The 288,358-nt window shown below is 44.6% G+C and overlaps 9 protein-coding genes and 1 pseudogene across 26 annotated transcripts; 7 read left to right on the plus strand and 3 right to left on the minus strand.

Moving 5' to 3' along the window:
- The first annotated feature begins 3,149 nt into the window (after positions 1-3,149).
- On the plus strand, positions 3,150-7,255 carry LOC118595485 (zinc finger and SCAN domain-containing protein 5B-like). The gene is given in 4 exon segments (XM_036206089.1): positions 3,150-3,509; positions 4,222-4,397; positions 6,609-7,043; positions 7,045-7,255. Coding segments are annotated over 4 exon segments (1,182 nt in total).
- A 45,361-nt stretch (positions 7,256-52,616) lies between these two features.
- Positions 52,617-81,518, plus strand: Znf667 (zinc finger protein 667). Of its 6 annotated transcripts, XM_036182244.1 has the most exons (6): positions 52,617-52,749; positions 55,113-55,192; positions 57,026-57,112; positions 59,522-59,648; positions 63,182-63,274; positions 78,402-81,518. In XM_036182244.1, exons 3-6 carry the CDS (start codon positions 57,050-57,052, stop codon positions 79,976-79,978), a joined length of 1,860 nt encoding a protein of 619 aa, XP_036038137.1. In that variant the 5' UTR covers positions 52,617-52,749; positions 55,113-55,192; positions 57,026-57,049; the 3' UTR covers positions 79,979-81,518. The 6 variants fall into 6 exon arrangements, with proteins under 6 accessions (XP_036038137.1, XP_036038114.1, XP_036038130.1 ...); XM_036182221.1 differs by lacking the exon at positions 55,113-55,192; XM_036182237.1 differs by lacking the exon at positions 55,113-55,192 and having other exon boundaries at positions 57,030-57,112.
- A 7,777-nt stretch (positions 81,519-89,295) lies between these two features.
- Positions 89,296-108,548, minus strand: LOC118580502 (zinc finger protein 583). Of its 7 annotated transcripts, none has more exons than XM_036182295.1 (5): positions 108,282-108,548; positions 105,745-105,823; positions 97,729-97,855; positions 95,954-96,049; positions 89,296-91,360 (listed from the first exon to the last, which is right to left on the minus strand). In XM_036182295.1, the coding sequence occupies exons 2-5, from the start codon at positions 105,751-105,753 to the stop codon at positions 89,886-89,888; spliced, it is 1,707 nt and encodes a 568-aa protein (XP_036038188.1). In that variant the 5' UTR covers positions 105,754-105,823; positions 108,282-108,548; the 3' UTR covers positions 89,296-89,885. The 7 variants fall into 7 exon arrangements, with proteins under 7 accessions (XP_036038188.1, XP_036038165.1, XP_036038171.1 ...); XM_036182272.1 differs by having other exon boundaries at positions 89,306-91,360; positions 95,954-96,052; XM_036182278.1 differs by lacking the exon at positions 108,282-108,548 and adding an exon at positions 107,918-107,961 and having other exon boundaries at positions 89,306-91,360; positions 95,954-96,052.
- Positions 108,549-110,903: 2,355 nt separating this feature from the next.
- Positions 110,904-143,095, plus strand: LOC118580621 (zinc finger protein 582-like). Its single transcript, XM_036182472.1, is given in 6 exon segments — positions 110,904-111,043; positions 113,342-113,468; positions 113,743-113,838; positions 116,860-117,980; positions 141,975-143,052; positions 143,055-143,095. Coding segments are annotated over 6 exon segments (2,496 nt in total). The 5' UTR covers positions 110,904-111,010.
- Positions 143,096-150,850: 7,755 nt separating this feature from the next.
- LOC118580458 (zinc finger protein 28-like) lies at positions 150,851-166,854 on the plus strand. Of its 2 annotated transcripts, XM_036182198.1 has the most exons (7): positions 150,851-151,156; positions 151,713-151,804; positions 158,462-158,588; positions 158,762-158,857; positions 159,681-159,832; positions 162,047-162,161; positions 163,743-166,854. In XM_036182198.1, the coding sequence occupies exons 1-7, from the start codon at positions 150,949-150,951 to the stop codon at positions 165,440-165,442; spliced, it is 2,490 nt and encodes an 829-aa protein (XP_036038091.1). In that variant the 5' UTR covers positions 150,851-150,948; the 3' UTR covers positions 165,443-166,854. The 2 variants fall into 2 exon arrangements, with proteins under 2 accessions (XP_036038091.1, XP_036038099.1); XM_036182206.1 differs by lacking the exons at positions 150,851-151,156; positions 151,713-151,804 and having other exon boundaries at positions 158,493-158,551.
- A 2,326-nt stretch (positions 166,855-169,180) lies between these two features.
- On the plus strand, positions 169,181-196,335 carry Smim17 (small integral membrane protein 17). Of its 6 annotated transcripts, none has more exons than XM_036182417.1 (6): positions 169,181-169,250; positions 173,821-173,944; positions 174,341-174,414; positions 193,369-193,606; positions 194,300-194,376; positions 195,973-196,335. In XM_036182417.1, the coding sequence occupies exons 4-6, from the start codon at positions 193,465-193,467 to the stop codon at positions 196,081-196,083; spliced, it is 330 nt and encodes a 109-aa protein (XP_036038310.1). In that variant the 5' UTR covers positions 169,181-169,250; positions 173,821-173,944; positions 174,341-174,414; positions 193,369-193,464; the 3' UTR covers positions 196,084-196,335. The 6 variants fall into 6 exon arrangements, with proteins under 6 accessions (XP_036038310.1, XP_036038333.1, XP_036038318.1 ...); XM_036182440.1 differs by having other exon boundaries at positions 193,376-193,606; XM_036182425.1 differs by lacking the exon at positions 169,181-169,250 and adding an exon at positions 169,277-169,358.
- A 22,731-nt stretch (positions 196,336-219,066) lies between these two features.
- LOC118580538 (olfactory receptor 2A1/2A42-like) lies at positions 219,067-220,032 on the plus strand. The gene has a single exon (XM_036182332.1). It carries the CDS (start codon positions 219,067-219,069, stop codon positions 220,030-220,032), a length of 966 nt encoding a protein of 321 aa, XP_036038225.1.
- A 16,381-nt stretch (positions 220,033-236,413) lies between these two features.
- On the plus strand, positions 236,414-237,385 carry LOC118595759 (olfactory receptor 10A7-like). Its single transcript, XM_036206538.1, has one exon. The coding sequence runs from the start codon at positions 236,414-236,416 to the stop codon at positions 237,383-237,385; it is 972 nt and encodes a 323-aa protein (XP_036062431.1).
- Positions 237,386-250,538: 13,153 nt separating this feature from the next.
- On the minus strand, positions 250,539-251,510 carry LOC118595792 (olfactory receptor 10A7-like). Its single transcript, XM_036206594.1, has one exon. It carries the CDS (start codon positions 251,508-251,510, stop codon positions 250,539-250,541), a length of 972 nt encoding a protein of 323 aa, XP_036062487.1.
- Positions 251,511-275,782: 24,272 nt separating this feature from the next.
- Positions 275,783-276,724, minus strand: LOC118580560 (annotated as a pseudogene).
- Between the last annotated feature and the right edge of the window lie 11,634 nt (positions 276,725-288,358).

Below are 288,358 nucleotides of genomic sequence, written 5' to 3' on the forward strand. Positions count from 1 at the left end.
TTTTTTTTTTTGGTTTTTTGAGACACGGTTTCTCTGTGCAGTTTTTGCCTTTCCTGGATCTCTCTGTAGACCAGGCTGGCCTCGAACTCACAGAGATCAGCCTGGCTCTGCCTCCTGAGTGCTGGGATTAAAGGCGTTTGCCAACACTGCCCAGCTACAGTTTTGTTTTTGTTTTTGTTTTTTTTTTAGATTTATTTTATTTGTTATGTAAACAGTGTTCTGTCTCTATGTTTGCCTTCTGAAGGACAGGATAGAGCATCAGACCTTATTTTACATGATTGTGGGCCACCATGTGGTTGCTGGGAATTGAACTCAGAACCTCTGCGAGAGCAGACAATGCTCTTAATCTCTGAGCCATCTCTCCAGCCCACAATTTAAAGTTTTTAATTTTTTTCTTTTTCTTTTTTGGCCAAGCGTAGTGGTGTACAACCTTAATCCCAGCACTCTGGAGTCAGTTGTATGCAGTCTCCAAATTCAAGGCCAACCTGGTCTCTACAGAGAGCATGCTGGCCTCATCTTTCACAGGTTCCAGCCACCACACATATCTTTTTTGTTCTTTGCTTTGCTTTGCTTTGATTTGAGACAGGGTTTCTTTGTATAGTTATGATCTGTAGAACAGGCTGGCCTCGAACTCAGATTAAAGGTGTGCACCACCAACCCATCTACAACTATTTTTTCTCAACCATTTGGACTAAATTTTCAAATGACTATTAAGTTTATTTATTTAATAACTTTGTATGGGTATTTTGTTTAGCCTCACTATATCCTGGCTCATCTGTAAATCAGAATGTAGACCATGCTGGTTCCCAGAGCTCTGCCTGCCTCTGCCTCCCTGTGATTAAGGAGCTGAGTCACCACATCCAGGAGAAATTTTGTATGTTTGTAATGTGTAAGCCGGGAACTGAACTCTTATCTAAAGATCAGCCTTGGTTCCATACTTGCTAGTTCATTCCTCTGTCTAGATGCTCTATGGGGTCAGTGGACTACAAGCCACATTTGGTGTATGGTGAGCTATGTGCTTCATTCAAATGTTAAGTAACAAGTAAAAAATTAAGGCTTGCTTTTCTGCCATCGAACCCACAGATACTCTTATTTTAATAATGCTTTTTGTTATTTGAAAATATAGATTAGTACTCTCAAATACCAAGTGCCTTGTCTTTTCTCCAAAATGAACCAACTCTACTACTTGCTTTTTGATTGTTTTTTGAGACATTTTCTCACTGCATAGCTCTTGCTGGTCATGGACTGACAGATCTACCTGCCTCCACCTCCCAAATGCTGGCACTGAAGGTGTGGTCGCTCACACCTTTAATCCCAGCAGTGGGGAATCTCTGAGTCGGGGCCTCCCATGTCAACAGAACAAGTTCCAGGACAGCCAGGTCTACACTGAGACCTTGTCTGTAAAAAAACAAAAACAAAAAACAAAACAAAAACAAACAAACAAACAAACAAAAATCAACAAAAAAAAAAGACAAAAAATACTGTAACTTCTGTGTGCAGGTGGTGGAAATGACCCCACCTGTGCACATTTGGAGACCAGATAAGGAACCATTGAGTCATTAAAGCCAGCATGTGTGGGAACACGAGATGGAAGACCAGGATGAGTAAATTTCGATATATTTGTTTCTGTGTTCTGTAGTTAGAGTTTTCCTGCCCGGCCCACAGTCAGGACAAATCTCTCTTACCCGCCAGTCCCACAGTCGCTCAGACCCAACCAAGAAAGCACACAGAAACTTATATTGCTTATAAACTGTATGGCCATGGCAGGCTGCTTGTTATCTACTTTTTCTATCTTAAATTAACCCATTTCTATTAGTTTATACTTTGCCACATGGCTTGTGGCTTACCAGTGTCTTTACATGTTGCTTCTCATGGCGGCGGCTGGCGGTGTCTCCCCAGCCTTCTACTTCCCAGAATTCTCTTCTCTCTTGTCCCGCCTATACTTCCTGCCTGGCCACTGGCCAATCAGAACTTTATTTACACAGAGCGATATCCACAGCAGTGTTCTGAAACTGAATTTTGCTCTGTAGCCCAGGCTAGCTTCAAACAACCCTTCCTGTTTAGTGTCTCCAGTGCTGGGATTATGGGTTAATCCACCATAACCATATGTTTTATCTTTGTTTTTGTTTTTTGAGACAGGGTTTCACTGTGAATACCAGGCTGGCCTCAAACTCTGAGATCCTCCTGTCTCTGCCTCTGAAGTATAGGGATTAAAGGTGTGGGCCATGATCTTTGATTCTGAGAGTGAGTCCCTTGTAGCCCTCAAGTGTTTAGACTAGGTACTTCATACATAACCGAGGGTGATTCAAAATTGTGGCAGCATCAGGCTCTACCTCTCCCTTGGTTGGGATTACAGATGGTCCATAATACACAGCTGGAATAGAGTAATTTCTTTTAAAGATTTGTTATGTATACAGCATGTATGACTGCAGGCCAGAAGAGGGCACCAGATCTCATTATAGATGGTTGTGAGCCACCATGTGGTTACTGGGAATTGAACTCAGGACCTCTTGAAGAGCAGTCAGTGCTTTTAACCTCCAAGCTATCTCTCCAGCCCAAAGTATGTTTTTTTTGTTTGTTTGTTTATGTTTTTTTTTTTTCTGAGACAGGTTTCTCTATGTAGCTTTGTGCCTTTCCTGGATCTCACTCTGTAGACCAGACTGGCCTCAAACTCACAAAGATCCGCCTGCCTCTGTCTCCAGAGTGCTGGGATAAATGCGTGGCCACCACCGCCCGGCTTTATTATTTAAAATTATCTTGCTGATGGGGTCAGTGCCAGGTCTCATACATGGAAACCAGATGACAGCTTGTCAGAGCTGCTACTCCTTCCACTGTGTAGGTCAAGGGGATTTAGCTGGGGTCATTGGGCTTGGCTGGAGACACCTGTACACCTGAGCCATCTTACAGATCCATAGAATGGATTGATTTCTGCTTTACTAAACAGTCCCAGTGTGTTGAGCGGAGTGTATGTTATAAGGAATGGAGACATTTAGGAGGCAGCAGAGTTAAACTGATCTGGTTCCTTCTTGCCTCCCAGGCTTCTGGACCAACACAGAGCCCATCTCTGTGCTAAAGAAGTACATCTGTTGAGACAGGAGTCTCTCATAGAATTCCAACTTGTCAGAGACCAGAGAACATTCCCAGCAGACATGGCTACCAACCTGCCATCAGACAGCCTTCCATCAGAGCAGACACCATCACTATCATCCCAGGAAAGGAATTCAGAAAAACCAGACTACAACCCTGAGGTTTGGCACTTGAAGTTCAGAGCTTTTATGCCCTCTGAGCAGTTGGACCCCATCCAGGATCTGAAGAGGATCTCTGAGCTATGCTATCAATGGCTGAGACCAGATCTGAATAGCAAGGAGGAGATGCTGGATCAACTGGTGTTGGAGCAGTTCATGATCTCCATGCCTCCAGAACTGCAGGCCTTAGTGAAGGAGAGCAGAGTGAGGAGCTGCAAAGAGTTAGAGAAGCTGCTGAGGGATGGTGGGAAACCACAACATTGGGTAAGCAGTGCCTCAGCTGTGGGCTGAGGGAAAGGACAGCCTTGGGGCTGCGGTGACCTGGAGGCAGAACCCACTGAGGGTGCAGCCCTAGTCAGTGGCTCCAAAGAGGAGAGATTAGCTATGTGATAAATGGCAATGTCTGGGGACCTTTATGGGCTGGTTTTGTCTTTGTGAATGTGGGACACTAACTTGGCTTAGAAGCCAAGGAATTGTGCAGATCAGAAACACTGTAAGCTAACAGGCTCATCTTGAATCAGAGTGCAGAAGCCTTGTTATTTTGGTTTTTATTTTTGTTTCCTTTTGTCTGTTTTTTTCCCCTTGAATCTGTGTCTGGTGCTCTTGCAGTCCAGAAAAGTGCATCTGATCCCCTCAGAGCTGGAGTTACAGACAGTTCTGAGCCACTGAGCCACCACCTTGTGGATGCTGGGGGTTGAACCTAAGCCCTCTGGAAAAGCAGTCAGTGGTCTTAATCTCTGAACCGTCCTCCAACCCCCACACCTCACCCCTTATTTTTTGGACAGAGTCTCAAGTAGCCCAGATTGGTCCTCAGTTTCCTGTGTACTTGAGTATGACTTTGGGAAACAATGCATGTCCTGGAAGACAAATTTGCAAATAAGTCAAGCTGTTCTGCTGAATCAGCCTAGGAACAGTGCTGTGGGAGGTACATCCAGGCCCTTAGACAGGGGCTCATCCTGTTCCCTTTCCCCCACAGTCCATAATCCGCTCCCAAGGACAATTATACCTCCTTCAGGATCCCGTTGTTGGGAAGGCAGAGGCCAAGGAGCATCAAAAGGATGCTGTGGAATTGTCCCAGGATCCTCTCAACAGAGGCAAGGCCACCCCAGTGCTGAAGAACCCATCAGAGACTGAAGAGCTATCACCAGGCAGGTGAGTCTTGACAGTATCTCTTGGGGGATTTGGAAGAAGAACTAGAAGACCAGAGTTTTTGGGAGATCTGGTGAGGGTTGGGGTTGGGCACACAGTGTAGATGTACACACCCTGGCCTTGACGTTGTTGGGCAGAAATCCGGTCCATCTACCTGTCTGCAGTAAAGCTTAGCATTGAGTATGGAGAAAGCCTCTGAGACACTTGGGATAGCTATGAACCTAGGAGTATAGCAGAATATTGTTAGGCATCATTACATTGACATTTTTTTCTTCAGTCATGTTGGCTGCAAACTTCCTGGGACTGACTAGACCTCTGCATAGCCTGGTCTTCTTGTGGGACTCTGTGCACTGGGAGCAGGGGCTGTCTCTGACTTTTACTGGCTTTTGGGGACCTATTCCTCCTACTGGGTTGCCTTGCCCAGCCTGAATACATGGGGAGGTGCTTAGTCAGGTGAGATCCCGTGCTTTGTATCAGTGGGAGGTCTGCCCTGTTCCTAATAAAGGGAAGGAAGATTTAGGGGGTGGTAGGAGAGGAAGGAAGGGAAACTCTCTTGTGGATATAAAATGAATAGATAAATAAGTGAATACATACTTTTTTAAAGGAAAGAATTCAGCTCTGAGGAGGCTGAATCTGGCAGTGTCTCTGAGTTCAAGGCCAGCTAAGGTTTCACAGTGAGACTCTCTCTTCCACAGTAAATGTGTGAGGCCAGGATCAATGTGCTCAAGAGTACTTCCTACTTTCTCTTCTATCAAGTTCAGTGTAACTGGATTTATGTTGAGGTCTTTGATCCACTTGGACTTGAGTGCTATTCATGGTGACAGATATGGATCTATTTGTAATCTTTTACATATTGACATCCAGTATGCCAGCACCATTTGTTGAAGATTTCTTTTTTCCATTGTATATTTTTGGCTTGTCAAAAATCAGGTGTTTATATGTGGGTGGATTAATGTCAGGGTCTTCAATTCGATTCCATTGGTCTGTATGTCAGTTTTCATACCAGTACCAAGCTCTTCTTATTTTTTTTATTTTATTTATTTATTTTTTAAGATTTATTTATTTATTATATATACAGTGTTCTGCCTGCATGCCAGAAGAGGGCACCAGATCCCATTACAGATGGTTATGACCCACCATGTGGTTGCTGGGAATTGAACTCAGGACCTCTGGAAGAGCAGCCAATGCTCTTAACCACTGAGCCATCTCTCCAGCCCTGTTTTTAGTACTATAGCTCTATAGTAGAGCTTGAGGTCAGGGATGGTGATGCCTCCAGAAGTTGCTACCCCCAATTTTTTTTTTTTTTTTTTGAGACAGGGTTTATTCTGGGTATTTTGCGCCTTTCCTGGATCTCGTTCGGTAGACCAGGCTGGCCTCGAACTCACAAAGATCTGCCTGCCTCTGCCTCCCGAGTGCTGGGATTACAGGCGTGTGCCACCACTGCCCAGCTTAGCCCCAAATCTTAATAGCACCAAGGTTGAGAGGCATTTTGCATGTAGAGTCAAGGTCATGGAAGTGTGAACATTCCTACACTGAGTGCCCCAGATGCAGTAGAGACAGATGTCTATGCTCTACCTCTCCATTGAACAAACACATACCCATAATTCTTCATTTCTCTGTCAAGAAAAAGGAAGTTTTCCTGGATATAGTTCCTGAGAGCAAAGAACAGGACAACCCAAGACCCAAGCAGAGCCTGGGGAGTGACTCTGTATAGGACAGGGAGGAGGCCTCTGTGTTGACACCTCAGGATCCTCAGCTGACACAGGATCCTGGTGAATTAGAAGTGGGAACTGACTGGGGACTTACTATTCCTTGCCCAGCACTCTCTCCCTGTGGGAGCAAGCTGACCACCCACTCCCATCCCCTCTGTCACTAGCTATTCTACAGGCTGAGCTCTCAGGCCTGAGATGTTGATGGGATGTCCCCAGCCAGCAACAGAGTTTAGCTCTAATGAGCCTGGTATGATTGGGATCTTTAATAAGTGTTGTGTGTCCTAGTGGGGAAAGGCACTGGCCACAGAGCTAACTTCCTGTGACCCTCTCAGGACCCTCATCGTGACAGGAGAGAACCAACCCAAAAGTTCTCCTCTGACCTCCACATTCTTAGGATGCCACCTCCCTCCATAATCAAGTAAATAAATGCAATCCATTTTTGAGAGGGACTCTCAAATTTTAAGTGTTGTAATGTGGACATCCTTCCATCAGATTCTGTCAGAAGAAAAGATGTGAAGATTCCCCAGGAAGATTCAAATACAGATGCTGCCACACCGTTCACCCATGTTCTGGAAAGAAGAGATTCAGCTGCACACACAGATCTTCAGAGTCTCTCTAGTTCCAATGGAGACAAGGTTCCCACTGGTCAAGGAGGGGCCTCCTGTGTGGACAAGACACAAGATGGGCAGCTAGGCCTTGCTTCCCTACAACCTGTAGAGCCTGTTGACCATCTTGCCGGCCAGGCTCAGTTTGTGTGCAGTGAATGCAAGAAGAGCTTCCCTTACAGGTCTCAGTTCATCATCCACCAGAGGTCTCACACAGGAGAGAGACCCTTTGAGTGCAGAGTGTGCAAAAAGGGGTTTGTGCAATCCTCAGACCTTCGGGTCCATCAGCGCATCCACAGGGGTGAAAAGCCTTATGTGTGCACCATCTGCAGCAAGAGGTCACCTTAGGACCCACACAAAGGAGAAGCCATATGAGTGTGAGCACTGTGGGAAATGCTTCAGCCACAGGGGCAACCTGAGTGTCCATCGACAAACCCACAGCGACTCAAGACCTTATAGTTGTAAGGACTGTGACAAGGCCTTCAGACAGCAGGGGCTTCTGAAAAAACACATGAAAATCCATTCAAGAAGGGCATCCTTGTGAGTCTGTATCCAGAGTGAAGTCTTTTCCTAGAGAGACTGTTGCTAGGTTACCCTTGTTACATCGCAACACCTTGGGAGCACTTAAAGGGATGTCTCATCCCTTGAAGGTCTGAGGATTGTTCTGTTTCACTATGCCCCACTGGTGTGTGTGTGTGTGTGTGTGTGTGTGTGTGTGTGTGTGTGTGTGTGTGTGTGCGCGCGCGCGCGCGCGTGTGTGTTTTTGAAACAGGATCTCACTATATGTCACTCGCTGTACTGGAAACTCACTATGTACATCAGACTAGCTTGAAACTCAGGAGACAGCTGGTTTATGTATCCCAGTTTGGCCATGAACTTGTGATGGGACTCATACTTCTGCCCAGAGTGTTGATGTCCCTTCCTTGGCAGGCTTTTGTTACACTTTTGTTTTTACTTGGTGCTGTTATTCTCAAGTTGTCATATTTAGTCACAAAATGGGAGTGATGTTTGTCTCCTTATAACACTGTAAAATGTGATTTTCCAATAAATTACTTGGTATCTGGCCAAGGACAACACTTTTATAGTTGTGTGTATGTCACCATTACCACTATTATTATGATTATTTATTTTCATTTTGGTTTTTTGAAACAGGGTTTCTCTCTGTAGTTTTGGTGCCTGTCCTGGACCTTGCTCTGAAGACCAGGCTGGCATCAAACTCACAGAGTTCTGCCTGGCTCTGCTTCCCGAGTGCTGGGATTAACTTCATGTACCACCACTGACAGACCTTCCTTTTCTTTTTCTTTTTGAGATACGGTATTGATATGTAGCATTGACTGACTTGGAACGATATAGCTCAGGATGGTCATGGGCTAGTCTCCTGCCTCTGTCTTCCGAGTTCTGGGATTACAGGCTTGAACATAATACCCACAATGTAGAGCTCAAAAAACTTTTTCAGGCAGAATCTCACTTTGTTTTCCAGGCTAACCTTGAAATCACCACCTCCTGCCTCAACATCTGGAGTTCTGGGATTACAGATTTGAGCCATGACATACAACATAAATTTAAAGTTTTGTCTTTTTATGTGTTAAGTGATCATGTGTCATTGTTATGGAAAATGTCCAGCAGGTGGAAGCAAAGGCCCTTCTCTGACCTGTGGGGCAGGCTGGTTCAGCTTTGACTAGATAATGCTACAACCGTCCAATGATTCAAACAAAGGAATGCTTTTCTTAATGTTTTCAGATTTATTTCTTGTTTTATGTGCCTTGTGCACTGTGGGTGTGCCTGTGGTGGTCAGAATAAGGCATCAGATCTCCTGCAGCTGCTGTCGTAGGTCGTTGTGAGCCATCCTGTGGTTGCTGGGAATGAAACCTTGATTCCCCACAAGAGCTGTGAGTGCTCTTAAGGCCTGAGCCCAGTCTCCAGCCTGAGGGAATGCATTCTAGCTGATAAAACGAGCGCTCTGCCATTGAGTCAGGCCTCCAGCCCCTCACTGGATTCTGGACAAGAATACTCCTGCTGAGTCACATTTTTTTTTTTTTTAATTTTGGGACAGGGTCCTGGAACTCATTATAGTCCAGGCTGGTCTTGAATTTAGGATCTTCATACCTCAGTCTCCTTAGTAGCTAGGATTACAGACCTGTGACATCAGGCATAGCTTGTTTTTCCAATATTATATTTTTTTGAGACATGTTCTCATGTAGCCCAGGCTGGCATGAAATTCTCCTCACAGCTGAGGATTGATTTGAAATCCTAACCATTCTGCCCTTTCCTCCCAAGTCCTACCATGCCTGGCTTATGCATTTAAAAGTTTTTATTTTAAATATTGTGTATATGTGTGTGGTGGTTGAGGGCTGGGGGACAGTGGGATGTGTGTATGAGACTATAGTGACCCAGAGAGGCCAGAAAAGGATGTTGGATCTCCTGGAGCTGAAATTGCAAGCAAGCCACCATTGTGGGTGATGGGGGAATCCAGCTCAGGTATTCTGCAAGTGGAGTATATGCTCTTAAATACTGAGTCATCTCTCCAGCCCCAATTTTTTCTTTAATTTTTATTTATGGTTATGGGGGTTTTACCTGTAGTGCCCTTGGAGGCCAGAAGAGGGTGTTGGATGCCCTGCAACTGGAGTTATAGACGGTTGTGAGTTGTCAGGTGGGTGCAGAGAATTGAACCCAGGTCCTCTGTAAGGAGAGCCAGTGCTCTTCAGCACCTGTGCCCTCTCTGCAGCCCTCATCTTTAACAGATATACACAAATTCTCTTTATTGGGTACCATGTACTACTTCAATGCATGCACGCATTGCCCAGTGTTCAAAGTGTCCTCCTCCAGCATCTGTCATTACAGTGGACACTTTCAAAGCCCTTTCTCCCATTGTGAGATAGCAACATCAGAGCTTCAGTCCCCATCCAAGCATGACTTAGTGCCCACTAAAGAATAAGAGCTTTGGGTTGGGGATTGAGCTCAGTGGTAGAGTGCAAGGCCCTGGGTTCAATCCTCAGCTCAAAAATAAATAAATAAATAAAATAACAGCTTCATATACTAATCTGAGGTATTTATTTGTAACGTATTGATAACTGAATTTTTTCAAAAGCTAGCTAGCCAACCGGATGTATGGTACACCCAGAAATGTCTATAGCACACCATGTCGAGACGAGAGAAAGTCATACAGAGTCATCTACAGGGAGATCTGTGCTTTCTCATCTGTCTTAGTTTATGTCATTGGAAACAGGAAAACTAATTTACTAGAATTTTTGTATATCCATTTATTTGTGCGTGTCTATACCTTGTGCATATACACCCACATGGAGGGCAGTGGACAACCCACTGGCATTGGTCTCTCTTACCATCCTTCAGGTCCTGGGGATGGAACTCAGGTTTCATCATGCGTGGGACCAAGTGCCTTTCCCCACTGGGCCATCTGGCAGAGCCACCACTGGCATTTCAATTACAAAGTTTCTCGATGAATAGTTAGTGAGCAGGAAAAAAAACAATCACACCCCCAACATGTAAAACAGTGTCTCCAAGAATGCCAATTAAGTGTGCTCAAGAGCCCACTGAAAGCACTGCTCATAGGGGAGTGGGGATCAGACGTGTCCTTCCCCGCAGATGTAGCCACAGAGAATGAAGAAACTTTAGCAGTGGCTCCTGTCATCAGGCAAACAGCAGAAGAAAGAACACAACGTCAAAACATCTTTGGTGCACGCTGGCCAGCTGGCTAATTAGTCCCCAGCACAACACGGCAACACTCACTAGCTATTTCAGAGTTGAACTCTTGAATTGGTTCAAATTGCTTTATTCCCAAATCCTGCCAAACTCAAGGCTATTTTTTTTTTCTCTTTGGTGCTTGTGTTTTTGTGTGCCAGCACAAGATGGGTGGAGTAAATTGGCCACAAAGATCCCATGGCATAAGAGTTGTCCAGAGTCCCTGTGGGAGCTCCTAACACCACTTTTAATGAGCCCCGGGGGAGAGAAGCTCAGTTCCTGCCAGCTGCAGTTTTAAATTAGCACCAGAAAGTTAACTCGGAACTGGAAAACATCATTTGTCAATTGCTGGCCCCCGAGGGTGGCCTGCCTTTACTCAGTGCTTGTTAATTTAAAAAGTGATTTTTGCCTGTGGCTGATCTAAAGAGAATACACACGTGTTCATCAAACTTGATAACACAGAGAAAGGACAATGGAGAATCTTTATATTGTCCCCAATCCCACCATTTTATTTACAGGGGTTATTTTTTATTGTTTTTTTCTTTGTTAGTTTTTACCATGCACAAGTGCATTCACCACCCTGTCCATGTGAAAGTCAGAAAAGACATTTTTCCAGGAGTCAGCTCTCTCTATATTCACCGTGTGGGTTCAGAGACTAGAGCTTCGGTTGCCTGTCTTGGCAGAAAACGCCTTTCCCTGATGAGCCATCGCACTGGCCTACAGTTGTGTCTTGTTTTTAAACCAGGTCTCCTATAGCTCAGGTTGGCCTCTCACTGGCTATGTCGCCAAGTCAGGCTTTGAACTCCTGATTCTACTACCTCCACCTTCCCAGTGCTAGGTTTACAGGCAGGCTCCACTCTTCCTGACTCTAGTGACATAATTTTAATACTGATGGTGGCTTTTAAAGATTTTTCTGTGTATGTATAAATATCTACATTTGTGTGCATAAAAAATATAGACACACGTAACAACTGTCCCTTAGGATTCATGGGAGAGTAAGTAGTTCAAACATCTGCTTCTAAAAACCACAATCTATGGATGCTCAAATTCCTTATTAAAAAAGTGTCCCAATTTGCATATAATCTATGCATAATCTCATATTAAATCACCTCAAGGCCAGGCAGTGGTGGTGCACGCTTTAATCCCATCGCTGGGGGAGGAGGGAGAGGCAGGGGGATCTCTGTGAGTTCAAGGCAAGCCTGGTCTACATAGAGAGTTCTAGGACAGCAAGGGCTACACAGAGAAACTTTGTCTCAAAAAACCAAAACCAGGGGTTGAGGATTTAGCTCAGTGGTAGAGCACTTGCCTAGCAAGCGCAAGGCCCTGGGTTCGGTCCTCAGCTCTGGAAAAAGAAAGAAAGAAAAAAGAAAAACCAAAATTAAAAAAAAAAAAACCACCTCAAATCACTTATAACAGCCGATGCAACGAAATTCTATGCAACTATTACACTATTGTTGAAGAAGTGATGTGACAAGAAGTCTGACGTTCAATACAGATGTAGGTGTGTGTGTGTGTGTGTGTGTGTGTGTGTGTGTGTGTGGTGATCTGCTCCATCACTCTCTCCACATTATTCTTTTGAGGCAGGAGCTCTCCTTGGACATGGTACTAGCTGGCAGCCAGCAAGCTCCGGCCACTGTTCTTTCTCCATGCATCCCCAACAACGCTGGGGGGTACAGGTGGCTGTGACCATGCCCAGCTTCTTTGGAAGGCTCTGGAGACTAGAGTAAAGGTTCTCACATTTGTATGTGCTCTTACCCGATGAGCCACCTCCCACCCAGCCTTGGTGCATTTTTTTTTCCTTCAAACATTTAACCATTTGAAGTTGGCTGAATCTGAGGATGTGGAATTGCACACATGATATGAACATAATATGTATATATGCATTATATAATATACATATATATACATATATTTGAAATTCATTTTGTAGGTTAGCATACAGAGTAATGGGTTGTTTTGTTTGTTTATTGCTTTTTCAAGACAGAGTCTCTCTGTGTAGCCCAGGCTGTCCTTGAACTCACAGAGATCCAACTGCCTCTGCCTCTCTGAGCGCTGTGATTAAAGGTGTGCGCCACCACCGGGTGGCCAGAGTGATGAGTTTTATCATGGCCTCTTCGCACATATGATACTTAGTTCTCATTTGTCCCCTCCCTTCTGCCTCAGGCAGGGAGTCTAGGAGACAGTTTAGCCTAGGACACTATTTAGTTTGCGTTGTGCACACAGACGCCCCCTTGTGGCAGTTCAGCTCCTTCACTTGCACTTCCTAGGCGCAAACACACACACACACACACACACACACACACCCGCAACACACACACACCACTAAACAATGCGTCTCGCAGCCTCTGAGTTCCTCACGCCGCACGCGTGTATCAGGCTACTGTGCTCCCATCTCTGAATATAACTTTCCCTGGCCCTAGTAGGAAACAACCAGGAAGTGGGGGTCACTCTGAATGGACACGGTGCCTGCATCACAGGACAACGGTGTCCTGCGATGCCGGTGTCCCGAGCAAGACAAGGATAGTGGGTGTAGAGAAAGAGTCTGACGTCGCTGGAGCGGTGGAAGGCACGAGTTTTTGTTGGAGTCTCAGATGGCCACAAAGAAAATCAAGACAGTGGTGGGAAAGCCCCTAAAGCAGTGCTTCTCAACCCGTGGGCCGTGACCCTGGGGGGGGGTGTCATAATCTGATATTTACATTATGATTCATGACAGAAAAATGACAGTTACGAAGTCGCAACGCAAATGATTTCATGGTTGCGGGTGGGGTGGGGTCACCACAACATGAGGAACTGTGTTAAAGGGTCGCGGCGTTAGGAAGACTGAGAACCGCCGCTTAAAGGCAGATTGGAGATGGAAGGGTGGCCTGAGGTGGAGGGAGAGCTTGTCAGTCAAGGTGCCAGAGACAAGGGATACCCCAGTTTAAGGCCCAGGGTAGACACCTCAGTCAGCAATAGAGGTCCTCTGCTCTGCCTTCCTCTGCTCCTCTCCCCTCCCCCCCTGTGTTCTCCCCCACTTTCTTCTTTCTCTCCCCTCCCCTCCCCTCCTGTGCCCCTTTTTTCTTCTTCTCTTCTTCTCCCCTTCTCCCTCTCCCTCTCCTCTTTTGAGACAGTTTCATGAACGAACGCCCTGCTGGCTTGCAGAGGGTTCTATCAGCCCAGTGTTCAGAGTGCAGAGAGAGCAAGACGTCTCAGATCGGGGAAGGACCAAAGGAAGAGGTGGGAAGGGTCCCCGCGTTTGAACGGGGGCGGGGTTAGCAGGAGTAAGAGACTGGAGGGGATTTGGGCTGGTAGACTCCCAGGAGCAGACACTGCCTGGGGCTGGGAGAACAAAGGGGTGGCAGAGACCAACCCGGGGGAGGACACAGAACGAGGGCTCACCAGGATGGGGCCCACAGTGTCCTGCCAGGGCGACAAGGATCACTGGTAGCAGAGCCAAGGCGCTGGTTCCCAAGGCGCTCAAGGGCTTCCCCACCTCTGACACTGTCCCTTGCCCGACGTCACTGCCTGATGGGAGACAGAGCCCCAGGGAGGCTCTGGGAGTCCTTGGCAGCTGCCCAGATGCCCTCCTCCTCTGACCCTCAGCGCTTGCGTGGCTTGGGTTTCTCATCAACTCCGCACACACTAGAGTCACCTGGGAAGAGCTACCTCATTTGAGAAAACGCCTCCATCAGTAGGCAAGTCTATGGGGAGCGGCTTCTTGACTAGTGATTGATGTCAGAGGGAGCAGCCCACTGCGGGCGGTGCTACCCCCAGGCAGATGGTCCTGGGTTGTAGTGGTAAGCAGGCTGAGCAAGCCATGGGGGAGTAAACCAGTAGGCAATTTTCTTCACGGTCTCTGCTTCAGTTCCCTGCCGTAAGTTGCTGCCCCGACTTCCTTTAGACGTTTGATCTCCGACTGGAACCTGAACTCCAGATAAACCCTTTCCTCTTCAAGATGTTTTTAGTCTGTTTTTATCACAGACTGAAACAGAAAGCAAACTCAGCCAGTCCCATCCCACCGCAGGAGCAGGGCGAGCACTTGAAGTCAGTCAGCCCTACCTTTTCCACGAGTAACATTCGGACGCTTGGGTCGCACACGCCTTCAGTCAACTACCAAGTTCCTTTTGTGGAGCAGGCATTGTGTTGGCATTAGGGATAGTGTGAGAAGAGTCCTTGCCTTTGAAGACCTCCCAGGCTGGTGGGGATGACAAACACCCCTGCTGAGGTCTCTTTCCTCTTCTCTTTCCCTCCCTCCCTCCCTCCCTCCCTCCCTCCCTCCCTCCCTCCCTCCCTCCCCCACTACACAGGCCAGATCTGCCTGGGACTTGGGAACCTGTGATCCTCCTGCCTCAGCGTCCCCAGTAATGAACTGGCACACTCAGCTCTGCTGTGGTTTTCAGAGATGCTCACATCATCTCCCAGTCCATCTGAACTACACGTGTCCATTCTCCACCAAGAGAATTCCCTCATTATTACTTTGCAGCCAGATAGGGTGATGTTTGTATGTCATCTCAGAAACTGGGAGGCTGAGGGTCTTAAACTCACGGTTTGTCTGGGCCACAAAGCAAGAACCTCTCTTAAAAGCATACAAAAAGAGGAGCCTGGGCCATCCACGTGCCCTTGTCTGAATGTGCACACATCCACAACACCGCTCAAAGCAAGCAAGCAAACAAACAAACAAACAAAAAATGTAAAACAGAAATAAGAGACCAGGTCTAGCTTGGATGATAGAATGCTTAGTGCTCGCCTGGGTTCGGTCCCCAGAACCACATAAACTGGGTGTGGTGGTGACGTCTGTCATCCAAACACTGGAGAATCAGGGGCAGAAGCTTAAGGTCATTTTCAGTGACACAGTGAATTCCAGGCTAGGTTGGGCTGTGTGAGGCCTTGCCTCAAAACAAACAAACAAAAAAATTGTTCTTGGTGTGGTAGCACATGACTAGAATTCCAAAACTTGCGGCACTGAGGCAGGAGGATCACCATGGGTTTGAGTCTAGCCCGGAATACAAAATGAGATCCTGTCTCAAAACAAAAACAACCAACCCAGTAGGGGCTGGAGAGATGGCTCAGTGGTTAAGAGCGCTGGCTGCTCTTCCAGAGGACCTGGGTTCGATTCCCAGCATCCACATGGTGGTTCACAACCATCCTAACTCTGGTGCCATAGAGCTGACAACCTCTTCTGGCCTCTGAGGGTTCTGAATGCATGTGATATACAAACATATGTAGGTAAAACACCCACACTGAGCTAGCTGGGCAAACTTTATTTATTAACATACAAATAAAATATCATGACAACTGTTAAAAAATTAAAATTAAAATGCAAAAGTCACTGTCAGCTACAAATGTCACCAAACAAGATGTTACATTTGGGCCACAGGAAAACAAGCAAGTGGGTACAACATGTCATCATCATAGAGTGTTGCTTTGAGATAAATATCAGGTGCTAGTGGAGAGGGGCAGTTGCTGGGCCAGCAGCTGGTGGCGTGGGCAACGGTCTCACCAGCTGACTGCCTCCAGGTACCTGGAGGGCATGTGTAGGCAGTGAATTTTGCCTTCAGAGGCCAGGAGAGCAGTGAGTGACCAGAGTCCTCTTGAGCCTTGAAGGAGAAGACCAGGTACCCTGTCCAGGCCCCACTATGTGCAGATTGGAGCCATTTCTGAAGAGGTCCCTGGTGGTCCTCCTTTTCCTGGGCCTGACAGAGGCCTGCATTCCTCGTGAAGGTAAGGCTTCCACCCACCCCTCACCTCTTCTCCATGGCGTCTTAGGATGGGGAGGCCACTGAGGCTGGGTTCAATAGCATTTCTGAGTTCTACCACAGGCTTCCTTGCTTTGGACTTAGGCAGTTCCTTCTCTTTTCCCTTGTGGAGATGGCTGCGAGAGTCCTGGGTTGTTGGTCTTGCCCTTCAAGATACTGGTGGCTTCATGAGATTCTAGTTGGTGGCCTTACCCCTCGTGTCTACACCAGTCCCAGGTTTGGGGATTTGCCATTGGAGACAGGATGTCTTCATGAATCCTAGGTTGGTGGTCCTGCTCTGAAGATCCCTTGCAGGTGGCTTACCCCTGGAGATGAGCATACTGTCTGGTTCTCATAAGGCTTCTTGTCCTCCTCTGCTACTCGTTAGTCACAGGCTCTCCTGGACAGCTTTGTGTCATTGCAGAGATGACATTTGTGTAGTGGTGGAGTCACCAGCCCTGTAGCCAGGGTGAAAGGCAGACGCCAGTCCTTTACACAGAGACCCTGGACTGCTCTGTGTCACTGCAGAGATAGATAATTTGTGTAGTGCTGGGAGTCACCAGCCCTCTGGCCAGAGTGTCAGAGATGCCAGAGGCTACACTGGAAAGACTGAAGCCCTGTCATGAAAGGGCACGAAATGCTTTCAGTTCTAGTTTGTAGTCAGCGCTGGGAATAGAGTTGGGGAGAGGCGGGCATAACTCTATCTCGATGTGATCCTCGCGATGAGCAGATAACCACATCCCAGTAGGGAGCTGGAGGTAAGACCGTTCCGGAAGAGTGACGTTTGAGACAAGGCTCGGCAAGAAGCTGGAGCTAGCCAGCGAAAGTGGTTACACATTATTTCCGGAGACGGGAGCGCGTGTGCGGAAAGATGGTGGGCTTGGAGACACCGAGTGCTTTCGAGGCTCTGAGAATAGTCAGTGTGGCAGAAAGATAGTGGTAGAACGACAGCATGGTGGGTGAGGGAAGGTTCGAGTAACAAGAGAATGTTGGGACCAGAAAATACAGGTTACTGGGGTCATATGAGGTGTATGGTTACTTCTTCCTCCTTCTCTTTCCCCTTCTTTCTTTCCTTCCTCTTCTCCTATTTCAAAAGTTGAATCTATCTGTCTGCCATCTATCGTCTATCTACCTACCTATCATCTATCTATCTATCATCTATCATCTATCTATCTATCATCTATCTATCTATCTATCTATCTATCTATCTATCTATTTATCTATCATCTATCTATCATCTATCTATCTATCTATCTATCATCTATTTATCTATCTATCTATCATCTATCATCTATCTATCTATCATCTATCATCTATCTATCTATCTATCTATCTATCACCTATCATCTATCTATCTATCTATCTATCTATCACCTATCATCTATCTATCTATCTATCTATCTATCTATCTACCTACCTACCTACCTACCTATTATCTATCATCTATCTATCTATCTACCTACCTATCTACCATCTATCTATCTGTCTGTCTGTCTATGTGTGTGAAGGTCAGAAGACAGCTTATAGGAGTTGGTTCTCTCCTTCCACCATGTGAATCCCAGGATCGAACCCAGATCGTCGGGTTTTGGTGGGGACAGTACCTTTACCTGCTGAGTCATCTCGCTTGCCCCTCTTCTGAGTCATCGGTCTTTTCCTGTCTTTTATGAACTTCATTTAAGTGATTCTGGCCGACTGGTCTCAGAATGTCTCCTAGACTGACTTTCCCTGAGGTTTTCCCATTATTAGACTGAGGTGATGCATTTGGGGCAAGAAGATACTGCAGTCACAGTGTGCCCTCATTGGGGAGTTACAGCCAAGTGATTGATAATGGTTTGTCTCTTGCCTATGATGTCCTCTGATCTCTTGGCTAAGCATTAGGAAAACCAGGTTTCTCCACTACCTGTTATTATTTCCCTTCTTGGAATTGATAAGTATGTGGGGGAGATACTTAGACTGCACATATATACTCTTTTTCTTTTCATCTTGGCCAATTAATTTTAGCAGCCACCTGTAGATCTTACCTTAAGAAGGGACTTCTGGCAGTGGTGGCACACCCCTTTAATCCCAGCACTCGGGAGGCAGAAGCAGGTGGATACCTGGGTTCGAGGCCTTCCTGGTCTACAAATCGAGTTCCAGGACAGCCAGAACTTCACAGTGAAACCCTGTCTCAAAAAACAAAAACAAAACAAAAAAGGTGGGGTGGGGGAATTGCTATAGTTTCTACCAAATAGAATATAAAGATTTTCTATTCTCTTTATCCATTTTTTTTTAATTTTTTCTTTTTGGTTTTTTAAGACAGGGTTTCTCTGTGGTGGATGGATGATGGATGGTGAGTGGGTGAGTGGATGGCTAGAGGAGTGGGTGGGGAATCGATAGGTGGATAATAGGTGTGTGGGTGGATAAATACATGGGTGATAGGCAGACTTTTGGAGATGGCTGGGTAGGTAGATATGTGGGTGAGTAGATGAGTGAACCTGAGGAACTTTGACAGAAACTGTGTGTATTAGCTAGCCTCCAAAACCATGACAGTTGTGGTGGTCTTGATTATTGTACTGATTTGAGTCTCATGTCTAATTCTCTCCCTACACCTGCTTCCTGGTCCTGTTGGAATCCACATGAATGATGCTTTTGCCTCCAGTTGCAACGGAAGAAAAAAGTAAGAACTGTAGATACCCCATGTTTGTGGGGTGGCTCCTCTCAGATTCTGTTGGGTCCAGAAAACCCTCTGGGAATTCTGGGGAAGGGCTGAGTGTGGCTTCAATCTGCTGTACAATCTTGGCTTGAGGGTCACAAAATAACTATTAAAAGTAAGCAGCTGCCAGGCATGCCAGTACCTATAAAACCAGCACTCAGGAGGTGGAGGCCGAAGAACTGGAAGTTCAAAGTCATCCTCAGCTACACAGTGAGTGCAGGGCTAGCCTGTTCTACATGACACCTTGTTTCAAAAAACTAGGCTGGCTTAATAGAAAACTTCTGGTTCTCACATCTGTAGCTACATCCAGTCTGTTATGATGTGTGAATTGGATTGAAGTAAATTAAAATGCCATCTCAAACAGGGAAGGAGTTGGCGTGTTGGGCAAACTCTGATTTAGCCAGAGTTCTCCAGAGAACAAGAAAGAACAGACCAGAGAGAACAAAAGGAACACAACAAAATGGAAGTAGACTAGAATAAAAGCAGAAACGAAATAGGATGAAAATCTAACAGAAGTGGGTTAGTGTCAGGTAGTAGTTTAATCCCAGCACTCAGGAGGCAGAGGCAGGTGGATCTCTGTGAGTTCAAAGCCGACCTGGTCCACATAGTGAGGTCCGACCTTTGCATAGGTTCCAGGCATCAAACTCAAGGAAAAGAAAGAAATAGAATAGAACAGGCTAATATAGGATAAACTAGGAAATAGAATATAAAAGTAAAATAGAATCAGAAACCGACTAGAACAGACTAGGATAACCCATGATAAGAAATAGAATATATAGAATGGAATGGAATACACAGGTGTGAAGGGATTTATTTGGGATATTAGCTCCTTTGATGATGGAGACTGAGAAGGTGCACAACAAAACATCCCAAGCTACAGAACCAGGGAGCTTGGTAGTGTGGCTCAGTCCGAACTTGAAGCCTCAGAAATAGACACCAACGATACAATTCTCAGTCTAAGGCAAAGGTCCATGGGCTCAGGGAGCCACTGACGTAAGCCCTGCAGTTCCAAAGGGGCAGGCCTGGAGTTCTGACATTCAAGTATAGGAGATGAAGTTGCAAGAGAAGTTGCCAGCCTACTGAACAGCACACACATCCACTGAGAACTATCACCCCCAAAACACACCTGCAGATGCTCTGGGGCCACACAATCATCTAACGCCAAGTCACTGAGGCTTCTGAAGAGGAGGCAGGGCTTGGTGCTATTGACACACCGAGAACCACGGATGCAGTGATGAGATAAAATCATGCTTTCCCAGCCGCCGGAGCGTCCCTAATTCACTCAACCATCACACCTTTGAAAAGTCCCCAGGGATGGCTCAATGGTTCTTGCCAGGCCTTTGAGAATTATATCTCCATGATACAAGGAACAGGGAAAGGCCTCTGAGACTTTGAATACCCAGAGAGCGTGAGCCCTTGTCTGTAATCCTGTGGTCTGGGAAAATTCCTAGTACTCAACCAGACTGAATAAACAGAGATCGCTTTTCTATGCAAATGTAAGATAATGCTATTGTTTGGGGCTGAAAATAGAGAGAAGGAACCAATGGGAATTGAGTACTTAGCATGCCTTGAGCATGCCAAACACGCCATGGCACGGCGTTGCCAAATCCAGGTGGCAGAAGGGTCTGAAGCCCTGCACCATGCCGCCCATTCTCTGAATCTCTTGGGAGGAGGTCCATATGTTCAGTTCTGGACCCAGTGAGGTGGCTCAGTGGGCCACGGCACTTGACACCAAGCCTGACAGCTTGAGTTCGACCCCCCATGACCCACTGTGGAAGAAGACCAAGTCCTACAAGTTGTCTTCTGCAGTTTAGTTTATTTTATTCATTGTTATTACTGTGGGGGGCACATCTTTTTGGCCTCCGAGGGCAAGAGGTCCACATGCAGGTAAAACACCCACAAGCACAAAATAAAAATGATATAAAACTCTTATTAAAATATGGAGGTTAGGGGCTGGAGAGATGTCCCAGTGGTTAGGAGTACTGACTATTTTTCCAGAGGACCCGGGCTTGGTTCCCAGCACCCACAGGGAGGCTCATGCCATCCGTAACTCCAGTTCCAGGGGATCTGAGGTCCTCTTCTTGCATCTGAGGGCACTACATGAAAGTGGTGCACAGACAGACAGACATGCAGGTAAAATGCCCATATACATAAAATAAAAGCAAATAAGAATCTCAAGAAATGTAAGAAAATGAAGGGTTAGGGGCGACACAGTGGAATTGGTTCTCTTCTTCTCCTTTACACAGGTTCCGGGCATCAAACTCTAGTCTCCAGGCTTGCAGTGTTTACCCACTGAGCCATCCTGCCAGCCCATTTTCTTTTAAAAAACAAAGTCTCACTATGTAGTCTCAAAATTGTGGTAATCCTCCTGCCTCAAACTCCCAAATGCTGAGATTATAGACATGAACCAGTATGGTTGGCTCAAATAAATAAATCATAAAAATATTTTTTAAAGTATTTGTTATTAAAACTAACTATTGATGATCAAATAGAGTTATAAAAAGTGCAAAAAAATTGTTTGTGGTTATTTGAATAACTGGATGCAGAGTATGCTCATACTGAGGGCCAACTGCATGAATGTAGTGCTCTATCTATATAGATATGTATCTATTTGTCTCTAGGCATACATATATATGTGTGTGTGTAGATGTATGTATATATGCAAATATGTACATATGTAAAGCTAATTAAAAAAAACACAAGACTAAAGGAAGTGTCTCAGTCAGTGTTCTATTGCTGTGAAGAGACACCATGACCACAGCAACTCATAAAGAAAAACGTTTCATTGGGGCTGGCTTACAATTCAGAGGTTTAGTCATTATCATCACAGCATGAAGCATGGCAGAACACAGGCAGACATGGTGCTGGGGAAGGAGCTGAGAGTTCCTCATGTGGATCAGCAGACAGCATTTGAAACCTCAAATCCCACCCCCAGAGGCACACTTCCCTCAATAAGGCCACACCCACTCCAACAAAGCCACACCTCCTAATAGTGCTGTTCTGTGATGACTCTATAAGCCTATAGGGACCATTCTTATTCAGATCCCACAGGAGGGTTCTGGACGCTTTTGGCAGTCAGTGTTACCACCATTTTGACCTTTCTCAAATTATATGCAACCAACTGCAAAGAAGCCCCTGGCTGTATAGCAGTGGGCATGTAACAGTGGGCATGAAGGAACAAAGAAGTACATGGGGAGACTGAGGTGGTTTTTGTGTGTATTAACCCTACCCTCTCCTTTTACCTCCGTTTCCCATGCTGACTCACTGGTTCCTGGTTCTGACTCCTCTTCCAGTGAAATGTAAGTCACAATCCCTCCAAATATAAACAAGGGTTGCGGTGGGGATTCAGCTCTGGGAGACGGGCAAACACCCAACCATCACATTTTGCAGGAGCAGACTCAGAGAGTGCTCAACTTGAACATGGCCATTCAGCCTAGATCTGAAGGTTGTGGGGTGGGGATTGGATCCACTTTAAGGTCATCCATTCTCTTAGATCTTGTAGGAATGGTGTGTGCAAGACAGGAAGAAAGAGTCAAGGGTTTCCATGACTACAGCTTGATATTGATGTCAGTAGGACCAATGAACTGACCCGGTTAGGAGCCTACTCTATCTGTACACCCAGGCTGGACTGTGTATTCACTGGTGAGTCTCAGGGCAGACAGGCTCTCTTCTTTACGGAGAAGTAACCATCTCAGTCTCCAGCTGAGAACAGAAGGTGACGGTTGTTATGGAGACCAAAGTCGGCTAATCTCCTGGAAGTCAAGAAGAACAGGGAGGCTTTAGATTCCTCACATAACTGGTACCCTGGAGTTCTCACTTCTGCAATAAACAGGTCTTCAAAGAGAAGCAGGAGCCATAGGTCCCATCGAAGCTCCCCATTCCGGTTCCTTACCCTGTGTGTGTGTGTGGGGGGGGTCTTTGGATCGCACTGAGGGATGATGTACAAAGGATGACTTAACTGATCCATATTCCTTCTCAACTCTGATTGGACAAATGTTCTCATTGGTCCTGGCTCACCTCCTCCTTCCCGATGCTCTCATGACTACAGTGCTGAAAGGTAAGGTCTCAATTTATCTCCTTCTCCATCCATCTGTTCTAGGTGCCTTTGTCCCACAGAAATAATATCCGCCGACTTTCAACAAGCATTTCCTCTCCCGTGTCTGCATGCCAGCTTCTAATCTAGGGACTAAAGAGAATCTGAGTACCTAGAATACCTCCTTTGATAGAATTCAAGCACTACTCTTTTCCCTCCAAAAATTCAATATTTTTCCCTTGGTCCATATGTACCTGGTTTGCATCTTGGTGAGAGCAAGATCAGAGCAAACTCAGCCAAGAAAAGAGAGTAAGGAAAGAATTATCATCCGCAGTAGTGATTTCCACAGCAGAGTCCTCCTCCAATGAAGGAGTCCACACGTGGTCCAATAGAAAGCACATAACGAAGGTGTAGTCCCCAATATGCTTAGTCGAAGATCCCATCTAAAGAAGGGACCATGGAAGACACGTTGTGGGGCATGTTAAGCTCAAGGTCTGTTAGGAAAGTTAAAGATGGCAGCCAGGGACACATCTGAGCACGTCCAGTTTGAATCACAAACATGGTGGAGAGAAACGCTTCTGGGCATGCTCAGCTTGTGTTTTCAGCCAATTGACAGGAACTTCTCTGAGCATGCTCTGTTTGCATCATAAAGATAGTAGACCAGAATCTTTCTGGTATGTTTATCTTTAATCATGAAATTTTCTTTGTTTTGTTTTATTTATGTAGCCCTGGCTGGCCTGGAGCTTACTATACAGATCAAGCTGGCCTTAAACTCTCAGAGATCCACCTGTCTCTGCCTCCCAAGTGCTGATATTAAAGGCCTGTACCACCATATCTGACTAATCACAAAATTTTCACTGAACAACAACCAAAAGAGAGAGAAAGAGAGGGAACAGTTTGAAGGCCCTAAAAAGGCCTTCCTTGTTAATACAAGCTTCAGAATGGGACAGAAATAAAAGCCATTTGGCCAGAAAGCAAACTTTAGATAAACCCTAGATTTAATTTGGTCAGACACATTCAGACAGAAAAAGTCACATGGGCTGGGAAGACAGCTCAGTGGTTAATGCATTTGCCGAAAGCATTAGGACATGAGTTCGGATCCCCAGAGCCTATAACAAAGCCAATGGCATGGTATCCCAGCTGATACTCCCGCCCCAGAAGGCAGACATTAGGGATCCCCAGATAAAGCTGAGGTGAGCCTGGGACCTCCTTCTAGAGTCATCAAAGAGCAGCTGTGCCTCTCCGCCATGCAGGCCATGGACTGCCCTTCTCAGCTCACTAAGTTCTCTCCGAGTCTGCTGCAAAGGGACTCTTGGGGATCTCAAAGGGACTCGGGGATCTCAAGGAACCCAAGTCTTCATCTCTGACCATGCCTCATGACCCACTGACCCATTGTAGATTACACTTTCCAACATGTTCCCAGCCCCCAGCGTCTGATTTTGTTTGTCACTTTCTAATTATGGCTTTGTCTCTATGTCCTACGTGCCATCTATGATCTTGGCCACCATGTCACCTCTTCCGGTCCTGCTGCCGTCAGGAATCGTGGGTAAGTATTTGAGTCACATTGACAATGTCATGGGCTGGGAAGTTCAATGTAAGACTTTGAGCAAGAATTTGTGGGCTGGAAGACAATGATGGTGCATACCTTTAATCCCAGCACTCAGGACGGAGGTAGAGGCAGGATCTCTGTGAGTTTGAGGCCAGCCCTGTCTACAGAGTGAATTCCAGGACTATGGACTACATAGACCCTATCTCAAAAAATTAAAATTGTGGACTGCACTGAAGGTTGTCTTTTGACCTCCAACATGCGCGCGCACACACACACACACACACACACACACATGAACATGAACACATGCATATTTTTAAAGGGGGTTGACAAGATGGCTCAGGGATAGAAGTGCTTGCTGCGTGATGACCTGACCTCATCCTAGAGACACACATGGTAAGGGAAGAGAACCAACTCCAGCAAGTTATCCTCTGCCCTCCATGCACGCAGTGTGGTATGGGCAAGTACTCACTTTTAAAATAAAGATCAGGGCAGGGGCAAGAGAGATGGCTTAGGACGTGGTTAGGAGCACCAACTGCTCTTCCAGAGGATCTGAGTTTAGTTCCCAACAGTCATATCCAACAGCCCACAACTGCTTATAACTCCAGCTCCAAGGGATCTGCCGCCCTCTTCTGGTCTCTGTGGTATTGCACTCACATGCACATACCCACACACACATAATTAACACTTTTAAAAATTAAATGGGGGGGGGAATGACAAGATATATGGCTCCTCAAACAGCATTGGAGGTTGACCTTTGGCCTCGATATGCACATACATGCATCTGCATACACCTGAGCACACACATACACATAGAAAATTGGTAAGATTTTTAGTGTGTGTCATGCTCAGATGGTGGAAACCCAAAGATGGAACTAATTCAAAATGTGTTGGGGTCATGGTCATGTACTGCATGACAACCGTATGCTGGGTCAGTGATGAATTGCGGACACTCCAGCAGACTCTAATACCACATATCAGTGCCATAACCAAAACCTCAGTTTGAGGAAGTCCGTTCCATGATGCTTGCACAATGATGAAATTACCTTCTGACTGGGTGTGCAGACCGCACTGGAAGCAAATGATGCCTTATATGACTGAGCTGGGACAAGGAATTGAGACTATTTATGGAAATTCTAAATCAGTGGTTCTCAACCTTTATAATGCTGAGACCCTTTAATACAATTCCTCACGTTATGGTGATCCCCAACCATAACATGATTTTCATTGTTACTTTATAACTGTGATTTTGCTACTGTTATGAATGGCAATGTAGATACCTGATATACAGATGGTCTTAGGCGACCCCTGTCAAAGCATCATTTGACCCCCAGATTGAGAACCATTGCTCTAAATCATGTTGATGCTAGCTGGTGAGTGGGTTTTCCTTTTCTTCATTAGTTAAAGAATGAGAAGATGGGGTTGGGGATTTAGCTCAGTGGTAGAGCACTTGCCTAGCAAGCGCAAGGCCCTGGGTTCGGTCCTCAGCTCTGGCAAAAGAAAAAAAAATGAGATGATTCTCTGTGAGTTCGAGGGCAGTCTGGTCTACAGAACAAGCTCCAGAACAGCCAGGGAAAGAGCTTGGCACACAGTGACAGTACATGGCCGATGCTGAAGATTCATCAGGTAGAGGAGGGACTCTGAGGAGCGCAGCAGCTCTAAGGAGGTTTGGGGTTTTATTTAGGTTTAGGGTCTCCCACAATTCTCCATCCTGTTTTCTACTGATCCGAAGTTGTCTATATGTGTCCCTTCCACAGCTCGGACCGAGTCTCTGTCTACGCCCACAAATGCAGAAGTGCCCAAATGGTTGACTGGCTGGGGTCAGAGTGGGTTTCCCAACTTCCTTTGCTCTTGGGGTGTATCAGGTCCAGAGAGATTCACCTCGTGTGCATCCCAGAGAAATAGAAACTGCCTGGGGTGTAAAGCCACAGAGAAATGGAAACTTCTTGCCTATTGTTGGGGGCAAAAAGCCACTAAAAAAAACTAGCTGAACTTATTATGCTCTACGTCCTGCCATCCGAAATGGCCTTGGCCTCAATACCTAAGGCACCACAGCTGCACTTCCCCCAGAGAGTTGGCTGAATCCGTTGGACTGGGAAAATCCATTCATTGTGGATTTTCTATCTGTTGCAATTGCTGTGTGTTAACAACATTGTTTTTTTGTCTCCTTCCTCAGGGCTGATGGGCAGACTGTCTCCGGATGGTAAGTGTGGATCTAAGTCATTAGCCCACAGTCTTTGCTCTTTCTCGTCAATGGGTGATGCATACCTAGTGAGGTTACAGAATGCCTCATGTATCACCCAGTTCCATGCTTTGTTTATTTGGCTTTAAATTTAAACTTTTTTTTTGTTTGTTTGTTTTCAAGACAGGGTTTCTCTGTGTAGCTTTGGAGCCTGTCCTGGATCTCGCTCTCTAGACCAGGCTGCCCTCTAACGCACAGAGATCCGCCTGCCTCTGCCTCCGGAGTGCTGGGATCAAAGGCGTGCACCACCACCGCCCGGCTTACATTTAAATTTATGAAATATTGATATTGAGGGGACACTTGTGCCAAGGTATGCACGTGGAGGTCAGAGGTCAGATGAGAGCTGGTGGGAGTCGGCCCCATCGTTCCACCATGAGGGTCCTGGGACTAGAACTCAGACCTTCACACTTGCTAGCGAACACCTTTACAGGCTGACCTATCTTGCTGTCCCAAAAGTTTTGATGTGTGTTTGGGATGGGTGTGCGGGGAGTGAGTATACACACCTGTGCACACACGCATGCAAAGGCCAAGGGAGGCCACTGGGTGTCCTGGTCTGTTTCTTCCAGTCTTAGTACTTCTGTGAGACAGTCTCTCACCAGACCTGGAGCTCAGCATTTTTAGGTTGGCTCCTGCTAGCAAGTGCCTGGGAGCCTTCTGTACTGTATCTCCCTGGTATTGGGATTACAGGTGCAGGTGGCCTTAGCCAGTTTTTTATATGGGGGCTGAGGATTAGAACTCAGGTCCTCACGCTTGCACAACAAGAGCTCTTACCCACCACCTCTCCAGCCCCCTGCCTCTATTTTTGGCCAAATATCCATCTTATGGGGCATCAATAGCCGTAATGGTAGATATTATAATATATATACATATATGTGTATATATGTATAAACCAGTGGTTCTCAACCTTGCTGATGCTGTGACCCTTTAATACAGTTCTTCATGTTGTGGTGACACCCAACCATAAAATGATTCCATTGCTACTTCATAACTGTCATTTTGCTGCTGTTATGGATTTTAATATAAATATCTCATATGAAGGATATCTGATATGTGACCCTCCCCCCCAAATGGGTCACAACCCACAGGTTGAGAACCACTGGTATAAACCATTATGATATAGCAGAATAGTATTCCTTTAACATCTACACAATCAGATTGGAGTTAGAGCAGGTAAGGTCAGAGTTGTCGGGGACAAAGACGCCACTGATCAAAACCCAGCAACAGACCAGCAAAATGGCTCACTGGGCAGTCACTTGCTGCCAGTCCTCAGGAACTGGTCTACACACACACACACACACACACACACACACACACACACACACACACACACCCCTATTAATTAAAATGAAATGAAAAGATACAACTAACTGTGCTATTCCACAACTGTATCTCCAGCACTTAAGAGGCAGAAGCAAGAGGATCTTAAGTTCGAGGACAGTCTGGGTTACACAGGGAGTCCCAGACTGTATCTGTTACGTTTCTCATGGCAGTGACAGAGTACCCCGAGCTTGGGAAAATAAGGGTTTATCCAGCTTACAGTTTGAGGGGGTAGCATGGTGGGGAAACTGAGGCAGTTGGGTACGTTGCATCCACAGTCAGGAATCGTAGCATGCAGACTGCAGGTGCTCAGGTCGAATACTCCTTTTCATTCAGCCCATGGGACGATACTGCCCAAAGTTAGAGTGGGTCCTTCCAGCAAGTTAATTTTGTCTAGAGAATCCCTTACAGACATTCCAGGAAAACTCTCTCCAAAGTGATCCTAGGCCCCGTGAAGCAGACAATGCAAAACTATCCCAAGTCAAGCTGGGCCTTGAAATCCTGCCAAGAAAGACCAAGAAAAAGATATTGATAGCCGAGTGGTGGTGGTGCACGCCTTTAATCCCAGCCCTCGGGAGGCAGAGGCAGGCGGATCTCTGTGAGTTCGAGGCCAGCCTGGGCTACAGAGAGAGTTCTAGGAAAGGCGCAAAGCTACACAGGGAAATCCTGTCTCGAAAAACAAACAAACAAAAAAAGATATTGAGCACCATATGAGCTAATGAGTTTTCAGATCATCTGTAGGTTTTTTTTCCTTTCTCAGAGGAGATACCATGCCATGCTATTATGGTGTGTGTGTGTGTGTGTGTGTGTGTGTGTGCGTGCATGTGTTGCCCAGGACATCTCCAGTTTCAACAATGACATCTCTCATTCTGGAATCTTTTGTATGAAGGTTGTTTGTTCTGTTTCGATTCCCCTTCTCCCCCCCCCCACTTTTTTTTGAGAGAAGGTCTCCTGTTCAGAACCCCCAGTCTACATGTCTCTGCTCCTGGGTGATGACATCACAGGTGTGCATCACCTGACTATGATTCCATTGTGTATATGTGCAGTGTAGGCAGGTGTGCATGTTAGTGTGTACATGGGTGTGTATATCCACACACGCTCCTGTGGAAGCCAGAGGCTAATGTCGGCTGTCTACTTCGGCCACTCTCCACTTGAGTTTTTCTTGAGACACGTTCTCTTCACTGAACCTGGAGTTCACTGTTTCTTTTCATTTTTTTATATTTATTTTTTCATGTTTTCACTTTTTAAATTTATTTTTCTATTATCAGCTTGATACAGTATAAATTCTTATCCTAATGGTGAAATGTTTCATTGAGGCTTGCCCAGTAATTGAGTAAAACCAAAACTTATTATAAGCCACAGTCATCCTAGGGTCCCTCCTCCTATGTAGACTCCCTGGTCCTGTGGGTTGCAGTCTGATTGTTCTTGGCTGTATATCTAAAATCCACTATGAGTGAGTACATACCATGTTTGTCCTTCTGGGTTTTGGTTACCTCACTCAGGATGATTTTTTTTCTAGTTCCATCCATTTGCCTGCAAATTTCATGCTGTCATTATTTTTCTCTGCTGAGCAGTACTCCATTGTGTATATGTACCACATTTTCCTAATCCATTCTTCAGTTGATGGGCATCTAGGTTGTTTCCAGGTTCTGGCTGTTAGGAATAGTGCTGATATGATATGAACATAGTTGAGCATCTATCTTTGTGGTATGATTGAGCATTCCTTGGATATATTCCCAAGAGTGGTATATTTATTTTTAATTTCACATGTATGGGTATTTTGTCTGCATGTATGTCTGTGGACCAAGAACATGCAGTGCCCAAGAGGGGCATCAGATCCCCCGGAGCAGGAGTTAGAGGCAGTTGTGAGCCACCCTGTGGGTGCTAGGAATTGGAACTTCTGTCTGGCAAAGCAGCCAGTGTTCTGAACTGCTGAGCCGCCTTTTCCAAGCTTCCCTGGCTTTGTTTTTGTGTTGAGGACATGGAAGAAGAGGGTCACACAGCTAGAAGATGAAGAACTAAGATTTGAACACAAGTCCTGCTTGTTCAGCAACACCTCCCTTGCTCTCAGATGGATGTTAAGATTGCTCACCTGTCTTTCATCATCCAGATGTAATTTTGTCTCTCGGCCCCATCTGCACCTAGTTCTTTCCAGGCAGAGCCAAGCCCACGTCTGGGATAATTTTTTCCTTTCCCTTCCAAGGTTTATTTTTTTTTTTTCACTCAGCTAACCCCTGCTCATCTTTCAGGTTTCAGACAAAACATCATATCCTCCTCCAAGACGCCTCCCCTGGTAACCACTCCAGGTCAGCACCCTTTATGAGCTCCCGCCATGTCCTGCAGGTTGACCAGAACACTACTCGCATCTCTGTCCCACTTCACAAGGCTTTTGGTCCCCTTCCTTTGCGAGTTCCTGGAAAAGCACGGACATTGTTCACTGGGGTAGATATTGTCCCATCCAGATCTTGCTTAGGTCCAGGATGCAGTAGGTGCTCCGTAAATGTTTATTAGGAGAAAGACTGGTTGCAGACTTGAGTCCTGTCTTACCCTGTAAATTGAGGGAGTTGAGTTACCTGCCTTCTGATAGGGTCTCTGGTCTCTGCCTGGCCGGGGATGCTGATTTGGTGGCAGAACTATTAATCTCCTCTCTCTCTCTCTCTCTCTCTCTCTCTCTCTCTCTCTCCCTCTCCTTCCCCCATACCCACCTGCACCCCCACCCATCCCTCTCTCCCCGTCTCTCTGCACCCCCATTGAACATGGTTACATTCATTCTTCTTTACAGACAGGACAGAAGAAGAAAGTAAGTACTTCCAAAGTTATGATCCCCAACTACCTGCCCCCTCCCTGACCCACCCCCAACCCCATATCGCCAGGGATTGAACTCAGAATCTCATGTATGCTGGATGGTGCTTTATTGCTGAACCACACCCCCAGGCTCCCACTGGGGGATTCTAGACAAGTGCTGTACTGGTGATGAGCTATACCCCAGAAGCACTGTTTATTTTCAAACAAGTTTTCACTAAGATGCCCAAGATAGCCATGACTTCAATTCTGTCTCAAAATAAAAAATAAAAACAGAGAATAGCTCAGTGGTAGAGCCCCTGCCTAGAATCCCCCAGTGAGGGGCTATGGGTGTGGCTCAGTGGTAGAGTGCTCTGCCTAGAATCCCCCAGTGAGGGGCTAGGGGTGTGACTCAGTGGTAGAGCCCCTGTATAGAATCCCCCAGTGAGGGGCTGGGGTGTGGCTCAGTGGTAGAGCCCCTGCATAGAGTCCCCCAGTGAGGGGCTGGGGTGTGGCTCAGTGGTAGAGCCCCTGCCTGGAGTCCCCCAGTGAGGGGCTGGGGTGTGGCTCAGTGGTAGAGCCCCTGCATAGAGTCCCCCAGTGAGGGGCTGGGGGTGTGTCTCAATGGTAGAGCCCCTGCATAGAGTCCCCCAGTGAGGGGCTGGGGTGTGGCTCAGTGGTAGAGCCCCTGCATAGAGTCCCCCAGTGAGGGGCTGGGGTGTGGCTCAGTGGTAGAGTGCTCTGCTAGCATGCACAAGGCCCTATATTGAGTCCCCAGTACCACAACAAAAAGGTTGCTAGAACAAGTAATTCACAAGTTAGACAGAGAAAAACCAGAAGTACTTTGGGAACTCTGTCCAGACAGAACAGTGGGGCTGAAGGACAGGGGACAGGGGGATGATAATGCAGATAGGATGATGGATAGGTCACAGCAATTCCATTGATTTAGTTGGTCCAGCCCATTGCCAAGTCCATGACTATACAAAGTAAGTATACTGGATGTTTCTGATTGGCTGAGCCAAATTCTTCTTTTCTCTAGTCTTGGGCAGCTTTAGTTTCCCTGAACTGAAATGCCTGAGGCTAGAAGTGTTTCAGGTTTCAAACATTTTCAGAATTGTGACCACTGACATGGACTCTCCCCATTCAGCATCTCTCCCCCTAGACCCCCAAATCCTATCCGTAGGGCACCTAAATCCAAAGCTGGATGTGGTGGCTCACACTTGTAATTCCAGCACAGCTGAAATGGGAGGATTGCCTGGATTCCAACCTGCATAATGAGTTGGTAGGTAGATCAAAGGATAGCCTTGGTCTATGGAATGAGAAGACCCTATCTCAAAAATTAAAAACAAATGGAGGAGGGAAAGAGGACTCAGTGGTTAACAGAACTTTCTGCTCTCCTAGAATACTCAAGTTCGGGTTCCAGCACCCACCTAAGACAGCTTCCAATTGCCTGTGATTGGAATGCCTGGCCTCTGAGGGCACGCATATGGCATCTGCTAACACATACATACATACATACATACATACATACATACATACATACATAAAAGTAAAATAAGCCTTGAAAATAATAAAAAACATATCAAAGGGAAACTATTTGAGCATCACATTGGCACTCTAAAAGCTTGGCACTGGAGCATTTTGGATTAGGGATGTTCAGCCTGTGCAGGCGTTGATGGGAAATAGCTCAGGTTAGACTTGATAATGCCCACAGATGAGGGAAGACTGAGGCCAGAGGAGAATGGGGGTTTTGTCTGCTCGGGGATCCTGCAGACCTGGTCTGCTCCCTGAGTTTGTTCAAGAGAACACAGGAATACTCCCAGAATACCCCCGGCACTTTTTAAAATATTTTACTAGGAAAAAAATGGGAGGTACCAGGGACAGAGGTACTAATATTCATTCTATTCTCTTTCCCTTTCTTTCCCACACTGACCACTTGATTCTGCTTCCAATCTGTCCTCCAGTAAAAAGTAAGTTCTTTTTCCTTTTACAGCTAATGTCCTTTGGTGTTTGATGGAATGGTCTCACATAGCCCAGGCTAGCTTCAAACTCCATATATAACCAAGGATGACCTTAAACTCTTGATCTTGTCTCAGCTTCCTGCCTAGAATCCCCCAGTGAGGGGCTGGAGTGTGGCTCAGTGGTAGAGCCCCTGCCTAGAATCCCCCAGTAGGGGCTGGGGTGTGGCTCAGTAGTAGAGCACCTGCCTAGAGTCACTCAGTGAGGGGCTGGGGGTGTGGCTCAGTGGTAGAGCCCCTGCCTAGAATCCCCCAGTGAGGGGCTGGGGGTGTGGCTCAGTGGTAGAGCCCCTGCCTAGAATACCCCAGTGAGGGGCTGGGGGCGTGGCTCCATGTATATACATACACGGTGCTGGCGTTATCGGTATATACCACAATGCCTAGCACAAGAAATAATTTATATAGTTTTTCCCCTCTGGTGGGTAACTTGGGTGTTTCCAGATACTTAGAAGGAGGGGGAACAAGAAAGTGGGGAGCTGGGCATGGTGGTACATGCCTATGGTCCCCGCCCGCTGGAGACTGAGGCAGGAGGATTAGCAGCTCAAGGCTAGCCTCAGTTACACATTGAGTTTGAGGTTACCTTTTTTGGGGGGGCGGTATTCAAGACAGGGTTTCTCTGTAGACCAGACCGGTCTTGAACTCAGAGATCCTCCTGCCTTTGCTGGGATTAAAGGCGTGTGCACCACCGCCCACCCTGCAAGAAAGCCCTTTTCAGAGCTACCTGTGGAGGAGACTCAGGGTGGCCTTCAGGCTCCACTCACTTCCTCGGGCTGCATGGAGGAGTCCCAGAATTTGAGCAGATCCTCCAATCTCCCCATTGTCCCTAGAGCATGGGACAGCAAGAGTCATGTGTGTTTATAGGTAGAAAACAAAACAAAAAACCCAGGAACCAAGCTTTTCCTCCCTCCCTCGGGGACAGAGAAAAGAAAAGAGAGGCTTTCCGATCCCCTCCAGGTGTCTAGAGGATGAATCAATCCCCAGGGGAAACCGGGGCCAGGGGGTTCCAGTGATAGGGATGAGTGTGTCTTAAAACATCAGGTCACAGACGATCCATCAGATCACAGACGATCCAGCATCTCTGTACACAGCCTCAGCGGCGCATTTGGACTGGATGACAATTCCACGTCCCGTGTGGGGAGGGGGATGGGAAAGGCCAGGCATCATTAACACCCTTTTCCTCTCGGATCTTCACCGCCGCTGGTACTCAACAACTCCACCTGGACTTTCCTGTCCTCGATGCTTCTGTTTCAACAGTATTGAAAAGTAAGTTTACAATGTTCTTCTTTTCATCTGCTTCCCCTTCTAATTCTTGCCAAGGTCCGCCATCAGCGCAGGGACTGTCGGGAGTGGGGGTAGAGTGGGAAAAGCAGGTGTAGGGACAGCCAGGTGACTCAGAGGGTAACAGCCTGAGTTTGCTTCCTAGTATCCACATGGTGGAAGGAGAGAATTGACATGTCCTCTGACCTCTGCATGCATACTGCAGTGTACACACACACACACACACACACACACACACACACACACACGTAAACAAATACAACGTAACTGGAAAGATTATAAGAGAGGCTTAAAGAGATGGCTCAGTGATTAAGAGCACTTGCTGCTCTTCCAGAGGATCTGAGTTCAGATCCCACCCATGTCTGGTGGCTCGTATCTGCTTGGAACTCCAGCTCCAGGGGATCTGATGCCTTCTTCTGGCCTCAGTGGACACCTGCACTCACACACTAATAATAATAATAACAATAATAATAATAATAAAATAATAATAAAATTGAATTCTGGGGAAGTGACTCGGTGGTTAAGAGTACTTGCTGTTCTTTCAGAAAACACAAATTTGATTCCCAGCACTCACGTTGGGTGACTCGCATTCACCTGTCACTCCAGATCCCCGGGCTCTAGTGCCCTTATCTGGCCTCTGTAGGCACTTGCAGGCAGACAGACAGACAGACAGACAGACACACACACACACACACACACACACGTAAATAAAAATAAAAATAATTGTTTTAATTGGGGGCTGGGGAGGCGGCTCGGTGTTGAGAGCACTGAGTGCTTTTCCAGAGGCCTGGGGTTCAATTCCTGGCATCTCACAACTGTCCGTAACTCCAGTTCTAGGGACCCAAAACCTTCCTCTGACCTCTAACGGGCAGCAGGTATACATGTGGTGCACAGATACATGCAGGCAAACACCCCCACACACATGAAATGGAATAAATGCAAAGATAATAGTGAATTTTAAATGCCCTAATACCCCTTCTGTCCTCCATCACTGTCAGATCCTCTTTGGCCTCCAGATCCCTCAGGCCGATCCTTCTCAGTACCACTCTGATCGAAGGCACACTATCCTGGGCTCTGAGCACATTTGCTCCCCGCCTCCCACCACCTAATGTTGTGATTTATTTCTCCCTCTTGTGGTCTCCTCCCTCATGGACCCTGGACTCATCACTAACGACCTCCTGCCTCTCGGGCGGACCACAGAGATCCTCGGTGAGCACCTCCTCCTGTGTGGGCCCAGGCCCTGTGCACCAAGCCTATTTTTATTGCTTTGTGTGCCAAAGTGTGTGGGGGGGTGGGAACCTGAAGTGTGGTGCCAGTGGGTGCAGGCCTCCCAGGAAATTCAGGATCTGTGATGCAATGGCCAGAACCCATGCCAGAGTGGTGGTGTACACCTATAATCCTGGTGCTAGGACGACACAGACAGGTGGATCTCTGGGGCTCATGGGCCAGCCAGGCATAGCCTATTTGATGAGCTCAAGGCCAATGAGACTCTGTTTCTAAAAATAAGATGAATAAGTCCCTGGAAAATTACACCTGGGTTGACCTCTGGCCTCCATGCATGCAGGCATGCATGCCTGTGCACATGGTACACAGCACACACACACACACACACACACACACACACACACACACACACACACGCAGATGGGGGGAGGGGACAGGATGCTTCAGCAGGAAAAACTCACTTGCTGCTAACTTGATGGCCTAAGTTTGATTCCCAGGTCTCACACGGAGGATGGAGAGAACCGACTCCTGCAAGGTGTCCTCCAACATCTACATGCTTCTTAGAATATGCTTGTGCTCACAGTCACATGCATAAACATATATACACCAGTAAAAATAACAACGATGACAATAATAATAATAATAATGAGAGAGAGAGACAATGGGTGTGCTGGGCATAGTGGTAAACCCCTTTAATCCCAGAGGCAATGGAAGGAAGCTCTCTGTGAGTTTGAGGCCAGCCTGGGCTACACTGCAAGTTCCAGTTCAGCAAGGACTACATAGTGTGACCCTGTCCCCAAAGAGAAAGTGTTAAAGAATAAATTATAGACTTAACACACCTTCCCAGTGAGAAATTACTATACCACTTAGAGATTAATATGGAAAAACTCCTTAATGAGTCTGAGTGGTGCAGGCTAATTGCGTAGAAGGGAACCAGTTCCGAACAGAAAATCCTGTCAGTTTACAAAGCGTCGCAGCACCAAGTTACATTTTGAGCAATTAAAATGTGTTTCAGGGTTGGGGATTTAGCTCAGTGGTAGAGTGCTTGTCTAGCAAGCGCAAGGCCCTGGGTTCGGTCCTCAGGTCTGGAAAAAGAAAAAAAAAAAAGAAGAAGAAGAAAAAGAAGAAGAAGAAGAAAAAAAACACGTTTCACAGAGACAGAAAAGCCAAGCTTTGGTTGTTTGGACAGATGGGGGGAATTACAGTATAAAATATTGTCATAGCCATCTTGAGATGAACGGGCTGCTTCACCAGGCAGCTGTCAACCAGGGTCATCTGTCTGCCTGGCAGAATCACAGTCTTCTGGGTAGGCGAACCGAGAGCTCCTTTAGTAAATGCTGCTTTGTATTTCCTAGGCAAGTTTAGTAGACGCTTTGTATCATCAATTTACTATTCCCGGTTTCTCCTGTATCAAAAGAAAGGAAGGAAGGAGGGAGAGAAGGAGGGAAGGAGAGAAGGAAGGAGGGAGGGAAGGAAACAAGCAGGCAGGCAGGCAAGCATGTGGGTCAGAATTCTGCAGGGCTTGTTGGCAGACAGGGGTGGGTGAGCCTGTGGCCCCGTTGACCTGAGTTCTGTCTGGCTACCTTTGTGATTCTATTTCTCTGTTGTTTTAGGTCTGCTGAGCCTCCAAGTGCTGAATGGTGAGTTGGTGACTTCATCATTTGAGTTTCTGAATATACAGAGCTGTTAGGTTTGGGGCTTGGAAGAGCCTCTGGATATTCCCCCAACCATGCATTCCTCAGCCCCACCAACATTAGCAGGATAACCACATGACATCATGTTTTCACCAACAGATACCACTTCACGTTCCACTCTCTGTACTGAGCTATGTTCTAGGTGTTGAGACAGAACAGGGAACACCATATGTGAAATCCCTTCCCAGCTGCAGCTGGCAAGCTGAGCGAGGCGGTGCAGGCCTGTGGTGCCAGCACTCAGGAGGTGGGCACAGGAGGGTCAGAAGTTTGTCCTCTGCTACTTATCGAGTTCAAGGTCAGCCCGTACTACATAGGACCCTGTTCCAAACAAACAGACACACACACACACAAACAAAAGAGCCGGGGAAATGGCTCAGTGGGAAAAGGCACTTGCTGCTGAGACCAATGATCTTAGTTCAATCCTTCAGATGCACCTAGTGGCAGAAGAGAACCGGCTCTCATTAGCTGTGCTCTGACTGCCACATGTGTGCCTGGCAACCACAGCACCCGCGCACAAACAAACACACACACACACACACACACACACACACACACACACACACACACACCGTCATCACCACCACCACAAATACCCTCACATACACACCCCCACACACATACATACCACCAATACCACAGGCACCACACCTACTCCCACTGTGGGGGCCAGCCCCCACTTTGTCCTCCAGTGTACTCTTAAGCAGGGAGAAATAAGGAATACTTAGAAATACAGAGGAGAGAGACAGATAGAAACACAGGATAGCCTTGGGAGGGCCTGGGTCAAAACCCACCAGCCCCTTCTTTCTCTTCTAAAGGACTATTCATAGAAATGCCAGGGGTGGAGCAGAAGACCACCCCCCAGCACAGCCAAGGGCAGACCATCCCAGACACCTGGTGACCACACACATGGTCAAGCCATCCCCCAATGCAGCCCTGCTGTGTAAAGCAAGCTCAGATCTCACTAGGAAACCTCTGTGGAATCCCACAGCCCACATACACACAGACCCCCCCCCCACACACCCCACCACCACCATCATCACCACCACCACACACCCCATACATACCCCTACATACACACAGCCCCCCCACACATATACAACCACACACACCACACATACCCCTACATACACACAGATGCCCCCCACATACACTACAACCACACATACCCCTACATACAGACACCCCCACATACATGCACTACAACCACACACACCACAATACCCCACATACACACAGACCCCACACCACACACACACACACACACACACACACCCCACACACACACCCCACCACCATCATCACCACCACCACACACCCCATACATACCCCTACATACACACAGCCCCCCCACATATACAACCACACACACCACACATACCCCTACATACAGACACCCCCACACACACACCACCACCACCACCATCATCATCACCACCACCACCACACATACATACCCCTACATACACACAGCCCCCCACACACATATACTACAACCACACACACCACAATACCCCCATATACACACAGACCACCCCCCACATACACTACAACCACACATACCCCTACATACACACAGACACCCCCACAGACATACACTACAACCACACACAGCACAATACTCCACATACACACAGACCCCACACCATACACACACACACCACCACTACCTCATACCACACCACCATACACATACCCCCACATACACACAAACCCACACACACATACACTACCACCACACACACTACACATACCCCCATATACACACAGACCACCTCTCTCACATACACTACAACACACACCACACATACCCCTACATACACACAAACACACACACACACACACACACACACACACACACACACACGCACACACATGCACATTCACCAAATAAGTAAATGTAATTTTAAACACAAAACCAAGCGCACAAATGCAGCTAGTATTCTGGTGAGAGGGGAACAAGGGGCTCAAGGAGCTGATCAGAGCCTGGACACTGCTGGTCTTGAGGAGAGGAGTGCAGGGGACGTGAGAGCCCAGGCTGTTAGACTGTGCCAGAGGGAAGTGACACCTGAGCCAAGTCTTGAAAGGACGGGGGGGGGGGGGGGGACGGGACACGACATACATGTGCATATGGTGTGCATTTGTATACATGCATGTGTATCTGGGAAAAGGGTGCTTTGTGCACGTGGATAGCATGTGTGCAGCCTGGTAGTAGAGAGCCTGAGTCCAGGGACACCAGGGAGGCCGAGGAGGTCCCCTTTTACCCAACAGGCCCAGAAGCACCATTTGTAGCTGGATCCCCATGCAGGCCCTAATTTTCCTTTTTTTCTTCCCTTCCCCCTGCCCCCTTCTTCCTCTCCTCCCTCTCCTCCTCTACTGTCTCTGTCTTTTTCCTTCTTAGAAGAAACAAATGACTGCAAAGAAGAAGGTGGGTGGGGCTGTGTGCCTGCTCCCTCCTGCGAGCGGTTAGCACCTTCCCTCTGAGTGAGGGGTAACTGTTACCCAGGAAAGTTCAAAGTTCAGATGCTTTGGTTCCCGAGTCATCGGGAAGCATCCGTAGCCCTCAGCCACCCTCTCCCTTCGCCTCTGCTCCTCTGGGTCGAGGTGCCTGACACACGGAGGTAAGAGGAGGCATTCTGCTTCTGCCGACCTCCAAGCCCCTCTCTTCTCCCTTGGAAACGGCCAGGTGAGTTGAATGACAGGTGTGCGGGGATGGGACTAAGAAGGACTTGTAGACAGCAGAAGCAAGCCTCCTCCGAGCGACGGAGATGGTGGAAAGAGTTCAAGGAGCTTGGGTGGAACTGTGGCGTAGAACTCAGTGGAGTGCTAGCCTGGTAGGCACAAAGGCCCGGGTCTGATCGTTAGGACCACACACGATGGGTGTGGTGGCTCAGTGACCTCAGGGCTCAGGAAGAAGAGGCTGGAAGGTGAGCAGTTCAAGGCCAGCACCGGCAGCTTATGAAGGTCCAAGGCCACTTTGGATTTTGGGAGACCCCCCTTTCAAAACACAGAACAGAGAAGTAACATCAGAAAAGAGAGGTGGGACCACTGGATGCCCTGATAGGACGTCAGCATTGGAGGCAGAGGCAGGAGGATTGCAGGTTACAAGCTGGATCAGACTGAGTAGCCAATTCAAGGGCAGCTTAGGATAGTGAGCATCTATCCTAAAGCAAAGCAAAAATGAACAACAACAAAACAAACAAGCAAGCAAACAAAAATACCACTGGGCACAGACAGTAGATCTCACCTTCCTAACGCTGCGACCCTTTAATACAGCTACTCATGTTGGGGTGACCCCCAACCATCAAATATTTTCATTGATACTTCATAACTATAATTTTGCTACTGTTATGAATACCAATGTACATATCTGTATTTCCCAATGGTCTTAGGTGACCCCCTGTGAAAGGGTTGTTCGACCCACAAAGGGATTGTGACTGACTTAGGAGGTAGAGAAAGGAAAAGTTCAAGGCTAGCCTAGGCTACATGGCCAGTTGGAGGCCAGCCACAAGACCCTGTCTCAAAAAAAAAAAAAAAAAAGCTAGAGCTATCAGTAATGTCACCAGGAAAATATAGTAATTTATAACAAGTATTGAGCTCCTAGAACTAAGAATATGCAGTTACACTTAAGAGTTGAGTTTCCGGATTGGCGAGATGGCTGAGAGAGTACAGGGGCTTGCCTCCACACCACACAACGATAATAAAGTACATTGTCTTAGTTACTTCCCTATTGCTGTGATGAGACGCCATGACCAAGGCAACTGGTGAAAGAAAGCATTTAATCGTTTGGTTTTCTTAGAGTTTCAGAGGGTGAGTCCATGACCATCATGGTGGGGAGGACAGAGGCAGGCCGACACGGCATTGGAGCAGTAACTGAGAATTTGTATACGATCCACAGGCATAAGGCAGAGACAGAGACAGAGACATGGAGAGCAAGCACTAACTGGGAACAGTGACACACCTCCTCCAAGACCACGCCTTCTCACCCTTCCCAAACAGTTCCAGGAACTGTAGAACCAAGCATACAGCACACGAGCCTATGGGGGCTATTCTCACTCACACCACCACATACATCCTAAAAAATAAAGGATGTTAAAAGGGGGAGTCGGGGCAGGCAAGCTGCCTTAACAGGTGCTTACTGCCAAACCTGATGACCCGAGTTTCATCTCCAAGACCCATACGCTAGAAAGAGGGGACTTTTGTAAGATGTCCTCTAGCCTCCACACTGGCCCATGTGGAGTCTAGCCAGCCTAGCCAAACCAGTGAGCTCCAGGTTCAGTGAGAGTCCCTGTCTCAAACAATCAAACAAACAAACAAACAATAGATGGATAAATAAAAAGAAAAAGGTAGAAAAAATATAAGGTGGAGCAGGCTTGATGAAGACCCTGACATCAGCCTGTGGCCTTCACATCGTGTGTGTGTGTGTGTGTGTGTGTGTGTGTGTGTGTGTGTGTGTGTGTAGATATAAACACATATAAAGCACACACACACACACACACACACACACACACACACACACAGAACATGCACACAGAGAAAAGCGGGACAGTAAGATGGGCTTGGCGGCACATACCTGGGATGCAGGTGCTTGCGAGGTGGAGGATCAAGAGGTCATCCTTAGCTACATATCGAGCTTGAAGCCAGCCTGAGTCCATGGGTCCTGTTTCAAAAACCGAACCAAATTAAACAAATAGTCAAAACAACACAAAGAGGGATGTTGGTGGGGTTCCCACAGAGCGAAGAGTGGTTTTTGCTGAGTGTGGTTTTTTTTTCCCCAGTGTACAGGTTAGACTCAGCAATGCCTAGATATGAGGAGAGAGAGAGAGAGAGAGAGAGAGAGAGAGAGAGAGAGAGAGAGAGAGAGAGAGAGAGAGAATGGCCACAACATTGAACGTTAAAAAAAAAAATTAAAAAGAAATTCAACTCAGGAGATACTTAGAGACAAGTTTGGGGCAGGATTGATTTCTGGGTCTTGTCAATCATTCTCACCATTTTTACTTTAGTGAAGTCTTCCCCAGCCACCACCACAGCCAAGGTTCTTGTGAGGCATGGCAGATGGAGCTTTTTGAGATGTGCCTACATGGTGATGACCTTCTTCTTCGTGTCCTACAATAAAGGAGACTGGGTAAGGAGGCCGTGCCTCTCTATCTGTGGAGGGAGGAAGAGGAAGAGAGGGGCAGGTTAGAAAGGGAGGGAAGGAAAGGCACCGTGGGAGAAGGGAGTCTCCACAGCGTAGCAAACTTTCTTGTCGGACTGTCTTCTGTGGGACCGCCAGCTCCCCATTAACGACAGGGAGACTTAGTATCAATTAGGAAAGCTTGGCCTTAGCGTAGGCTTTTTTCCCAACTAGCTCTTATAACTTAAATTAACCTCTCTCTGTTCATCTACATTCTGCCACGTGGCTCGGTTACCTGTTCTGTACTGTATGTCCAACTTCTTCAGCGTCTCTGGAGAAATCTATGAGCCAAGATTCCTCCTCTTCTTCCTCTAGAATTAAAATGCCTTCCCACAGAGAAGTCACTCTGCACACTTAGAGATTGATGAAGGAAAATTTGGATAATTGCAATTTTTGGCAATTGCACAGTTGCAAATGGACCGGCTCTAGCTAACCCAAAGAGTTGCCAGCCACGAAGACAGGATTTTACTAACTTAGACACACCTTAAGCATCTGCAGTTTACATTGTACCGGCTCCAGTTTACACTCTGAACAGTCTAAAGCCAGGAGACTGCAAGTCTGGCCACTTGGGTGGATGGGAGATTTACACAGCTAAGATTCTATTGCCAGAATTATTTAAGTATGTTGGTATCGATTTCTTCGAATAGCTGTTATCCAGGGTCATCTTGCCCACCTGGCAGAATTATGTTTTCATGGCTAAGAGCACAAGGGATTTAACGGCATGCTAGAACTTAATGATGGTTGGTTGTGACCCTGCACTGTCCCCTTGAGCTGCCTCTGAGAGGCATATTCTTTGATGTGGGACTGGTTGTAAGTCTGGGCTGCCTCCTTTTGTGATGGGAGTGGAGCCTAATTGGAGGTCAATCCTGGAGAATAAACATTAGCAGAAACTTTCTCTCGAGGACCCTAAACTTTAATTATGGTACAGGATTTTCATTCTGTCCCAGCCTGGGGAGCACACTACCTAATCTCCTAGGCACACTGGAGGCAATACTCCATCAGCTAAATCCTACTTTGTGTAACTTGGTATGTCCGGAGCAGGACTATGAGCAAATCCGTTCTAGCATCAGTTTCACCACTTCAGTTTGCTGAATTTAGTCTACATTTAGTCTCAGATTGAACTCTGACTGCCCGGAGTGGCCACAAGCTGCTTTTCTCACTGAACCACCTCCCTAGCCTGGACAAGACCCGTGCCACTAAGAGCTCTGTTTCCTGTGAAATGCCAACTGTGTTCTCTCTCTCTCTCTCATTTGGGAGATTCTGTTATTTTTCATTATTATTCTCTCATATATTATCACATCCCGACCACAGATTCCCCTCCCTCACCCCTCCCAGCACCCCCTCTCTTTCTCAGATCCACTCCTCCTCCATTTCCCTTCAGAAGAGAGCAGGCCTCCCAGGAATACCAATCGAACATGGCATATCATGTTGCAATAAGACATACCCTCATATCAAGGCTGGACAAGACAACCCAGTACTAGGAAAAGTGTCCCGCTCACTCCTGCTGTTAGGAGTCCCACAAGGACACCATGCTATACGACCATAGTGTATATGCGGAGGACCTAGTGCAGACCCGCGCAGGGTCCATGGTAGCTGCCTCGGTCTCTGTGAGCCTCTTAGTTAATTCTGTGGGCCATGTGTATTAGTTATTTTGGCGCTCTTGCCCCGCGAGGAACATGTCCCGAACACGACAAATCCACAGAAGAGCTGTTTATTAATATAGGATAGGAAGAGACAGATGTGACAGGCCACATGATCAAGAGAAAAGGAAGAGAGGAGGAGAGGAGAAGAGAGAAGAGACCTGTGCAAAATGGCGCCGGCTTTTTAAAGAGAGGGCTGCGCATGTGTACAGGACGCATGTGGCTACTCCATGCATGTGCATAGATTACATGGCTGCACGCTTTATGCAGAAATAACTAGGCGGTCTGCCAGGCAAGCCCAACTGTGTGGGCATGTTGTGACTTCCTATCAATGTTCTCCTGGTGTCCTCGACCCCTCTGGCCCCTACAATCCTTCCTCCTCCTTTTCTGTAGGGTTCCCTGAGCTCCACCCTTGGCTGTGGGTCTCTGCATCTGTTCCCATCAGTTGCTGGGTGAGGCTTCTCAGATGACAGCTGGGCTAGGCACCGATCTATGAGTGTAGCAGAATATCATTAGGACTCATTTCATTGACTTTTTTTTTTTCCTTGCCAGTTGTATTTGGTTCTACCCTTGGTCTCTGGGCTGTTCAGCCTCCAGGTCCCGGCCCTGCAGGCAGTGTGGGGCATAGGCTCCTTCTCCTGGTGTGGGCCTTAAGTTAGACCAGTCATTATTTGGCCACACCCACAAGTTCTATGTTACCATTGCTCCAGCACATCTTGAAGGCAGGACAGATTGTGGGTTGATGGATGGTTTTGTGACTGGGTTGTTGTCCCAGATTCAGTAGATTTTTTTTTTTTTTTTTTTTTTTTTTTTTTTTTTTGAGCTGAGGATCGAACCCAGGGCCTTGCACTTGCTAGGCAAGTGCTCTACCACTGAGCTAAATCCCCAACCCAGATTCAGTAGATTTTTAAGGACCAAGTGTTTTGCTGTTTTCTGGAGATGCTGATGGATAAGACACCTACACACATTTCTGCCTGCTGAGTCCTCGAGCTGACTCAGGTTTGTCTTTTGAAACAGGGTCTCTAATGTAGGCCAGGATGACCTTGTGCTCTTGATCCTCCTAAATGCGATGTTTTGGGCATGAACTGCCATATCTAGTTTAGGGGGTGCTTGGGATCAACCCAGGGCTTCATGTATGCTAGGCAAGCACTCTACCAGCTACCCCCCCCCACCTCCCTACCCCCGCCCATCGGAGTTGTGAAATGAAGCCTCTGGGCACTGAGTGTGGGGTGAATTTGGAGCAGGACACAGGGGAATCAGAGAGACAGAGATGGTCTCCCTGGGTCAGGACAGGGGCCGTGGTGGTAGTGAACACAAGGAAAATCCCGCTAGGTCTGCTGGAGCAGCGGTTCTCACACTTCCTAATGCTGCGGCCCTTTAATGCAGTTCCTCATGTTGTGGTGACCTAATCAACCATAAAATCATTTCCGTTGCTACTTCATAGCTGTCATTTTGCTACCATTATGAATTGTAATGTAAGTATCTGTTTTCCGATCGTCTCAGGAGACCCCGTGAAAGGGTCTGGGGTCACAATCCACAGGCTGAGAACCACTGGGCTATACACTCTTACCAGGAATGCTGCTCATGGATTGGGTTTGAGGGCCGAGGGAAACGGGGAGACCCAGGAGTTGATGGGGAGCCCCGGTTCTCACAGAGGTGACTTGGTCTTCCAGAGGATTTTGAACTGTATCTGGAGACGTTTTATTATTTTATTTTCCTGCCACCCCTGAAGGATAGGATTTAGTGAGAAGCCAGGGACAGCTCTCAACCTTCCTGTGCCACCCGCACTGAAAATGACCCAGGTCAAAAGGTCACCACTGTCTGCATTAGAAACACGGGGTGTGGTGGTGACAGGAGGTATGGGGAGTGTACAGGCTGGAAGATGGGGCAGACTCGGGAACGCAGACTGGCCAATCAGCAATACCACAGGAGGGAGGGCGGGACGAGGTGGGAGGGAAGGACGCTGGTTGGTTTATTCTTGGTTAGTTTCGAATTTTGTCTTTCTCTGTGTTGTGTTCACTCATCATTGTTATCTCCCCCAGTGTTACTGCCACTACTGTAACCCGGATATGGATGTGAGGTATGGCACAGCCCCGGAAGGAGATTTCATCTCTTGCCAATGGGCCCAGGGAGGTTAACTTTAAACTTTTAAAATTACATTTTGTTATTGAAAGAGATGGGTATCAATGCTCAGGAGCCCTGAGGTCACGTTCTCGGGACAAAGGAAATTTATTTCCCTAGAGGAATGAAGGGCAGAGATAAGAGACGAACACAGGAGGGAGAAAGAGACGGGGAACTGAGCAGAGGTGTTTGTCCCAAAGGGCGATGAAGGACCGTCTCAGAATAGGGAGGAGACAGATGTGGCCCACAGGAAAGTGGAAGTTTATAGAGACAAAAGGTGAAACCTGTATGTCTTAGGGTTTCTATTGCTGTGAAGAGACACCATGACCATGGTAGTTCTTATAAAGGAAAAAACATTTAATTGGGGTGGCTTACATTTTCAGAGGCTTAGTTCATCATTATCATGGTGCAGCATGGTGGTGTGCGGGCAGACATGGTGTGGAGAGGGGGCTGAGAGTCCTACATCTTGACTTGCAGGCAACAGGAAGTGGTCTGAGACACTGGACATGGCTTGAGCATATATGAGACTTCAAAGTCTGCCTCCTCAGTGACACACTTCTTCCAACAAGGCCACACCTCCTAATACTGCCACTCCCTTTGGAGGCCATTTTCTTTCAAAGTACCACACTGTGTCAGGATGAAGTGTTTGATTTTATTTAGGCATGTTAATTAGGTGAGCCAAAGGGGACTTTTAATTGATGGACTTAATACTTTGATAGCTGGACCTTGGTTGTGAGCCTCAGGAGGAGGAAGTGGCCAAATAAGGAACTAGACCTTGGTGGCTAGCTTTAGGAATGTAATCTAACAGTTTTTAGCAAGGCAGAGGGAATGGGGGAGAAGGGCAAGGCCTGCCAGAGCCACATGCTTCAATGAGCTAGTATCCCTTCAGCTACTATTATTTGTGTGTGCACATGTGTACCTGCGCCGTGGCACACATGTGGAGATGGTTAGGGGACAGAGTGATGGAGCCAGTTCTCTCCTTCCATCACGTGGGTCCTTGGTCTTGGTAGCAAAGTGGCTTTACCTGCTGAGCCATCTCTCAGCGTTCAGGAGGTTGGTTTTAAATACCTAGTGTCCCAGGCTGGGTTTGTAAGCTCCAGTCAGGGTCACATAATTGCACAGGAAGTCCCAAGTTCATGCTTCTTTACCTGGGACAAATGGCGTGTGCCTGTTCGCCTCCCCTGCACAATAAATAAAATTACATGTAATTCTAAGTGGGGTTCTTGTTTTGTTGTTGAAGAAGAGAGCTAAGGAGACAGTTCAGAGGTGAAGCACATACCCTACTCCTGCCGAGGATCCAAATTAAATTCCCAGCAGACACATTGTGGACCCAGACTACCTGTAACGCCAGCCACAAGGGATCAGATGTCCTTTGCTGGCCTGCAAGGGCCTCTTGCAAGCACCATCTACATTCACATGGACATACCCACCCACCCACAGACACACACCTATGGGTTTGGCTCCCGGCGCCCCCACGGTGACTCACAACCACTAGTTGCAGGAAATCTGACACCCTCTTCTGGCCTCATGAGCACTGAACACATGGGTGCACTTACACATGGACAAAGAGACACATAAAATAAATCTTTAAAAATATATTTAAAAACTATGGGCTGTGGTGGCGCACGCCTTTAATCCCAGCACCTGGGAGGCAGAGGCTGGCAGGTCTCTGAGTTCGAGGGCGGCCTGGTCTACAGAGCTAGTTTCAGGACAGCCAGAGTTACACAGAGAAACGCTGTCTTGAAAAAACAAAACAAAACCAAGAACAAAAAACTCAAACCAAAACAACAACAACAACAACAAAAAACCCCTCCCTCCAAAGTCTCTACTTTGGGGCCAATCCTCATGAGGCCTGAAGGGAGTGACTTCAGCTGATGGAATAGTTTAGGGGAGGAGGAATAGAGTGGGTGGGGCCAGAGCCCCGAGGGGCGTGGCCCGGGATGGAGGTGAGAGGTGCAGACTCAAGGGTCGCACATAGAGTCGGATGGGGCGGTTGCAGGGATAGGCGGTCGGGAGTCAGGGAATATATGAAGATGTAAATCCGTGTCCAACTGTGCTTCTCCCCTCACCTCTTCCTCAGAGACGACCCCTGCTGTTCCTTCTAGTGAACCTGCTCCACCTCGCCCAAGCTTCACAAGCCCTCCAGCTCCAGCACCTCGGCATTTCACCTCCCAGGAAGCTCTTCGCACTCCGGCCTGACCACTCAGAGGGCGATGGGCGTATGCAGAGGGAGCCTCTCAGAGGACCGTGCCGTGAGACGGAGGGCCCGGAGAGCGGCCGAAAGAGCCAGCCTCTGCAGGGATTCGTCCACACCTTCTCTTCTGGATCATTTCCAGTCTCTCTTTACTGTTCTCTAACGAAATGTACGCTTGTGTAAGGGCTAAGGGTTTCTTTCTTCTGTTCCCCAAACACAGCAAATGAACACAGGGTGGAGGCATGCTAAGAATCATCTATGATTTTTAAATAAAAAATCCATTACCTCCTGAGTCTGTGAGTGTGTGTGTGTGTGTGTGTGTGTGTGTGTCAGCTTAGCAGCAAGCGTCTTTACCCACCAAACCATCTTGCTGGCCCTCAAATACAAATCCAAGAGCAGAAAGGCCTATTTTCATATTCTTTTGCTTTTGGATGTTGGCCAAAGCCTAAGTGTGCTTTTAAACTCCCGACACTGGGCTTGAGGACCCTGATTTCTCCAGTATCATAAGATAGCCCGGCTGGCACTCCCTATGATTTCCGGTAACACCTATTTCCTGTCTCCTCTTTCTTCTAATTTTATGTGCATTAGTGTTTTGCCTGCATGCATGTTTGTCTGAAGATGTTGGCTTCCCTGGAACTGGAGGCACAGACAGCTGTGAGCTGCCATGTGGGTGCTGGGAATTGAACCTGGATTCTCTGCAAGAGCAGCCAGTGCTCTTAACCACTAAGCCATCTCTCCAGCCCCTTTTTTGCTTTTGTTTTTTGTTTGAGACAGGGTTTCTCTGTGTAGCCTTGGCTGTCCTTGAAACTCACTCAGTAGTGAGTAGTGGCCTCAAACTCAAAGATTCACCTGCCTCTACCTCCCAAGTGCTGGGATTAAAGGTGTGCACCACTGCCAGTATTTCCTGTATTTTAATTCTTTAATTGGCAGAGAAAATGAACTCATCCCTGCACCCCTAGACAGTATCAAGGTCGATGCAGGAGAACCAGGAATCAAGGGCCATTCTTGATTACATAGCGAGTTCCAGTCCAGCCTGCAATGCATGGGAATTTGTCTCAAAACAAAAACAAGAGGATGGACAGATGGCTGCGCGGTTAAGAGCACTGCTTTTGCAAAAGATCTGGGTTCAGTTCCCAGCATCGGCATGAAAGCTCACAACTATCAGTAACTCTAGTTACCCAAGATTTGTCGCCCTCTTCTGGCCTCTGCTGGTACACACGTGGTGTACTTCACATTTAATATAAAATCACATATAATGTAAAAATAAAATCTTGAACCGGGCGGTGGTGGCGCACGCCTTTAATCGCAACACTCGGGAGGCAGAGGCAGGAGAATCTCTGTGAGTTCAAGACCACTCTGGTCTACAGAGAGTTCAACAGGGCTACACAAAGAAACCCTGAGTCGAAAAACCAAACCAAACAAACAAACAAAAGAGAAAGAAAGAAAGAAAGAAAGAAAGAAAGAAAGAAAGAAAGAAAGAAAGAAAGGAAAAGAAAAGGAAGGTTCAAGGCTGTAGGCTGTACACCTGTTCTATTCACTACAGTATCCTTGGCAAGCACACTAATTGGACTCTTAACAAGTGTGCATCACTTGTCAAGTTACAAGTAGGAACAGGGGTGCTCCGTAGAGCCTTCAGCAACCCCGTTTGCGTCAAGAGTATGATTCCTGTCAAATTTGGAGGAGAAAAAAGTGAGTGCACCGATGGATGCACTCTGCTCACTTACCATAAAGCAGTCATCCTGGCACAGCGTGAGGGTCTGCGCGCACAGTACTGTTGCACAATTAACACCCCCACTCCCACTACCCAGTGCCCGTATGAAGTCCTAGAGAATCCTAGAGGAGTCAGCAGCCTCCCTGGCTGCACTTGGGAACCTGTGCTGGGGAAACAGCAGCTAAGGTCCAGGGGCTGTCGTGCTCACAACTGCCGCGAGGCGGCCCTGGCTCATGACTTCCGGCTCCAGCCCGCCACAGATTGCAGAATTCCCACAAACCTTCGTGCCTACCCTTTTTTTTTCCTCCTCCCTCTTTCCTAACAAATCACACCTCAAGAATATCTATCTGGAAAGCGTTTTCAGTCTCCCAAATCTTTCCCTGATGCAAGCACGCCTAACAAACTCCTTTTTACTGACAATCGCACCTCCCGCCTCTAGGCTTCTTTGATACTACAATACCCAGAAGTCGCTGGGCCACTCCAAGCCCGCAAGAAGGGTTGCCTTGGAGACAGAGAAATGCCAGACCGAGGGTGGGGGTGAGGGAGAAAGCCTGTGGGTATTGCGAAAGCAGGATTCTGATTGGTGGAGAGGTCTGTTTGTTTGTTTGTTTGTTTTTTTAATATACATTTTTTTATTTCTTTCCTCTGTCCTTCACCCCCCCCCCCCATACAAGTTAGTTCTAAGTTTCTTTTTTTTTTCTTTTGGTTTTCGAGACAGGGTTTCTCTGTGTAGCTTTGCACCTTTCCTGGAACTCACTCTGTAGTCCAGGCTGGCCTAGAACTCACAGAGATCCGCCTGCCTCTGCCTTCCAAGTGCTGGGATTAAAGGCATGCACCACCACCACCCGGAAGTTTCCTTTTTTCTTCCTTCCTTCCTTCCTTCCTTCCTTCTCTCTCTCTCTTTCTTTTTAAAGATTTATTTATTTATTATGTATACAGCATGTATGACTGCAGGCCAGAAGAGGGCACCAGATCTCATTACAGATGGTTGTGAGCCACCATGTGGTTGCTGGGAATTGAACTCAGGACCTCTGGAAGAGCAGCCAGTGCTCTTAACCTCTGAGCCATCTCTCCAGCCCTCTAAGTTACTTTATGGCATTTTTTTCCATACAATTTTTTTTCATGGTGTTACTCTTTTCCCAGCCCCCTGCCTTCTCCTTGAACCCCTTCCCCAACCTTGTATCCTTCTATCCTCGGTAGGAAAAAAGCAAATTTCAGAGTGCCACAGGCACATCGAGACGAGTCCTCTCCTCACTTCTTGTCAGTGAAACCCTTGGGTCCTTAAGTCTGGGTCAGCTAGGCAGGGTTGCAGGGAGAGGCGAGCTGGACATGCATGCTAGGCCTGTTCCTGAGGTCCCAAGAGGTCTCCTGGGTATTAGGTGTCAAACACGGGACAAGGGGCTGCGTTAGTGGACCTGGCCTCCAGGTCTCCCAGCATCCCTCAGTCCCTACCTGTTCTGACCTGCCTCATTGGTCGGTGACATCATAGCTCCTCCTGGATAGAGGATGTGAGTATCTGAGCCTCACCTCTTCTTTGGGGCTTCCCACCCTGTACCCCTATTCTTGGGTTCGTGCCCTTTCACTCTGCGTTTCCACTTTGGAGAAGTGATGTGTGAACTTAAGCTCTGTGCTCCCCCTCCCCCGTTTCCAGTTCACGGGCCTCAGGTAAGGTACAAGTGCTTGGGACCTCAGTTTTCCCATCTGTGAAATGAAACCACAGTGTTTGCCTCAGGAGCGTTGTCGAGAGAACTATAGGATCTTAAGGATGGTGTTCCTCACACAGTGACCATTCAGATGTCACGGCTGATGCTCATCAGTCTTCAGTGAGGATCTAAATAAGTCACTTCCTTTCCTCAGGGCACTCGGTGTATTCACACACAAGTTGGACGGATTGGATCGTGCGGTGGACACGCTTTCTCCTGCGCGCACATTCATGGCTGTGCTCTTGCTAAGGGATGCTACAGGGTCCGGTGTCGAGCCTGTCCTTATCCTGGCGATGTGGCTCGAGTCCTTGTCCTTCATCGAGCCAAGAGTTTCCTCGAGGATTACCACCACCACTCCATCTCTCCTTGGTGAGACGGGAGGTGGCTCCGGAAGTGCCTTGGATGGTGTTATGATTCGATAAGGTAGAACCAGAAATCTTTAGGGTTGCTCAAGGGGTTTAGGGGCAGGCCTTTCGCCTTTAAGGGGGATTTCCCCCCCTAAAAATCTCAGGTTTACAGCTTGGGAGGGAGGATGTAGTGGTTAATTGTGCAGGAATTCCGTGCTCAGCTAAGAAGCATCAAGCAGACTCCACGGTGGGACGCTCCTCTTCTCACTCGTCCATCATTTTCTCTCCTCCCCTCCCCAACCCCCGCACCGCTCATCCTCCAGCTTTTTTTTCTGTCCTGAGGCAGAAGGAAATCTGTCCCCACCTCTCGGGCTCACGAGGTCTCCAGACGGGCGACAAGGAAGGCTGACATGCCCTTCCCAAGGTTCTGGGCGTGGTCCTCCACAGTCCCTTTCCGGATGTCGGGAGGCAGGCGGTGCAAGCTCGCGGCTGCGCGCGGCGTGAGGGTCGTGGGAGCGCAGGGAACCCGAGGTGTGGAACCCTGGGAGGAGAAGCACCCCGGGACGGACTCACGCTGCACGGACGTTTCCACGGTGCGGAGCGGAACTGAACCCCTCCGAGAGGCGCCTAGGCTCCGGAGCGCGCACTCGCGTCCCTGCGCGCACGCTATGCAAATTTGCAGGGCGTGGCCTCGCTCGGTCTCCCCTGCTCTGATTGCATGAGCTGCGTCAGGGGCGTGGCTCCAGGGAAGCCCCTCCCCAGGGGCGGGGCCGCACGCGTCTACGTGTGACTCACAGGGCCGCGGGAGGAGCCGCCCAGAGGGGGACCCCTGCGGGTCCCGGGAGGAGGTGGGTGCGCCGGGCTCCGCGGCTGGCAGTTCTGTGGCAGCTGTGAGGCTGAGGACGTAGGTGAGGAGACTGGCGACCGCGAGCGAGGCTGCTGTGGACATGATTGCTGGCGTGTGTGTGTGTGTGTGCGTGCGTGTGCGTGCGCCACTGGTTTGCGTGGGTCGAGCACTCTGGAACTCCTCTCGTGATCCGAGGTGATTCGGTGCACCGGGTAGGCTTGGCAGGACTTGTGGGGTGGACTTGGTGTGAGGATACTAAAGGTGATTCCACGTGTGTGTGTGTGTGTGTGTGTGTGTGTGTGTGTGTGTAAGTGGGGGAGATACGGAGACTGACTAGGCCTGTGAGCCTCCAAAAACAGGTGTGAGCGAGCAAGAGAGAGAGAGACAGAAAGACAGAGAGAACACGGAGACAGACAGAGAGGGGGACAGACAATCAGAGACAGAGAGACTGACTAGGCCTGTGGGCCTCAAGAAATAGGTGCGTGTGCCAGCTGCGTGATCTGTGGCGTGTGAAAAGGATGTGAGAGCACACAGTTCTGAGCATCTCAGTTGCACCTGTGAATGAGTGTGACAGACTGATGGGACTGTTTATCACAGTCTGGGGGTACTCAGCCTATGGGGCCCAGGAACAGGGGCGTGTACCAAGTGAGTGATTTCCACCACAGGTGGGAGGGGGCTGTGTGTGAGCGTAGGTGTGGGAGACAATCCCTGTTGTCGCTAGCTGTGTGTGTGAGAGTGTATCTGTGTGTTTGTGAATGTGTGTGTGTGTGTGTGTGTGTGTGTGAGAGAGAGAGAGAGAGAGAGAGAGAGAGAGAGATGAAGCTGTTTATCATAGTCTAGAGATACTGTGCACCACCAGATGTCAGTGGCTTTGTTGAGTGTGTGCTAGTGTGTGATTGATTGTGCCTTATCTCATTTGTTACTGTGGCAACGATCTCTTCTAGAGCAGGGGCTGTGATGGCTGCTCTGGGAAACTGACCCTGTTAAGGATGAGACTTTTCCTTCTGTAATAGTGCCCATCAGAGTATAGATGGTAAGGCTGAATGGAATAACAAATGAAACACCCCGTGTGATGCCTGGGACACACTGAGTGCAGGGTAGGGTCTGGCCTTTGTTATAGTTAGTGCTGAGAGTGGGGGGTTTGTGTTGTGTTGCTGACCTGTGTACAGGTAGGATTGTAGTGATGAATCCCAAAGGAATTTGTGTCTGCATTTGGAATTTGGCTAGCTTCCACCTCTAGCAGAGGTTCTGGTCTCTCTGATTTGTGCAGGGTTGCATCCCCCACCCCTCCTACCCCTAGGCAAGTGCTTGCCTTCCTGGTGTCTGCTCAAGTATGCTTCTGAGGGGAAGGTGCAGCCTACTCTGACCTGTGGAACCTGTTGTGTGTCTTCCTAATCAGGGTATCTTGAGGGAGATAAACGGAGGTGGTGGGGGTGGGCACGGAGGGCCTGGGGCCAGCCACCTTTATACACTAGCACTTGGGAGACAGAGGCAGGTGGATCTATGTGAGTTCTAGTCTGGCTTGGTCTACAACTCAAGTTCCAGGCCAGGGCTACACAATGAAACTCTGTTGAGAGAGAGAGAGAGAGAGAGACAGACACGTGGTGGATGTCACAGAGCCCTTTTGGAGTGACTTGCTGACTAGCCTGGGCCATCCTCAATAGACTCTTCCTTTCATCCCAGCCCATGTTTTTCAGCATTGGTCACTGACAGGAGAAGCAATCCATTTACTGGGTCTGTAACCTGAATGAACAGAAGATAATGTTGCTGCTATAACAAATTTCCCCAGATGTAATGGTTTCAAAGCTTTATTCACACTCAGTATTTACTAATCTTTTAAATAGTTAACCCAACCAGTAGGGCTGGAGAGATGGCTCAGCAGTTAAGAGCATTGGCTGTTCTGCCAGAGGACCTGGGTTCAATTCCCAGCACACTTATTATTATTATTATTATTATTATTATTATTATTATTATTATTATTATTATTTGTATGTGGAGCTGAGGATCGAACCCAGGGCCTTGCGCTTGCTAGGCAAGTGCTCTACCACTGAGCTAAATCCCCAACCCCGCACACACATCATCATCATTATTATTATTATTATTAGTAGTAGTAGTAGTAGTAGTAGTAGTAGTATGTGGAGCTGAGGACGGAACCCAGGGCCTTGTGCTTGCTAGGCAAGCGCTCTACCACTGAGCTAAATCCCCATCCCCGCACACACATTATTATTCCTTCTTACTACTGCATAATAAATCCAGCCTTCTGAGAAGATGGCTTCCCATAAACAGTATAGATCATCTTAAAACTCGTGTTTAACATCAAAACTTACCGTGAGCTAAGCCTAGCCTTAGCTCCACTCATCTTTCATCTGTAGAGGGAGACGTCGGTCATACTTCCATTTTCACCTCTTCCTGTATCTTCCACAGACACATCACAGAAAGCTATGTACAGATGTGCTGTTAAAGCATCAGGGTGTGGAGATGGCATTCTCTGAGGGCATTCAGAGGTAAACTGTCTTCAGATCTAAACTCACTTCTAAGTGATTCCACTTTTCTTTTCTTTTCTTTTTTTTTTTTTTTAACGTGTAGGGAAATGTCACTCTTTTGGTCAAGAGTGACCAGTCACTTGTCATACTATTTTCTCTTTCACTGGAGTCCGTGCTTTCCCGATAGTTTGTCCCCATTTCTGCTCTCTTGGAAGGGACATGTTTTTAAAAGAGGATGTGGAATGAGTGCTAGCCCAGCGACCTTCTCTGCAATGTCATTTCAGGATAGGAAAATGGAATTCCACGTCAGCCAGCACACACACAGTATATTCAGGATGGGCTAGTGAGTGGTTAGTCAACAGGGACGGACGGACGGAGTCTCCGCTCTTGTTTTTGTTTGTTTGTTTGGTTTTTGAGACAGAGTCTCATGAATCCCAGGCTGGCCTCTAACTTGGTATGTAGCCCAGGAGACCTTGGATTCCTAGTGCTTTTGCCCCTACCTCTAAGTCCTGGGAATGTGGCACCACACCCAGTTTATGCAGTGCTGGAAATAATTTCCTGCATGCTAGGCAAGCACTCACCCTACTGAGTTGTATTCCCACCCCAGTCAAGATCCCTGCTCTTGATCCTAAATCAAGCATGCACTTGTGTGTGTGTTTGTGGTCGTTACTAAATAAAAGTATAAACAGCATATACTCTGGCTGTGGGTAGAGCTTAATGCTAGAGCACTTGCTTAGGATGCCTAAGACTCTAGTTTCAATATGCAGAACTGCAAAATAAGTAATTATATAGATAAGGAGATCATAAGTACTCTGAATAAAAAAGAACAGTGCAATAATGTATATTCTATAATATATGGAGTACTGTCTGAAAACATAAGAGGCATATACGTTTAAAACATTCCAGTGGCCACATTTTATTATTATTATTATTATTATTATTATTATTATTATTATTATTATTATTTTGGTTTGTTTTTTGGAGCTGAGAACCAAACCCAGGGCCTTGTGTTTGCTAGGCAAGCGCTCTACCACTGAGCTAAATCCTCAACCCCCCAGTAGCCACATTTTTAAAAAGCCATTAAAAAAAGGCAGAACTGGCCTAGAGAGATGGCTCAGAGGTTAAGAGCACTGACTGCTCTTCCAGAGGTCCTGAGTTCAATTCCCAGCAACCACGTGGTGGCTCACAACCATCTGTAATAAGGTCTGGTGCCCTCTTCTGGTCATACATGCTGTATACATAATAAGTAAATCTTTAAAAAAAAAAAAAAAAGAAAAGAAAAAGGCTGGACAGTAGTGGTACATGCCTTTAACCCCAGAACGCAGGAGCGGAGGCAGAGGCAGGCAGATCTCTTAGTTGAAGGCCACCATGGTCTACAAAATGAGTTCCAGGACAGCCGGGGCTACCCAGAGGAAGCCTGCGCAGCTTCTCTGGGTGTGGTAGCTCTGGGAGTAGGGCAGTGAACTAAACAGTCCAAATCCCTGCTCTTGACCCTAAGTTACTCTGTGCCGTGTGGACTTGTTTTCCTTGCTGAACAAATGGGACATAGGAACAGGTACTTTCCTGGTTGAACGCTCACTGCAGTGCCTGGCACCAGCAGCCACCAGTCAGATGGAGGGCGGATGTCTGTACATTCTTCATCTATGTCCTGATCAGGAGCGTGCTAAATGATTTCCTCCTTGTCCCTTCTCAACTCTTAAAAGCAGGATGGAGAACACACACACACACACACACACACACACACACACACACACGGTCACACTTATTCCAGGTGCCTTGGCCTTCGGAGAGGTGAATGGGGACTGGAGACTGCTCCAAAGGCCCTCAAGCTTCATGATCTCTCTCTTCTGCCAGCTAGCACTCTGCCTCATCCTCTGAATGCGGGCCATCAAATGGTCGGGGGGAAGGATGCCTGTGGCACGAGGGAAATCAAAATCCAAGGTAAGTGGTGACCCCTCCCCAAGTACTCCATTCTGTCTCATAAGATGTGGCCCATTTGTCTTCTTTCTGGAGGCCTCCTGCCTAGGAGATGGATGTGACACCTGGTGGTCCTCCATTTCTATGGAGAGGGGACCTGAGAAAGTACCAGTACCCGGAAAGCTGCTTCAGGTTCCATTTCCATGCCTCTCAGTGTCCACATGACCATTGACGGTCCAGTCAGCATCTGTAGGGGCTCTGCAGGACTCAGAGATGCCTTCCCCAGAAAGAATATGAGAGCTCTGTAGTTTCTCTGGCGGGGGTGAGTACCCAGGTGGGAACCGCTCAGCTGCAGGGATTAGGTGTGTACATGTCAGATCAGTTTATCACTTTGTGTTTTCCATTTAAAAACAATACTCATGTGGAGAAAGTTTGCCTGGTTAAAGTTCAAGAATGAGGAGTATGATTCAGAAATGGAAAAGCAAGGTGCACAAGCCTTATGCCTCACCTGCTTCACCACTGGAGATGATCAGATTAGTAGTATCCATCAACTCAAGGGCAGTTTCTCATAATTTCCAGCCCGCCAGTGGTGGTGCACACCTTTAATCCCGCCACTCGGGAGACAGAGGCAGGTGGATCTCTGAGTTCAAGGCCAGCCTGGTCTACAGAGCGAGTTCCAGGACAGCTAGGGCTACACAAAGAAACCCTGTCTTTAAAAACCAAACCAAAAAAACAAACAAACACACGTCTCCTCTGCAAAAATAAACCAAAAACCACACATCCTTAGTCTGTGGATGTTGCTCAATTGGTAGATTGCTTGCCTAAGATGCATAAACTCTGAAATTGATCCCTGCACCCCTACAAATGGAGTGTGGTGGAACATGCATGTAGCCTCAGTACTTAGGAGATAGAGACAGGAAGATGGAGAGTTCAAGGTCATCTTTGGCCACATGGTGAATCCAGGATAGCCTTGGATACCTGAGGCCCTGCTTCAAGCTAACAAAACACATTTCCCTCAGTCACATGTGTTTGCTCTCTCTTGCTGCCCCAATAACGTTACATCAGCATACATTCCCTGTCATCTCTGACTTGGTCAGGATTCAGCTACAACATGGTTTAGCTGGAGTCTTCTGCTAGGGTCTCCCAGGACCAAAATCCAATTGTCGGCTAACTGTATTTTCATTAGGGGCTTAGGTTCTCTTCCAGGTGTGTTTGTTACATTTTCCACATCCTCCCCGACTCCCCTCCATGTTCATGGGAGCAGGAGTCAAGCAACCCAGAGCAAGACCTAGGTACCCTACGTAAGTTTTCCTGGAGCCAAGGAAGACGGCAGCATAGTGCTTGCCATTCCATCAGGAGGACCCAAGTTAGGATCCACATTTAAAAAGCAAGGTGCTGGCCAGTGAGATGGCTCAGCAGGTAAAGGCACCAGCCACCAAACCTGACTACCTGAGGTTGATTCCCAGGACCCACATTGTGGAAGGAGAGAGCCAACTTGTCCTCCAAGCTGTCCTCTGACATCCACCTGTGTACCATGGCACACACACCCCTACCTCCCCGAGTGCACACATAAATAATATAAAAAAAAAAAGTTAGAAAAAAAATAAAGGCCAGATTCAGCAGCATGCACCTATAATCCCACAGCTGAGGAGGTAGAGAGAGGGGGCTCACTGTCTGACCAGTGTTGGAATTGGTGAGCTCCAGGTTCAGTGAGAGGCCATGTGGAGAGCAGTTGAGGAAGATACTCATTGTTGACCTCTGTTCTCCATGTACATTAGGTTATCTGCACCCTCACACATGCACACACCCAAATGAACATGTCCATACAATTCCCCTGACACACTCGCACAACATCTTCCTATGTTGTGATGAACCAGTGATAACCTGATTGAAGAACCTTTTTTTTTTTTTTTAATTTTGAAGGAGCTAGACTGTCCTATTGAATCCCAGCTCCTTGATTTAGTAATTGTGTGAACTGCAATAATTTATCTTACCTCTCTAGGTCTTAGTCTCCTCCTTTGCAGCATTACTGTTGATTCCCTTGGCAATGCCTTACTACTAGGAAGGGTGAATACTGAGTGAACCAGTATAGTTAGATAATTAGAAAAAAAATTCCTTGACTATAAAAATCAGACCAAATTACTCTGGTTTTTTTTTAAGCTAAGGATCGAACCCAGGGCCTTGTGCTTGCCAGTCAAGCGCTCTACCACTGAGCTAAATCCCCAACCCTATTCTGTTTTTTAATGCAGCATAATCTTTAATAACAGGTTTATTGTGTGATATTGCATGCTATTAAATTTATTTAATGTCTCTGCTTCTTTGGTCTCACAACTCCTGTTATGACATATCTCACCTATTTGCCATTTTCTCTACCAGGCAGAAGGGATTTTTGAAGTTCATGGTTGACTAGACTAGTACCTCTTTTCATTTCAGGCACCAGTGACTTTCGGGGACTTAGCCATCTACTTCTCACAGGAGGAATGGGAATGGCTGAGTCCCATGCAGAAGGATTTGTACGAAGATGTCATGTTGGAGAACTATCAGAATCTGGTCTCGCTTGGTAAGGTCTCATGCTCCCTTCTTTCACCCCGTCAGCAATCCACAGCCAGCCCCAGAAGGCCTGTGTCAGTCAGGGTCTGTTTGGGAAAAAGGAAGTCACTTAAGTGTGTGCATTTTTTTTTTTTTAAATGGCTGTGTGTCCTTACTTCTAAATTATACAGTCAGGGGGCTGGAGAGATGGCTCAGAGGTTAAGAGCATTGGCTGCTCTTCCAGAGGTTCAATTCCCACCACCACCTATAGTGAGATCTGGCGCCCTCTTCTGACATGCAGGCAAAGCACTATACATAATAAATAAATCTTTTAAAATAAATAAATCACACAGTTGGTTGGTTTTAATCACAGCATTAGACATCAGTTACTGTGATCAGTTTTAGGACATTTTCACTATTCTCCAAAGACACCCTGTAGTCAAGAGTAATTCACTTCCCATGCCCATGTATCCCTTGAGAGTGGGTAATCCCTAGCCCTCGTTCTGTCTCTTTGGAGTTGCTGGTCTGAGCCTTGTGTGCAAATGGAATCATAAACACATGGCTGCTTCTCTCTTAGCATAATGTCTTGAGGTTCACCCCCGCTGCAGCACATATCGGTACTTTGTTCTAATTCGTTATTGAATATTCACATTGTCTGGCTAGACTACTTCATCTTATTGATGTTTTATTAACCTGTGGGCATTTGGGTTGTTCTACTCCTAATGAATGGCCGCAGTAAGCTGTCATGAACAGGTTTTTGTTTGTTTGTTTGTTTTTTTGTTTGCCAAGACAGAGTTTCTCCATGTAACAGTCCTGGCCGTCCTGGAACTCACTCTATAGACCAGGCTGGCCTCGAACTCACAGAGATCCACCCACCTCTGCCTCCTGAGTGCTGGGATTAAAAGTGTGTGCTACCACTGCCCCGCTTCATGGACAGTCTTTTGGGGCATATGTTTTTATTTTCTTGCCGCATGAATGTATGTGCACCATGTACATGCCTGATGCCCATGGAGGCTAAACGAAGGCATCAGATCACCTAGAACTGGAGTCACAGGCAGTTCTGAATCACCATGTGGGTTCTGAGAACCAGACTCAGGTCCTCTGCAAGAACAACCATTGTTCTTAACCTCTGAGCCATCCCTTCAACCCCTCTGTACATAATTTTTTTATTCTTTTAAAAGAATTTACTGTAAGGAGTTGATGAATGTTTAAGGTGAGCATGGACACCGATTTAACACAGATGGTAACATGGATGCAGCTACCATCGTTAAGGCTGTGGGGGGAAAGGAAGAGTCTGGGGGATTTTTAAGGACTAAGAGGATGAGGCCCATAAAGCTAGGATTCATATTTCTGAAAGGCAAGGGGGCATGTGCTGTATGGTTTGCTTCTATGAAACTAGTTCTATTAATAGGGGATGAAAAGAAAGCTAGAAATTAAAATGGAACCCTGTCTTAGTTAGGGTTTCTATTGCTGTGAAGAGACACCATGGCTACAGCAATCCCCATAAAGGAAAACATTTAATTGGGGCTGGCTCATGATTTCAGAGGTTTAGTCCATTATCATCAGGGTGGGATATGGCAGTGTGCAGGCAGACATGGTGTTGGAAAGGTTGCTGAGAGTTCTATCTCTGGATCTGCAGGCAGCAGGAAGAAAGAGCGAGCCACTAGTCTGGCTTGAGCTTCTGAAACTTCAAAGCCTAACCCTCCTCCCACATAACACACTTCCTCCAACAAATCCACGCCTCCTAGGAGTGCCACTCCCTGTGGGCCCATAGGGGCCATTTTTATTCAAACTACCACAAATTGATTGCCAAAGCTAGCAAAGGCGACATTTAGATTGCAGAGCTTGAGGCCATGTAAGGTCCAATTCCTTCACTTTTTAAATCCTTAATGGGTCCAAGCTGCTGCTGTTAGGTTAGTGTGTGTGTGTGTGTGTGTGTGTGTGTGTGTGTGTGTGTAACATTTAGTTATTTTAATGTATAGAAATTATTGTATATAACTATACAGTACTTTCTTTTTTTAAATTTATTTTTATTTATTAAGTATACAGTATTCTGTCTGCATGTGTCTTTGCAGGCCAGAAGAGGGCACCAGATCTCATTACAGGTGGTTGTGAGCCACCATGTGGTTGCTGGGAATTGAACTCAGGACCTCTGGAAGAGCAGCCAGTGCTCTTAACCACTGAGCCACCTCTCCAGCCCAGTACTTTCTTTTTATTTAATTCATGTACACTTTTGGCCTCAGAACCTTGAATGGGGAGGCACAACATAGCAATGAGTCACAGAATGATGGCGATTTAGAGCTGAAAGATGATAGTTTCAGACCTTGTCCCAAGAGCATTTGACCCTATCTTCAGAAAAGTAATTTATAGAGCTAGTGTCTTAGTCAGGGTTTCTATTGGGGTGAGGAGACACCATGACCACAGCAACTCTTAGAAAGAAATAAAAACATTTCATTGGGGCTGCCTGACAGTTCAGAGGTTTAGTCCATTACCATCATGGCAGGAAGCATGGCGGCATGAAGGCAGACATGGTGCTGGAGAGGGAGCTGAGAGGTCTGCGTCTGGATCAGCAGGCAGCAGGAAGAGAGAGTGCCACTGGGCCTGACTTGAGCATCTGAGCCCTCAAAGCCCCACCCCCAGTGACACGCTTCTTCCTCCAAGTCTACACCTCCTAAGTGCCACTCCCTGTGGGCCTGTGGGGGCCGTTGTCATTGAAACCACCACAAGTAGATTACACTGCTCTATGTAACTTAGCTTTCATCTTCTCTATCTAAAAATTTTAAGCCAACTCTCAGTTTAACCATGCAGCACAGAATAAATAGTCACATCAGAGGGCTGGAGGTTATCCCAACACCAAACAGTTCTTCTTTGAATATTGGGCAGATGTTGCAATTCTAACACTACTTACCTGGTCAGTATCAGGTCACAAGACTATCCCTACCTCAGCTGCCATTCACAAGTCCAGACCTCTGGAGCTTCCAACTAACTGTAGATTGGGGGTTCCCACACACACACACCCCGCCCCCTCCAGGTTTGATAGAACTCGGGTATGTCCTTAAGTTTCCTCGTTCAGCATAAAAGACTCTCTAGAGGCTGCAGATGATGAATCAGGAGAGATTCAGGGGAAAGAAAGCAGAGTTGCCATGCCCTCCCTAGGAATGCTACTCCCCACATGCTCAGCAACCTCGATGCTCTCTGAACCCCTCCTTTGCGCTTCTAAAGGCTTCATTGTGTTGTTTGGTTATTCATTCTCTAGTCTCTGATTAGCCCTCTTGTGAAAGTAGGGCATGAGATGGTCCAAGCTGTAATGCTGTTGATTTGTTGATTTCCCTAGGTTCCTGCAGAGTCCCTGGGCACTTGCTGTCTCATTAGCATATAAAGGACCATAGAAGTCACCAGGTCTACTCTCCCCTCATCCCTACCCTACTCCTGTTCTTCAGCAGCCCCTCACATTCTGAGTATTTCCACGGTGATGACAAACCCACATTTTATTGACACAGGGCATGGCTCTGATTTCACTGGTGCCCACATAATGACTGGTTCCCTCATTTGTCCCATGTGCAGGTCTTGCCTGCCGGAGGCCAAATATCATCACCTCGTTGGAGAAAGGGAAAGCACCATGGGTGGTGGAGCCATCAAGACGGCGCAGGGGCCCTGGTGAGTGCCTGAGGACCAAGGCCTAAGTCTTAGCATTCCAGCTGCAGAAAGATGCTGAAGCAGTACACACACATGGCTGTCTGTGAACAGCAGATGTATCTTACACAAGTCCTGAGAGTTGGTAATTCCAAGAGGAGGACTCTGGCGTGTCTAGTATCTGGTGACAGTGCACTTCCTGGTTCATAGATGCTGTCTTCATACTGTATTGTCTTGGGGTAGGAGGGGTGAGGGAAGGCGATAAGCACACTGATCCCAGCTCGAGGGCTTCAATCCCAAAACCTGATTGAGTTCCAAGAGCCCTTACTATATTTCCTAGTAGAGAAGTGGGCATTCTGCCTGAGGGCCATGGGATCCTTGTTAGAACAAGTGCCTGCCCCTTTAAGAGGCCAGCTCCTACCATGAAAATCAGCCCCAGCCTGAACCCCTTCCTAGGGCAGAGAGTTAAGGAGCTGTGGTCTCTACAGCACCTAAAGTATCTTCTTACCCAGTAGCAGGCTCTTCCATGCTTTTGGTTAGATACATGATGTAAATCATGTGATGCAAAGCTTTCTGCTATTCCATGTAATGTTATAAAAGCTATGTATTTGCTGTGTTTGGGGACTTCTCTGAAGAGGCTCCTGTGGCCTCCTCCCAGCCACACGTTCCATGGCTTGTGTCTCATTGTGTGAGTGTTCTCCCTCCTCCTTCCTCCCTCCTCCCGTCTTCTTCCCCTGTCTCTCTTCCTCTCCACTTGAAAAGAAACTCCTCTCCAGGTAAAGCCTCTTCTTCCCTCTAAGATCGCAAATGATGTCTGGTTCTCCAGTATGCTTCATGCCTCGAGGCCTGGCTGTGATCTTAACCCTTCCTCCTAATAAACCTCACTTCATAATGGGCAGTCGTCAGCCTTGGTGTCAGGTGTGCTTTGAGGTCCAGGTTCCTCCCAGCAATGCTGTAGTGGGTGGAATTAGTACTGTTGCCTCACAGATGAGTGGGACACTGCTGTCCAGAGAGGTCCCATCCTTGACAGACCCAGAATCGGGACTCAGTCTGCCTTTGCGTCCTGAAGCTCAGGTCTTCGCCCTCCTTCCCTCTGACACCCCATGTCTGCACTTTCTCTTTTGTGATCAGAAGAGGTATGGGCTGATCTTCTGATGCCAGCACTCATTATGATAATGCTTGGATTCGAATGATTCTGTTATTCCTTAAGAAATCTTCATCTTGTGCTGGGCATAATTGGTACACCCATTTAATCCCAGCTCTCTGGAAGCAGATCCAGGCGGATCTCTGTGAGTTCGAGCCCAGCCTGGTCTACAGTGGGAGTTCCAGGAAAGGGCTGTTCCGAAGTTACCTACTTCTTCCATCTAGGTCTAACTTCTTACTTTGTACCATCTCTCAGTAATGCCAGTGTATTAGGAATCCATCGAGGGCTTAATCTACCAACGAAAGTGCCCTCATTGTCTATACCCTGTTAGTGATTAGACCCACCAGCTAAGGATAAAGTCTTCAATACACAAGCCCTTTGGAGGAATATCTTCATGTCCAAACCCAAGGAAGATATGTAACACAAAGAAGCCAGAGCAATACCAACCTGCCAGGCAAGGTATGCCCACTGATGCAGTGGTGTTAGGAAGGTAACCAGCCACTTTCCGATTGGATTTGAACCCTGATCCACAAGGGGAAATTTATACCTTGTACGTAAACTTGCTCAAAAGTCACGGGCTTGGGGGGTAAGGGGTGAATGGGGACAGCTGCTACTAAGAGGATGTTGGCACAGTGAAAATGGAAGGCTCATCTTCATTTTCCATCTTCCTCTTGACATGAGAAGAAATATATATTTTTTTTGTACAGCCTAATGCTGTTTTAAGTCACAGATGAAATTTAGCCACATCCCGTAAGGTTTAGAGAAAGCCAGAGTTGCCAACTAAGGATACCCAGTTGTCAGTCACTAATTTGCCGTGAAAGCGATGGTCATTGTTATGTACGATCAGTAGAGTTTTGCTTTTGTATCATTGTATTCCGTTTCCATTTTGATTCTGATTTCTTATTCATAGCAGTGCATTTGTGTACGCGGTTTGTTTCTGTTTTTTCCTTTCTGTTGTTTTTAGTCATAGAAATGAGATGCCGGATTTGAGAGTTACACTCTAGATATCTCGGAGTTGATTTTCGGAGTTGTGTCATTGCCAGCTCCCAGGAAACTCGGCACAAACTTGAGAAGCCTTTCTAGGGACGGCACGTCTCACCTGCTGTCTTAGTTTGTTGCTGGAGGAGCGAGCACAACCCATGTGACGATACCAGGAGACATCTCCAGGAAGCCTGTGCCACGGCTCCTCTGGGGCTCACCTCATGACTTGTTGCCTTTGCCAATTCTGTTTTTCCCTCTTACTGTGATACAGCGGTTCTCTGCCTTCCTAATGCTTCGACCCTCTAATGTAGTTCTTCATGGTGTGGTGACCCCCACATAAAATTATTTCTGTTGCTACATCATCACTGTAATTTTGCTACTGTGATGAATCATAATGTAGATATCTGATAGGCTGGATATCTAGCATGTAGCCCCTGTGAAAGGGTCAGTTTGACCCCCAAAGGGGTTGTGACCCACAGGTTGAGAACCACTGCAGTGAGAACTCAGAGCCCTGAGTCTAACCAGCCAAGGAGGTTTAGCACATGAGCACCATCCACAGAAACACAGTGTGATGTCGGTTCAACGCTCATTTTCACTAGAGCTGATGGAGCTGATGTCATCCTTGTTCCCCCCCGCCCCCCCAAGGGCTTGGAGATAGCCTGGGCTCAGCTGACAGTGCCTAAGAAAATAAAAAAGGTTCTCAGTAAATTTATGGCAACCAATTTATGGAGCGCTTGTTGGGTCCAGGTCCTGTGCCAAGGCCTGCACGTTCGTTATATCGTTTATTCTTTCCAATACTTGGAGAACTTTTTGTCATTCCAATATGACAAATGAGGATTAGAACCCAGCTTAAATACCTTGCTTAGGCTCTGCGGAAGAACCAGGCGGTGAGGAGTGGAGCCCTGGCAGTTTGCATTGTGACTCCAAATAGAGATTGGTGCACACCTATAACCCCAGCACTCAGCAGGCAGAGGCCGGTGGATCTCTGTGAGTTTGAGACTAGGCTGGTGAGTTCCAGGCCAGCCAGAGTTCATGGTGAGACTCTGTCTCAAAAAAAATAAATAAATGAAATCCTATTTTAGCCAATTTTATTTCATTTTATTTATTTCTTGTTTTCTCTTTGGTTATAGGAAAATTGGTGGGGTTTTTTAAACTTCTTTTTCCCATTTTTTTTTTTGTTTCTCTCTTCTGTGTGTGTGTGTGTGTGTCTGTCTGTCTGTCTGTCTGTCTGTCTCTGTCTGTCTGTCTGTGTCTGCAAGCGCCCACACATGTCTGCGTGCATGTGTGGGGGCATATGTGTGTAGTGCATTTGGTGATGTGAGGTTGGTGTCAGGAGTCATTCTCCACCAATCTTCCACCCTACCCAGTGACACAGAGTCTCTCGATCAAACCTAGATCTTGGCAGTATTGTGGCTGGACTTGCTAACCAGCCTTCCCCAAGGCTCCCCTGTCTACAAACCTGTGGCAAGAGTTACAGACAGGCCTCTGTGCCAACCTATCATTTACTTGAGTTCTGGGAATCTAAATTCTGGTCCTTAAGATTAAACAGCAAGTGTTTTAATCACTGAGCCATGACCCCATCTCAGGGTTTTGGCTTTTTTTTCTTACCTCTTCGTGTATACAAATATGTGGGTCAGTTAGTAGATAAGCACATGGATGCCTTGTGAATGTCAGATGATAATCTATGGAAGTTGGTTCTTTTCCTTCCATCCTGTGGGTCCCAGAAATCAAACTAACATCAACAGATTTAGAAGCAAGTGCCTTTACAGGTGAGACGTCTCATGGGCATTTTCAAATGGTGGAAGGTATTGACTTCTACTTGGTAATTTCTCTTGTTGTTGTGAAGACATTCATCTGTATTCTAAAATTTTGAATATGTGCCATATTGTTTTAGCTTGAAGTGTTTTCAATATTTATTTATTTGTGTGTATTGTATGTTGTTTTGTTTTGTTTTGTTTTGAGACCTCTCTATGTTTTTTGAGGTTTCTCTATGTGACCCTGGCTGTCGTGGAACTTGCTCTGTAGACCAGGCTGACCTTGACAGCCTCTGACTCTTGAGTGCTGGTATTAAAGGCATGCACCACCACCGCCCTGCTCTCCTGCTTTTATGTAGGTTCTAAGGCTATAACTCAGGTCAGGCTTGTGTGGCATCACTGGGATTAGCTTTAGCATGTGCTGTGGTATAGACTCCCTTCTTGGAAACAGGGAGAGGAACTGAAGGGATGTGTTAATATTCAAAACAAGAAAAGGAGAGGTCCTTGGTAAATGGAGGCGCAAAGAAAAAGATAAGAAAGTGTCTGTAGAGCTGGCTTAGTGGTTAAGAGAGCCTACTGCTCTTCCATTGGAGCTGGGTTTGGTTCTCTGCACCTCTGACTCTTGCTCAGGAGATCCAATACCTCTATGTGTACCAACACAATGAACACACACACACACACACACACACACACACACACACACACACCACATCACAACACACAAAAACCAATGGCATCAGAGCCAGGAGGGATTCTAGGATAAATCCCATTAATCTTTTTTTAAGAGTTTAATGTCTTTTTATCTATTTTTAATTATGTGTATGTGTGTATACATGCTTATGAGTACAGGTGCCAAAAGAGGCTAGAGACATCAGAATCACCAAGAGCTGGAGTTACAGATGGTTGGTTGTAAATGACCGAGTATGGGTGCTGGGCACTGAACTTGGGCCCTCTGCAACATTGTGCACTCTTAACTACTGAACCATCTCTCCAGTCCCCAGTTCTTTATTTTTTTTTAAAGTAAAGAAGTTTTAATTAGCAAAATTTGTTCTTTTTTAAAATTTATTAATTTATTTAAATAACATTTTTCTTTTCTTGTCTTTCTTTTGTTTGTTTGTTTGTTTGTTTATTTATTTATTTATTTATTTATTTATTTATTTTAATGTTTCTCTGCGTAGCTTCACAGCTGGTCCTGGACTTTGCTCTGTAGACCAGGCCAGCCTCTGGTATCACAGAGATATACGCCTGCCTCTGGCTCCCAAGTGCTGGGACTAAAAGCGTGCACCACCACTGCATGGCCTTTTTTTTTTTCATTCATTTTACACAGTGTCATGCCCCCCACCCCATCTCCATACAGAAAGAGATAGGCCTCTCATAAGAGTCAATAAAGCATGGCACATCAAGTTGAGGCAGGACCAAGCTCCTCCCCCTGCGTCAGGGTTGGGTGAGGCAATCCAGCATGGAGAATGGGTTCCCAAAAACCAGCTCAAGCACCAGGGACAGGTCCTAATCCCACTGCTAGGAGCCCCACAAGCAGACCAAGCTACACAACTGTCACACACATACAGAGGGCCTAGTCCAGTCCCATACAGGCTTCCTAGGTGTTGGTCCAGAGTTCATGAGCTCCCAGGAGCTCAGGTCAGCTGTCTCTGTGGGTGCCCCCATCATGACCCCCCCCCCTTACATATATTCCCTCCGCCCTTTCTTCTGCAAGACTCCTAGAGCTCAGCCCAGTGTTTGGCTGTGGATCTCTGCATCTGCTTCCATCAGCTACTGGATAGAATATCTCTGATGACAATTTTGGGATGGTCACCAGTTTGATTACAGGAGATGGCCAGTTCAGGGACCCTCTCCACTATTGCTAGGAGTCTTAGCTGGGATTATTCTTGTGGATTTTGGGGGGTTTCCCTGGCACCAGGTTCCTTCCTAGCACCAACATGGTCCCCTCATCAAGACTTCTCTTTCGTTACTCTCCCCTCCACCCTGCCCCAGCACCCAGCCCGTCCAACCTGCCCCCTCAAGCTGCAGTCCCTATCTCCCCCCATCCCTCTACCCCACTTGCAATTTTCCCAAGAGATCTCTTCTATTTGTCTTTCCCGGGGAAATCTATGAATCCCTCTTTGAGCCCTCTTTGTTATCTAGCTTCTCTGGAGCTGTGAGTTGTAGTCTGGTTATCCTTTTCTTTATATCTACTATCCACTTATGAGTGAGTACATTCCATGCTTGTCTTTCTGGGTCTGGGTTACCTCACTCAGGATGGTTTTTTTTTTTCTAGTTCCACCCATTTGCTTGCAAATCTCATGATGTCATTGCTTTTTACCACTGTGTAATACTCCATTGTGTAAATTACCATATTTTTCTTATCTATTCTTCAGTTGAGGGGCATCTAGGTTGTTTCCAGGTTCTGGCTATTACGAATAATGCTGCTATAAACATAGTTGAGCAAGTGTCCTGGTAGTATGATTGAGCATCGTTTGGGTATATCCTCAAGAGTGGTATTGCTGGGCCTTGAGGCAGGTTGACTCCCAATTTTCTGAGAAACTGCCATACTGACTTCCAAAGTGGCTGTACAAGTTTGCACTCCCACTAACAGTAGAGGAGTGTTCCCCTTGTTCCACATCCTCTCCAACATAAGCTGTCATCAGTGTTTTTGATCTTAGCCATTCTGACAGGTGTAAGATGGTATCTGAGGTCATTTTGATTTGCATTTCCCTGATGACTAAGGATGTTGAGCAATTCCTTAAATGTCTCTCAGATTCTTCTGTTGAGAATTCTCTGTTTAGATCTGTACTCCATTTTTGATTGGATTATTTGGTATTTTGATGTCTAATTTCTTGAGTTCTTCATGTATTTTGGAGATGTGGGGTTGGTGAAGATCTTTTCCCATTCTGTAGGCTGTCGTTTGGTCTTATTGACCGTGTCCTTTGCCCTACAAAAGGTCCTCAGTTTCAGGAGGTCCCATTTGTTAATTTTGCTCTCAGAGTTTGTGCTACTGTTGTTATATTCAAGAAGTAATTTTCTGTGCCAATGCATTCAAGACTACTTCCCACTTTCTCTTCTTTCAGGTTCAGTTGTAATTGGATTTATGTTGAGGTCTTTGATCCACTTGAACTTGAGTTTTGTGCATGGCAATAGATATGGATCTATTTGCAGTCTGCTACATGTCAGCATCCAGTTATGCCAGCACCATTTGTTGAAGATGCTTTCTTTTTTCCATTGTACAATTTTGGCTTCTTCATCAAAAATCAGGTGTTCATAGGTGTGTGGATTAATGTCAGGGTCTTTAATTTGATTCCATTGGTCCACATGTCAGTCTGGAGAGAGCAGACACCCTTATCTTCTACCTGACTTTAGTGGAATCGCTTTGAGTTTCTCTCCATTTAATTTGATGTTGGCTGTTGGTTTGGTGTATATTGCTTTTATTATGTTTAGGTATATTCCTTGAATCCTTGATCTCTCCAAGACTTTTATAATAAAGAGTGATGGATTTTTATTATTTTTTTTTCGGTTTTTCGAGACAGGGTTTCACAGTGTAGTTTTGGAGTCTGTCCTGGAACTCACTTTGTAGACCAGCCTGGCCTCGAACTCACAGAGATCTGCTTGCTTCTGCCTCCCGTGTGCCACCACCACCCAACAAGAGTGTCGGATTTTGTCAAAGGCTTTTTCAGCATCTAATGAGATGATCATGTGGTTTTTGGTTTTGGTGGGTTTTTTTTGTTGTTGTTTGTTTTGTTTTTATGTGAATTACATTGACAGATTTTTGTATGTTGAACCATCCCTGCATCTCTGGATTTTTTTTTTTTTTAATGTGTGTTCTTGTATTTGGTATGCCAGTATTTTATTGAGTATTTTTGCATCAATGTTCATGAGAGAGATTGGTCTGTAATTCTCTTTCTTTGTTGCATCTTTGTGTGGTTTGGGTATCAGGGTAACTTAGCTTCAGAAAAAGAATTTGGCAATGTTCCTTCTGTTTCTATTGTGTGGAACAATTTGAAGAGTATTAGTATTAGCTCTTTGAAATTCTGATAGAATTCTGTGCTGAAACCAAGTGGCCCTGGGCTTTTTTTCTTTTTTTTTTTTTCTTTTTTTTTTTTTTTTTTTTTTTTTTTTTTTTCTTTTTTTCTTTTTTGGTTGGAAGACTTTTAATGACTGCCTCTTAGGGGTAATAAGTTTATTTAAATTGTTTATTTGATCTTGATTTAATTTTGGTATATGGCACCTATCGAGAAAATTATCCATTTCTTTTAGATTTTCCAGTTTTGTGCAGTACAGGTTTTTGAAGTATGACCTGATGATTCTCTGGATTTCCTCGTTGTTAGTTGTTATGTCTCCCTTTTCACTTCTGATTTTGTTAATTTCTATGTTCTCTCTCTTCCTTTTGGTTAGTTTGGGTAAGGGTTTGTCTATCTTGTTGATCTTCTCAAAGGACCAACTCTTTCTTGATTCTTTGTATTGTTCTCCTTGTTTCTATTTTATTGATTTCAGCCCTGAGTTTCATAATTTCCTGGCTTCTCTTCCTCCTGGGAGAGTTTGCTTCTTTTTGTTCTAGAGCTTTCAGGTGTGCTGTTAAGTCACTAGTGTGAGATTTCTCCACGTTCTTTGTGTAGATACTTAGTGCTATGAATTTTCCTCTTAGCACTGCTTTCATTGTGTCCCATAAGTTTGGGTATGTTGTGCATTCATTTTCATTGAATTCTAGGAGGTCTTTAATTTCTTTATTTCTTCCTTGACACAGTGGTGATTCAATTGAGTGTTGTTCAGTTCCCATGTGTTGTTTTGCTTTCTGTAGTTTGTGTTGTTGAATCCTAACTTTTTTTTTTTTTTTTTGAGACAGGGTTTCTTTGTGTAGCTTTGCACCTTTCCTGGATCTCGCTCTGTAGACCAGGCTGGCCTCGAACTCACAAAGATCCACCTGCCTCTGCCTCCCGAGTGCTGGAATTAAAGGTGTGCGCCACCACCGCCTGGTGAATCCTAACTTTATCCCATGGTGATACGATAAGATACATGAGATAATTCTGATTCTTTTGTATCTGTTGAGATTTGTTTTGTGGCCGAGTATGTGGTCAGTTTTAGAGAAGATTCCATGAGGTTTTGAGAAGAAGGTATATTCTTTTGCGTTTGGGTGAAATAGTCTGTAGATGTCTATAAGGTCCATTTGAGTCATAACATCTGTTAGTTCCCTTATTTTTCTGTTAAGTTTCTGTCTGGCAGACCTATCCATTGGTGAGAGTGGGGTGCTGAAGTTTCCCACTATTAGTGTGTGGGGTTTGATGTGTGATTTAAGCTTTAGTAATGTTTCTTTTACAAATGTGGATGCCCTTGTATTTGGGGCATAAATGTTCAGAATTGAGACTTCATCTTGGTGGATTTTTCCTGTGATAAATATGTAGTGTCCTTCCCGATCTCTTTTGATTGATTTTAGTTTGAAGTCTATTTTATTAGATATTAGGATGGCTACACCAGCTTGCTTCTTAGGTCCCTTTGATTGGAGAATCTTTTCTGAACCCTTTACTCTGAGGTAGTGCCTGTCTTTGAAGTTGAGGTGTGTTTCTTGTATGCAGCAGAAGGATGGATCCTGTTTTTGTATCCATTCTGTTAGCCTGTGTCTTTTTATAGGCAAATTTAGTCAATTGATATTAAGAGATATTAATAACAAGTGATTGTTAACTCCTGTAATTTTTTTATGGTAGTGTATGTGTTTCCCTTCTTTGGGTTTTGCTGGTGTGAGATTATCTATTGCCTGTGTTTTCGTGGGTGCAGCTAACTTCCTTGTGTTGGAGGTTTCCTTCTAGTACTTTCTGTAGGACTGGATTTGTGGATAGGTACTGTTTAAATCTGGTTTTGTCATGGAATATCTTGTTTTCTCTGTCTATGGTGATTGAAAGTTTTGCTTGGTGTAGTAGTCTGAGCTGGCATCCATGGTCTCTTAGTGTCTGCAAAACATATATATCCAGGACCTTCTGATTTTCAGAGTCTCCATTGAGAAGTCAAGTATAATTCTTATACATCTGCCTTTATATGTTACTTGGCCTTTTTCCTTTGCAGCTCTTAATACTCTTTCTTTATTCTGTGTGTTTAGCGGTTTGATTATTATGTTACAAGGGGACTTTCTTTGGGATTCCAGTCTATTTGGTGTTCTGTAAGCTTCTTGTACCTTCATAGGCATATTCTTCTTTAGGTTGGGAAAGTTTTCTTCTCTGATTTTGTTGAATATATTTTCTGTGCCTTTGAGCTGGAATACTTCTCCTTCTATCTCTATTATTCTTAGGTTTGGTCTTTTCATGGTGTCCAGATGTTTTGTGTTAAGAATTTGTTGGATTTAACATTTTCTTTGACTGATGAATGTATTTCCTCTATCATATCTTCAACATCTAAGATTCTCTCTTCCATCTCTTGTATTTTGTTGGTTATGCTTGCATCTGTAGTTCCTGTTTATTTACTCAGATTTTTCATTTCCAGATTTCCCTTGGTTTGTGTTTTCTTTATTGCCTCTATTTCAGTTTTCAAGTCTTGAACTGTTTCCTTCACCTGCTTTTTCTTGGTTATCTTGTCTGTCTTTACGGGATTTATTGATTTCTTCCAATTTTTTGTTTGACTTTTCCTCGATTTCTTTAAGTGAATTTTTCATTTCCTCTTTAAGGGCTTCTAAAGTTACTTTAAGTTCATTTTCTTCTGTTTCATCTGCGTTGGGATGATCAGATCTTGCTGTTGTAGGACCACTGGGCTTGTCTCAGTTGAGGTTTGTGGGCATTTGGGTGCCTAAATGCAGCGTATTCACCAGTTCTTCTGGCTGGTGTGGTCTTTACTTGTGCTTATGGAGTCTGTTCTTCCTCCTACTGGTATGGGTTGTGCCTATGCCTATGGAGACTGTTCTTTTGTCTGGTGTAGATGGCGCTGGTGCCTATAGGGGCTGCTATTCTTCCAGCTGGTGTAGGTGGCGCTTGTATAGGGGCTGCTCATGTTGTGGTGGATGGTTGGCCAAGGGGAGGATGATGGGGCCGGTGGGTTTGGGCAGCAGAGTGGGTTGTAGAGGTTACAGAGTGCAGTGGGTGTCGGGGGTGCTGGTGCAGCCTGCCCGCAGGTCTCTCACCTGTACCGGTTGCTGGGGACCCCCAATTCTTTAACAAATTCCTTTGTATACTCTTTGAGAGTCGAAAACATGCACATATTAATTCTATCTCCCTGCAACCTGGCCTTCCCAACCCCCAGACACTCCCTAGCTTGTCCTCCTTTCTTGCACTCTTTGCTTTGTTTACTGTAAACCACTGAATCCTTTTTAGTGTGGCCTGCTAGCATACTGACCTATCTCGTTGGCTTGACCATGTGCAGGTGGCCATAACTGCACTGAGTTCATGAGTGTAACCACCACACCCCTCCACATCCTGACTCCTAGCATTCTTTCCACCCCCTTCTCCTCAATGTTTTCTGAGCCTTGAGGAGCCAGACTTCTTGCTGGCTTTGTGGTGAAATTTTCTGTTACTTTCTTTAAATCCTCATTTTACCGGGATGTAATTCTGGTATACTAGTCTCCTAACTGTAGTTATGATAGTTGTTACCAGATATTAAACAGCTGCAGGATCACAGAATTTCCCCAGTATTCATGGAGTAGCATGTGCTTCACAATTCATAACTGTCCAGACTTGAGAAAGATAACGTGGTCCTAGATTGTATGTTGAGTAGTACATCCAGCAAGGGCTGGATGGGTAAACCAAACACATTAATATTTTGACAAATATATTGTATATTTGTAATACAACATATAATACTATAATATAGCATAGATGGTCTTCTGTCTTGATTACTTTTCCGTCAATTGTGGTAAAATACTCTGACAAAAGCAACTTAAGGGAGAAAGGTTCTTAGTCACTGTTCCATTGCTGTGAAGAGACACCATGAGCAAGGCATCTCATAAAAGAAAGCTTGCTTGCTTGCCTGCCTTCTTTCCTTCCTTCCCTCCCTCCCTCCACCCTTTCTTTCTTTCTTTCTTTCTTTCTTTCTTTCTTTCTCTCTCTCTCTCTCTTTCTTTCTTTCATTTTTTTGTTTTTTGAGGCAGGGTTTCTCTGTGTATCCCTGGCTGTTTTGGAGCTCATTCTGTATGTATATCAGGCTAGCCTCAAACTCAGAGATCCTCCTTCTTCTGCCTCCTGAGTGCTAGGATTAATGGTGCATGCCACCAAGCCTGGCATAAAAGAAAGCATTTTTTTTTCTTTCACAACTGAGACTTTATTGGTTGAGTACACAGACATTTCAATTCTTAAAACATAGACCCAAACTCTAAAAGTCATACATTGTGTTCACGTACCCAAAAGAGCCATGTGTTGTTTCTCCTTTAACTTATTCCAGTGATGTTCCATCCTGAGCTTGGCGAGTTTTCCCTAAGACCTCACATAACAATCAAATGCTCACTGACTCACAATTTTATTCCACATACAGTACATATTCAAAATTTCAATCTTTCACAGCACATTATCACAATTGTTAGGAAAATGGACTGCCATGACCAGAGACAGTTCTGACAGGGCAAGGACTGAGGAGTGGTTTTTTTTTTAGGATACAGTTCTACTAGAAACACGAGACCAGAAATAACTGAAAATATTCCAGACACAAATGCACGACCAAAACTCCAAATTACCATTTAGTATGCTTTGTGTTGTAGGATATAAAACTAGCCCCCTCTACGGAATGTTATGGTGACCCCCGAGACAGTCACCGCCTCTCCTGATTCAGTATCCTGCTATTTTCTGGTTGTACCAAAAAATAAACAACCAGCAAGTGATTTAACCCCTTAAAAAATCATTTACACTTAAAATATGGGATGAGGTGGGACTTCCTCCCACCTTTTAAAAATGTTTCTAGAGCTACTAAAAAACTCGCATTTACAAAATAGTTGATAAAAATATTCCTCTGGATTGTACAAGAAGGGAGGCGGGGACCCTGACAGACACGATAGATGTTTAGTCGGACTTGGCTTCTTTTTCTTCTACTTCATAGGCTGGACTCTGGTTCTCAGTCTCTCGGTTTTCTGCAGGCACATCTGTGGTTTGCTGGTCCGCCCCCTCAGCCTGTTTGCCCTTTGCTCCCCTCTTCCCTTTGCTTTGCACTTTTTTGTCTGATGACTTATCCTTTCCCGAGGCCTTCTGCGGCTTCACGTCCACCTTGGCAGGGGCCGGCTTGGCCCACAGCCTCGCAGAGGCAGAGCGTCTTGGGCTCCGCCTAACCTTCTTCTTGAGCATCGGGGCAGCGCTGGGTGGGAGGCGCGTGCGAGGCCGAACCTGTCACGGAGCTACACCGCACGAACTAAAAGAAAGCATTTAATTGGATGCCTGCTTACAGTTTTAGAGGATTAGTCCCCGATCATCGTGACAGAAAGCAAACAGGCATTGAACTGGTGCAGTAGCCGAGCATGTTCCATCCTGATCTGCAGGCGTCAGGCAGAGAGAGAAAGACAGCCTGGTGTGGGTTCTTGAAACCTCAGAATCCATGTCCAGTGACACACTTCTTCTAAGAAAGCATCACCATCTCCAACAAGGCCATGAACTGGTGACTAAGCATTCAAATAGATGAACCTTTTGAGGTCGTTCCCATTCAAACAAACACAAAAGGGTTCATTTTTGGTTTACATTCTGAGGGTAAAGTTCATCACGGTGAAGTCACAGCAGCTTGCGGCAGCAGTGACAGCCAAGAAGTCATGAATGCTTGTGCTCATCTAGTGTTCTTTTTGTGTAGTCCAGGGCCTCACCCCATGGAATGGTGACACCCACTGTTACCTAACACTGTTCCAGGGAGAGGTGGATAGACATCACTCACCCCAGACAGGGAATTAATGGCAGACCAACTAAGGATACCACCAAAGTCCAACTTGATAAACCAATGAGTTTTATGGATGTTGTTGGCAGGAATATGGGTGAAAGTTCCCTACAAGAGCAGGAATGACTCAAAGACATCTACATCTCCAAAAGTCCACCCCAGAGTGTATTGTGTAACAAAACTCTTCCCGGGGAGACACAACACACACATATACTCATCCCAAATAGGGATCCCATGACAGATCTAAGTATGGATAACACCAGAGTCCACTTTGGTGAGCCAGTGAGTTTTCTTGGGGTCATTTACAAGAGGAGACATGTCTCAGAGACAGCTGCATCACCAAGGTCCACCCCTGCATGAGTGACAACTCAGAAGCTAGGAAACTTGGCGCATCCCACACAGCCTGCAGGCAGCTCGACAGGGTGGAGAGTCCTTTCCAAGTAACTCTGTTAGTATATTTGTGTTTTCAGCATTTGACATTCCAGAATATGCTTTTAGGATTCATAATTTTACAGAGGTATTCACTCAGCTTAAGAGTATAATCCAAATTTTTTTTCATAAATTTACTAAGTTTGATGTCACTTTAACCCAGATAACTCTCTTAACCCATCTACAGTTAATTTCTATTTCCAGCATTAATCCCAAGTAACTGTTGAACGTTTTTGTATAAATATTCCCTTTTATGAACATTTAATGTAGTGAAATACGTTTAACTAATGAACAGTTTATAAAGTTAAATGTATGTGGTATAAAATATATCACATACATAAAAATGATTTATTCTCTTTCAAACTTCAAACTTTACTGAATTCCAGTTACTAACTATTTCTGGAAAGCCCTGTCCTACATTTGTTTCCTGTTGCTGTGATTAAATAGATACCTAGAAAAAAAGCATCTTCAGAGAGAAAGGCTTTATTGGCTCCCAATTCTAGGTCACAGTCCATCACTGAGGGAGAGTTAAAGCAGCAGGAGATTGAAGCCACCAGGCACTCTTCACCCACAGTTAGGGCTGAGCCGTGCACTGATGCACGCGTTGCTCAGCCAGCTTTCTCCTTTCTACTCTGTCTGGAACCCCGAGCCCAGGGCGTGCCCACGGTGAATAAAGACGAGTAAGATACTCTCAGACGCCCTCCTTCCAGGGATTCTGGATCATGTCACACCGATGATTAAAAGTAATCATCACAAAGCAGGAAGATCATTAATAAAGAAATCTGTAAAATTGGAGGCCAGCCTAGTGTACAAAGTGAGTTTCAGGACGGCCAAGGCTGTCACACAGAGAAACCCTGTCTCAGAGAACAAACAAACAAAAGTAATTACCACAGAGACCTTAGTATAGTGTGGGGACGCAGTGTTCTTGTTAACAGTGTGTTGTTATAATCACCGATTGTAATGACTCCTTTTTTATCACACAAGCCTCATTTCTTCAGCACAGAAAAACTAATTCTAACTTCTTGGTGTATTTCAGAATCAGGGTCTAAGTGTGAGACCAAGAAGTTACCACCAAATCCATGTAACAAATCTGGGCAAAGTATCCACCAGAAACCAGTTTCTTCACAACAAAAGGTCACCACAGGGAAGACAAATTGTAACAAAAATGCACTCCTAAGAAAACCCAAGAAAAGACATTCAGGCAAGAAATCTTTAAAGTGTAATAATTGTGGGAAAACCTTTTCTCGAAGTTTGTCTTTCAAACTTCATCAAGACTTTCACACTGGAGAGAGGTCTTATGGATGCAGTAATTGTAGACAAGTTTTCAGACAGATCTTATCCCTCGTTCTTCATCAGAGAGTTCACAATCGGAAGAAAAGCTATGAATGTGATGAATGTGGGGAAATTTTTAATAAAAAATTAACTCTGATGATACATAGGAGAACTCACAATGGGAAGGAAAATATGAACCATGAGAAGGCCCCAGGTTCATGCCCATCTTTCAGTAAACACCCTAATAGTCACATTGTTGAGAGTATCCACCAGTGCAGAAAATGTGAGCAAGCCTTCAGCCGGATGTCATCCCTTTTACTTCATAAGAGAATTCACAATAGAAAGAAAATACAACAATACAATAAATATGGCAGAGGGTTCAAAAAGAAGACAGTCCTTATGCATAAGAGAATTTGTATTGGAAAGAAAACTCATGAAACTAAGAAAGCCTTAAGTCAGGGTCTCAAGCAGAGAACTCACCGTTTAGAAAATCCTTTTACATGTAGGAAATGTGGGAAGTCCTTCAGTAGGATCTTACCCTTAATGCTTCATCAGAGAATTCACACTTCAGGGAAATTCTACAAATGTGATAAATGCCAGAAAGACTTTAGACGGCTTTCGACCCTTATTCTGCACCTAAGAACTCATAAGGAGGAGAAGCAGTTTAAGTGCAATAAATGTGAGAAAGTGTGCAATCGGTATTCATCCCTTATTCAACACCAGAAAATTCATAAAAGGAAAAAGAAACTCATTGAGTGCAAGGAATGTGGAAAGATGTTTTGTGGAATGAAAAACCTTAAAGTACATCTGAACATTCATTCAGAAGAGAAACCTTTCAAATGCAATAAATGTAGTAAAGTCTTTGGCCGCCAGTCGTTTCTTATTGAACATCAAAGAATTCATACTGGAGAAAAGCCCTATCAGTGTGAAGAATGTGGGAAAGCATTCAGTCACCGAATATCTCTTACCCGACATAAGCGAATTCACAGTGAAGACAGACCTTACGAGTGTGATCAGTGTGGGAAAGCCTTCAGCCAGAGTGCTCACCTTGCACAACATGAAAGAATTCACACTGGAGAGAAGCCCTATGCATGCAAAACATGTAAGAAGTCCTTTACTCAGCGCATATCCCTCATTCTACATGAAAGAAGTCACACGGGGGAGAAACCCTATGAATGTAATCAATGTGGGAAGGCGTTTAGTAGTGGCTCGGACCTCATACGACATCAGAGAAGTCATTCTTCAGAGAAACCGTATGAATGTAGCAAATGTGGGAAGGCATATAGTCGGAGCTCATCTCTGATCCGACATCAGAGCACACATTCAGAGGAAAAGTCCTGAAGTTGTTGCTAACTCTGCAAATGCTAAAAAGGATGTCAAAAAAGTGTTCAGAGGCATGGAGAATGTGTATAAGTGTTCTTGACTTATGATGATGTATGTCCATAAGTTGAAACACTTAAATATATTTAGTATACCTACCCTACCAAATGTGATCGTTTAGCAGCACAGTATAATGTGGGGTCCTAGTTGTTCACTCTCCTGAGAGCATGGCTTCCTGAGGCTATGACCTGACCTGATACTGCTGCCCCAGCATCTTAAGAGTTATCTTACTGCTTATCTTCAGCCTAGGGAAAGATAATAATTTCTAGCCTCATGGATATTGCTTCTGTACACGGTAATGCTGAAAAATCCTAAATCAGAAATCATTCATTGGAGGGAGGGAACTATCTGCCTATAACATGTTTTGTGTCTATGGGGCCATTTTATGATATTCTCCCTTTGAAAGCCAAAGAGCAAAAGTAGCTGGTGGATTTTGAACTGAAGATCTGAAATCAGCTGAGGTGTGCTCAGGATGTTGGATTAGGGTTTGTGAATGAAGGTGTTTTTCAGTTTGTATTTTATTTCCAGTGTAGTTTTAAGGATAATTCACTGGATGCATACTAAGAAATGGAACTGCAAAGTCCATTTTTTTTTTCTAGATGGTGCTTTGAGCCTGAGTTGAGGTCCCAGGAAAATGGAGTGTTGAATCTGTTCTCAGAACTAGAACTCCTGTGTGTAAGGACCTAGCAGGCAAAACAGGAAACAGGGTGCCTCTTTCTCCTGACAGAAATGTATTGGAGTGAGAATACAGAAGAGGTTGTTAAAGATGGTATTCACAGTGGTATAGAGCAGTAGCCAATACCACACAGCCTCCTGAATGTGAAGATACACTGTGAAAATCTGTATGGCTAAGTCAGGCTTGGGGGGTGGGTGGGAAGGAGATACTGAACAATGAGGAACTTCAGAGCAGGGAGAAACTATTTTTTACTTTTTTTTATTTGAAAATAAATTATCTATATTTGTATAAATAAACAGCATTTTTATGTAATAATGCTAATTGGTGCACAAAAAGTAACTATGTGTTTGTGTGTTTATGGCCTGAATATTTGTGTCACCCCCACTCATGTTGAAGCCCTAACCCCTCAGTGTGATGATACTTGGAAATGAGATTAATAAAGTCATGATGCGGATGGGCCTTTTTGATAAGTTCATTGATCAGAGACACCAGAGGGCTTGATCTTTTTCTGTACCATGTGAGAACACAGGCAGCCATCTGCAAACCAAGAAAAAGCCCGTATGAGAACCTGACCAGTGTGATGCCCTGACCTTGGATTCCCAGCCTGTGGAGGAACGGTGAGAACTGAATTTCTCTTTAAGTCCCCGGTCTGTGATGCTGTGGTATAGCAGCTCGAGCTGACAATCCGTGGGAGAACTCTTGGTTAATGTGTTGGATGTTTCCTTTGAGCTGTCCAACCCATTCAGTGTGTTTCTGTCCCTCTTTTCAGCTTGTGTAAGTTATGTAAGAAATAAAGTCCGAGTTCCTTTGTGTGGCTAGATTGTATACAGTCAGGCTCTTTTGAATGAGTTTTCCTTCTACAAAAGCTACTTAGGAGAACACCTCTTCCTTAAGAAACGTTTATGGTGTTTGATCATGGGGATCTGAATTTAACCACAAATGTTGTTGGGGTTTGAATAGGAAATGTGACCAATAGGCTCATAATCCCCAGCTGGTAGGAGGCTCTGGATGAGGCATTGCTAGAGGAACTAGATCATGGGGTTGTGGGTGTGTCCTTGGGTACTGTGTCATGTCCCATCCCTTCTTTAAAACAATTTTTTGAGAATTAAAACTTTTATTTTATGTGGTATGAATATATGGTAGTAGATGTAGACTCACAGCCAAACATTAGGCAGAGCTCAGGGAACCCTGCAGAAGAGGGAGAGAAAGGTTTGTAGGAGCCAGAGTAGTTGAGGTCACTAGGCGAACATGGCCTACAGAACCGACTAAGCAGGGCACATGGGGGCTCACAGAGACTGAGGCAGCAGTTTTGGAGCCTGCATGAATCTGTGCTAGGTCCTCTACATGTTGTGGTTGTTTAGCTTGGGGGTTGTGAGGGACCCCAACAGTGGGAGTGGGGTTGTCTCTGACTCTTTTGCCTACTCTTGGGACCCCTTTCCTCCTGCTGGATTGCCTTATCCAACCTTGATATGAGGGTTTGTGCCTAGTCTTTTTTGTTGTTGTTGTTTTGGGTTTTTTGTTTTTTTGTTTCTTTGGTTTTTCGAGACAGGGTTTCTCTGTGTAGCTTTTGCACCTTTCCTGGGACTCACTTGGTAGCCCAGGCTGGCCTTGAACTCACAGAGATCCACCTGGCTCTGCCTCCCGAGCACTGGGATTAAAGGTGTGCGCCACCACTGCCCGGCATGCCTAGTCTTATTGTAACTTGTTCTGCTGTTTCTGGTTGATGTCCCTGGGAGGCCTGCTCTTTTCTCAAGAGAAATAGAGGAGCAGTGCATCTGGGGGAGAGGGAGGGTGGGGGAAGGACTTGGAGTGGATGGGGAAGGGAGGGGAAGCTGCAGTCGAGGTGTATGAGAGAAGAATAAAGAATTAAAAATAATTTATATGTATGAATGTTTTGCCTGCCTGTATGTATATGCACCATACGTGTGCCTGGTGCTCTTGGAGGCCAGAAGAGGGCATCAGATTCCCTGGAACTGGAGTTATGGTTGTGGGTCACCATGTGGGTGCTGAGAATTGAATCTTTGCTATAACAGGTGTTCTAAACTACTGAGCTACTTCTCCCTCCTCCCCTTTCAAGTCAACCAATTTATAGCATTTTGCTATGGCATCTTAAGCGAAGATATTGGGGAGCTTTCACAAGAACTTTCTCTACCCCTCTTTTTTCTGATTACCACATGAGAGTTCTGCCTTGTCTACCCTGCTCACCCTGCTATGATGGACTAAAACGAAAATAAATCTTACCTCATTTTGCTCTGGTGTTTTGTCTCAGCAATAAAAACTCTAATACAAGTAAGCAAACAACCATCTTGCAGGCAAGGTAAACGCAGCTGTCGTGCTGTTTGTTAAATTTTCATTATGTAAACAAGAATAAAATCACGGCAGCAAATGGGTAAAGAATGGCACAGAAGAGGATGAAGGAAAGGCGTGTTTTTCTCTTTCCCTTTCTACCCACCTCACCCCTGCCCAAAGCTTTAGCCTCTCATCTGCCTGGAAGGTTGGTTCCAGATCAGCGGTATCCCTAAGAGGATGCCATCTGGGATGTGGCTCAGTGGTAGTAGAGCATATGTATTCCACTTTGCTGTGATAAATCGCTGACTAAAAGCAACTCGGGAGGAATGAGTTTATTTGGCATACACTTCTATGGCATGGTCCATCATTGAGAAGTCAGGGTAGGAACTCAGAAGGCAGAAACTGGAGGAATGCTATTTCCTGGCTGGTCCTCAGACTCATGCTTAGCTAGCTACCTCATACACCTCAGGACATCCTGCACAGAGAATGGTGGTGCCTTACCCACAGACATCAGTTTCCAGTTAAGACAATCCTCCACAGACATGCCCACGGTCTGATCTGGGCAATGCCTCAGTTGCGATTCCAAATGACTCTAGGTTACAAGCCTGATGAATCTGAGTTCAATCCCCGGAACTCACATGGTGAGGGAAAACCAATTTCTGCAAGTTATTCTTTTTTTTTTTTTTTTTATGCTTTAAATTGGTGATTTTTTTTTTCATTTTTCTTTATTAAGAAATTTTCTACCCACTCCACATACCACCCACAGACCCCCCCTCCTCCCTACTCTCACCCCCCAGCTCTCTCTCCCAAGCCACCCCGCATCCCCCAAATGGAGGTCTCCCATGGGGAGTCAGCAGAGCTCAGCACACTGAGCCTAGGCAGGTCCAAGCCCCTTCCCACTGCACCAAGGCTGTGCAAGGTGTCACACTACAGGCACTGGATTCCCAAAAGCCTGCCCATGCACCAGGGACAGATCCTGATCCCCCTCCCTGGGTGCCCCCCAAACAGTTTGAGCCAAACAACTGTCTTCCATATCCAGAGGGCTTCTTGCAGTCCCATGGGGACTCCACAGCCACCAGACCACAGTTCATGGGCTTCCACTAGTGTGGCCGGTCATCTCTGCATGTCCTCCCATCATGATCTCGATGTCCCTTGCCTGCAGTATATCTCCTCTCTCTCATCAATTGGATTCCTGGAGCTCAGCCTAGTGCCTGGCTGTGGATCTCTATCTGCCTCCATCAATCACTGGACAAACGCCCTATGATGACAGCTAGGTTATTTGCTAGGCTGGTCACTGGAGTAGACCAGTCCAGACACCCTCTGGATCACTGCCAGCAGACCAAGGTTGGGTCAAACTTGTGGATTCCTGAGAGCCTCCCCAGCACCCTGCCTCTTCCTATTCCCATGATGTCCTCATCTATGATGGTATCTTCCTCCCTGCCCTCCCATGCTGTCCCTGTTCCAGCTTGACCCTCCCATTTCCCTATGTTCTCATCCCCCACTCCTCCCACTCCACCACCACCCCCCAACACCCAGCCCACTCATGTAGATCTCATCCACTTCTCCTTCACAGGGTCATCCATGTGTCCCTCCTAGAGTCTTTCCCTGTTAACTAGCCTCTCTGGAGCTGTGGTTTTCTGCAAGTTATTCTAATGCACATAATAAAATATAATCTTTAAAAAGAATATATAAAATTGAGCTACCAGAAAGACACCTTAAATGCAGAAATTAAGTATAAAATGGTGTGTGTGTGTGTGTGTGTGTGTGTGTGTGTGTGTGTGTGTGTGTCATGGCGATAGGTGGTATAAACTTAAAAAACTGAAGCCAAAACAAGGAGTAAGGGATAAAAATTTATAGAGTAATTGCATAGCATGTGGTGAGACCCTGGGTTCAATTCTTAGCACAGAAAAAAAAAAAAAAAAAGCTGGGCTGGAGAGATGGCTCAGCCGTTAAAGGCTAGATGCACAACCAAAAATATAAGAAAAAAAAAAGCTATAATAAGGGGGTCAGTTTCCAAGAATACATAATCTTAAATGGACATACATTGACTTACAGAGGTACAAATTAAATGAAGGTGAAGAGCCAACAGAAGCAAAAGGAGAAATAGCCCTGAAGCAGGTAAGCAGTGGGATGGCTTAGCAGCCAGGATCTCCACTTGGCTTGAGCTATCCACATACCTTTTCCAAAAATAGTGTTTAGCAACCTCACCTTCAAGCTACATGCATGTTACACATGCAGAACACAAGCATGAGAACCTAAATTCAGATCTCCAGCACCCAAGTGAGTCAGACATGGGAGGACATGTCTGTAACCCCATTCTGGGAGTTGGAAACAAGTGGATCTGGAGGGCTTGCTGGTCAGACAGAGTAGTTGAAAAGGTGAGCTCCAGGTTCATTGAGAGACCTTCTCAAAAAATAAAGTAGGGCTGGGCGTGGCATATGCCTTGAATCCCAGAACCCCGGGGCAGATGTGGGGGGATCTTGGAGTTCAAAACTAGTCTGGGCTCCTAAATAAGTAGTTCCTGGTCAACAACAACAACAACAAAAAAGTAGGGGGCTGGAGAGATGGCTCGGTGATTAAGAGCACTTGGTGCTCTTCCAAAGGTCCCAGTTTCAGTTCTCAGTACCCATATAGCAGCTCATAGCTGCAATTCCAGTTCTAGGGGCTCTGACACCCTCTTCTGGCTTCCTCAGGCATTAGGCATTCATGTAGACAAAACACGTAAAGTACAAATTTAAAAAACAAAACAAAATAAAAAATCACCCAAAAAACCTCATTGGTTTACCAAGTTGGACTTTGATGCAATCGTTACTTTGGTCTGTAGTGGGTTCCCTTTCTGGGATAAGTAGATGTGTGTGTGTGTGTGTGTGTGTGTGTGTGTGTGTGTGTGTGTGTGTGTGTGTTGCATCTCCCCAGGAAAGTCCTTCATACAACATGGCTCTACAGGGTGATTCCAGGAAGGTATCATTATAGGGAAGCATTGTTCCCATATCAGGTAGCTAGTTAGGCATTAGCAGGCCTAAAGTTGTTGAGTGTAGACCCATCCCTCAGTAGCAGCAACTTGTAAAACCAGGAAACACAAATGCGGGACTCTGATTATCAGTCAAAACAGTGCAATTGGAGTCAAATCTTCGGCCTTAGGTAAAGACATGATGTTTTGAACTGCTCAGAAGGGCTTTCAGGTAAGGAACAAAGATTTACCATTGTTTCCTCCCTTCAGACTTAATCCAATAGGCCTGTCAATCACCCATGTGGAAAAACGCTGTTGGGGAACATTTTCTGCTCTAGAGACAATAGAAATGATATTAAGTCTGCCTAGCTTTCTGTGGCTGCTGTCCACTTTCACCCACAATGGTCCCCTTTGAGAATGGTGTATTTTGCTTTATTTTGGTTTTTTTGTTTGTTTTTTGAGACAGGGTTTCTCTGTGTAACAGTACAAGCTGTTCTGGAACTCACTTTGCAGACCAGGCTGGCCTTGAACACACAGAGATCCACTTACCTCTGCCTCCCGAGTGCTGGGATTAAAGGCATGCTCCACCACACCTAGCCTATACTTTGCCTTTAAATAGATACCTATTATCTACATGATGCTGTGTGTGTCTTGTCTGAATTCTTCCTATAGAGATCACATAGACTAGGAGGCTGAGAGGAAGCCAGAGCCAGAGCTTTGGTAACGTGTAAGATTATTCTTGGTCCAGGGTACAATCTCACCTTCATATGGGTTTTCATCCTTTGTCAGAAAAAAAGTGTGTGCACATATGCACGTATGTGTGTGTGGAGATATGTGTGCAGCAGAGGGAACATGTGTCTGAAAGCTGGTGTCAAGTGATCCAATTGCTCACCACTTTTTAAAGATTGCTGTCTACATGTATGCATGAGGTGAGGGAAACGTGCCATGATGCAAACCTGGAGGTTAGGGACAACCCTGGAAAGTGGATTCTCTTCCACCACTTCCCCATAGGTCCTGGGGCTTGAATCCAGGTCGTCAGGCTAATGCAGCAGGCGGTGTTATGGACTGAGCCATATTGATGGTTGGTAGGTAACCTTATGATTTCAGAGTTTCTCACTGAAATTTAAATTTCATCAATTTAGATAGACTGATGAGTCAACAGGATCTGCCTGTCTCTGATCTTGTGGTGCTGTGGTCATAGACTGACATACTGTTGTACCAAGCTTTTGAGTGATTGCTGGGAATCTCAACTCAGGTCCTCATGCTTGCATGGAAGGCACTTTCCTGGCTGAGCCATTTCCTGAGCCCTATAAAAAACAACTGGCACCATTGTTCTAGAATCCAAGATGACTGCAGGTTTAGGATAAACCTTTTATGGTGATTTTGTGAGACTAAGTCTAGGATCCTTTTTAGCAAGAGGACTTGTTGTGCCTGTTATAACCCGAGACACTGGGAACATATATTCTTCCCATTTTCCTTATGCACACGAAAAGTCAATTAGTTTTATGGACATCCTCAAAGAATCAGTTTTTGTTTTGATTTTCATTCAGAATTGGTAAGGGGGCAGGTGATGGGGATCAAACCTAGGTAGGGCTTCCCTCCTACATGCTAAGCTGGTACTCTGTTCTCAAGATATACTCCAAGCCTTCTGTTCTTTCTTTAGTTTCCATTCTTTCTTTTAAGAGAAATTTTTGTATGTTATGCGTATGTTTTGTCTGCATGTCTGTCTGTGCACCGTCCAGGGAGGATGTAAGAGGACATCAGAAGCCCTGGAACTGGAGTTACAGGTGGTAGTGAGCCACCATGTGGGTGCTGGGAACTGAGTCCAGGTCCACTGTAAGAACAAGTGCTCTTAATCGCTGAGCCATCTCTGCAAACCCCTAGTCCATTCTTATGATGTCTTCTGTGAACGGAGTTCCTGAAAAGTGTGCTAGTTTGGTTCAGATTTTGGGCACATTCAGGTTATCTTTCTGTTATATATTGTTTCTAAGGTCATTCGATTCTGGCCAGAAACATTCACAAGACTTGAATTCTTTTGAATAACTGAGATGTAGGGCTGGAGAGAGAACTCAGTGGTTAAGAGCACAGCATCCACATTAGGTGGTTCATCAACAGGTGTAACTTCAGCCCCAGGGGATCCAGAGCCTTCCTCAGGCACTTGTGGGAGTGTGTACATCCATGCACACACATAAATGCATGCACGCACATGATCTCTTTAAAAAATTAACTGGAGATGTGTATTATGGCTTTAACTGTGGTACATACTGGTAAGTACTCTAGTTCACTGATTACTGATCAGATTTTCTGCCTTGTTTTTTAAATGCCTGTTTTTCTTTAGTTTATAATATATATATTGATATATCTCAGTAAATTCTACCTTGGAGTGATTTTTTTTCCTTTTTTCTTTTTTTAAGAGAAAAGCCAAGTGTGGTGTCATAGAACTTGAACAATGAAATTGTTTTTCTTGTCTAGTCATATATTTACATAATAGTCATGCTATGAAATAGAAGTTAACATGTTTCCCTCTGTCATCATTCTAATGTCAACCCATACTGCATTAGATGGCACCCACTTATACGAATTAAGACAGGGTCTCCCTGAGTGAGGTAACCCAAACCCAGAAGGACAAACATGGTATGTACTCACTCATAAGTGGATTCTAGATATAAAGCAAAGAACAATCAGACTGCAACCCACAGAACCATAAGGCTATATATATGGCATGGGGGACCCTAGGATGATTGTTGCTTATAATAAGATTTGGTTTTACTCAATTACTGAGCAACCCTCAATGAAACATTATACTATTAAGGTAAGAATTTATACTGTATCAAGCTGATAATAGAAAAGTAAATTAATTAATCTCAAAAAAAAAAAAATAAAAAAGAAAAGAGCCTGGCAGTGGTGGTGCATGCCTGTGGTGGCGCACGCCTGTAATCCCAGCACTCGGGAGGCAGATCCAGGTGGATCTCTGTGAGTTCGAGACCAGCCTGGTCTACAGAGCTAGTTCAGGACAGCCTCCAAAGAGAGAAACCCTGTCTCAAAAAACCAAACCAAACCAAAACAACAACAAAAAAAAAAAAAAAAGAAAAGAAAAGAAAAGAAAAATTTGAACTATTAAAAAAATAGGGTCTCAGGCTGGACTTGAACTGGCTATGTAGCCAAGAATAATCTTGAACTTTTATGCCCATCTTATGTGGTACTGGGGATTGAACCTAGGACTGTGCATGTTAAGAAATCACTTTACAAACTGAGCTCAGTCCTCAGTCTCCAACTTTAGTATTTCTAACTAAAACCAAAAAGTTATAATGTCCCAGGTCTGTGTTTTTGCTTCTTTATGATTAAAATGACCAATTCTTCTTTGTGTATCATCATATTTTATTGTAGATTAATATTATTTTATGCTAGGCACTCTGCTAAGAAATTTACATGCATTATTTACTTCTCCCAATGGCTTTTGAGGTAGAACCATTATTAGTCCCATAATATAAATAAGACTGATGATTACAAAGAACCAAATGCTCTAAAATTAGGGATGGAAAAAGGAAGAGCAAGGAGTAGAGCCTAGATCTATTTTAATTCTGGATGGAGAGACAGAGAGGGGGGGGGGGGAGGGAGGGAGAGGAGAGAGAGAGAGAGAGAGAGGGAGGGATTGACATGAAAGCTTTAGAAGGTAGTTTGAAACAAGGTGCTGGGGACAAGGTGGCCTGTTAGGTTACTCTAAGGACTGTGTGCTTTTTCCCAATGAATTTTTGGATGTCAGTAAGTAATCTTAATTAATGAAGGATAAATAATATGACCACAATGTGTTTTCTAAAGTTTGGCTGAAGTATAAAAACTGACATAGAGGCATGGGTGAATACACTGAAAAGTTGTTTCAGTGTTCCACATAAACCAGAGTATCATGTAGAAGACAAGGATGATGAAACAGCAATGGTTCTAATGGGTCAGACTTATGAGATCAAACCTATAGTTCTTGGTAACTGATTGGCTGGAGAGGGTGATGGAGAGGAAAGGGACAAGAATGATTCCATAATATGTACTTTCTCATGATGAGCAAGGTGTGCACGTTGCCTGAAGGATTTCCTGCAATCTTTACATTCATAAGGTCTCTCTCCGGTATGAATTCTCTGATGTAGAGTAAGGGATCCACTATAACTAAAGGCTTTCCCACAAATATTACATTCATAAGGTTTCTCTCCAGTATGAATTCTTTGATGTTGAGCAAGGCCTGCATTTTGGCTAAATGTTTTCCTACATTCCTTGCACATGTAGGGTTTCTCTCCAGTGTGACTTCTTTGATGTTGAGCAAGTGATGAACTGTTGCTGAAGGCCTTTCTACATTCAGCACACTCGTAGGGTTTCTCTCCAGTATGAACCCTCTGATGTTGATCGAGGTAAGCAATCTGGCTAAAAGCTTTCCTACATACTTTACATTCATAAGGTTTCTCTCCAGTGTGGACTCTCTGGTGTTGAGACAGGTGTGCATACTGGCTGAAAGACTTCCTGCATTCTTTACATTCATAGGGTCTCTCTCCAGTATGAATTCTTTGATGTACAATTAGGTATCCACGGTGACTAAAAGCTTTCCCACACACGTTACACACGTAAGGTTTCTCTCCTGTATGAATTCGCTGATGCTGAGCAAGAAATGAACCATTACTAAAGGCTTTTCCACATTCAATACATTCAAAAGGTCTCTCTCCGGTATGAATTCTTTGATGCTGAGTCAAGTGTGCAATCTGGCTGAAGGCCTTTTGACAGTCTTTACACTGATAAGGTTTCTCTCCAGTATGAACTCTTTGATGTTGAGCGAGATGTGCATTCTGGCTGAAGGCCTTCCTACATTCTTTACATTCATAAGGTTTCTCCCCCGTATGGATTCTCTTATGTTGAGCGAGGTTTGCGCTCTGGCTGAAGGCTTTCCCACATTCAATACATGCATAGGGTTTCTCTCCAGTATGAATTCTCTGGTGGAGAGTAAGGGATGAACTCTGGTTAAAGACTTTTTCACATTCATTACATTTCAGAATTTTCTTCTCTACATGGACCTTCTTATGTTTCATTTCCACGGACTTTTTTCGGTAATTTCTCTTTTGTGACTCACATTGATGTGTTCTTTCTTTGGTAGAAAAACTTTGTGGTATATCTAGTATTGCATCCTGATGGAATGTTTGCCAAGATGGGTTACACCCATTACTTTGATCTTCATAGATTTCTTTATGAATGATGAGCAATTGATTAGGATGCCCCTCCTGACCTCCCAATCTGTTCTTAAACCAGTCTTCACTTTCATGGTTTTCTTTCAAATTGGGACAGTCAAGGCTACAACTAAGATGGCTTCTTCCCATGGGTAGGACTTTGGCCGATTCATCATAAATATCTTGCTTTGATGAAAATTCAATGCCTTTGAAGACATAATTCCAATCTAAAAGACACCAAGCAAATAGATGTTTTAAAATTCATTCATTATAAGAAAAGAAAGTGCTCCAACAGAGAAAGTAAAACACAAAAGAAATGAAAGGATTTAACATTTCTTAATGCAGCTTCACTACTAAATTAAGAAAGGTGATTAAGCTGGGCACAGTGGCACACACCTTTAATTTCAGTACTTGTAGGGCAGAGGCAGGCGGTTCTCTGTGAGGTCCAGGCCAGCCTGGTCTACACAGTGAGTTCCAGTAGCTAGAGCTACTCTATGCTTGATTTTTGCATTCTAGGAAGGTGTTTCTGAAAACAATTTTCTTTGTAATAAGGTCTAACTAAATGTAATTTTTCAGTTGATTCCTGAAGCCACAATGTCTTCATGAAAACATAATTTTCTATCAAACTGCTTGCTTTTATTAATTTAGTACAGGTTTTAATTTGGCTTTTCCTTATTAGACCCCCTTTTAAAAACTACATTTATGAAATGTGTGCACATAAGCGAATGTTTTGACATTTGTGTGGAGGTCAGAGGACAGCTTGTGGGATCTGGTTCTCTTTCCACCATGTGTGTCCTGAGGATCAAATTGAGGTCATCACTTACTTGGAGGTAAGTGCCTTTATCCGATGAAACATCTCAGTGTCCCAACATTACCAAAAACAGGGTCTTAGAAACTGATAAATCTTTGCAAAAATTAGTAAATGCATAGTGGGTCTCAGTAGAATTAACTACTGTATCCTACTTTATGTTGATATGACTACATTCAACACTGGTCCAGTGGGTATTCATAGTATGTCCAATAAGTCAGGCTTTTTCATGGGTCAGAAGCCACATTTCAACAAATTTCAAAGTTTTGAATATTTTTTTTTTTTTGAGCTGAGGATCGAACCCAGGACCCTGCACTTGCACTCCACCACTGAGCTAAATCCCCAACCCCAACACAATAAACAAACAAAGACAGTAACTCCTCCAGGGGCTACCTCAGAAAAGATCAGCAGAGACCACAGGACGTAGAAAAACACGTGAGAAAATAACAAAGTAGGTACAATCAACAGAGAAAGGAAAGCTGAAATTAGTTCCTTTATAAGGATCACTGATTAAGAAAACAAAAGGAAGCAGGCAGTGGTGGAGCACGCCTTTAATCCCAGTACTTGGGAGGCAGAGGCAGGCGGATCTTTGAGTTCAAGGCCAGCCTGGTCTATAGAATAAGTTCCAGGACAGTCAGGGCTATACAAAGAAACCCTGTCTCAGAACAGCCCACCTCTAAATAGATAGATAGATAGATAGATAGATAGACAGACAGACAGACAGACAGACAGACAACTCTTGGGGTTGGGGATTTAGCTCAGTGGTGGAGCGCTTGCCTAGCAAGCGCAAGGCCCTAGGTTCAGTTCTCAGCCCCATAAATAAATAAATAAATAAATAAATAAAATAAACAATGATCTGATCAAATACAATAAAACAATCTGACCAAGATGTAATGGAACGAGAAAATTATCTTTTAAACAACTCATGCGAAAGAGAAATTTAAAACTATAGGAAAGAATAGTAACAAAACGTAAGAACTGTCAGGATCTACAGGAGACAGGTGAAGATACACAAAGGGAATCTCCTCCCAGCCCTTGGCAATCGATCGCCAAATAAGAGAGAATGAGATCAACAGGCCAAGCTGGAGAATACAATAAACGAGAAAATCAGGAGGAGAGGAAAGGAAAAACAAAAACAAAAACAAATCCAAGAACTGAAAAAGAGAATCGTAATGCAAAATAAACGCACATTCTGGACCTTGAAAGATACCACTGACTTACGAGTAGCAACCTAACACATTATTTTCAAGTGGTAAGCACACGAGATAGGAGATTACAATAGCAAACTGTTATAAATGGGGGAGTCATGAGAGCACTTTGCTCGGGCTCATGGAAATCAAACTGATAACGTAAATGCAAAGAATAATGACTGGACGAATACACAAAACTGAAAGACCCCTTCAGTTGTGGGCTGCATTCTATACTCATGCTCTCCCCCCCCCCCTCTCTCCTCCCTCCCTGCCTCCCCACAAGGCAGAATCTCCTACATAGCCCAGGCTGGCCTGGAGCTCACTATGTAGCTGAGGATGACCTTGAACTCCTGATCCTGCTGCCCCTACCTCCCCAGTGCTGGGATTCCAGGTGTGCACCACCACGGCAGGCTGATGCAGTGCTGGTGATCAGCCCAGGATTTTACAAAAGCTACTCTACCGACTGAGCTACATCCCAGCCCCTGGGATTGTTTATACCTCTAGCCAAACTCATCTCGCCCCCCCCTCCCCCACCAACCCGTTTTCTTCTGGTTATTTCTGTTTTGTGTCATCACCCTATAATTATCCATACTTGAAAATAAGCTCAGAGACTGCTTTCTTTCTCTTCTTCTGAGGGTCTACAAGCTTCCAAACCCACAGGACTGAGCAGGATGCTGTGCTCAAAGCAGAAACTCAGTGAAGGAGTAAGTGAATGAATGAATGAAACACCACTCTTTCAGTCTAAGAGGGATGAGTGACTGAAAAGGAACGATGAGTCTAGGTTTTTCTTTTTTCTCTTTCTTCGTTCTTTTTTTTCCTCAATGCAACAAAGCAACTAGAGCGAAACCAAAAGACGAAAGGACAAGGACCCACGGGGACCTTTGGATGCAGAGGGGAGGGGTGAGTTACAGAGGGAACAGTAACTTGTGAGAGAGTGCACGGAGAGAAAATTCTGGGGCTTATGCTCAGCATTTCTTCCTAGGCCAGGATGCTAGAATGTGTATTACATTCAGTCTTTAAACTGTCTTGGGCTGGAGAGGTGGCTCCGTGGTTGAGAGCACACGCTGCTCTTCCAGAGGACTGGGCTTGCTTCCAAGCACCCATATGGAGGCTAACAACCAGCTGTAAGTACAGTCCCTGAGGATCTGATGCCCTCTTCTGGCTTCTGTGGGCATACATGTGGTGCACAGACATACACGCAGGCAAAACACCTACACATGTATAATAAGAATGAATAATATGGGGGGTGGAGAAGGGTTTCTAGGTGTGGTTCTGGTTGTCCTAGAACTCAGTCTGTAGACCACGTTGGCCTTGAACTCACAAAGATCCACCTGCCTCTGCCTCCCAAGTGCAGGGATTAAAGATATGTGACACCACTGCCAGGCATGAATAAATCTTTTTTTTTTTTTTTTTAGGTTTTTCAAGACAGGGTTTCTCTGTGTAGCTTTGGAGCCTGTCCTAGATCTCGCTCTGTAGACCAGGCTGGCCTCGAACTCACAGAGATCTGCCTCTGCCTCCTGAGTGCTGGAATTAAAGGCATGCACCACCACCACCCAGCGAATAAATCTTAAAAAAATAGTCAGGTACAGTTAATCCACCTACTTCAGACTCAAGCACGATGTCTTAGAGTGTCCTCCAGGACCGTGTCTGGGGGATGGGCAGTCCCTCCCAACACTACAATACCCCCAGTAGAAACACGCTGTCCACGCTGCCGGAGAGAGAGAGCAGCAGGAAAGTGCATCGGCTGCTCTTGCAAAGGCTCCAGGTCCGTTCCCAGCACCCTTATGGTCAGTTAAACCAGGACTTCATCTGGCGCCCTCTTCTGGCCTATGCAGGTATTGCGTGTGATGTCCTAGGCAGACAAAACACTTGTGCACAGTAAATAAAAATAAGTCTTACAAAAGGAGAATACCATGGCCTTTAGAACAAAAGGAGGAAATTGCTAGCGGTTCTCACCCTTCCTCATACTGCAACCCTTTAATACAGTTGTGGTCACCCCCTCAACCATAAAACAATTGTCATTGCTACTTCATTAACTGTAATTTTGCTACTGTTAAGAATTGTAATGAATCTGTGTTCTCTGATGGTTTTAGGCAACCCCTGTGAAAGGGTTGTCTGACTCCAGATTGAACAACACTGTGTCAGAGAGAAAAAACGCTGTGTCCTTCAACCTGCTAGGAGGTAAACATTCCCAGGCACCTTCTCAAAGCAGCTACTGACCACCCTATGCTACAAAAATGCCTGTGAGGGTGGGAATGGCTAAGGGTGGGAATGGCTAACGGGAAGTCTCACTCTGGGAGGCGATCTGCCTGGAGCCCTCTGTCCATCAACAGCTCCTGGTTCCCAGGCTTCTCCTGTTGGTGTGAGCATCTGACCCGATGCTCCAATGTCTCTCTGCAGCTTGCTGTTTATTCTTCTACTGCTGCAGGCTGTGTACCTAATAAACTCACTCTGGACCAGCTCAACATGATGGATCATCCCCTGTATGGACCACACGATTTAAAAAAAAACTACTCCAGCCAGGCTGCGGTGGCACACACCCTTAATCCCAGCACTCGGGAGGCAGAGCCAGGAGGATCTCTGTGAGTTCGAGGCCAGCCTGGTCTACAGAGTGAGATCCAGAACAGGCACCAGAACTACAGAGAAACCCTGTCTTGAAAAAAACCAAAAGAAAGAAAGAAAGAAAGAAAGAAAGAAAGAAAGAAAGAAAGAAAGACATAAGGAAGAAACTACTGCAGAAGTGCTAACGAGGAGCTGGGCTTTTCCCAGCCTCTGAGCCTTCCCAACAGCGGCACCCACCTCCCTAGCTTGGCCCCACTCACCAGGGCTGGCGTCTCTTGCTCCCTCCTTCTGCACCATCCAGGGATCTTTCCCTTGTTCCAGTAATGAGATCACAGCTGGCTTGTAGACAGGAATCCCTGCTTCCAAGAAACAGAAGAGGAATCAGCCACTCTCGGAGATCAAATCAAGTCCCCTGCTCATCAGGAAGGTGGGGCGTTGCAGAAGGGCGATGAGGAGATGGAGAATATTCTTTACAATGAGTTACACAAAGGGATTGTCTAAAAAAAGCTACCAGTTCGCCGGACGGCGGTGGCGCACACCTTAATCCCAGCACTTGGGAGGTAGAGCCAGGCGGATCTCTGTGAGTTCGAGGCCAGCCTGGTCTACAGAGTGAGATCCAGGACAGGCACCAAAGCTACACAGAGAAACCCTGTCTCGGGAAGAAAAAAGAAAGAAAGAAAAAGCAAAAGCTACCAATTCTGTAAAATATAACTTATTTGGGGAGCATAAGAAAAAGGAGGGGAGCAATTTTCTTTGAACTTTTGGAACTGGGTCTGCCAGGCTGTTTGCACAAGGCAGTCCTCCCTCCCCAGCTGTGATGGCTATTCTTGGTTGTTAACTTGACTACATCTGGAATTACCTAAAACCCAAGTGGCTGTGAGGGATTTTTTTTCTTAATTAGATCGTTTGAAGTAGGAAGACCCACTTTTAATCTGGAGGTTTTTTTGTTTTTGTTTTTTTGAGCTGAGGATTGAACCCAGGGCCTTGCGCTTGCTAGGCAAATGCTCTACCACTGAGCTAAATCCCCAACCTCTGGAGTTTTGAGGTGGGACCATCCACCTGCAATCTGGGCCACACCGTCTGTTGGCTGCCTACACTAAAGGCACTGAAAAAGGAAGCTTGCTTGAGTTGCCTGCCTGCTCTAGATCCTGCTGTAAGCCTACTGATTCTGGTGTCCACTGAAGACCAGATGAGACATCCAGACTTGCGGACTGAACAACTACTGGATTCCTGGAACTTTTGTTGGACTAGCTGGACCACAGCCTGTAAGCCATTCTAATAAATCCCCTTTATATGTTATACAATATGTAATACATAATAATATGCAGTTTATATGTATGAAAATGTATATACATGAATGAGTATATACATACAAACATAGATACATACTCTATCAGTTCTGTTCCTCTAGAGAACCCTGACTAATACACCAGCCCTCTGGAACTGGAACTACATGCCTGTGTCATTACATGATGGGCGTAAGAAAGAGAAATTGGGCCAATAAAATGGCTTAGTGGGCAAAGAGCTTGCTGTGTAAGCCTGATGACCTGAGTTCCATTCATGGACCCCCTGTAACGGTGGAGGCAGAGAACTGACTCCACAGGTTGTCCTCTGGCCTCCACATGCACACTATGGCATGTGCACACAACTCCCCAACACCCACCCACACACAATAATAATAAAATTTTAAAATTAAAGGTGTCAGTGAGGTGGCTCAATTGGGAAAAGGTGCTTACTGCCAAGCTTCCTGAGGAATGGCATTCTATCCCAAGGACCCACATGATGAAAGGGGAGAGGCAACTGTCCTCTGATTTCCATACGTGTGCCATGGCATGAGCATGAACACATACACACACACACAGAGAGAGAGAGAGAGAGAGAGAGAGAGAGAGAGAGAGAGAGAGAGAAATATATGTAATTTAAAAATTTTTAATAAAAAGGGGAAATTTAGTAAAGTAACTCCGCGGCATCTCAGAGGCATTTCACAGAAGCCGGCCCCATCTGTAGAGGTGGAATTCTGCGGAGACCTCCTTACCCAGCGACACCAGGCTCCTATAGTTCTCCAACGTCACCTTCCTGTACAAGTCTCTCTGAGCATCATCCAGCCATTCCCATTCCTCTTGACTGAAATTCACAGACACATCCCCAAATGTCACCAAATCCTGAAACGACATAAGCGTTCTGGTTCAGGTGCTCACATGGGCCTAGATTAAATAGTTAAAGCTGGACATGACAACACACTCTAATCCCAGCACTCAGGAGGCAGATGTAAGGCGTTCCGAGTTCCAGGCCAGCTTGGGCTGCATAGTGAGCTCAAAGCTATAGCGTGAGACCCTGTCTCAAACAAACAACAAAACAATACAACACAACACTAGTGAAACTGTCCACACTTTGAGGAAAGGAATTATGGGTTTGTTGTTGTTTCTGAGACAGGATCTTGTGTGTGGCTCAGGGCTGTCTGGAATTCACGACCCTCCGCCTCAGCTTCCCAAGTGCTAAGATTGATAGGGTATAGCTACACACCTCAAGCCGGCCTTGAACTCTTGGTCCTTTTGCCTTAGTCCCCCAAGTGCTGGACTCACAGGTATGACCACTGTAAGCCCTTCAAGGCACAAGTGGCCAGGTCCCGCCCCAGACCACTCTAAAGGGCCACAACCTCACTGTCCAGCCCCGAGAGATGCAGTGGCCAAGCTCTGCCCTACAGAAAAAAAAAAAAAGAAAAAAAAAAAATCAGGCTAAGGAATCCCACCAATCCCTGAGCTTGCTCCAAGATCAGCCCACAAAATCCCACCAATCACAGGCCACCCTGTAAAGGTCCGCCCCCTAAGAAACCCTTTATAAAGCCTGCCTCCTGCTCAGCTGCTGCTTCTCTCCCCAGCAAAGGCGGCCACCCTCTTGGGCCTCTCGCGAGAAATCTCTTGTGTGAGGTGTGTTGTGTGGTGTGACTTTGTGGTATTCCTTGGCTCCCGACTGCCAGGACACCTTTCCCTTCAGAGCTGTAACACTTAACAGCCACCACCTTACATTCTCAAAAAGGCGTGTTACTAACTGTCATGCTTAGCTCTCTTATGGGAAGTGCATAACTTCTGAGAAACTCTATTTCTGGCGAAAAGACTCACCATACATGTATGGATAAGTAATGCTAAAATCCATACAGTGTACAACAACAGGGGATTCATGCTAAATGCCAAAGATCTTCATTTGGAGAAAACAAGAGACACTGAGGCAGGAAAAAAAGAGCGTTACTTAGTAAGTAATGGATCTGTATTACCTTAGAAGCAAGAATTTATAAAAATGATGTATAGTTAATTAGATGTACACAAACAAGGCAAAAGAAGAAATAAAGTTGTAAAAAGAGCAGATGAAATAACAGGAAAACAAGGAGAATGTTAGGTTTAAACAAACACTTGTAATAACATTAAGGGAAATGTGCTAACCAAAAGACCATCAGGCTTCATTTTCATATTCTCTTTATAACAAGAATACTTTAAAATGTAATCTTTACTGACAATAATTATTTTCAAGAACTTATTTATGTGTTTTACTCATTTGTATGAGTGTTTTGCCTGCATGGATGTCTGTTCACTGTGTGCCTGGTGCCCATGGAGGCCAGAAAAGGGCATCAGATCCACTGGGATTAGCATTACAGATGACTGTGGGTGCTGGGAACCAAACTCAGGTCCTTTGGATGTACAGCCAGTGGTCTCAACACACAAACACCACCCCCCCACCCCCTGCACGAGCGCTCAGCTATGTTCCTCTAGACCACTGGTTCTCAACCTTCCTAAAGCTGAGACCCTTTAATACAGTTCCTCATGTGGTGACTCCCAACCGTAAAATTATTTTTGTTGCTACTTCATAACTGTAATTTTGCTACCGTTATAAATCATAATGTAAGTATCTGATATGCAGGATATCTGATATGTGACCCATGTGAAAGGCTTGTTCCACCCCCAAAGGGGTTGCAACACACAGGTTGAGAACCACTGCTCTAAGAAACCTGACTAATGCATTCTCTGAGAGAGATCTAGCACACCATGACTCGAGAGGGGAAGGTCACCTTACCTTATGAATAAGCCACCCACCTCATAAATATTCATCAAAACGGCTTATGACTCCAGACAGAACTCACTGTGCTGGCACTGCCTTTGGGAGCAGACATCTCTCTGTATATATCACATACTTTACTTTTCTTTGCTAAATAAACTTCCACTTAAACTGCCTGTGTCTCCTGTCTGAATTCTTTGCTTCCAGAGACTCCTGTAACATATTTTTAATATTTTCCTTTCATCATTCCTCAGCATATAAGTATAATCAGCACATCTACTGATTGTATTGTATAAGAATGTTTGATTTTTAAAAACTGCTATTTGTGGGCTGGAGAGATGGCTCAGAGGTTAAGAGCACCAATGCTCTTCCAGAGGTCCTGAGTTCAATTCCCAGCAACCACATGGTGGCTCACAACCATCTGTAATGAGATCTGGTGCCCTCTTCTGTATACATAATAAATAAATAAATCTTTAAAAAAAAAAAAACCAAACTGCTATTTGTGATGGTTGGTGTAGCCAACTTGACAGACTCTAGACGTTAAGTGTTGTAGTTCTGAGGGGAAAGGTATCCTGGCAGTCAGAGGCCAAGGAATACCAGAGTCACACAGCACAACAAATCTCACACAAGAGCTTTGTTGGGAAAAACACAGATGGCTGCTGCCTCTGTGTGGGTGAGGAGCAGCAAAGAACTGAGAGGCAGGTTTTATAAGGTTTCTTAGGGGCAGAGTTTTCCAAGGTGGAGATTTCCAAGGAGGGGGATCTGTGGGATTTCAAGCCCCAGAACACTTTTTACCCTACACGACAATCATTGGGTGTCTTTTTCCTCCTCCTCCTCCTTATTTTTAATTTTATTTATTTATTTGTTTGTTTGTTTGTTTGTTTGTTATTTTGAGACAGGGTTTCTCTGTGTAGTTTTGGCTGTCCTGGAACTCACTCTGTAGACCAGGCTGGCCTCGAACTCAGAGAGATCCGCCTGCCTCTGCCTCCCCAGTTCTGGGATTAAAGGCGTGTACCACCACCGCCCGGCCTCATTGGGTGTCTTAACTGTCTTTTCTGTGGCTGTGATAAAATACCCTGACAAGGGCTGGAAAGCCGGCTCAGTTCAGTTCAGTTCCCAGCATGGGATGCTCACAACATGGTGGATTATAGCTGACTGTAGCTGCAGTTCCAGGGGATTTGAACTCTCCTCTAACCTCTCTGGGTACCAGGCATACACACGGTACACAGGCATACATGCAGGAAAACATTCACACACACAAAATAAATACACCTAAAGAGAGAAAAGAAAAGAAAGCACCCTGACTTCAAATAACGTAAAAATAACTTAGGGGAAAAGGATTTATTTTAGCGCACAGTTTGAGGTTACAGTCCACCATTGTGGGAGAAGTAACAGTGGCAGGAACTTGGGATGCCTAGTCACACTGCATCTGTAGTAAAGATGTGGTGGTAGCTGGGTGGTGGTAGCACACATCTTTAATCTCAGCACTCAAGAGGAAGAGACAGGCAGATCTTTTAGTTTGAGGCCAGCCTGGTCTACACAGCAAGTTCCAGGACAGCCAGGGCTACACAAAGAAAAAAAGAAAGAAAGAAAGAGACAGAGAGAGACAGAGAGAGAGAGAAAGACAGAGAGAGAGAGAGAGAGAGAGAGAGAGAGAGAGAGAGAGAGAGAGGAAGGAAGGAAGGAAGGAAGGAAGGAAGGAAGGAAGGAAGGAAGGAAGGAAGGAAGGAAGGAAGAAAAGGAATGCCCGCCCCATAGGTTCATATATTTGAATCTCAGTCATCAGGGAGTAGCACTACTTGAGAAGGATTAGAAGGTGTGGCCTTGTCAGAGGAGGTGTGTCACTGGGGAAGGGTTTTGAGTTTTCAAAAGCCCAAGCCAGGCCCAGTGGCTCTCTTCTCAGTTTCTCCAGCACCATGTCTGCCTGTGTGCTGCCATGCTCCTGGCCATGATTATAATGGACTATATCTCTGAATCTTTAAGTCAGCCCACAATCAAATGCTTCCTTTTATAAGAATTGCCATGGTCATCACGGTGTCTCTTCACAGCAATAGAACACTGACTGACAGAGACAGTCATGGTGTCTCTTCACAGCAATAGAACACTGACTGACAGAGACAGTCACAGTGTCTCTTCACAGCAATAGAACACTGACTGACAGAGACAGTCATGGTGTCTCTTCACAGCTATAGATCACTGACAGAGACAGTCACGGTGTCTCTTCACAGCTATAGATCACTGATAGAGACAGTCATGGTGTCTCTTCACAGCAATAGATCACTGACAGAGACAGTCACGGTGTCTCTTCACAGCAACAGAACACTGACTGACAGAGACAGTCACGGTGTCTCTTCACAGCAACAGAACACTGACTGACAGAGACAGTCACGGTGTCTCTTCACAGCAACAGAACACTGACTGACAGAGACAGTCATGGTGTCTCTTCACAGTAACAGAACACTGACAGAGACAGTCACGGTGTCTCTTCACAGCAATAGATCACTGACTGACAGAGACAGTCACGGTGTCTCTTCACAGCAATAGATCACTGACTGACAGAGACAGTTACGGTGTCTCTTCACAGCAATAGAACACTGACAGAGACAGTCCCGGTGTCTCTTCACAGCAACAGAACACTGACAGAGACAGTCCCGGTGTCTCTTCACAGCAACAGAACACTGACAGACACTATCACAACTGGAAATGAACCTCTGGGCACGCCTGTGGGAGAAGACTGCTCACTGTAGGTGACACCCTGCCCTGACTGGGACCCAGGTCTTTGTAAATGGAGCAAAGGAGATCAGCAGCATGCCTTCCTTGTTTTCTGCCTCCTGGTTGTACATGTGATGTGACCAGCTGCTGCAAGCTCCCACACCTTGACTTGCGCATCGTGATGGACTATACCATGAACCGTGAACCAGAATAAACTCCTCCTTTCAACGTTGCAGTTGTCAAAGTATTTTACCATAGCAACGGAAAGAGGACCTAAGGTACCAGTTAAGGTGCTGACTTCAGTTTCAGTCATTAAGTCATTGAGTGGGAGCTGCAGAGATGGCTCAGTGGTTAAGGGCACTTGGCGTTCAGCACCCACATGATGGCTCATAACTGTCTGCAACTCCACTTCCAGGAGACTGGATGCCCTCTTCCAGTCTCTACCAGCCCCAGGCACACACGTGTTGCACATAAATACACATACAATCATTTTTTAAAAATCATTAAATGAATTTTGCTTGGGATTAGGACAGAATTTTTAACATTTTATAGAAAGACCCTAAACAGACTTCTGCCATTTTGTACTATATATTTAAACAAAGCAGAATTCTCAGTGTTGCCCAATTATAAAATAAAAATACTGATTAACTCTGTTTAATGTTCTGCAGATTCAAATATTCAATCAAGATTTAGTCATTTATATAAAAATGAACAAGTATATTAATTTCATTAGTATGTAAATTTACTTTCATTTTTAACAAATGGCAAAAATCACAGATATACCAATCAATAGTTTTACAATAATTCTTAATGATCTATTATTAATAAATGTTTGACTTAATTATTTTAGATACCTATAGGCCAGCGTTGTTTAAGAACTTCTCAGGCATGGGCCAGCGAGACAAATCCCTGTGGTAAAGGCATTTGCTGCCAAGCCTGACAACCTGGGTTCACTGCCCAGGACCCCACATGCTGGAATGAGAGAACCGACTCCCACAAACTGTCCTTTAAACATACTCACAGAGCAGCACATGCACCCATACATATACATCATTTTTTCTTTGAGACAGGGTTTCTCTGTGTAGACCTGGCGGATCCTGGAACTCACTATGTAGACCAGGCTGGCCTCAAAATCATAGAGCCACCAGCTTCTGCCTCCTGAGTCCCAGGATTAAAGGCATGTGTCACCATGGATATATAAGTTTTAAAATTTTAACTTAGGGGCTGGAGAGGTGGCTCAGTGGTTAACAGCACTGGCTGCTCTTCCAGCGGTCCTGAGTTCAAGTCCTGGCAACCACATGGTGGCTCACAACTATAATGGGATCTGATGCCCTCCTCTGGTCTGCAGGCATACATGCAGACAGACCATTCATACTGAAAAAAAAGGAAAAAAAAAATTAATTTAAAAATTTCTCAGGCAAAGCAGGGACGAGAATGGCAAAAAATTTTAATTCTACTTTAGATGATTTCACTCTGGCTTACTTTTCTCTTTACAGTTATTCTCTGTGTTTTATCTAGCAATGTGTATGATTTTCATATTTAACTGATAGAATCCCTAAGTGTAAGGAAAAAGGTTTTCCTAAATAAATAACCCATCCTTTTCCTGCAGGTGTGATACACACTGCACATGTTTAGTAACTGGGGGAACAAATTCCATTCTTATACAATTTGCATATTTGCATTTGTTTCTGGGTATTAAGTACACATCTTTAAATGTGTTTCCTTTTGGCTCTATTTCACACTATTTACTATTTCAGTTATTATAGAAAATACTTTTGTAATGTTTTAAAAACACAGGTTCAGTGGACTGGAGATGCTCAGTGGTTCAAGCACCACTTGCTCTTGCAGAGGACATAGGTTCCGTTCCCAGCACCCACACGGGCCCTGACAACCATTTGTTACTCCAGTTCCAGGGATCCGATGCCTTCTTCTGGCCTCTGTGGGCACTGTGTTACATGTACTGCACAGGCATAAATGCAAGCAGACACCCATACCCAGGAGATAAAAATAATAAATAGTTAAAAATACAGACCCAGGGTTGGGGATTTAGCTCAGTGGTAGAGCGCTTGCCTAGCAAGCGCAAGGCCCTGGGTTTGGTCCTCAGCTCTGGGAAAAAAAAAAACAAAAAACCAGACTCAGCTGCTCCCTGTCCTACCTTCCCACACCCCAAACAAATGTCTCTCTAGCTGGTGGTGGTGGCACACACCCGTAACCCCAGCACTTTAGAGGTGTACGCAGGAGGGCTGGGAGTTCAAGATCATAGCTGCAGAGTGAGCTGAAGGCCAGCTTAGGCTACATGAGGCACTGTCTCAATTCATTTTCCACGACAATTTCAATAATTAATTAACTGGATTACCTAGTGGATCATAGCTGTAGGCTGCTGCTAACTCAGAATATTCCTAAAAGAAGGCTTTACTGTTTTCATAAAAATCTTCCTCTTCCAAGCTCACAAGTACTTAGACAAACCCTGCCTTAGCTAGGCCACACTTTAGTGATCAAGATTTGATACATGGAATTACTCAAAATGATTTTGAACATGAGTTTTTGCCAAATGTCCTAACTCTGAGCAACCCAAAGCCCTCCTACTTCCCTTTCAAACCCAAGATGGTGGAGAAAAACTCATCACTACCAGTCAGAACTGAACACGTCTCCACCTCCAATACTCACAAAGAGACTCCACAAATATCCCATTTGGGTAGTTGGAAAGAAAATGGCCCCAAAGGGAGTGGCACTATTAAGAGGTGTGGCTTTGCTGGAGGAGGTGTGGCCTTGTTGGAGGAAGTGTGTCACTATGGGTTGGGCTCTGAGGTCTCTTCTGCTCAAGCTTCCCGCAGTGTAATACTCAGTCCACTTCCTGTTGCCTGCAAGGTGTAGAACTCTCAGCTCCCTCTCCAGCACCATGTCAGCCTGCATGCCACCATGTTCCACCATAATGAAAATGGACTGAACCTCTGAACTGAAAGCCAGCCCCAATTAAATGTTTTCTTTTATCAGAGTTGCGGTGGTCATGGTGTCTCTTCACAGCAATAGAAACCCTGACTAAGACACCACCCAAGAGAATATTTTTTCCTCATTAGAGTTCATAAGAGCACTGCATGAGTCCTTGAAGCAAATGTTGGTTGGGGATAAGGGATGCTCTTAGGCTTTGGGGAACCCTCTTTTGTGTTGCAATGGAGAACAAGACCAAGTCATTGGACAGAAGAGATGTTGTCAGGCTGCTGAATTTCAGGAATTAAAGTTAACCTGACTGAAAAATAAGGTGGCATTTCAGGGAACAAGAAATGCTTCTTACCTTGGACATGGCGTTAAAACTTCAAGACTATATGACTGGCGTGTTTCTGGGAGAGGGGCGATGTCCTGAGAAAGCACAGCTGGATAGAAAAAAGAAACCATGAGTTCCAGGTGTGCCTTGCGGCCCCAGCAACACTAGCCTTGAAGCCTCTCAGTCCTTTTCCTTCTCTCATCCCAGTCGTACATGTGAGGTCTCATTAAATTTACAATTATTTCCCCCGATGTACTTTATAGCTCCGGAACTCAACGTATATTTTATGTCTAAGTTACCTCTTTTACTTACAATTGTAAACAGTAAGAGCAAACACAGAGTGGCATTATCAAGTAAGAATCTTCCACCCTTTTATACACGAAGGTTTTTCATTATTGAAGATACCCAAGCCCATCGTTGAGCAAATAACTGAGCCAAACTGGAAACGTGGCTTGAATTTATAGTGTACAGATGATGGTGTTAACAGGAAGTGTGTCCCTACCCTTTCTACAAGGATGAGAAATAGGCTACCAAATGAAGCTACATTACACAGTGGGCATCTGAGGGACCATGTGATCTAGAGGACACTGCTAACGAACTGAAAATAACTTCTTTAGAAAGGGAAGAGAGGAGAAGTGTAGTCAGTCGCTGTTTTAATTGTGAATTCTTTTATTTCTTTTTAAATTTAACTTCACTGCCTTAAAGAATAATGAATCATTTAAGAGTACTGGAGAAGCTGGAGAGATGGCTTGGTGGTTAAGAGCATTGGCTGCTTTTCCAGAGGACCAGGGTTCAATTCCCAGCACTCACATGGCAGCTCACAACTGTCTGTAACTCCAGTTCCAGTGACTCTAACTAACTCCCTCACACAGTCATACATGCAGGCCAGACACAAAGCACATAAAGTAAAAATAAATTCTTTTTAAGAATCTTAAAGAAATAAATCATTTAAGCACTATAACTCAGTGCCAAGAAGCCCTCTACCTATATATTAGATCCTATATATTAGTCCTATATCTATATATTAGTCCTATATCTATAGAGTAATTGCTTTCATTCAAACACTCAGTACACCACATCTGTTCACACAATCACAGTGTCACAGCCTTCCTCATGCCCATCTCAGACTGTCACACATTCTCCAGCACCGTCTGCCTCGAACAGTTACACTGTCTCAGACTCGATGACACAGCCTATGTACTGTCACTCAGGCCCATACATTGTCACAGGCTCCATGACGCCTGATCGTAAATGCTCCGCTGGAATAGTATCACATAGTCCCAAACACGGCCTCACCCTCCACAGGTCTGCATAGCCAAATGTGGGTCTCACAATCTGTCACGGCGTCACCACATCGGAAGGCACTGACCCGAGACGCCGTCTCATACGGCCCCATTCAGTCTTGCATACATTCTCAAAGCCTCTCGTGGCCTCATTATTCCCAGAATTTGCACACTGTCCCAGGCCCTCTGATACATGGTGGTACCGCCACACACGCTGTGATGGCCTCTCTCAGTCTCATCTACTGTCCCAGGCCCTTCAACACCGTGACAGTGGTCTCACACACATTGTCACAGCCTCTATCTAGGTCACAGTCGGTATTTAGTTTCACAAACCGTCTCAGGACAGTCATGTTTTGTCATACACATTGTCACAGCCTCAGTCTCACAGTCACCGGAACCATCCACAGAGTCGTGCAGGCTTGTCCTGTCATGCATGGTCACAGCCCCTCACAGACTCAAAAAAGTATTCTGCCCCAGGCCCCCTCCACAGAGTGGCTTGGTCTCAACCCTGTCACAACGGGTCTCCGAACAAATTCTCCCATGTCATCCCCTGTGCTGTCCCATCCCGTCAACACATGGTCCCACCAACTTCTCGGTCTCATACAGTATGCCGTCTGGAAGTCACAGGCACCTCAGACACAGTGGTGTGGTCTGACACTCTCACCCCACCCTGTGCGGCCACGTGCATGGTCACAGCCTTTCAGTCCCCCACAGTACTCAGTCCCGGGTCCCCTCACAGGTGGTGGCGGCGGGGGGGGGGGGTCCTCACTCTGTCACGTGGGTCTCCAAACACAAGACCCCCTGAGCTGTCACATGCTGTCACACACAATCACAGCCTCACACAGCACTGGGTCCCTGGTCCCCTCGTGCACAGTGGTGTGGTCCTGCACACACATTATCACCCCCTCCGTCTCACACACCGTGCAGGCAGGTTCGGTCGCTCCCGGGGTCTTCAGAGGAAGTGGGGCAGCCACACTCACTCAGGTCCCCCCGCCACGTCCCCCAGCTCTCACACACTGGCACGGGCCCTTCTTCCAGGGCTTGCAGCTGGATTGAGTGCCCCAGTCACAGGCTCCCCGGTGCAGGGGGTGCAGGGGGTGCAGGGGGTGCAGGGGGTGCTGTCTCCGGCACGCACACAGCCACCTCCTCAGTCTCACTCCGTTGCAGGCTCGCGGTCACAGGCCCCCCGCCACACACACACACACACACACACGGCGGCGTGGGCTCGCACGGCCACTCAGCTCCCGCCACACACTCTCCCACACGGTGCACCCCGCTCCTCACCGGCGCCCAGGCGGGTCGGGCCGGGCCCGGGGCTCGATCTCGTGGCGCTCGCAGAGCTCACAAAGGCGCGGCTGCTGAGCGGCTCCGCGCAGAGGCCTCTGGGAGGTGGAGTCCAGCGCTGGACCGGAGCGGCGCAGGGCATGCTGGGAGCGCCCTCTAGGGCGCGGCTCCGGGGGGGCCAGGGTCTCCCGCGGGTCTCTCGGTCCCTTTAGGGTTTCAGAAGCCGGACTCGGGCGGGCTGCGCAGGCGCAGCTGGCTCGGCCGGGCCTCTGGCCAGCAGTGAAGGTGGCGGTGGGATGCTCGAGCACGCATGCGCAGTGCTGGCTGGCGCCTGTGCCCGCTTGCAAGATGAAGACTCTGTCTCTAACAAACAAACAAACAAACAAACAAATGTTTGGAAATCAGCCTGGGCCGTAGAAAAAGAAGGGCCCAAAGCAGCGGTTCTCCACCTTCCTCATGCTGTGGTGACCGCCCCCCCCCCCCCCCACACACCATAAAATTATTATTTTTTTCTTTTTTTTGGTTTTTCGAGACAGGGTTTCTCTCTGTAGCTTTGGAGCCTGTCCTGGAACTCACTCTATAGACCAGGCTGACCACAAACTCATAGAGATCTGTCTGTGCCACCACCACTGCTGGGCACGGCCACGTTTAATAAATTCCTTTTCTCTACACGTCACTATAATTTTTTTAATTGGCTTATTGAGGAAGGTGAGCACAGACAGGGCTTCCCAGGCCTGGGTTTTCCACATACACACATAGGTCTTGACTCAAAAAATCAAAACATTCAACAAGATTGTTAGGTTATACCTGTTAATCCCTAAGATGGGAGGAGAAAAACCACCAACCCACATTACGGCTAAATGAATGAAAGCAAGCTTTTTTATTCATGTGCATGAGCTGCCTCCTAAAGGCCCAGCTCAAGAGGTCAGCTCTGGGAGAGGTGGCTCAGAGGTTAAGAGCACCGACTGCTCTTCCAGAGGCCCTGAGTTCAATTCCCAGCACCCACATGGTGGCTCACAACCACCTGTAATGAGATCTGGCGCCCTCTTCTGTGTACATAATAAATAAATAAGTTAAAAAAAAAAAAGATTGTAAAGAGGTCGGCTCTGGATGTGAGGGAAACAAGGCTTTTATAGCTCATGGCTAGGGGTTTCCAAATGGGAGATTTGGCAGGTAAAGTGGGGGCGGGGTTACAGGAACAGCACTTAAGGATAACATGTTAGTCCCTCCTGAAACAAAAACATGGTTGCAAAATGGGCACAACAGTAAGTAGTCAAAACACGGTAGTCATAGGTGGTCATATAACCTCTCCAAACAAAGGGAGGTTTGCAAGGTGATTACAGACAACTTTTGAAACAAAGACACAATTGCCATTCCCGCAACAGGAATCAACAGATATCAATGATAGTTCTCACTAGAGATAAAAGTTAGTAGCCGGGCAGTGGTGGCGCACACCTTTAATTCCAGCACTCAGGAGGCAGAGGCAGGTGAATCTCTGTGAGTTCGAGGCCAGCCTGGGCTACCAAGTGAGTTCCAGGAAAGGCCCAAAGCTACACAGCGAAACCCTGTCTGGAAAAAAAACAACAACAACAACAACAACAACACAAATCAATGCTCTATTGCTGTGCAGATACACCATGGCTAATCATATCATCTGCAAAAATAAACTTTTATTTCTTATCTTCCGGTGTCTAAATTACCTTGCTTCAACCTCAGATGTAAAACAGTAGGGTTTTGTTGTTGTTTCTTTGTAGATCTTCTATAAATGGAAAACTTTTCAGTCACATTTTCACAAGTGTGCATCCATGGTTAACCATCCCCAGTTGCATACTAAACTACTCATACAGGATTAAAATCAGACAGCACACATGGTCACAAGAGTTACTGCATACACAGCCATGGCCTGTAGAAGGAATCTTAGAGTCTTATTAATAAAATCAAACCTGAGGCCGGGTATAGGGGTGAATGCTGGAAGATCAGAGACACAGAACAAACTACAGCTTCCTCACCTCACCAGTTCCTCAGCTGGTCTTGTTTCCTCAGACTGGAAGCATCTGAGTCCTCATCCAAATGGATCTCAGCTGAACTGTGCTGCTCCAAAGCCTGAATGCTTAACCAGCCAAATGCTGCTAGTTTCTGGTCTTCACGCCTTATAAGTCTTTCTTTTTCTGCTGTCACTCCCTGGGATTAAAGGCTCACTTTCTGGGATTAAAGGCGTGTGTATCTTTGAACATACAGAGATCCGCCTAGCTTTGCCTCCCAAGGGCTGGGATTAAAGGCGTGCACCACCACCGCCTGGCTTCTGCTATGGCTTGCTCTGACCCATTTTCTAGCCACCATTTTTGGCTCTGTATCTAGTGGCTGTCTGTTCTCTGACCCCAGATAAGTTTACTAGGGTGCACAATATTTTGGGGAACACAATATCGCCACAATGGCCACGCACTCATAGCCAGAGAAGGAATCATGCACGACTTTCAGAAGACTACGAGATTCGAACACTCTTTTCCACATCTCAGCACATAGGCCCGCCCCTCGTGGCTCACAAAACACCCTACACCTGCTTAGGCCGCTTGGCAGCCTAGAGACTACATTTCCCAGAAAGGACTGCTACGTTAGCGCCAGAGGTGCTTCTGCGTTTGCGCCTTCTTCCGGCATCGAGCAGCGAGTCCGCTGGTATTGAGGTGGTAATCGGGCTGTGGGCAGTAGCAGCCGGACCAAGGAGGAAACAAATGGAGGATCCGGAGCTATCCGGAAGCTTCGCAGTGAGTATAGGAGCAGGCGTCGCGGACCCAGAGTCTCAGCCTTCAGACTAATCGCGGTGCCTGGATCTACCATTTTTTCATAGGCTTCCCGGTCCTGGACTACATTTCCCGTCGTTCCCCGCGGCTAGCGCTCAGTTGGTTCCCCGTTCTTGTGCCTAATTTCTCAGACCTAGGGCAGTTTGGGAAGGTTCCTCCACCTTCTGAAATTAAGGATGTTTTGTGTTTAACACTACGTTTACCTTTGTGTATTCTGAGACGAAGTATTTTATTATACATATATTGTTACATATTAAAGCATATCTTGAGTTGATTAAAGTACATTTAGAGTAAAATAAAAATTTTAAAAGCATTTACTTATTTGTATGTGTGTGGGTGTTTTGCTTGCATGCAGTGTCCACAGAGGCCAGAAGTTACAGCTTGGTAGTTGCCATGTGAGTGCTGGAACAGCAACATGGGTCCTCCCCAAGGACAGCAAGTTCTCCTCAGCACCTACATTCATTCATTCATTCATTATTTGGTTTTTGAGACAGTTTCTCTGTGTAGTTTTGGTGCCTGTCCTGGAACTCGCTCTGAACTCACAGAGATCCACTTGGCTCTGCCTCCCGAGTGCTGGCATTAAAGGTGTGCGCCACCACCGCCCAGCTTCAGCCCCTACTTTTTTGTTGTTGTTGTTGTTGTTGTTTTTGAGACAGGGGCCAGTTAGGAACAGGTGCAAACATAACCCTGGCATTCAGGGAGCTTCCAGGCAGGCTTAGACCTTCATGTTTGCTCTTTCCTTCCTCAGCTCTGACATCTAAGGACTCTGTCCTTCCCCAAGAGAAAGAGCCATCAGCCCTTGAGCTCCTGGAAGTCATGCCTCTTGTGAGTTTTAAAATCATGTAAATATTTGTTATCCTGAAACTTACCACCCAGATCCCACCAGTTAATCTCGTCCCCTGAGGTCTGTGTTAGGGAGTAAACAAGATGATAGGATGATAGGCTAGGCTCTGTTTTGTTTTTTTGAGACAGGGTTTCTCTGTGTAGCCCCGGCTGTCCTGGAAGTCAGTTTCTGGACCAGTCTGACCTCGAACTCACATCGATCCACCTACCTCTGTTTCCTGAGTGTGAGGTGGGGGGGGGGTGGGGGGTGGGGAGGTTAAAGGTGTGTGCCACCACCAACATGCCCAAGCTAGGTTCTTTCTTGTTGCCTCATCTTCTCGGACACATATCATTCTGGAGTGCTGTAGATTCATTCTGTAGTGACATTTTCTGAGCAGACCTCCATTTCCTTGCAGAGATGGGAGCATCCTTTTAAGAGCTAAGATTTGAAAGAAGAGAGCGGTCACACAGGGAAACAGGGAGGTGGCATTCGTCACTATTTCAGCCTGAGGTCTGTTGTCCTGCCTTGGAAGAGATTGACATTTGGATGTAGTGGAGACCTAGCTGGGAATCCAGAGATTAGATGCCAGAGTATGATCTCATTCGAGGTTACACCTTTGGGTCTTTCTCCATTATCTTCTTTGGCTTAAGCACAAGAGAAATACAGAGCTGAGGCTCCTGGGCATAGCAAGTGAGATTCTCAGCCTGATGGGTTGATGGGTGGGTTCTCAGAGCTTGGAAGAGCTTTAGAGATTGGATCCATGCTTTGGTTCCAAAATATGAGGATGTTTAGTTATTTTCATTTAGGAAATTGTACAGTCAATGAAAGTATTATTCATTCATTATCTCATGAAGAAGATGATTATGCTGTGTTCTGATGTAATGGTGAACTGAGCTTGGCAACAAACTCTTGACTAAGATGAAGCTCCTCCCTCTAAGATACACAACTTTTTCTTTCGAGACAGGATCTTACTATGTAGCACTAGCTGGCCTGGAACTCAGTTTGTAGATCAGACTGTGGCCTCAGACTCACAATAATTCACCTGCTTCTGCTTCTGGAGTGTTGGTATTATAGGCCTGTGGTACCATGGTGGCTATGTTTTTGTTTTGTTTTGTTTTGTTTTGTTTTTAAGATTTTCTTAAAATCTTTAGGGAAAAGTTCATCAAGTATCTTTGTCATAAAATAGAAATGATACTTCTAACCTGAATTGAGAATTTATGAAAACTCCATTTAACCTTTAATTTTCATCCCAGACCTATACACAGAAGTGGTGGTCTGCAGCAAAATGGAATATATGAAAATATTTTAAGACTGTGTCTTCCTCGTGCTCGTTCACCAGAACCACCCCTTTCTACAGAGACCTCCTCCAGCTCCTCCCCCCACTGCGAAACACCCCCTTGAATGAAGTAGTCATGCATTGTTCACACTTCTTGTTTCAGGGTTCAGAACTCTTCAGGGATGTGGCCATAATTTTCTCCCAAGAGGAATGGGAGTGCCTGGAGCCTGCTCAGAAGGACTTGTACAGAGATGTGATGCTGGAGAACTGCGGCCATCTCGTCTCCCTGGGTAAAGTGGTCTGGTCTGTTAGTCTAGGTCTTCCTGGGCGTGCCCCTTCCTTGTCAGTTGTTGGGCACCTTTCATTTCCATTGCTAGTCACTTTGGAGTGTGCAAAAGGCAGCCAATGGCTTGAAGTCATGTCTTCCGCTACCCTGAGGTCGCTGTTAGGTCTTCTGGTCCTTTCTGCAGCTGTCTCCCTGCTCAGTGACAGAGCCCTGGAGCTGACTTCCAAGGCCTCTCAGTCTGACCATATGGTGTGTTTTTTTTCTTTCCTCTTCTTCAGGTCTTCCCATATCCAAACCTGATGTGATAGCCATCTTAGAGCAAGGAAGGGAGCCTTGGCTAGAGGAGAGGGCCACAGCAGGAGGCCTGTGTTCAGGTGAGCGCTGGAACTAGAAACTCAGGAGACTTCCCTGTCATTGCCATATTTGCAGCTTTACGAGTTAGGCAGGACTGGAAATCACCAGGACACTCTTCAGAGAGTTTTCTATAGTATAGCATTGGGATGGCCCTACTTAGAAGAGTGGAAACACGCCCCTGGGTAAACCCAGTCATGCTAGGTGGATCCGGGAGAGAAAATGGCGTCTTGGAGAAAGGAGTGCTCTCAAGGCGTTTCTGTAGAGGTAGTCAAAGTGTTTTTCCTACATGGCCAGAAGAGAGCAAGCACTCCAAGTCACCATAGTTCCTGCAGCTGGGTCCGTGTAGGTATCCCTGGCTGTTCGCACAGTCTCCTGTTCATCGAGCTAGTAGGCTAATATCCTTGACTGGCTGTGCTCCTCACCTCCTTCCTTTGTAACATAACCAGCTGTTCTAGCCTTTGAGTGGGTCAGCATGTCAGTGGGCACCCTAATATTTGGAGTCTGTCTCTCCATGTGGTTAGACCCCAGTAGACACCTGTTACTTTCCTCTTGAACAACCAAATGGTGTTTGAGGGGAAAAAAAATGTATCTCTATTTGGTGACCTTTTTGTATACCCTGTAGCTTTCCCTCAGTCCATTCGCAAGTGAAACTGATGTGCCGCAGGGTCTGTGCGGTCCTCTGGGGCCATCTGCTTCACGAGCTTTATGAACGTACGCAGAAGCAGTCGTCATTTGGCCCATGGTTCCATGCATCATCATATAAATGAGTCTGTAACTCAGTGAGGTCGGTTGTCGAGGGTACAGTATAGCTCGCCACTTCATGGGCCGGGTAGGAGTGGATGAAGTACGCCACGGAGCCTTTAAAAAGTGTGTGTGTGTGTGTGTGTGTGTGTGTGTGGTTAGAGTTTTCCTGCCTGGCTCATAGTCAGGACAAATCTCTTACCCGCCAGTCCCACAGTAGCTCAGACCCAAACAAGAAAGCACACAGAGACTGATATTGCTTACAAACTGTATGGCCGTACTTCTTCTATCTTAAATTAACCCATTTCTGTTAGTCTATACTTTGCCACATGGCTTGTGGCTTACCAGTGTCTTTACATGTTGCTTTCCATGGCGGCGGCTGGCGGTGTTTCCTCCAGCCTTCTACTTCCCAGAATTCTCTTCTCTTTGTCCCACCTATACTTCCTGCCTGGCTACTGGCCAATCAGAACTTTATTTACACAGAGCGATATCAACAGCGCGCGTGCGTGCGCGCGTGTGTGTGTGTGTGTGTGTGTGTGTGTGTGTGTGTGTGTGTACATGCATGCAGAGGCAACTGTGTGGAGGTCAAAGGATAACTTTTGGGAGTGGATCTCTCGCCTTCCTGAGGCAGTTTCTCATTTTGGCCAGACTTCGCAGGCCAGGAAAGTTCCATGAGCTTCCAGCCGATTCTCTTGTTTTTGCCTCTCGTCTAACTGTAGGAGTGCTGGGATTACAGATGTGAGCCAGGGCATCTGACTTCTGGGACCTGGGATTGAACTCGGGTCGTCAGGCCTTCGTGGCAGGTGTACTTACCCACTGCGCTATCTTGCCTGTCCCCCAACCCCCGTGGGGTTTTTGCTTATAATCTGGATAAGGCCAAAACATGATGTTGTAGAAGGGTCTCATCCCCCAGTAAACCGAGCTCTAAACAAGACACAAGGTCATTTTTTCCCCCAACATTCCCTTTAAATAATGGCAAAGTTCCAGAGTTGACATGGCCATGGTGGTTACTTACGTTTCAGATTAGAGGAAACCACAGGAGAAGGTGGGGACCGGTTGTACCAGAGGATAGCTGCTGTGTTGCCACCATGTCCTGGTAGACAAGTGTGTCAGCGTGCCCTTTGGTTTATTTTTTTCTCCCACACATGCCCTTAAGTGCTCAGGTAGGTCAAGGATCTAGTCGCCCACCCTTCCCATCACTTCTTTTTACAGGCATGATAAAATACACATAACAGAAGCTGCCATCTTAACCATTCTTTAAGCATACAGTTCAGCAATATTAAGAACATGGGCAACCATCACCTGATCCATCCTCAGTGCATCCGGCACAGTATAATTTACCTCTTACATGCTGATGAATGCTGTCAGGTTTGTACACCCATGTTACCGCCACCAAATCAAGTGGACGGGTTCTTGTAGCTGTTCCTGCACAACCCCGGAAGCCCTGCTTGAGTTCTGTTTTTGTAGAATCTACTAGTGTGTTTCTAAGCATGGCTCAGCGCTACGCCGGTGTTTTGAACCAGTTCAGCAACCCTGTTTTCCCCCCTCTCTTCATTTCTAGGGTGGCCTCCTCCACCTCTCTGCTTGCCTGATTTTGGATTGCTTAGCCATATTCAAGAGTGTATAGGGGTCGGAGCTTCCCATGCTTCTTAAAAGTCTGGCAAGGATTTATTAGAAAGGTCATTAGTGGCTGGACGTGGTGGCGCACGCCTTTAACCCCAGCACTTGGGAGGCAGAGGCAGAGGCAGGCAGATTGCTGTGCGTTTGAGGCCAGCCTGGGCTACAGAGCTAGTTCCAGGGCTACATCAAGGAACCAACCCTGTCTCAAAAAAACCAAAACCAAAACAACAACAACAGAAGAAGAGAAAAAACAAGGGACATTAGTCATAGTGAATAAAACCATGAACAGGTAATTAATTATAGGTGCTGGGCCCCCAGCACAAGTTAGAATCTAATAAACATCAGGGTGGTTCCAAGGGCAATCATGGCTATGTTTTGGTCAGCCAGATCACCCATAAACAAGGAAATGACTCTTCATGCCTGCCTCCTCCCATGGTTGCTTGGCTAGTCCCTTGTGTGAAGGCTCCCGCCTCTCCAGCTATCCTCCTGGGACACTTGTGTGAGACAGACACCACCAAGTTGGGAGCCCTGACAAGAATGCTGAGCAGTGGCAGGCAGGAGGAGGGAGCAGAGGCATGTGTCTCTCATTGGTGATCCCCCTGAGAACCTGCCAGCTTCGACTGTAGTTTCTTTTCCTGGAAGAAGAAAAATAACCATTTTCTGTTCCACTTCTGTTTCAGCATTGGAATCCGGATACGGTGCCAAAATACTGTCTGCAAAGCCACGCGTTAATGAAACGGAGTCGCCACAGTGGGTGAAAATGGGAGGCCTTGCAAGCTGTGCTCTTGAGAGCTTGAGCTTCCAGGATGATGGGGAAGACAAAGGCCTGTCTGACAGACAACCCGGAAAGCCAGACAGAAATGCCAGTCCTGTGTTAGTCAGTCATGAGGAAATGCCCACTTTACACCAGCAAGCACCTCTTACTTTTTCCCAGAGAAAGTCCTGTCAATATAACACATGCAAAAAAGATTTGTGGCACAAGGAATTCTGTATTAATCAAGGAATTCCTACTACTGAGAAGGCCTACACATGTAGGGAGTGTGGGAAGGCCTTTAAGTATGGTTCACGACTAATCCAGCATGAGAATATTCATTCTGGCAAGAAGCCTTATGAATGTAAAGAATGTGGGAAGGCCTTCAATTCTGGCTCAAATTTCATACAACACCAGAGAGTTCATTCAGGTGAGAAACCTTATGAATGTAAAGACTGTGCTAAAGCCTTCAGTCGAAGCTCACAGCTGATTGAGCATCAGCGAATCCATACTGGGGAGAAACCCTATCAATGTAAGGACTGCAGCAAGGCCTTCAATCGGATCTCGCATCTTAAAGTACATCACAGAATTCATACTGGTGAAAAGCCCTGTGTGTGTAAGGAGTGTGGGAAGACCTTTAGTCATAGGTCTCAGCTGATTCAACATCACACTGTTCATACTGGCAAGAAACTCTTTGAATGTAAAGACTGTGGGAAGGCTTTTAATCAAGGATCCACTCTTATCCGACATCAGCGAATTCATACTGGAGAGAAACCTTATGAGTGTAAGGCATGTGGCAAGACCTTTAGAGTGAACTCGCAGCTTAAGCAACATCAGAGAATTCATACTGGAGAGAAACCTTACCAGTGTAAGGTTTGCAATAGGGCCTTCAAGCGGGTCTCCCATCTCACAGTCCACTATAAAATTCATACACATGAGAAGCCATATGAGTGTGAGGAATGTGGGAAGGCCTTCAGTCATTGCTCACAACTGATTCAACATCAGATGAGCTATTCCAAGGAAAAGCCCTACAAGGGATGTGGGAGGAGTGTAAGTCACGATCCAGCCACTGTTCAGCATCCCCAACGGCGCAATAGAGGAACACGTGTGAACATAATAAATGTAGAAAAGCCGTCCCTCGGCACTTACCCGCTATTAATCATCAGGGAGTTTGTGCTGGCAAGCAACCACCGGAACGGAAGTAACACAAGGAGCCCATTGGCATAGGGTGATTACGGCTTGTGCATCTTGGAGAAAGGGAAGCTAAATGAACCTGCTAATAAGATGCCTCAATTTAGAGTTTTCTAAATCAAAGAACAGGCAAAGGTCGGAAATAATTTTGTCTCCCAACACTCCCCAGAATCTAGTCATGGGTTTTATGTGGCTTTTTCATTTTATTTTGTTTTTGAGATACAGTCTTTCTAATGTAGGCTTGGCTGGCCTAGAATTTGCTATGTACACCAGGATGGCCTGGAACTCCTGGAGGTCGGCCTGCCTCTGCCCTCTGAATGCTGGGATGTTAAAAGTATGTGCCACATGCCCAGCTTTAGTCGCAGGGAAGCCAAATGACTCCTGGGTTAACCATGAGATAAATCCTGCAGACACCATGTGTGGCAATAAAAAGAACAAATCGATCATTTTACATGTTAAGAAAAGTAAGAAATAAAGCTATATCCGGGGTGTGGTAACATTCTTGAATTCTAGCACTTGGGAGGCAGAGGCTGGTAGATCTCTGTGCGTTCCAGGCCAGTTGGCTGCACACTGAGACCCTGTCATAAAACAACAACCCCACCCCCAAGAGCTATATCCAGAAGAATTAAAAGACTTTTATAAAGACTTCTGTGTATGTGTGTGTGCACACACGTGTGTATAGAGATCAGAGGACAACTTGGTGGAGTTACTCATTTATGTGGGTTCCAGAGGTTGAGCTTAGATGACTAGGCTTACCCACTGAGCAGTCTCACTGGCCCCTTTTGTGATTCAAAACACACATATATTTTTTTAATCCCAGAGGGATGGTTTACAGGTTTTGAATACGTGCTTGTATATGGAAAGCTGAATGAGTACTCAAACATACTAAGTGAAGGATTCAGAACTATAAAACAGCCATGCATAGTGGTACATGCTTATAATCCCAGGTCTTGGGAAGCTAAGGCAGGAGGATTGCCCCAAGTTCAAGGCCAGCTTGGGCTACATATTGACGCACTGTCTTAAAAAAAAAAAAAAATGAAACTACCAAGCACCCAGTCAACAGATAAAATGGAAAAAAAAAAGTTTTACATACTTTTGAAGCCCAAAGACTTGTTTCTAAATGTAGTTGTTTATGTAATTAGGGTCTGAGCAAAGTATTCCTGTGTAGCCCTGGTTGCTCTTTAATTTTGGGGCTCTTTAATCTTTAAGACTGAGGGCAAGAGGGCCAAAATTTTGAATACATCCTGGCAGCTGTTCTCAAATAACCACACTGAGACTTATTAATTGTAAATGCTTGGCCATTAGCTCATGCTTGTTACTATCTAACTTTTAAATTAACCCATTTTTTTTTTTTTTTTGCCAGAGCTGAAGACCGAACCCAGGGCCTTTAGGCAAGTGCTCTACCACTGAGCTAAATCCCCAACCCCTTAATCCATATTTCTTATCTGTGCTCTGCCACATGGCTTGGTACCTTTTCTCAGTATGGCAAGTTCATCTCCTTGAGATTCTGAGACTCCTCTTCTTCATGCTCTCTTTTGATCTGCCAGTGCCACCTAACCTCTACCTCTCTGGCTATACGTCAATCATCTTCTTTATTAACCTACTCACGGTGACATATATTCACACAGGGCAAAGGCATATCCCACACTGCCCTGTGTCTGATTCTTACATTATTCTCAGTTACTTCATCCTATTTCAGGAATAGTCTTGATTTTGGACAGTATTTCTTAGTTTCTACATGTCTAGATTGGTTTTGGGACATCCTTTGGTCTTGTGTCACTGGTAAATTTTAGCTGCTTACCCATCAGCCATACCCGTTATTGTTAGTATCTGCTTCTTGCTTTAGAATCTGAAGATAGGTTGGGCATGGTGGCACAGGCCTTTAATCTCAGCCCTTGGGAGGTGGAGGGCAGTTTGGTCTACAGAGCTAGTTCCAGGACCGCCAGGGTTACACAGAGAAACCTGTCTCAAAAAACAAACCAAAACAAACTCTGAAGATAACAGATTCGAATATTCCAGCCTCCTGTGCATCTCCGAGTGGCAAGTGTGTCTCTGAATTGGCTGTTGGGATCTTCTGGAAAAGAAGTTCATGTTCTAATGAAAGATGCAACAACAAAAACATCCCTCAGGGTGAAGGGCCTTTGATGGCACTCAATGTGAAGGAACAAATAGCTACTACTGCATCCTCCAAGAGATGCCCCAACCTAGTGCCAGATCTAGCCCTCCCACATCAGTCATTGGGTGTTGGGGGTATTGGTGTTGGGGGTGGGGGTAGGGGTGATGGGGGTGGGAGTGATGGGAGTGGGGGTGATGGGGATGAGGGTGATGGGAATGGGGGGGGATGGGGATGGGGGGGGGGGGGGGTGGATACAGCCACGCGATCATCTCCGGGCTGGAGAGCTAACAGTAGGTACTTAGATGGTGCAGCCTCACTCACTTGCAACCCAGCTTGAGAACTGTGGCTGGGTCTGGACATCTGCCACCATTTAACTGCCGCTAGCTGCCAGTTCTCTTCAGTGAGTTGGACCCAGGCTCTTAGGGAAACCTCTGGGAATCAAAATCCCATTAAGCTGGTGGTCTTTTAGGAGTCCATGAGAAGGATGCTGCCCATCATTCCTTCCAGTGAAATTAGAATTGGTCTGGAAGCCAGGCCTACTGAGTACGTGAACACACTGTTACCAGTGGATTAAGGAATTCCTGCTTTGCAAGGCATTGAGTCTGGGCTAACTGGTCCCGGTATGTGTATGTCCGGCCTGGGGAAGCATGGGAGAAAGGTTTGGTTTATCAGAGCAACATCTTAGTAGTAGGCCCCAAACTAGCCCACATGTTGCAAACACGTTGGCTGGGTGTGGTGATGTGGAGTAGAGTTATTTAGAAGATTGAGGAGGGAGCATCACTGGACCCCAGAACTTCCAGGCCAGTTTGGGCAACAATATTCCACCTTTTTCTTTTTAAAGGGTTTCTGGTGTGGTAGTGCATGCCTTTAATCCCAGTAGAGGCCTCTAGGCAGATCTCTGAGTCCTAAGCCAATCCTGGTCTATGGAATAGCCAGGGCTACACAGAGAAACCCTGTCTCAAAAACACCAAAACAAGGTGTATTTAAACACTTTTTCCAGCAGGTGGCACTGTAGTACTGTGAAACATCTCTCACTACCTTGGTGCTTTTACCAAAAAATTATTAAAAGAGCTTTCATGTCTTTTTTGGTCAACCCCTGATTGGGTTAATATCGTCTAATATCTTCTGATCCCTTGTGGACAGCTTTACAGGACAGAAGTAAGAATAAATTTCACTAGACATTGTTTTGTTGAGCTAGGATTTGGATTCTGGCATCCCCTCCCCCACTGTAGAAACAACCACTTGAGGAGCTTTATATTCCTGTCCCTTAACTCAGGATTGGATTAGACCAACCTGTCCTCTCTCTAGGAACATGAAAAGGTGCAGAAAGTCAGAAGAGAGGATGTCTAGATGGTGAGAACAGCAAGGAGGTTTCTGTCTGTCCATCCATTCACTGTCTGTCTAGCTATTCATCCATCATCTGTCTTCCCATCTATCATTAATTCATGTAATTTGTCTACTCAGCTACCATATATTTATCTTTACCTTTCTATCACCTACCTATCCTTTCCACATCTCAAGGAGTGGAAAGATAGTCTTTGGTTATTTATAAAAAGGCCTTTTCAATCATGTATGAGTTTCTGCAAATGAGGTGATTAAAAGTTTTGTTTGGCAAGTTTACTTTTTCTTCACTTCTGCATCTCCAGCTCCTAGGAACTAAAAGTGTTTTGAAACACAATCCTCATTCTAGCCTACCATGGCCTGGAATTCACCATGAAACCAAAGCTGGCCTTCAACTTGTGGCAATTCTCCTGCCTCAGCTCCTCAAAGTGCTGAGATGACAGGAATGAGCCACTACACCCAGTGAGATCACCCAGTGATCTGTTAAGGTCTTTACGAGACTACAGGGAACTGGCTAGTTGCCAGAGAAACCAATCAAATGCTATGACAGCCGTAACTCACAGCTCTAGGGGTGGGGTGGGGGATAAAGGATGATTAGTCAGTCATGCCTACCTAATGAAGCCTTAGTCCCCCCTCACACCCCCAACAAAAAAATACTTCGAGGCTTTCAGAAAAACACTTCAATTCTCTGGGGTTAGAAGCTCCAATTCTCAGGGTTCTTCTGGATTTTGTCTTAAATATCTCAACCTGTTCATTCATGTCCTTTAAAGTCTCCTAGAATAAACAACAAGAAAGAAAAAAAGTGTTTCTTTGATATCTCTCCCTCTAGCAAATTAATAGAACTCAAGAAGTGAGGGCAGTGGAAATCCCACTTTCGAGTCAGAAACACAGGCAAAAATAACCAAAATTTGGGATTTCTGTCACAAATAGTGGGGGAGGTTGTGAGGCCAAGCCTTTGATTTCCAGGTAGAGTCAAGACAGAGTTGATGATGACCAGAAGGTATCTTTTATGAAAAAGGTTTTCAACGATGTTGAATTGTTAACTGAAGAAAATAGGAAAAGTGTGACACATACTTCCTACTTTGTATTTTTATATAGCCTTTTTTCCCCCATCATTTGTCAGGTCTGTCTCCATCTGTGGGCCATAAGATCTAAGAAGTCAGGGAACTGTGTCTGTTTCTTTCCTTCTCTCTTCATCCAAATGGCCTCGTTTGATTTATTTCAGCTTTTGATACAAGTATTGATTTCTTGGTCCTTCAAAGGCAGGGATAATTTCCACTTTGGCAAGGAGCAGAAAAAGCCTGACTCTTGTAGCTTGGCTCCTATGACGTTGTCGTAGTCACTGCTCCCAACACTAATAGTGACATTCCCATTTTGCAGGTGAAAAAATATGCTGATTTGATGGCCACAGAGGTGGTCAACGTGAGTGGGAGGGAGGAGGCGATCAGATGCAGAATAGTGGCTGTTCTTGCTGTAGCAAAGCTGAGCCCGAAAAGATCAAACTTCCAAGCTTGATGTCGCGGGCTCACTCCTTTAAGCGTTTGAGAGATACAGAAGGATCAGGAGTTCAAAGTTACCCTTGGCTACATAGCCAGTTCGGAGGCTAGTCTGGGCTAGAGATCACCTCCTATCTCCTCCCTCAAAAAGAAAAAGAACAATCATAGCCTCAAACACTAACGTCAAGGACCGAGGTTGGTGAAGTAACAGGGACACAGACCTCAAGAAGACGTCCTCTGAGTAGCGCTCGTGGCTGGTAACTAGGGACGCTTGCGGTCTCTAGGCAGAGTGGGAGGCTTAACGTAGAGCTGGCGCACCAGTCGCTCTGACACGCCCAGAAACCCTGGGCGTCCCGCTCTGCATCATCACGCACCCAGTCACACAAGGTCCCAGCTCTCATCCCTTCTGTAGCAGAGCAGCGTTAGACAGGGCTCTTCTTCACAAGCCCCGCCCTTTACCTGTGGCTACCCTGATGACCCGCCCCTTCTCCGCTTAGCGCCACCCTCACTCACCATTGACTCCGCTGAGAACCCGCCCTTCCTCCGCAAGCCCCGCCCCTTCAGGGGTCCGCTGTTTACACGCCCCTTCTCCGTTTAGCACCGCCCTCACCATTGACTCCGCTGAGAACCCGCCCTTCCTCCAAGCCCCGCCCTCATTTCAGACTGTGCTGAGAACCGCCCTACTCGTTAAGCCCCGCCCCTCACCTAATCCCGCTACGATCCCTCCCCTTATCCATTTAGCGCCGAACCCGCCCCTTCTCCGCAAGCCCCGCCCCTCACCTCAGACTGCTGATGACCCGCCCCTTCTCCGCTTAGCGCCGCCCTCACCATTGACTCCGCTGAGAACCCGCCCCTTCTCCGACAGCCCCGCCCCTCACCTATCCCGCTACGATCCCGCCCCCTTCTCCATTTAGCGCCGAACCCGCCCCTTCTCCGCAAGCCCCGCCCCTTCTCCAGGCCCCGCCCCTCACCTCTAACTAGCCTCGCCTTCACTTCTGTCTAAGACCCGCCTCTCCTCTCCGTCTTCTCCGGGGACACGCCCCTTTTACGCGAAGCCCCGCTTTCCCGGACTCGGCTCCTTCTCTGTTGTGGCTGGAAGAAGCCGCGCCTGCGCACAGAAAACTTGTCGGTTCCCTCCCAGCGTCCCTAGGTTGACAGCGTCCGGGTGAGGCCGCAGGAGCGTGAGTTGAGGCGGTTGTTGCCCAGTGCGAGCCCGAGCGCTGCGGGCAGGGGAGACCCTCGCAGTCCCCGCGATTCCCAGAGGCCAGCGTCCTTGGAGGTAGGCGGGGCGGATGCGTGCAATCTGGGGGCGCGAGGGCTCAGACGACGGGGTCGGGGGGTTGTGTGCATGGGCGGGGGAGGTCTGGATCTAAGTGCGTGCCTGGGTGTGCCAGGCCGGATTGTGTGTGAAACGAACTGGGCTGTGAGTTTTCAGTTCGTGTGAGATGACTGGGAAGCGTACGGCAGGTCTGCATTACAGCGCTTAAATGCCTGGAATCTCCAAAGTAATAAGTACCTTATTGACCGTTCGTGATTGATGGCGGCAGACTCAAGGTAGCGTTAGGGTCGGGGCTGATCATCTCAGACGCCAGAGATTAGAGGAATAGGAATTTTCAGCCTCAAACCCCTACCGGAGAGGAGAGGAGCAGAAGGGTAAGTTAATCACCGGGAAGGCCAGTTTTGATGTTTTGAGGCAGTATCGTGGACCCCAGGCAGTCCTCAAACTCATTATATAAATAGAGGATGACTTTGAACCCCGATCTTCCTGCCTCAGCCTCCCAAGTGCTGTGATTACAGGCGTGTGCGATAACTTTGTGGAGTTGATTCTCTCCTTCAACTTTTTATGTGGGTTCTGGGAATTGAATTCTGGTCTTCAAGCTTGAATGAGAACTTTACCTGCTGGGCCACCTCTCCAGCTCTTCATATGCCTTGAAACATATTCTTTATAATGATCTGGTAAACAAGGGTTTTACTGAGTTCTGGGAGCCACTCAGGCAAATTGATTGAGCTGTGAGGGGCTCATAGAAAACTTTGATTTATAGCCAGTCCTTCGGTAGCACAGGTGAGACCTTGCACCTAGCATCAGAAGCCAGAGGTAGTCGTAGGGGCTGAGCCCTTAACCTGTAGGGTCTGTGACCTGACAGTCCCAGAACTGAATTCAATGAAAAGATACCCAGCTTGTGTCTTCTGCAGAACTGTTTGCTGGATGTGTTTGGGGAAACTTCAGAAATGTTTTTGCAAAGAAGAGAAACTGAATTTGTGTATTCTCTGTATCATCAAAGTGTGTGTGTGTGTGTGTGTGTGTGTGTGTGTGTGTGTGTGTATTAGAGACTTGATTTTGAGAAAATAGAAGGTATGAATCTTGCCTGGGTATAAGTGTTGTATGGCATTTTCCTTTTGGGTTCTTCATGATTATATCACTGACATGTTGGAGAGAGTGTATCAGGACCCTGCAGCCATATCGACTAATTCAGAAGAACAATAGAGATAGCTTGGCCATTTGTAAAGGTGATGGGACCTGAGTTGTCCATCATGAGATGGGTATTGTCTGACCCACAAGGCGAAAAGTAGGATGTGCATAGCAGCAGTCTGTTACCAAATAGAAGTTAGTACCAGGGAGTATTGCTGTGACAGGCCTGATCATTCTACTTTTTGGTGGAATGTGGACTTTGGGACTTTGGATTAGGAAAGAAGTTGAATGCTTTAAGCAGGGTTTAATGGACCATACTAGTTGGAGCAGGGAAGACATCGGTGATAAGATGGCCTGACTCAAGAGGTTTCAGAGGAGAAAAATATTAGTGAGTGGCCCAGAGATTGTTCTTGTAATATTTTGGCAAAGAATGTGGCTGCTTTTTGCCCTTGTTTAAAAAAATCTGCCTGAGGCTAAATCAAAGACTTTTGGATGAATGACATTGATAGAGGAACCTAGTATTGACTGTGTCCTGTAGTTATTTGTGGTCACGCTTATGCATATCTATAAGGAAAAGGAGCAAGCTGAGCAAGAACAATTTTTGAGAAATGTACAGTTTGAGGAAAAAAGGAGCCCCAGGAAGTGTAATAGAGTTAGGGCCAGTGCTCAAGGACATAGAAGTTTAAAGGAAAGCTTGAGGCTAAGTGGAATAAAGGGACTGTTGACCTCAAGGCAACACCCCTCCCAGCTAAACTTTCAACCTGTGAAGAGGAATTAAAGAAAAGCTTAAGCAGTGAATGAAACCATGAAAACCAGAAAACCAATGGAGGTGTAATTAAACAGAGGGGCCATGTTCCAGCCCCAGAAAGCAGCAGAACTTGGCTTTATTCTAGATTTGGAGTCAAGATAGAAGAAAGGTGTTATGGAGTCTCTCCCCATGGCTAAGGAAAGCTGCTGAGGCCAGGCATGTGTCAGGGGTGTCCCAGCATGGAAGCCTGGAGGAGCCATTGCATGAAGCTGGGATTGTGTTGGAGACCCCAAGATGCTAGGGATGCCAGAGTCATGGGATACCTGCCAAGAGTAGCTGCAGACTGAGTGTGGAACCAGCCTAAGAGAGAGAAGTGTATTGTAGTCAACAAAGCAGAAAGGATTTTGAGATCTCAAGAAGGATTTGACAGCAGACATGGAGATGCAGAATTTGGAGTTTGCCCTTCTGGTTTGGGTTATGATTTGGTCCAGTATTTCCTCACTATGCTCTCTTTCCTTTCTTTTGGAATGTTAATGTATATTCTGTTCAAATGTATGTTGGAAGTATGTGATCTACTTTTTAATTTGGTTTTACATGGGTTACAGTTAAGAGATTGCCTTAAGTCTCAGAAGAGATTTTGAACTTTGGACTTTTAAACAATGTTGAGACTGTGATAGACTGTGGGGACTTGAAGTTGGATTGAATGCATAGTCATCTGGGCACTACTTGAGAAGGATTAGACAGTGTGGCCTTGTTGGAGTAGGTGTGGCCTTGTTGGAGGAAGTGTGTCACTGGGGATGGGCTTTGAGGTTTCAAAAGCCCAAGCCAGGCCCGGTGGCTCTTTCTTCCTGCTGCCTGTGGTTCTGAATGTAGAACTCTCAGCTACTCCTCCAGCACTATGTCTGCCTGTGTGCTTCCATGTTCTGCCTGTGTGCTGCCGTGTTCCTGCCATGATGATAACGGACTAAACCTCTGAAACTATAAGCAAGCCCCAATCAAATGCTTTCTCTTATATAAAGTTCTCTTATATAATGGTTACAGCGTCTCCTCACAGCAGTAGAACACTAAGACAACAGGACCCTGTAGCCATAGTGACTAATTGAGAAGAACAAGAGACAGCTTGGTCTCTGGTATTGGTGATGGAGATGTTAATATTGTCTAGTAGAAGAAGGAGGGAGTGTCACAGGATCCTTATCTGGGATTCCAGCTCAAGCTCTCTCTTGCTACCCCTACCCCGTGCCCCATCTAGATACAGGTGATTTGGGGAGATGTTAGAGGACATAGGAAGTGAAAGATTAACTAAAAGGCAAACCCCATGATGCAGTTTCCAAGAAGATGTCATCCATGAGAGGGTGAGACTTTGGGGTGATGCAGCAGTTTGGAGGTTACCTATGCTCTGTAAATAAGCACAATCAATCCATTGGTTCAACAAGTTGATTTTTATGAAATTGTTACTTTGGTCTGTCATTGGTACCCCTATCTAGGGTAAATAAATGTTTGTTTTACCTCTCCTTAGAAGAAGGTCATGCAATGAGAACCAGATATACCAATATATAAAGTAACAAATGCATGAGGCTTCTTGGAGAGGTTAAACGAGCAAGGTCATGGTACACGTTTGTGTGTATGTGCATGTCAAGAAACTGGGCTGTGAAAGACTGTATGCTGGTGTGTCTTAGGGTTTCTACTTTTGTGCTCAAATACCAAGGCCATAAAACAAGTTATGGAGGAAAGGGTTTTATTGGCTTACACTTCCACAGCACTGTTCACTACCAAAGGAAGTCAGGGTAGGAACTCAAGCAGGGCAGGTGGCAGGAGTTGATGCAGAGGCCATGGAGGGATGCTGCTTACTGGCTAGCTTCCTCTGGATTGCTCAGCCTGCTTTCTTATAGAACCCAGGACCACGAGTCAGGGATGGTACCACCCACCATTAGCTGGGAGGACCCATTGATCACTAATTGAGAAAATATTTTACAGCTAGATCTCATGGAGGCATTTCCTCAACTGAGGCTCCTTCCTGTCCGATGACTCTAGCTTATGTCAAGTTGACACACAAAACCAGTCAGTACAGTGTGCATGAGAAAGACCAGTGCACAGTAGGACTGGAGTATGCCCGTGTCTGGCCTGTCTGACTATGTGTTCAAATCTAGATGGTCTTTTAATAAAAAACCCAGAGCCAGATATCAGGGTGAAAGCTGAAAGATGAGAGAAGCAGAGCAGGCAACCACTAGTTCTTACCTCTACAAAATCCTCAGCCTAAAGAGGACTTCCAGTCAGTTCCTGTCTCCTCACGCCTTATATACTTTCTCTGCCCTGCCATATTACTTCCTTGGATTAAAGACATGTGTGCTTCCCAAGCAAAGGCATGAGATCTCAAGTGCTGGGATTAAAGGTGTGTGCCACCACTTCTTGGCTCTGTTTCTAATCTAGGGCTGACTCTGTCCTCTGATCCTCAGGCAAGTTTATTAGGGTGCACATATATCACCATGACTGTGTGCCCATTTGACTGACTGGAATGAGAAATACCAGTGTGTATTTTGTATGTGTGAGAAATAAATTGAAATGTAAATTACCAGGGTGTGTGTGTGTGTGTGTGTGTGTGTGTGTGTGTGTGTGTTTTAGACGGCAACTTTTAGGAGTTGGTTCTCTCCAACAAGTGAGTCCTAGGGATCAAACCTACCTCCACAGGTACCTCTGCCCTCTGAGCCATCTCCCTTGGAGATTTTCTTTCTTTGTTCTTTGTTTCTTTGTTTGTTTGCTTTTTTCTTTCTTTCTTTCTTTCTTTCTTTCTTTCTTTCTTTCTTTCTTTCTTTCTTCCTTTTGTCAGGGTTTCATTGGCTAGTCTTGAACTCCTGGAAAGTCTCCAGCCTCAGATTTCTGATTATTGAGATTGCAGGTGTGCACGCACTGCCATGCCTTGTTAGCATTAATTAGATTCTCTCTGTCTCTCTTTAAAGATTTACTTATTTTTATTTTATGTGTATGAGTGTTTTGCCTGAATGTATATCTATATACCACATGTATTCCTGGAGGCCAAACATCTGTGGAGGCCAGAATGGGGTGTTGGATACCCCGGAACTGGAGTTACAGATGGCTGTGACCTGCCATGTGGGTGCTGGGAATTGAACTGGGTCCTCAAGAGTAGTAGATGCTCTTAACTGCTGAGCCATCTCTCCAGCCCCCAGCATCATCAGATCCTTTATATGTTTGGCTTTTTGGAACTGTATGTTGTGTGTTGCTGGGGTAAGAGTCCTAGGTCCTAGCATTCCAGAAGCTATACTAGTGGGGCTGAGCTGTTAGGAGAAAGGGGACCCCTCTGATCTAGGTCAGAAAGGAGGAGAAATGAGTGAGCTTGGGAGGGGGGGCAACACAATGGCAGAGCTGATTCCTAAGGTTCCATTGTTCCACAGTGAGAAGATAGTGAAGGCCCTGGGGTTGGGGTAGAGGAAGACAGGAACCCTTGTCTCTGGTGGCTTTAGGGGTGGGATTTCAAACGGACTGTGCCAAATCATGGAGCAGAACCCTCCAAAGGGAACAGTTCCACGTTTGCCTATAAAATGGAAGAAATAGCTCTTTTGTGGGAGTATTTATCTACAGTCAGACCAGGTAATGGGGAGGAGGCTTGGGGATAAAAATTTAGGAGGCTTCCAGTGTATGGGAAAGAGTGATTTTGCTATACTGCAGTAGTGACCATTGCCTCAGGTATTTTTCTCATTGCTCTGACAAAAATCCCTGGCAAAATAAAAGAGTCATGCCTTGAATACAGTCCGTCATGGCCCAGAAGTGATGGTGGCAAAGTGTGAGGAAACTAGTCCCATTTGAAGGCTAGAAGCAAAGAGCCATGAACCAAGAGCTGACTTTCTCTGTGTCCCCTTTTTTAATTAACCTGAGGTCTCAGCCCATGAGATGGTGCCATCCACCGGGTGAATCTGCTTCTTCAGTTAAACCTCATTGGAAACAGCCTCAGACATGCCCAGCATTATGTCTCCTAGGTGATCTTATTATTTATTAATTGAAGATAACTTTTTTTCATACACTGTATTCTGGTCATGGTTTTTCTTCCATCATCTTCTCTCAGATCCTCCCCACCCATCCAACTCCATGCCTCATTTTTCTTCCTTTTAGAAAAAAGGCAAATAATAAAACAAATAAACCAGCATAAAACAAAACAAACCAAGAAAAAGTATGAGAAACACATATACACAGATACACACACACACACACACACACACACACACACACACACACACACAAACCAATAAAAACACAAAATCAGAAACCCTAATAATAATATATAAGCAACAGACCAGTAAGGTTTAAAAAAAAAATGACCAGACAACAAAGCATTAAGAGAAAGAAAAACTTCCAAAATTACTATTGAGTTCATTTTGTGTTGACCATCTCTTCTTGGGCATGAAGCTTGTCCTTGAGTGTAGTGTGTACACTTAGTGATACTCCATTTGGGAGAAAACCTAATTTTTCCTTTGCAAGCGGTTGACAATTGGAGATAGTCTCTGGGTTCCTGTCCACATGCCCTCTCAGCGCTGGGACCCCATCAGTCTCTGTGTATTGATACGAGCGCCAGTGCTGTTGTGTCTAGATGACACTATTTCCTTGGTGTCCTCCATCCCCCATTGGCTCTTGCCATCTCCTACCTCCTCTTCCACATAGTCCCCTGACCCCTGAGAGGATGGGTTTGAGGAAGACATCCCTTCTAGGTCCCAGTGTTCCAAGGTCTCTCTCTCTCTCTGCACATTGTCCAGTAGTGGGTCTTTGGGTTAGTTCCCATCTCCTGTAGGAGGAAGCGTCTTTGATAATGGCTGAGCAAGACTCAGAGCTGATTCCCGGTTTGGTGTCGTAGCTGATTTTAGATCAAGTCAAGTGGCCAGTGAAGTTCAAGCATCCATCCTACTTGCTCTCAGCCAACTATGTAGATTTGGACCGGTTAAAGCTGGGAGGAAAGAATGGGAAGGAGCAGCTTACACTGGGGGATGCTGGGAGAGCCATGAAGACCTTTCCCTACCCTCTCTTCCTCTAGGCTGGACTTCCCAGGACTCAGTTGTTCTCCAAAGGAGAAACCAGGAGGAGGAGGCAAGAAATGACCGTTGAACTAATGAAAGCCATGTTACAGGTTAGTTTATGTCTGTTCTCCATGAGAAGTGGTCTTGATGATTGGCACTGAGTAACACTACTTTGGAAATTCTGATTAATGGTCTGTCCCAGGGCTTGATCACCCCTTCTCCCTCAGGACATCATCCTTAACTTTAACTGCCTAGTAAGTGAATAATAGATAGGATGAGGCATAGAGCCCATTCAAACATTTTGTCTCCCTACTGTATATACATTGCTTTATGATATAGACTCTTACTAGTTCATGGCAGGCACCTTTGATGTGCCCGGTGTTACTGGCTCTTGAAAGTTAAGGAGGGTTGGACCTGATTAATCCTTAGATGGGAGGCAGAATATAACTATGGAGCCCAGGTTGGCTTCAAGCTCATAGCAATCCTCCTGCCTCATGTTCCTAAGTAGTAGGTTTATAGGTATGTGCCACCATACCTTGAATGTACATTTTTAGCCAGTTTGGGCTCTTGTCAAAAGACTTGTTTTCTTTTACAGGAAACAGGTGTCTCAGTACTACTGAATTGGGTTCCAGATTAGATGGACATACAAAGCCCCTCTCATGTATTCCTCTACGTGAATTTCTCTTCCTCTCTGTCCCAAAAATAATAGCATGGCATTTGTAATTGCCATCTGAATCTGAGGAAGTCTTGTGACACCCAGTGGCATCCGACTCTGTCCAGGGAATGTATGTCGGGACTGGATTACATTAGAGAAATGTCACCCTGCTGTGAAAGGGTGAAAGGGCGCTGGTTGGTCGGCAGAAGAGTCAGGGCCACAGCGGAACCCAGTGTTAGTTTTTAGAGCTTTAATGGAGGGAAAGGCGGGTGGGAGGAGCCAGGCCTGGCTTGGCGGGACAGCCACACACACACACACACACACACACACACACACACACACACACACCAGGGACAGAGAGAGGAAACACGGGAAGAGAGGACAGAGGGAGAGCATGGGGGTCCGTGTGTGGCTTTTTAAGGTGGAGATTGCGTGACCACGAGGTGGTAAGACATATGGCGCCAGACAAGACCCCGAGCTGTGCATGTAGAGAATCCTAACATGCTGCCCACAGCAGAGCTGGCTCGTTGCAGGTAGACAGATCCCCACATATTTTGATCATCAGAGATCAAGGAAGTTTGGAGGGTGTAGGAAAAAGGGAGTGTTGTGTTTGTTTGTTTTTCTATCTACATATTCGGATTTCCCAGACATTTCCTATAAATGGAATGATGCAAGAGTCTTTTGTGTCTTCTTTCATTTAGGAACTGACTCCCAAGGTGAGCTCCTACCTCTACCACAAACAAAATAATAAAACTGTAACAAAACTTTGTAAATGTGTTTGTGTTGTCTAAGGACTCAGTGACATTCAAAGATGTTGCAGTAGACTTCTCCCAGGAGGAATGGGAGCAGCTGAATCCTGCTCAGAGGAGTTTGTATAGGACTGTGGTGCTGGAGAACTACCAGAACTTGGTCTCAGTGGGTAAGCTTCCTCCCTGCCCACCACCCAGAACTCTACACTGACACATCTTTCACACTTGAACTACTGAAGCTATGTTTATTGTTTCAGGGTTAGAAGAGGATTTCAGATGCAGTTTGTGAATTGGGCATATTCTCAGATAGTCGTGGTTTTGTCTTTAGGCAATTACTATTGGACTTTTCCCAGGGGCCTGCCCTGAGAAAATCCTTCCCACAGTCCTGGGGAAGACGCTACGCTACGTCTGGCATGGGGTTATCTGAGGGAAAGGAATGTGTACACACCAGTTTCTTACGTCCATTACTTTCTCTATAACAAACTTCTATCTACACAGCTTCAGTTCTGTTCTGACACTCAGCTCCTCTCTGTCTCTTCTATTTCTGTCCTCTCAGAGCCCTAGTAATAACTAAGCTCTTATGCTTTCCATCTCAGCTGCCCACCCCAGGAATTCTGCTCCAATCTTTTCTGCAACTGGTTATGCTGAAAACCTTTCATTCTAAGAAGTTACTTCAGGGCTGTAAGAGGAGCGGGAGATCTGAGCTTGATTTATACAAGAAACAAAGCTATGCACCTAAAAGCCAGGCTCTTGGCCTAGGAGCCAGGCTGTCTCCGAAAAGATGTTTTACCCTTTTTCAGGGACTTCAGGTGCCTAGTGGGTGGTGAGGCCAGCTATTCTGTTAGTCGCTTGTCCTTGGATGCTTTTGTCTGGAGCTGGACCTATATTTGGATATAGCTGAAGGAGATATTTGCAAAAGGCAGATATCCCATTCAAATGCTAAAAAAGGGAGCAGAGAGTCTAGAGGCAGAAAGCCTTATTTACCTGACCTTATCCAAGTACTTTGAGTGTATATGTCCACATACACTGTTCTTGGGGGAAATTATGAGCACAAGAAATTCATAGCAAGAAACAATTGAATATTAAAAGCTGAATAACACCAAATATTCTCTGATAAATGGCTTCCCTCTAGAAAAGATTCCTTGACCTTTGTAGGTAGAACTTTATTATATACAGCTGACTCTCCATAATATATTGCGACTTGCAGCAAAATAGAAACCCAGACATGGTAGAAATTGTAGCAGGTACCTCTGCTTTTGTTTGTTTGTTTGTTTTGAGACAGGGTTTCTCTATGTAGCTTTGTGCCTTTCCTGGAACTCACTTTGTAGACCAGGCTGGCCTCGAACTCACAGAGATCCACCTGGTTCTGCCTCCCAAGTGCTGGGATTAAAGGCGTGCGCCACCACCGCCTGGTGGTGTACCTCTGCTTTATGTTGCCTGTCTGCTACAGTTCTGCTCTTCTCAGCAGTATGTGGTAACAGGGCTGGAGAAGAATATGTCCAGGTTACTATAGCAACATGGCCCAAGACCTAGCACAACTGATTCTGTGGTGGAAGTGCCATTCAGGCTGTAAAACTCAGCATGTATACAGCACCACCAGCTAAAATAAAACAAAGACCTACTTCATCAAAGTCCATATAGTTCTGGAAAAATCTCAAAATGTACTTGCTTTTTGATTTCTGTAGTTTGACTTTTGGCTAACAGTTCTTGTTAACTGAAGTATGTCAACCCAGAACGTAGTTTTTGAACTTAAAAGCTCACCTGAGAAAAACTCATTGTTACACTTGGATCCCAAACACTCTGTGTAGTCACCAGCCAGCTAATAACAACTTTCTATTGGCTTAAACCCATGTCCAAGCAGTCTTCTCCAGTGAACCCCCACAACACTGTCAATGTGGAATATCACTTTTCAAATACATGTCCAAAATTTTTATGGAGGGACATTGATTTTACATGGGGGCAAAAGAGAACACACATGTATGCCACATACAAGTTGGACGGTAATTTACAGGACTTGTACCAGCTGAGGTCATCATGTTGATAGCAAATGCCTTTACTCACTGAGCCATCTCACTGACCCCCAAATATGAATCTTTTTATTAACTTATGATAAATAAATGAAACCTAGTGTCTTAAAATATCTTCAGATGCTTGCTCTTGAAGAGACTAATATGGACCCTTCTAAGCCTGGGGTCATATATGTTACTAGATGAGCTTGCTAGTCTCTGGAAGTTCCTTGTCCCAATCCTCTTGATCTTTAGGCCAGTGGTTCTCAGCCTTGCTGATACTACGACCCTTTAACACAGGTCCTCATGTTGTGATGACCCCACCATAACATTGTTTTCTTTGAAGCCCGGTGGTGGTGGCGCACGCCTTTAATCCCAGCAATCCGGAGGCAGAGGCAGGCAGATCTCTGTGAGTTCAAGGCCAGCCTGGTGTCTAGAGTGAGTTCCAGGAAAGGTGCAAAGCTACACAGAGAAACCCTGTCTCGAAAAACCAAAATAAATAAATAAATAAATAAAACAAAAATAAAAAATTAAAATAACTGTAATTTTGCTACTGTTATGAATCATAATGTAAATATCTGGTATGCAGGATACCTGACCTGCGTCCCCAAAGGTTATGACCCACAGGTTGAGAACTGCTACTTTAGGCTACATTTATGCCTTTAGCCAAATTTTGGAAACTGTAGACTGTTTTTCTCATCTATCACGGGGACTTAGGTTGCACTTGGATCCTTTGATGCTCTGCCTCTAATGATCTGTTTCGTTTGTGCAGTCTTGATTCAGTGTTTCAGATCAGCTGATCAGTGTTGATCAGCTTCTGGAATGAACGGTTATTCTCGCTTCCTTCAACCTCATGTTAAACCCATCTAGTCATCTTTAAAGCAGCAGACACTCTATCTTCAATTTTAGACTTTTCATTTCGTTCTTTATTTTTTAAAGGTGTGTGTGTGTGTGTGTGTGTGTGTGTGTGTGTGTGTGCATGTGTGTGCGTGTGCGCATGCCACAGTGTGTGTGAAGGTCAGTGGACAGCCTCTGGGTGTCATTCCTCACCTTCCACGTTTGGTGTTCATCTGCAGCTTACGACAGGCTTGTGAGCAAGCTTCTGGGGATTCTCCTACCACCACCTCACATCCTGCTGCAGAAAAGCTGGGATTGAGAATGTACTGCTGTGTTGTGCTCTACACCAGTCCTGGGAATTCAGATTCAGATCTTTATGCCTTTATGGCAAGTGCTTTACCCACTGAGCCATATAGCCGGTGACTTTTCTCTGTCTCACCTGGCCCCATGGTCCTGCAGCCACTTATAAAGTAATCATTCAGAGGCTTATATTAATTACAAACTGGTCTATGGCTCTGGCTTCTTGTTAGCTAGCTCTTACATCTTAAGTTAATGCATTTCTAATAATCTGTGTATTACCATGTGTCTCATGGCTTTACCTGTGTTCTATTACATCTTGCTCATCTGGCGGCTCTCCACATCTTCCCCTTTCTTCTCCCTGTATTTCCCACCTGGTTATATTCTGTCTTGCCATAGGCCTAAGCAGCTTCTTTATTAACCAATGGTAGCAACACATATTCATAATGTACAGAAAGACCATCCCACAGCAGAGCCATCTTCTCAGCTTATTTGTCTAATTTTTTTATTTTTATAAATACAACATTTTATTCTTTGAGATTTTTTGAATATATTTACGTATTAAAATTTTTTTCATTTTACATATCAACCCCAGTTCTTCCTGAGATTTTTATTTTATTTTATTTTATTTTAATTTTTTTACTTTTTTTTTCCACTTGTGACTTCATTATTTATTAATTAAATAGGTTTCGACACATGGCTTTTTAAATAATCCAGGCAGGGGGAGAAGGGACAGGAGGGCACACCTGCAGCTCTCCTACCTCCAGCACATATTTACAGTTAGCCACTGGACAATCCTGGCTCAGGAGGAGGCAGCAAAAGTTGGAGAGGGGGGACCCCAGGAGAACAAACACTAAGACTTATTTCCTCCATTCCATCCCCCCAAAACCATCCATCCCATCTTAGTCTCTGGTGGTGTCCAATGATGTCCATCTCCCATTCCTTCCCAAATTATGGAAGTAAGGTTCTTCTCACCAGAATAAGAGCACTTGGGATAACAGTAGGGTTCCCCCCCCTGAGATTTTTATATGTATACAGTGTATTTTATTCTTATTCACCTCTCAAAGCCCTCTCTAACTCCTACTGAGACACACCAACCCGGCTCCCTTCTTACTTCATGCTCTATTGATTTTCTCATTATTAATTAATTACCCCAGAATACAGTTAGTGCTGACCATATGTGCATAAGTGTAGAGCCATCCACTGAGGCATGGGCGATCCACAGCAGCCACATCACCAAAGAACTGTTGTGGAATATTTAACTATGGCTAGATGTGTTACATTTGTTTATGTTGTGGAATATTACTTTAACTATGTGGAGGTGTGTTACATTTGTTTAATTATGTAAATGTGCTGCATTTGTCTCCCCTTGCTTGCCTAAGGCACCTGATTGGTCTAATAAAGAGCTGAGCAGCCAATAGCTAGGCAGGAGAGGGATAGGTGGGGCTGGTGGGCAGAGAGAATAAGGAGGAGGAGAAATCTAGGCAGAAGAGGGAAGAAGGAAGAGAAGAGAAGAAGGGAGGAAGAGAGGGAGGCGCCTAGGGGCTAGAAGTCAGGCAGCCTCCAGACAGACAGACAGACAGGAGAGGCAGTGAAATAAGATACACAGAAGGAAAGACAGGCACAAAGCCTCGAGACAAAGTGTAGACAAAGAGAAAGATTAAAATAAGAGCTAAGAATGAGCATTCATAACTAATAAGAAGTCTCCCTGACATGATTTAGGAGCTGGTTGGTGGCCTAAAAGAAAGCATGGTACAAAGAACAGTGATTGTTTTTCTCAGCAGCCATCAACTGCCAATAGCTTCTCTGATAGGAGTGGGGCCTCCTAAGTTCCTCCCCATGCAGGCTGGAATGTTGACTAGCTTGATGTTGTGCACGTCTTCTGTAGGCAACCACAGCTGCTTGTTTGTCTCTTGTTTTACAAGCATACTTTCTTTTGCATTCCTAAGTGTAGAGTCCATAGCTGTTTTTGAATTTGCTTGCTAATTCTAACATGTGTGACGCTGCAGATTGATTACATTTTGCTTTTCTGGCTATGGTTTCACATTTCCCATTCTCTTATGTCCAGTGATTGTGGATTTTATCATGGATACTGCAAATAAAAACTACAGAGGCTCTGCATTCTGTCACTGTTTTCTGAAAATGTTGTTTCTCTCAAGACAGAGTTTCTCTGCATAGCCTTGGGTGTCCTGGAACTCGCTCTGTAGATTAGGCTGACTTCGAACTCACAGAGATCCACCTGCCTCTGCCTGCTGAGTGCTGGGATTAAAGGTGTGCACCACCACCACCCAGCGACAGGTAGTTCATTTGACTCAACCTCCTAAATGTCTCTAGCAGGACTTTAAATTTTTTATTTTAATTTTTAAAAGAGATTTCATTTGTATTTTAAAGATATGTATATGCATATGTGGGGGGCGGTGTGCATGTGAGTGTAATTGCCTACAGAAGAGGGTGTGAGCTCTCCTGGAGCTGGAGTTGTAAGTGGTGCTGAGCTGCTCATTATGAGGCTGAAAACTGAGTGTTGTTCCTCTAAGAAGTTGTTACTTGCGCCTGCCAGCATAGGGTAGGCACACACTGAGCCAGTCAGTGTAGTGCGCATGAGCCCTGGACATTTAAGGGCATCATAGATCTGTTATTGTTTAATCTTGGGTGGCTGAACACCACTACACTGTCTGGCTTAGCGTGTACCTACCCTACGCTGGCAGGCATAGGTAACAACTTCTTAGAGGAACAAGTGGTGCCCCACGTTGGGCGTAAGATAAGCAGAGAGGAGAATTCTAGAAAGTGGAAGGCTAAATGAAAAAACGCCATCCCACCATCCAGGGAACAACGTGTAATGAGACACAGGTAAAGCCACAAAAAAAGTGGCAACATATAGATTAACAAAAGTGGTCTGAATTTAAATATAAGAGCTAGTCAGTGGTAGGCCTGAGCTAGTGGCCAAACAGTTTTAATTAATAGAAGCCTCTGTGTGTTTACTTGGGTCTAAATGGCTGCGGGAGCCAGACAGGACCAAGCACTGAGCCATTCTCTTTACCCTATCCCCTAGCAGGCCATTTAAAAAGTATCTTGTTGATTACTGTGATGGTCCTTAAAAAATACTGAGTTAAGGTTTTTGTCCTTCCCCCACCCCATAAGAAATGTTTAATTTCTGTAGGGTTGACTGTTGACCGCTGCCACTTGACTATTCCAGAGTTTGATGTAGTCTGTCCTTCAAATGTGTTCAAGCTATTTATTTCGTAGTTCCATCAGCTATAAGGAGCTGAGTTATGTGCCAAAACATGGCTGTTTTTGTGACTTTTTTTTCTTAATGCAGGAGCTTGCATTTCCAAGCCACATCTAATCTCATTACTGGAGCATGGGAAGGAGCCTTGGGAGGTGAAGGGTGAGGTGACGAGAAGCACATTCCAAGGTGAGAACTGGAGAAGCAGACGGAAATATTTCTAGGGAATGGCTCAGCCATCTTCAGAGGTTCTTAGCTCCTCACTGAGGCTGCCCAGAAATTCTTGCCACGCCTTGTGGTCCTGGGCGTCAATTGAAGTTTCCCCGCTCAGCGTGGATTCCCTTCTGCTTCACTCTCCTCTCCCACTTCCCTCTTGTCTCTGTAGTGAGTTGTTTTGTACAAAGGAGAAGGTCCTAGCTCCATTTCTGTCGCTGTGATGAAGCGGCCCGACAAAAGTGGGTTGAAGAGGCACGGTGCTTGTTTTATTTAGCTTGCGAGTCCACACTGTCGGCCATCGTAGGGCATTCATAGCAGCACGGTCTTGAAACAGCTGGTCACAGAGCAGAGAGAGTGAAAGCATGAAACCCTGTTACTCAGCTAGCTTTCTCTGCTCACACACAGTCCAGCGCCCCGAAGCTGAGGATGGTGCTACCTATGTTCTGGCCGGCTCTTCCCATATCAATTCAGACAGGCAAGGCAATCCCCCATAGACGTGCTCACTGAGATACTTTGTCCTAACTCTCACCAATAACAACAAAGCTGATATTAACTGGCCTATAAGGTGACACTTCTCCTAAGGGGTTGAAAGTCAAAAATGAGTGAAGAAATTTCTTACTATGAAGTTATATGAGCTATAACAAGTTTGGCACACTGAAACATAAGCAAATAAAGGATGGACCTTGGGAACACTATTTTCTGATTATGAAATTGTAACTATACAGTTGCCTTTAAATCCTAGGGGCCAGTCAGTCATAAAGCATAGTGTATGTGGTTGTTGGGCATCTCTAGAGAGTTCTGAGAAGCAATCCAATTAAATATATTGATAGTTAAACAAAATTAACTGCATATATTAATCAGTTAGAAGTAGGAGACATGGGGCTGGAACGATGGCTCAGTGGTTAAGATCTGAGTTCCATTCCCAGCACTTACATGGCATCTCACAACTGTCTCTAACTCCAGTTCCAGGGGATCTGACATCCTCTTCTGACCTCTGCAGGCAGCAGGCGTGCACATAGTGCATAGACATGCATGCCAACAAAACATCCATACATATTGAATAAATAAATAAATAAATAAATATTCTTAAAGATAGGAGGCATTACAGAAGTGAGTTTAATTTGTAGTCTGCCCCCGAGTACCATTATCATTGCAAACCTAATCATTATCTCCTAGTACCTCATCTTATACTTAGCTTTCCTGGTTATTTTCTCATGCTGTCCTTTCGTTTTTATCTCTTCCCTGCTGCCATATTCGTTTCTATTACTCTGACAAAATACCTGCTGTAATCAGCTTAAGGGATTTGGTTTTGGCCCACGGGTTCAGAGGTTTGCATCTATGATCAGCTGGCTCCATGGCTTTGGGACTGGTGGCAGTGCAGAAGCATGGAGGAAGGTGTGGTGAAGGAAAGCAAACAGAAGCCTGCCCATGCTGCTGAATTTCCTCTTGAGTTTTCCTTTATTCCAGTCTTGAGTGTATTGGCTAGTGACACTCACCTTGACGGAAGGCGTTACCTCCCTGGTTAATCAGCTTTGGAAACAACTTCACATACACACCCAGAGGCATGGTTTACTGGTCTCCTGTGCAATTTTTCATCAAGAGTAATTATTTCAAAGCTCTTTTTCTTAGATACAACCTGCACATTTCCAGTTGAGATACTTGTATGTGATGTACGGAATTTATCAAATAGTTTTGAGTTACTCCATTTAGAGGTTTTTGTAAATGCAGGATTTTTTTTTTTTTTTTTTTTTTTTTGGTCTTGCCTGGTCCCACAGCCACTTTTAAAATAATCACTCAGCGGCTTAATAATAATTACAAACTCTTTGACCTATTGCTCAGGCTTATTACCAACTAGCTCTTACACCTTAAGTTAGTTAACCCACTTCTCTTCATCTATGTTTTGCATGTGTCTCGTGGCTTTACCTGTGCTCTAATGTACCTTGCTCTAACAGCGGCTGGCTGGTGTCTCTCACTGACTCCACCCTTCTTCTCCCTGTAGCTCTGCTGGGATTTCCTGCCTGGCTCTATCCTGCCTTGCTATAGGCCAAAGCAGCTTCTTTATTAACCAGTGGGAATAAAACATATCCACAGCACTCAGAGGGGTCATCCCACAGCAAGTTTTCTTTTGTTAATAGTACATGATAGAGAATATATTATTATTATTATTATTATTATTATTATTATTATTATTTTTACATTTTTCAGATGGAGACTCTATACGCAAGACACAAGAATTATCTCTGAAGCAATTTGTGTTTGATAATGTGTCAGTGGAGAAAATTACAAGTTTCGGTTGTGAGTGTCCCACTTCTGGAAAAAAGTGGAAATGTAAAGACCTTTTTGATAGACAAGTGATAAATCAAGAAATATTATTTAACATGAAAGGAACAGTCACTCATAAAGAAACCCACACTACAGAAATAGGCTACAAATACTCCAAATCTTCAAAATCTGTCCATCTGGACAATGTAGAAGAGAATATTTATAGTCACAAGTCAAAGAAGAAAACCTTCTCCAAAAATCCCAAGGTACGAAAATACAAGAAAATCTGGGCAGGAAAGAACATTTTTAAATGTAATGAATGTGAGAAGACCTTTACTCATAGCTCATCTGTTACTGTTCATCAAAGAATTCATACAGGGGAGAAACCATATAAATGCACAGTGTGTGGAAAAGCCTTTAAGCAGAGCCATCACCTTGCTCAACACCATACAACACACACCCATGAGAAACTCTTTGAGTGTAAAGAGTGTAAGAAAGCCTTCAGCCAGAATTCATACCTCATTGTACATCAAAGAATTCATACTGGAGAAAAACCATATAAGTGTAAGGAATGTGCAAAATCCTTCAGGCAGCCTGCACACCTGGCTCAGCATCAGAGGATTCACACTGGGGAGAAACCCTATAAGTGTAAGGAATGTGGGAAAGCCTTTAGGGATAGCTCTACCTTTGCTCAACATCAGAGGTGTCACAACGACAAACGACCCTTTCAGTGTGTTGAGTGCGGTCAAGCCTTCAGGTATAACATGTCCCTTACTCGTCACTTTAGGCATTATCACACTGGAGAGAAGCCATTTGATTGCACTGATTGTGGGAAAGTGTTCAGTGTTCACATAGGACTTACTTTGCACAGGAGAATTCACACTGGAGAGAAACCTTACAAATGTAACGTGTGTGGAAAAGCATTTCGCAGTGGGTCATCCCTGACGGTACACCACAGAATTCATACAGGTGAGAAGCCTTACAAATGTGATATTTGTGGGAAAGCCTTCAGCCATAGCATGTCACTCACTGGCCATCAAAGAGTACATTCTGGAGAGAAACCTTATAAATGTAAGGAATGTGGGAAAGCTTTTCGGCAGAGTATACATCTTGTTGTCCATTCAAGAATTCATACTGGAGAAAAACCATATGAATGTAAGGAATGTGGGAAAGCTTTTAGAGAAAGTTCACAGCTAACCACGCATCAGAGAAACCACACAGGAGAAAAACCTTTTGAATGTAAACAGTGCGGTAAGTTTTTCAAAAGAAGTACCTATCTTGCCAGACATCAGAAGATCCATACAGGAGAGAAACCTTATGAGTGTAATGAATGTGGGAAAACTTTCACGCATACTGCCTACCTTGTAAGACATAAGAGAGTTCATACCGGAGAGAAACCTTACAAATGTACCGAATGTGGAAAGGCGTTTGGTGATGGCTCATCCCGTGCTCAGCACCAGAGACTTCACACAGGTCAGAGGCCCTATGCATGTGATAAATGTGGAAAGGCATTCCGAACAAAGTCATCCCTTAATTGTCACCAAAGATGTCATATTGGAAAAAAACCTGAAAACTATATCCCCTCTGGCAAATCCTTTAGCCATTGACAAACCTTTACCATTCATCAGAGAATTTAACTTTCAATCAGATTGTTTGTTCTATGTGGAAGAATTCACACAGGTAAGGGAGCTCTTAGGAATGCAAGGAATATGCAGAAGTCTTCAGGCAGTGTTCCTTTTTTGGTTGTTGTTGTTTTTGTTTTTTTCTTTGGTTTTTCAAGACAGGCTTTCTCTGGGTAGTTTTGGTGCCTGTCCTCATTAAAGGCATGTGCCACTACTGCCTGGCTTCAGGCAGTGTTCTTAAAATGTCCATCACTGGAGAGTTCTCGATGCAGAGGCATCTCAGGCATTCCTGTGTGTCACTAAGTCTCGTGTATATACCTGCTAAGTATTTCCATTTATTTTTGTTCCTGTTAGTGTGCTCCAAAACATCATTGTTTCACTTGAACTTTTCCAAATGTCTATTATTGGCATTGTTTCCTTCAAGTTTATTATTAATTTTACAGTCACAGAATCTTTTAAAAATATAAATGTTATTTATGTAACTCTTATAAAACTCATTGTAAAATGTCTGTTTAGTGCATTTGAGATGCTTAGCAACATGATTGACTACATTAAGTTTGGATGGAGAACACCCCTCCAGTGATTAGGAGACATATCAGCACAGGTTACAGAGGCCATACACAGAAGTAAAGGGACATAAGGGGACATTCGTGAGCCAATGCCTTTATTGGGCCCAAGGGTCCAGATTTCCTTTGTTGAGGTGAAACAAGCAAGCATGCGTCCTGGGAGGTCATGTCATGTGTGTGTAAGTGATCACTGTGGCATGTGTGCCCAGGCCATCCGCAGCAGTCCATTAAAGAAGTGGTGGGAACAGGGAGCTCGGTTTGACAGGAGAAATGCTTCTAAGTTCTTGCTCTTGGCACCAGCTTGAGCTGTTTGTGGTAGAAGGTGTCAAGGGTGACTGACGTATGCTTCTTGCATGGGGAAGTTAAAACTTTAATTAAATATATACAAAAGAACATAAAATTATAGGACTTCACTACACTGACTCATGGGAGTGCTTAAAAAATGTGTCAGACCAGAAATACTATTTCTAAACTATGAACTCTGGAATTTGGAATATGGCTTAGGTGATCATAACAATTTAGAAACTGGAAGTGTCTTCAGGTGGATGACAATTAGCATATGTGGTATGTTTAAAGTTTAATAATATAGAAATGTTTTAATGATTCTAAGGTTATCTTTCCTTATGTGCAAAGAAATTAAATATGGTCTGTTGTGTAGAGTCTGTTCTGGGAAGTGCCTAGAACGTTGAATGAGATTGGAACAAAAGATTAGAATTTGTTTGGGAAAACATGCAAGGGTACATACAGTCAAGGAAACAAGAAACATTTTTAATGCTTATCATTAAGCCTCTGGCAGATCAGTCTTGCTTTTTCATTATGAAATCCTATCTCAAAATATAAGGTGGAAGGTGATAGACTCCCAATGTCGACTTATGCCCTTCACACGTGCACACCTGGGCAATCACACCCATAGATGTGCACATATGAATATACATACAAATAAATAACTAAAATAAAATTTAAAAGTGGGGTTGTGGCTGGGTTTGGTGGCACATATATCTATTTCCAGTGGGTAGAGGTGGGTGGATCTCTCAGACCAGCCTGGTCTACAGAGTTCTGGGGCAGCCAGGGTCACACAGTGAGACCTTGTATAAAAACAACAACAAAAGATAACAGACAAGAAGATAATTACTTACTGTAGAAAGGAAAACAGGGGACCCTGTTCCACTGTAATTGTCCCGGAGGACTATGGGGGATTTTTGCCAACCCCATCTCATGGTAAGTTCTGTTGGACAGTATGCCTGTCTTTCCTTTTTTTGTGTGTGTGAGACAGGGTTTCCCTGTGTAGTTTTGGTGCCTATCCTGGAGCTCACTTTGTAGACCAGGCTGGCGCCTTTCCTTTTTTTATCATTAAGTCCATTCTCCCCACCCCACCATGCATAATATATTTCAGTTTACATGTGCAATTATTTTTCCTAGAGGCTTTTGCCAGTTGGTTTCCGTAATTCACTGGGAGATGACAACAAAGATTGAGGACTGAGAGTTGGAGGAAACCAGGGTATTTTTTTCCTGGCTCTTTCTGCTTTGGGTGCTGCTGCTGCTCGTGATACTTCTCTTCCAAATCCCTTCCCAAACTCTGAATTCTTTAGGCTCTGGCTTCTATCAGGGCAGCCCCTGGGAGTTTAGGGAGTTTAGCTCCTGTAGAGGCCCTGGCTCTTGGATCATGGTCATAGTTCTGTGGTTGTAAGTCAGCAGTTCTCAACCTGCAGGTTGGAACCCCTTTGGGGGTTGAATGGCCCTTTCACAGGGGTTGCATATCAGATATTCTGCATATCAGATATTTTTACATTATGATTCTTAACTAGCAAATTTACAGGTATGAAGTAGCAACAGAAATAATTTTATGGCTGGGGGTCACCACAACATGAAGAACTGTATTGAAGGGTCATAGTATTAGGAAGGCTGAGAACTGCTGCTCTGAGTCTACAGGGTTGACTAATTTTTGTTTAGCTTGTTAACCATGTTAAGTTACATAAACTGATTTTTGAATGTTGAACTAGTGTTGCATTCCTAAATGAACCCCAGGTGGTCTTGAAGTATCCAAATTGAGCATCCTTAATATGAATATTTGGAATCTAAAATGCTCCAAAGTCTGAGGCTTTCTGGGTGCTTATATGACATCACAAGTGGCAAGTTCTACTCCTGATCCCATGTAACAGGTTATAATAAAAAAATAGGAAAACTAAAAAAGTGTTATCAGATTACTCTTGCCGGCTGCAAGGATATTGTAGAGATTCCGCTGTGTATTAAAGCTATACTTTGACCATCCAAGGGTCTGCCAAAAGGCAAGCCATTTATTATGGAATATTTGGTGTTATCCAGTTTTTAATATTTCAGCTGTTTTCTGCTATGAAATTCTTGTGTGCCCAAATACTATAGACCATTTGGCAAACAGCTAAGCTTCCCAGACCTGTTGAACATCTAGGTAACTAACTTCCCCACTGAACCTAGGAGACAAGCAGGCTATTTAGACGCATAGCTTTGTTTCTTGTGCAAATGAAGCTCAGACCATCCCCTTCTCACGCTAGGGACTTGGCAGAGAGATTGAGGAGAACAGGGCTTTTCGCATAACCAGGTGCAGTAAGGACTGGAGCGAATTCCACAGGCAGACACGGAACTCTGTGGCCAGAGAGAGGCGAGAATGAGTGAAGGGTAAGGCAGGAACAGAGGACACAGCACCGTGTGGCCAGAGAGAGAAGAGGAAGACAGAAGTTCTGCAGAGGGAAAAGCAGATCTCGGGCAGAATTTTCTGAGAACTAGTAAGGATATAGATGGAGGATGAAGGGACAGAGGACATAGATCAGGTCAAAAGCATAGGAACTTACCAAAACTATGAGGACAGAAAAACTAGGCACAGAGAGGAGCTGTGTGAGGACAGGGCTGGAACTGTGTAGATAGAACTGGTCTAGAAGAAGAAAGTGAACGGACTAAAGAACTCAGTGTGCTTAGATTCATTTGATATCCCTCGGATTAGTACTTAGCCACTTTAGTAGCCACTACTAGCACCTGTTCTAGGCCCTGACAAAAGTCTCAAGGCAGGCACTTGGGGGAATTCGTTAAATTACTGGGGTTAGGGTGTTACGCCCAGATCGTGTCCCCAAAGAGAGCACCGAAGACTGAGGGTGTCCAGAATGCAACAGCAAGGTTTATTCTATAGATACAAGCCTAGGCAGGGAACTCGTTCCTACACCCAATACAGTGAGGCAGGGAGGAGTTGCTCTTTCTTTGTGAGGCTAGTCTTTTAAAGGTGAAAACCACAGAATTTACCCCCTCCCTGCCCCCCGAAACCCTCCTCCCTCTTATCAGTATCCTCCCTAGTTAGTATCAGTTCTTTTTCCCCCGTCTTTCACCTTTCTTTCGTCTGTTCAGCAACTGTGTCAGGAGCTGTCTCTGGAGTTGGGATAATTTATGGCCAATTGATCCCACCAGGTGGCCGAACATCCTGACTTTGTAGTTGATATCACCATCCGGGAGCCTGAAACTGGCCTGAGTTTTAGCTACACTAAGATATCCTGGTTTAAGCTTCTCTCTGTCTGTAGGGAATAGAGTGGGGTCTGACTGAGGTCAAGAGCACTCGCTGCTTTTGCAGAGGACTTGGATTTGATTCCCATCGCCCACGTAGCAGCTCACAACTGTAACTCCAGTAACAGGATCTGATGCTCTTTTCTTGCCTCCATGGGCACTGTATGTACCCAGTGCACAAATACATGAAAGCAAAACACTCATGCACATAAACTAAAAACCAGGTGACAATGCTGTAAGATTGTTTTTGTTAAAGAAAAAAATCAGTATGCCAGGCGGTGGTGGTGCACGCCTTTAATCCCAGCACTCGGGAGGCAGAGGCAGGCGGCTCTCTGTGAGTTCGAGGCCAACCTGGTCTATAGAGTGAGTTCCAGGAAAGGCGCAAAGCTACACAGAGAAACCCTGTCTCGAAACATACACACACACACACACACACACACACACACACACACACACACACACACATCAGTATAAAATTACCTCCGGGCTATATAAGGTGTTTTTGAAGCACAAATGGACTTTATATTTAGACTTTGGATTCAGCCCTAAAATATTTTATTATGGTTTGCACATATTCTCAAATCAGAAAAATTAATCTAACACTATTGGTCTGAAACATTTTGGATAATGAATATTCTGTTTGCCAGGCAGTGGTGACACACACCTTTAAACTCTACACTTAGGAGGCAGAGGCAGGTAGATTCCTGAGTTCGAGGACAGCCAGGGTTACCCAGAGAAACCCTGTCTCAAAAAACAAAACAAAAGCAAAAACAAATGAAGAGTATTCTCATACTCTATCTTAAATACACTGCTTGGTTTTATTAGGTGATGTAAGTGAAGGATTATTACATCTATGTTAACGAGGGACACTACTTTGTAATTTCCCAAGGCACATGGCTATTCCAATGATCCATTTCTTAAGCAAGTTTGGTGATTTGTGAGTTCTTTTAAGATATAGGTTTGTTTTGTCTACCTGTCAATGGGAATGACATTGCCCACAGTGTTTGCTCATTTATCTCTTAATGGGACTGATGATATAGCTCAATGGTAGCACATTTGCCTAGCTTATGTCAGGCCATGGAATTCGACCCTAGGACAAAATCAAAAATGAACAAACTGAAACAGTGAACACTTTGCCAGACTCCATAACAAAAACATCTCAAAACAAACAAACAAAAAACAAAACAAAACAAAAATGCCTCTGAGAAAAGTATTGATGTCTGCATTTTATTAATATGTTCCTGTTTTCTTTTTTTTTTTTTTTTTAAATTAGACTGAGACTCACTATGTAGTCCTGGCTGGCCTGGAACTTGCTACATATACCAGGCTGGTCTTGAACTCACAGAGATCTGCCTGCTTCTGCCTTCTGAGTGTTATTAAAGACATGTGCCCCTCCCTACATCTGCCATTTCCATTTTTGTTTCTTGGGCATTGGTTTTATTTTTTCAAAGCTTTTTGTTTCATTGATTTTTCTTAATATTCAGTTTGGGATTTCACTGATTCTCTCTCCTCTCCCTCTGTCTCCATCTCTCTCTATGTGTATCTATGTGTGTATGGGTATGTCTGTCTGCCCCTTGCTTCCTCTTTCCAGCCCTTGGTTTACTTTACTATTCTTTATCCAGTTTTTATTTTTAAGATGGAAGCTTAGTTTTTGAGCTTCCACTTTTTTTTTTCCTGATCTCTTCATTGAATATTTGTTTTTTTGTTTTTGTTTTTGTTTTTTTTTGAAAAAAATCTCTTTAGTTGCCAGTCACAAGTCTGGACATGTACTTCTATTTTCATTTAGTTCTAAATTTTGATTTTCAGAATTCAAAAAAAAATGACTTGGCTATTTCATTCAAGTTAGAGGAGACTGCATGATACTTTTATATGTATCATCTAGTCCTGTTATTCAGAAAGGCTTACTTTTAATTATGTGTGTCTCTGTGTGGCTATATGCACATGTGTGCAGATGTCCTTGGAGGCCAGAAGAGGGTGCTGGATCCCCTGGAGCTGGAGTTACATGTGATTGTAAGCTCCCAACTGAACTCAGGTCTTTTGCAAAAACAGTACACATTCTTAAACACTGAGCCATCTCGCCAGCCCCTTGATTCCTTTTTTTTTTTCTTTCAAAATTAGTGTTGTGCATTCTGTTTGATACCTGACAAGCAAGAATATGATATCCTTACTTTGTGCTGTCAGTCCCTTTGCCTGGAAACAGAACACATCATACTATGATTCCTTATTGATGGATCCAAAATTAGTGTATACTCTGCTAGCATGGAAGTATGGCAACAGACGCTGAAGAGACAAGTAGCAGTCAGCGTCTGTCAGTTATTCAGCTGTTGGTCTGTCTGACTATGGAACAGCCTTTTCTGTGACACTGAATTGTGTCAACCTTGTTTACTCTGCGAATGTGTCTCAAGGCTTCCTTGGATTGCTCTAGTCAGGAGGTCATTTTTATTCAGTTATTGGGATCATGAGTCCTTTGGAAAAGGAGACCAATCTAGAGGCAGGAAATGGGGCTGGTGGTGGGTGCAATAATAGCAAATAGTGAGGTCACTGGAGCTATGACACTAGGCGGTACTCTCTTAGATGATTGAATGACAAAAACGAACAGCCCTAAATTCGACCTTCTCAAGGCTCGGGGAACATTATACAAGAGGGAGCAGAAAGAATGTAAGAGTCTGAGAACAGTGATGAGTGCTGTAGAATGCTTCTGGGCATGTCATGACTGTTGTGCTCATGAGCTCACAAGAACTGTGATTACCTGCACAAGATTGGGCCAATTAATATTCCAGCATGGATAGAAGGGCTTACCCCTCCACAATAGCTGAGGAGCTATTGGCAAATGAAGGCAGCTGGGAGAGAGGGAGTTATTTTTCTTTGGGGATGTGCCGCCCCCCCAATCAGATTGCCCATGCTCAAGTGGATGATCATCCACCCATGTGCATGCAGGGAGCACTAACTGGATTCAGTTGGTTATATTTAAAAACAAAACATGAATGTGGAAGTATGGGGGTGGTTGGGAGAGGAGGAGAGTTGGATATATGAAACTGACAAAGAGTAAACATTTTAAAGGTTCATCCCAGAAGAAAATCTGGAAAAGACTGCAAACCTTGGACCTGGCTGTGCATGTAGAGGGGCCTTTTGAACACCATGTATTAGAGTTGAGGGGGTCTGGGGAGAATGGAAGGAGGTGACCACAGCAACTAAATCCCAAACTGACAAGTACCTCCAACCAAAACCACTGTGGAGTTGTCAAGGCCCGCATTAGCCCAGCCCAATTCACGACATCTTCCAATTCCCCTTAGTCAAATGAACCTCAAACAACGCGCTGGTCGCCCTGCCACCGCGCACGTATGCTCCGACTGCCACCTCAACTCCCAGAAACCCCTGGGGAACTGTTTTGTATGTCGCGCGATCCGTGTTTCCGGCAGGGAACAGTGGTTCACAGTCACGGTCTTCTCAGCATCCTGGGGCAAGACAGACTGAGCTTGGCTTGGCGTGACCGGTTTCCCGTCTGGGAACTACATTTCCCAGCGGGCATTGTGCGCAAGCAAGGTCCTCTTCCGGCGCGTTCCGGCTGAACTGCCTGAGGGTCGGAACCTTCAGGGCCGGGTTAGGCAGGGAGAGGGCGTGGCTGGACGGGGCGTGGCGGGCGTGGCCTGGAGGGTGCGGGTGTGGCCGGGGGTGTGTCCGTGAGTCTCGGCCTTGGAGGGCGTCCGCCGCCTGGCCGGGAGAGCGTGTGCCCCTCGTGTGACATGCGGGAGGTGGCGAGTGGGGGGCCGCGAGAGCCCCGGGCCCTCCTGGGGCGCGGCACCCTCTGCACAAAGCCCAGGGCTGGGGGAGGTCCTGCGGTGGGGACTACAGCCGCTGGTGGGCGTCCCGCCCGGGGAAGGCCGCGCTCCAAGAACGGCCTGGCCGCCCAGGGCGGGCACGGAGCGGTGACCTCGGGGCCTGCGCACAAGGGTGAGTCTCTTCGGGGTGTGAAGGGAGGGTAAGGTCCGAAGGTTCTCCAGGCCTTGTTGCTGGAGATGGTGTCTCTGGGCTCTGAGTGTGATGTTAGACGGGAATCAATCCTTGAAAGCTCAGCTTTGAGCCAGGGCAGTCAAGCAGAAGTGTAGCCGGGGACGTGGATGCCTCCGTGGTCACCTTAGTTTAGACTTGTCTCCATGTCCATGCTTCAAGAGATGAAACTCTCACAGGGGGCTGGAGAGATGGCTCATGGTGGCTCACAACCTCCCCTAAGTCCAGTTGCAAGTGATATAATCCCCTCTTCTGAACTTCATGGGCACAAGACACGCACGTGGTGCACATATATACATGCAGGCAACACACACACACACACACACACACACACACACACACACACAAACTTTTAAAAAATAGACAACCAAACTCCTCATTCTAGCCTCTCCCTACTCTGGCACAGGGTAATATTGGGATCTCATCTCATCTTTTCAAAATGGTCCGACCCTGCACGTGTAGGGTGTAGACTTGGTGTCTAGTCCTTCCTTTTCCCCAGCTCTGCTTTCCAGAGATATCAACTTCCTCCCGGAGATTAACCGCAAACGGGAAGCTGCCCCTCCAGGGACTAAACTTAAAGCCAAGTGTCAGGTGAGTCACATTTTCTCTCTGCTCCCCGAAATAGTCTTGCCTTTTCAACACTTAATGATGTTTATTTTCTCTGAAAAGTTTTCAGTTTAAGAGACCTGTCCTGGGTGCTGTTTCCTCATACTCCGGTGAGTGATGGGCTACAGGGAAAGCCTCACACTGATCAGGGATCCTCCTCCTCCTCCTTTTCATCGAAACCGTTCTTTCTTGGTGGAAGAAATGATGTATCATCCCCTTTGTAGTTCCACTTGTCTCAGAAGGACTTTGTTTTTTGACAAGGTCTATCTAGTCCCGACTGCCTTAGAACTCACTATGTAGACCAGGCTGGCCTTGAACTCACAGAGATCTGTATGCCTCCTGAGTGCTGGGATGAAAGGTGTGTGCCATCAAGCCCTGCTTCAGAAGGATTCTTACATTCAGAATTCTTACATTCTACCTGGTTTCTTTGAGAAACATAGGAGAAATATATGACGGCTAAGCCCCACTTAGGGGATTGAGTCAAGGGCTCAGTGGGTAAGAGCACTTGCTCTGTCAGTACGAGGACCTGAGTGTGAATCCCCAGTACCAGTGTAAGAAGGCAAGTGTGTTCCCGTAGACCTCAGCATTTCCAGGCAGAGGCAGATACATTCTAGAGCCCTCTGGCCCAGCAGCCTTGACAAAAAGGTGAACTTCTAATTTAGTGAGAAACCCTGTCTTAAAGCAGTAAAGGAAGCTGCTGTGCATGCTGGTCGTGGCAGGGGCACAGGAACTGTATACCCATGGCACATACACCGCGCCCCCCCCCCCCACACAATTTTTAATTGAGCTGGTGAAATGACTCACCAAGTAAGGGTACTTGCTGCCCAGCTGGACAACCTGCATTTGATCCCAGGGAGCCACATGGAGGAAAGAGAAAAATGACTCCGGAAAGTTGTCTTGTGACTGTCACGTGTGTGCTTGTATAAAAGTAATAATAGTTTTTTAGAAATAACTTTAAACTTAAAAACATTTCTTGATCTCTAGGAGTCACAACCTGCTGCCAGAAAGTCAAGGGAGCATGGGAGAGCCCAGATCCCTACGTTGGGTCTGGGACCCCTTTTCTCTGTTTCCTTTGATTTTGAGACAGGGTCTCCTTATGTAGCCTTGGCTAACCAGGGGCTCGCTGTGTAGACAGCCTTGGACTCATGGAGATCTGCTTGTCTCTGCCTCCTGGGTGCTGGGATTAAAGGTATACACTATGACATCAGGCCTTCATCCTTATCTCTTCCTCTGCGCCGCATGCCTCTGAGCTTCTGTAGAGCCTCTGCTTCTACTCCTTTCTCTTCTGAGTGCCAGAGAGTGCTCTGCATGTCAGCTCCTGCTGTGTCAGCTCTCTGCTCAAACCTTTCCAGTGTCCCTAAAGCCAGGAGAAGACGCCGTCTGAGACGTGGTTCCTCGGCGTCACCGACATCTGCTCTCCGCCTTCGTTCTCTTTGTTTCTGGGAAATTGCCTTCTCATTTCATGACCACACCCTTTAAAATCTCAAATCTTGGGGTACGTCAGTGGGGCACCAGTGTTTGGGTCTCAACACATAAACCCGGCATGGGAGCGTGTGCGTGTATGCACACATGAGGGAGAGAGGAGAGACAGAGACTGAAAGAATAAAGGGAGGAGGGAGGGAGCCAGGTGTGGTGCATGCTCTGTTGTCTTAAGTACTCAGGATACTGCCATATGTCATCCAGCAGCATCTTGAGCCCAGGAGTTTGGGATAAGCCAAGGCATCCGGGCAAGATTTTGTTTCAAAAAGGGAAAGTCAAAACCAATCATTGCCAGTTATAAGAAAATATCTGACTGCTTTTCTCTCCTTTGGGAGTCACCAAATTCTAGTCTCCTTGATGGTGACAAGGCAGTCACAAACACTAGGGAGAATAGATACGCATGCAATAGGACTCAGACATGACTGGACAACATATTTGTTACATTGGCCCACTTAGAAAAAGGGATTTCTAAAACAATTGTTTTAGTGGGAGGAGTTTTATACTCTGAAGATTTTCCTTTCTAATTTCTGTTTAAAAATTATAAAGTTGTGGTGGCACACACCTTTTATTCACAGCACTGGGGAGGCAGAGGCAGGTGGATCTCTGAGTCCAAGGCTAGCCTGGTCTACAGAGCAAGTTCCAGGACCATCAGGGCTACCCAGAGAAGCCCTGTCTCGAAAACCAAAACCAAACTGACACCAAAAAACCCTATAAAACCATTCTGTTTTGGTGCCACTTAATGTAAACTGCATTGCTGTATACACAGTATGTTCCACTAAATAGGCACCGTTTTCTCGAATTCAAAACTTTCTAAGAACATACAGATTAAAAAAAACAGAAAGATGACTTGGTTTGTTTAGTAAAGCATATATGAAAAGTATTTGAAAATCTGAAGGAAAGAAAAAGAGAGGAGTGCAAGACAGCATCCAGAATCACGAGGTTGGAACTCTAGGACTTGGTCCAGTGAAAAGCCTGTGGAAGACTGTGTGATAATGTAAGGGTTCCTGTGCAAACAGTCAGCACCGTGCTTCCTTTCACTATTTTGAAAGAGAGTATCTTTTACTTACTCCTTGCCAATTTTGTGTGTGTAAACAATGTATGTTGATCATGGGCACCACGACTCCTCCCTTCCCCAATCCCTAACCCCCACTTCATGTCATTTTCTTTTTCTGTGAGTAACACACTGAATCAGTTAGTGCTGGCTGCTGGCTGCCCTTGATGATTTGATCTTGTGCAGGTAACCACAGCTCAGTAGTTCATGAGTGTGACAGCCTTGTCATATCCAGAAGGCAGAGTTGTAGGTGGACTCTTCTGTCCCACTCGCCACTTCCCAGATAACCACACAGAGACTTACTATTAATTATAAATGCTCGGCTGATAGCTCGGGCTTGTTACTAGCTAACTTTTACACTTTGTATTAACCCATATTTCTTATCTATGCTCTCCCACATGACAGTATTTCTTCTAGCATGGCACATTCATCTTGCTTCTCTCCATGTCTCCTCATGACTCCTGAGACTCCTCCCTTCTTCTTCCCAGCATTCCTCTGCCCCAAAAATCCTGCCTAGCTATCAACATGTCAGCTCTTTATTAACCAATGAGAATGATACATTTTCATATTGTATAAAAAGATTGTTCCACAGCAAAGCATGTCACAGCACTCCTCGTTATCTTCTAGTTTTTCCATAATGTCCCCTGAGCCTTTGGGGTATGGGGCTGATCGAGGTGTCCCATTCTGGACTGAGCATTCAACATTCACTTATTCTCGGTACGCAGGCCAGTTATGTGTCTTTATATTAACTGCTGCCCACTAATTCTGTCTTTGAACACTATTTGAAATACTGTGTCTGCATTGAAATGTTTGGATATTAGTATAGTTGAAGGTTTCTACTGCCAAATCTTGCTGAGTTTTGAGAATTAAAGGTATCAACTCAGGAAACTAGTGTTGATCCTTCCTAGCGAGATGAAGATGCTTACCAAAAAGCAGTCAGTCAGTCCTCTTTGTGGCAGGATGTAGGCAGAACGTCGAGAGCCGAGCAGCATTTGTTGAGGCTAGCTGCACAGGCAGGCTGTGTTTTGCTCAAGCTCACAGTGCAGTTCTCAGCTCTGCAAGTGTTGCCAGATGATAGATACTGCATCGGCTCTTTCCGTCTCCAGCTTAGGGAACCCCATCAGGGAACCCTGTGGAAATAGCTCAGCCAGTAAAGTGTTTGGGCAAGTATGAGGACCTGAGTTCAATCCAACACCTATTTTCTTTTTTTAAGTAGAACGTGAATGAGGAAGAGATACACAGCATTGCCCCGGCCTATACACACTCAAACCCACATATACAGATAATCACTTAAAAACCATTTCATCGCTGGGCAGTGTCGGCACACACCTTTAATCCCAGAACTTGGGAGGCAGAGCCAGGCGGATCTCTGTGAGTTCCAGGTCAGCCTGGTCTACAGAGTGAGTTCCAGGATAGGCACCAAAGCTACAGAGAAACCCTGTCTTGAAAAAAACAAAACAAACAAACAAAACCCCCAAACCCAAACATTTTATCTTGTCTTTCCATGATTGAGTTAAAGTGCCTTCAGAGTTTGGCAGCAGGCTAAGGTTATGATGGTGTCTTATTCACTTGTGGGAACTTAGGTTCCTAGCACACAGACCGTCCAGCAGAGGAGCTCAGGTGTTGTTCAGCTTGAGACTGGTTGAGTGAAGACTTAGGTGTGGAGCAGTGAGGGGTACCCAGATTGGAAGGCTGACAAGATAGCTTCATCCATCCTTCTTCCCCATCTTTCATTTTGAGAGAGGATCTCTAGGGGTGGGGTGTGTGTGTGTGTGTGTGTGTGTGTGTGTGTGAGTGAGTGTGTGTGTGAGTGTGTGTGTATGTGTGTGAGTGTGTGTATGTGTGTGTGAGTGTGTGTGTGTGTGAGTGTGTGTATGTGTGTGTATGTGTGTGAGTGTGTGTATGTGTGTGTGTATGTGTGTGAGTGTGTGTATGTGTGTGTGTGAGTGTGTGTGTGTGTGAGTGTGTGTATGTGTGAGTGTGTGTGAGTGTGTGTGTGAGTGTGTGTGTGAGTGTGTGTGAGTGTGTGTGTGTGAGTGTGTGTGTGAGTGTGTGTGAGTGTGTGTGTGAGTGTGTGTGTGAGTGTGTGTGTGTGCAGTGGGTGGTCAGAGGACAACTCGCAGCTTCTCCCTTCTCACCATGTGGACTCCAGAGATCAAACTCACATTGTCAGGCCTGGCAGCTTTACCCACTGAGCCATCTTGCCAGTCAGTCTACAATGTAAAAGGACCAAATCTAAAATTCCCTGGACATTGCTTCCAACTAGGATCCTCATCTTTGAGAGGAATCTCTATCAGTGTTTTAGGGTATATCCTTCCCTACATTTACGGTACATTTCTCCCTGTGCCTGTGGAGCTGAAAGGAAAACAAGGCAACTCTGGTGTGTTTGCATCATACCAACTGTGCTGGATAGTTTTATGTCAGCTTGACGTGAGCTAAAGTTATGTGAGAGGAGGGAGCCTCAGTTAAGAAATTGCCTCCATGAGACAGAGTGGTAGGGCATTTTCTTAGTCAGTGATTGATGAGGGAGGGCCAAGCCTGTTGTGGGTGGTGCCGCGGTCCTGGGTTCTGTAGGAAAGCAGGTTGAGTAAGCCATGGGAAGCAAACCAGTCAGCAGCACCCCTCCATCAGCTCCTGCCTCCAGGTTCCTGCCCTGTTTGAGTTTCTGCCCTGACTTCCTTCAGTGGTGGACTACAGTGTAGATACACAAGCCAAGTAAACCCTTTCCTCCCCAAAGAGCTTTGGTCCTGGGGTTTCATCACAGCAATAGTAACCCTAACTAAGACACCACCTGTTCTTCTGATTCCACAACTTGTGTTTTGGGGCACAATATGTCCTGAAGATCTTCCATGTCATTGTACTGAGACTCTTCTCCTCTCTTCTCTTTTATTTTTTCGAGCTGAGGATCGAACCCAGGGCCTTGTGCTTGATAGGCAAGCACTCTACCACTGAGCTAAATCCCCAACCCCTCCTCTCTTCTCTTCCCCTCTCCTCCCCTCCCCTACTCTCCCATCCCATTCCAAATTTTATATTTTGAGACATGGTCTCACATAGTCCAGGCAGGTCTTGAACTTGATATTTAATTTGAGAGGGCCTTGAATTCCAGATATTCCTGCCTCCATCTCCATGGTGTTAGAATATCAGCCTGAACCACCATGGCCAATAGGCTGCATCTCTCTGTCTCTGTATATTCCACATGAGCCTCAAACCTGGAGCCCTTTAGTTTCTGCCCCCCACAACTGCTGGCATTATAGGCCTACATCACCATGTCAGCGCCTAAAGGCATTATATTAATTTAAAAACTTGATAGTGCTTTTAATTCTTAGCACACATTTTTTTTTTAGAAAAAAAAAGTAGGTCATGTTTTAGTGTTAATGAACTTGCAGTGAAAATGATGGGCAATAGCAGCCCTTAGGCCCCAGCTGGGGATCGGCTCTTTGGAGTTTTTGAGAACCCTCTCTTGGTTTCTTCCCTGGTCCTTGTGCTGTTCCAGGCTGTATGTGTGTCTCAAGGTAGAGACAGGCTCTAAGAACCTATGGTACTCAGGACAACTTGACTTTCATATGTATCGTTAGAAATTGATGACAAATGTTTTATGTGAATACATGCCTGTACTGGCTTGTTTTATGTCACCTTGTGTCATCTGAGAGGAGGGAACCTCAATAAATGTCACCATAAGATGGGGCTGTGGGCAGGCCTATAGGGCATTTTCTTAGTGATCAATGGAGGAGGGCCCAGTTCATTATGGATGGGGCCACCCCTGGGCTAGTGGTCCAGAGTTCTATAAGAACAAACTGAGCAACCATGAGGAATAAGCCAATAAGCAGCACCCCTCCATGGCCTCTGCATCTGCTCCTGCCCTGTTTGAGTTCCTGTGCTGGCTTCCTGAAGTGTAAGCCTAATAAACCCTTCCTTCCCCAACTTGCTTTTGGTCATGGTGTTTCATCACAGCAATAGAAACCGTGACAAAGACAGTCTCCAAATGCTTTTCCATCCATATGACTAGGGTGAGGGCTTGAGCACAAGGTGGGAGGTGACAGTTCATCTAAGAACCCCGTGGTCACCTGTGTTCATGGGCACTGGCTGAGCAAGGATGCATTGTGTCATTTCAGGGCTTGGTGACGTTTGGGGATGTGGCTGTTGTGTTCTCCCAGGAGGAGTGGGGATGGCTCAGCTCGGAGCAGAGGAGTCTGTACTGGAAGGTGATGCTGGACAACTACAGGAACCTGGCGTCCCTGGGTGAGGGGGTCCGCACTCCTGCCCCGCCTCTTCCAGTCCATGCCTGTGGTCCTGGCGCCTTTCACTCATTCTCCCCGACCCCTGCTGCAGCGCCCTCCTCGGTCAAACCGGTCAAACCGACCCCAGCATGACTTCCCGTTTCCCTTTCCTTTTCTGTTTTTCTCCTGGATCAGGACTTTGTGCTTCTAAGCCAGATATGATCGCCTTGTTGGAACAAGGAGAAGATCCCTGGGCAGTGGAAAGAAAGAGGGCAAGAGGCCGGTGTCCAGGTGAGCGCGAGGAAGGGGAGTAGTGTGGCTGCTGCTGGCCACAGACACTGGCCTCTTGGGCATGCTCATGCTCCCTCTCTGCTCTCCAACACGGTTCTATCCCCTGACAGATAATTGACTTCTGTCTACATCCCTCCTTTGCCTTTCAGTCTTAGGAGCTCATACTTAAAGAAAATATATGTAGACATATGTGTTTATGTGTGTGTACATGTATGTGTTTAGGTGAACACACCTGTGTGTGTTTGTATGTAGGCCAGGGGTCAGAGCTCTTCCTTTGTCACCCTGTCTTTTCTTTTTAATAGTTTTGTGTATGTGAGTGTTTTGCCTGTGCATCTATCTGGACCCTGAAGCACATGCATGCCTGGTGCCTGCAAAGAGGACAGTAACTCTCCTGGAACCACAGTTACAGTTGTGAGCCACCATTCAAGTGCTGGGAATTGAACCCTGGTCCTCTGGAAGAGCAGCAAGTGATCTAAACAGCTGAGCCTCTCTCTAGCTCCACTGACTTCACTTTTTATTTATTTATTTATTTATTTATTTTGGTTTTTCGAGACAGGATTTCTCCTTAGCTTTGGAGCCTGTCCTGGACTAGCTCTGTAGACCAGGCTGGCCTCGAACTCACAGAGATCCACCTGCCTCTGCCTTCCGAGTGCTGGAATTACAGGCGTGTGCCACCACCACCGGCTTCACTTTTTATTTTTAAAAATTATTTTGTGTGTAGGAGTATTTTGCCTGCATGTATTACCTGTGCACCACACCTGTGCCCCCCAACCTCCCACAAACAACAAATAATAAGGGCTGTTGCTTTGTTACTGTCTTTTAGACTTAAAGGCTGTGCAGAAGTTCCCTCCAAAGGACTTAGGTGAAGGAAAGTTTTCCCAGGCAATGGTGAAAAAACAGCTCCTGCACCTTAGACCCAAGTGCTCTATGTTAGGGGGAAACTGGGATGGTGATGCCATGTTCCAGACACTGAGGGTAAGTGCGGATAAACTTCAGGCAGCCATTTATGATTCCTTAGACAGTGGAGAAATTCCCATGTGCATACACTCTTTTTTTTTTTAATATTTTTTTAAAGATTTATTTATTTATTTATTATATATAGTGTTCTGCCTGCATATGTTCCTGCAGGCCAGAAGAGGGTGCCAGATCTCATTACAGATGGTTGTGAGCCACCATGTGGTTGCTGGGAATTGAACTCAGAACCTCTGGAAGAGCAAGCAGTCAGTGCTCTTAACCTCTGAGCCATCTCTCCAGCCCATGCAGACACTTGTGTGTGTGTGTGTGTGTGTGTGTGTGTGTGTGTGTGTGTGTGAGAGAGAGAGAGAGAGAGAGAGAGAGAGAAAGAGAGAAAGAGAGCGAGCGAGCACGCTCGTGTACAAATAGAGGGAGGGAGGGGATGAGTCCCAAACAAGCTCTTCAGGGGAATGAAGTGTGATTTAGAGCGAGCGTCTGAGAACTCTGAGCAGAGTCTCAGTAGTTCCTCCTGTTTCCCCTGCTGGGAAATGTGGTGATATTTTATTTGTACTGAAATGTGATTTTATTTGTATATTAATAAAGTTGCCTTGGGGTCAGAGCAAGCCATAGCAGAAGCTGGGCAGTGGTGGTGCTCACTTTTAATCCCAGCACTTGGGAGGCAGAGCTAGGTGGATCTCTGTGTGTTCAAGGATACAGCCAGCATAGCAGACACACGCCTTCAATCTCAATACCAACCATAGACAACCTGGAGGTCTGTACAGACAGGCAGTGACAAGGAGGTCATGTGGCTGGGTTTACAACCAATGAGAGGGCAGAACAGAAAGTTTATATAAAAGACAGGACACAGGAAGTAGGTCTCTTGCGGAGAGGAAAGACAGGGCAGCAGTGAAGGGTAAGGTTTTCAGCTCTCAGCTGTTGCTCTGACCTCTTGGCTTTTCACTCTGCAGTTGGCTCTGTGTTTCTTATTTAACAAGATGGTTACATCTCCAGGGAGAATTCCTCCCTGACTCTGTGTTTCTATTTAACAAGGCGGTGACATCTACAGGGAGAATTCCTCCCTGACTCTGTGTTTCTATTTAACAAGGCGGTGACGTCCGCAGGGAGAATTCCTCCCTGAGAAGATGAGAGCACGCTGCTTCCTCATCAGGAACTGATGACCAAATGTCTCAGTTAGGTTCTAGTGCTGTGATAAAACACCATGACCAGAAGCAGCTTGGGGAGGAAAGGGTTATTTCATATAGCATCTTATAGTCCATCATCCAGGAAAGTCAGGGCAGAGACTCAAGCAGGGCAGGAACCTGGGGGCAGGAGCTGATGCAGAGGCCATGGAGGAGTGCTGCATACTGGCTCGCTCCCCATGGCATATTCAGCCTATTTTTATATCTTGGACCATGGGTCCAGAGGTGGCAGCACTCACAATGGGCTTGTCCTTCCCACATCAATCACTGATTAAGAAAATACCCTGCAGGATTGCCTGTAGGCCAGTCTGGTGGGAATATTTCCTTAATTGAAGTTCTGTCTTGATCAACTTGCCATAAAACTAGCCAGCACACCACAGTACGGTTTCACTCAAGTTCACCCAGGAGAACTAATGTGTATATTGGAGTTACTTCCAGAGCATATAGGTCAGGAGATGCTGGGAGGACTCTGGGTGAGCCCAGAGTGGCCACACTGGAAAGTCTTCACCTGTCATGAGCAGTGGCTTTTCTCCATAGTGGCATAGATGGACTCCCATCCCATCCCTGCCCCCAGCCTGTGTGCTTTCTGATGCCATGTGCAGAAGGACAGACTGCATTCAGATGTCTGGGAGGAGTGGCTGAGTCTCAAGTGAGGGTCCTGTGACTCTCACCTCCTCTAAGCGAGTGTCAGCAACCCACAGGCTGCTCTTGCTGGTCTCTTGAAAGGAGGCATGGTTGATCGGATGAAGAAGGCAGCTGTTTTTCTAGACGACCTCACTCAGTGACATGTTCTTTCTTCAATCCCTCAAGTGCATACACACACACACACATGCGCACACACACACACAATTCACAATATAACCTCTCTAGCACTCAAGTGAGTACACACACGCACACACACACACACACACTTCACAATATAACCTCTCTAGCACTCAGGTGACACCTGTGGTCAGAGTGTGCTGTTGACGGGGTGGATGTGTACCATCCTACTCTGGTCACACAGGTTCTTGAGTGTGTTTTCACACCTTTTCAGGGCTTGAAGACCATCCCAGATATGGCTAGAGACAGCTCTCCGCAGCTTGCATCAGCTCCAAAGAGTTTCTGTAAGGAGGCGACATGGGAGACCTGTGATGACCTGGGGTCCTTAGGTAAGGCCGTCTTCTTCCCAGATCTGAGTCTGTCTTCAGGAGTCCTTGCTTTTTGCTTTTTGTTTGTTTAATATTTACTTTCCAGTGTGTGTGTGTGTGTGTGTGTGTGTGTGTGTGTGTGTGTGAGAGAGAGAAGCGGCCAGTGGAGGTCAGAAGAGGCATCAGATCCCCTGGAGCTGTAGTTGGAAGTGGTTGTGCACCTCCTGATGTGAGCCCTGGGAAACGGACTCAGTCCTCTGCAGAAGTGCTGTGTGGAGTCCCCCCCCCCCCCAATTCTCCCTGGAGGAGCAGTTCTTTTCTGTCAGAGTCAGGGAGCAGCTCACTGCAGCTCAGAGTGACAGGAGCATAAGCAAACACTGTCAGGACGCCATGTTTCTAAACAGGTTTTGTCTCTTTACTGGGCAAGGGAAGTAGCCCTCGCTGGTGCAGAGAGAGCTGGCACCAGGCTTGTTTCCAGGTGAGTGTGGAGATGGTGTGATGACGTCACTGTAGCTTTGGCCAGGGTGCTAATCCTCACCACCACACACTGAAAACTGTGCCAAATCTTGTCCCGGCCAGCGGGGTTTCAACGGGGGCGACCCACCTGTGGGAGCGAATGAAAGAGACGGGACGACACAAGGGAGCACAGCAAGACAGGATTCTGATCAAGCTGCAGATTTTATTTCTCTCTGCAAGGCTTATATAGCATAGGAGGGGAGGGGGCAGGAAGTGGGGAAGGGGAAAAGACATGGAAGGGGTGCAAGACGTGGGAGACGTGCAGGTTGTGCAAGATGTCTGCTAAGGTCACTGGTCAGGGGCCATTTGTTCTGTTGCTAGGCTACCTGACCATGGAATGCTCTTTACATTTGGTTGCCATGGCACCTGACTGTGGAATGGTCTTATCTTTGGGAGCCTCCGGTTAGTAAACAGGTGTTACTGCTCTGGGAAAGGGCAGTGGTCTTATGACTTGTTCTCTGGCCTAGCTACTACTTTCCATGGTTCATGTTTGGTTCCTGAAATCTTGGTCCTTGACTAAGTCTTGCAAGTCTGGAGAGAAAAATCACACTGTTAGATTTCAGAATGACTCTTCTTCCTTTTTCACTTTTTTTTTTTTTTAAAACAACTCATTTCCCTGTGGTTTTCTCTTTTTCTTATCTAGTTGGGTGCTTGTCTGCCTCTCAATTTTTTGGGCATCTTTAAAGATTAAATGACCCAGTTGTTTTATTTTGAATATCAGCTGGACATCAGCAGATGACTAGAGAAAAGGAAAACTCTGTCTGTGTGTGTCTGTGTGTGTCTGTGTGTGCGTGTGTGTGTGTGTCTGTGTGTGTGTGTGTGTGTGTGTGTGTGTGCGCCCACACGCGCATGTATAAACCATTGAAGGATCCCTCTATTGGAGTAGATGAGACATGAGTGGATAACTTGTAGGAAGTAAAGTCTGAAGTTTTTGACTCAGGTATTGTAGAGAAACAAGGATGTCATTCCTAGTGGCTCCTTTGTGCCCATAGGAAGGGTAGACAGAGGTCATAGTGCAAGGAGAAAGCAGAAGATCGCTCCTCTTGATACATAATAAAGAAGGTCACGTTTCTTCATCTATTTCAGGCCAGCCGTCTCTACCTGAGGCCCAGGATTTGTTTCCAAAGCAGGACTCAAATGCCAAAAGGGTGACAGACAGAACTTCCAGCACTAAATTCGAGTGCTCCACCTTCAGAGAAAATTGGGGTTCTGAGTGTGTGTCTGAAAGGAATGGTCAGGACACACTGTTTGAGCAAGAGATGGTTGCTCAGAGCAAAGCCTTCCCAGAGGGGAGAGATTGTGTGTATATCACATCTGGAAGATGGTTTCATTTGAACAGTTCAGAAGAGAGACGTCATAATTGCGATTCAGGTAAAAGTTTTCCCCCACATTCAGTGGTCATAAAAGAAACAGGAATCTATGCAGGCAAAAAACTTTTTAAATGTAATGAATGTAAGAAAACTTTCACCCAGAGCTCATCCCTTACGGTTCACCAGAGAATTCACACCGGAGAGAAACCCTATAAGTGTGAGGAGTGTGGGAAAGCCTTCAGTGATGGCTCCTCTTTCGCACGCCACCAGAGGTGCCACACAGGCAAGAAGCCGTATGAGTGCATCGAGTGTGGCAAGGCTTTCATACAGAACACCTCCCTTGTCCGTCACTGGAGGTACTATCACACCGGGGAGAAACCCTTTGATTGCATCGATTGTGGTAAAGCCTTCAGTGATCACATAGGGCTTAACCAGCATAGGAGAATTCACACTGGAGAAAAGCCTTACAAATGTGACGTGTGTCACAAATCCTTTCGATACGGCTCATCCCTCACTGTGCACCAAAGGATTCATACTGGAGAAAAACCATATGAGTGTGATATTTGCAGAAAAGCCTTCAGCCATCACGCGTCGCTCACTCAGCATCAAAGAGTGCATTCTGGAGAAAAGCCTTTTAAATGTAAAGAATGTGGGAAAGCTTTTAGGCAGAAGATACACCTTGCTAGTCATTTGCGGATCCATACGGGGGAGAAGCCCTTCGAGTGTGGGGAATGTGGGAAATCTTTCAGCATCAGCTCACAGCTTGCCACTCACCAGAGAATTCACACAGGAGAGAAGCCTTATGAGTGTAAGGTTTGTAAGAAAGCGTTTACGCAGAAGGCTCACCTTGCACAGCACCAGAAAACTCATACGGGAGAGAAACCGTATGAGTGTAAGGAATGTGGCAAGGCCTTCAGCCAGACCACTCACCTCATTCAGCATCAGAGGGTTCACACTGGAGAGAAGCCCTATAAATGTCTGGAGTGTGGGAAGGCCTTTGGGGATAACTCATCCTGTACTCAACACCAGAGACTTCACACCGGCCAGAGACCTTATGAGTGTGTGCAATGTGGGAAGGCCTTCAAGACCAAATCCTCCCTCACTTGCCATCGTAGATGTCACACTGGAGAGAAGCCTTATGAGTGCAGTGCGTGTGGCAAGGCCTTCAGCCATCGCCAGTCTCTTAGTGTGCATCAGAGAATTCATTCTGGGAAGAAACCGTACGAGTGTAAGGAATGTAGGAAAACCTTCATCCAAATCGGACATCTTAACCAACATAAGAGAGTCCATACTGGAGAGAGAGCATGTAACTGTAAGAAGGGCAGCAAGGCCTTCAGGCAGACCGCACACTTTGCTCACCATCAACGAATTCATTCTGGAGAGGCGTCCACTCACCCTTCTTTGCCTTCCACATCCGGTCCTGTGGATCTCTTCCCCAAATTTGTGTGGAATCCATCCTCCCTTTCATCATCATAATCTCAAAACATTGCCGCTCCACTCCACTACTTTAACAGTTCACCTCTCTGTCCCTTTGTTCCCTTTTGTCCCTTACAGGTTTGTTCTTCATGTTTCAGTCAGGTTGGGTTAGTTTTGGAGTGTACATGTAATTAATTTGCTCATCAAAAACTTGTATTAATGCCTAAGGTGTGCTTAGTACAGTGCCTGATCTGTGCCAAGTATTCAGCAAACAAAACTTGGCTCTTTTAAAGGTTTATTTTTGAAAATGGTTGTTTTATTTGAATGATGCAATAGAATGAGGCTAGGAGAAACCAGATTTCAGAACAGAAAGGGAGTCTCTGAGTTGTTGATGAGGCTTGCTTCTTTTCCGTGACAGCTTGATGCTAAGCCAGTGGTATGGTGGGCTCATCTGTAATCCTAGTGTTCATGAATTCAAGGCCAGCGGGGCAGCTTAGTGAGACCCTGTCTCTAAATAAAAACAACACAGTCGATCCCACACTGCTGAATTGTGTCATGGCTTTGGATTTGAACTACGTGAATGTAAGTATGGTAATAGAACTTTTAGTGAGGTAACTCCACTACACACATGGCAATAAAAGGATAGACAGTGTAAGTGTGTAGGCCACCTGACACAGATGAATCAAAACAACTGGAAAAGTGCAAGGTTTTATATATATGTACTTACAACTACCAACAAACTACTTAAGAATGAGAAAACTGAAGGATTTGATCTATTGAAAGTCACTGGTTTATGAATGCATTCTTGGTAAACATCCAGGTATTAACTCTGGGGCAAACTGATCTACAGTGGAGCAGCAAACTGATTATTTTTGTATGGACCATAATCTAAATTTCTAAAAATGTGTTAAGTGGTTTTAAACATTGGTGATTGTGTGAAAGTTACATTTTAGGGTCTGTAGGTGAAGTTGTCTTGGCATGCAGCCACACATTCACTTACATATTGTTTGTGATGCTTCCTTCTGTCTTCAGAGGGGAAGTTGTATCGTGATGAGGACCATTTGGCTCAGAGAGCTAAAACAGAGTTTTGTTGAGCTACAGCAATGATCGTTGGTCTGTCACAGTGGCAGAGTTGATGGCTGCGCTGGAGACCACGGCCACATTAAGCTACAGATATTTACAGCTGAGGAGGAGAAGGTACAAAAGTTCCTAACTTCATGGCAATAATAAACCCTGACCAAAAAAAAAACCAAACCCAAACCCAAGACTATCGGGCCAGTGTGATGGCTGAGCAGGTAAAGGCTCCTGTTGCCAATCCTGACAACTGAGTTTGATCCTTGGGACTCAGGTGGTAGAAGGAGACAACTCCTGAGGGTTGTCCTGAGTTCACACCTTCACACAAGTGCTGTCGCAGGCACGCTCCAAACACAAGCAATAGAGACTTTAAAAATTCGGCTTATGAGCAGCTTATGAAGAGGTGAGATTATTAAATGATATAAAACTCAATAAAAGAAATATATTGATAGAAAATATTAAAACATTTATGGATTACTTTCCAAAATGAGTACCACGAGGAGGATATGTTGACAACTTCAGGAATCAGACAAGCATATAAAGTATTTATTTATTTATTTATTATTTATTTATTATTATTTTTTATTTATTATTTATTTTTTATTTATTATTTATTTATTTTGAGACAGGGTCTCTTTGTGAAGCCTTGGCCGTCATGGAACTTGCTATGTAGACCAGGATGACTGAATTCATAGAGATCCACCTGCCTCTGCCTCCCAAGCAATGAGAATAAGGGTGTGCGCCACCACACTTGGCTTTTTGTTTATTTGTGTGCATGTGAGTGTGTGCCACATGTGTTCGTGTACCTCCAGAGGCCAGAAGAGAGCACTGGATCCTCAAATGAGCAACTCGAAACAGGAATTTAAGATTTCAAATATGCTAATCCAGCCCAAAGATACAGGAATTTGATACACACTGAGGAACAACAGGAGGAAAACATTGAAAGTTTCGTTTTATTTTGCTTTATATTAAGAGCAGAATACTTGGGGATTTAGCTCAGTGGTAGAGCATTTGCCTAGCAGGCCCAAGGCCCTGGGTTCTATCCTCAGCTCAAAAAAAAAAAAAAAAAGAACAGAATACTTAGTACCCGTAGTGAAGACACTGCAGTTCCTAACATTCAAGTCTCAAATCTCAGTCAAGGGGGTTCGGACAGCCTTGTTGGCACTGCATAGTGTGACAACATCCACAGAGAAAAGTACACAAGTGTTCAGGCCAAGGCTGCAGTGAAACCATGCAATGCAACCTGGGAGATTGCTACCAAATGACTGCAGGCTCGTTCCATGTTTGATTCTGAGTTTTGGGTTGTTATGCATTCAAGAGCCTCTTGTGGTTTGCAGACTTTTCACAGTGCTTACATCCAGTTACACAGTTTAACAATCTGGGATGTAGAGTTCACTGAGGCTTGTGGTATGGACTGCTGGGAACAGCCCTGGCTGTGTCTGTGCCTTTAGGGGCCGGAGAAATTCATGGCATGCCACAAATGTTCAAGATGGCCTGTGTTTGCGTAAAGGTAGTCAGTCCATTTGACTGTTTTGGCTGCCAGTCCTATTGCTTAAGGCAGCAAGAGAGTCCAGTAGCTACCAATTAGAGGCTCAAATTGCCTCCCTCATCCAGAATCTTTTTTGTTTGTTTGTTTATTTTTTAATTTTTTTTGAAGATTTATTATATATACAGTATTCTGCCTGCAGGCCAGAAGAGGGCACCAGATCTCCTTATAGATGGTTGTTCACCACCATGTGATTGTTGGGAGTTGAACTCAGGACCTCTAGAAGAGCAGCCAGTGCTCTTAACCTCTGAGCCATTTCTCCAACTCTCATCCAGCATCTTTACCTATTAACAAGAAAAAGAACACCAGGAGTGCTTTTAAGAATTTAAACAATTTTGCAATGATAGTACTGACCTTTTTTCATTTGTTTGTTTATTTGTTTTTGAGACAGGGTCTCTCTACATTGCCCAGACCTTCCTGGAACTCACTCTGTAGACCATGCTGGCCTCGAACCCAGAGACCCACCTAGTTCTGCCTTCCAAGTGCTGGGATTAAAGGCCTGTGCCACCATGCCCAGCCAGTAACTTTTCAAGAGTATGCTTTAATTATGCTCAACACCTGGTCGGGGCCTCAAGAATGTCGATCTGTTTCCATTATCTGTCCCATAAATCCTATGTGTCAAACACTCATTTGTCACTAAAAATTAAACCCTGAACAGGGTGAAGATGTGTAGTCTTGGAATATTCAGCCTTATCGGGAAAGGTAAACCTAGGGATGAGGGTGGATTATGTCAGGGAGCATTAACTAAAGCATGAAATAGACATACACAGACTCAGAAATCACAAGTACACAAATTACAAATGCACATATTTTTCTCCAATCTTGGTGTGTGTCCCTGATGCCTTCTAAATCTCATCCATTGCCCACAGTTGTCTTCCACTGCAGAAGCCACAGCGGCCTTCTTGGGTTTTAAAGCTTGGCCTCTCATCTTGGGCCTGTCCACTCATCTTCCCAAAGTGACAGTCACCCCCTATGTGGTCCCCCTGTACTTCTGGACCCAGACACGAGGCTGAGAAGCTTCCAATGACTGTATTCTGAATCGGGGGACACCAATGAGAGAACAGAGAGTGGTGACCAACTAGTCTTCTGCAGAGGCTTTTGTCAGCCTCCTGGGACATCACCTCCGACACTCGCTGGGCGAGGACTACATATCCCAGGTGCCATTGCGGAGTACCGCACGACCACCTCCGGTAGAAACCGGAAGTCAGTGACGCTTTAACCCTGTCAGATGCTCAGGTGGAATTCTTGGTGGGTTTGGGGTGGAAGTGAGATGTGTGCTGGGAAGGGTGCCGAGAGCGGTGTTCAGGTCGGCGCGAGGGTGGACTGGCATCCGTGGATCTGATAGGCGTGCTGTGTGTGAGTGTGGGAAGGTGGGGCTGATCGGGAGGAGACCCGGCAAGTGTGAAACAGGATGCGAGGTGGGCGGGCAATGTGTGCAACCTTGTCTCCCTGCTTGCCTTCTGGTCCCTGCGGCAAGTGGTGGACCCCTGTGAGTACTGGGTGAATGAAACACTTCTAAGTGGTCGAGGGGTACATCCTCACCATCAAGTACGTGCTCTCAGGCGGCAAACTCAAGAATCCAGAGACAGTGTCCCGGCAGCTGAAGTATAGAAATGCTTGACTTTTCTGGAGGAGACCGAGCTCAGGACTCTCTTAGAAGCAGACTCTACTGAGATAAGAATGAGAAATGGTTTGGGTGTGGCTAAAAAAAAAAAAAAAAGTGGAAGTTGAGATTTGAGGAAGATATTGTTTGAAGTGCCAAGTGCTAGAGGAGGGTGTCAGTGGTCTCTGGACCTGGTGAACTACAGTCTAAAGATTTGGAAGGCCACTTTGGTTTATAGTGTGGAGCTGAGGTCAGGAAGGGACCTTGACTTGCCCAGAGTCACTTAACCAGACTCTGCCGTCAAGGTCTTTGCGTTACCCAGAATTCAGCGGAATGAATACCAGCCATTGGAACGTTTCTTCTGAGTTCTCTACTGCTGTTCAAAGACATCAGCATTTAGTTTTTCACCCACAGATCCTGCTACTGTCACGGCTGGGTTGGAGGGAAGGTCACAGCTTTACTTAGAAATGCCAAGGGATTCCAACTTTTATTCTCTGCAAGCAAGAGTATGTTCACCTCCCCCAAACTTCTCTTGCTTCCTTGCTGTCTCTGTCTACCCTGGGAGGGGATAAGAATTGCTGTTCACAGCACTCTCAACCACCTAAAGCTTTTTATTCACTCCAGTACACTCAGTTGCTCAGGCTTCAGTTGCTTGCTTCCCTGGATACAGTTATAATAGCTAATGTTTACTGAGTGCTTGTTATGCGGCAGACACAGTCTGGGTCTCATGACATTCTAAGACCTTTCGGGAGTATTAAGACAACCTCACAAGACTGTAGGGAATACCCAGTCTCCTTTTTACAGTTGTGTTCCACTTGGTGTGGTCCCTGCCACATCGGAATTCAGTAAATGTTCATTTTTATTATAATCTTTTTAGAAGGCCATGGAATTTGTATTAAAGAAGTCAGAGTCAGGGGCCAAAGAAACGTATCAGCAATTAAGGGCACTTGCTGCTCATTCAGAAGACCCAGGTTCCATTCCCAGCATCCACACGGTGGCTCACAACCATTTGTAACTTCAGTTCCAGGAGATCCAATGCCTTCTTCAGACATCCTTGGGCTCCTGCATACATGTGGTGGGCATATACACACTAAGGTACACACACATACACATACAGTAAAATAATTTTTTTTAAAAAACAAGTTCAGAATTCAGCTACTTTCTCCCTTCGTAATCAAAGGAACAAGTCATGGCGAGTGATAAGGGACTTTATCAAAACTCATTTGTCATAAAGCAAATGGAGAATTGGGTCTCATGACAGTTCTCTGAAATCCACAAGGGCTGTGTGTTGTATTGAAGTTATAGCCTTTGGGGAATATGGCTTGTACAGGAATCCACCTCATCAAATCTCGACCAATTTCACAGGGAGGTATATTTTATGGTGTCTACTTGAATAAAAAGTACTGGGGTCAGGCATACTAGCTTGCTGACTATTTCTCATTATACTGGCTAGTTTGTGAAAAATCCTTCCTAGAGATTGATATGTGAAATCTCCCTCCTTTCTTTGAAAGCTTATGGAGATTAAAAGAGTATTAAAAGGACTAGATGGTTCAGAGCACTGGCTCCTCTTCCAGAGGACTGTTTCAATTCTTGGCAACCTCATGGCAGTGCACAAGCACTTGTAGCTCCAGTTTCAGGGGATCTTATGCCTTCTTCTGTCTCCACGGGCATCAGGCATGCCCATGGCACACATACATGCATGCAACCACTCATACACATGAAATAAAAATAAATCTTAAAAGCAAAAAGGTAATTCAGCCTTTCTGGTGCCATAGAGCTGGCATTTAGACTTACTGCAAATTAGGCCAAACATCTACTTTTCCACACTAAAAATTACTATTTTTGCAATGACTATAGTGACTACTATTTTTAGTAAACTAGAAATTAGAAGCAAAGAAGATATTAATTAATTAATTTCTGCTACTGAAGATAAGTTACTAAAAGTTTCCTTCATGGGCTAGAGAGATGGCTCAGTGGTTAAGAGCACTGGATGCTCTTCCAGAGGACCTAACTTCTATTATCAACTTCCATATGATGGCTTACAACAGTCTGTAACTCCAGTCCCAGGGAATCCAATGCCCTCTCCAGCCTCCATGGACCAGGCATCCATGTGGTATACAGACATGCAAGCAAAGTACCCATACATATAAGATTTGTTTTAATTAGAAAAAAGAATACTAAATATGCAACATACCCTATATATCTCTGCTAATGAACGGGTTTGGCTGGGGGAAACATTGAAAGATTGGTTGGTTGTGTTCAACCTGAAAATCCAGAATGGAAGGGAATTCTCAGCTATGTTTTAGGTTTTCACTGAATAACCTGGTCATTTGGTCTCAGTCTGTTGGTATGTTTATCTATTTCTCTGTCTGTCTCTGTCTCTCTGTCTGTGTTTGTCTATCTTTCCGTCTCTCTCTGGTTGTTGGTGTGTTTCTAAGTTGTATTTTTGCAACTTGATCTCCACAACTTACTTCTCATCCATCAGTTGTATGCTTTCAATGTGAAGTCCTTTTACAAATGAAGAACCAGGAGGAAGTGAAAGGGATAGATAGGAAGAAATCAAGTTGGTTAAAGCCGTGTCCCTGGTGAGTGAGTCCGTATTCCCTCTTCTCTTACTAAAATAAAGTTTTATGCTTAAGGATTTGGCAGTGTTTGTTTCCCTTTGAAAGTTACTTAAGACTAGAAGCTTGGGACTTGTTCCCTATTTCCTGTTTCTGATCAATGATGGAGCCATGGGGATGGACTCAATAATCCATTGCATTGCCCTCTCAGAGGTGTTTATTTTCACCTGAGAAAGGACTGGATCTAAACCTATTCTTTGTGTTCAGTCCTTTTATGGGCCTCAAAATGTAGAAGAACTTTGGGGGAACTTTTAGAACCAGTATGTGTCTGGGCCCTAAGAGAGTTGATAGTCTATTGGAAATATGAAAAGGCACAAAACACTTCCATAGGAAAGTGCTTCAGGAAGAGAGGACACTTACTGTGGAGTAGTGGGGAAGGATCACTGACTGACTGTATGATACAATGGCCGAATTAGAGAATAGTGTCCCTTCCTCTATATATGCGAAGGTCAAGACAGCCCATATAATCTGGCAAGAAGTCTGTATTAGTTACTTTCTGTTGCTATAATAAAATACCAAAAAGCAACTTATGGACGAAAGAGTTTATTTTGGCTTATGGCTCCAGAGGATTGGAGTCCACCCTGGTGGGAGAGGTGTGGAAGCAAGTGGAAAGAGCAGGGCACTGAGGTACCACATTTCAGCCACACATAGGGAGCACACAGAGTGAACTGGAAATGGGACAAGGCTACAGACTTTCAAATCCTGCCGCCTCCCTGAGTGATGTACCTCCTTCAGAAAGCTCTACTTCCTAAAGTGTCCATAACCTCCCCAAACGGCTCTGCCAGCTAAGGAATCAAGGGTTCAATACCTGAGCCTATGGGGGACATTTTTTTCCATCAAACCACCATTTTATTTCATCTTCTTGCCTCCTTGGTGAAGGATCTTTGTGAAGGATATCGTAGCCCAGTTGTACTCACTGCTGAGGGGGGAAAGTGTAGACTTGGGATTCCTGAGTTGTATCTGGAATGGAGTCTGTTTTCCATTTCAGAAAGTATGTACAGCATAACCAGGCAGCAGTCTAGTGAGTATCTTACTTAGGTCACTCAGACCTTGTGTGCAATTGCTTGCACACATTCTTTTTATTTATTTGTTTGTTCATTTATTTTGATCTTTCTTTCTTTCTTTCTTTCTTTCTTTCTTTCTTTCCGTCTTTCTGTCTGTGTGTCTGTCTCTCTCTTTCTTTCTTTTTTTGGTTTTTCAAGACAGGGTTTCTCTGTGTAGCTTTGTGCCTTTCCTGGATTTCACTCTGTAGACCAGGCTGGCCTCGAACTCACAGAGATCCTCCTGCCTCTGCCTCCCAGTGCTGGGATTAAAGGCATGCACCACCTCTGCCCGGCTTATTTTTGATTTTTCAAGACAGTTTCACTGTGTAACCCTGGCAGTCCTGGAACTCACTCTGTAGACCAGGCTGGCCTCAAACTCACAGAGATCTTCCTGCCTCTGCCTCCCGAGTACTGGGATTAGAGGTGTGTGCCACCACAGCCCAGCTACTTGCACACATTCTTTTATCCTGTAATGGGAACAATATAATCCATGTGTCCTAGAGCCACATGAGCCATGAACCTGAGCTAAGATTTTGTTTGTGTCATTTTAGGGCTTAGTGACTTTCACAAGTGTGGCCACAGACTCCCAAGATGAGTGAGGATGGCCGAATCTTGCCCAGTGGAGTTTGTACCGGAAGGTGATACTGGACAACTACAGGAACCTGGCTGCAGTGGGTAAGGGTAGCATTGGTGCTCACTATGACTTGGTATCTTCTCATGCCTTTATTGTTTTCTGACACTGTCCCTCTTCAAGACCATTTAGACCAGTGGTTCTCAACCTTCAGGTCATGTGACTTCACCGAGGGGTCGAATGAACCTTTCATAGGGGTTGCCTAAGACCATCGGAAATCTTCTTTACATTAAGATCATAGCAGTGCAAAATTACATTATGAAGTAGCCACAGAGATGATTTTATGGTTGGGGGTCCCCACAGCATGAGGAACTATATTCAAGGGTCAGAGCTTTAGGAAGGTTGAGAACTGGTGCTCTAGAACAACTGTAGCTCTTGCTTACAAACTTCACTGTCAGCTTTCACGTTTTATATACAGGTCTTTGCATTTTTTAAACCAGATGTGATCCTGTTACTGTATGAAGAGAGGGAGCCGTGGATCTAAAAGGAGAGGCATCCAGAGGTGCGCGCCCGGGTGAGTGCACAATTGTTAGAGTACACTCAAGAGTTTCTTCTCTTTCGTGTTTGTGGGAAGATTCCTCTCAGACTCTCTCCTGGATTGATGTTGGCTGTCAGAGTAGTTTCTTCTTCACTGGTAAAACCTAAAACGTTTACCTTTATATACTTCCTATACGTACCGAAGTCTGTCTCTTAACTTCTGTCCCGCTGATGCTTACATAGTTCTGGTCAGCTGGTTTGGAGCTGTGTAAGGAAGCTAGCTGAGCCTGAGGCAGAGAGCCAGTCAGGAGGCAGGATTCTCCCATAGTTTCTACTGCAGTTTCTGCTTGGGTTCTTGTCCTGATTTCCCTTGATGGCAGACTGTGACCTGGATGTGTAACTGAAATAAATCCTTTTCTCTCCTAAGTTGCTTTCGGTTGCAGTGTTTCATCACAACAATAGAAAAGCAGGGTAAGTAAGCATCTAATCCGAGCCAAAATAAGTTATAAATAGTCATTGGTGATCAAAGGCATAGTCAATGAATTGGAAAAGCACATCTAATGAAATTAAATATGCATGTCTTTAGGAAAACATATAAACTGAGGGCAAATAAGAGAAAATGTATAAAACCACAAACACAAAGGACTCGAAAGAATCCTATGAAGACCTGGGGTGTGGGTTTAACTATACAAAGACTTGATTTTGATCCCTCATGATTCACCCAATCCAGAAAAATAAAGTAGACTGATATGAATCTGTTTTCCTCAACTCTCTGCCAGGAATCTGAAAATCTACATGAATACATGGTGTTCTAGGAGAATACAGAGGTGTCGGTGAACATGACTGACAGTGTAAGAGATAGATAGACCAGAAATACATGGTGTTCTAGGAGAATACAGAGGTGTAGGTGAACATGATTGACGGTGTAAGAGATAGACCAGAAAGCAATACAGGAAGTTGTTTATGAACAGACACCCCACAAAGAGAATAAACCACAATGTAGTTTCACAAATCAATCCATAAAACCTTTAAGGAAAATATCCTCCACATTATTATTTACACTGAAATTTCGGGTAAGTAGTAAGAAAGAAAGCTGTGGTTGGAGATATGGCTTGGTGGTTAAGAGCACTGGCTGCTCTTGCAGAGGACCTGAGTTTGGTTCTCAGCAGCCATTTGGTGGCTCACAACCCTCCCTATCTCCAGTTCTGATGTACTCTTCTGGCCTCTTCAGGTATCAGGCACATATGTGGTACACATACTTACAGTCAGAGAAAACACTCATACACATAAAACTTTAAAAAAGTATTTTTGAGTAAAGTGAAAAGGGGAGTTTACAAAATGATATTGGTGAATATAGAATGTTATTGATAACAGGGGCTACTAAAACCACCAAAAATGTAAGTTGGAGATAAATTCTACCAACAAATATTGGTATGAAGAAAAGTCTGGATATAATATTGACCTTATGGCTAATGATGGCTTATTCCAGGTACACATGGATGTTTGTGGAATCTTATTTTATTTAAGAAATAGTAAAAATTGGACTGGGGAGATGGCTCAGAAGTTAAGAACACTGGCTGTTTTTCCAGAGGTCCTGAGTTCAATTCCCAGCAACCACATGGTGGCTCTCAAACACCTATAATGAGATCTGGTGTCCTCTTCTGGAGTGCAGGCATACATGCAGGCAGAACATTGTATACATAATAAATAAACCTTAAAAAGAAAGAAAGAAACAGGAAAACGACAGACCTCTTTTGGGCTTCAATAACCACTTGGTTTTAAGATTTCCTTCCTCGAATTTATTAAAGGAAATCTCTCAATATTTTTTAGACTTGCAGTACATGTGGATGACTGAAGAATTGTGTCCAAATAGTGATATTTATTTGTTTTGTTTTGTTTTTGTTTTTTTTTTTCAACACAGGGTTTCTCTATGTAACAGTCCTGGCTGTCTTGGAACTCACTTTGTAGACCAGGCTGGCCTCAAGCTCACAAAAATCTGCCTGCCTCAGCCTCCCAAGTGCTGGGACTAAGGCGTGCACTGCCACCACCTAGGACATATATGAAGAGAAATTAAACTAGGCAATAATTATGGAAATACTTACAAAGTATGCCCTGGAATGTTTCACATTAGGTGAAAATTGGAGATGTGTGGCGATTCCCCTGCAGGCTTTACAGCAGGCAGGAAAACATTATCCACAAAGAGACAGGAATGACCAATTTCACTGTAACTGGTGCTGGACCAGGACTTCTAGAGTCTGGCCCAGATTATTTTACTTTAGTCCTATTTAAGCACAGCACAGTTCTTGAAAAAAGTATCCAGGTAACAATTATCTCAGCCCCAACTGCACAACACTTTAAGGCATGTTTACATTGAGATTCTTTCACAAAATGGGTCCTGTTGACTAAGAGATAGTGCCCAAGATTTAGGGTCTAGGGTGTTTGACTGAGGTAAACATGACACCTGTGGTGTCAGGATTGGCCTGGCCCTAAGATAACATAGAAGTCACCTAGGCTGCTGTAAAGCACAAGGGACATCACTCATAAGAGTGGGTTTATGGTCTAAAAGCAGTGCTCAAGGTTTAGAGAAAAGGGTCTTGGATAAGTAAAAACCTTAATTCTGGTAGATAAGGGCAGGGCCTGTCTCATCAGAGCAAAGGATCACCAGGCTGTAAAAGAGCATCATTCCTAGCATCCTAGGAAGAGCAGCTTCACACCTCATTCCTTTGAAGAGGTAAGCTGTGTGTTTAACTTTCCTGGCTCTTCCAGTGCTTTTCTGCATGCACAAGGCTCTTTCTCCTCTACAGTGATGTAAAGACTTGAAATTGAGTCAGTCAGAAGACACATTTTAGGCATGAGACCTAAAATAGATACCTTTATTGTGAAAAGAGACCAAGTCTGGGACAAATTCCCATATGGATTCATTATTTTATTTAATACAGATTCCCCCCCCCCCATGGAAGAGAGAATATATACTTTTGGTACAGAAAGAAAATACATTCAGTTATAAAAAATCCAGATAATACCTTAGATAAAAACAGATAAAAGTGTAATGACTGTGCGAAAACATTTAACAAAACACCACCCTTACTCCTCAGCAGAGAATCCATACTGGGGAGAAACACATGAATGTATTGAACGTGGGAGAGCCTTCAGCCAGAGCACCCTCTTGCTCAGTGTCAGAGAATACACCCCGGAGAAAAACCCTTTGAATGTGCTGGCTGTGGGAAGGCAGGCAGTCAGAGTGCTCATCTTATTCAACAGCAGAGAGTCCGTACTGGGGGGACCTTATCAGTGTAAGCAGTGTAATAAAGCCTTCAGCCAGCTGGCACACCTTTCTCAACATCAGAGGCACGGAAACCCTAGGGACAGAAATGGAAAAACCTGCAGGCGGGGTGTGTATCTTGCTCATCATCAGGGTCCTCGTCTGGAAGAGTCATCCCCAGGTGTTTCTTTCTCACTCCCATGCCGCCAAGCCCTACCATATCTGTCTTCTGATGCCTTTTTCCCCAGTCCACAGTACAGCATTGTACTGCAAGACTCAACTATGTTTCTGTTTCTGTGACAGTGTGAGACTGTTGTCCATCTCGTGCCGCTAAGTGATTTTTGGCACTATGACCAGTTTTAACTTTTAAAAATAAAAACATATGATTATGTTTCTGTTCTGTTAAAATGCCTTCTTTGAAAAATAGACAAATTTTAAAGGCTTACTACACAATCCTGGGTGTATTGCTAGTGCTAAATGAATGTTAGCTACTGAAGTAGGAGTTTCCTTGGCTTGCTGTGGTGGTGCATGCCTTTAATCCATCATTCCAGATGCAGAGAGTCAGAAGCAGGCTGATCTCCGAGAGTTCAAGGACACCTTGGTCTAAATAGTGGGTTCCAGGGCTGCATAGTGAAACCCTTTATATGACGCTGTAATAAAAAGACAGTAGGCCAAAACTAGGAAACCTACAGTTTTGGAGCAAAAAGAAGCCTCTGTTCTCCCAGGTAGAGGTGACCTGTGAGGTGGGGAGGAGGTGGGCTGACCAAATGTCATTGGGACACTTCTGTCTCTAGAAAAACAGATTCCTGCTTTTACACTAGTGGAATCCTAAGAGATTAAAGATTTAAATGTCAAAGTACAAGGAAAATGAACAGTACTGAAACCATGGTTTGAGATGAATTACAGGTAACCCGGAAGATGACATTAGGTTCTTTGATCACAAAAAAAGAAAATTGATAGGCAAAGATGAATCTGAAGAAAACAAATGTAACAAAGGGGTGTAGTCCTCGATATTCCAAGTATTATTATTATTATTATTATTATTATTATTATTATTATTACTATTATTATTTTGGTTTTTTGAGACAGTGTTTCTCTGTGTAGTTTTGGTGCCTGTCCTGGAATTCGCTCTGTAGACCAGGCTGGCCTTGAACTCACAGAGATCCACCTGGCTCTGCCTCCCAAATGCTGGGATTAAAAGTGTGTGCCACCGCCGCCCTGGAGATATTCAACGTATTATTTCAGAGCTGGGGATGAGGATCACAAGTAGGAGTACTTGTCTAGGATGGGCAAGGCCCTGCACTTAGCCCTAGCGGCAATGTTGGCAACTGATGTGGGAACATACAGTATAAAATATAACCAATTAGTGGAAAACTTCCAGAATCGTTTCCTGGAAATGATAATTCATTTATAATCAAGGAAATGTGCATTAAAGTGATGATGTATATAGCCCCCAAAAGAATTAAATTTGAATTGTAGAGGTATGACGGTCTCTAATATTAGTGATGGATGGAAAACAAGAATTTCAAAAACGTTGGTTTTATATACTACTGTTATAATCCATTCTTAGAAAGTGTACCAAGAGAGGTGGGATAGTTTTTTTTTTTTTTTCTTTTCAACTTGATACAATCTTGAGTCACCTGGGAAGAGAGTCTCAGTAAGGTGCTGTCATAAACAGGCTAACCCAAGGTATGATTTCATTAATTGATGTGGAATACCTAGCCCACTGTGGGTAGCACCATTTTCTGCGCTTGGGTCCTAGACTGCTTAAGTTTGGAGAAAATGAGCTGGGTAGTAGGGATGTTTACGATCATTCCTGTTTGCTCTTGACTATCAATGTGATGTGTTTTAAATTCCTGTCACTTTGAAACTCTTGCTGTTATTCTGTGGTTCCTGGCGGTGTGACCCAGAGAATCTGTGGTCTAGAGTTAATATCCTGAGTAATAGTTGAATAAGCATCCCTTGCAATGTTATTACTTCGAGAATTACTGCAATTGTTAAAAGCTCGTGGAGGAAGACATACATCTTTATCCCTTCTACAGAAGACAGTGCTACCAAGGTCAGCTGTATGGGGGTATAGGGTACAGGAGGACTTATAAACTCCTCATGATCAGAGCTTTCATCGCCATGCAGAATATGTCATGAGAAGTCATGCACATTTGAAATTTGGTTGGAAAAGAAATGAGAGGGAGAAGATTCTGAGCCCAGAGGAGTAGCCCTGAGCAAGTTCTGTTTGGCCCTTCCATCCTTCTAATTCCTCCTGGAAATGAGAATATTGAAATATTGACACTTAACAGTTTGATGGGTTAGTCAGCAAAAGAAAATGCTTCAAGGGATGGTAAGGTGGTTCAGCAGATAAAGACACTTGCTGCCAATCCTGATGACTTGAGTTCAATCCCTGGGACCCCATAGTGGAAGAAGAGAACCGACCCTCTCAAGCTATCCTCTGACCTCCACAATATAAGTCAAAGACATTTAAAAGTGTTAATGCTGCACTACAAGTGGGTTCTGCTCTCTGAGGCATTGTAGGACAGGTTCCTTATATCTTTGCTGCTGGACCACTCCTCAGGGACATTCATGGTGACCAAATCCTTGTTCATTCAGGCATGTTTTCATTCACTCATCAGTTTTCAGTGTGTGGGTGGATTTCATTCCAGTGACTTGTCCTTAAAGAGCCTGCACAATTTAAAACCAACAGAATTCAAGACTAATTCTGACAGAAAATAGTGAGCATGTCTGTTCTTCATCAAAAGCAGTACAAAAGATAACAAAGGAGCCTCACAAAATAGTGTGGGTTACATTTTAAAGTATAGCTGCCTGAAGCATTTTTAAATTGCCAACTTTTATCATTAAAAACTACCCCTCAAAGCTCACGTTTTCAAATGTTCATAGTAATATGTAGTCATGATATACCTCCATAGATTAACCATTGCATCTCTCTCTTTTTTTTTAACATGTTGGTGTGTATGCATGTTTGATTGTGCATGGGTGCTTATATGTGTAAAGGTGCATGTGTGTGGAGGACCAAAGTTGATGTCAGATGTCTCCTTCAAGCACCTCCACCTTTGCATTTCAAGGCAGGACCTCTCGCTGAACCCAGAGCTCACCATTTTGCATAGTCTGGCTAGTCTGCTTGCTTTGGGGAAATCCCTCTCTCTGCTTCCCACAGCACTGGGAATTCAGGCAGGCTTCCATGCTCACTTGGCATTCACATGGGTGTGGGAAATCTGAACAACAGTCCTCACACTTGCATGGTGAGCTCTTTATGTATTGAGCCATTTCCTTAGCTCCCAGAAACCACACCTTTATTGTGACCCCCACCCCACAACGTAAAACAAAACAAAACAAAAGTCCCTAAGAACTCATGGGGGCAATTTCCACCCCATTACACTTAAGATAATCAACAGCCTCAACCTGGTTCAGGTCTTTCCCTCTGTTTCTTTTTCTGCATGCACTCTAAGGATGTTTTGGAAAAGCTATTAATAAATTATATGGAGGTTGTAGAAAGGCCCTACTGTCCTGAGAACTAAAGGTGCCTCTTTAAAGTGACTCTGCAATTTTTGTCTTAATTAGCTCTCCTCCCAGGCTCTCCGCAGTTCCCAATGAGCTGTGTTTCCAAGAGACAGCAAGTGTTTTTACTATACAGGTAGTTACTTAAGGTTTCTGTATGGGAGGATAAGGAAACCTCTCTGTTACACTGTATAAAATCAGCACCACAGTCAGGTCATGCAGTTGAGGTTAGGAGCGATTCTTGGCGCCATGAGTCAGCACCGCGGACAGCGCACAGCAGCCAACGTTTCAGTTCCTCGAGCGCTGCTTTGCGGTTCAGAACCACGGACAGCGCAATCCTCAACAGCCATCCGATCTCGCGCTAGCCGTGTGGTTCAGAACCACGGACAGCACCCCCGGAAACCAAAGAGGGCGCTTGGTTTCAGAACCGCGGACAGCTCCCCCAAAGGGGTTTTCGTTCTGACAAATGACTGTTTAACCATTACCGGGCAGCGGTTGCTGCAATGTTTGTGTGGGAGGCTGGCTCTTCTCTCCCATCTCCCAAACGTGTTAGAACCTGGGACAGTTCACCTGCAAACTGTTCAGCAGACAGCGTGGTTCTTTGGGTTAGCACTGACTGCAGGCTGGTCCAAAGGGACTTCCAGCATCAGAGGCCATTTTGCAGCATTTTAAAGCACTGTCCTGAACTTTCTCTCCCAACCTCCCAGTCGTAGAGTTTCTGGTTGGGGATATTTGTATCCTCGAAGGACATGCTGGACCATACCCACAGAAGTGCAGGTATCCAACACTTATGCCACAAATGAAACTCTGGGTTTTCCTTGCAAACAAAATCAAACCCCTGATATCACTCAATGCACTACCTGGCACTCAGTTTCTCAGGCTCACAGCCTCAATCTTCCTAGATTCATCCCTGTTTTTATACCTCAAAATCTATCTGCCTGTCAGCTTATCAGCTTCACCAGTAGCATGTATCCTGAATATATCTACATCTGTCATCTTCATGACCACAGTATTTCAGGCCACCATCACCTCCCACCTTGGTTACTACAGGATCCTCTCATAAATCGTTCTATCATGTTCCCTTCTGCTGCATTCCCCATACAAGAGATTTTGGGCACATTTTCACAATGTAAATTAGAGTAAGTCTCAACACTGCTCATTACTTTCCAATTCTTTCCAAGCAACCCACAATCAAATCCAGGGACCTTCCTGTGCTTGCAAGACCCTGAATGCCTTTCTGAATTTATATCTCACTTCTGTCCCTTGTCTAGCCACTCTGCCCACATTGGCCCCTTTATTGACCCCTTTGTATCTTTAATGACTCATGCTGCCATGGATTCTTGTTTAACTGGTTCCTTCCCATCTTTTAGGTCTTAGTTCAAAGTGTCACATTGTGAAATGTCTTCTTTAGGCCGTGGTAGCTCAGTAGAAGAACACTTGCCTAGCATGCCTGAGATGCCAGGTTTCATCTCCAGCAACCCCCAGTCCCTACCAGTAAGAGAAAGAGATGATAGATAGATAGATAGATAGACAGATAGATAGATAAATATCGATAGATGATAGATAGATAAATAGGTAGATGATAGATAGAAATAGATGAATAGATGATAGATAGATGGTAGATAGATAGATAGATAGATGATAGATAGGTAGAGATTGATAGATGATAGATAGAGATAGATAAATAGATAGATGATAGATAGAGATAGATAAATAGATAGATGATAGATAGATAGATGGTAGATAGATAGATGGTAGATAGATAGATAGATAGATAGATGGTAGATAGATAGATAGATAGATAGGTGGTAGATAGATGAATAGATAGATGGTAGATAGATAGATGGTAGATAGATAGTAGGTAGATAGATAGATGGTAGATAGATGGATAGATAGATAGATAGTAGGTAGGTAGATGGATAGATAGATAGTAGGTAGATAGATAGATAGATAGATGGTAGATAGATGATAGATGGTAGATAGATGGATAGATGGTAGATAGATGGATAGATGGTAGAGAGATGGATAGATAGTAGGTAGATAGATGGATAGATAGTAGGTAGATAGATGGATAGATGGTAGAGATAGATACATCCCCTTATAGTCACTCTCATACTGGCCCTTTTCACGGACTTTAGTATGAATTACATTTTACTGCTTCATGTGCTTGTTTGTGTACTTCCGTCATTAGCCCAGGAAGATGACTTAGTGGGTGGGTAAAGGTTATTGCTGAAAAGCCTGATGACCTGAGTTCAGTCTCTGGGACTCATTTGGTGGAAGGAGAGAACCAACTCTATCAAGTTGCCCTCTGACTTTCACAAGCATACCATTTCATTCACATGTGTACATGCACACAACTCAATAATAACATAAATGTAATATATATTTTAAAGAACTTACACTCCATTGGGCCACTGACACTTATCCTGATCCCCAAGAACAAGATCTACTACCTATCCATTGTTTAATAAATATTTGCTGAATGGATGGTTTAAGTGAGTGATTGAATGAAATCCTAGTTTTATATTGATCAGCCTTTTGTCAGTTAATCATGGAGCCCCAACAAGATGTCAAGAGGACTCATAACTTGGTCAAATCATGGCCCAGGATTTGATGATTGTGTTGTGGTTCCCAAGATAAACCCATCCTCCTGAATTGGTAATTCACTGGGAAGAATTGAGGAGTCATCATCATGAGGTCTCCATACACTCAGTGATGATTTATTACAGTGGAAAAATACAACATGCCCAGCAAAGGAAAGAACTCTTGGGAGTGAAATGTATTCACACTACCTCTTAATTTTCTGTGAAGCCATTCATGGTACAGTATGTAAAAGCAGGGCAATGAAGAGTAGAGACCAGTGCTAGGCATGGTGGTGCACACCTTTAATCCAAGCAGTTCAGAGGCAGAGGTAGACAAATCTCCGTGTTTGAGGCCAGCCTGATCTACATAGTGAGTTCCAGGCTAGCCAGGGCTAACTGGTGAGAGACTGTCTCAGGGTGGGGTGGAGTGAAAGAAGGGAAGAAAGAGAGAGAAAGAGACCCCAGTGATGGAATCTATCATATCAAGTAGTGGCATACTGCTATGGTTAATCTATTTTCCCTTTATGTCCATTCAGACCATGGCTCATGAAACTGCCCTTCTGCATGTCAGAATGCTCTTCAATTTCCCTGTAAAGACATTTTGGATGGGACTAGTGGGGGATGCCTGTCATGGAAGCTACTGGGGGAGCTGAGGCAGGAAGATCACAGGTTCAAGCCCTGCTTAGGTTACAGAGTTAGTAAAAAGGCAGTCTGGGCAACTTAGTGAAACCATGTGTCAGCAAGTTAGAAAGAGGGCTGAGAATACTCACTCAGGAGGAAGAGTGCTTGCCTACTATGTTATAATGCATGAAACCCTAGATTTGGTTCCCAGTACTGCAAACAAACAAACAAAGAAACCAACAAACTCACTTCTTGTCTTAGAGTTTCTATTCCTATGAAGAGACAACATGACCTCAGCAACTCTTATAAAGTAGGCATTTAATTGGGGCCAGCTTACAGGTGCAGAGGTGTAGTCCATTATAGTCATGGCAGGAAGCATGGCGGCGCACAGGCAGACTTGGTGCTGGAGAAGGAGCCAAGAGTTCTACATCTAGATTGGCAGGCAGCAGGGAAAGAGGGAGAGAGAGAGAGAGAGAGAGAGAGAGAGAGAGAGAGAGAGGAGAAGAAGAGAGGAGAGGAGAGGAGAGGAGAGGAGAGGAGAGGAGAGGAGAGGAGAGAAAGACTGGGCCTGGCTTGAGCATTTGAAACCTTAAGGTCCACCCCCACCCAGTGGCACACTTCCTCCCACAAGGCCATACCTCCCAATACCACTCCCTAGGCATTCACATATATGAGCCTATAGGAGCCAATCTTATTCAAACCACCACATTTCTGAAAAAGTCTTAGGAAAACAAATTAATTTAAAATAAAAATGCTAAGTAAGTGAGAAATGGTGGTCCATGCCTGCAATCCCAGCTCTTGGGAGGTGAGGCAGGAAGGTAGTTCAAGGTCACCTTCAGTTTATAGCAAGTTTGAGGCCAACTTGGCCTATATGAGGCCTTGTCTCAAGAAAAACCAAAATGGAAAATAAGTGGAATAAATAGCATTATGATGTTATACTGTAAGCAGCCAGGAAGGTGGTATCTATCACTCATGGAGAATCATGACCAAAGGTGAGGAAGGAAGTGTGAAAGCCTGAAGTCTGAGTAAAGTCAAAACACTCTCTTTGCTGTTCTTATGTCCTTCTTTCTCCCTGCCCCTCTTTTTGAGACACAGTTTCTCTGTGTAACAGTCCTGTTTGTCCTGGAACTCACTTTGTAGACCAGGGTGGGCTCGAACTCAGAGATCCGCCTGCCTCTGCCTCCCGAGTGCTGGGATTAAGGGCATGCGCTACCACTGCACAGCATATTTTATTTATTTATTTTGGTGTTTTTCTGCATTCATGACTGTGTGAGGGTGCCAGATTCCCTGGGGCTGAAGCAACAGGCAGTTGTGAACTGCCTTGTGGTTGCTGGGAACTGAACTCAGGTCCTCTGGAAGAGCAGCTGGTGCTCTTAACTGCTGAGCCGTCTCTCCAGCCCTCTTCTCTGAAAGAGACAACCTCCCAAGGAATTTGCTCAGTGACATTATTTCATCCAGGCCCTTCTTCTAAGAGCTCTCAAGATCAAAACTGGAGTTCTTCCTTCTGCTAAGAACCCGTATTCAGTAGTGAAAATGGGGACTGGGGAGATGACTTGGTGGGCAAAATGCACTCATATAAAAACCATGTGTGTTAGCGTCTGCCTGAAACTCCCAGTGTTGGCAGGGATGGGTGAGGGAGACTGGTGGATTCCACTAACTCTCCACCAGCACAGGTGTGAATAAAGGCACCTCCCTAAACACCTATACATATATACATACACCACACACACAAGAAACAAAACAATGATAATTTGATGGAAACTTGTTTGCTTATTTATTTAATTGGAGAGGAGTGTGTCTGTGTATCTGTGTGCATGTGTGTGTGTGTGTACATGTGCCATGGTGCATGTATGAAGGTCAGAGGATCTTCCTTTCACCATGTGTGTCCTGGGGATTGAACTCAGGTCTTAGCAGCAATCATCTCTTCCCATTGGCCATCTTGCTGGTCCCTGGTGGGAATGAGTACTAACTCATTTAACCCTCAGAATAACTCTCCAAGGCAGGAACTATTCCTGCCCCCCCTCCCCTTTTTCAGGCAAAGAAACTGAGGTCCAGCTAATCAGCATCCTTAAGTTTTTCACTAGTACATGTTTGGATCTGTGTTTCAGGACCCGACTTGTAAGCTCTCACGACGTCATGAAGGATGAGCATCGCCCCTCATCTGTCCTTTTCCTAACATCTTGATACTACAGGAGATGGTGGGAGCTGAATAGAATGTTTTATTTTGCAATTCATTTCTCCTCAGATTATATTCTGAGCTGTCCGTGGAATGGCTGGGGACTCATCTCCTTGTGTTTCTCCATAATGACAGAACAATGCAATATAAATAATATTGGTAAATTGTCATGCAGTTGGAAAAATATTAATTTTGATTTTTGACAGTTTCATACATGTGTATAATATATTCTATTATTCTCTCCTCTTGCTTTCTCTTTCTCCCTCCTCTGCCTATCAAGCTGTACCCCATGCCCAACAGTTCCCAGGTTCATGACTTTCGGTTTTGTTTTGTGATACGTTATCGCAACAATGGCACTAGCCACTGGAGCCTGGGAGGGGGTCGTCAGGGGGCACACAACAGAAGGCAATGACTTCTCTAATCTCCGGATCAAACGGGGTCGCGACCCACAGGTTGAGAAACCACCGATTTAGCTCCTATTAATTTGTGGGCGTGTCTGCGGGGATTCTCTTGATTGTTAACTGACTCAGGAGGGCCCGGTTCACTGTGGGTAGCGTCATCTCCTGATCAGATCCTGTGCTGTATAGGAAAGCTAGCATGCTGGATAGTGATATAACTTTATTGCTCCTTAACTCGGCACGGAGAGCCACCCCACTTTAGCTAGACTCCTCAGGGGCTATACTATATCCGTTCTTCTGCAACTACACCACAGGCCAGCGGTCTCTGTCACCCCTCCAGTCTGTCTCCAGTTCTTTCCAAACGCAGGCTCCTGGAGGAGGAGGCGGAAGAAAGAAGGCCGCCTCCTTCTCTTCCCCTCCACCCCCACCTCCCACCTCCCACCCACAGCCTCCGCGGCTGCGCAGCCGCTGTCCTTGCAGCTCCAGCTCTGCAGTGCCTGGCAGGGTCTGGTTCGGGAGGGTGAGTCTTAAAAGGGACCCCGGCATTTGGGAAGGGGCCGGGAGATTGGGTTGGGGGCGTGGGCAGTGATGGGGAGGCGCATTCTTGTGTGACTGTGTGCATGAGTGTCCATGCGTGGATCTGGGGTGGGCGGGTTCGCAGCACAGCTGCTCTTAGGTCTGGGGTCTGGGAAGAGAGGGTCCCCAAAACCACGTGGGAGGAGACGGCTGGAAAGGAGAGGGCGTCTAACCAGGTTGGGTCCGTTTATCTGCTAAACCTGATCCGTTTACCCGGTGCCTGTACATCGCACAGGAATTTCAGCCACCAGGGAGAAGGGACCCTGCAGGGAGATTGCACTCAGGCGTCTGTGTTCGCTCGTAGGTGTGTGCACGTGTACATCGTCTCCCGGAGGGGAGGAGGGTCCCCAGTCTCTGTAGTTGGGCTTGCTGCCCCTGGGAATCTGGCCGCGTGTGTACCTGTGCGTGTGAGCGTTGTGTCTGTCCTGGGCTCGGTGTGGTGTCTAGGAGCATAGGTTGTGAAGTCCCACAGGTGCGGGGTGTAAGGGGCAGCCCCAACTCCCCTGAGCTCTGAGGCTGTGATGGAGACCCTTGCCCATCTGTGCAATGGAGCCGTAACTGTTAACTACTCAGCAGGGCCTGAAAATCAGAACGTCATCCCAGGAAACAGCGCCTCTGTTACTGTTGTTGTTGTTGTTATTATTATTATTACTATTACTATTGCTATTATTATTTTTACCATTATTACCATTATTATTACTACTATTATGACGATTTCCCTTGCTCTTACTGCCTCTCATCCTTTCGTCTCAGCGGGTGATAACGTTTTCCAATTCATCAAGACCCCAGGAACTGTGAGATGTAAATCCCCTGGGTCCTGTCTCTTCTTCTCCCCTTCCATCCCTGCCCCCAGGTTTCTCCCTGTGTCACTGACTCCTGCCTGCCTCTTCTTCCTCCCTCCCTCCCTCCCTCCCTCCCTCCCTCCCTCCCTTCCTCCTCCCTCCCTCCCTCCCTTCCTCCTCCCTCCCTTCCTTCCTTCCTTCCTTTTCTTTTAATCACGTTTATTTGTGTGGGAGCATTCAGAGGACAAATTGTGGGAATTGGTTCTCCTGGGAATTAAACTCCTGTGGTCAGGCCTTGGCAACAAGTACCTCTAACCCACTGAGCCATATTATCACCCTCTCCTGTGTTTTCTTCGCTAGCTCCCTGCTTCTCGGCCTAACCCCATGATTAATCATGCTTCATATTGAAAGTAAAGCAATAAACAAAATCTAATTCTTAGGATACTCTAACACTCTTCCCCATCAATGTTCATGTAGCAGTGCTGCGTACACACACACACACACACACACACACACACACACACGGCACATTTTTGTATCTCAGGCTGGTCTCAAAATTCACTGTTCACCCTGACCTGATCCCCATGCCTCTCTCTACCTCTAGGTGCTGGGGTTAAAAAGGAGCATCCTGGTAGCTGGTTTATGCAGGGCTGGAGACTGAGTGCTAAGCAAATTGTCTACCGCCCAGCTACATTCCCTAGCTCTGTTGTTCATCCATGCTGGAAGTCTTGTCTTTTCAGAACCCCCCTATAACATACACCCCAACCCTTACTGATGTTGTAAACTGGCAGTTCAAGGGTCTACCCTAGGTCAGATATTGCTATTTTGGCTCATGGGGTGTTTCTTTTTTAAGCATTTGAAATCATGGGCATTTTAAATTGTAGAGCCTGTCTCAAAAAGAAATAAATAAAAACCAGAAGAAAGGAGACCAAGAGAGGGATAATATTAGGTGACGATGAAGGGGGAATGTAGGAAAAAGGACATGAGTTAGGAAGATGGTATAAAACTACCTTTTTTTCCCTTTCTAGTTTTAACTTTTTTCATAGGTTTTTAAAAATGTTTTTATTTTATCCATGATGGATAAGTGAATTCAACTTTCCAGGTATTGAAGTACTGAGAGGCATAACATAAGTAACTATCCAACTAGCTAACTAAGGTAAGTGTTACTAAGTAAGTGCAAAGCCCTCACTTAAATGAAGCGAGCTGCTTCGGGCAACCACTTTCTGTACAAAACGTCACTCGCTGTATAGAGTTGGGGGCTGGGCATGTGTTTGAGTGGAGTCCTTAAACCAGCTGTATGATGTTTTTCTTTGTGAGTTAATTAGAATATGTATGCTGATTTTATTTAAATATTTTAAAAGTGCAAAAGATGTCATCTGAAAAAAAAAAAACTTTTTCAGTCTCCTAAGAAATCGACGGTGACAGCCATGTGTCCCAGGTCTTTGCCGGGCTGAAGGGGCAAGGCAGCTCCTCCCGAAAAGACACTTGATGGATCGTTTGCTGCGACGCTCCTCGATGCTCAAGCTCCCTATTGTTTCTTCCAGGCTGCGCTGTGGCTGTTTGTTTCTATTTTCTTTGTGATGCAGAAGCACTGTTTGGGATTTGCATTCTGTTTTTCAGCTGCAGAAGTGAGAGCCTTCGAGAGGCTCCTGCTTGATTTATTTTATTCTTGTGCTGTGCTTTCCGACGAGCTCTGGAGGTGTTTGCTGTGTGATTCCTGGCGCCAGCATTTCCACCCGCCGCACAATCGTGTCTGCTGCTCCCCCCCCCCCCCCAGGATTTCAGCAGCCATACCGAGGGGGACATCCAGTTCATCCATGGGCTCTCAGGACTCCGCAGGAGCCTGGCCCAAATTCTGTTGGGAACTATTTGGGAAATTTCATATCCAGTTAAACACCCATGGGTGGCAAGTATTTGTGGAGATGTGAGGTTTAAATTAAAGTTAGCCTTGAAGGAAGGGCGGCACTCCAAGCCGACTGACGCCAGGAGAAGGCACGTACCCCTTCAACTCCGTTCAGCAGGTGTTCTGTCCCTGCAGAAATTTCAAAATGCCTCTGTGAGGTGGCTGCTGTGGTCACCAGCGTCTTTCAGGGACGAGCAAGCTCAGAGAGGTTGTGTGTCCCAGGGCACGGCAGAGAGTGCCGCGGACACATTTCAAGAGCACGCAGTTAGCTCCATGTTTGCTTTACATGCTACTGATAATGCTTGAAAAGTGTCTGCACCCGGAGAAGCCTCTCCGCCGACGACGCGGCAATCCCGACAGCAATCCCGAATTAGAAAAACCCCGTTTAACGAGCAAAGCATTCCCGGGTGATTCTCCAGCAACCCCCAGAGAGGAGACAGGGACGAGAGACCGAAAATCCATTGTCTCTTTTCTGGAGTGTAGTTTAAATACCCCGTGGGAGTGGTCTTGCGCATCCCTAGGGGAGGAGCTGTGTTTGGTGGGACTTCCTGCTCAGAGAGGTGGGGTTTCCATCAGAACAATGCTCAGCAGCCTGAAAATTACAGCCATTCTCACCCCATGGGGCTGGCAGTTTTTAAAACTGTGGGTGCTTGGGATTCTAACTGCAGCCTTCATATATTTAATTATAAATATTTAACATATATATTTGTGTGTATACATATGCATATACATGTGTAGGTACATACAGTTTACGTGCATGTTAAGTACATATTTCAAGTTAATCCACACCTATCTCCATTGTATAAATGAAGGGTCGTTTATTTACTCCTCTTCTTATTGGTAGATATCTAAATTGTAACGCTTTGCTTGATCTTTCTGAGACAACTGGTTGTCTAAGCTGACCTCAAGTCTGAGACCCTATCTTGGCCTGCAGAATGCTGACCTTGCAGGTGCTCTTGACCACACCCAGTGGTTGTCAATATTTGTTTTTGAGTCAGGGTCTCATGTAGCCCAGGCTGTTGTATCAAACTCACCACCACGTAGACAAACTTCTCTTCCTCCTACATCCACTTTTCGAGTGCTGGGATTGGATGTCTGTGTCACCACAGTTTGTGCCCAGTTTGTGCAGTACCGATCCCATCACTTTGTGAGTGCTAGGCAAGTACTCTACCTACTGGGCTACACACTCAGCCTCAGCTGTAATACTTTTAACATATCTGCATTGTTTAAAAATTTACGTGTGTGTGTGTGTGTGTGTGTGTGCGCGCCGTGCATGCAAGTCCTCTCAGAGGTCAGGAGAGGATGTCAGGTCCCCTGGAACTGGTGTTATAGAATATTGTGAGCTGTCTGGTGTGTGTGCTGGGAACTGAACCTGGGTCTCTGCAAGACCAGTGCTTGTGACTGCTGAGCCATCTCTCCAATTCCAGTTACACATAAATGTACACATAGTAGCTCCAACTATATACAAAGAGCTTTGTGTTGTTCTTCTGTATCTCTGTGTGGTGTATGCAAGCGTGTGCTAGCAGAAGCCCATGTCGGCACACACAGAGGCCAAAGGATGTTTTCCTCAATTCTTCTTTGCCTTATTTACTTTTGAGGCAGGGTCTTTTGCCGAGCCTGGTGGATGCTCACTGTTTTGGCTACACTGGCTGGCCAGCAAGCCCCAGGAATTTTGTCTCTGTCCCTCTTCCAGTGAAGGGGTTACAGATGTGTGCTGCCTGGGATTTTTTTTTCTTTTTCTTCTTTTTATTAATGTGAGTGCTTGGGATTTGGCCTCAAGTCCTTAGGCTTCTGCAGCGTGATCTACCCACTGAGCTATGTACCAGGCCCCTGAACAGCTTTGTGTTTTGAATATAGACAGAGGAGTGGCGGCTTCCACACACATGTGGATACAGGATAGTTTCCCTCCATCATGCGTAGGTGCCGAGGATGGGAACATCACTTGTGGGGGTATGCATATGTTTAGCCTTAGCAGATGGTGCAGTGGGGTTTTACTAAGTGGTTGTTGGCTAACAGCACTCCCACCAGCACCTGTGAGCCAGCTTGCTTTTAAACTCGACCTCTGAGAATTCCCCAGGGAGATTTGATTTCAGAGTGGGAGAGGGAGTGCCAGTGTCTCTGTTCATTTTTAGGGTCTTACAGTTATTGAGGATTACTATGAAAATGAGCACAGAGAAAGTAAGCAAATACCGGACCATGTTCTGACTAGAGCTGTCCCATCGGCCCCTGAAGCTGCTCCCCACTTCCTAACCAAGGGGCACCCCAATAAGACAGAGGCCAAGGACACCGCTGCTGAGCATGGCATCTCCCGCCTGTAACCTCAGTGTCCAGGAGGCAGCAGCAAGAGGGTCAGGAGTTTGAGGCCAGCCTGGGATATGTCGTGAATTCAAGACTACCCTGAGCTAATTGGCGGTGTCTAAAAACCAAACATGGGCTGGTGAGACGGCTTGGGGAGTAAACGTACATGCCACACAAGCTGGCGACTTGAGTTCCATTCCTGGATCCCATGGTGAAAGGAAAGAAGACACACACACACACACACACACACACACACACACACACACACAAATAAAATAAAAATTTAAAAACCAGCCAACAAAGCAAACAACAGATACATTGGCACCAAGCTGAGGTATTCTCTTTGATTTGTGTTGAGAGCAAGTGTTTCGTTTTTTAGTTTTTCCTTCCAGGAATTCCTGGATGGTCTAAAATCTTTGCCAGTACCCCTTTGGATGTTAGACTAAGTACAATAAATATTTTTGTTCCACAGCATCTCTGGTGGTTAATCTTGTCAGCTAAATTACCATCTATGATGGCAATTTAGAATCACCATGGAAACCCCGTGGGCATGTCTAAAAGGATGTTTCCAAATAGACTTAACTAATTAGGAAAAACCTACCCTGAATATAGGCACCTGCAGTCCATGGAGTGGGGTAGGGGACTGAATAAAAAGGGGAAAGGGAGCTGAACACTGGCCTCCATCATTCTCTGCTTCCTGACTGGTCGTGCAATATCACCAGCTGCCTCATTCTCCTGCAGTGGTGCCCCCTCCCATGGTCGGTCATGAGCCAAAGTAAACCCTTCATTTTTAGCCGCTGAACCATCGCTCCAGTACCCGGCTATCGTTCTAACAATCGGCACCGTGCCTAGCACCATCCATAGATGACAATGAGTCTGTCAGTCCTTAGGTTTTGAATCCTGTGCCTGAGGAACAGCCCTGGACACTGAAACGGAGAAGTCGAAGGCTGCCTCGGAAGCCCCGCCTCCTCCTGAGGAGATGCAGAACCTCAGGACTGAGCAGGCACAGGGTCTTCTACCTCGCGACAACAAGGTCTGGGAGAAGCCATGCCAGCCCACCTTCCCCAAGGACTGGGAGGCTGTGGATGTCGGGGCCTCGAGCTGCGACAGCGATGAGAAAGGTGAGGGGTCCTGTGGGAGGTGGGCAAGGGAGATGCCCTGGACAGAAAGTAGGGAGAAGCTGAATACCCGTTCTGTCACTCACTGAGGCAACAGACGCAACTTGTGGAATGTTGAACTGGACAGCTTTTGCTGCATAATAAGTCACCCCATCATTTAGTTGCTTAATGCAACAAGCATGTATGGGTTCATAATTCTGTAAGAAAGCCATTTGATGTACCCTTGGGGGACATTTCTCTTGCTACCTGTTTCTGCCTGTGAGGTCATAGGGAGCCGGCCGACTCACACACTGGATGGATTGACAAACTCGACTGTGTTGAGCCTTGTGTCTCCAAGAGGTTTATTCTCATGAGTCCTTGGAGGGTGGTGAAGAACAGGGAATGCTGGGATGTCTAAGCACTTAAAGTTTTAAAAAGTGTGTGTGTGTGTGTGTGTGTGTGTGTGTGTGTGTGTGTGTGCACATGCACATCTGTGTGTTTATGTATGTTTGTATATGTGTGTTTATACATATACATATATGTGTGTTTGTATGTATATATGTATGTTTGTATGTATGTATGTATCTGTGTGGTTTATTTGTGCTAGGTCATTAGTAGACAAGGGCTGGGATGCCATGGAGAAAGCAAGAGGAGCCTCGTTGAAGTGTCCTGTTTGCTCACTTGCCCCTCTTCTCTCCTGTTTCTTTGCCTTGACAGATGTGTCTTCTCAAGACACTGGGCTGTCTCAGGAATGGAGTTCAGTAGAGGAAGATGATGAGTCAGAGGACTCCCAGGTATGTGGAGGAATTATTTCCTTTAGCACAAATGTTACTCTGAAGATCTCAGTGACTTGTCACAGTTCCTTCCTCAGCCTGGGATGACTTCACTACACACAAGTTCCAAGTGCTCTCTCATGGGAGATATGGCACATTCCAGTGGAGGGTCCCCATGTGACATATGCATATCTCTATGCATACAAACATCCATAGCTCTGCACTTATAGTCAGTAATATACACCCACCCTCCACCTATCCACCCACCCTCCACCTATCCATCCATCCACCTATCCCCACCAATTAATTCACGCCACTTATCTATTAATCCACCTATTCATCAATCCATTCATTCACCCCATCCATCCATCCATCCATCCATCCATCTACCCATTCATCTATCCATCCACCCACCATCTAACCTGGGAAGAAAAAAGTGAGTAGGAGTATTAAGATAACCAACAGGCATCTGAGGTTGGAGAGATGGCTCAGTGGTTAACACTGCTTTCTACTCTTCCAGAGGACCAAAGTTCTGTTCCCAGCACCCATGCCAAACAGCTCAGTTTGTAAGTCCAGTTCTAGGGGACTCAATGCTCTCTTCTGGTCTCCGTGGGTACTGAATTTGTGTGCACCTAACCCATGACCGCCACAGACACACGTGCATGTAATTTAATATAAGTCTTGGGTTGGAGAGGTGGCTTGACAGTCAAGAGCACTGGCTGGTTTTCTAGAGGACTTAGGTTCAATTCCCAGCATGGCAGCTCACAATCACGGCAGCTCACAACCATCCATAACCCCAGTTCTGGGGCATTAGACTCTTTCTTCTGGCCTCCACAGGCATCAGGTATACACATGGGACACATGAGACACATGGGACACAGACGTACATGGAGGCAATCCACCTCCATATACAATAAAAAATTTAAAGTAAAAGCTTAAAAGACTAAAATAAATATTAAGAAAAGAAACATTTGTCTGTAGCCACATGCCCTACACATGTGAACATGCATGCACACAAAAAACCAACATGTGCAAAAAAGTTCAAGGTGGTTATTATATTTAGAAATGAATATGCTTACATAGTGAGATAGACAGTTGGAAATTCAAAAGAGGGGTTAGGTCAAGAACCAGACACCTGTGGCACAAAGCTAAGGCTTTCTATACAAGTGATATTTTGAAAATTTCATCCTTTATTCTGAATTTGTTTTGAAACACAGGTGTGTTGCTTGCTTCCATATATATTTTTTAAGATTTATTTATTATGTATACAGTGTTCTGCTTGCATGTATGCCTGCAAGTCAGAAGAGGGTACCAGATCTCATTGCAGATGGTTGTGGGCCACCATGTGGTTGCTGGGAATTGAAATCGGCACCTCTGGAAGAGCAGCCAGTGCTCTTAACCACTGAGCCATCTCTCCAGCCCTTGCTTCCGTATATTTATCTAGTATCTGGTTGTTCTGTCATGCAGTTTTAAACTCAAACAACTTCCCTGCTGGTAGAATCCAAATGCTACAATCTTATTTTCCTGCTGCCAACCTCCTTTTTGTCCAGTGCTGATATTTTCTTTCTTTCTTTCTTTCTTTCTTTCTTTCTTTCTTTCTCTCTTTTCTTCTTTCAGGGCTTTATGGAGTGGTCCAAAGCTCCACAGCAAACAACCATTGTGTTGGTAGTATGTGTGCTGTTCTTATTCTTGGTTTTAACTGGGATGCCCATGATGCTCCACATTTAACGATCACAGTAGCTGCTGTATGGAAACGTAAGCCCTGTGTCACCTTAAGGAACTGTCCTAGCTCGAAACCAGGAATGGGTATGGAACATTATGAAACGTCTTTCAAACATCCATTAAGATGAGTTTAGTATGATCTTTAATTTATTTATTTTAAAGATTTATTTTTAATTATGTATGTGCTTTGTGAGTGCTTTGTGAGTGCAGTTCCTGCAGAGGCCAGCAGAGGGAGTCTGAGCCCCTGCAGCTGGAGTTGCAGGCAGTCGTAAGCTGCCTGATATGGGTGCTGGGAGCAGAACTCTGGTTTTCTGCAAGAGCAGTAAGCACCCTGAACTGCTGAGCTGTCACTCCAGCTTCATGAGATTTTTCTTTTTTTAAAAAATAACCCTTTTTAGTATGAGTTTTTTTCATGACTAAGATTCATTTAAATGAATACATTGTTGATTGTAAAAACATGTATTATTTTGCATACTACTGAGAAATTTTGTTTACTGCTGAGAAAGAAAAATGTGAATTGATTATAAGACATTATGAATTGGAAGACACTTCTTCAGAGAAGGTGAAAAATGTGCAACTTAAGGTCAATGTTGATTCATCTTCTGTCTTTAAAAAATATTATATTACAATTTAACATTTTGCTTGCATGTCTGTGTCTATATATTGAGTATGTGCCTGGTGCCTGTGGAGGCCAGAAGGGGGTGTTGGATCCCTTAAAACTGGAGTTACAGATGGTTTTGAGCTACCATGTGGGTTCTGGGAATTGAACCTGGGTCCTTGCAAGAGTAGCCAGTGCTTTTAACTTCTAAGCATCTTTCCAGTCTCAATATCATAGCATCTTCATTATGTATAGCCTTTTCCATATAGCGCCTTCTTTTTCTTGTTATTTTATGTAAGGACTCTTGCCTCTATCTTGATGTGTTCAGTTGGTGCTATTTTTGTGAGGTTTTAGTCTCACGGCTTAAGCTTGCATCATTGAGAGATGTGAGTAATTTTTTTTTTTTACACTTTTTAGTGCTTTTGAATAATTTCTGTAGCTTGTGAAATATCAGGCCTTTGCAATTTAAAAGAATTCGCTGTGGCTGGAGCGATGGCTCAATGGTGTAGAGTGCATATCACCCTTGCAATTTGTTTCCAGTCACATACATGGAGCAGCTCACAACTGCCTGTAACTCCAGGGGATCAGACTCCCTCTTCTGGCCTCTGGTGGCACTACACTCATGTGTACATACCCACTCATATCCTCCCTCCAGTACATATAATTAAAAAAATAAATCTTAAAAATTTTTTTTTAAAGAATTCACCAGTAGTCAGCTCTGAGATTTGTGAGGGGGAAATCTCAGGCAATGTTTGGATAGAGGTTATTGTAAATAACTCACTTATTAGTCATTACTATGATAATTCTATATTGGTAGCTTGTGAATAGTTTTTTTACTTCTTGGATTCATTTTGATGATCTATAATAGTCTCTTGTCCTCTAGAGAGTTCATTCTGTAGACCTTTTGAGATTATAAGCTTAATTAGGAACACTATTTTTATAATTAAACAGAAAGAGTCTCTGCATTTTTTCCTATCACTGTTCTCCTTTCAACTTGTCTCTGTGGCCTACTTGTTATTTGGCTTTACCAAACACTTATCTGGTTCTTACTATGGTTTTTCCAAAGATGTAGTGTTTGGCTTTATTTATAGCCATTATTTCTTTTATTTGTTATTTACTTTTTAATGTATTAAATTATAAGATTTAATTGTGCTTAGTTCTGACCACTTTTGTTTCTTGTGTCACATTTGAGGCTGAACAGTTAATTTAAATGCTCTCTATACTTGCAATAATGACATATTTAATAATAGAAATATCCTTCTGGATATAACCTTGGCCACATCTTGACATTATGTAATCAATATCCTTGCTTGATGTGATGTTTTGTGTAGTAGTCCTACTGAAGGCTTTGAAGTTCAGTGGTTTACTTTGGTTTTTGTTTAACAACCCTTTTGTGGGGGTGGAGAGGCTGGGGATGTGGCTCAGTGGGGAAGAGTGCTTGCTCTGCCAACATGAGGACCCGAGTTTGAATCCTCAGGATCCACAAAACGCATGGCTGTCTGTGCTGTAATTTTTAGCATTGGGTGGAGGCAGTGCTCAGAGCTCACTGGCCAGCCAGTTTAGCCAAAAAGGCAAGCTTCTAGTTCAGTGGGAGACCCTGTCTCAAGGCAATAAGGTGTTAAGCAAAGGAGGAAGACAAACCATGTCCTGCCCTGATTTCCACAAGCATATTCATGGGTGAGCACTTATGTGCTCACATGTGTGCAAGCAACCCACCCACACCCATCCATCTCCCCCAACACAAAAGGAAAAAGAGTTGTGTAACTTTTATGTACTGTTAATGTAACCTGTAATATATTCAAAACTTCTTGAAGCTTTGGAAAGCTTCAAGTACAGCCAAGCACATACTAATTATCTGTAAATAGTTTATACGTAGTTTAGATGACCATCTGGTCTTTGTAGAATAGAGACCCGTGTGTGTCTGTCAACTCTGATTAATCGATAATGCTCCCTAGATTCACCTGTTATATGACTTTGGACTGTGCATCTGTTAATTTGATTTACCAGTATATTTTTATAATATTTGTCTTATGTACTCACTAGCTGTGTAATTCAATGTAAACAAATGCAGAACTATTATAATTTGCTGATTAAATGACATATATAAAACACCAGGCACATAAGGCATATAATATCACTAAATAAATGCCAGTTAAAACCTGATTCTGACTCTTCTATTATATTGAAAATGATTGCTTTTAGTCAGTTTGATAATTTGAAAGTCTCTCTGTCAAGTATAAATTGGTATGGGTGTCCTCTGTTTAAAATTCTCTGTGGGTGTGTGCATTGAATTTACCCACTGCACTATTTTGTTTTAAAGGGATTTTCTTTTTTATTTCTTTAGATGTATTTATATTATTCTGTGTGTTTGAGTGTTTTGCCTGGTGCCCACAGAGGCAGGAAGAGGATGCTGGATCCCCTGGAACTGGAGTTATGGATGGTTGTGACCAAACTCAGGTTTTCTGCAAGAGCAGCCAGTGTTGTTAACTGCTGAGCCATCTCTCCATCATCCAGACTTTTCTTCCTTTTTAAAAAATTATTTTTAGATTTTTATTTGTGTGTGTGTGTGTGTGTGTGTGTGTGTGTGTGTGTGTGTGTGCATATGCACAGGTGCACACCTGCCTGTCTGTATTTGTGGTATGCAGTACCCACACAAGCCAGAAGAGGGTGCTGGATACACTGGAGCGGAAGTAACAGAGGCACAATACAGCTCCTGGAAACTGAGCCTGGGTTCTCTGCAAGATCAGCAAGTAGTCTTAACCACTGAGCCATCTCCCCAGCACCATGTAAAAGCATTTCCAATGGCCTCTCAGGTTTGCTATAGAAATATATATATTAGTAAATATGAGGTGATCTCTTCCCTTTATCCTCTCTTAGGGTTACTGTATCCAACAAACAACAAACCCTTAAAAGAACATAGACATCTGCTGTTACATAATTGGGATTTTATTAGCTGTAAACAAGAGACACTTAATTCAAATGTGTGTCTTTTTTTAATATGTTATATATTAATATATTATTTTATTTATAACAATATAATCATTTATATTAATATATAATAAATAATATATTATTGATTATATTATAGAATGAATGTACAATATATATCACAAATATATATAAATATATATAACACGTAATCAATATGCTATTTATATATTTATACTAACATATAATTATTTATATTAGCATATAACAAACATATTAGTGATTATGTTATAAAATTAATAGAGAATATGTAAGATACCATTATATTATATAGTATATAGTTAATAATATATAATTAATAGAATTTATTTATAATTAATATACCCATATCGATATGTTATATATTACTATGTTGAACTTATTAGCATATTAATAAATATGTCAAGAGAACATTTATTATTTGTTATGGATTCACACACTAAAACTTGAGGTGCAATTGGCTTCAGATTCGGCTCTATCTAGGGACCCAAAGTGTCAATAGGATTTCCCTCTTCATTGATCTCACACCTATGCCTGCTTCTGAGATTGACAATCTCCTCCTTCTGCAGTCGTAGGTGATGGTCACCTCCTCCAGGTAGCAGCTCTCCTCAGAATGTGCAGGTTCTTGTGTGTCTATCAGTGGGGACTTCGCCAGTGTCCCAGCTCATGAAGCAAGCGCCACAGGGTGTCTTCAGGTCCAAGTCAGCCCACTGGGGTTCCAGAATGGGTAGTGGCAGCCACTACGGGGTCCCAGCAATGTCAGCTTGTGACTCAAGCTGTGTGGCCCTTCTCTGTGGACTGACTGGATAGTGCTCGAGATGGAGTCAGCTGGAGAAGCCATTGGCACACAGCAGCCTGGAGGGCGTCATAGACAAGCTCAGAGGTGAGGAGAAGCCAGTTCCTGCCAACATCCCTGACATATGGTGATCCCCTCCCCATGCGAACTACAATTCCCTCTTCTGGCACATTTCAGACAACCACAAAGTTGGTGGGAGAGATAATGATGCTTCCTATGATGCTCCTCTGCTCAAGTGTGAGAATTTGCTACAACAGTTCACAGGACACAGGGGAACATTGGTTTTACTGTTACTTTTTTGTTTGTTTGAAAATGTTTATTTTTACTTTATGAGTGTTTTGTCTGTCTACATGCAAGTGGTGCTGCAGAGGCCAGAAGAGGGCATCAGATCCACTGGAACTGGAGTTACAGATGGTTGTGAGCCGCACCACAGGGGTGCTGGGACTTGAACTTGGGTCCTCTGAAAAATTTATTTTAAAAAGTAACCCAAAAAGAAACCCATTAAGCTGGGTGGTGATGGCACACTCCGTGAGTTCCAGGCCAGTCTGGACTACAGAGTTCCAGGACAGCCAAGGCTACACAGAGAAACCCTGTCTTGAAAAATATAAAACATAACACTGCACATCCCCCTATTAGATACAATTAGCTCTGTCCATATTTGTGGTGTATGTGTGTGGTCATCCACTGAGGCATGGGAAACCTACCAATGGCCTCCCCTCCCAAAGAAAAACGTCTCTTCCCCTCCTGCCAGTAGCCACCAACCGCTGCTAGGGGTGGGACTTCAAAAGCCCCTCCCCATCCACCCTGGATTTTCTCTGTTGGTTTATTCGTTTTGAGACAGGGTAACACTATACAGCTCTAGCTGGCTTGGAACTCCATATGTAGACCAGGGTGGTCTCAAACCCACACAAACCCACCTGCCTCTGCCTCTGCCCACTGAGTGCTGAGATTAAAGCGTGCCACCACACCTCTGTCCTGTGCAGGTTGAACGCTGGTAACCAGAGCTGCTGTGAGTTCACGGTTAAGAGCGGTACAAATCTGTCTGCTCCGAGAGCTGGGAGGAAGAAGTGGGGAAAACCGTAGTCAATCTTGTCTTCTTCAAGAACCTTGAAACAGTCTGATTTAAATGTTTCATTTTCTCTTCGGGTAGGCGATTGTCAAGTGCCCCTCCCGCCCACTAGATGGCAGTGTTTAGTAAGGGACAAGGAAGCAGGTACTAACTGGAAAAATAAATACAACATGAACTGTACCTGGAGATGCTTAATTTTTTTTTTTTTTTTTTTTTTTTAGATGAAATGCTTGAGCACAGTGCTGAAACTTATTTTTGAAGCATATTTAAAATACACAGCAGTTGATATTTATCACTCTAATGATTTTAAATATTTTAGAATAATTTTGAAGGGACCGACGCTGTTTTCCACAGTGAAGGTAACACGGCTCCTTCCCACCCACAGTGCACAAGGTTTCAGTGGATCCATATCCTGATAGCATGCCATTCTATCTTTGTTTTAATTATTTATTTGTGTGGGGGGGAAAGGGTGGGGCGAGCGGCACATGTGTATGGAGGTCAGAGGACAATTTACGGGCGTCAGTTTTCCCCTTCCATCAAGTGGGACCAGAACTCAGGCTGCTTAGGCCTGGCAGCAAACCCTTTTCCCTACAGAGACATCTCGCCGGCTGCTATCTTTGGATCACAGGTGTGTATGGCTATGTGACAGAACTTTTTCTTTGGAACAGGAAGAGGTAATTTATTTCCATTGTTTTTCTTCAGTAATGTACGTTATGAAACGCTGCACTGGCGCATCTCTCCAGCCTTGGGATCACAGCATCACCTTCTCCTGAACACTGACTGTCTCGTTGCTTCTTTAAAGGATCTAGATCCCTGGGGGCAGGGGAGGGTGTATCAGGAGGGGGGGGGTGCAGTATTCACTGTAGAGGAGGGAATGGAGGAACTGGTCTGGTTACCAGGCAACGCTCGCTCAGTATCCGGGAGTTGAATCACCGAGAATGAGAGGAGCCAGGAGGTGGGTGGGGGAGGGGATTCGCCTCTGGCCATCGCAGCTGCACAGATTAAGGATAGTGGTGTGCACGTCCCTTGGTTTAATCGACAGCTTCTCTTTTGTATATTCGCTTGGCTTAGGTTGACAGTTTCATGCCTATTATTTGCATAAGTTAGGTCAGTAATTCGCAAGGCTTAGCTCATGGATCCCTGGGAGAAATCAAGACCTTTTCAGAAACCAACACGTTCCAACACTTTTTTTCCCCTTCTCAGAACACTTCTTTTCTTTTTGGTGGGGGTCATTTCCTATTCATCTTTCCACATGATGTAATAATGCATGTGTTTAATTTAGGAAGCAGATATGAGACAGAGCAATGAAATGGCTGGGGTGTGGGGCATGCGTGATTACAACCAAGTCTGTTGACCCGAGTTTGAGTCTCGGAACCCCACATGGTGGAGGGAGAGAACAGACTTCAGGAGTTAGCCTCCGACCTCTGTGGGCACGAATTACATGTGCAGCATTCCTCCCAAAATGAATAACTACTAAAAAGTGGATAGGAGAATTCAACTGCCCTTAACTGCGGAAGGTATCAGTGGGATTTCCAAGATGAACCGACACCACACTTATTATTGAGTATTGTTTTTGAGAAGTTAATTGTTGTCTGTTCCAAGTGTATTGTGCTACTATATAATAGGTTTGTACTTTTTAAGTATGAAAGTTTCTCTGTTTCTGTTCATAATATGGGGTGTAAACATAGATATAAATCAAATAAGGAATTGTTAAACATTCATAGTAATTTTGAGACAAACCAATGTGTTTGAGAATTACTGCCCTAGGTGTAATTGGTAGAAGTGGTTTCCCCGTGTCAAAGAAAAAAAATATAATACTCCTGTAGTGGATGTGTGTGTGTGTGTGTGTGTGTGTGTGTGTGTGTGTGTGTGTGTATGAGAGGAAGCCACTGCACTGTGTGTGGAAGATTAATGACCTAATCCTCAGGTTGGCTGAGAAGCTCTGGGTAGGAACCTTGACTTCACTGATGACATTTGTGGGCTGTCTTGTCCTGATTAAAAGAACAATTCTGCTTCTGGACATGTCTGTCCTCTTATATTTCCCCATCGCCTCCATCAATCCTGATCTAACAGTGTGGATCTCTTTCTACAAATCTAGGGGCCAAATCTAGGTCAGCAGGCTTGGTGGAAAGCTCTTTTAATCACTGAGCCCATCTTGGTGGCCCAGAATGCAGCCATTTAAACACGCCTGGTAAATGATGTTAGCTGGTTGTGAAGTTACGTGATCTTTAAAAATTTATTTTTATGTGCCTTGGTATTTGGCCTACATGGATGTCTGTGAGTGAGGGTGTTGGGTTCCCGGGAGCTGGAGCTACAGGCAGTTGTGAGCCTCCATGTGGGTGCTGGGACTTGAACCCAGGTCCTCTGGAAGAGCAGCCAGTGCTCTCAACCACTGAGCCATCCCTCCATCCTTGTGATTCTTTTGATGGTTCTAAATGATCACAGGAAATGTAATCTATGTCTGACTTTTATTTTCCCCCTTTTATTGAAAATAGATTTTTTTCTCATGTAATGTATCCTGATTACAGTTTCCCCTCCATTTTCTCAATTCCTTCCCACCTCCCCTCTCTGGATCTGCCCACTTTCTGTCTCTCATTAAAAAACCCAACAGGCTTCTAAGGATAATAATAAAATATAATAAGATAAAACAAAAACTAACATCTCATAATTGGACCAAACAAACAGAAAGAGAAGGCCCCAAGAGAAGGCACAAGAAACAGAGATCCACTCATTTGCACATTCAGGAATCCCATAAAAAAACTAAATTAGAATCCATAATATATTCACAAAGTACCTGTAGGATAAAGAGAGAGAAGAAAAAATATAAATAAAAAATTACTAAGATAATTTTTTTTTTGAGACAGGGTTTGGTTTCTCTTTGTAGCTTTGCGCCTTTCCAGGAACTCACTCTGTAGCCCAGGCTGGCCTCAAACTCACAGAGATCTGCCTGCCTCTGCCTCCCGAGTGCTGGGATTAAAGGCGTGCGCCACCACTGCCCTGCAAGTTAAAATTTTTTTAAAAAGGAAAAGTCCTGAGACACTGTGAGACTAGGAACCTCTAAAGATGCCATTGAGTTCATTTTCTGTTGGCCTGAGGACAACATCTACACAGCTGACTGAACATGGAGAAGTCAAGCTGACATGTACACAGAGCTTTCGCCCCATGCTCAAACGTCTCTGGTACAGGAGAGATGCAAACAAGCCGGGCACAAACCCTTTGATCTACAATGGTGTCCAGCCTGTAAAATATGCTAGGGCAATGGTGGCACAAAACTTGTGGGGGTCACCAACCAAAAACTGATTTGACTTAAAGGCCCATTCCATGAGATGGAAGCCATACCCAACACTGCTTGCATGACCAAGCCCCAGAGACTAGATAGCCCAGGGACCTAGGCTAAAACCAAATACACTTATAAAAAAAAAAAAAAGAAAAGGTATCATTAAAATGACTCCTAAGGGGAGGGGACTGGAGAGATGGCTCAGTGGTTAAGAGCACTGACTGCTCTTCCAAAGGACCTGGGTTCAATTCCCAGCACCCACATGGCAGCCCACAACTGTCTGTCTGTAATTCCAGTTCCAAGGGACCTGAGACCCATAGTAAAGCAGCAACGCACATAAAATAAATAAATAAAGTGATGACATAATGCTATACTCATAGATTGGTGCTTTGCTCAGCCATCATCAGAGAAGCTTCCTCCTACAGTAGATGGGAACAAATATGGAGACCCACAGCCAGACAACATACACAGAGAGAGAGAGAGACACCTTGGAACACTCAGTCCTAAGTAGGTTGTCTTTATCAAATCTCTCCACTCAAGGCTCAGGGAACCTTGTGGAAGAGGAGGAGGCAAGAGTGTAAGAACCAGAAGGGATGCAGGACACCAAGAAAACAAGACTGCCTAAATCAACAAGACTAAAGCACCTATGAAGTCCCAGAGACTGTGGCAGCATGCACACCTGCGTAGGTGGGTCTGCAGCAGATGGGGTCCTAGTGTTGAAAGAAGTGGACAGAAGCCCCATTCCTAACCCAGGGGCAATCTCCAATTGATAACCATTTGCAAATGAAAATTTAGTTTCCCCCAGGGGAGTCTCAGTGGGGAAACAAACTACTCTGAATGGTAGGCTGAATCCTGGTCTGAGTTTTAACTTTCCAGTCAGCCTGTTAGGCTAAACACAGCGACTGTTCCTGTGCATGGTGTGTTCCAGGTCCCATTACCTCGTCTTACCGAGTGTCTTCCCTGGACCAGTAAGTTTAGAGATGTCAAAAGAAGGTTGAAGTAGATTCTTGTGTTTGTACATGTCAGCACCCCCAGTGGCTGTTTTCTGGGTGCTATAATCAAGATGTAGGGCCCCTCTCAAGCCACTTTCTCCAGACTGGGGCATGGGTAAGAACTTGAGGTTTTCTTTCTTTGTTTCTTTCTCCCTTTCACTCTAACAATAAGCAGGAAATACACTTTTAATTTGATGCTGTGATTCAATGGGATCTGAAAAGACAGGAAGCCACATTCTCTGTGATTATCCTCAACCACCATGCCCACAGTGTACAAATAACTCTTTCCTCAATCTTGTCAGAGCCATGAGCCAGATCTCTTTATCCCCAACTCCTAATTATAACAGCTAGTCTTTTCCCCCATCAGACCATGAACTCTTTGGGATTTGTCTGCTTATTCGAGATAATGCCTGTCTTAGTCAGTGTTCTATTGTGAAGAGACACCACAGCCAAGGCAACTCATAAAGAAGGCATTAACTGGGAGCTTGCTTACAGTTTCAGAGGGTTCAGACAGGCATGGTGCTGGAGCAGTAGATGAGAACTTTACATCTCAATCTACAGGTAGCAGGCAGGAGGAGAGAGAGAGAGAGAGAGAGAGAGAGAGAGAGAGAGAGAGAGAGAGGCTGGGCTTGGCATTGGCTTTTGAAACCTCACAGCCCACCTCAATGACACACCTCCTCCAATAAGGCCACACCTCCCAAACAGTTCTACTCCCCAGTGACTAAGCACATTCAAATGTATGAGCCTATGGCAGCTGTTCTCATTCAAGCTACTACAATGCCTCATGTAGCCCAGGTTGGCCCCCAATTCACTATGTATCCAAGGATGACCTCGAGCTCCTTATCTTCTTGCATCTCCCCAGGGCTGAGATTCCTGCCTAGCTCTCTGCGACATTTTTCTGTGTCACTATTACTAATATCCCTATCAGTCTTTTTGCTTTTCATGGTAGTAGGGTTGGAACCCAGGGCCTTGAATGATCAGTGAGCTTTCCAAGACTGAGCTTCATCCCCAGCCCTGGCACTATTTACTTACAAAGCAGGTAGATGTTACCCTGGACAATCCTCCATGTAAGGATCAGGACATAGCCTGATCATAGCCCAACACTATCTATTGACAAAAATGATTGAGACTGAAGCTTTATTGACATGTCAGAGAGTTTGCTGGTCCTCATTGATTTGTGCAAAGGTGACCCCTCGATGTAATCTCTGGGAGTGGCAAGGTGGCTCAGTAGGTACAGGTGCTTGGAGCAAGCCTGAGGATCTGAGTTGGATTCCCGAAACTCACATGGTTTAAAGAGAAGTGATTCCCCCAAGTTGTCCTCTTGACACACACGTGCAACGTGCTCACACACAGCATTATTCAATAGTCACATGTTAGAGACAGTGTTGGGACAGAAAAAGGACCAAAATGTATCTACAAATGCCATATTTTAAAAAAGGGTATGTTGAGCCAGTGACGTTTTCAAACCATCTAGGGTTACCATGACATTGTATCACTGTTTCCGCAATGGTAGAGAGCAGTGTCTCCAAAAACCTTTGTTGACTGTTTGAAAAAAAAATGTGTGAAATGGGGCTTTGGAGAACTTTCTGATGATCCCCAAAAAAGACATTGAAAGATGGAAGAGAAAGGAAGAAATGAAGAGAGATCTAATGATCTCTTGTTGGTTAGTATGGATAGGTGTTTGCCTGTATGTGTTGTACATGCATGCAGTGCCCAAGAAGACCAACAGAGGGAATCGGATCCCCGGGACTGGGGTTACCTTGTGTACTGTCATGTAGGTGCTAAGAATTGAACGCAGGCCTTCTGGAAGAGCAGTCAGAGCTCTTAATTGCTGAGCCATCTCTTCAGCCTTAAGATACAATGTTGAAATTGAGCTGCCAGAGCTAGTAGTTTACATGGAGGCAGATGTGAGCACAGCTGTGCTTGCCTGTGCTCTGGGGCCAGCGAGATGGATCAGTGGGCAAAGGTGCTTGCAAACAAGACTAAAGGCCTGAGTTCAATTCCCAGGACCAACATGATAGAAGGAGAGTCTGGACCCTCTCAAGCTGCCCTCTGACTTCTATGGCCATGGCATACAACTGTACACCCCCACCCCCCACCCCTCCACAAATAAATAATCATAAGCTATAATTTTAAAAAGTTGAATGGTCAGCCGGGCAGTGGTGGCACATGCCTGCACATGCCTTTAATTGAGGCCAGCCTGGTCTACAGAGTGAGCTCTAGGACAGGGTTCACAGCTACACAGAGAAACCCTGTCTCGAACCCCCCTCCCTCCCAAAAAAATGTTCGGGTCCCCGGCATGCAGCTGTGGCTGTGAGGATGGAATGCTTGCTGGCGCAGTACTTGATGCATGGGAGAGAAAGGAGGACTTGGTCTGGTTTCCTAGCAACACTTAAAAGCCTAGCGATGAAGATGAGTCACCAGGAATGAGACTGAGCAGAAGTCGTGGAGGAGGGGCAGCGCCCTTCTCTCCCAGTGTGGCTGCCTGGACCAGGGGAAGCCTGCAGGGTCCTCGTTGCATTTTCTAGTGGTTACCGTTCATCATTTCACATCTGTTGTTTGCATAAATGAGGTCGTTAGTTCCCAAAGTGTACTTCAATGATCCTTGGCTTTGTGGGGGTTGGGATGGGGGATCAGGGACTTTTCAGGGGTCCACACATTTAAAATGAGTTTCCTGGAATGTTTAGGCATCCTAGCTTCTTCTCTCCCTCCCTCCTTCTCTCCTCTTCTTCCTTCCCTCTCTCCTTCCTTCTTTCCTTCACTCGTTCCTCCTTTTGATTCAAGGCAGACACACTACTGCTCAGGAATGTCCTGGGGGAAGTCATTAATAGTCTTTTGGAATGAGAAGGGCTTCTAAGATCAAGTCAGTCAGTATTCCAGCATAGATGGGGGAAGGGCTTTGCCAGATGGTGGCTGCTGGAGGAGGAAGAACCAGTTTCCTTCAAGGGTGTGGCTGCTGGTAGGCTGCCTGTGTCCCACTCACATGTGGGCAGCACTAATTGGACTCAGTGTGTTATTAAAAAACAAAGAGAAAAAAGAAGAAGAAGAAGAAGAAGAAGAAGAAGAAGAAGAAGAAGAAGAAGAAGAAGAAGAAGAGAGGATCAAGATCATGATGGGGAAACCCACAGAGATAGCTGACCGGTGCCAGTTGGAGCTCACTGACTCTGGACTGACAACTTGGGAACCTGCATGGGACTGAACTAGGCCCGCTGAATGTGGGTGACAGTTGTGTGGCTTGATTTGTTTGTGGGGTCCCTGGCGGCAGGACCAGGACTTATCCCAGGTGCATGAACTGACTTTCTAGAGCCCATTCCCTGTGGTGGGATACCTTGCTCAGCCTTGATACAATGGGGAGGGCCTAGGCTCTCCTTCAACTTGGTATGCCTTTGTTGACTACCATGGGAGGCCTTACCCACTCTGAGGAGTGGATGGGGGTAGAGTGGGAGGGAGGTGAGGAGGTGGGAGAAGGGGAGGGAGGGGGAACTGAGGTTGATATGTAAAATGAAAAAAATTTTAATAAATAAATATATTTAAATAAAAAAAAAACAAAGGGAGAGACATAAAGTTGGGGAGCAGGTGCAGTGGGGGATGGCCTGGGATGAGTTGTCTGTGGCAGAGAGGATGAAGGCAAAGTACATTGTATACAAATGTGAAATTCTTCAAGACTAAATAGAAATATATGTTGCAATAATTTCTTACATTGAATTTCTAAATATGTTCCCCCCATGAAGGTTCATTTGCATACCTGTAAGGTTTCTAGTATTTGATTCCAAGTTGCTACCATCATTTGTGATTCTTTCTCTGACTCTAAAGTCGCATGGGAAATGCAATGAATGCCCTTTTCTAACAGACCAGGCAGAAACCAAGATATTCCGAGAGACAACTGTCTTTGGGCTGTTTTTGTTCCTGCAAATAATCCACCTCACCCCCAGGCACCCAATAAAACTCATTGCTTTACCAGCTTGAACTTCAATGGTGTCCTTACTTTGGTCTGTCCTTAGTTCCCTACCTGAGATGAACAGATGTCTGTTCATGCCTCCCCAGAAACAGTGACCCACAAGAGAGGGTTAATCTTAATTGTCAACTTGATGCAAGATAGAGTCGCCTGGGGAGAGAGTTTCAATGAGGCACTGTCTACATTGGGTTGGCCAGTGGGCATGCCTATAGGAGATTGTCTTAAATGAAGTCAGAGTTATATAGGAAGATACAGCCCACTGTGAGGGGCGTCATTCCCTAGGCAGGGTGTCCTGAATTGTGCAAGAGTGGACACACTGAACTTAAGCAAACAAGCAAGCCAGTGAGCATGTCTTTCTGCTCTCGATGTTGGATGTCATGTGACCAGCTCTTCGAAGTACCTGCCTTGACTTCCCCACAACAACAGGCTATAACCTGGAATTGTAAGCTGAAATAACCCCTCTGCCCCCAACTTGCTGTTTATCAGGTTATGTTATTACCACAACAGAAATGAAGCTATGAGTCCAAGTAAGCACTCTACAGCTGGGCTAGCTTCCCAGCCCTGGTCACCCATCTTAAGGACTTAACTCAATGGCATCAACTACATTCACATTGTTCTCCCATGAATACGAACCTTTATCCCCAAGACTGTTCATATTACAAAGCCGAGACTCAGCATCTACCGAGCTCTCACATTCTCTCCCCATCCCCAGCCTCTGGCAACCTGCACCATAGCTGCTCTCTCTCTCTCTCTGAATGAAAGCTGGATACACAGCTTGTGGAAGCGGAATCAGGCAGTCATCAGTAACTGTCGTGAGTTCTTTTTCTCACTCAACCTGACATCCTTAGTGTGCACCCATGCACAGCACAGGTAAAAATTTGCTTCTTTGTGTGCTAAATATTCAGTTGTAAGTGAGGGCCACACCTTTTTTTTTCATTATTTACTCATTTTTTTGATGGACACAGGTTGCTCCACCTTTGTCTGGAATACCTCTGATACGACCATGAGCTCCGTACATGGTTGCAAAGGTCTACTTTCAATTCTTTGGTTGCTCTGGTTTCGTTTCTGTTACTGTGATACAAATATCCCAACCAAGAGGCAATATAAGGAAGGAAAGGGTTCATTTGACTTGCGGTTCCATGTTGCACTCCATTTTTATGGGGAATTCAAGGTAGGCATTTACACCGTCACACCGGCAGCCGAGAGCAGAAGAATAAATACAGAACCTTGTTTAAACGCTGGCTCACAGTTGGTTTTCTCTTCTCTCATACTGTTCATGACCCCTATGCCTAAGGAATAGTGCCACTCACAAGGGGCTGCCTCTTTCTACATCAGTTAAAAATTAAGACAGTCTCCCACAGACATGCCCATAGGCCAACATATAGTCCTCATTAATTCTCTTCTCCCAGGTTGTTCTAGGTTGTAGTTGACAGTTACAATGAACCAGCACAGTGGTGCAAATCCAATGCAGAATTGCTGGATCATGTGGAAATTCTGTGATTTACTTATGTCAGATCCTGTCAAAATTAATGTTCTGCAATGTATAAGGTTACAGTCTACCCACAATGAAGAAAGGGTCCAGTTCCTCCAAGACATACCAGTGTTGCTTTTTTTTTCTGACTGACGGACACTGTGATGGCTAAATTTTGCCAACTTGACACAAGCCAGGGTCATCTGGGAAGAGGGATCTTCAACAGAGAAAATGCCATCATATCTACCTGTGGGTAAATAAGGGGGGCATTTTCTTGATTAATGATTGGCATAGGAAGGCATTCCCCATTATGGGTGGTGCCACCCCCACCACTGGACAGGTTGTCCTGGGTTGTACAAGAAAAAGCAGGCTGAACAAGCCATGATAGGCAACCATGTTAGCAGTGTTCCTCCATGGTCTTTGCTTCAGGTCTTGCTTCCAGGTGCCTGCTCTGTTTGAGTTCTTGCCCTGACTTCCCTCAGTGAGGACTGTGATTTGATTGTTTAAGCCAAATCAGTCCCTTTCTGCCCAAGTTGGTTTGGCAATAGAAAGCAAGCTGGGACAGACACTTGACCGTGTTAGGGTGGATGTGGTGGTTTCTTCACTCTTTTTATGTGTGTGAGTGTGAGTGAGTGTGTGGGTGCTTGTGCCTGTGGACACCCAGGGGCCATGCTGAGTACCCTACTCTATCATTCTCCATTTTATTCCTTCAAGACAGGGTATCTCAGTGAAACTGAGCCTAAGCTGGTGGCCAGCAATCCTCAACAAGCCTCAGGTTCTTGTCCTTGTGCAGCTATAGTGATACAGTTTTATGAACCCTCTCCTGACCCCTCACGCATACTTGTATAAGAAACCTCATTGAAACTCATGGGACTTCGGTGGCATTCTTGCTTTGGTCTCTTATCGGTTCCCTATCTGGGGTGAGAAGACATTTGCTCATGTCTCTTCAGGAAGAGTGTCATGCAACAAGGTTTCTTGTGGGTTATAACAGCCCCTGTATTTCATGTTTGAAGTGTCCAGAGGGACCCCAACCCAGAGGGAATAGCAACATTACCTCTTGACATGGAATTGCTGGTTCGAGTGGAAATTTTGCTCTCAACATTGTGATAAACAGCCACGTTGTTTACCATGGCTGCCGTGTCTTTTGCATTGCTTCCAGCAATGAGTGAGTGATGGATCTATAACTGTCCTTGGAACTTCAGACTAAAATGAGCAAGATGCTAGCATGTCATATGCGTCTTGGGACAGAAGCGAAGGAAGTACTGATGTGTGCTACAGTGAGGATTAACCTTAAGAACACACAAAGGGGAAAGGTGCCAACACCAGGTCAACCTGTGGAGCAGAAAGATGAGGGGCTGGGGGATAGCTCAGTTAGGGAGGTGATTGCTTTACAAGTGTGAGGACCTGAATCTGAGCTCTGAGAATCCATGCGATGGCTCAGTGGTTAAATTGTTTACCACACAAGTGTGAGGACCAGAGTTCAGATCCCAGAATCCATATAAATGTCATGTGGGCATGTTATTCCAGCCTTGGAAGGCAGAGACAAGGGATTCACCACAATAATCTGCCTACAGAGAATAGGTATAGGGGTGAGCCCTGGGTTTGACTGACAGATTCTTCCTCAATGAACAAGGTGGGAAAGCAATTGAGGGTGATTCTTCACATCAACCTTGGGCCTCTGTATGCACACGCATGCATGTATATGTGCATCCCCATGCATGTGCCCATATACATGCAAACAGGAACACACACACACACATACACATGCACGTGTGCGCACATGTGTGTACATACTGAAATGGAAAAAAGAAACAAGAAGAGTGAAACCTCCTTACCATCAAGCTTGCCCCAAGTGTGGAATGGCATGCTGAGAGCATGGATTCATTCACAAATCAGGAAGGCAGGTGATAGTGACTCACAGGTTACAGCAATGGCCTCCAATCACACTCATGCAATGGACTGAGATCAAGCTTAGTTTCCTAAGCAAAGAGGGAAGCTGCCCACCACCTCACAGAAAGACCCCTTACATGTAATTCTACCACCCACAATCACTTAGTTTATGGTAAATGTTATGTCCGGTGATGGGTACATGGGACACTGAGCAGAGACAAAGACAATGAGAACCCTCTATTCAAAATGGTCTGCAGTCCCTTGGGTTTTCTAAAGGGACGAAGCTGAACACAAAAGGGTTTGGATTCTTGATTCTTCAAGGGTCTAGAACAGGACTCATGCATAAAATGTGTTGATTACTGCAGAAGTGGGCTTTTGGGAACCACGAAACCCTAAGATAAGATGAATAAGAAATAAGAAGGATGAAGCTGGGTCTGGAGAGACGGTACAACAATTAAGAGGAGATTGCTTTGCAGAAACCAGAGTTGGCTTTCCAACACCCATGCCGCTCCAGGGCATCTGGCACTCCCTTTGACTTTTGAAGACACCACACTCATGTGTACTTATCTCCCACCCCTGCAACATACATAAGTAAAAATAAAATAAAATGTGAAAGATAGAGCTTTGAGGGTAGGGGGAAGATAAGGATTGAGAAACAGAGGAAGAGTGGTATATTCAGACAGAATAGGATTCTAGAAGAGAGAGAAGGGAGGTGGTGGCGCATGCCTTTAATTCCAGCACTCGGGAAGCAGAGGCAGGCGGATCTCTGAGTTTGAGGTCAGCCTGGTCTACAGAGCGAGTTCTAGGTCAGCCAGGGCTACACAGAAAAACCTTGTCTCGAAAAAACAGACAAACAAACAAACAAACAAACAAGATTCTAGAAGAGAAACAGAGAAAAACAGGAAGTTGAACAGACAGAGTAAAAGAAACTCAGAGAGATGCAAAGACTGAGCAAGTCAGAGGTGAAGAGAGAGGAAACGAGGAAGGGACAGGAATATGGTGGCAGGGAGACCGGAAGAATTGCAACAGGGGTGTGTGTGTGTGTGTGTGTGTGTGTGTGTGTGTGTGTGTGTGTTAGGTGAGAGAAGCCAGAGACCCAGAAATAAGCAAGGATAGGAATTAAAGTATTGTGGAGAGCGTTGGGTTGAGGGATGCTCACAGATCCGAGATGACAGGAGATAAAGGAGGCAGGGACAGCAGGGTACCTCTGATGACCAGCGTTCGAGTCCCAGGACCCATACAGTGGAAGTGAAGAACTGACTCTTACAAGCTGTCTGTCCTCTGACCCCTTCCCTCTCAATAGATAAGGAAACAAAGAAGCAGCTAATGTGAAAACAAAAGAGAAGAGGCAGAAGAGCAGTGGAGAAAATGCTGGGACACAGAGAGACTCTCCTGGTTTTCCTCCCGGGGTGACTCCCATTCTCACAGCTGCAAAGGGTAGATAGGGGCCCATGGGGATCTGGGGCCAAGATCAACCCGCCGAAGCCTCATTACCGATGGCCAATAACAGGGTCCTTGTGGGAGCCAAGTGTGGTCCCAATGTCCTGACCCAGGGAGAGATCAAAGTGGGGAGTCTTGTAATTGCTCCCCCAGTCCCTCTGTGTCAGAGCTCTCTACGGACCTGGGTAGAGGTCTTAAGCTCATCCTACACTGAAAACAGTCTGGATAATTTGCTATTTCCGCTGCTGCTGAGCCCAGGAGCCTCATGCACACTGTGCACCGTTGGTGGTGGGAAGACTCTATCTATGATGAGGATGTGGAGCTGTGGAGTCGCTATGTGCTAAGAGGAGGTGAGGAGTTTCTGTGAGGTGAGTCTGTTGAGGCTTCAGATTCTTGAGGGAGACCCACAGGGAGACAATGAGATGTTCTGTGATTCAGAGAACCTGCTGTACAAAGTGATTTGTGTGCATATAGGGCAGAAAGTTTTCTGGGAATCCCATCTCCCCATCACTCCTCCATTGCAGTCTTGAGCCAATATCCACAGGACAGGAATGTACGCATTTCTCATGATTGACTTCTTCCCGTGTACCTGTGGCTTTATAACTACTGGAAGACTCGGATATTTATGAACCTCAGGTCCAGCCATGGTCTCTCTTCTAAGTCCTGGGCTCATCTATTCAAGTTCGTGATAGATGATATTAGTGTAGAGATCACACAATGGCCAAGAAATGTAATACTTAAGAGGTTCCTTGCACTTGGCAGGCTGATGCAGTAGGAAAACAACTTTGGGTCTAGCCTGAGATACATAGCAAGTTCCAGGCTAGCCTTGGCCATGTAGCAAGATTATTGAAAAGATGGGGAAAGAGTGGTCTCCAAAAATCAAAGAGGAGAAAAAGGAGTGAGTTCTCTCTTCTTTAAAGTGAGTGTGAGTTGGCAGTCAAGGGCAAGGGGAATTTTGAGAGTTGCTTATACAACTGTGCATACGGTACTTCCCTAGAGCCAACGTCCACATTCCCACTGAGAGTAGAATCCAGAATTCTTCTCAGATGTCCCAGTCAATCAGAATGTGTCACCCTGTGATTGACACATATAATGGCCTTCCAGTTCCCCTTAGCAGGGCTTTGGCTAGAACCACATGCTCATCCTTTCTTTTATTCATCACACCCTGGCCATTGGCTACCTCAGCCCAGCCATGCTCACTTCTACCATATGGCCTGGACTCTCACTTATTATGAGGGTCTATGGGCTTCTGCTTACAACACCATCTTGATAGACACCTTCCTAATGGCTCCACGTGTATTAACACACTCTTCAAACAAGTTTGTATGTGATGTGCGGATATTGTCTGCATCTTGTAAATGAGTTAATAGAAGGTTTTTTTTTGTTTTTGTTTTTGTTTTTTTTTTGGACATGGGCAGAATCAGTCCAGAGCAACCTGATTGTAGAGATTGCCCATCTCGGCTGCTCCTTTCCCATCCAAACAAAAAATGGCCATTGGATACTTTATTACAAGACTTTGAGGTCATCCTAGGATGTATCCGTGAAGGAGTTCTGGAGGGTGGGAGACTGTTGTGGTCTCCTTGAGGTGGTCCTACTAGGGGAGGAGCAGGCCAGATTTCCCCACGAGCGCTTTGCCGTCCCAGTGTCTGTCTAATCTGGGCCCTGCGGCAGAGAGGGGTAGAGCTGAGGCAGGCGTTTGATGCCCAGCTGTCTCATAACATGGACTGATGCTGGCCACCGGTACCGAAGAGAGAGAATGAGGATAACGAAAAGGAGAGGAAATGGAGGATGGTGAGAGAGGAAGGGTGGAGGGGAGCAGGAGGAAGAGGGGGAGGGGTGAAGGAGCAGATGAGGGGAGACAGAAGAGGGGGCCTTTAGAGGCAGGCACACTGATGGGGACAGTGCGTCACAGAACTGCAAAGAAGCAGAAGAGTGGGAGAGAGCGGAGAAGAGGAGGACAAAAGGTAGAGAGACAGGGAGAGGTAGAAAGAAGAGAGGAAAGGGGGTGTGGCTGAAAGAAGGAAGGAGAGAAGGAAGAAAGGGAGGAGGGGGAGGGGGAATTGAAGATAGGAATCAGGGGTGGTCAGAGTTTGTGACGCAGGATCGGTAGAGTGGAAAGGAAACCTGAGGGACCGAAGTAAAGTGACAGGGAAGATGATCTGCAGGCGTTGTGAGAAGCCAGGGCCACATGTCAGTGGAGGAGGGAAAGGCAACTCTGAGAGGGGAGAGGAGAGGAGAGGAGAGATGGGCGGGGAGAAGGGAGGGGAGGAGAGGGGAAGGGAGGGCAGGGGAGGGGAGGGGAGAGGAGAGGAGAGATGGGTGGGGGGGGGGAGGGGAGGGGAGGGGAGGGGAGGGGAGGGGAGGGGAGGAAGGGTGCCTCAGACCTGCCTGTGTCCTGGAACCTTTGTACAATATCGTCTCTTCCCAGCAAAACAGAGACGGGCCTCTTGAGACGTGATCTTGGATCCCAGGCACAACCTTGGATCCTAACCATGATTGGCACAGCGTGGGAGGGGAGCTGGTGATTTCAGAAGCAGAGAAGAAGGGCAGCAAAAGGCAAGGTCCCAGTGTGTGGACCACCCTGGGGTTCTGTTTGGGTGTGGGGGTCACTGGTCTCCAGAGCAACCCCTCTCATACCCCCCACCTGTCAGGGGGCTCCCTCTACTGTGTAAGGTATTTGGGGCTGGAGGACTGAATGACAAATGGTGAGGAGTTGGAGTTAGGTTAGAATTAGAGGGTTAGGCTTAGAGGTGGGGGTCCCAGGTCCTGAATATTATCAAGGACCAGCCTTAATAATCTTCTTCCCAGGGGCCCAGAAGAGAAACTAGGAATAGCAAGAACTATTTTCAGGAAAAGAATCTAAGCACACTGAGCTCTTCTATGTCTACTTTATTCCTCTGGGATAAAATTCTGTCTACACAGCTTCAGTTCTGTTCTCGTGCCTCGCTCCTTTCTTGCCTGATCTCTCTACATTTATCTGCTGCCCCCTCTAAGAGCTATCTTACGTCTCTCATCTTAGTTCTGACCCATGTGGCTCTTCCTCATCTTCCATCTCATTCTTCTAGTGCTCCAGTGAAAATCCTCTCCAGTCAAAATCCTGAAGTTTACGGTTATAAACCCATGCGATAGCAGTGCTCTAGCTAAAGAAGCAAGGTCACCAGGCTTGAATTCTTACAGGGTCCTAAAGGCAGACAAGAGTTTTCCTCAGGCAGTGACCACCAGGCTTTCTTTGACAACCCAAAAGGGGAGTGGTAAAGGAGGAGGTCAACTGAGAGTTAAAATTGGTTAATATATCAGAAAAAGGGAATTCGTGTGCTCAACTACATTCCTAGGGGTGGTTAGGTAAATGTTAGGAGTCTATAATATTAGTATAAATCCCACTAAGGCTGTATAAGAAAGGAGGGTCTGAGCTTAATTTACCTTAATTCAGGAGATTGTCTGGCCTTGGATGCTTGATAGGTATTTCAGATAAAATACATTGTTATGAGTTCTTGGAAGCGTTTATAGCATACAAGGAAATCATTGCAGGAATCTGCTGATATATATATATATGTTAAAATTTCGCCAAGACTTCTTAAGCCATAGCTTGACCTTTGGAAAAGTCTTTGACTTTTCCAAGACGTAGCTTTTGCGACAGTGGCTGAATTCTAATACGTTTTCCCGAGGCTTGCAGCACACAGGCCTTATGAGGACTTAGACAAAACCAGCCTGAACGAACCTGGATGTGAAGTACAGTGCCAGATGGTGACGCAGAACTATGGAGACATGCAGAGAAAATGGAAGGGGATGGGTAGGGAAGCAGGGGGAGAGGAAGAGGAAGAGGAAGAGGGAGGGTGAAGAAGAGGAAGAGAGAGGATAAAAAAAGAAGTGGAGGACAGAGATTGGAGGGAGGGAGAGAGGGAGAGAGGGGGAGATGGAGGATGGGGTGAGGGAGGGAGAGAAAGGGATGAGGAGGAGAAAGAAGGAAGAGAGAGGTAGAGGAAGAAGATCGAAGGGCATGAGAGGAGGGAGAAGGGAGACAGGGGGAGGGAGAGAGGGGAGAGGCTGGGCAGGGAGAAGGGGAAGAAATGAGGGAGTGAGGGGGTGGAGAGAGGAGAGAAAGGGAGAGACAGGGAAGAGGGAGGTGACAGGGGGCAGGGAAAGAGAGATTCTTTTACAAAGTGATGTAGAAAATATGTTTTAATTAATTACTTTGTCACCATGATCTTTAGTGTGTGTGTGTGTGTGTGTGTGTGTGTGTGTGTGTGTGTGTGTGTGTGTTTCAGGCTCAGGTCATTAGGCTTTTGTCAAAAACCTTTAAGAGGAAAAATTCAGATTCAAAAACTTCCTCTAATACTACAAAGTTTGCGAGCAGCAGAGACAGAAAACAAGTTATTGTCAAAGGAAAGGGGGGGGGTAAGCAAGACATAACTTAGAGTTGGGGGAGACAAAGGGAGAGTGAGGAAGGGGAGGGAGGAGCTAGTTCCTGCCCTCATCCCTTATACTCCGAGCCCAGAGAGGCTGCAGTGATCCTGCCATTGTCTCTGTCTCCAGGATGGGCCCGGGAACCCTCAATGATTCAGGAACCCAGGAGTTCCTCCTGCTGGGACTATGGGCCCCACCTTCCCTGCGTCCCCTGCTGTGGGCCTCACTTCTCCTGGCCTACCTCGCCACGGTGTTGGGTAATGGTACCCTCGTGGGATTGATAGCTCTGGACAGACGACTACACCGGCCCATGTACCGCCTGCTGACCCACCTGGCTCTGCTGGATACGGCCTATGTGAGCACCACGCTGCCGCAGGCGCTGGCGCACATGACCATGCACCACGCCCGCCTCTCACTGGCGCGTTGTGGGGCGCAGCTGTACGTGGGCATCTCTCTGGGTAGCTGCGAGGCCATCCTCCTGGCTGCGATGGCCCTGGACCGCTGCCTGGCCGTGTGCAGACCCCTGCATTATTCGACCCTGGTGACCGCGCCCCGCTGTGCAGCGCTGGCTGGAGCATCCTGGACTCTGGGCTTTGTGCTGTCTGTGCCCAATGCGGTGGCCACGCTGCGCCTGCCCTTCTGTCCCGGGAGGCCTGCGGTGGACCACTTCTTCTGTGAGTTGCCTGCGGTGCTGAGGACAGCGTGTGCAGACACCACGGCCAACTACAGGCTGGTCTACGGCCTGGGCGTGCCCATCCTCCTGGTACCCTTGGCCTTCATCCTAGCCTCCTATGCCTGGATTCTGGCTGCGGTGCGCAAGTTGCCTTCGGCTGGGAGTCGCCGAAAGGCCCTGTCGACCTGCAGCTCACACTTGGCGGTGGTAGGGCTCTTCTATGGCACGGTGAGTGCCATGTACCTGCGGCCCCGAGCCTCTAGTGCCCTCCCTGCCAGACATCATAAGCTGGTGGCTGTTTTCTACCTGGTGGTCACACCTGTTCTCAATCCACTCATTTACAGCCTTAGAAACCGTGAGGTCCACATGGCAGCCCTCTATGCCCTGGCCCGGCTTCGGGGGATTCGCACTGTGTTGCAATAAACCGCTTGTGCCGGGAACAGAACTTTCTCTCACTTCTGGTCCCTTCAAATTCTGTGGGAACATCTTTCTTTTTATTTTAATTTTTTGAGAGAGGGTCTCAGTAGGTAGCCCTAGCTAGCCTGGAACTCATTAGGTGGAGCAGACTGGCCTCGAACTCACAGAGATCCATTTGCTTTTGTCTCCTGAGTGCTGGGACTAACTTGGAGTGCCACTAGACAGGACTTTTTTTCTTTTTAATTTTAATATGATATTTTTTTATTGAGCTTTTGATAATTTATCAGACTGTGTTTTGATCACATCCATCTCCCACCCCTCTCCTAACTCCTCCCAGATGCACCCTCACCCACTCCCAACTTAAAAAAAAATAACAAGCTCCCCTCTGAGTTCAGTTTGCATTCTCCAGATACTCATGGGGGTGGGACCATTTAATGGAGTGTGGTCGACCTAGCAGGGCTTTGTGCATACCTGGCGAGCTCTCTACCGAATCCCTAGCCAGGCCGGCACTTTTAAAGAAAGCAGCAGATGACAAATACTTTCAGAGTTGCTGCGGCTTCTTCGTTTGTGAAGAGAGAGAGAGAAACTACAGTTAAAGCCGGAAAGGAACGGGGCACTCTATCCCGAGAAGGATTAGTGGACCCTGTTGCCTGGCTACTCCATAACATCTGTGTATCACAAAATCTGGAAGGAGGGAGCTGAAGAGGGGCTGGAGGGAGAAAAGGGAATGGGGGAAGCAACGCAATTTTTATTTTAAGTAAAAATCCATAAACATTCAAAAGTTAAATTAAAGTATTTATATTATACATATGTGTGTGTGTGTGTGTGTGTGTGTGTGTGTGTGTGTGTGCCTGAGCATATGTCTGTGCACCGTGTGCATGCAATGCCCAAGGAGGTCAAAAGGTGCTGGATCCCCTGAAACTGAAGTTACAGGTGGTTGTGAGCAGCACGTGGGTGTGGGGATTCAAACCTGGGTCCTCTGCAAGAGCAGCAGTGGTCTTAACTGTTGAGTCATCTTTCCAACCCCTAATTATTTATTTATTTGTTTATTTATTTATTTATTTATTTGAGACAGGGTTTCTCTGTGTAGCCCTGGCTGTTCTGACACTCACTCTGTAGAACAGGCTGGCCTCGAACTCAGAACTCAGAACTCTACCTGCCTTTGCCTTCCATTCGACTGCTGGGATTAAAGGCATGCACTGTCACCGCCTGGCTTCTTTTACTTTTTTAATTACTTGAAAATGTAAAAATAATTTATAAAGGCCATGTTTTCTTTTCTTTTCTTTTTTTCTTTTTTCTTTTTTTTACCAGCCTTGACATCAGGCAAAATAGGAGTGCAACAATCTCATTTTCAGAAACCCAAAAGTGGTGGAGCAGGCCTGTTATCCCAGCACTATGAGGCAGAGGCAGGAGGGTTGGAAAGCCATTGTGTACCATGACGGCTTTCACACGTATGTTCTCATTCAGCTACATCTTACACTTTGACCATAGTTCCTGCCAAAGCCTCCTCGTTCTGCCCCTCCCAGTCTTTTGGGCTCTGTATTTCCCCAGCCTTGAAACAAGACTAGCAATGCCTTGACTTTCCCCTCCACTTAATAAGCTGTTTGGCTGTCGGTGTGTTGTAGATGTTTCAGTGTCTTGACACTTCTTCTTTCCATTCGGAGCTTTTCCAGGACTTGTGTCATAAATGAATGCTGATTAAAAATATTTTAATTTTTAGTTATGTGTATATGTGTGTCTGTGTGTGGGTATGTGCACATGAGTGCTGGTGTTTGCAGAACACAGAGGAGAGCATATTTCTTGGAACTGGAGTTACACGCTGTTGTGAGCTGTCAGATGTGGATGCTGAGAACTGAATTTAGGTCCTCTGGTCTTAACTACTGAGCCATCTCGCCAGACACTGATTTTACTTTTGTAGAAAAACAAATAAACCTCTTGTGCCAGCCTTAGGTTTTTGACCTTGTGCTTCAGTTTCTCCAGATCTAAACTGCACATCACTATTGCCTAGATGTTTATGGGGTAAGCCAGCAGAAACAGATCAGGAATCAAAGGTGTCAATAAACTTGGGCATGTACTCCCTGTTGGCCAACTTTCCATGGTTGTAACCAATACCCACGACAATTAGATTATGAGAAAAGGTTATTTTGTTTCAGATCACGGTTGCAGTGCTTTCATCACACTGTACAAATACCCAAGACAATCAGATTATAGTGAGAAAAGGTAACTTTGTTTCAGGTTACTGTTGCAGAAGTTCCCTCACACTGTAACAAATACCCAAGACAATCAGACTATAATGAGAAAAGGTTACTTTGTTTCCAGTCACTGTTACAGAGGCTCCATCACACTCTAATACCCAAGACAATCAGAGTATCAGGAGAAAAGGCTACTTTACTTTGTTTCTGGTCACTGTTGGAGAGGCACCATCACTTTGGGTGAGGAAACACACCACAGCAGGAATGTGTTCTCTCATTCTACAGGTACAGCAGGAGTGTTTCCAAAATGAGGGGTAGGTTCTGAGATGAAGCTCTTTAGATAGAAAGTAACAGGGGACATTTTTTGATGATCTACCGACAACAAGGGATATGATAAGTACTGATCAGCAAGGTTTATTTTGATCACTACAAACAGGACAAAGAAGTTGGGAATAGTTTCATGCTCGGTTTAGAGCAGAAAAACACTGTGTTGGGTAGTTCAGAGGGGTTTCTTCTATTCTTTATTAAAATCATGTGTATGTTTGTGTATGTAAGTGCATGCACATGCTGGTAGCTGAGGATGCTGGACGAGGGCATCAGATCTTCTGCAGCTGGAGTTACAAGCATTTGTGGCATATCCCATGGAGGTGCTGGGAACTGAACTTAGGTCTTCTGCAAGAATAGTATTCTCTCTTCACTACTGAGCCATCTCTTTGGGTCCCTTATTGTCTTAAATTTTTTTCAAATTACATATTTATTTATAATTAATTAATTAATTAATTGTGTATGAAGTTGAGAAGGACAACTTGTGGGAGTTGGTTCTCTCCTTGTACCACCCGAGTCCTGAAGAGCATACTGTATCATCCAGCTTGGCTGTTGGTACCTTTACATAGAGTCACATTATTGGTCCCTTCTATTCTTAATACAAACAGAAATCAGTGGATGTTTACAAAGGACCTTATTTTAGAATTTTAATTTGAGTGCTATATCCCCAAACCATATGACCAGAGGTTGTGATTTGGGGGTTCTTTTGTCAAAAAGATATGAAAGCTTGGAGAGGATGGAAAGGTTGGAGAGAGGGTGGCATGATGACCTTCAAGAGCATGAGTTTTAAAGACCTGTCTACAGTACGCATGGTTTTCCAATTTCTCCCATCTTTAATTCTCCCTCATTAAACAGGAATATAGAAGCACAAGGAAGATCAAATGAAATCAAAACAACATTACATTTATGTACTGCTTATCACAACACCATTTAAAAAATTTAACATGTATTCTTTGACAATTTCATACATGTATAAAAAGTATCTTGATTATAGCCACCTCCAACTCCCCCCCCCCACTTCCTCCAGGTATTCCCCAACACATCCCTCTCCTATCTACATATCTTGTCATTTAAAAAAAGTTTCCTGGGTTGGGGATTTAGCTCAGTGGTAGAGCACTTGCCTAGCAAGCACAGTTCAAAAAAAAAAAAAAAAAAAAAAAAAAAGAAAAGAAAAAGAAAAAAGAAAAAAAAAGTTTCCTGTAACTCATGGAGTCCAGTTAGTGCTGCTTGCCAGAATGTTGCTTGATTGTGTGCAGGTGACCACAGATGAAGTAGGTCATGGAATATTTATTTACCTGGGCAAAGATTTGTTCCATTTGCATATGTTACGTTTGTTTAACTGTGTAAAGATATGTTGCATTTCTGTTAATTAAACAAAATGAACCTGGGCTCAGAGAGGTGGGGCTAGCAACTAGTTGACAGGCAGCATTAGGGTGGAGCAAGCACAGGTTGTTTTCTACTTATTTACTTTTATTTTTTCAGTTGTGGTGGGGTGGAAAGAGAGAGGGTTCTGGGATGCCAGCTAACAGAGAAAGTTAGGCAGTTGCTACTCTAACTCTCTGAGCTCACAGGTTTTCACCCCAGCCTTTGAATCTGGAGTTTTCTTGGAACAATAGAGATTTAGTAAAGCTACCTTTGTGGGTAGCAACAGAGCCATTGTCTGGGGGAACAGATTTCCCCCATCTATGGTCTGAGCAGCCTGGCTGCTAGGAGTTTAAAGAGCAGTCACTGTGAGGAAGGTCAAAAGCAGCTCTGAGTTCCTGAGTGCAGCCAGCGACCATGGCATGTTCTGAAGAGAGAAGTTCATGTACATCACTCCGAGGCCTCAACTTCTACATCTTATATTCCTTCTGGTTTTTATTTTTCATTTTCTTTACTCTCCTTCCCTCCCTCCCTCCCTCCCTTCCTCCCTTCCTCCCTTCCTCCCTTCCTCCCCTCCTCCCTTCCTCCCTTCCTCCCCTTCTTCTTCCCCCTCCCCTCCCCTCCCCTCCTCCCTCCTCTCCCTCCCTCCCTCCCTTCCTCCCTCCCCTACTTCCTTCCTTCCTCCCTCCCTCCCTCCCCTCCTCCCTTCCTTCCTCCCTCCCTCCTCCCTTCCTTCCTCCCTCCCTCCCTCCCCTCCTCCCTTCCTTCCTCCCTCCCTCCTCCCTTCCTTCCTCCCTCCCTCCCTCCCTCCCTCCCTCCCTCCCTCCCTCCTCTCCTCCCTCCCTCCCTCCCTCCTTCCCTTCCTCCCTTCCTCCTTTCCGTTCCTTTTACATTCCTTTCTTTTTAACCCCAACCAACACAAAGGAATATATAGTTACTTTGGTTACTTGCCTTCTGTTCCTGCTCTGTCTCCCTGTCCCCACTTGTCTCTTCCACCTCCAGGCTCCCCTCTTCCACTTTCATGTCACATGTGTTCTGTTACCCTCCCCCATCTCCCTTTAACTGCCCCTTCCTTCTTATGGGATCATGTCTAGTGTCTTGGCCTCTGTACACATTCACTTCCCCATAAATACACATGCATGCCAATAAGAAACTGGGATCAACATGCCATTTTAATGCATTTTAATGTGAGGGTGTGCATGCCTGTGCATGCACATGCAGACGACAGAGTGAGGCATTAGGTGTCTCCCTGTGTTCTCATCTGCCCTGTAGTCTTGAGACAGGGTCTCTCATTGATCAGCAAGCTTGCCTTTTTGGTTAGACTTGCCAGCTGGTCAACAAGCTCGAGAAGAGATCCACCTATCTCCACAGCCTCAATGCCAGAGTTATAGGCACACACAGTCATGCCTTATCCTCATTGGTGCTGGGTATTTGAAATCAAGTCCTCATGCTTGCTGAGCAAGGGCTCTTCCCTACTGAGCCACCTCAGTCTCTTGTTAGTAAATTAAAATAAATTTTGTTTGTTTTTAACAAATTAAAAAAAATAGGATCTATTAAAATGAAAGAAAAACAAATGTCAAATGAATCTGATTGTGGCATCCATACCCACTGTATAGTTGAGGGCAAATATTTTTGTTTTCTACAGTTAGGCCATTTAAATGGTTATTTTGACCAGATAGAAGTATAATATGCACACACAAACAGGCATAGAACTCAGTAAATTAGCACAAGCTACACGAAGACATGAAGACATGAACTGAGCTAAGGGGGCACATGAGAGCTAAGGGGGCACATGAGAAACCTCACCGAACTTCTCAATGCATCCTTCCACACAGCTAACCATCTTTCCAAAGCCAAGTACTATCCTTATACAACTCTGATTGGTTTTGAGCTTTCTCAAAATCTCTTTTAAATTATTTATTTATTTATTGTATGTATGTGTGTGTGTGTGTGTGTGTGTGTGTGTATGCCAAGGTACAGTGTGGAGATCAGAAGTCAGCCTGAAGAAGTGAGTCTGTTCTCCTCCACCATGTGGGTCCTAGAGACCTAGGCTGTCATTCTTGGCACCATTGCTTTGACTCACTGAGCTCTCTCTCCAGACTGGGTTTGGAGCTTTGTAATAAAAGAAGATCCATGAAGACAAACAGGCATTCTCTAGGCTTGGTGGTAAGTGCCTGTAATCTCAGTACTCAGGAAGCTGAGGCAGGAGGATCATGAGTTCCTACTTCACACAATGAGTTCCTGGCCAGTCTGGTGTAGTATAGTGAGACTTTGCCTCAAATAACTGATTACCGTTCACTGAAATACCATGTGAGAAGAGTGAGAAATTCAGTGATTAGTGAATGGGTGAGGGTATTGGCCAGATGTAGAACCACGGCTAGTCATCAAAATATGTAAAACTATGCCCAAAAGCTAAAGGCACAGAAAATCCAGTAACTGTTTGGGAAGGAACTCCACCAAGCATTTAATAAGTATTTATTGATCAATGGCTCTGTCCCAGCAAGCGTCTTGCAACTGGGATACATGAGAGAAAAAGACACACTCAGTGCCATCCAGCTCATCCTTCCAGTGAGCCAATAGTCAGTGAGCAATATGTTTCATCAGTGGGAGTGTTTATATCATTGCATCTTCTATGCTTAGGGTGGACCAGTACTCCAAAAATTGTAGGGATATGCTTTACAATTATTATTTGAAGAATGAACAAATACATAATAAGATTGTCAATCTACTTAGAATGTTAAGCACAGAGGTGTCATATAATCCAGTTTCTACCCTTGGTAGACACCAAAGACAGAGAAAAGCATAAGCCTACACAAGAACCTGTGTATGATATTTACATCAGTGTTACTTACAACAGCCCCAGTCATATGGAAACAACTCAGAAGTCCATCACCTGGGGCTATGGTCATAACTCACTGGGCAGGCTGAGGAGAGGTATGCCTCAAATGGTACAGGGCTTGACTAGAACACTGTACTGAGGGCCTGGGGTTACATATCAGTGGCAGACCACCTGCCTAGAATCCATCAATGTGGTGCTGGGAATATTGTTTAGTGACAGATCATTTACCTAGAAGCCATCTGTGAGATGCATGGAACATAACTCATTGGTGTAATGTTTGCCAATAATCCACCAGTGAGTGGCTGAGTGTATGGTTCAGTGATAGAGCACCCACCTACAATCCTCCTTTGAAGTGCTGGGGCACAGTTCAGCATTAAAACAAAGCAAGACAGAAAGAATGCTCGCTTAGCATGCACAGTAGTCTGGGTTCAATCTCTGGCACCACCTGAAGAACAGAGAAGCAACACAGGCATGCTCATGCAAGCACTCATGCACACACTCACACATACATACCAGAATGCTAGCATCACTATTAAAATGAAAGAAATGAAAGGTTGGCAAGTATTACAACACAGACAATCCTTGAAAATATTTTGTTAGGAGGCAAAAGGGATGTAATCTGGGGACCAACTTACATGAAATATCCCCAACTGGCATATCCATGAAGACTGAACACAGATTAGCAATTACAAGAGGTTTGGGGAACACCTACTCAATGGTCACAAGGTCTCTTTAGGGAGTAATGAGATATTTATGATGGATCCACATGTTTGTGAATGTACTAAAGAACATCAAAATTTTTATTTTAAATTGGGTGAGTTGCATAGTATATGGATTGTGTCTCAACAAACCTGCTAATATTAGCGATACTGATTACACAGTGAACAGAATGATTACTGTGTTCCATCTTGTCCAGGTACTACTCTAAATAAGCACTTTCAAATGGTTGGCTAGAAGCTGGAGTGATGGCTCAGAGCTTAAGAATGTGTACTGCTCTTCCAGAAGATCTGAATTTGATTTCCAGCATCCAGACCAGGCCCCTCACAGCAGCTATAATCCCACTTCCAGGGGATTCAATACCTCTAGCCTCTGTAGGCATCCACAATCTCCAAGATTAAAAATAGAATAAACCATTTAAAATGATTAACCAATTGCATACATTCTCTAACACTATAAAACCCATGCTACATGAATCTCATTTCATAGGAAGACAAACAGAAGTTTTGGGACCAGAGGCTCAGGTCCCAAACCCAGGCTGTGTTTCTTTCCCTGGTCCTGGGCCCCAGGGCCAGGGTTCCACTGTTTTGCTCTGTGATTGTTTGGCTTCACAAGTTAGTTGGCCAGGGACAGAGATGGCTCTGATTTGAGCCAAACTGTATATCTTTCATTGGCCTTTTCTGAGCGATCTTTCCCTAGTTCTGGGCTCGAGGGTCAGTGAGTTTTTTTAGCCAGCCACTTTTCCCTACATTCTTCCATTTTTTGTTTGGTAATAAGCAGCTGGGAGTTGGAAAGGGGCCAAAGATATCATTAGACTGCTTCCTGCTGAATTGGGGCATCAAGGTTCTTGGGACAGTCTTGATCTTCCTCCTCAGGATGTAACCAGGTTCTGCAGATCTCTGGCTTTGTGGATGAGGGCTGATAGTCCTGTAATATTAACTGGCTCAGAGTTTGGTTAGAAATTTTTTGGATCTGTTGCTGAAGAAATCTAGCCAAGAGTTTTATGAGGCAGGGTGCAATTAGTAGGGCTAAGAAAAGGAAGAAAAGAGGGAATAAGAATGGTAGCATCCATTTCCATATATGACTATTAGTAATCCACTGTCTAGAGGTATCAAGCTGTTTCTGAGTTTGAAGATCCATTTGGAGTTGTTGTATCTTGTCTTTCAACTTTAGCAGTATCATAAGGCAAGAGAATGGTGGCACCAGGATCCAAAGCCACGTGGATATGCTGCTACCTGTCCCTCTTAAACTCTGTGCTTTGTGCCCACAGGTAAGTCTTCTCCAGAATGAAGGGCTGTGTTTGATTCCCCATTGGGAAGTCTGTGCAAAAATTAATAATTTATCTTCTTTATTCACTCACCAGCTGAAGTAGAACTGTGGACCATGGGCTTCTCATACCCAAAACTTAATCCCTTCCATGGCTAGGAGCCACTGGGATATAGAGAGTTGTACCATGACATGGTAAGACATGAAGATGAATGGGTGGGAAGGAGAAATCTTTAGGGACATTACAGACCAGTGAGGGGAGTGTAGATTTCTTGTGTAGCTAAAGGCAAACACAATGCAGTAGGTCAGAGGGGAAAACCAGGAAGAGAGAAGTATGGCAAGGACTGTGGTCTCTGGAGGAAGCAGGGGCTCCAGACTCTCCACCTCCCTCTGTGTACATGGGGCACAGGGACATGTAATGAGCACAATTCTCCAAGGGGTTAGTCTACAGGGCTCTCATTTTCTGTCCAGAGCCAAACTGAAAGCTTTGTTTTCCTGAATCCCAGTCAGCCCCGGGAGCTCCTGGATCAAGGGAGTAGCTTTGTTACAACTTAGTTCCAGGCAGACAAAGAAGCAGAAGGTGAGTGGGTTCTCCATGAAGGGCAATGGATCAAGCTGCAGGGAAGAATGAACATGGTCTCTGACAGATGCTGTGATGATCACTGGGAGCAGAACTTCATTGTTCTCTTTTGCATTCTTTGATGGTGATGCTGATGAGATGTCAATCATGCTGATGAAGATTAAGATTATCTTGGTATGGTGATGCTGATGTTGCTGCTGCTGGTGGTTGTGGTAGTGGTGGTAATGATGGTGATATGATGGTGATGATGATGATGATGATTGCTGCAAGCCACAATAATATGAAGTAGGATTTCAGCTGATTATGGCAAGCTAATACCTGGAAGAACTCAAGGGCCTTCCAGGGCTTAAGCCGAGGCTCAAGGAGTCTTGGTGATATTGGCTTTTGATTATTAGCTGTTTCCTGCTATGAATTTCTTATGTGCTATTGTAGCTTTTCCATCATTCATTGGGCACAATTTTCCCCCTACTAATTGAATATTTAGATAACCTTCTGTTCAGTAATGCATCCAGAATCCCTAATTTCAGGCCTTTCTGTAATTATCATCATTAGCAGCATCCGTCGAGGACCATCTCTGGATGGACAAAAGTATCTTCTCTGAGAAGATACCTCACAGATTCTCTAATAATAGACTTAAGCATCCAGACTCTCTGTTTGAGAAGGCCTGGCAGATGTGCTAATTAAGCTTAACTTTGTCCTTTCCAAAGTCTTATCTCTAGTTTTAGATCCACCCTTAACAATTAACTCAGAACTAAAGGGTTCCTCCTTACAGGTACATCTAGCTGTGATGGAAGTTGTCTATCTGAGTTGCCTGTCGACCGACCACACTCCCCCCACCCTGCCAGAAACTGTGAGGGCAGAGATAGCATGGAGAGATCAGGGCCAAAGGGATAAAAGAGGCAGTTTTATTTTGGGGAAAAAAAAAAGGACGGAGAAGAAAAAAAGAGAATGGAAGAACTAGATGGGTTGTAGTGCCTGTGTCACAAGACCCCTGAGCAAGACCACCACAGAGCCAATATCCAATGCAAAACACACGGGTTAATTGATACTAAGCCAGCTCAGGCTTGGTTCATGTCCAGTGCTCAATACAGTGGGTTAAGGAGGATGGCCCTGAGCTCTCAGGATGAGGGGCTTTTAAAGGGAAAACCAGCGAGCAGAGTGGTACAAGCCTTGGCTTCATATAATTGGGTAAGGGTGTGTAACCTTTGAATTTCCTGGTTTGGGGTTATAGTCATCATTTTGGGGCAGGCCTGGAAAAGTCCCAGGCTTTGTCCCTGAGCTGCCATGGAGGCTGGCCTTGCATGGTCACATGGACCCATGCATGTAGCTCTAAGTTGGTGAGGGGTCCCAGACAGTAAACACCTGGCTGACTTTGAGCAGTCAGAGTCCGTGCAGAAAGGGAGTTACTGCAAGGACTATGTCTTTTGTTCACGGCCTCCCAGAGACTGGTTGCTCAATTCTCAGGAAACTGAAATTAAGGCCTGATCTCTGAGAGAAGACCGAGCAGCCTGTTATGGCATCTGCTTGGTCCTTTCAGGGTAAGAACTCAAGGGGAATGAACTGAGTTGGGGGAAGAACTAGATTGAAAATGGACTAGATTGGAGGACTAGAAGAATGAGATGGAAGACAAGGAAGAGCCAGGTGGGGAAGGACAAATTGAGAGAGAAGGGGATGGGAGAGGAGCTAAGATGGGAAAGAACTAGATGGATGAGAACCTAGATGGGGCAGAACTAGATGAAGGAATTAAGATAGAACATAGACGGGACAGAAGAGAGATGCAGAGAGAATCAGGCAAGAAAGAAGTTAAATAAGAGAGCCAAATAGAAGCTCTGGAGAGAGAGAGAGAGAGAGAGAGAGAGAGAGAGAGAGAGAGAACTGACCAAAATGAATAATGTGAAGAGTTTCATCTATCAGAGAATTCCTCAGATTAATCTGCCACTGGTATCATCTCTTCTGGAACTCTGGATGAAGGCTATCTAGGGGATGGATCCCATTAGCTTTCATTAATGATGATGATTAAGATCGTAATGATATATATGGTCATGACGTGATGATGGTGATGATGACTAAGATTTTAATGATTTATTGATGATATGATGGTGGTGGTGATAAGTAGGATTATAATGATATAGTGATAATGGTGGTAATGATGGTGATGATGAAGTGGTGGTAGTGATAAAATGATTCAGATGACTATGTTGATGGTGACAATAATTATGGCAGTAATCCTGAGGTCTTAGTGATAATGATAAAGATAACAGTGATGAGAGCAATCGTGATGATGGGGTGATAGTGTTTGTGATGGAGGAGTACGCTGAGAGCCCTGGTGATAATAAAGATGATGATGGCTAATTGCCACAGAAGCTTTTGAATCTCAAGACTTTGAATCTCAATACAGCTTCAGTTAATCCTCACTGACATTTTAGGAGCAGATACCACTATTCTCAAAACTACTCAATGGTAGAGTTTGGATTCAAGTTTCTATTTCACTCTTGGAAACACATGGAGGCTCTTACTCATTGACAAACCTTTCTCTTCCCTCCTTCCCTGAGTCCCAGGTATATTAAGAACTTTCCTTCACAGGTGAGTGGAGGAATACTCATCAAGGTATCTCACACCAAAGCCCTTGCTTGCTTTGGGTTGTGCAGATCCCAAGATTGGATTGTGACCTCCAGTTCTCCTTCCAGCTTCCTGTAGGAGGCACTGAGACTTTGCTTAGAATTAGCTATCCAGGCACAAAAGCCTTTTTCCCATTGAGATATGGGCATCCTGGGTGCTATTGGAGCTGTGTGGCAGGAAGTGCTGAGTCCTGAAAAGTGCTGGTGACTCAGGCATGTGATCCCAGACCTTGAGAGTCAGAGTCAAGGGGATCTCCACGAGTTTGGGGCCAGTCTGAGCTATGTTGTGAATTCCAGACCAATCTTAGTTGCATAGTGAGACACAATCTTGAGAACAAAATAAAGAGGATGTGGTGTTCTTTGTTTGGACATCCTAAGACAGGGTGGGGTTCAGAGGGATGTTAGGAACGGTTCTCATCCTTGGTCTATGCCATGGTTATATGTTAAAGTGCTCTAATTCATTAGAAGAATACTGCTTCGGCATTGCTAATCGTATTTCCTGGCTCAGGAGTGGACCAGAAACTTGATCACAGGAGATTCTGATTTGAGACACAGAAAGGATCTGTTTTTCCTCTTTGGGTGATGGAGAATTTGAGAAGTGAGACATCATAGCTCCGATTCTAGTTGAAGGATTGATTCTATTTGATAAGCAAAAACGAAAGCATATCAACAAAATAAAATACCCCACAATGAATAAAATCCACTCCATACCCACATCCTGAGCCTGGGATGGCCCAGGATTTAAGCTGTCCAGGACCCTCTGCCCAGTCCATACAGAGTGTGGATGGAATGAGCTTTGGTACTTTTTGTCTTCACAGAAATTTCCCCCCTGATTTTCTTTAATTGATAATAGGTATTTTTTTTTTAAACTAGAGTTTCCCCTCCTCAACTCCTCCCAGTCCCTAATCCACACCCTTTCTTCCTGTCTTTAGAAAACAAACAGCTATTAAAGAATAATCATAAAATAAAACAAGATAATAAAAAACAGGAAGAGCTAGAGAAGAAGTACAAGAAGCATATGCAGACACAGAGACCCAAATGTTGGTGTACACAGGAATGCTATAAAAACAGAAAGCTGGAAGTTATCATATATACACAAAGACATGGAAGTTAAAATAAATGAATAAACAAGTAAAACCCTGACAAAAATCAAGAGATAATGAGCCCCCAAAGATGCCATTGAGTTCATTTTGTGTTGGCCATCTACTGGCTTAAGAGTGGTTTGTTTACAGCAATTCTTTTAATGCAACTTAAAATTTAAAATTACATTTGTTTATGTGTGTATGTGTTTGAGGTGTGTTTATGGTAAGGTATGTGCATGTGTGTGTGTGCATGTGTGTGTGCATGTCACCATGCGTGTGGCAGTCAGAGGACAACTTGCATGTTCTCTCTTTGCACCAACTGGATTCCAAAGAGCAAACTCACATTGTCAGGGTTAGCAGCAAGCTCCCTTAAACACTGAGCCACTTTTCCAGTCCACAATTTGAAAAGACCAAATCTAAATTTCCCTGGCTAGTCTTTGAAACTAGGATCCTCATCTTTGGGAGGAATCTCTATCATTGTTTTAGCGTGTATCATTTTCTACCTTTCGGTACATTTCTCCCTGTGCCTGTGGAGGTGAAAGAAAAACAAGGTAGCTCTGTGGTGTGTTTGCATCATACCATCTGTGCAGATAGTTTTATGTCAACTTGATATAAGCAAAAATCCTCTGAGAGAAGTGAGCCTCAGTTAAGAAAATGCCTCCAGCCAGACAATGGCGCATGCCTTTAATCTCAGCACTGGGGAGGCAGAGCCAGGCAGAACTCTGTGAGTTCAAAGCCTGGTCTACAGAGCAAGATCCAGGACAGGCACCAAAACTACACAGAGAAAACCTGTCTTGAAGAAAAAAGAAAAAGAAAAAAAAAAGAAAAGAAAAAAAAAAGAAAGAAAGTGCCTGTGTAAGACAGAGCTGTAGTCAAGCCTATAGGGTATTTTCTTAGTGATTGAGGAGGAGGCCCAATCCCATTATGGATGGTGCTATCCCTGGGCTGGTGGTCCTGGGTTCTGTAGGAAAGTAGGCTGAGCAAGCCATGAGGAGTAAGCCAGTAAGCAGCACCCCTCCATGGCCTCTGCATCAGCTCCGGCCTCCAGGTTCTAGCCCTGTTTGAGTTCCTGTCCTGACTTCCTTCAGTGATGGACTACGATGTAGATACACAAGCCAAATAAACCCTTTCCTCCCCAAGGAGCTTTGGTACTGGAGTTTCATCACAGCAATAGTAACCCTAACTAAGACACCATCTGTTCTTCTGATTCCACAACTTGTATTTTGGGGCACAATATTTCCTGAAGATCTTGCATGTTGTTGTACTATGTTTCCTCTCTTTTTCTTTCCCATCCCATTCCATACTTTATATTTTGAGACACAGTCTCACATAGTCCAGGATGGCCCTGAACTCATTATGTAGTTGGGGAGGGCCTTGAATTTCTGATATTTTTGCTTACATCTCCATAGTGCTAGAATATTAGCATGTACTGCCATTGTCAATAGGCAGCATCTCTCTGTCTCTGCCTCTCTCCATCTAGCTCTATCTCTCTGTATCTCTGTCTCTTTCTTTGTGTGTGTGTGTGTGTGTGTGTGTGTGTGTGTGTGTGTGTGTGTGTGTGTACATGGATATGCACCTAAGGAGACCATGGTCATTTTTGGTGTCTTCCTATATCACTTCCCTTATATTTCAACACAGGGTCTCTCCAACACAGGGTTTCTCACTGAACTTGGAACTCACCATTTCACCTAGACCAGATGGCTGTTGGTCCTGCCATCTTTGCCCCCTACACCCAATTCTGAGGTTACCAGCACCTGCTGCCATGTCTGGCTGGTCTGACTTAGAGCCTCAAGTTTGTGCTGCAGGGTTTTATCAGACATTATCTCCCCAGCCTTCTGACCTCCTTGAAAGATTGCCATGCTGTGTTGGATTTTTAGCACAGCACTGACTGCCCCAATAAGTAGTACTGTGGCATGCAGCCTCCATCTGAAATCCTGTTATCACAACTTCACGGGTAAGACAGGAGGCTTCGAGGGGGCTGTCCTGCTCATATGTGGCAGGGATTTTCCCATCACTCTAAGAGATCCATCATTATCCAGACCCTGTCCTTTCTCATGTTATTAATTCACTGGGTGAGCCCTTCCCTCATGCAGGTGTTTTTCTTTTCAAGTTGCAGCTCATGACCAATTAGTGCATCCTAAAATCAGTTGTGTTCAGAGTTTTAGAGCCTTCATTCTACTGGCAGCAGAACAGACTCAGTCTGCATTGCTGGTGGGTGTTTCATCCCATGCTTGAGGGAGTCTTAGCAGAGTGCTTATCTTTATTCCCTGGGCAGCTTTTTATTTTTTAAATTTGGTCTGGTGTTGTCTTAGAAATCTTTACTCTTTAAGATAATAAATTCCATCAGGTAGTGGTGGTGGTGGTGGTGGTGGTGGTGCATGCCTTTCATCCCAGCACTCAGGAGGCTGAGTAAACTCTTTGAGTTTGAGGCCAGCCTGGTCTACACTGTGGGTTTCAGGACAGCCAGGGCTATCTTGAAAAATCAAGAACTTGATTTTATAAACAACAAACCAAATAAACAACAAACCAAAACCAACCCAACCAAACAAAACAAAAAACCCCAAAAAAACAAAACCCAACCAAATTCCATTAATTTTTTGATAAAATTTCCCCCAAATTTAATTTGTTTTTGGTCAGTTTCATATATATGAAATTTATATAATGTGTAGAAAATTCTGATTACTGTCTTACTCTCTCCCATTTTCACGCCACCCCTCTTACCCACTGTCCCACAAACCCATTTCCCACATTTACATCTTCCCTTCTGCTTTGGTTTTTGTGACTCACTAAGTTTCACCAGGGCTGCCTGTGTGATAAGGTCGTGAAGTGAGAAGGAAATATCAGGAACCACAGATAAAAAGGTTCTGGAAAGCAAGCCTAGTGAGGTAGAAGTGCAGAGGGGGATGAGGATGCAGAGCTAGCCAAGAACATTCTCACAGGTGTGATGGTGCATGCCAGAGGCAGGAGGATCTCTGCGAGTTCCAGGACAGCTTGGTATACATAATGAGTTCAAGACAGCCAGGGTCTATTTAGAGAGATTCCGAATACCACCACCACCACCACCACCACCACCACCACCACCACCACCACCAACTCACAAAGGCCCTTGTAAAACCAAAACTATGCTACAACCAACCAGGGGAAGGGGAGTCGGAAGAGAGAAGACCTTAAATGCAAAGAGAGGCTAGACCAGTCATTTTGCTTCATCCCACACTCACTGGGGATTTGAAGGAGGGCTCCTATCCACAGTAAGGCATTGGACTTGATTAACAATTGGATAAGTGCCCCCTTGGGAATGTGAAGGACAAGACTCACAAAATACAGTTCTCACTTCATCTTCTCCTTGCTCTTGTACTTAATATTGTTCCTCTCAGGTCCTTAACGCCCTGACCCTGAGTCCTGGCCCCATGCCACCCTCCTGGGCATCACCTCCCTGGACCAATCAGAGCCGCTCCCGGGAGCTGGAGTTCGTGCTGCTGGGCTTCTCACATGTGCCCTCCCTGCGCCCAATGCTTGCAGTGCTCTTCCTGGCCACCTTCCTGCTCACGTTGCTAGGCAACACGCTCATCGTCATGCTCACCAGCCTGGACCCAGGCCTGCGTGCACCCATGTACTTCTTCCTGCGCCAGCTGGCGCTGGTGGAGATCTGCTTCTCACTGGACGTGGCGCCCCGTCTGCTGGTGACCCTGCTGCGGCCTGGGCGCGGCATGTTCCCCATAAGCTGTGCCCTGCAGCTGCTCCTCGTGCTGTCCTTAGTCACATCTGAGTGTTTCCTCCTCACGGTCATGGCCTGGGACCGCTTCCTGGCCATTTGCAGGCCTCTGCGTTATGGTACCATCATGAGCTTGAAGCTGTGCCACCTGCTGGCTGCCACCTGCTGGCTCGCAGGATTACCAATAGCTCTGGCCCTCACCATCTGGCTCTTTAACTTCCCCTTCTGTGGGCCACGGGGCATCAGGCACTTCTTATGTGACATACCACCTCTGCTGAGCCTGGTGTGCGCAGACACCAGAGTTTTCGAGGCTAGTATGTTTGTTATCACAGTGTTAGTTATCATGGTTCCATTTAGTCTCATAGCTACATCCTACGTCATGATTCTGGCTGCTGTCCTTCGGATGCCATCAGCCTCTGGGCGACACAAGGCCCTGTCCACCTGTGCCTCCCACCTCATTGTGGTAATTCTGTTTTATGGCACAACAGGGGTCATCCACTTGCGCCCTAAGGCCAGCTACTCTCCTGAGAGCAAGCAAGTGGTGTCCCTGTCATACACCATTGTGACCCCCATGCTCAACCCTCTCATCTATAGCCTGCGGAACAAGGAGGTCAAGGCTGCCTTCGGGCGTGTCTTCTTTCAGAGACGAGGAACCTTTATCCCCTGACCTCTATATGGCTTAATTTACCCAATCCTTTGGGTATCGTCTCTACTCAAGGGTTCTTGAAGACCTCGGTGTATGAGTAAGTTAAACCCTTATATTTTTGGTTGTGATCCTAGCCTTTAATGGCTGAACCATCTCTCCAGCCCAGGATATGGCTCCTTTTTTCTCCCCCTTGACTTTCGAGCCAAGGTTTCTCTGTGTGTGCACCTTTCTGGAACTCACTCTGTAACCAAGGCTGGCCTGGAGTGATGGGATTAAAGGCATGTGCCACCACAGCCCAGCTAAACCCTTTTTGAAAGATTTTTATTGTCGGAATGGTCCCGCTGGATATGTGGATGACGTCACAACTATCTCATGACCCCTTGAACACAGCCTAAATTTCGACTTGCTCCTTGTGTTGAGTAGGTAGCATTCTGTTTCTCCACTGGCACAGAAACTGGATTGGAGTTCAAAAGCATGGTGATGGCATCTTTCCTGGGCAAGTAAAATTGCCCACTACAGCAAAGAAAAACAAATTTCAGCAAAGAAAAAAAAGTTAAAGTTTAATCTCCTCCAAACCAACTGATTTAGGGTATGTTGTGATTTGAGTATGAAAATTGCCCACATGCTCATGTGTTTAAAAACTTGAACCCCCAGTGCAGTGCTGTTTTTGAAGTAGTGGAATCTATAGAAAGTAGAGCCTGGTGAAAGGAAGTGGGTCACTTAGAGTGAACCTCCATGTGTCATAGCCAGACCCCACTTCCTGTTTGCTTCCTGACTGCTGATGCAATGCTTCATAATCCTGCCTCCATGTTTATCTGGCCACAGGGAACTGAACTTCATATGGTGAGCCAATTGGCCACCAAGGACTCGTTACTCTTGCAGAGGACAGGGTTTGATTCCCAGCACCCACCTCAGTAAATACACTGCCTGTGACTCCAGTTCCAGGGGAATCTGATGCCCTCTTCTGGCTGTCCAGGGTACTGCACACACATGGTGAACATACATAGTGGCCCACAGATGGTAAATGCAAATCATAAATATTTTAAAACAAAAAACTATGAGCCAAAAATACACTCTTCCTCCCTAAGTTGCTTTTTGTCAGGTATATAGACATAGTGACAAGAAAGGTAACTAATACATGGCATGAGGCTATCCCATCTGAAGTCAAAAATATTCAAACATAAACATCACTTTTATGATTTTATTTGTCAATAAAAATAGAATGAAATAGGATTCCAAAAGATTAAAATAAACTACTGTTATGTATTTCATGTAAGACACATCACATTAAAGGACCAGGTGTTGGGGCACACATCTTTAATCTCAGCACACAGGAGACAGAGGTGGAGCTCAGTAGTTTGAGGGAAACCTGATCTATATAGGATTTGCAAGCCACTTAGGGTTATAGTGAGACCCTGTGTATAAAAATGAAACAAAACACAAAGACTGTTAAGATTAGAAAAGGCATCACAATGTGGGGGGTTTTATAGCTTGTATTGGACATGGGATCAGTAAGCTGTTTGGAGGAACATGGGGTTCACATTCTTCTTACCAGATGACTCTGCCTCTTTTGATTTTTGGCAGAATTTCCTTTAAAAATAATTTATTGCATCTCTCTGTCTCTCTCTGCATCTCTGTCTCTGACTCTCTGTGTACACATGGTGCACATGTGGCGGTCAGAGAATAACTTGAGGGAGTCAGTTCTCTCCTCCCACCATCTGTGTCCTTGGGGTCATCAGGTTTGGTGGCAAACACCTTTCTCCACTGAGCCATCTCATCTTCCCACAGATTTCTCTTTAATTTGGTGTATATTATTGAAAAAGAGAAAAGGTTTCACGAAGATCTGTATAGACACAGAGAGACACATGCACATACATATATATTCACACTCCTTTATCCTCTCTTGTACTGCCTTCCCTAGACCCTGGTCCCCCTCCTCCTTTCCAAATACTTCCCCTTTTACTTAAACATCTTAAAAACAACTCCATTTGACGAAAAAGAGAAAACATGTAATATTTGTCTTTCTGATTCTGACTTATTTTCTCATGATCTTCACTTCTACCCATTTTCCTGAAAATGACATGATCTTGTTATTTTTTAAAACTATTATTATTTGCATGCAAGTATCAGAACCACAAAGGTCAGAGCCATTGAAAATCTCCTGGAGCAGGAGTTACAGACCATTCTGAGGTACCTGATGTGGGCACTGGGAACTGAACTCAGGTCCTCTGGAGGAGCTACAATGGTCATGTTGTCAAACTTCTTCTTAAATATTCATGTTTACATCCATACATTTGTCAAGGAACCATAGTTAAAGGAGCTGCCTGTAGTAGTGGTTAGTGGTTAATGGAGATACTCTCTCTTGCTCGTCACATTGAGAACAAGTGACTGGATGCTCAGCTGTATAGGGCACATCGCATCAACTCACAAGGCTCAAGATACATCTCTAAGAGGAGGATGAAAGAATGGGAGAGCTGGAGGATGGGGAGGAGTTCTGGGAAATGCTGTCCTGTAGAGGTGACATAAGGTGTTGCACACATGAACTCAAGCTGCTGTGACTACCCAATCCAGACCAAGCCTGTTAGACATTCCCACATGAGGAGGAGGGGCTCATGGAGCTCTACCCCAAGATCAGAGGGAGAGGGAGAGTCCCCCTTCTTCTTTTTTAAAAATTTATTTTCTTTTATTTTATGTGTTGGTGTTTTGCCATGGGTGTTGGGTCCCCTGGAACCAGAGTTACAGAGAGTTGTAAGCTGCCATGTGGGTATTGGGAGTGGATCCCCAGTCCTCTGGAAGAGCAGTCAGTGCTCTTAACTGTTGAGCCATCTCTTCAGCCTCTGAGAGTCCCCTTTCTTTAGTGTGGCCACTGGAAGGTCATCTAGGTCCATTGGATGATCTCATGCCCATGGGCATATGGGCAGCATTGACTAGATTCAGTGGATTATAAAATAAATATTGTAGGAGAATACGGGGTTGAAAGAAGATGTTACTGTGACCTGAGAGGAGTTGAAATGAGGAGTGAATGTGTTTAAGACACATTGTATATATGTACAAAAATCTCAAAGAATAAATAAAAATTAAAACAACAAATCCCATCAGTTAGGAGGAGTGTGGTTTGAAGGCCACCTTGGACTACATTGTGAATTCCAGGATAACCTCAGTATATGGTAAAACCCTGCCTAAAGAAAATATAAACAGATAAGTTAATACTCCCACCAACAAATCTGATAGCTTACTTGTTTTTGAGAGAGGATCTCACTGTGTGAACCAGGATCAAGTTCTGACGAGAGTCATAAGCCTAAACGACCCTTGACCCACATGCTGCCATATTTGGGCTTCTCTCCTCTTTCCTTAGATCTAGGCCTTGCTTAAGTTTCCATAGCACCAGAGCCTCTTCCCACAGATACCAAACCTCTTCTCAGAAATCAGGTGAATGAGCTGCAGTTAAGCAATTAGGCAGTTAGACCAGAGTAGATAGATAACCCCCAGAGCAACACTCTCTGTTGGCCAAACAGCCCATAATTAAGTCCCTTCCTGCTCACAACCCCCTTTGCCTACCTATATGTGCCTTGAGAGAACAGTAAAATTTTGGAGCTTCATCAGACATCCTGTCTTGCTCTCATTCGTTGTGCCTCTTGTCCCTCTCATTCACCGGCCCTCCTTTTAGGTTCCCTTTGAAGACCCTGCTCACAGATATCCTGTTTCAGCTTTCCATGTGTTGGAATTAAAGGCATGTGGCATCACACCCTGCCAATAGGATTCATTTTTAGATGAGTAGAAAAATCACATAAAAGCCTTAACTAGTGTGGTGGTTTGAGAAAGAATGAGAAGTAAGATGAGAATGCCATACTGAGAAAAGGTTCCAAGCCACGTGGCTAAACATAGATAAGAATTATGGGTTTATTTACATGTAAGAGCTAGTTAGTTATAAGCCTGAGCTCTTGGCTGAGCATTTTTAATTGATACAAGCCTCTGTGTGGTTATTTGGGAAGCAGCTGTTGGATATTTGGGAACAGGTGGTTGGGACAGGAAATATCTGATTACGGTTCAATGTTTTAATAGCATATATCAGAATTCCTTTCCTCTTAATGGTTAAATAAAAACACATTACAGGTATTTACCACATTTTCTTCATCCAATTTCTGCCAGACCTAGCTCCAGGAATCCAACTGATGGGAGAGAGGAGGGATTCTATAAGTGAGAGACATCGAGATCATGATGGGAAAACATACAGAGATGACCAGCCACACTAGTGGAAACCCATGAACTTTGCACCAATAGCTGTGGAACTCCCATGGGCCTGGACTACGTCTTCTGGATATGCGAGACAGCTGTTTAACTTGAACTGTTTGGGGGGACCCCAGACAGGGATATTAGGATCTGTCCTTGGTGCATGGGTGGGCTTTTTGGAGCCTAGTGCCTAAGGTTTGACACCTTGTGCAGCCTTGATACAGGATAACAGGTCTTGGATCTGCCTCAACTGAATGTACCAGGCTCTACTGACACCGATGGGAGTCCTTGACTTGGAGGAGGTGGGAATGGGGGGTGGATTTGAGGAGAAAGGTTTGGGGGTGGGAATAAGAAGGAGAGGGATCTGTGGTTGGTATGTAAAATGAATAGAAAATTTCTTAGTAATACAAATACATTTTAAAAAGGTCACAGCATTAGGAAGGTTAAGAACTTCTGACCTAGAAGATGCTCATACCAGCTGAAGTGCTTCAGAGACACTCTCACCTGTCAAATTGTCTGCGAAGTTGTGGAGTGAGTTCCATTATTCCTGATCTCACACACCACACATCCTTGGGTAGGCTTTTGTTGATACAAGCTGTCTCTGAGTCATTTCTATCTCTGTAAGTAACCCCAGTACAACCCACTGGTGCACCAAATTGGACTTTGGTAGTATCATTACTTTGGTCTGTCACTGATTCCCTCTCTGGGATGAATAGTCATTAAACATCTTCCCAGGATTAGACACACACACACACACACACACACACACACACACACACACACACACACTCACATACACTCACACACACATTCTCTGCCTGTCTGTCTGTCTCTCTTTGTCTGTCTGTCTGTCTGTCTCTCCCCCTTGTTTACTTCAGTGTAAAATTGGTATTTCTCAGTCTGACATTTCAGGTCCAACAGTACATGAACCCAAGAAACACTTTCTGCCTCTTTGGCTGTGGTTCTGCACATCTCTGGATTTCCTGCCCAGGGTAGATGCCCTGATGTCCTTACTCACTTCTGTATTTCACTATCATGCCTTCTCTGATGATCTTACCTAGAGCATGATCTCCCATCCCCTCCTGCTGGGAAATACAAGTCATCTCTGAGGCCTAGATTACTCACAGAAGCTATCAACAATGCTTTTTATTTCCATGGTCACTCTAACCAGTTGCTTTAGTTTGTGCAGACTGCATAACAAATGCCCTAGACCTAGTGGTTTAACATCTGTCTGTTCTCTTTTTCTGGAGGCTGAAAATTGAAGGTCAAGGGCCTGGTAGATTGATTGTTTGCTGAAGAGTTGGTTCTTGGTTTTCTGATGATGCTTTGCTGCTCTCCATTGACACAAAGATCCCTTGGGTCCTTCATGCCCTTTTAAGTGGACTTATACCACTGAAAGGGTTCCAACCTTATTTAGTTTATATAATTTAACCCTGATCATCCCTCAACAGCTCACTTCCAAATATAATCACTTTGAAAATTGTGAATTAATATATAGAATTAAATAATATACACATTTTTCAGCCTGTAAAGCAACATTTATTAAGAGTGTTTTTAAATCTCATTTGCTGTTGTTAGAGGGATGCATCAGGAAAAAAAAACTTCTAGGTAAAAATCTCACAGTAGTGCACAACAGGTATGTGGTATATCTCGCATAGTTCAAAAGCATGAATCAAAAAGCTCCATGTTCAGTAACAGTAACAAAAAATAAAGCAGAGAGTGATAGAGAAATACATCTGACATTGATCTCTAGATTCCAAACATGCATGGGCACAGGGACCTTCACACAGGTGCACACACACACACACACACACACACACACACACACACAGAGGCAAATGTTTGTTTTAAAAATGAAATAATTAAAAAGAAGCTAGATATAATAGTACATATCTGTAATCCTAACATTCAGGAGGAACAAGCAGGAGGAGTGTGGGTTGGAGGCCAGCTTGGACTACCTTGTGAGTTCAAGGATAACTTCAGTTATATGGTAAAACCCTGCCTAAAGAAAATATAAACAGATAAGTTAATACTCCCACCAACAAATCTGATAGCTTACTTGTTTTTGAGAGAGTGTCTCACTGAGTGAACTAGGATCAAGTTCTGACAGGAGCCATAAGCCTAAGTGACCCTTGACACACATGCTGCCATATTTGGGCTTCTCTCCTCTTTCCTTAGATCTAGGCCTTGCTTAAGTTTCCATAGCACCAGAGCCTCTTCCCACAGATACCAGAACCTCTTCTCAGAAATCAGGTGAATGAGCTGCAGTTAAGCAATTAGGCAGTTAGACCAGAGTAGATAGATAACCCCCAGAGCAACACTCTCTGTTGGCCAAACAGCCCATAATTAAGTCCCTTCCTGCTCACAACCCCCTTTGCCTACCTATATGTGCCTTGAGAGAACAATAAAATTTTGGAGCTTGATCAGACTTCCTGTCTTGCTCTCATTCTTTGTGTCTCTTGTCCCTCTTATTCACCGGCCCTCCCTTTAGGTCCCTTTGAAGACCCTGCTGGCCGGGGCAAAGTTCAAACTCACAGATATCCTCCTGTTTCAGCTTTCCATGTGTTGGGATTAAAGGCATGTGGCATCACACCCTGCCAATAGGATTCATTTTTAGATGAGTAGAAAAATCACATAAAACCCTTAATTAGTGTGATTTTTTGAATAAGAATGTCTCCCCTAGTTGGGCAGTAGTGGTGCATGCCATTAAACCCAGCACTAGGGAGGCAGAAGCATGAGGCTCTCTAAGAGTTTGAGGTCAGTCTGGTCTATAAAGTGAGTTTCAGAATAGCCAGGGCTATACAGAGAAATCTTGTCTCAAGAATGAGAAGGAGGTGGAGAAAGAGGAGGAGGAGGAGGAGGAGGAGGAGGAGGAGGAGAAAGAAGAAGAAGAAGAAGAAGAAGAAGAAGAAGAAGAAGAAGAAGAAGAAGCAGAAGAAGAAAGAAAGAAAGAAAGAAAGAAAAAGAAGAAGGTAGTAGTGGTGATCCCCAGTAGGCTCAGATATTTGAATGCTTAGTCACCAGGGAATGACATCATTTTAAAGAATTAGCAAGATTAGGAGGTGTGGCCTTGTTGCAGGAAGTGTGTCTCTGGGGGTGGGCTTTGAGGTTGCAAAATTTCATGCCAAGCTTAAGTTTTCTCTCTCTCTCTCTGTCCCTCTGTTTCTGTTTCTATGTGTCTCTCTCTATTTTTCTCTGTGTGTCTCTCTGTGTCTGTGCCTGTGCCTATGTCTGTCTGTCTGTCTGTCTGTCTGTCTCTCTCTGTCTGTCTCTCTGTCTCTGTCTCTGTCTCTCTCTCTCTCTCTCTCTCTCTCTCTCTCTCTCTCGATATTTCACTCTCAGCCTCTGGATAAGGATGTAGCTCTCAATTACTGTTCAAGTGCCATGAAGGCCACCATACTTCCACTGTGTTTACCAGCATCATGATAATAGAATAAACGTCTGAAACTATAAGCCAGTCCTTAATTAAATGTCTTCATTAATTGGAGTTGCCTTAGTCATGGTGTCTCTTCACAACAATAGAACAGTGACTAAGAGAAGTAGGAAAGCAGAAAGAGTTCAATTAATTTTAATACTAAGGGCACATTTAGAGGAGAAATATTTTCATAAACTAGTATTGATGTAAGCAGGATTATTTGTTATCTTAAGACAGGGTCTTGTGTAGCTCAGGTTGGCTTTTAACTGTACAGGTAGCTGAGAATGACCATGAACTCCTGATGCTCCTGCCTCCATCTCCCAAGTACTAGGATTAGAAGCATGCAACACCAGATACCAGCCTTGTAGCCAGGATTTTAACCTAAGTCTCTCTCAAACTTCTATCTCAGTGATTGGTTAATGTATCTGGAGTTTGTCTTAAAATTATGCATTTCTTTGATCCATACTCAGTTTGGTAAGCTGAGTCATTCTGGACAGAAACAGCCACTGTAATTCCTGTCACCAGAGACCATTAGGTACTGGGAGATGATCTCTCGTCTATGGGCTTCAACTAGATTTGGAGACAATCCTACAGACTTGTAATTGAAATGCATCTAAAAGCAATGAGTCCCACACAACACTGATTAAAAGAGAGCCAAGTCACAAAAGAATTCAAATTGGGGGACCAAAAAGACAATTGTATATCCATGTCATTTTAATGTTGAATCTATTGAAAGAAATTGGATGATGAAAATGTGGTAAATTCATGAAATGTGTACTTATTTAATCATTGAGGAAAGACATTCTAATATATGCTATTAAAACATTGGACTGTAATCAGATTTTTCCTGTCCCAACCACCTGTTCCCAAATATCCAGCAGCTGCTTCCCAAATAACCACACAGAGGCTTATATTAATTATAAATGCTCAGCCAATAGCTCAGGCTTATTACTAACTAGCTCTTACACATAAATAAACCCATAATTCTTATGTATGTTTAGCCACGTGGCTTGGAACCTTTTCTCAGTATGGCATTCTCATCTTACTTCTCTGTGTTTGATGGTGACTCTCTGACTCCACCCTACCTCTTCCCAGAATACTCCCAGTCCTGTGCACATGCTCAATTCATTCCTGCACAAATATTAGCCAATCAGCTTTTTATTAGCGAATGATAATAATACACATTCAGAACATAGAAAAGGATCACTCCACATCATTGGACTTTGATGTCAAAGTGAGAAAAAGGAGCAGTCACAAAACATGAACACTGTGTGGTTCCTCTGGTATAGGTTACCCAAAGGAGCCAAATTTCTAGGCACATGGAGTAAAATTATGGCTGCTAGCAATATGAAGAGGTAGAATAAGGGGTGATTGTTGAGAGGGTACTGAGTTTGCATTTTACATGATGAAAAGCATTGTAAAAATGAGACAGTGTCAGTGAGTCAAACAACACAAATGAGTTTATTGTTATACTTCAGGTATCTAACTGCTCTTGACCACTGACTACCTTCTTGTCTATCTGGAAGGAGACCCCAGAACTACACAAAAGGTTCTGGTCAACAGATGTGGACAGCTATGTGCTGCTTGCTTTTGATTGTCAATTGACAAAACCTAGGATCACCTGGGAAGAGGGGACATGTTAAGAAACTGTGTAAATCAGACTGGCCTGTGGGCATGACTCTGTAAAACTGTCTTGATTGATGGTTGATGTGGGTGGTCCCAGCCCACTGTGGGTGGCATCACCCCAGGCAGATGTGCCTGAGCTGTATATGAAAGCAAAGAGCAGGAGCCAGTAAACATCCTTCCCCCTGTGTTTCTGCCTCCAGGTTCCTGCCTTGAGTTCCTGCCCTGACTTCCTTCAGTGATAGACTATGTATGACCTGCCGGGTAATCCATTTTCTCTCCTAAGTTCCTTTTGGTTAGTGTTTTATGGCAGCAACAGAAAAACAAAAACATCAGACACTCATTCCTCATTCATCCTCTTGGCAAGCATTTGTTAAGTGTCAAGTAAGTACTAGGCATGGTACTGGGTGATAAGTATAAAGCAGTACTTTATTCAAGGTCAATTCAAATTTATTAAGAAGAGCAATTGAAATTGCAGTTGTGGCCAGGTGTGATGGTAAGTTCTGTAATCTGAGCAGACTGAGGTAGGAGGGCCATGAGTTTGAGGCCAGCATGAGGCTCTACAGCAGGACTTTTCCCTAAAAATGTAACAAAACATTGTAGTTGTTTGCGTTGTAGGAAGTGGACACGATACTCTGAAAATTTAGACATTTCTTACTCAAAGAGGATTGGAACGCATTAGCAGATATTCTATTAGGCTATTATAGCCTATTATACTACTATCACATAGTATACTCTCCTTGTCACTTGTATAACCAATAAAAGATAAATCGAGATATATTGCTTATGATGTATTGCTTGCAAAATATAAGAAAAACAAGTGTATTTGTTCAATGCAGATGGGATTTGTTGTTTTAATTTTTATTTATTCTTTGAGATTTTTGTACATGTATACAATGTGTCTTAAACACATTTGCCCCTCATTACAACCTCTCCTGGGGTACCAATAACATCTCCTTTTCAGTCCCATCTTCTCCTACAATATTTATTTTATAATCCACTGAATCTAGTCAATGCTGCCCATATGCCCATGGGCATGAGATCATCCAGTGGACCTAGATGACCGTCCAGTGGCCACACTAAAGAAAGGGGACTCTCAGAGGCTGAAGAGATGGCTCAACAGTTAAGAGCACTGACTGCTCTTCCAGAGGATTGGGGATCCACTCCCAATACCCACATGGCAGCTCACAACTCTCTGTAACTCTGGTTCCAGGGGACCCAACACCCATGATAAAACATCAATGCACATAAAATAAAAGAATTTTTTTTTAAAGAAGAAGGGGGACTCTCCCTCTCCCTCTGATCTTGGGGTAGAGCTCCATGAGGCCCTCCTCCTCATGCTGGTCTAACAGGCTTGGTCTAGATTGGGTAGTCACAGCTGCTTGAGTTCATGTGTGCAACACTTTATGTCACCTCTAGAGGACAGCATTTCCCAGAACTCCTCCCCATCCTCCAGCTCTCCCATTCTTTCATCCTCCTCTTAGAGATGTATCTTGAGCCTTGTGAATGAGTTGATGCAATGCGCCCTGTGCAGCCGAGCACCCAGTTGCTTGTTCTCAATGTGACGAGCAAGAGAGAGTATCTCCATTAACCACTAACCACTACTACAGGCAGCTCCTTTAACTATGGTTCCTTGACAAATGTATGGATGTAAACATGAATATTTAAGAAGAAGTTTGACAACATGACCATTGTAGCTCCTCCAGAGGACCTGAGTTCAGTTCCCAGTGCCCACATCAGGCACCTCAAAATGGTCTGTAACTCCTGCTCCAGGGGATTCTCAATGGCTCTGACCTTTGTGGTTCTGATACTTGCATGCAAATAATAATAGTTTTAAAAAATAACAAGATCATGTCATTTTCAGGAAAATGGGTAGAACTGAAGATCATTGTGAAAAGAAGTCAGAATCAGAAAGACAAATATTACATGTTTTCTCTTTTTGGTCAAATGGAGTTGTTTTTAAGATGTTTAAGCAAAAGAGGAAGTATTTGGAAAGGAGGAGGGGCAAGAGTGGCTAGTGAAGGCAGTACACAAGAGGATAAAGAGGTGTGAAAAATATATATATACACAAATCTTCATGAAACCTGTTCTCTTTTTCACTAATAAGCATCAATTATTTTTTAATATATATTTATTTATTATGTATACAGTGTTCTGTCTGTACGTATCCCTGCAGGCCAGAAGAGGGCTCCAGATCTCATTACAGGTGGTTGTGAGCCACCATGTGGTTGCTGGGAATTGAACTCAGGATCTCTGGAAGAGCAACCCGTACTCTTAACCACTCAGCCATCTCTCCAGCCAAATGTACACCAATATAAAGAGAAATCTGTAGGAAGATGAGATGGCTCCGTGGAGAAAGGTGTTTGCTGCCAAATCTGATGACCTCAGTTGGGAACCCAAGGATGCAGATGGTGGGAGGAGAGAACTGACTCCCTCAAGTTATCCTCTGACCCCCACATGTGCAACATGTGTACACAGAGAGACAGAGTCAGAGATGCAGAGGGACAAGAGACATAGACAGAGAGCGAGATGCTATAATTGTTTTTTAAAGGAAATTCCACCAAAAATCAAGTAGTCATCTAGTAAGATGAATGTGAACTCCATGTTCCTCCAGCTTACTGATTCCATGTCAAAGACAAACTATAAAACCATCCACATTGCAATGCCACTTCTATTCTTAACAGCCTTTGTGTTTTGTTTGTTTTGTTTTTATACACAGGGTCTCATATAACCCTATGTGGCCTGCAGCTTCTATGTGGTTCAGGCTGGCATCAAACTACTGAGCTCCACCTGCTTCTATGTCCTGTGTGCTGGGATTAAAGATGTGTACTACAACATCTGGTCTCTTAATGTAACGTGTCTTAGCGTGGAATATATAACTGTGATTATTTAAATCTTTTGGAACCCATTTTATCCTATTTTAATAACAAATAGAATTATAAATGTAATATTTATGTTTAAATATTTTTTAACTTCAGATGGGATACCTCATGCCATGTATTAGTTACCTGTCTTGTCACCGCATCTAATACCTGAAAAAAGCAACTTAAGGGGGAAGACTGTATTTTGGCTCACAGTTTTGCTGTTTTAAAATATTTATTAATTTTATTTTGTGTCTGTGGCCCACTGTGTATGAGCACCGTGTGTGTGCATTGTCCAGGGAGGCCAGAAAAGGACATGAGATTCCCCTGGAACTCCAAATACAGGCAGTTAGCCCACAGATATGGGTGTTGAGAATGGAACCCTGTCCTCTGCAAGAGTAACGAGTCCTTAGTGGCCAATTGGCTCATCATATGAAGTTCAGTTCCCTGTGGCCAGATAAGCATGGAGGCAGGATTATGAAACATTCATCAGCAGTCAGGAAGCAAACAGGAAGTTGGACCTGGCTATGAAACATGGAGGTTCACTCTAAGAGACCCACTTCCTTTCGCCAGGTCCACTTCTTATACGTTCCACTACTTCTAAAACAGCACTGCCATTGGGCACCCAAGTGTTTAAACATGTGAGCATGTAATTTCATACTCAAATCACAACATACCCTAAATCAGTTGGTTTATAGAAGACTAAACTTTAACTTTTTTTCTTTGATAAATTTGTTTTTCTTTGCTGCAAGGGCAATTCTACTTGCCCAGGAAAGATGCCATCACCATGCTTTTGAACTTCAATCCAGTTTCTGTGCCAGTGGAGAAACAGAATGCTACCCACTCAACACAAGGAGCCAGTCGAAATTTAGACTGTGTTCAAGGGGCCATTAGAGAGTTGTGATGTCATCCACATTTCCTAGCGGGGCCATCCCAACAATAAAATCTTTCAGAAAGGGTTTAACTTACTCGTGCATCGAGGTTCTCAAGTCCACTAGGGTAGAGATGATCCCCAAAGGATTGAGTAAATGAAGTCATATAGAGGTCAGGGGATAAAGGTTCCTCGTCTCTGAATGAAGACACGCCCGAAGGCAGCCTTGACCTCCTTGTTCCGCAGGCTATAGATGAGAGGGTTGAGCATGGGGGTCACAATGGTGTATGACAGGGACACCACTTGCTTGCTCTCAGGAGAGTAGCTGGCCTTGGGGCGCAAGTGGATGACCCCCGTTGTGGCGTAAAACAGAATTACCACGATGAGGTGGGAGGCACAGGTGGACAGGGCCTTGTGTCGCCCAGAGGCTGATGGCATCCGAAGGACAGCAGCCAGAATCCTGGTGTAGGACATGAGTATGAGACAGACAGGGACGATCATAATTAACACTGTGGCCACGAACACACTGACCTCGAAGACTCTGGTGTCTGCGCACACCAGGCTCAGCAGAGGTGCTATGTCGCATAAGTAGTGCCTGATGCCCCGTGGCCCACAGAAGGGGAAGTTAAAGAGCCAGATGGTGAAGACCAGAGCTACTGGTAATCCTGCGAGCCAGCAGGTGGCGGCCAGCAGGTGGCACAGCTTCAAGCTCATGATGGCACCATAACGCAGAGGCCTGCAAATGGCCAGGAAGCGGTCCCAAGCCATGACTGTGAGGAGCAAGCACTCAGATGTGACACAGGACAACAGGAGAAGCAGCTGTAGGGCACAGCTGGTTGGAGACACCCCTCGTCCAGGCAGCAGCAGGGTCACCAGCAGACGGGGCGCCACGTCCAGTGAGAAGCAGATCTCCACCAGCGCCAGCTGGCGCAGGAAGAAGTACATGGGTGCACGCAGGCCTGGGTCCAGGCTGGTGAGCATGATGATGAGCGTGTTGCCTAGCAACATGAGCAGGAAGGTGGCCAGGAAGAGCACTGCAAGCATTGGGCGCAGGGAGGGCACATGTGAGAAGCCCAGCAGCACGAACTCCAGCTCCCGTGAGCGGCTCTGATTGGTCCAGGGAGGTGATGCCCAGGAGGGTGGCATGGGCTCAGGACTCAATGGCACTTCGCTAAAATCCTAGGAGTAACCTTATGGAGTACCAGAGGGAGGAGAAGATGAAGTGAGAACTGTAGCTTGTGAGTCTTGTCCTTCACATTCCCAAGGGGGCGCTTATCCAATGGTAAATCAAGTCCAATGCCTTACTGTGGACAGGAGCCCTCCTTCAAATCCTCAGTGAGGTGGGATTAAGCAAAATGACCCCACCCCGGTCTTCTCTCTTCTGACTCCCTTAAGCACTCTGCTAAGACTCCCTCAAGCATGGGATGAAACACCCACCAGCAATGCAGACTGAGTCTGTTCCGCTGCCAGTAGAATGAAGGCTGTAAAACTCTGAACACAACTGATTTTAGGATGCACTAATGGGTCATGAGCTGCAACTTGAAAAGAAAAACACCTGCATGAGGGAAGGGCTCACCCAGTAAATTAATAACATGAGAAAGGAGAGGGTCTGGTTAATGATGGGTCTCTTAGAGTGATGGGAAAATCCCTGCCACATATGAGCAGGACAGTCCCCTCAAAGGCTCCTGTCTTACCCGGGAAGTTATGATAACAGGATTTCAGATGGAGGCTGCATGCCACAGTGCTACTTATTGGGGTAGTCAGTGCTGTGCTAAAAATCCAACACAGCATGGCAATCTTTCAAGGAGGTCAGAAGGCTGGGGAGATAATGTCTGATAAAACCCTGCAGCACAAACTTGAGGCTCTAAGTCAGACCAGCCAGACATGGCAGCAGGTGCTGGTAACCTCAGCACTGGGTGGAGGGGGCAAAGATGGCAGGACCATCAGCCATCTGGTCTAGGTGAAATGGTGAGTTCCAAGTTCAGTGAGAAACCCTGTGTTGGAGAGACCCTGTGTTGAAATATAAGGGAAGTGATACAGGAAGACACCAGAAAATGGTGCCTAGCCTTCACAGGTGCATACCCATGTTTATACACACACACACACACACACACACACACACACACAGACAGAGAGACAGACAGACAGACAGACAGACAGACAGACAAGCAGACACAAAGACAGAGAGACAGAGACAAAGAGATAGAGAAGATGGAGACAAAGAAGAGACAGAGAGATTCAGCCTATTGGCTATGGTAGTATATGATGATATTCTAGCACTATGGAGATAGAGGCAGGAATATCAGGAATTTAAGGCCCCTTCCAACTACATAATGAGTTCAAGGCCAGCCTGGACTATGTGAAACTGTTTCTCAAAATATAAAATATTGAATGGGAGAGGAGAAGAGAGGAATGGAACCACAGTACAACAACATGGAAGATCTTCGGAAATATTGTGCCTCAAAACACAAGTTGTGGAATAAGAAGAAAAAGGTGGTGTCTTAGTTTGGGTTACTATTGCTATGATAAAACCCCATGACCAAAGCTTCTTGGGGAGGAAATGGTTTATTTGACTTATTTTTCTACATTGTAGTTCATCACTGAAGGAAGCCAGGACAGGGATTCAAACAAGGCGGGAACCTGGAGTCAGGAGCTGCTGCAGAGGCCACAGAGTGGTGCTGCTTACTAGCTTGCTCCACATGGTTTGGTCAACCTACATTTTATAGAACCCAGGACCACCAGCCCAGCGATAATACCATCCATAGTAGGCTTGGCCCTCTCCCATCAAGCACTGATTAAGAAAATGCCCTACATCTTGCCTACAACACTGTCTTAGGGAAGCATTTTTTTTTAAATCAAGGCTCCTGTCTCTCAGAGGACTTTAGCTCATGTCAAGTTGACATAAAACTATTATGCAGAGATGGTATGATGCAAACACACCACAGAGTTACCTTGTTTTTCTTTCAACTCCACATGTACTGGGAGAAATGTACCATAAACATAGGAAAGGTTAAAAATCTAAAAAGTGACAGATTATCTTTTCAGAGATGAGAATCCCAGTTGGAAGTAATAACCAGGGAATTTTAGATTTGGTCTTTTCAAATTGTGGATTCACTGGCAAGATGGCTCAGTGGGTAAAGGTGCTTGGTGCCAGGCCTGACAATGTGAGTTTGATCTCTGGAATCCACATGGTGAGAAGGGAGAACTTGAAAGTTGTCCTCCTACTGCCACACAGCATGGTGACATGCAGACACACACTACACACTTACCACAAACACACACTACACACTTACCATAAACACACACACACGCTACACACTTACCACACACACACACTACACACTTACCACACACACACACTACACACTTACCACAAACACACACACACACTCTCTTTCTCACACACACACTACACACTTACCATAAACACACACACACACACACTCTCTCTCACACACACACTACACACTTACCATAAACACACACTACACACTTACCATAAACACACACACTCACACACACACACTACACACTTACCATAAACACACACACTCACACACACACACTCTTTCTCTCCCTCTCTCACACACACACACTACACACTTACCACAAACACACACTACACACACACAGACACACACTCTCTCTCTCTTACACACACACACACACTACACACTTACCATAAACACACACTACACACTTACCATAAACACACACTACACACTTACCATAAACACACACTACACACTTACCATAAACACACACTACACACTTACCATAAACACACACTACACACTTACCATAAACACACACACACACACACACACACACACACTACACACTTACCATAAACACACACACACACTCACACACTTCAAGGACATATACAACATAAGTAAATGTAATTTTAAAATATAAGTTGCATTAAAAGAATTGCTGTAAACAAACCACTCTAAAGGCAGTAGATGGCGAACACAAAATGAACTCAATGGCATCTTTGGGGCCTTGTTATCTCTTGATTTTTGTCAGGGTTTTACTTGTTTATTCATTTATTTTAAGTTCCATGTTTTTGTGTATATACGATAATGTCCAGCTTTCTGTTTTTATAGCATTCCTGTGTACACAAACATTTGGGTCTCTGTGTCTGCCTATGCTTCTTGTATTCTTTCTTTGGTTCTTCTTATATTTTTTGATATTTTATTTTATTTTATGATTGTTCTTTAATCCCTGTTTATTTCCTAAGGAGAGGCAGAAAGAGTGTGGATTAGGGACTGGGAGGAGTTGAAGAGTGGATACTATAAAAAAATACTTATTTTCAATTAAAGAAAATCAGGGGGGAAATTTCTGTGAAGACAAAAAGTACCAAAGCTCATTCCATCCACACTCTGTATGGACTGGGCAGAGGGTCTTGGACAGCTTAAATCCTGGGCCATCCCAGGCTCAGGATGTGGGTATGGAATGGATTTTATTCATTGTGGGGTATTTTGTTTTGTTGATTTGTTTTTGTTTTTCAAATAGAATCAATCATTCAACTAGAATCGGAGCTATGATGTCTCACTTCTCAAATTCTCCATCACCCAAAGAGGAAAAACAGATCCTTTCTGTGTCTCAAATCAGAATCTCCTGTGATCAAGTTTCTGATCCACTCTTGAGCCAAGAATACAGCATCAAAGCAGTATTCTTCTAATGAATTAGAGCACTTTAAAATATGATCAAGGATGAGAACTGTTCCTAACATCCCTCTGAACCCCATCCTATCTTAGGATGGGCAAACAAAGAATATCACACCTTCTTTCATTCTTTCCTCAAGTATGTGTCTCACTATGCAACTAAGGTTGGTCTGGAACTCACAACATAGCTCAGACTGGCCTCCAACTTATGCAGATTCCCCCTGACTCAGACTCTCAAGGTCTGGGATCACATGCCTGAGTCACCAGCACTTTTCAGGACTCAGCACTTCCTGCCACACAGCTCCAATAGCACCCAGGATGCCCATATCTCAATGGGAAAAAGGCTGTGCCTGGATAGTTAACTCTAAGCAAAGACTCAGTGCCTCCTACAGGAAGCTGGAAGGAGAGCTGGAAGTCACAATCCAATCTTGGGATCTGCATCAACCAAAGCAAGCAAGGGCTTTGGTGTATGATCTCTACCTTGATGAGTGCTCCTCCACTCAACTGTGAAGGAAAGTTCAAAATACACCTGGGCTCAGGGAAAGAGGGAAGAGAAAGGTTAGTCACTGAGTAAGTACCCCCAAGTGTTTCCAAGAGTGAAATAGAAACTTAAATCCAAACTCTACCATTTAGTAGTTGTGAGAATGGCTTAACTTCTCTGTCCATTATCTAGAAAGTCATGAAAATAGTGATATCAGCTCCTAAAATGTCAGTGAGGATTAACTGAAGCTGTATTGAGATTCAAAGTCCTGAGATTCTAAAGCTTCCATGGCAATTAGCCATCATCATCATCTTCATAATCACCAGGACTCTCAGCATACTCCTCCATCACAAACAATATCACCCCATCATCACAATCACTATCATCACTGGTATCTTTCTCATTGTCACCATGGATCATGGCCATAATCATTGTCACCATCCAAATTGTCATCTGAATCATTTTATCATTTACCACCTTTTTATCACCATCATCACCACCATTATCACCATATCATTATAATCTTACTTATCACCAAAATAATCATGTAATCACTAAATTGCTATACTCTTAATCATCATCATCACCACCATCATCTCACCAACATTCCACCATCATCACCACCACAACCACCACCAGCAGCAACAGCAGAATCTCCACACTGATATCATCTTAATCTTCATCATCATGATTAACACCTCCATCAGAATCACCATCAAAGAATAAAAAAGAGAACAATGGTGTTCTGCTCCCAGTGATCATTACAGCTTCTGTCAATCAAACAGAGACCATGTTCATTCTTCCCTGCAGCTTGATCCCTTGCCCTTCATGGAGAACACACTCACCTTCTGCTTCTCTTTCTGCCTGGAACTAGGTTGTGACAAAGCTCCTCCCTTGAACCAGGAGCTCCTGGAGCTGACTGGGATTCAGGAAACCAAAGCTTTCAGTCTTTGGCTCTGGACAGAAAATGAGAACCCTGAAGACTCTCCCCTTGGAGACTTGTGCTCATTACACATCTCTGTGCCCTATGTGAAGACAGAGGGAGGTGGAGAGTCTGGAGCTTCTGCTTTCCCCCAGAGACTATTGTCCTTGCCAAACTGTCTCTTCCTGGATTTCCTCTGATCTACTGGACTGTGTTTGCCTTTAACTACACAAGAAATCCACAGTCTCCTCACTGGCCTGTAATGTCCCTAAAGATTTCTCCTGCCCACCCATTCATCTTCATGTCTTACCATGCCATGGCACAACTCTCTATATGCCAATGGCTCCTAGCTATGGCAGGAAAACTGAGAAGGGATTAAGTTTTGGGTATGAGAAGCCCATGACCCACAGTTCTACTTCAGCTGGTGAGTGAATAAAGAAGATAAATTAGGAAGATTTCCCAGCACACACAGCCCTTCATTCTGGCAAGCTTGCTGATCAATGTGAGACCCTGTCTCAAGACTACATGGCAGATGAGAATAGAGAGACACCTAATGCCTCACTCTGCCATCTGCATGTGCATGCACAGGCATGCACACCAAGCTGGGGGGTGGTGGCAAACGCCTGTAATCCCAGCACTTGGGAGGCAGAGCCAGGTGGATCTCTATGAGTTTGAGGCCAGCCTGTACTACCAAGTGAGTTCCAGGGAAGGCACAAAGGTACACAGAGAAACCCTGTGTCGGAAAAAAACAAACAAAACAAAACAAAACAAAACAAAACAAAAAACACCACAAAAAACAGGCATGCACACCCTCACATTCATGTGCATGCATTCATTAAAATTGCATGTTGATCCCAGTTTCTAATTGGCATGCATGTATATTTATGGGGAAGTGAATGTGTACAGAGGCCAAGACACTAGACATGATCCCACAAGAAGAAAGGGGCAGTTAAAGGGAGATGGGGGAGGGTAACAGAACACATGTGACATGAAAGTGGAAGAGGGGAACCTGGAGGTGGAAGAGACAAGTGGGGACAGGGAGACAGAGCAGAAACAGAAGGCAAGCAACCAAAGTAACTATATATTCCTTTGTGTTGGTTGGGGTTAAAAAGAAAGGAATGTAAAAGGAGGAAAGGAGGAAGGGAGGGAGGGAGAGAGGAAGGGAGGGAGGGAGGGAGGGAGGGAGGGAAGGAGGGAGGGAGGGAGGGAGGAGGGGAGGGAGGGAGGGAGGAAAAAAGGAAATGAAAAATAAAAACCAGAAGGAATATAAGATGCAGAAGTTGAGTCCTCGGAGTGATGTACATGAACTTCTCTCTTCAGAACATGCCATGGTCGCTGGCTGCACTCAGGAACTCAGAGCTGCTTTTGACCTTCCTCACAGTGACTGCTCTTTAAACTCCTAGCAGCCAGGCTGCTCAGGCCATAGATGGGGGGAAATCTGTTCCCCCAGACAATGGGTCTGTTGCTGCCCACAAAGGTAGGTTTACTAAATCTCTATTGTTCCAAGAAAACTCCAGATTCAAAGGCTGGGGTGCAAACCTGTGAGCTCAGAGAGTTAGAGTAGCAACTGCCTAACTTTCTCTGTTAGCTGGCATCCCAGATCCCTCTCTCTTTCCACCCCACCACAATTGAAAAAATAAAAGTAAATAAGTAGAAAACAACCTGTGCTCGCTCCTCCCTGATGCTGCCTGTCAACTAGTTGCTAGCCCCACCTCTCTGAGCCCAGGTTCATTTTGTTTAATTAACACAAATGCAACACATCTTTACACAGTTAAACAAATGTATCATATGCAAATGGAACAAATCTTTGCCTAGGTAAATAAATATTCCATGACTTACCTCAGCTGTGGTCACCTGCACGCGATCAAGCAACATTCTGGCAAGCAGCACTAACTGGACTCCATGAGTTACAGGAAAGTTTTTTTTAAAAAAAATGACAAGACATGCAGGTAGGAGAGGGATGTGTTGGAGGATACCTGGAGGGAGTGTGTGTGGTGGGGAGCTGGAGGTGGCTATAATTAAGATACTTTGTATACATTCATGAAATTGTCAAAGAATACATTTAAAATATTTTTTAAATCGTCTTGTGATAAGCAATATATAAATATAATGTTGCTTTGATTTCATTTGATCTTCCTTGTGCTTCTATATTCCTGTTTAATGAGGGAGAATTAAAGATTGGAAAAATTTGAAAACCATGTGTACTGTAGACACATCTTTAAAACTTATGGTCTTGAAGGTCATCACTCCACCCTCTCTCCAACCTTTTCATCTTCGCTAAGCTTTCATATTTTTTTGACAAAAGAACCTTAATATCATAACCTCTGGCCATATGGTTTTTGTCAAATTAAAATTCTAAAATAAATTCCTTTGTAAACATCCACTATTTCTGTTTGTATTAAGAATAGAAGGGACCAATAATGTGGCTCTGTATGTAAATGTACCAACAGCCAAGCCAGATGATACAGTATGCTCTTCAGGACTCGGGTGGTACAAGGAGAAAACTAACTCCCATAAGTTGTTCTTCTGAATTCCACACACACAATTAATTAATTAAAAATAAATAAATATGTAATTTGAAAAAATTAAGAGAATAAGGTTTGAGACCAAATGAGCCATCTTAAAAATAAGGCCAAAATGCTTTCACCCTAAAACTAAGGCCTAAGATTTCTCCTTTTAGGTACAGGCTATGAGTTAGTAAAACCATCCAGTCCAGATTCCAGAAACCAGGAAGTGTAAAAGTACAGAGTCACAAGGTAGTCAAGAGGTAATGACTGCCAGACTATGGAGTGTCCTCTCCCTGGTTCCGTAGGTAACTGTTTGACCAAAGAATGTTCCAACCCTGGTTTCCAGGGTAACTGACCATTAAAATGCCTCCACCTGAGGGCAGCCAATGAGAGATGGTGGTGGGCAACCACTCCCTTAGAAGCCATGATTTCCAGAAAGTCCCTAGAAGCGAGCCAATCAGAATTGTACCCATACTAGCACCCCTAAATGATGTAACCTTGTGGTTTTTTCCTTTAAAAACTGAGCTTGCACAAAGGCAGGCACTTCCTCCAGCCTCCACTGTGTTAGGTGTATTGGACGAAAGTCCCTGCCTAGGCTTGTATTGCTTTTGGATATCCCAAATTAAACCTTGCTTTTGCATTCTGGTATGCTCGTCTTTGGTGGTCTCTCTGGGGGTCACGATCTGGGCACAACAAAGGGACCCAAAATGATGGCTCAGAAGAGAGAACACTATTCTTTCAGAAGACCTAAGTTCAGTTCCCAGCACCTACTAGGGATATGCCTGTAACTCCAGCTGCAGATCTGATGCCTTCTTCCAGCATCCCCAGGTACCAGCATGTACTGTTATACCCAGATCACAGGGAGCCCCCAAACATCTACCACATATAAAAGCAAAGAGTCTTTATTATCTTCAAGCTCTGAGCTTGGTCTGTCTATCTGTCTGACAAGGGTGAAAGCAGAGAGCCCAGAGCCCAGGCAGAGTGGGGTTTTTATCATAGTAGAGGTTGGAGTGAGGGGATTTCCAGGTTTCAGGACCCTGATTGTCTGCCATTTGTCTAGGGTTTTAGGGAATGTTTGGAGTGTCAGGTATGTCCCCTTAGATGCAGGCCCCACTGGGTGGAGTCTGCCAGAAGCTGTGTCTGAGCTTCTAAACTTGTCATGGCAGCTCTGTGTTCAAGCTATTTTCGGGCTCCTCTACATCCCCTGCTTTACAAGTACTAATTATAGGACTCATGACTGAGTCCTACCTATTCAGAGGTTCAAGGGTGTTGGGAACTAAGAACCATTAGGTAACATATTTTTCTAGGACAGTAACATCTGTAAGGCCCTGTAGTTCTGATCTTTGAGTAAGACCAGATTATGATGTTATATAATACCTCTTTGGTTCTGTCCAAAGAAGGTCAAGTGTTTTATCTTATTGCAGAACCATTTCAGTTAATAAATGCATCATATGAGAACTCTGAGCCTATTTTCCTGGTATGTTGATGAGCATTATAGTTGGCCATTTTGCCTCTATGCCAGGGAGTTTCCTTTTGACCCAGCATTTCAGTCTTATTCTGGACAGGTAATATGGGACAATGTATTCTCTTCTGGAACTGCTTCAAGCTGATTTTGGGGCATTGTTGTCAGGTCTGCAAAAAAGGTTTAAAGGCTGGTAAAGGCTGGATGTAGCTGAAAGTTTACCTGTCTCCCACCCGGTCCATAGCCACTCAGACCCAAGTAAACACATAGAGGCTTATATTAATTAAAACTGCTCAGTCATTAGCTCAGGCTTACTACTTACAAGCTCTTGCATTTAAACTCAGACCACTTCTGTTAATCTATATGTCACCATGATTGCTGTGGCCTTACCTTGTGCCATTACATGCTGCTCCCTGGATGGTGAGCTGGTATCTCCTGACTCAGCCTTCCTCTTCCTAGAATTCTCCTTGCCTGCTCCCTCCTATACTTCCTGCCTGGCTACTGATCAATCAACATTTTATTAACACAGTGTACAAAAGCATTATCCCACAGCATTTTGCCTTTTCTGTTTAATTAAAAAGGAAAGCTTTAACTTTAACATAGTAAAATTACATATAATAGAACAGTTATGAAGTAAGAATTAGTTAAATATCTAGTCTATTTGTACATGGCAAAATTAAATAAAATAGTCTAGTCATCCTATATTTGTGAATGTAAGGTTTCATATCTAACTTACCTCTTTTTATAAATAAGGAAAACCATAATTATAACTATCTAGTTTTCAACTACATCAAAGACCTTAGAAGGATACAATATTACCTAAATAAACAGGAAATGAATTGTAAGCAACTTCCAAAAATCTAGAATGACAGAGACAACTGTCTGCCTGGGCAGTTATCCAAATTTCCTATGCAGCACTGGGGCATCCATCTTCAGCCCATAGGTCTAGTTTCTCAGTCACTTTTGTCTGTGTCCTGTAGAATGTCTGGCAGTTTCCTCTGTGAAGCAGGAACTTGAAGGACCATTTTGCCTTGCAAAATTCAGTGGTCGCCTTTCTATGGGTCTTGAATGTCCAGTCAATACAACATTTTGTCAAGCAGTCCAGGCAAGAACAGTTTCTTGCTCAAATAGCTATTTTTTGCCAAGAAGAAGATAAACTCCATATAGAGTGTCTTTGATGCCTATGTTTCTCTTTGAAGTAAATCAGTGCTCTCAGGAACAGATGTGTCTCATTGTCCAGAAAGTCTAAGTTTTCAAAGCATTTTAAATGCCATATTCTGTAGGTCTCTGAAGTGTTTGAAGGTTTACTACTTAATTGAAATATATCTATATTTATCTAGAAAACTTAATATGACTATAAGTTTCACTATCATACAAGAATAATTATTAATCTGAATTTCTTCATTATATACTATAATTTCAAATTAGATGAACAAAAATACTTTAAACAAGAATAGAAATATATATACAGTATCTCAAAATTAACTTTAAATTTGTATCAATACACTAAAATCCATAGCAATGTAAAATGTTTTAAACAAGTTTCTCTTTAAAAGTAGGTTCAACAATCTTTCCTTTTATCCTATCATATCTATATCCCTTACTATTTTTAATTGTCTTTAAAGATATTGACTATGACCAATAACAATTTGTTACCAACAACCTAAATAAAGACAAACATCCATAATCTATTTTTTGGTAATGTGGGCATAGTTTTTTTAGTCTACTTCCTGCTAATAGGCAGCACTGGTAGTCTTATGGGGATCCTGAGAAAATTAAGAATTATGGTCAATTCCTGACTGGAGTAGTCTGTGAGGCTGCATTGTCTGAGCCAGTTGCTTTGAAGCCATTATGGGATGTTGGATCATCTGGGCCTCTCAGGGGGTCTTGGCTGGTCAAACCATATTAGCTTGGAAGCAATCCACAGGTTCTCACCTTTGTGGAAACAAAAGCAGAATCTCTTTTCCAAAGCAACATATCCTTAACCATAAAATTTTGAAATCAAGATACCTTTAAAATATACATATTGGTTTAACTGAGCAGCCTTTACAATCAAATGTCTCTCTTCAGTTAAAAATCCAAAAGACAATATAATCCAGACTCTCTGGGTGATATCCGTCTTTTCATGGCTTATTTTTATGTTACCATCTCTTTAAAGACTTATTATCTAAAACTATTTTATATAACTGTCTATAGTCATTTTCTTCTCTCTTCCAAGCCTACAAACATTTTTACACACACTGTAAACCATTTGAAGTCTTATTCCATCTGAATCTGCCTTATTGTGAATCTATTGCTTTAAACTGCAGTGGTCAGTACTGAGGCAGCAGCCTTGGCTGCTGACTCCACCCATGTCAGCTTTTCAACATGGTGTAGACAAGTCACCACCAGCTCTGGGAGCCATGCTGTCTGCTGACTCTGGGAAGCAGTGGATCTGTGCTTCTATCAAAGCAGTGTGTAGCCCAGAAACCTCTTTTTTTCCATCTGTACTATCAAAGGCTAAATCCACCACACAGTGTAAAATGCGCAGCTCAGAGATGCCTCTGGATACCACAGTGGGAATCTGCCATGCTGCGGGTCAAGCATGCATGCCACAAACCTGCCATAGAGTAGCTCAAGACTGCAGGCTGTGGCTGACCTGAAAGAGACAACCTAGAAGCTGTTTTTAGCTCTGTTTTAGAATCTTTTTAAAAAAAGTTTTCTCAGGGTTTCTTTTCTTGTTGTTGTTTTTGTTTTTTTGTATGTGGAGCTGAGGATTGAACCCAGGGCCTTGCACTTGCTAGGCAAGTGCTCTACCACTGAGCTAAATCCCCAACCCCTGGTTTCTCAGGTTTTAGATGGAAACTCTTGCCCCACATTTTGGCGCCATTTGTAGCTGGAAGTTTTCCTGTGTCCCACCTCATCTGCAGCCACTCAGTCCCAAGTAAATACACAGAGGCTTATATTAATTAAAATGCTCAACCATTAGCTAAGGTTTACTACTGACTAGCTCTTATACTTAAACTCAGCCCATTTCTGTTTATCTACATGTCACCACATTTGCCATGACTTTACCTGTGTGTCATTACATACTGCTCTCTGGTTGGCAGGAGCCTTCATCTTCCCAGAATTCTCTTTGTCTGCTTATCCCACCTATACTTTCTGCCTAGCTACTGGCCAATCAGTGTTTTTATTAAACTATGGTAAAAAAGCATTAAATTCCACAGCAGCTGAGCAATGGGGCATTTGTCAGAACCATGTGGCTATCTAACCCTGTAGAGACAGGGAACACTCACATTGGCTGGTCCATGTCAGTTTTTAGCAAGTCTGGAGTTCATAGTCAGCTGGAGCAGTGTAGTGAGCAACTGAAGCTTGGAGGTGTCTACCAGCCAAGTGGAAATCTGTTGAGACAAACTTAAACTAGGAACGTAAGTTAAAATTTATGAACTTATTTCAAACCCTTAGGTCCTCATTCTTAGTAACTGGGAAGAGGAGGAGTCACAAGACCAGGAGAGAGAAAAAAATACCATCCTTAGGTGTACTTATCTGGGTTCCTTCCAAGCTATATGAAGTGGACCTAGGTTTTATGACTTTTTTAATCCTCTGAGGCCTACATGAACTATCTTCCAAAATGACATAAAGGTTTTAGATATATTAGTATTACCAATCTGTACTGTTATCCATATCATAGACAATGCTGGTGATGGGTATCTGTAAAAAGCAAAAGTGGACTCATACCTTTGAGTCCCAATAAGAACTACAGATTTTAGTTAAAAGCATGTGCATTTTCCTTCTGTTCAGAAAGCCAGGTATAAATTGGACAGAGGTTTTTGGCCTGATGAGAAGCACTTCTAGGTTTATATTTATATACATTTAGATGAATGACATCTAAAATAAATCTAAAATGTTAAGCTTGTGACTGAACAGTAGGTAGTCATTGCTCTACCAGCTTATGGGAACTCTATTAAATGTTAAGCTCTGAATTGCTGTATCATAGAAGGGGAGAGCAATCCAAAACATTGCTCCTAATCTAAATCTTTTATTCATATCTTTACAGTTTGCATTTATATCTTAAATCATTGTCTGAAATTCTCAAAGATTATAAGCTCTCATATCCTCAGACATTTCTTAGACCCATATTTAAATCTTTATGAATTATTTAAATTTTTGTATCTTAGAACATCTTCTTAAAAATAAGCTAACAAGCTGGTTATGGCCTTGTGGAAGGATCTGGTTGTCTGATGCTGCCAAGCTGACAAAGTTATAGCTAACCTAACCATCAGTACTATCAGAGATCTAAGAAGAATAAATTATATCTGAGTGCAGTCCAATCAGCTTACAATTCTATAGATGACAGGGACCAGTCCATACCCAGGTCTCCATAGCATTGGAGTACAAGTGTTGGAATAGCATCATCTTCTTTGGCCATCAGGACCATTAGGCAGAGTTTTTCCTGTGTAAGACAGACATAGGAAAGACTGATCTTTCTTTGTTTTGGCTAAAAGGGGTGCAATCAATTCCCCAGTGTCCTGCTGCTTGTTCACTGTGGGCTGGGTCCTGGCAGCAGGCATTGCATTGGGGCATCTTGCCTTGTTGTCAGTGTTGCCATAATCTAGGCAGAGATGTTGTGGAACCTCATATGTAATCTTCTTTGGAAGCCTTGGGCCACTGCTAGGATCTGGAAGTCTGTCTGATATAATAAGCTTTTAGATCAACATTAAAATGCCATATTCTGCAAATCTCTGAAGTATGAGGGCACCCAGGTATATCTGAATAGAAAAATGTTGTTTTAAGTTCAACCCTAAAAACATATGCAAGGGACTGAGTAAAGCTTATCCCTGTAATGAATTACATCAGTACTTAGCATGACTACAATTTAAAAACTTGATTATTTATGACCGACTATTTACTTATGTTCTCTAACAGTGTATAATACGTAGCCTTAAAAACAATGGTTTTAAACTGAAGCTCAAATATGTTTCAGGAAAGAAACCAAAACAAAATATCAATATAAAACACATATACGATTCAGTTTATCTAAATAGCTTAAGCTTAACAAATTTAGCAAAGACAGAAGGCTAGAAAACATTCTTCTTTTTTTTTTTTTTTTTTTTGAGACAGGGTTTCTCTGTGTAGCTTTGCACCTTTCCTGGAACTCACTTGGTAGCCCAGGCTGGCCTTGCACTCACAGAGATCAGCCTGCCTCTGCCTTCCAAATGCTGGGAATAAAGGTGTGCGCCACCACCACCCACCTGGCTTAGACAACATGCTTAAGCCTCACTGGTTCTCAACTTTCTCAATGCTATTTCATAACTGCAGATTTTCCAGAGGTATGAATTTCAATGAAAACATCTGACTTACAGGTGGTACTAGGTTACCCCTGTAAAAAGGCTTTTCAGCCCCTAAAGGGTCATGACTCAAGGAATCAGAAACTGTTCCAAGCCCTGTGCCAGACTGCTTAGGTCATTGTCTTGCTGCATCAAAAGAAATGAACATCTCAGTTTCTGGTTAGCATTTGGTACTGATGTCTGTGACCCTAATTTTTAGCCTTTTATTTTAAGTCCAAATATTGACAATATAGAGCATTTTATAAACTTAAAATGCTACATAGCACTATAAATTTAAATATTTTAAAAATGTCTTTAAAAGGTCAAGATCTTGATGTGTTCTTGGAGTCTGCCAGTATTTTTGCATCAATGTTCATGAGGGAGATCGGTCTGTAGTTCTCTTTCTTTGTTACATCTTTGTTTGGTTTAGGAATCAGGATAATTATAGCCTCATAGAAGGAGTTTGGTAATATTCCTTCTGCTTCTATTGTATGGAACAATTTAAAGAGTATTGGTATTAAGTCTTCTTTGAAGATCTAGTAGAATTCTGCAGTGAAACCATCTCGTCCTGGGCTTTATTTGGTTGGGAGACTTTTAGTGATTGATTTTATTTCCTTAGGGGTTATTGGACTATTTAAATGGTTTATCTGGTCTTGATTTAACTTAAGTGTGTGGTTCCTATCCAGACAATTATCCATTTCTTTTAGATTTTCCAGTTTTGTGGAGTAGAGGTTTTTGAAGTATGACCTGATGATTCTCTGGATTTCCTCATTGTCTATTGTTATGGCCCCCTTTTCATTTCTGATTTTGTTAATTTGGATGCTCTCTCTCTTTGTCTTTTGGTTAGTTTGGATAAAGGTTTGTCTATCTTGTTGATCTTCACAAAGAACCAACTCTTTGTTTCATCAATCCTTTGTATTGTTCTCTTTATTTCTATTTTATTGATTTCAGCTCTCAATTTGATAATTTCCTGGCATCTGTTCCTCCTGGTAGACTTTGCTTCTTCCTGTTCAAGGTCTTTCAGTTGTGCTGTCAAGTCACTAGCGTGAGATTTCTCCAGCTTCTTTATGTGGGCATTCAGTGCTATGAATTTCCCTCTTAGCACTGCTTTCATAGTGTCCCATAAGTTTGGGTATGTGGTATATTCCGTTTCATTGATCTCTAGGAAATCTTTAATTTCTTTCTTTATTTCTTCCTTAACCCATTGGTGATTCAGTTGAGCATCACTCAGTTTCCATGAGATTGTAGGATTTCTGTAGGTTTTTCTGTTGTTGAAATCTAACTTTAAACCATGGTAGTCCGACAGAACACAGGAGGTTATTCCAATTGTTTTGTATCTGTTGAGATTTGCTTTGTGGCCAAGTATGTGGCTGATTTTAGAAAAGGTTCCATGGGGTGCTGAGAAGAAGGTATATTCTTTTTTGTTCAGGTGGAATGTTCTGTAGATATCGATTAAGTCCATTTGAGCCATAACATCAGTTAAGACCATTATGTCTCTATTAAGTTTCAATTTGGCCGATCTGTCCAGAGGTGAAAGTGGGGTGTTGAAGTCTCCCACTATTAATGTGTGGGGTTTTATATGTGATTTAAGCTTTAGTAATGTTTCTTTTACATATGTGGCTACTCTTGTGTTTGGGGTGTAAATGTTCAGAATTGAGACTTCATCTTGGTGGATCTTTCCTGTGATGAGTATGTAATGTCCTTCATCATCTCTTTTGATTGATTTTAGGTTGAAGTCTATTTTGCTGGATATTAGGATGGCTGCACCAGCTTGTTTCTTAAGACCATTTGATTGGAAAGTCTTTTCCCAGCCTTTTATTTTTAGGAGGTGTCTTTGAAATTGAGGTGTGGTTCTTGTGTGCAGCAGAAAGATGGATCCTGTTTTGGTATCCATTCTGTTAGTCTGTGTCTTTTTATAGGTGAATTAAGTCCATTGATATTAAGGGATATTAATGACCAGTGATTGTTTGTTCCTGTTATTATTATTATCCTGGTGGTAGTGTGTGTGTACTTCTCTTCTTTGGGGTTTACTGCTGTGGTTTTATCTATTGCCTGTGTTCTCATGGGTGTATCTGCCTTCCTTAGGTTGGTTTTAGTGCTTTCTGTAGGGCTGGCTTTGTGGATAAGTATTGTTTAAATCTGGTTTTGCCTTGAAAGGTCTTGTTCACTCTATCTATGATGATTGAGAGTTTTGCTGGGTATATTAGTCTAGGCTGGCATCCATGGTCTCTTAGTGTGTGCATTATATCTGTCCAGGTCCTTCTGGCTTTCAAAGTCTCCATTGAGAAATTGGGTGTTATTGTGATGGGTTTGCCTTTGTAAGTCACTTGGCCTTTTTCCTTTGCTGCCCTTAATATTCTTTCTTTATTCTTTACGTTCAGTTGTTTAATTATTATGTGGCGAGGGGATTTTTTTTGGGGGGGTCTAGTCTGTTTGGTGTTCTATAGGATTCTTGTATCTTCATAGGCATTTCCTTCTTTAAGGTGGGAAGTTTTCTTCTATGATCTTGTTAAATATATTTTCTGTGCCTTTGAGTTGGTATTTTTCTCCTTCCTCTATGCCTATTCTTTGTAGGTTTGGTCTTTTCATGGTGTCTCAAATTTCTTGGACATTTTGGGTCATGACTTTGTTGGTTTTAGTGTTCTCTTTGATGAAGCTGTTTCTTCTACTGTATCTTCAACACCAAAGATCCTCTCTCCCATCTCTTGCATTCTGTTGGTTGAGCATTATTCAGCATCTGAAATTCCTGTTTGTTTACTCAGATTTTCTATTTCCAGCATTCCTTCTGCTAGTGTTTTCTTCATTTTTTCTATTTCCCTCTTCATGTCTTGGACTGTTTCCCTTGCTTTTTCCTGATTTTCTTTCAGGGGCTTATTGTTTTCTTCTGCTTTAATTGCCCTTTCCTCTAGTTTTTTATAACTTTCTTCCCATTTTTTGTTCATCTGTTCCTCCACTTTATTTTTGATTTCTTCTATATAAGGCTCTAGCCTCTTCATGATGTTACTTATAAGGTTGTTTTCTTCTTCTTCTTCTTCTTCTTCTTCTTCTTCTTCTTCTTCTTCTTCTTCTTCTTCTTCTTCTTCCATTCTGTGATGTTCAGGTCTAGCTGTTGGAGAAGGGCTAGGTTCTGGTGATGCTGTATTGCTCTTTATTTTGTTGTATGTACTTCTGCCTTGGCGTCTGCCCATCTCCCAGAACACATCAAAACAATTATCCACCATGATCAAGTAGGCTTCATCCCAGGGATACAAGGGTGGTTCAACATACGAAAATCCATCAATGTAATACACCATATAAACAAACTCAAAGAAAGCCACATGATCATCTCACTAGATGCAGAATAGGCATTTGACAAAATCCAATACCACTTCATGATAAAGGTCTTGGAGCGATCAGGAATATAGCGAACATACCTAAACATAATAAAGGCCATCTACAGCAAGCCAATGGCCAACATCAAATTAAGTGGAGAGAAACTCAAAGCAATATCACTAAAATCAGGAACAAGGCAAGGCTGTCCCCTCTCCCCAGACTTATTCAATATAGTACTTGAAGTTCTAGCCAGAGCTATAAGACAACATAAGGAGATTAAGGGGATACAAATTGGAAAGGAAGAAGTCAAGCTTTCCCTATTTGCAGATGACATGATAGTATATATGAGTGACCCCAAAAATTCCACCAAGGAACTGATACAGCAAATAAAAACCTTCAGCAAGATAGCAGGATACAAGATCAACTCAAAAAAATCAGTAGCCCTCCTATATACAATACACAAACAGGCTGAGAAGGAAATCAGAGATACATCACCCTTTACAATAGCCACAAATGATATAAAATACTTTGGGGTTACTCTAACTAAGCATGTGAAGGACCTATATGACAAGAACTTTAAGTCCCAGAAAAAGAAATTGAAGAAGATGTCAGAAAATGGAAAGACCACCCATGCTCATGAATAGGCAGGATTAACATAGTAAAAATGGCGATCTTACCAAAAGCATTCTACAGATTCAACACAATCCCCATCAAATTACCAACTCAGTTCTTCACAGATCTGGAAAGAATACTACTCAACTTCATATGGAAAAACAAAAAACCCAGAATAGCCAAAAGAATCCTGTACAATAAAACAACCTCTAGAGGCATCACAATGCCCGACCTCAGGCTCTACTATAGAGCAACCATAATAAAAACAGCTTCGTACTGGCATAAAACCCAATATGTGGACCAATGGAATCGAATTGAAGACCCTGACATTAACCCACACACCTATGAACATATACTTTTTGGCAAAGAAGCCAAAAATGTACAATGGAAAAAAGGAAGCATCTTCAACAAATGGTGCTGGCATAACTGGATGTCAATGTGTAGAAGGCTACAAATAGATCCATATCTGTCACTGTGCACAAAACTTAAGTCCAAGTGGATCAAAGACCTCAACATAAATCCAGTTAATCTGAACCTGATAGAAGAGAAGGTAGGAAGTACTCTTGAATGCATTGGCACTGGAGATCACCTTCTAAATACAACACCAGTAGCACAGACACTGAGAGAAACAATCAATCAACGGGACCTGTTGAAACTGAGAAGCTTTTGTAGAGCAAAGGACATGGTCAACAAAACAGAGCGACAGCCTACAGAATGGGAAAAGGTCTTCAGCAACCCCACATCTGACAGAGGGCTGATATCCAGAATATATAAAGAACTCAAGAAATTAGACATCAAAATGTCCAACAGTCCAATTAAGAAAGGGGCTATAGAACTAAACATTGAATTCTCAACAGAGGAAGTTCAAATGGCTGAATGACATTTAAGGAATTGCTCAACATCCCTAATTATCTGGGAAATGCAAATCAAAATGACTGTGAGATACCACCTTACACCTGTCAGAGTGGCTAAGATCAAGAACACAGAAGACAGCTTATGATGGAGAAGATGTGCAGCATGGGGAACTCTCCTCCACTGCTGGTGGGAATGCCAGCTTGTACAGACACTTTGGAAATCAATATGGTGCTTCCCTAGAAAATTGGGAATCCATCTTCCCCAAGATCCAGCTATAGCATTCTTGGGCATATACCCAAGGAATGCTCAATCATACCACAAGGGCATTTGCTCAGCTATGTTCATATCAGCCATGTTTGTAATAGCCAGAACCTAGAAACAACCTAGATGCTCTTCAACTAAAGAATGGATAAAGAAAATATGGTACATGTACACAATGGAGTACTACTCAGCAGAGACAAACAATGACATCATGAGGTTTGCAGGCAAATGGATGGATCTAGAAAAAATCATCCTGAGTGAGGTAACCCAGACTCAGAAGGACAAACATGGTATGCACTCACTCATAGTAGGATACTAGATGTAAAACAAAGATGACTAGACTGCTACACAACTCCAGGGCGGCTACCTAGAAAACGGGACCCTAGGAAAGACCCAAGGATCACCCAATGACAGAGAAATGAATGAGATCTACATGAACAACCTAGACAAGAGTGGGGGTAATGAAAGGCAAGGTTTGAGGGAAGGGAGACTTGGCAGAGCAGGAGATCCCAGCTGGATCAGTAACAGAAAGGGAGAACAAGGAATGGTAGACTATGATGGATGAGGACCACATGAGAACAGGAGTGGGCAAAGTGCTTGAGAGGTCCCCTGAGGTCCACAGTGAAGCATCCTCTGTAGACTGCTGGCAGTGGTTGAGAGAAAGCCTGATCTGACCTAGTCTGGTGATCAGATGGCCAAACACCCTGACAGTCGGGCTAGAACTCTCATCCAGTGACTGATGGAAGTGGATGCAGAGATCCTCAGCCAGGCCCCAGGTGGAGCTCTGTGTGTGCAGTTGTCGAGAAGGAGGAGGAACTGTGGGAGCGTGAATTGTTGAGCCCAGGATTGGAAAAAGCACGGGGACAAAAGCCCAGATGAATGGAAGCACATGTATTGTGAACCAAAGGCTGTGGAGCCCCCAGCTGGATCAGGCCCTCTGGATAAGTGAGACAGTTGAGTGGCTTGGACTGTTTGGGAGGCATCCAGGCTGTGGGACCTGGCCCTGTTCTTAGTGCATGAGCTGGCTGTTTGGAACCTGGGACTTACACAGGGACACTTTGCTCAGCCTGGAATGAGGGTACGGGACCTGCCTGTACTGAATCCACCAAATTTAAATGAATCCCCAGGGGAGTCTTGGCCCTGGAGGAGATGGGAATGGAGGGGATGGGATGGGGAGAAACTGGGGGTGGTGGCGGGAGGGGGGAGGACATGGGAACCCATGGCTGATATGTAAAATTAAAACACAAATATAATAAAAAAGTAGTTAAAAAGAATATTTCACATTCTCTCTATAAAAAAGGGTCAAGATCTTTCAAATGTCTTTCTGCAATATCAACAATAAAGTACCTTCTTTTACTTTAAGAGGGAGAAAACATGGCATCATCACAATCTGTATAAAGCAAAACCAAGCTCCAAAGTGCAAGCAATCCCAAAGTTCAATATCTGGGATTCCTTCACAATCCCTTTGGTTCTTTTATTTAGAGGCTTTAATGATTTCTTTGGCCCTACCCTTGGCAGCATATACATAGCCTGCCTGCTAGATTTCAGCTTGCTCCATTTCATTGTGGCTGGTTCTTCTGGTGACTACCAACTGGGTGACTTTTAAATTACAAAGTTTAGGTGCCAGAGAAAGGCACATTCTTGTGTATAAAAGCATTGAGGTGCAGCTTTAATGTTTGTCAAATACCTTATTTATTAAACACATGTAGCCATCTATTTAAATTCTCTAGAAGCTTGCTGTTGAATACTTGGTAAATACGTAAGTCTTAGGTGTAAATCTCTAAGTTAGATTTTGTTAACCTTCATAGATCTTTATAACCTTTATTAAAAGATGGTTGCCAGCCGTGTGGCTGTCTGTGAGGTCACCAGCCAAGATGGAGGAAAGCCAAGTGGTTGCTGTTTAAAGCATGTTTTTTCTAAACAATAATTACTTGCACACACATGCATAGTTGGAGCCAAATTATGTACATTCACATATAGTTACAGCTGTGCTGATAACCATAGATTCTGTGTGCTCATGAGAGCAATGGCCTTGTCAGATCCAGACGATGGCACTTCGCAGCTTTCCTCACCATCCCCAAGCTATAACATCCTTTCTATTTGTTATGGTGAACAGGTGTTTGTTGTTGTTGGTTGTGTAAGTTTTAACAGGTTTATTTAAGATTTGTTTGTGTGTGCGTGAGTGTGTGTGTGTGTGTGTGTGTGTGTGTGTGTGTGTGTGTGTGTGTTACATGTGTGCATGCCTACAAGGGCCAGGAGGGTGCTGGATCTCTAGGGCTGGAGCTGAAGGTGGTTGTGAGCCACCTGATGTGGGTGGCTGGGACTTGAAACTGGATCCTCTGCAAGAGCAGTATAAGCTTTTAACTGCTGAACCTTCACTCTAGCCCCTAGAGTAGTATTTTAAATGAAATTTTACTTTGTAAGAACTCAGAGAAATTTGGTTTACTTGAAACAAATAATAATCACTCAGTTGCTATTTTAAAAGTTTAAAGACATGTCCACGGATTTCTGCCAATGTTGGCAGAGGCACTTTTGAGTATGTACATACTCAAACTCCAAAATTGAATGAGAACATTTTCAACACAAATTTTAGTATCAAAGAAAGTTATTAACCAATTTGTTAGGATACCCTTTGAGAAATATTTGATCATATGCATGAAAAATTAGCAACTCTATGGATTCTGTGATGATGTCAATGTGAGTAAATTTTATCTAGAAAATACCAGAATGCAAGCATCCACTCAGGTATGCTTTTAGTTAAAACTATTTAAAAACATCTCTATTCAAAATATTAACTTCAGAGGTGGAGGCAGGAGGATCAGGAGTTCAAGGTTTTCCTTAGTTACATAGTGAGTTTGAGGCCAGCCTGGACTCCATGAAATTCTGTCTTAATACACTAAGAATCAAGCAGCAAGTTCATCTGTGTACAGAATACTCATACAGTGGACTATTATGTCATAGTGGAATACTATGTCATTCAAATAGTTATTTATGTTCTGTGAAAAAATGTCAGTTATGGGGCTGGGGAGATGGTTCAGTTGCTACAGTACTTGCCCTGAAGGCTTGAAAGCAGGAATCTTGCTATCTACAGAAAATATAGTGGGATGGCAACAATGAATTGCACAGATATGGGACCTTGAACATTGGTGACATTTAAGTCAATTTAAGAGCCAATGAGAATATGAAGTTTATTTCATTTTTCCTCAGTTAATGCCAATTAATATTCTCATGAACATAGTTAGAGCACACTCATTTCTCTTGAGTAACTGTTAACACAAACTACTTTTTAAAATAAAAATTTCCAAAATCTCCCAGTATGATGAGCAAGTCATTCCACAAAAGGTCATTCTTTTATTTTATTTCCTCTTTCCTTTTCCTTCAGAGATCATCTCACTATGTAGCTCTGGCTAGCCTGGAATTTGCTATATAGACCAGGCTGGCCTTGAACTCACAGAGAACTGCGACCAGAGTGTTGAGAGCAAAGGCATGAGCCACTGCATCTAGCTCATTTCCTCTTTTTAATAACTTACTTCATTTGATGATAAAGCTGATATCAACTTACTGCAGAATATTAAGCATATAAAGTAGAAAATATGAGTTTCTCATGGTCCTGTTCATTAAATAAACATTTCTAGAAACTGTTAACTATATTGCACATCCCTTCAGAATCCTTTCTAAATGCACATTCGTGTAAATAATTACCACCATCACTGTCATTGCCGTTATTGTCTTATATAGAGCTGACACAGTCATGTAATTTCTTTGTTATTCTCAACTCAGTCACTACCAGGTCATCTCACCCATGTCAAGTAACCACAGATCCAGTTCAATCTTTGGCTGATACATATCTTTTCACAATATGTGTGTTATAAATGTAAAATATCTTCAAGTGGATCTTTTTTCCAATCATTTCAAATATTTATTTACATGATATTTATTCTAAATGTCACAATTTGCAATAACCATTCTTGTACAGATATTTTGTTGACTATTTGTACATAAAGATATATGCAGCATATGTATATTAGGATGCAAAGAATAAATGATAATCTTGTCTCAAGTTTGTATTCAATAGACAGGATACCCACCTTCCTGGTATTGACTGATCAGTTATGTTTCTTTGTCAATATTTCTGTTCACAACTATTTTCATTTGGATTTTATTTGGGAATATTTCCTTTCTCCTTCCCTCCCTCCCTCCCTCCCTCCCTCCCTCCCTCCCTCCCTCCCTTCCTTCCTTCCCTTTTTTCCTTTTTCCTTCTTTCCTTCCTTTATGTGCCTGCTAGTTTTATGTCAACCAGACACAATCTATAGTCATCTAAAAGGAGGGAACCATGATTGAGAAAATGTCTCCATAAGATCATGCTGTGGGCAAATCTGTAGGGAATTTTCTTAATTAGTGATTGATGGGTGAAGCGTCAGGCCACTGTAGGCAGTGCGATCCCTGGGCTGGTGGTCCTGGGTTCCATAAGAAAACAGGCTGTACAAGCCATGAGGAAGAAGTCAGTAAGCAGCACCCTTCCAAGGCCTCTGCATCAGTTCCTGCCGCCAGGGTCCTGTCCTATTTGAGTTCTTGTCCTGACTTCCTTTAATGACAGACAGTGATGAGGAAATATAAGACCAATAAACCCTTTCCTCCCTAAGTTGCACTGAGTGTGGTATTTCATCACAGCTATAGTAACCCTTTTAATTAGTAAGAAATTTTCTTTTAGCCTGTCTAGTGAATTGGATTATATGTGTGTCACCATGCACTTGTGAGGATCAGAGGACAACCAATAGGTGTCAGTTCGCTCCTTCTACAATGTGAAGCCCAGGGATCAGGTCATCAGGCTTGAGAGCAATTGTCTACTCACTGAGCCATCTTATCCATCCCTGTAATATTCCCATTCTTCATGTTGATTATACAAAGTCTCTACAGTGTCCCAGAACCTTCTGCCATGTTTCTCTCTGCCTTTGAAATGTCTTCGTGTGCATTTGGCCATGAGTTTGTTTCAAACCAGGAGAGGGAGGACATCAGCTCTCTCAAGAATCTCAGCACAGATGGAGGGTTTTCTTCAGGACTGCATGGACCTCCCTGTTCCTCAAGCAGTAGATGATGGGGCTACACATGGGAGTGGCCACTGTGTAGATGACTGACAGCACCTTGGTGAGGTCTGTGGATTTGATATGTCTGGGGCTGGAATACATGAAGGGGACCACAGATTAGCAAATGCCTGTCACGAGGAGGTGGGAGGCACAGGTGGAGAGGGCTTTGTGGCTTGCAGCAGCAGAAGGCATTTGGATAAGCACCCTGCTGATGGCCACATAAGAGGCCAGAGCAACTAGCCATGACCCACAGAAGATGACAACGGCTGAAATGAAGTCGACCAGCTCTGTGAGGGCCATGTGGGTGCAGGACAGGTTGAGCAGAGGGGAGACATCACAGAAGAAGTGGTTGAGGACATTGGGGCCACAGTAGGTCAGGCTTGCAATGCATGTGGTCTTGATCACAGAGACCAACAGTCCCCCCACCCAGGAGGACAAAGCCAATCCCCAGCAGACTTGGGGCCTCATGAGCAATGGGCAGTGCAGTGGGCGGCAGATGGCTACATAGCGGTCATAGGCCATGGAGGCCAGGAGGGTGCACTTGGTACCAATGAAAGAAATGAATAAAAACAGTTGAGCCATGCAGGATGTGAAGGACACATGGCAAGGGCTGGACCTCAGGCTCATGAGCAGGATGGGCATGATGACTGAGACATAGCACATCTTCAAGCAGCCGAGGTTGCCCAGGAAGAAGTACATTGGCTTGTGGAGTAACTCATGGTGGCTGCAGATGAGGTAGATAACTAGCATATTCTCTAAGAGGATCAGCAGGTAGAGGGCCAGAAAAATAACAAACAGACCATCTCTGATGTCTTTCCTGGCAGACAAACCCAGCAGGATAAAATCCTGGTCAGTGGATCTGTTGGCCAGTTGCAGAGATCTCTCCATCTAAGTGAAGAAAGAAATAGGTTTATAAAGACTCTGGTCTGTTCTGAAGTGTAAAGACTTCTATGGGCAAACCTTCTCAGAGCTGAATCAACTTGGCAAGAGGCTGATCTGGGGCAGGTGGAGCAATAAGGAGAAACTGGAAAATGGCAAAACCAGAAATGGAAAATTGACACACACAGGAATTTACTGAGTCTGAAATTTTAAGCAAGACATCCAACCTTTATGGATCCTCCACTACTGTATGGGTGGAAACAGAGGAGAGAGTCTGGAGAGATGTCTCTGCAGTGTAGAGCACAGGCTGCTCTTTCAGAGGACCTGGGATTGGTTCCCAGCACCCACATGTCAGCTCACATTCATATGTAGCTCCAGCTCCACATGATCCAATACCTTCTGACCTCCGAGGGCCCCAGGCATACATGTGGCACACAGACATACATGAAAGCGAAACAGTCATGCACATAATATAAAACAATAAAATCTAATATTAAACTGAGTGAAATCCATCCTCATGGAGCCCATAGCCATTATGAACATTTAGTTTTTATAGGTGTTTGTTTTCATTACACTGCTGAGAAATGAACCCTGGGCCTTGCCCATGTTAGACAAGTGCTGTACTACTGAGACACAACCTGGCCCCTTCATATGATATTTAAATACAAAAATAGATATGAATGTGTTTTGTGAAATAAGGAATGATGGTTATTTTCTTACTCTTGATGGCCTTAAGTGATTGTTTCTGGGTTAGATTTCTTTCTATGGAAACCCTTCATGACCTCAGAGGTTGTGTACGCTATTTAAAAAAAGAAGACTTACAGCATTCTTTTCTGGGTTTATCTCTCTTAACTGGGTTAATCTCTAAAGGAAATGTGTCACTAGTACTAAAAGGTATCACTATAAGAATCATACCATGACAATCTTCCTCCGTGACTACATGACCACAGAAGATGGCAAAGGGAGGAATGAAGTTGACCAGCTCTGTGAGGGCCAACTAGGTGAAGGACAATTTGGGCAGGAGAGAGCATTTAGATTTATTTATTTTATGTGTATGAGTACTTAGCCTGCATGTATGCATGCACATCAGGTGCATGCCTGGTGCCCGCAGAGGTCAGGATAATGCACCTGGAACTGGAGCTAGGGATGGTTGTTTGTTGCCAAGCAGGTGCTGACAATGGAACCTCTGCCCCCTGGAAAAGCATCCAGAGCTTGTAAACTTGAGACCATCTTTTTAGCTACTCACCTCTATTAGAACAATACAGCATCTAAGACTCATAAAGCTTGGGTAAAGTAAATCTGTCTAGAATGACAAGTTTGTTTGTTTGTTTTGTTTTGTTTTGTTGTTGTTGTGTGTGTTTCTGTTTATCTGTGCATATGTATATGCACATGTGTGTATGTGCATGGGCAGGTGTGTATCGATGTCTTGTGCATGTATGTGCATGTGTGTGTTGCATGCACATGGGTGTGCATATGCACCCGTAAGTGTACATGTAGAGGCCAGAGTAGAACATTGGGTGTCTTTCTCAATCACTCTCCACCTTTTTGCCATATGACAAAGCTTCTCACTGAACTGTAAGCTTACAGTTTCCAGTAGGCTGGCCAGCCAGTGAGGTTTCAGGATCCACCTGTCTCTGCCTTTCCATGCTGGGGTTACAGGCTGCATGCCATACCAGGTTGTTTATGTGAATGCTGCATATCCAAACCCAGGTCCTAATGCTTGCTTAACAAAAACTTTTACCACTGAGCTATCTCCTCCACCCTCAGCAGCCTTTTTAAAGGAAAGAAACTGTATACTGAGTAAAGAGTCTACAGAGTATTCTAAATAAACATCATGCACAGGCATTGATCCAACCATGCATGTATGCAACTGTGCTGGAGCTCATGAATTGTAACTTGTTCAAAGGAATCGTGACAGGTCCTGTCCTGTGCCACTAACACTATGGGACACAGTGTCAAGCATGGACAGTGCAGTGCTTCCTCCCATTCTGCAGCAAATATCTAGTGTATCGTCTTACCAGGTGCCTGAAATAAACAGTGAGAAAGGGAGTATTTGCAACCTTTTGAAATTTCTGTATTCTAGGCAATGAGAGAGTAAAATAACTGAAAGAAAAAGTCAAACATAAAAATGAGGTAGTAGGCACTCGGGAGTAGTGGCACAACTGTGACTCCTGTGATGGCTTTGGGAAGGAGCTGGGTGTGTCCCTGGAGTTCGCTGGCCAGATAGCTTAGCCCAACTTGTAACCCATAGGCCAATGAAAGACCCAGTCTCCAAAACTACAGTAGAGAGAGACTTCAGAAGTCACCAATTCTCAACCTTTGGCTTCTACATACACATGCATGTACACACGCGCGCGCGCGCGCGCGCGCACACACACGCACATACACACACGCGCACACACACGCGCGCACACACACACACACACACGCACACACACACGCACACACACACATGTGTGCGCACACACACACGCGCGTGCACACACACGTACACACACACACACACACACACACACACACACACACACACACACACACACACACATGCACTGAAAGAATCTCAGAGGATGGATGCTAGGAAAACAAACAACCAAAAGTGGGAGTGTAGGATGCCTGTAGTTGTCCAGGTCTGGAGGAGAATATTTTAAAAGTCAAAGAACAATTCACTGGGCAGCAGAGTAACATTTAAATTTATTCTTGAATGATAAGAAAGGAAAAAACCCCACCTGAATATTTAAATGGTAGGAAAGCCCTCCACATGGATCAGAAAACTGTGTGCCTCTAGTTATCCACATCAAAATGAAAATAAAGAAAAAGCCTATATCACACACACACACACACACACACACACACACACACACACACACACACTCCACGAGTGTCAATTTTGATCAGATAAAACTAAGAATTCAATGTGGATGCCGAGCACTGAACAGTCATTTATCCTCAGCATTTCAGCCAGTGATGAGTTTCTGTATTAACCAGTAACAACTGCCATGAAGAAGCTTCTGTTGCCAGAGAAGTCATCACGATAGATAGATAGATAGATAGATAGATAGATAGATAGATAGATAGATAGATAGATAGATAGATAGGTAGATAGATAGATAGATAGATAGATAGATAGATACATACATACATACATACATACATACATACATACATACATATATCGATAGACAGATGGGGAGAGAGATTGTCGGGCCTGGAGGATGGGGAGGGGTCCTATAAAGTCCTTTGTGCAGCAGGATAATGAAATCCTGAACACAATGCAGCTGTGGCTACCTATGCAAGACCTGCACAAGAAGTATGACCCAAGAGTAGCAAAGGTCTAGTTGGGAAGAAGAACAGGTAGTCAGGAGTGTGAGGCAGATAAGAGAGAGCATCTGGAGTGGAACTGTTCATACGATTGTATACCTGTATGAAATTGTCAATTTTCTTGTGCTGTCTTTTGGAATTTTTCATTTTCATTAATTAATTAATTAATTAATTAATTAAATTTTCTATTATCAGTTTGATACAGTATAAATTCTTATCCTAATAGTGAAATGTTTGATCGAGGCTTGCCCAGTAATTGAGTAAAATCAAACCTTATTATAAGTCACAGTCATCCTAGGTTCCCCCCTGCTATATAGCCTCCCTGGTCCTATGGTTGCAGTCTGATTGTTCTTTGCTTTCTATCTAAAATCCACTTATGAGTGAGTACATACCATGTTTGTCCTTCTGGGTTTGTGTTACCTCGCTCAGGATGATATTTTCTAGTTCCATCCATTTGCCTGCAAATTTCATGCTGTCATTGTTTTTCTATGCTGAGTAGTACTCCATTGTGTATATGTACCACATTTTCTTTATCCATTCTTCAGTTGACGGGCATCTAGGTTGTTTCCAGGTTCTGGCTATTACAAATATTGCTGCTATGAACATAGTTGAGCATGTATCTTTGTAGTATGATTGAGCATTCCTTGGGCATATGTCTAAGAGTGGTATGGCTGGGTCTTGAGGTAAATCGACTCCCAATTTTCTGAGAAGCCACCATACTAATTTCCACAGTGGTTGTACAAGTTTGCATTCCCACCAAAGGAGTGTTTCCTTTGCTCTGCATCCTCTCCAGCATAGACTGTCACTAGTGTTTTTGATGTTAGCCATTCTGATAGGTGTAAGGAAATATCTCAGAGTCATTTTGATTTGCATTTCTCTGAGGATAAAGGATGTTGAGCATTTCTTTAAATGTCTTTCAGCCATTTGTGATTCTTCTGTTGAGAATTCTCTGTTTAGCTCTTTAGCCTATTTTTAATTGGATTGTTCAATATTTTGATGTCTAGTTTCTTGAGTTCTTTATATACTTTAGAGACGAGTCCTTTGTCAGATGTGGGGATAGTAAAGGTCTTTTCCCATTCTGTTAGCTGTCTTTTTGTCCCATTGACCGTGTCTTTTGCCCCACAAAAACTTCTTCGTTTCAACAGGTCCCATTTACTAATTGTTGCACTCGGTGTCTGTGCTGCTGGTGTTATATTTAGAAAGTGGTCTCCTGTGGCAACATGTTCAGCATAAATTTAGTTACATTAAACTTAAGAGAAGAGAAAGTAGGAAGTACTCTTGAAATTGTCAAATTTTAATATATGTATGCAAAAAATCCTCTAGAATTTCAGAGAACAGTGCAGAAGCATGTCTTTAATGCCTTTGGTGTACATAAAACAACAACAAATGAAAAGCATTTAAAATGTCTGTCTCATCAATCAATGATCATATGAGCTCACAGAGACTGAGGCGGCAAACACAGGCCCTGGAGAGGTCTGCACCAAGTCTTCTGTGGATGTATTATCGCTTCCAGTTTAGTGTTTTAATGGGGTTCCTGAGTGTGTGAACGAGTGGGTATCTGATTCTTTGGACTTCTCTTGGGCTCTTTTCCTTCTCTTGGATTGTCCTGTCTGCCTTCGATGTGGCAATTTTATCTCCTTATATTTTATTTTGTTATATTTTAATATTATCTCTCATTTCTAGTGAGAGAACAAAAGGGGTAGATCTAGATGGGAGAGTAGGTGGGGAAGAACTGGAGGGAGGGGGAGCCCTCATCAGGATGTATTTTGCAAGCAAAGAATCTACTGTCAATAAGAGATTGACATTATGAAAGAAATAAAATATCGGCCTTGTATGACTTAAAAATTTGCATGATGCAAAGAAATTCTGATCACTAGAGAGAAAAAAGTTACAAGGTAGGAAAATATACCCAGTGCATGTTACTGACAAGGGACTTCTCCACAGAATATTCTAAGACATTGGTTGATTGCTATGGAGAGTAGAGTCTTCACCAATGGAAAAAAAATTAGATAAAGTCTTAGGTTAGTGGTTCTCAACCTTATATACAAATAAAAATTACATTTCAGTAAAAATAAAATATCACTATAAGTCTTAGGTTAGTGGTACTCAACCTTCCAGTGCTGGGAGCCTTTAGTACAGTCCCTGGTGTTGTGGTGACCCCAAGCATAAAATTATTCCATTGCTACTTCATAACTATAATTTTGCTACTGGTATAATCATAATGTAAATATCTGATGTGCAAGGTTTTTTTTTTATGATATGTGGCCCGCCCAAAGGGGTCATGATCCACAGGTTAGATTCATTGTCCTAAAGGCATATTTGACTAAAAATAACTAATAACTTAAAAATAGGAAATTTTCTTGTCTTATTAGGAAACAGAAATTATAGCTGAAATGAAAAACCAGTTTTTACAGCCTGAGAGTTGTCGTGAAGATTAACATTTGGACACATTAAGCGTCACTTTATGTTTTCACACAATTTGGTGGGGGCCTAGATGAGTGTTGATTCTTGGAAAATAAAGTAGTAACCACCATCTAAGAAATTTTAGAGTATGGCTACTGCATGAGAAGTCACATTTACAGCAGCACTTTTTGGTACTCTGGTGGCACCGCCTTTAATCCCAGCACTCAGGAGGCAGAGGCAGGCAGATCTCTGTGAGTTCAAAGCCAGCCTGGTCTCCAAAGTGAGTTCCAGGAAAGGTGCAAAGCTACACAGAGAAACTCTGTCTTGAAAAACAAAACAAAACAAAACAACAACAACAACAAAAACCTGACACATAAGTCAAGCCCTGTTTTATATAATGGAGTGCTACTTTGTAAGTAAATGAGTCTAGCATCCTCCTGGGCAATCTCAGAAGCATTCACATGCGTGAAAAGAAAGATGCCTAAGCATACAGCTGGTATTAATCACTTATATAAAATAAAGCTGCAAAAAATGTTAGAGGCTTGGAAGCTCAATACTTCTTTCAGACAAGCCTGTTGAGACTCAAAGACGAGGGTAAAAGTGCTGTTCACATAATCATTGGGTGATGGTGACATATTCCTTTAATCCCAGCACTTGGGAAGCAGAGGCAGGCAGATCTCTGTGAGTACAAGGCCAGCCTGGTCTACAGAGTGAGTTCCCGGACAGGCTCCAAAGCTACACAGAGAAACCCTGTCCCAAAAAAACCCCAAAACCTCATATAATCATCTGCAGGATAAAAAACAATATCCCATATTTTTTATTTTGAAAAATATTTTATTGTTGTATGTATTAATTGCAACCAGTGTTAAGATAGGTGTAGACAACTAAATTTAAATATATTATGTACTTTGAACATAATCACATCTTCTCATTTCTTCCCTTTATAGTGTCTCTTCCTCTATCCAGCTAATCTACTCTTCAGTGCCTTTTCTGGTTTCATAGATGGCCTTGAATTCTTATGGTTGCCATGGACAATTATTCCAATGAAGTTGTGTATCATCTAGGCTGTTCCTAGCATCAATAGATATACTATAGAAGAGAAAACATTTGTTCTCCTTGAAATTGCATGGCTGTACCTTCTCATCTCGTTATTAAGGCAAAGCAGGTCTTCTTTCTTCCTCCTTAATAATATCCAGTTTCTCACCTGAATATAAATGAAGATGTCAGCAACTTAAGTGGTTGGAAAAGTGATCTTTAGTTCTCGGCAATGAGTTCTCAAGCAGGCTCTCCATATTTCAATACTTTGTGTTTTCAAGAGAGTTCTGTTCTTCCAGACAGCTGCAAGTAGAAGGGCCAACTTAATTCCAAGAGCTGTGCCTTGGAGGGCTTTTAGTCTCTGTGGGTTTGGAGCAAAAATTCAGGTGAAACTTTTCATCAGGTTGTACTGGGGCTTGTAAGGGTGACCCCAATGCAGCATTGGTTCCAAATCAGTTCCCAGACAGTTTGTAACTCCTGACAGGATCAAGGACTTGTGTCAGATGTTGGCATCAAACAGGCATGTGAAATTCAATCACTGCTCTCAAGCTGCTCCCAAGACAATGAAGGACACTGAACCTATAAAAGGCATTTGTGGAATCTTGTAATGAATGGCAAGTGACATGCCATGTGCAGAGGGTGAGAATCTGGAGACTTGGAACTATTTGTAGGATGTATATATGATCTTGGTTTCTCAGAGGTATCACAAGAATATGTGTGTTTAGTACAAGACAAGAAAAAAGAGGCAGAAGTTCCACTGACTCAAACAAAATTAAAACATCTCCCAACACCACTAGCTGAGCATTATGAAATATGATAAAATACTTTTATTATAGAAGAAATACACGCTTAGCAGAGTAAGTTGACAGCAGACAACAATGTGAGAAGCAGTGCCTCCCATGTGCTCCCACACGAAGGTAAGTGTTATTAAAAATTTAAGGCAATAATTTCTAAAACCTATTCTTACATAGAAATTACATTTTTAAATGTGTTTTTGAGGCAGTCTCATGTAGCCTAGGCTTTTCCTGAATTCACTGTGTAGTCAAAGATGACCTTCTGCCTCCACCTCTCTGGCTTTGGGATTACAGGCGTGTGCCCTACAACCCATTTATGTAGAGCTTGGGCTCAAACCTAGACTTTGTGCCTTTCAGGTACATACTCAATTAACTGAATCATATCCTCACCCTCCAAATGTATTTCTCTCTCTCTCTCTCTATTGGAGCTGAGGATCAAATCCAGGGCCTTGCTATGAAAGCGCTCTACCACTGAGCTAAATCCCCAACCCCCAAATGTATTTTTTAAAAACGAAAATGTAAACCTACTGCATGAAGCTTGGTATATATATTTCAGATTTATTTATTTTTTATTTCTGTGTATAAGTGTTGTGCCTGGAAGTGTGTATGTGTGCTGCATGGGTGTCTAGTGACTGCAGAGACCAGAAGAGGTGTTGGATCTTGTGAAACTGGAGTTACAGATGGTAGTGAGCCACTGTGGGGGTGCTGGAAACACATAGGTTCTCTGCAAGAGCAGCCTGTGCTCTTAACTGCTGGGCCATCATTCTAGCTCCAGACATGGTTTTGTAACCTATATTTTGACATTACAATAGGTAACCATCATAGTTTGTGACATACTTATGAATAACTATAGCTATGTACTTGGGCTCTCTATTTATCACACCATTTGTGTGCATGTGATAGTTTATATCATTGGACATCTATAAGTGATTTTCCCCTAATGGTTCTCCATTAAAAGCACAAACTAGAACTTGAGAAATGGCTCAGCAGGTAAAAGTATGGCCTCTTCTTGCCGAGGACCTGAGTTCAGGTCCCAACACCCCCATCAGGGAACTTACAACCACTCATAACTCCAGCTCCACATGAATCTGATGGCCTGACATCATCTTCTAGTCTCTGGGAGCACCTGCACATGTGTACATGTGTACACAAAGACAGATTGAATAAATGAATAAATCTCTTTTAAAACACAAAACGTCATAAAGATGCTTACAGGTACATCAAATATCCTAGATTAATTTCTTTGCAAAGCTTCTTTCAGTCATGTTCTGAGTCAACATTAATACACACTCACTGAATATGTAATGCATACTGTCAAAAATTCCCTGACAACTGCATCAGTTTTGGTTAATACTTTTTAATTATTATTGAAGTTTACAAATAAAAATTCACACTGGCTTGATTTGTTCTTGGTTTCTCAAAAAGCCCTGTGTACATGCTCATTGGATGTATTTCATCTTTGTTTAAAGGCATTTTACTTAAATATTTCTAAAATATTCTAAATTTTACTCAAAAATTCAAATTACAGCTTACAAATTTTACATACATTTCATAAACACTCCCTCCAGATATCCCCAACACATCCCACTCCTACCTACACGTCATGTCATTAATTTTATTTTTCTGTAACTCATGGAGTCCAGTTAGTGCTGCTTCTCAGAATTTTCCTTGATCATGTGCAGGTGACCACAGCTGAGGTGGGTCATGGAATATTTGTTTACCTAGGCAAAGATTTGTCCCATTTGCATATGCTACATTTGTTTAACTGTGTAAAGATGTGTTGCATTTGTGTTAATTAAACAAAATGAACCTGGGCTCAGAGAGGTGGGGCTAGCAACTAGTTGACAGGCAGCATCAGGGGGGAGTGAGCACAGGTTGCTTTCTATGTATTTATTTTTATTTTTTCAATTGTGGTGGGGTGGAAAGAGAGAGGGTTCTGGGATGCCAGCTAACAGAGAAAGTTAGGCAGTTGCTACTCTAACTCTCAGAGCTCACAGGTTTGCACCCCAGCCTTTGAATCTGGAGTTTTCTTGGAACAATAGAGATTTAGTAAAGCTACCTTTGTGGGCAGCAACAGAGCCATTGTCTAGGGGAACAGATTTCCCCCATCTATGGCCTGAGCAGCCTGGCTGCTAGGAGTTTAAAGAGCAGTCACTGTGAGGAAGGTCAAAAGCAGCTCTGAGTTCCTGAGTGCAGCCAGCGACCATGGCATGTTCTGAAGAGAGAAGTTCATGTACATCACTCCGAGGACTCAACTTCTGCATCTTATATTCCTTCTGGTTTTTTCTTTTCATTTACTTCCTCCCTCCCTCCCTCCCCTCCCCGTCTCCCTTCCTCCCTTCCTCCCCTCCTCCCTTCCTCCCTCCCCTCCCCTCCTCCCTCCCTCCCTCCCTCCCCTCCTTCCTCCCTTCCTCCCCTCCTCCCTTCCTCCCTTCCTCCCCTCCTCCCTTCCTCCCCTTCTTCTTCCCCCTCCCCTCCCCTCCCCTCCTCCCTCCTCTCCCTCCCTCCCTCCCTCCCTCCCTCCCTCCCCTCCTCCCTTCCTTCCTCCCTCCCTCCCTCCCCTCCTCCCTTCCTTCCTCCCTCCCTCCTCCCTTCCTCCCTCCCTCCCCTCCTCCCTCCCTCCCTCCTTTCCTCCCTCCCCTCCTCCCTTCCTTCCTCCCTCCCTCCCCTCCTCCCTTTCTTCCTCCCTCCCTCCCCTACTCTCCTCCCTCCCTCCCTCTCTCCCTCCCTCCCTTCCTCTCTCCCTCCCTCCCTTCCTCCTTTCCTCCTTTTACATTCCTTTCTTTTTAACCCCAACCAACACAAAGGAATATATAGTTACTTTGGTTGCTTGCCTTCTGTTTCTGCTCTGTCTCCCTGTCCCCACTTGTCTCTTCCACCTCCAGGCTCCCCTCTTCCACTTTCATGTCACATGTGTTCTGTTACCCTCCCCCATCTCCCTTTAACTGCCCCTTCCTTCTTATGGGCTCATGTCTAGTGTCTTGGCCTCTGTATACATTCACTTCCACATAAATACACATGCATGCCAATTAGAAACTGGGATTAACATGCCATTTTAATGCATGCATGCACATGAATGTGAGGGTGTGCATGCCTGTGCATGCACATGCAGAGGAACGAGTAAAGCATTAGGTGTCTCCCTGTATTCTCGTGTGCCATGTAGTCTTGAGACAGGGTCTCTCATTGATCAGCAAGCTTGCCAGAAAGAAGGGCTGTGTTTGCTTGCCCATTGAGAAGTCTGTGCAAACCTTCTTAATTTATCTTCTTTATTCACTCACCAGCTGAAGTAGAACTGTGGGCCATGGGCTTCTCATACCCAAAACTTAATCCCTTCTCAGTTTTCCTTCCATAGCTAGGAGCCATTGGCATATAGAGAGTTGTGCCATAGCGTGGTAAGACATGAAGATGAATGTGGTCAGGAGAAATCTTTAGGGACATTACAGGCCAGTGAGGAGACTGTGGATTTCTTATGTGCAGCTAAAGGCAAAAACAGTCCAGTAGATCAGAGGAAATCCAGGAAGAGACAGTATGGCAAGGACAATAGTCTCTGGGGGAAAGCAGAAGCTCCAGACTCTCCACCTCCCTCTGACTTCACATGGGCCACAGAGATATGTAATGAGCACAAGTCTCCAAGGGGAGAGTCTTCAGGGCTCTCATATTCTGTCCAGAGCCAAAGACTGAAAGCTTTGGTGTCCTGAATCCCAGTCAGCTCCAGGAGCTCCTGGTTCAAGGAAGTAGCTTTGTCACAACCTAGTTCCAGGCAGAAAGAGAAGCAGAAGGTGAGTGAGTTCTCTATGAAGGGCAAGGGATCAAGCTGCAGGGAAGAATGAACATGGTCTCTGTTTGATTGACAGAAGCTGTAATGATCACTGGGAGCAGAACACCATTGTTCTCTTTTTTATTCTTTGCTGGTGATTCTGATGGAGGTGTTAATCATGGTAATGATGATTAAGATTATATGAGTATGGAGATTCTGCTGTTGCTGCTCTCCCTGTTTGTGGTGGTGATGATGATGGTCAGATGATGATGAGATGATGGTGATGATTAAGATTACAATGGTTTAGTGATTATATGATGATGGTGGTGATAAGTA

Source organism: Onychomys torridus, chromosome 1, assembly GCF_903995425.1.
Source record: "Onychomys torridus chromosome 1, mOncTor1.1, whole genome shotgun sequence".
In the NCBI taxonomy this organism is placed as follows: domain Eukaryota; kingdom Metazoa; phylum Chordata; class Mammalia; order Rodentia; family Cricetidae; genus Onychomys; species Onychomys torridus.

What these genes read in the sequence shown, in the direction of transcription:
- LOC118595792 (XM_036206594.1), bottom strand. Translation starts at nt 251,510, where the DNA reads ATGCCACCCTCCTGGGCATCACCTCCCTGGACCAATCAGAGCCGCTCA.
- LOC118580538 (XM_036182332.1), top strand. Translation starts at nt 219,067, where the DNA reads ATGGGCCCGGGAACCCTCAATGATTCAGGAACCCAGGAGTTCCTCCTG.
- Smim17 (XM_036182417.1), top strand. Translation starts at nt 193,465, where the DNA reads ATGCAGAACCTCAGGACTGAGCAGGCACAGGGTCTTCTACCTCGCGAC. An exon ending in CTGCGACAGCGATGAGAAAG is followed by an intron (nt 193,607 to 194,299) that starts GTGAGGGGTCCT and finishes TTGCCTTGACAG; the next exon opens with ATGTGTCTTCTCAAGACACT. An exon ending in ATGAGTCAGAGGACTCCCAG is followed by an intron (nt 194,377 to 195,972) that starts GTATGTGGAGGA and finishes TTCTTCTTTCAG; the next exon opens with GGCTTTATGGAGTGGTCCAA.
- LOC118595759 (XM_036206538.1), top strand. Translation starts at nt 236,414, where the DNA reads ATGCCACCCTCCTGGGCATCACCTCCCTGGACCAATCAGAGCCGCTCC.
- Znf667 (XM_036182244.1), top strand. Translation starts at nt 57,050, where the DNA reads ATGCGGGCCATCAAATGGTCGGGGGGAAGGATGCCTGTGGCACGAGGG. An exon ending in GAGGGAAATCAAAATCCAAG is followed by an intron (nt 57,113 to 59,521) that starts GTAAGTGGTGAC and finishes TTTTCATTTCAG; the next exon opens with GCACCAGTGACTTTCGGGGA. An exon ending in AAGACGGCGCAGGGGCCCTG is followed by an intron (nt 63,275 to 78,401) that starts GTGAGTGCCTGA and finishes GGTGTATTTCAG; the next exon opens with AATCAGGGTCTAAGTGTGAG.
- LOC118580502 (XM_036182272.1), bottom strand. An exon ending in TAGGAGCCTGGTGTCGCTGG is followed by an intron (nt 96,053 to 97,728) that starts GTAAGGAGGTCT and finishes GTTTCTTGGAAG; the next exon opens with CAGGGATTCCTGTCTACAAG. An exon ending in AGCAAGAGACGCCAGCCCTG is followed by an intron (nt 91,361 to 95,953) that starts GTGAGTGGGGCC and finishes GGTGTCTTTTAG; the next exon opens with ATTGGAATTATGTCTTCAAA.
- LOC118580458 (XM_036182198.1), top strand. Translation starts at nt 150,949, where the DNA reads ATGCGGGAGGTGGCGAGTGGGGGGCCGCGAGAGCCCCGGGCCCTCCTG. An exon ending in CAGGAACCTGGCGTCCCTGG is followed by an intron (nt 158,589 to 158,761) that starts GTGAGGGGGTCC and finishes CTCCTGGATCAG; the next exon opens with GACTTTGTGCTTCTAAGCCA. An exon ending in CCATGTTCCAGACACTGAGG is followed by an intron (nt 159,833 to 162,046) that starts GTAAGTGCGGAT and finishes ACACCTTTTCAG; the next exon opens with GGCTTGAAGACCATCCCAGA.